Raw genomic sequence first — 243,793 nt, forward strand, 5'->3', positions numbered from 1 at the left:
CCTGCTTGCCAATTATGATCAGTTAAAAATATATAATGGTAAAGTGATCCTATTCACAGTAATAACCAAAGATATAAAATATCTAGGAATAAACTGAACCAGAAATATGTAAGAACATTTTAATGAAAACTATTAAACTGCACTGAGGGTCACACAATAAGAGTTGAGTACTTAAATTCAGAGTTGTGTTCTCATAGTAAGAATACCTACTAATGTATAGATTCTTTGCAAATGAATCTATTAGGTTGGTGCAAAAGTAATTGCGGTTTAAAAGGTTAAAAATAATTGCAAAAACCGCAATTATCTTTGTACCAACCTAATATAAATGTAACTCAATTCCTCTTGAAAATCCAATGGAGTTACTTTTTTTGGAGCTTGCTAAAATTCTGGTAGAATAAACGTGAAAATGTTTTGAAAAAGAAGAAAGATGAGTTGGGACTTTTCTTAGCAGATATTCAAATGTGTTACAAAACCACAATACTTAGAATAATCTGACATCGGTGCCAACATAGACACATCAGTGAAATCAAGTAGAAAATCCCAAGGCAGCTTAGGATTTAAGAATTTAAAGAATTTAGTTTAAGAATTTATTTAAGAATTTAGTGTATGGTAAAGATGGCATTTTGAATATGTGGGGAAAAAATAAATTATTCCATTAATAGCTGAAGAAACTATGGTGACTAGTTTTTATAATCTTGATGTTGGGAAGGGTTTTCTAAATATGACATTACAAGATGAAACTATATAAGAAAATAAGGATACTTTTGACCTCCAAAAATATTCTACTGACAAAAATTAGAGAACACAGAATAAAGTAAGAAAGATTGTTTTTTGTTGTTGTTGTTGTTGTTTTAAACAAGAGCCAATATTTCCTTATTCATCAATGTTTCCCTACGTACTGCAACAGTGCCTGGCACGTAGTAGGCCCTCAGATAAATGGCTACATAAAGAGATCTTCTAAGTCAGTAAGGAAAAAATGAACATTTCAATTTTAAAATTTAGCAAAAGACATGAATATTAAAGATGAACTATTAAAAGCCAGTAAAAAAACTTTTCAAGAATTATCAATCTCACCAGCAATAAGATAAACGTAAATGAAAATAAGAGTTTACCATATTTCTGCTATTGCTATCTCTCTTTTTACCCTGAATTGTCCGGTATGTGGGGGAAAGAGCACTCATCAACTTCTGATATAAATTCATAAAGCCTCTCTCATAAAAATTTGTGTAATATAATTCAAAGTCTATAAAACTACAAGTTTTCTGTTGTAGCAATTACACTCAGGAATTTTCTCTAAGAAACAATTTTTAAAACATGCAAAGATAGAGATACAAGGATATTCATCAAGCATTGTTTATGAGTGAACAACTAGAAACAAATGTTTAAAAAAAACACAGGGAATTAGTTTCATAAATTTTGGTACATTTTTCAATGGAATACCACCCAACAAGAATAAGCGATAACGCAGATTTGCATTAACATCAAAAGATGTTCATGATATGCTGCTAGTTCATAAAAACCAGTTTCAAAGCAGCATATGTAAAAATTATATCTTTATATGCATAGAAAAAAATGGATGATAAATATCAAAATTTTAAGATTGGTTTTATCATGATAATTTTATTTTATTTTTCATGGTCTCCTATATGGTCTAATTATTTTCAATAAATGTGTTAGTTCTGTATAAAAGTGGTAATTTTTTTTTTTTTTTTTTTTTTTTTTGGTCATAGAAAAGTAGCACTTAGTAATCTGCAGAGAAATCTTTTAGTTTCTTTATTGATGTTTCCATCTCCTGAGGTTACTGTTTTACTTTGAATGGCTTCTTTTCATCAGATCTTTATTATCTACAGGCTTTGCTAGAAGATAACGCTTAGTTATTATTAAAGGAAACCCCTAAATTTTTCTCCACCCCCACCACTATATTCATTTACTACTTCCCACCCACTTTATCCCAGTACAGTTTTATTTTTAAATTTTTTTTCATAATCTTTGTGAAATCATTCCATTTATGTATTTGCCTACTTGTTGATCATTTATGTTTCTCCACTAAAATGCTATCTCCACGAGAATAGGGACTTGAATTGTTTATGTTTAAGCTGTTTGCCAGTTTCCAGAGCAGTGACTGCCACGTGGTAGAGGCTCGATAGATACATGTAGAATGAATGAATGAGTTGATTTTAGAAGAGTCAGTTCACTTTCTATGATTAAGCAAACTTGGGAACGCTTGGGAATTAGATCTGCTAATTTTCTCTATTAAACAATGAGGCCCACCTATCCGGCAATGGTGTAGGGTAGAAATCACTAAAGTCTAGGAGTCGGTAGAGCTGGACTGGTCTCACCATAAACAAACTTCCTTAACAAGTCGGTTTTGCTGTCTTTGTTACACAAGACTGACCCTAATCAGAAGCTGGAAAAGAAGGAGACTAAACTGCTATTCTTGTTCCATCTGTGGGCTGTTTTACCTCTTCAACAGGGTTCACCCTTTCGCATATGCCCTCATCCTCTCCAGCTTCAAGCCCCCAATGCATGGAGGATGCTTAAGCCTCCAAAGGGTACACGTTGCCCACCTCTAGGGCACTCAGGCTCATATCCTCACACTCATGATCTTCTTCACTTGTCTATCATGGAAACCCACCTTCAGGGCCATATCTGAAAAACTAACACAGATTGACCGTTCTATCTGCTTACTCATAAAATCAAAACAATTTTGTGGTCTGCAAAACAGGAACTCTAGGGCATGCTCATTGTCACCTCATGACTTATAAACTTCAAATGACAAAAATATGCTAGTTAATTATAAGGCACATTTACCAGTCACCTATGTGTGATCCAAGAATAAAGTTATAAAAACAAAACAAAAAAAAACCCAAAAAACACACAATGCTTTTTAATACAGAATAATCTAATTAAATAATAGATGTTATTATTCAATAGCCAAATAGCCATCCAAGTCTTTAAATGCCATCAGCCCTGTGGAAGGTATAAAAAGTTGGATCTACTTCTAACTCAGTGAGCTCAAGATCTAAATTGTAAATGTGAGATATTATTATCTGAACCTCCCAGGACTGCCTTGGCACTGGGAGGGATGGTATTTTAATCTTCGATTTAATCCTCCCTATTTTGTCCCAGATATTTATAACACAGCTGTGGAAAGGTGCTCCTGGCAGAAAGTTGGCATGCAATTTTTCAGGCTGGGAGCAAATATCTAAATCAAATAGAAAAAAGAAATCCAAATGGATGAATTTATTCAAGTTTTAGAGCTGGGGAAAAAAAATCTCAATAGAGTTAAAGCTCAGGACTAGAGAGCATCGAGTGATGTCAGAGGTAGGTAATTATCTGAATAACCCAAGTTCCGAGCCCCTTCTTCAATTTTCCAGGTAACACAGGCCAAAGCTGATTTTGTTACATACGGAGTTGGTGAGCACTCCATTTGAAGATGCTGCGTACAATACGCTATTACCAAGCATAGACTTGACTTTTCCAGAACCCAGTTTTAGAAGTCTTTGGTGTTTAAATAAAACATCTTCATTTGTAACAGACTAGCACTTTTCCTTCTTTTTTGGGGGGTGGGGATGGAATTATGTACTGTGTGTTTTGTATAATTTAAAAACATATTATAAGCATGTAATTAAAGAACTTCAGGGACGATACTTAAGATCTTTAAGGCCTTAAGTCATCCGCTTTCCCTCCAGCCCAGTAGTCTCACCTTAGTCTCGCGGGAGACTACCTGGGCTGTAGGGAAAGCGGACGACTTAAGACTGAAAGACCTAACCATTCACTGGGCTCAGAGGACACCAATCATCTTTGTTCTACATGCTAAATTAGACAGTAGGCTCTACTCCTCAGGAAACAGCAATTAATGGAACAGCCGAAAAGGGAAGGCATTCTCTGAAACATGCAAAGATTGCACATCAGCTTCTGGCTGGCTGGAGAGCTACTGGCAATGACAGCGTCCTCCACTCCGGCCGTGGAGCCCGACAGCGCCCACATCGGCTCAGCAGTACCGCGCTGCACCCCACAGTTACCAAGGCACTTTAATAAACACCATGTCATCTGATCTTTACTGTTTCTTTTGGGAGGAACAGGCAGAAGCTAGCTTCTCTGGAGCACAGGACCAGATTAGCAACTGGCCTGTGGATATCTTCAAATAAACCAAATCAGTCAGAAACATGGGTCAGGGTCAAGACTGGACGATCTCAGAATTTTAAGAGTCTTATGGGCACGTGCATGTTGTGTATACACACACTTCTACAGCCTCCGCTGCACCTACAGTGGTATTTTTGGGACTAGGTAATGAATTGCTCTCTGCTACTAATAACCGGTACTATTGAGCATTTACGATTCTCTATGCAATTTTCTAAGCATATCACACGTATTACCTTGTTTTACTCTCGTAGTAAGTCTAAGACACTCATTACACACCCATCCCATCAATGGCCTGACGTAAGTCAATTGAACAGCACTTGGGGACACTGCTTCCTCCCTTCACGACCACAGCATCGTGAGCTTCATTTACTCTACTTGGAAGTCTCTGGATTTTAGGGGCGGAAAAGAGAATGATGGAAGCTGAGTAAGACACCGTCGTTCGCCTCACCAGAAGTTTGTGTTTCTTGTCCCCAGGCCCAGGAAACTCAAGTCCACGTTTCTTCAAGTCGTAGAAGCAATGTTACAGAGCTCAGAGAGGACCTGACCATTATTAGCCCAGTGTAGACATTCTTGACCCACTTAGGATGCAGTTTCCCGGGAGGAATTTTTCATTGGAAAATTTCAGTGAATGCTTATTAAGTGTCTACAGTGTTTGACATATTCTGGCCCCATAGAAGAAATGCAATATTATTTCTCAGGATAATCATTGTAACAATAGATATCGCTCAATGCATCATCATAATAGATACGATCTATGGCTCAGAAGTCACAGATGCTAATGTTCTGTTGAATAAAAACTATTTAAATCTGAAATCTCAGAAATGAGATCTGGGGTGGAAACCATTGGTTTCCTTCAGTATGGCTTAGGAATCATCAGCTGAAATGGAAGTCATGTGGGAACCGTGGAAATACGGTGACCACCTAGGCTACACTGTTTGGACTTCATCTTATAGCTAAGGAGTCCTTCCTGTCTGCTTGCCAGGTTTCTCCCACCTGGAGGACCTCACTGCTGTTTGCAATGTCATCATGGGAGTTTTCCCTGCTCTCTCCCTCCTCCGCCACCATCTGGATGATTGCCACCAGGCCTTAAACAAACTCTGTCCTTAGTCAGAGTGTTGTTCCTCCTTTTTTATCCTGTGATGCATAAGCTCTCCATTGCCATCACAAATCGTTGATGGGTGCTCTGCAGTTTTCCACTACAGAAGTACCCCTCTACTCTACCCAAGCTCCCACGCTAGTGCTGGGGGTGACAGAGACATTTCTGAACAGCTGCTCCTGCCACTCTGCCCCAAGTTCAGAAAGAACAGCGACTCCTCAACCAAGCAGAAATGAAGAGTGCCATTTCCCTGGCCTTCTGTGCTCTGTCTCACACACCCACATTTGCATTAGTTCTCAGCTTGTTTCCACTCTGCCAGTTTTGTTTGCATGTCTGGCACCAGGGGTGGCTCCCAGGACTTTTTGCAGCCCTCTTCTTTCACCCAGAAGGAAGGTGGACCACTCTGACCCCAATGAATCACCGAATGCCAACTGGCAGGTGGTGAGGGTGAAGGGAGGGTGATGACTCCCAGGGTGATGGCATCCCCTGGTGACGCAGGGAATCAGGTCACCAGATTGGCACCCACAGTTGCAGCTTGAAACCATCAACAACAGCCAGAATCCTGGATGGTGAACCCTCCTGTCACTCCCCACAATCTTGGAATCCTCTCAGAGTGATCTGAATACTAATCTAAAGGAAATCTCTCAGAAGCCACATTCAGTTTAGGAGTCAGAGCGCAGAGCTAGTGTCTTATCCTCTTCTAGATTCATGTGTCATACAGATGCACTCCCCAAATCAATCTGAATCTCCTCAAAGACAGGGGAGGGAATAATTGCTAGACATAGACCACACGTTGTTCTTCTTCTGGATACCTCCCAGCTTTTGCATTACTGTTTCTAATATATTGGGGTGCAGGGTCCTCTTGCATGCGCTGCTCTTGAAAGATTCCTCCTGCTGTGGAAGAATGCCTCCTCTCCTGCCACTGACGTTCAAGGGATTTTCACAGTGGAATCATAGAAACCATCAGCATCCCAGCTTAAAACTAAGCTTAACTTGTGGATGAACTTCTCTCCAAACCTAGCTCCCACTCTCAGCAGCTCGCCTTCTCCTTTCGCAACTTTCTCAAGGGAGGATGGTTTCTTCCCTCCCTGCACCCACCACTCTGGACATTCACATAATCCCTCCCAGTTTTCTCTCTCTCAATCACACCACAGAAACTTCCCTTTCTAATCCATTTAACCAGATCTCCCCACATCCTATGGGCAACTTCGTGACAAATATCAACAACTCTTCCCATACCTTTTCTTTTAGGCACTTTAAGACATGTTCTGGATATTTCTTGTTCGCCTTCCCAGGTCCACTCTGCCCAGTTCTACCCTGCTCTACGGCTTGGGAGGCCGGTTCTGGAGGACCACACCAATAGGCTCCCAGTTGGCAATCAGAGGTTCCAGCAGGAGCTCAGAGGATGGGAAGAGAGTGAGGTCAGAGTGTTTATCACCCCAGTTTCATCTCCACCCCCCACCACACACACACACACACACACACACACACACACACACAGCACTGCAAGTGGATGCTTCCTTCTACTCTAGGTTACAGTTCTTGTTAGAAGGCCCCCTCCTTTTAGGTACTCTCTCTGGGTTCCCCGGAGCTGTTCGTCTGCTTTTCCCATCAGACTTAAGGGTGGTAATGGCTACCTGCTGTTGCTACCCTGCAATATCCTTCCTTGGCTTCCCAAAACCCTTCCCACACCTTTGTAAATATTTGCTGGATTAAACTCTCCTCAAATACCCAGTTTGAGTGTGTCATCTCTTTCCTGCCAGGACCCTGACTGATACAGGACACTTTTCCTACACAGCAATAGAAGGTTTTTGCTAATTTAATTCAATGTAACTTAACAAATATTGACTGAGTGCCTACTCTGTGTCAGATCCTGTTCTTTGCACTGGGGTTACAGCCGTGAACAAAATAGAAAACTTTCTGCCTTCAAAGGAAGTACATTCTACTGGGGGAAGATAAATAATTTTAAAAAAATAAGTAAGCAAACTAGATAAAATATTAGCAGATGGTAAGAGCTTGAAGGACATATGAAGCAGGCAAAGGGGAGAGGGAATAGCAGGGGTTGGCAGACATGCAATGCAATTTTGTATGCAATGGCCAAAGATGGCCTCCGTGAGAAGAGATGTGGAGAAGAATGCAGTGAGGGCACAAAGAAGCATACACAGTACATGGAATGTTGCCCTGGAAGAGTTTATAACCAAGTTATAAAAACTAGGTAACGAATCATTCCCAGGATCAAACTTAAGATCGTAGCTCTCCGTGATGCAGAAAACCAAAATGAAGATCAACACTCGCGCATCTCTATATGATGCTCAATGATACACAGATAATAGTTTAACAATCTCATTTGCAAGTGTCTTTAGTACAAGGGTGGAGAGTGGACATGGAGATGGGCTATTCTGATCCCTCCTCAAAGAAGGACTTGTTGCCATAGCTGCTGATAGTTCTGTCACAGACACCTTTCAGCTCTCAGCCCTTGCAGAGGTGGTCCTAGCCTTAGAGAACTGAGTAGCCCTAGGCCATGCCCTTAAAATTGTTAAGTAAAGGAAGATATAGATTTTGTAGATAATAGGGATCCAAAAAGTAATAATTTTCATGGATGAGATAATTAGGAATTAGCATGGTAAAATGAATAGATTTTATAAGAATAAACCCCAAGTTCTGAAAGCAGAGCCAAAACAGCAAACAGTGCATCTCAGAACCATATTGAATAAAGAAATGTAAGAGTTTTCCTTGACGGTGGGCTCACGTGTCAGCAGCAAGCTGATGAACTTGCACAGGCATCCCTGCAGGCTTAGGCCGCATGACATCTGAAGAAGATGCTGGGCCAGCTCTATTGTCCAGTCAAATCACAGGTGGAATAGCACATTCGGCTCTGGGCACCACCTGTATATAGCAAAACACAAACCAGAGTATATCTAGAATAGAGGGGCCAGAATGGCAAAGTGACTCAAAAGTATTCCAGAAAGCCTGAGGATGAACAACCTATAGAACCACAGATCTGCAGCAGATATGGTGGTGAATGAAGGCAGCCTTTAAACCTCAGAACCGCTGTTATGAGGAAGAAGAATTAGACCATGTCTCTCCCAGGAGAGGAAAAACTAAGACCCACGAAGGGGATCTGTAGTCTCTTAAGAAAAAGTTCATTGAGCAACCTACCTTCAGCCAGTCATTACCTTGGCTGGTCATAGTGCTGAGCAAAGCAGACATTCTTTGCCCTCAATGAACTTACCATTTAGAGAGGGGACTAACACTAAACACAAAATCATGATATAAATATATATGGAGAACTGTGAAGGACAAGGAGAAGGTGCGGTCAGGGTTTCCTGAGCTTTTAGGAAATGATCTGTTTGATTTAATTCTTGTTTTGCGTTATTCTATTTTGTTTAGGAGTTCAAGGAACTGAAAAAACAATGTTGCTGGAGCCCCGTGAGTACACGGCAGAATGGTATGAATTATTGGGAGACCAATGAAGATTCTAGAGCAGAAGGCCAAGGACGAGGTGTTCCTTAGGGGCTAAAGTTGGGTGGTGGCCATGCAAATGAAGAGAAATTATTGTAGTCAAGAGGAAAAATCTAAATGGCTTCAGGATAGACTGGACAGAAGTAAGTAAGACCTGCATTCATTCACACTCTGATATTTTGTTATTATCTGGAGAAAAACTGGTCTAAAATACTTTATAGCATCTGTAAAGAAAGTGTTGGTTGAGTCAATGAAGCAAATTTGGAGGAAAAAGATTTGGAAGGGAACATTTAACCTACTTCAGAGAACACATATTTTTAAAGACTTAGGTAAAGGCCATCATGTAAGCAGACTCCTTGGATCTCTATAATTTGAAATAAATTTCTGAAGTTCAGACTTGTCATAGATCCAAATGAGTCTTTATCTCACAATAACTTATTCATTCAAAACATTTTATATAACATTTAAAATGTGCAAGAAGCTGTGTGGGTTGCAAAGATGAATCAGGAAAGGGCTTGTACAAAAGGAACAGGAATGCAGACTGTGTCCTAACGTGAGGCCCCTGTGACAAGTACAAACCGAATGACCTAGGGAAATAGTGAAGGTGTTCTTTGGGCCGGCGCCTTGAAAGATGAGCAATGATGGGGGATTCAGTAACAGACAAGCAGGTATTCTAAGAAGAATCAACAGTATAAGCATCAACACAGTAGTAAGAGGGTTGGGAACAAGGGCTGAGACAGTAGGAATATTAAAATGTGTGGGGTAGTAACTAGACAGTGTTGGTAAAATATTTAGTTAATGAAAACATGAAAAGAAGAAAAATCAAGTTTTTCCCCAAATGTACTTCATGCGTCACAGATTCATCCAATCCTATGGCTAAATAGGATCTCAAAAGGCAAACTTTCCAACCCCACTGCTTTTCATCATTACCTTGCAATGGCTCGGTCACCTGAATCAGGTCGTAGGACTTCAGGGGTCTTTCGCCCATGGCAAAGGCATGAAAAATACGGATCTAATGTCCAGGTTTCTGATCATTAGACCCTGTTTTCACTCTAGTTTTCCTTCAAACTTCGAGAAACATTGTCCCTTTACAATAAAGCTTTGAGATCATTAAGGTATTCCACCAAGAATCATTTCCATTGATAGGACTTCAAGATGCCAGGTAACTTCGGAGGCTTTTATTCAGGGCACACATGTTTGAGGTTCTCCTGAATTTCCTCATGGCTACTTTTTCCTATCATACCCAAAGAAAGCTGCATATTCCAAGGAAAGAGTGAGTGGAGCCAACTGTGGGGATTCTATACCCAGATGGGATCAAAGAAATGTGGGATCAATGGCCCACAGAGTATCAGCAGCAGACGTCACTCTTGCTGCCCAGTGAGCTGATTTACATCCTTTGGTCCAGAAATACTAGATAATTTTCTTGTAAACATTCTCCCATAATATCACATCCTTTCTTGACAAAAGTTAGTCAACTGTCCGTGGCTATTTCTTTTGAGCTATTTTTTCCAATCGTTGTCAAGGAGTTGAAATGATCTATCCGTTCTTACTCACCTTCTTAACTAACCATACCCACTTACAAAAAAATAATAATAAAGTAGAACTAAACCCATACGGGACAGAACCCAAGATCTTGACCTCATTGTTACTCTGTACTAACCTGAGATTTTCAGTCTTGACAATTAGGTAATGACTATCCAGGGCCTTGATTTACTCTGCTAGCCTTGTCCTTATGCCAAAAATGTCACCATTTGTCTCGTCCTAGGAAACTCAATGCTCACTTTTCCCTTGAGGGCCTCCTAGGGAGTTTCCCACATTGAAAGATGATTTATATTTAACTTATCACAGCAAGCGCTAGTGAAAGATGGTGAGGTTCACAGAATAACGGACCACCTGCCATCTCTTATTAGTTAGATATTTACATTGGAGATGTGTTATGTTAAAGGGCACTGACAGTCCTTACATCAGACAACTGAATGAGAGTCAAATGCTATGTCGATTATTAAAATACTGTTGTTCCTATTATAGGGAAACATAAATAATAGCATCAAAACAGGCTTATTACAAAATAAGCTTATTTCTAGACACTCTGTCCATGTGTCATTAAACGGAGGCCTTTCCAGATGTGCCTAGTGTCACATCTCCTCTTCCACCCCCACTCTCCTGAGAGCCCCATTCCAGGTGGACAGAAGACCAGTCACATGCTACAACCAGCTGACAGTATGGACCACCTGGAGCAGAGATCTAATAGCTCCTGTAGGCTCTTCCCCTGGGCACCACTGGGCCCAAAGAGAACCCATGGAAAGATGGACTTATCACCTGGAAAACCTCAAGCTCCTCTGGTGGGCATTTTTGAATATGGGCATTATCTTTCTGTAGCACACAATGTCCATGCTCCTGATGCCCGTCTCAGCTCTCAGACCATAAGGTTTCCACAGCTGGACTCATGTGGAAATGAAGCATGTACTAGAAACACATAAGGAGAGAACCAGGGTGACTTTTCATGGAATCTAGCTGGTATTTATTTCCAGGATGAGCTTATTAGTATTAACCAGAAAGAAAACTACTAAATAATAAGTAAAACAATGTGAAAACTTTTAAATAGCCTTCAAGTTCAGGAAGGAAACCTCCTTTTGGGACAATGCTGACTGGATCCCCACTTAGATCTCACTTAATTACTTCAGTTACCTGGACAACACACATATGTGTGCATATTAAGGACTGTACACGCATGTGGAGATTTCATCTGCATTAGCGGTATCAGCCCCTTTCTCCCCCCAACCCCCACTCATCAGCAGACAGTGAGTGTACTGTATCCTCAGCTCCACTTACTCCCCGCTGTGTAAACCTGACGGGTCATGTATTGCCGTGGAAGAGCCCAGGCTTCCAGAGGGGGCAGTGCTGAGCTCAAATTCTAGGTATCCCCTCACCATGAACGTAAGTCCCAGCTTTGAAATGGGAATAATAATAAATTCTCACGGTGCTTTTCTTTCTTACCGGTGCTCCATATATGTAATTTCCCCTCAGCCATCCTGGCCAGAGCCCTCTTGCTGGGACCTGGGCTCTTATGTCCACAGCCTCTACCATGGTGTGGCTCCTGCTCTAAGTCACAAACCACAGGGACCGAAAGTCTCCCATGACTCTTCCTCCAGACGCATCGCTGCCTGCAGGCGCCTGCTGGTATCCTCTAGCCGCCACACTGGACCCACTTCAATGTTGGATAAGAGCCCAGATACAGGAGAAAGTCACCTCAGTACTTCGAGGGATTGTAATTTAGAGTCCCAGCCAACACCACCCTATCCCCACCCATGCCCCACTTTACTTCCTCTGCCACCAGCTGATGCTGAAGTCCCAGGACATCTCCCTGTAGAGTCTTCAGTGAGCGATCCCTTTTACTGGATGGGTCTCTCCAATGTGGGCTCTGCTGGGCCACCGGGAAGTGCAGACTACAGCTAGCAAAAGGAAACAACGCTTATGTCGTTTGACTTGAAGACTAAAGGTGCTTTATTAACTTCTTTTGTTGTGTGACAAAGCTGTAATAATAAAAAAATATATACATATCATATAAATAGAGGAAACGTCTATCTAGGAGCCATCCAAATTCTGTCTGGTTAGGAAAAGCTACACAAATAAATAGTGGTTAAATGTAGATATTCGTGAGCCGAATTCTGCGGGTTTGAAACCCCTGAATCCACTGTGTCACTTGGGACAATTTACTCGATCTCTCTATGCCTCAGTTTCCTCATCTGTAAGATGAGGATAGTAAGAGCACCTGCCTCATAATGATATTGTGTGCATTTAAAGCACCTGGACCAATGTTGCCACATGGTAAGTGGCACTGTTAGGTGTTAGCTAGTCCTGATAGCAGAGGCTAATGGCAATAGATGGACATTGCCAGATTTAGATAGGAAATTCGTATAAATCTCAAATGTGCGCAATAAACAGTGTGGAATAATATTATGAGTTGCATTGTGTCCCCCCAGAATTCATATGCTGGAGACCTAATCCCAGTAGCTTGAAGGTGACCTTGTCTGGAAACAGTGTTGTTGCAGATGTAATTAGTTAAGAGGAGGTTATACTGAAGTAGGGTGTGCTCCTAACTCAATATAACTGGTTTCGTTGTACAAAGGGGAAATGTGGACACAGACACACACATAAGGGAATGTCACGTGAAGATGAAAGGAGACATCAGGATGGTGCACCTAAACTCCTAAGAATGCCAAGACTGCAAGCAAACCACCAGAAGCGAGGAGAGAGGCATGGCACCATCCTGGAACCAACATCCTCGCCTCAGACATCTCGCTTCCAGAACTGTGAGACAATACATTCCTGTTGTTTAAGTCACAGAGTTGATGGTACTTTGTTGCAACGGCCCTAGTCAATCAATATGGGTACAGATCCAGATGTCAATTTTAGTTGAGGTCAGTCAAGTAGGCACTGCTTGTTGAAATCCTCAGGACACTGTGCGGAGTGTTGAGTGGGAGAAAAACTGTCTAAGGTACAATCCCTGGGTTCAAGGACTGACACTCTAACTGTGGAGGCAGGCACACACACACACACATACACACACTTCAATGTAATAACAGTGTCCAATGAGCAGCTGGACAATCCATGTTGCAAGAGTTCAGAGCTAGGTAGTCAGGAAAGGCTCTATCTAGAAAGGCCAAAATACACTCCACACTGGGTAGAAATAGTTAAATTCCTGCAGAATTCTTTAAAGCCAAGAAATCCATCCTCAAGGAACCCGCATGCCCCCTTTCCGTGCTGTCTCTAATTCTAGCTGCATTTTTCTCGGCACATCCTTTGGGGTGTATCTGTTCAATCCATAGTTGTTCCCATACACATGTGAAATCCCTCCCCTTTTGTTCCTTCCACTTTCTTTGCAAAAGATGCTTCACAGCAACAATCCCATTAGCTTTACAAATGTTGTTTGGAAACCCAAGCAGAGCTACTTCTTCCTCAGATGGTTGGGAATTTGGATACTCCAAGTGATTTTTTTTTTTTTTAATCCCAATTTTTGGGTCATGCTGCTCAGATATGCAGAATGGGGAGAGAAACATGGGGGTGAGAAACTCTCCCCCCAACAGAAACACGCAGCTTTCCCTGGAAGGCACCAACACCACAACAAACAAATAAATAATAAATATTCTTTCACAGAAATGGTAAGTCTCACTTCAGTAAGCAACACATTATGCACCATACTGGTATAATAAAGCACACTTCCCCTCGAATCATTCCCACTAATACAATGTATTCAGTGCTCATATGATTACACTTTTACAGCCTGTTAGCAAAAACACATACAATTGCAAAGCGCTGCTAATGCAATGTGACAGAATACTGTTATTACAAGAAGAAGTTGTCAACACTGAGCAATTGATTTTCCTTCATCTCCTTCCTGCTTCTGCCTGTCCTCCCCACCTCTCCTGGAGATGTTTATTATGTACCCTGGGTGCAGTCCTTTCTCTGAATCAATTCCTATAGAGTGTAGGGAAGGAATACAAAGACAGGAAAAGTTAACGGGATTCTAGGCATTCGAAGGGGAAAAGAACTTCCTTTGAGAATATTTTCTCCTCAAAGACTTTTTTAAAGCTTCGGGAAGCATGGCTCCCCTCTGGCAGCAGAGGGACCTGGGTTTTTGTTGTTGTATTATGCCATGCCTATTGATTTTCCCCTCCTCTTTTCTTTCCTTCTTTTCATAAAATAGAAATAGAGACGGCTTTCATCTATTAGGACTCCTACATTCCTGCTGATTCGTTTCCATGCATTTTCAGGAGCAATGGAGGGAAGAAATACAGAGCCAAGAAGAAAAATTATTTGATTATTGTTTGGTCAATATTTTCCTTGTAAACATTAATCTTCATTCCCAAGGTGACAGTAGATACATTAAACAATGCTGTCTTTCTGGAAATGAAAATAATTCTGTGGCTAACACTGGCAACTTAATCCAGAATCATAGAACAGTACAATTGGGTGGGACAGAGAGATCGTCAAGTCCAATGTAGTTATTGTACAGATGAGAAAATCCACACTCTGAGAAGTTAAGGAATTTACCCGAGTTCTCACCACTAGTTAGTTTTAGCTCTAAATCTAGAAGACTTTTTTTTTTTTTGCTGTTGCTACTATACTACACTATACTATACTATAATTTTAAATGTAATACACATGTATCAATATAGTTACTGAATTACCAAATGGCCCTTAATGCTCCAGTTTTCTGGTTCTTAGTTATGACGAAATAAAGTTCCACTTGTTCATGTAGTGTGAGGGAAGCGAGACGAGTCCATGAAAATTGCCTGATGGTCTTCTGAAAGAGCAAACACTAAAATAGGAAAGATATTTTAATACCTTGGTTTATCGATGCCAACTTGGGATGTTGTAGCCTCCTAGAACACAAAAAGTGCGCTTTCTCCCCTCCCCTATTTAAATATTTAATTCGCAAATCTTCCTTTTCCCACTGCCCCTCATTAAATGGATGCATCCTTTGTTCGTACCTGACATGAATACTGAGGCTTCCTCTTCGGCTCAGTAGGGTCTCATTATAACATGGCTTTGAAGATCTAAGAGTCACCTGGACCAAGGGTCACCTTGAGGTCCCCAAGCATTATTGCCCAGTAGTATTAGAAAGTTAAAGCCTCATCCAGTTAGGTTTTGACCCATTGGGGCAGTTGCATCTGTGGTTCTGGTTGGACTTGACACTTGTTTTAATTGATGGCAGAATTTAGGATCTTTTATCTTGAAGAAGGCTTAAAATACTTCCATGTGTGACTGGAGAGGATGTAGGTGTGGTTGTTCTTCATCTGACTTTGGTTTGGGTTTATGATGCCAATTAGCAAACAGTCATGGGTGGAAAGCACTTAACTGGGGCCGAAAATGATCTGTGCTGAGCGGGGCCTTGTAGAGACGGCCTCTATTTGAGAAGAACCACTCTTCTTCATGGCTTCACACACAGGAGCGGTGCACATTAAACAGCAAAAACAGAAAGCAGAGGATGCTGTTCTAATCCAGTGCAGCAACCCTTGGGAACCTCGTGTGCCGTGACGGAAGTGACTTGTGGCACGCTTTGTAGAGTTCAGGGAGACTCTCTTTGCAGTACACCCACCTCATCTTTCTTACTCAGCATCACTTCCTGGTGTCCCTTCCTACAAACCCCACTAAAGCCTGTCTCCTTTCAACGGTGTTCTTGGCTTTCCGCTTTCCATAGCACAATTACCATTTCCTAATTCTTTCCGAGTCTGTAAACCCACTAATTCATGGTACCTAATGTTAGGAACCACTGTTTATGACCCTAGCAATGGCAATTTCCTATAATTTAGTCTCCCACTAATGGGTAGCAATTAAGGCATTACCATCTCTGTTTTGTTTTTGTTTTTTAACTCTTTTTAATAAAAAAAAAAAAAAGTCTTCTTTAGACATAAATTCCTTGAATAGTGGAAATTTCAAGCTGACAAGTGTCTGGTGTAGGGGTGCTGTGACACTTCCAGAAAGCCCACTAAACCTCCGGCCACTCCACAGACCAATTCGGCAACTGATTAAGGAAAGGAACAGGGAGAATTTTCTTACTCCAGATTCCAGCTCAGTTCAACTCATTTTCTTCACCGAACAGCTAAATATGGTGGGCACAGTATTGAATAATGTGAGGAAAGGAGAGATGACGAGTAAGGCACAGTCTGGGGCCTCCAGAAATTCTTAATTCTTAGGAGGACAAATGTGTAAGTGCCATGTGGTATAAGAAAACCACCACCAAATGTTTCCAGAGATAGAAGAGATACATTCCTACTCAAAGCAACATGGAACAGGAGCTGCAGCCATGGTACTTATGGGAAGTAGAAATAGGTAGAATTCTGGATACGGGGCATCCGGCAAGAAGCACGATCAGGACGAATCAGCAAGCAGGCTTCCTTCTAGGAGCTCATTACGCTGCAAATGGTTATGACATGTTTGGTGGAGACCATCATCTCCTGCTGTAACGATGAGGAATTGAAGCCAGCCAAAGAGTTGGGGAGGGGCCCAGGCAACCGTTTGTTTGTATCTCCATGGGTTCATTTATCGAGCACTTGAACTAAGCAGCTATGTACAATCCTCTCCAGAAGAGTAGATCAAATGACAAATGAAACATGGGGCACTAATAGGAAGCTAAGGCAAAGTTGGGGGTTTTCATATATGCCCTTTTGTAGGCAGATAGGCCATAACATGACAATAACAAAATAGAAATGTCCTACATTAAAAAAAAAAAAAAAGAGATGAAAATCAGGTAATGACTGAACATCAGTTCTTTATGAAATAATTGGTAATGACCTTTGATAAATCACAGTGTGATATTGTCGACAGGACAAGTTTCCACTGAAGCAGTGGGGAGAAATGTAGCAGCTGGTTCTCAGAGTGGGAAAAACCTAAGTTAGTTTGTTAGCCCAGGCAAGAAAACTACTCATTTGTTGGTACAAGGATGAATGAGTACGCATTTTTTAACCGGTGGAAATAGGGGAGGCCAGCTAAATAATGCCATTCTTGGATAATGTGACAGGTCAGCACTAGCTCCCTGTCCATTCTCAGAGGGCACTGGAGCATTCCAAAGCATGCTGATGCCTTCCTGGGTCTTTCTGCCGGAGGGCTTGTCCAGCCATGCTGCCCTGTAGTCTAGAAACACCAGGGTGTTAACACCCCGTGACCAATCCTCAACCAATCAGGGGCAGAACTTGATAGAAAATAATCCAGATTCATGTTGTTACCAGAAAATGGGTTCTTGGCGATTATCATAGGAAAGAATTCAAGGATGGACCGAATAAGCCAAGCAAGCAGTAGATTTATTTAAAAAGAATAGTGTCCTCTCAGGATAGTGAGAGCGGGCAGGCTCGGAGAAGAGCAGCTGCCCCAAAGAGAAGTGAGATTCGGGAATTTATTACACTAAAAAACGAAAGGGTGGAATATCCAGGATTTAAGGGTGGCATTGTAGGCGTTCCTAAGCGGGTCCTTGCTGACCACGCCTTCCTGTTGGGGGGGCATTTTTGTTTGTATTTAGCTCTCTTGGAACTGTCATGGCAACACGGGGGATGGAGATTTTTCTTGGCTGCCATACTAATAGCATTACAATTCATTATAATCAGCTAAAGTTCACCTAAAGTGGTAAGATGGCATCCTGGATCCTCTCTCTGCTGCCAAACTCTAGTTCTGGCTGGATTATGGTGGTGCTTTCTCCTTAACTTCTGACCTGCTGCTCTCTCCTTAAGGGCTGGCCTTGTCTCCTCCTACCTTTTCTCCCCTTCCCTCAAGGCCCTGTTCTTCCTGCCTATAGTAACAACGTCACCTCAGTGGCACAATCCTGATGTATGTTCTACCAGGGGACTCAGGATTGAGCTTCAGTTGCCCACAGCTGTAACCCATTCATTAATGTACCTCTTTTTGGGCTTTCCTCACCATCTGTCTCAATTCCTCACTCTCTGTTTTGACTTCCTGGAAACACCTCCCAAATAAACAACCTGTACTTGTCCCCAAATTGGTGTCCCAGAAGCTGCTTGTGGGGGGAGAGGGAACCAAACTAAGACACATCACTTTTCCACTTGCTGAAGTATCAACAAATATTTATTGAGCCCCTATTATCTAAACAACACAATGCTGGACTTAAACTACAAGAAAGCTTAAGGCACGAATTGCAAGGGACTCACAATCTAGGTGGGAAAGTACGAAAGTGCGTGAATTCATCAAGTATTAACTAATGAGATCAGGCAGTGTGTGATGAGTACCATAAGCTAGCCAAGGAAAATTGGGTAATGCATGGATTTGGGTAGGTGGGCTCAAAGCGGGAATGACACAAATGTATTTCTGTCTAAGAAGAAATTCTTCAGTCAAGAAGTCTACCAAAATATGATTAACCCAGTATTTCCCAAACGTTTCTGGTCCTGGGAAACTTTTCTTCATGTAACATCTTCTAAAACTAATGTTCCACAGGACACATTTTGGGAAATGCTAATCTGGAAATCAGATTCCAGCTTCGAGCATTACAATCCAATGCGCTACTCACTGGCCAACTCAGATGGAAAGTAACTCATTCCTTTCAGCCAGTGTGGATAAAACAAACTGAGCAGCCTTCCAACATATTTGAATTTTTCCATACGACATCGGGTTAGATGTATGGTGATAGCTTTCTAATAGTACCAACAGCACCGTTCAAAGCCCTGGTAACAACAAGGAGAGGCTAACAGATATTGAATCTATTGTTTAGAGATTTAACTACTTTGGAGAGAAAGTGATCAGTTTCTTTTCCCTGGGAATATGTATACATGTGTATCCATTCAGCTGTTATTATCTGTATCAGATGAAGCACAGAGAACTTTGGGCAAATCACTTTCTGCACCTCTGCTCCTCATCTGTCAAATGTATTTACATCCCGGGGCTACTCTGAGGATAAAATGAAACAATACATTTAAAGGGCTTAACATTGTTTCTGTCCCATGACAAGGGATCAATAAGGGGTAATTCTAATGCTAGTGTCATTCTCCTTACTTGGTTCTCTTTTTACTTAAGGGTTATTTTTCCCTGTGACCCAAACTGCCTTGACTAGTACATACCCACAATTTGGGCACCTTGAAGTGTCTGAACAGTGCCAGGACGAGCCAGATACAAAATAGACAAGTTCTTAAAAAGAGAACTTAAAGTTCTTCCAGAGGGAATGAGCCCCACTGATACAACTGTGGGAAATCTGGATCTACTACATGAAATCACTCAAAAGTTAACTTTTCAGTAGAGAAATTGTTGCAAAAATAAACAAGACAAACTTGTATATAAGCTTTTCCAGAGAGTTTTGTAAAGTGTTTTTTATCACTTTTTTTTCCCTTGCCTCCTTGCCTCAATGCCTGTAAGCGCTCAGAGGCGCTGTGCGTCAGGGTCACCCTCTCTTTCTCCTCTTCTTCCTGGATTTGGTTTGCTAGACAATCTTACGCACGTACAGGTGGCTCTCTAACATCAAAATGTCACAGAGGCTTAAATAACAAGACTGGGTCATACTGGAATAGTCTTTCTTCCTCCTCTCTTCCTCCCTTTTCTTTTTCTTTCTTCCCTCTCCTCCAAGACCCCTGATTCTCCCCACTTCCCATTTTTCCTCCTGTCACCCCTTCCTCTCTGATCTCTCTGATTCTCTTCTTGCCACATTCTCATTTTTTCCGTTTATCAGTGCCTCCTATTTAGTCTCTCTCTCCATCCTCTTTCTCACTGGTGTTGTCTCTCTCTCTTTCCCTCCTTCCTTCCCTCCCTCCCTCCGTTTTTCCCTCCCTCAGTGTGCAGTTCACTCCTCCCAACCCAATTCTTTCTTGTGTCTCCTTGTGTCTCTTTGTCCATGTTCTTTTTTTTCTCTGTCACTTTGACTCTCTTTCTCTCTACCTCCATCTCTCTCAAGCGTGAGCCCCAGATGGAACCAAACTCTGTATCATGCATTGTCCTTGAGGAGAGGATTTCCTGATGTAAATGGAATGTGCAACATTTAATACCGCTGACAGCTTAGTGAGTGACACAGTACCAGCAGACGTCGCTGAATTTGTTAGGGGGTGGGGGAGAAAACAACCCTCTCAAATACTGCAAACACTGAAGCAGATGAACAAAGGAAATTAAACCAGTTGCATCCAACAGACTTTGAAACACACCCACAAACCTTCCCTGCCCCCTCTCCATCAGCAGATCTTCACACTTTTGCTAATACCAGCTGGTTCATACACTCCAGAAGTATCACCCTCACGAGTTACTGAAAGTGAGACTTCAAATATGGGTTAAATCCACTCTGGTCATTAGCCAGTCTTCTGTCCAATTTCCCCCCTGGATTTTCTTCACCTGGAAAACCTTTATATTTTATATATCTATTACAGGAGGAAAAATACTGCACCAATTGGGATGAGGAAAGGAGGAAGGAAAAACTGGGCAAATGTAGCCCAGAAACTCAATATTTTCCCCTCTCTTTTAAAAGCAATCAAAGGGATCAGAAGGACGTAGCTAGTCCCAATTCAGTGGTAACTGAGTACATGTGTGTTCTACAGATACAGAGAAGTCGTAATATCTATTAATAAAAATGATTTATTCATACACTTAACAAAAATGCTCAATGACTGCCCACTATGTGCCAAGCATTGGGCTAGGTAAAGGGGTCCGAAAGGGAACAAGACAGGCAGGGTGGTAACTAATCTCACAGAGATTATTATCGTCTAGCTGGAAAGGCAGACAACCAAGCAAGTAAAGCAATCTGGTCAACCTTAAAATAGAAATGCAAAAAATCTACTCCAGACTATATAACAACCTAACCAAATTCAAAAGATGGGGGTGGGAAGGAGAAGGACGATGGGGTGGGGGTGGGGTCAAAGATGGCTTTCAACCATCTCTGGGAACTCAAAACATCAGTAGGGGTGAACATCGAAAGTTAACTCAAAATGAGTAAAGAAAGATGAGGGTGAAAAAACAAGAGAAGGGTTGTAGAAGCTTGTTAACCATTTTGACTTTCTCCTAAGGGCCACAGGGAACCATTAAGGCTTCTGAACAAGCTATTGATGGGATGGATATGACAGAATTGTATCAGAATCAGTGCAAAAGGAAAGTCTACATTTTGCAAATGCGCCTTATAATAACATATATGGGGCCCTCAAGGTTGTTAACATTTTCTCAAGAAATGTCTGGAAGGCATCAGATGCAAAAGAGCATGATCAAAGCCTGTCTCGCTAAACTGCTCTACACAACCAGACTCTCTGCTACAGTTGCCAGGTCTGGTCCGCCTTCTGTCTTGGCAGGGGGCATGATTTAGAAGCACAAAGGCTTGTCTAGATTTGAGGAAGGTCAGATTAATCACGTTTAAAATATTCACTGTCCTGCATAACATAAGCTACCAGTCAGAGCAATCTTTTTCCATCAAAGATTCAGTCAGCAAGACTCACAGCGGCCTGGTCCCTGGAAACGGAACTACAGGAAGAAGATTGGGGAGTTCTAACCCTCTTCTTTGTGCTCTTATAGTTGGATGGAGTACACTTTTGACAGATGACCCTCAGATGGCCGTTGGAACATGGGCTCTGAGAGAAGGCCTCACTTACAGATTTTCTAGTGGTCCTTGGTGAAGCCATGGTGAGGGGGTTTAGTGGCAGATAAAGCTCATCTCTCTCTTGCTCTGTCTCTGTCTGCCAACCTCTTGTGAACTGGCTCTGTTAATTTCATCTGAATCAGCCTGTTCCACCTTGTCCAGAAAAGTAGGGGCCTAGTATCAGGACATGCCGTGCTTCCTGACCCCAGGGGCTTCCACGGGTCCCACAGGCCCCCCATGACAACGTTTGATAGAGCCATTGTTAATTGACTCTGTTTGTTTGATATTATACGTAAACTAGTCTCCAAGGAGTAAGCTTTCCAGTCCGCCATATGTACTATACAGTTAATTATAACACACTCCCTCTCTTACCCATGGACCCTGAACATAAGGATGTTTCTAGTCTACATATGGTGAACAATACTGTTCATGCATTCTCCCCTCACCGCATTTCCTCCAGCCCTCACACAGTGGACATTAATGACTTCTTTGGGCCTCTCCTAGTTCCACCAGATGAACAGAAATGAAAATAAGCAGCTGTCATACTTTAACTTAAAAAAAAAAAAAAAGAAAGAAAGAAATTCACGAAGCTTACTTCAATGTGGAGAAGTGTTTGGCTTAGAGAGAGGGGAATAGGCTGCACCACTGATGGCAAAAAGCTCACTTACTAATGCACCACTTCCTGACATTTAATTTGCACAATTTGTCTCTTATTATCTGGCAACTCTCAGAGGATTTTGGAAGCAGGATAAAAGACGGCAGAAACATAATAAGCAGTAAGATTAAAAGTGAAAACGTGGGGGGTACCAAGTTAAGAGTCAGATAACTAAGTCCCAGACTATGGCTCCCAGCCCATCAATAATACCTGTTGACAAACAACTCCAACCAGAGAACAACCATAAAAGGAAACCACGCAGAAGGGTAGCCAGAACAGAACGCACAATAATAAGACAAAAGCCACTCATGTTAGTTACCCGGCACTTTAGACCCCACAGAGAACTCATTCAAGTCTAAACTCAGATGTGATATATCTGAGAATATTACCATATACCTAGATAGGGAAAATTGCATCTTTTTCATCATAAATATATATATATATATATCTCAAAATGTTTTATCTGTGCTTCTGCAATTCAAAAATGACTGAAGCTGTGAACTTCAAATTTGGCAAGATTGGAGTCCTCATTAAGGAAGGGAACAGAAGCCAATTTTGAAGAAAAATGGTTTCCTATTTTTGAGTGTAGACGGTTGAAACAATAAGTGTTGAGCCCAAGATGAGGAACGTTTCCTCTGCTGTTTCTGCTCCCATTTGGATAAAGATTATTAACCAGAGAATAAAACTAGGCATGTCTCTTTTTTGACTCATAAATGAAAACATCTTTCCTAATTATTTGTTTCTCTTCCACCTTTCTCAATCAAAGTTTGATTTGTTATCGAGAAGCGAAGAGGTAAAATTCAAACACCTTGAAAATCAGGTAATTCATAAAAGGACTTTACTTTGGCCAGCTTAGGCCCAGGGTAATCTATCCTCATGTGTTTTTGGAGTTAAATGGTTGTGGTGCAATATACAGGATGTGCAAGGGACTGAAAGGATACTGTTATAGGAAATGTAACGTTGGAATTTCCTGATTTGACTGCAAAGATTTCAGTCTTAACACTGTGTCAATATTGGTTTTAAATATATACATGTTTGTTTATTGGCACACACACACACACACATACACACAGGAATCACATCCATAAAACGCACCCACATCTGTGGTTAAACACAGCAGCTGTTTAACAGCCCAGTATAACATTCTGAAAAAATGGGGACCTGACTTAAAAATCCCACATCCAGTTGAAGCTATAGCAGGAACTGAGGTCCTCTATTAGGAAAGCTGTCTTGAGAGCTCTCCAAGCTTCCCCCAGACAGAACCCTTTTGCCAAATTCACAGCACGTTTCCCCAAATTTGGAATCGATCATGAAACACCCTGACTTTATTCCTTGCTCTAATAATGGTATTTTAATAAATACTTTGAAGGCCAGCTCAAAGTGGAACCAAGGCAATTTAAAATTTGCTAAATGTGTACAGTTAACTGTCCCAAGATTTCTGCAACACCAATGAATAAAAGAAGCAGAAGCAATTCAAAGGCTCTGTTCACATAACCACCAAAGAAAAGGCACATGTCCCATGGGTGCTGGCATGGGAGCCAATGCATACCTGTCGCTAGCATTCCATACCACAGCACCTCCTTTGCCTGCACTCCATGTGTCTGATAACCTAAGGAAGAATAATCTTGGAAATAATAGAGGAAATGCACAACAATCTGAAATCGCACCCTTAAGTCATCAGGACACAGGTAAGCTTCAAGGTAAGGCCATCCCTACTCAGTGATTTTTGCCGTTGACTGAGGTTGTTGGAGAGCCTGCGAATGGGTATACAAAAGAGAAAGCATTCCTGTTACCTGTAGCGGCCCAAATCTCCAGATGCACGGATGAGTCATTTTTATTACAAATGAGTTTGCAGATTTTTGTTGCTGTTTTTCACACTGCATTTCCTTTTTCTCTGGGCACATGTTTTCTTTTTCTTTTCTTTCTAATTTTGCTGTTTAACATGTGAGTTAAATCAGTGCATCTTACACCCTATTACCGCATTTTCCTTCCAACAGCTGCACAGTGAATTCCAATTACCCTAGTCTGGCACTCACGGCCCTCTATAATCTGGTTTCATTCATTCCTATGTTCCCTTATTCATTGTTTTCATGAAATTCATATTTAGTGAGCATCTACTATGTCTGAGGTCTAATGACAAAGACTGGACATGCATGAACACGGTAAGTTACTGGCACCAAGGAACTCAAAGTCTAGCATGAAGCACCCACAATAACTATTAGTTACAGCAAGTAATAAGGGCTAAGAGGGAGCAATGTATGTGGCACCATGGGACAACAGAGCAATGTACCTAATTCTGTCATCAAGGAGATAGGAGGTGTGAGCCGAGATTCAAAGGCGGCAGGAATTTACAAAAGGATATGCAAAATGCAGTGACAAGGGCTGTGCTAAGTAGAGGGAACAGTTTGAGCAAAGTTACTAGGCAGAGAAGAAAAAGGTGGGCAAGATGTCACTAGGGCCCTGCCTGTGATGGGTGGAGCAGAGGGCTGGAATGTGAGAGTAGACTGCCTTTTGTGGCAGCAGTCAGTCCACAAAAGGCCAGGAAAGCTCTCCAAGGAAGTTTGGATTGTTTAATAGTGTTGCAGACATTGAAAGATTCTAGTTAAGATTCTACATCTAGTTAACCTAGAAAGATTCTAGTTGTATTTCGTAAAAGCACGTGAGTAGAGTGTGCAACACGGATGGAGGCTGTGCCTAAAGAATTCCATCTCTGTCGTTTCCTACCATTCTGCCTTCCCAAAGCTCACTCAGCTCACCTAACGCAGCAAATAGGAACTATTTCTCCAACCCAGGTGTGCAAGAAACAAGGTTATCCAAATTTTAATACAAGTCCTCTTTTCTCAGGGAATAAGGGTCTCTCCCCCTTTTCCCAAGATCCTAAGTTTTTACAGGGTGAGTGCTGGGAAAACCTGAGAGCGCTTACATTTTTATCTGCCCCACACTTTTGTAGGGGACCTGTCCTTTGGCTTTGTAAATGCCCTAAAGCACCCGACTCATCATATACCAGGAAACCAACCCCTACTGAACAAAATATGGCGCTTCCTTCATAAAATCTTTGCTCTTCACGAAAGGTTTTGCACTTGGTGTTTTTGCAAGCCTCCTTGGCCAGTACTTTGGGTAGATCACCTGGAGATCTTGTTATTTTTCTCATTCAAGTCGGTATGAGGTGGGGCCTAAGCATCTGTATTCTATCAAGTTCGCAGACGATGCCGAGGCTGCTTGTCCATCCACCACACTTTGAGTAGGTGGCATCTGCATGTTAATCCTGTTCTACTTCTCCTGAGACATGTCCCCTCTCTTATAAACCTATTATTTGGGTTTTTTAAAAATGATTCAGTTATTCACATAACCCAAGAATATTCCGTCTTTGAAGGTAAAGAATATGGCTTCAGCGCTCTTGCACCTCCCAAGTAAAGGTGAGCTCCTCAGTAACCGATGGCTTCTTCCAATTGATTTGCTGACCGTATGCTTCATGCTGCTTTCAGCCCTTGACTGGCTGTCAGCTCTTCTCAGGATTCAGTTCAAACTTCTCTGATGATGCTGAAAAAGTCACATGTGACCTGTCCTCTGTTCCCTGCCGCGCCTGGTCTCCTGACGCGCTCTCACTTCCGACTCACCCCTGGCCTTCACATATGGGATGCTTTCCTTTTTTTTCTCCAAAAAATGTTGTTCTAGTTATTTGTTGCTGCATAAAAGGCACCCCCAAACTGAGCACTTTAAAACAACAAACATTTATTATCTTCAGAGAGTCAGGAATTCAGGAGTATCTTAGCTGGGGAGTTCTAGCACTCCAGATGTCCCTGAGGCTGCAGTCATCTGTATCCACTTCCAAATTCATTCATGTGGCTGTTTTCTAGAGGCCTCCACGTCTTGCAGGCTGTTGGCAGGACACCTCAGTTTCTTGCCACGTGGGCTTCTCCATAGGGCTGTTCACAACATGGCAGTTGGTTTCTCCCAGACTGAGTGATCTGAGAGAAAGAGAACAACCAAGATAGAAGCTGCAGTGTCTTTTATAACTTAACCTCCAACGTGACATATCATCACTTCTGATGCCTTCTTATCCCTACGGGGGTTCAGGGAGAATACCTGACTATTACGCAAGTAATTGCCTCACCTGAGGACTCTTAAGAAAAGGGTGGGAAATATGCCCTACTTCTCCCGCCCTATACTTCTAGTCCAGATAAAAGGCTTTCCATAACTCAGATACAGGCATGGCCTCACCTCATATCGGAGGTAACAAGAAGCTGGACCGTGGAGATGAGAACTGGACAGCTACTTCCTCTATCCTCTCCTCCCCATTTCTGTTTTTATCCACGCACTGGTGAGTTTCAGCGTCAGTTACGTTCTTCCATCTTCTGATTTAAGTTCTAATTACTTTTCTCTCATTACATTATCATCTTGAGAATTTGGGCTTTTTGTCTTAGAATATCCACCTGTGGCCTTTATTTCTCTTCCTCCCTTAGTTTTTGTTCTCAGTCCTCATTCCTAGCTCTCTCTTCCCTTTTGCCTCCTGTGTAACTGCTCTTACGGTGATTTGGGGAGTGGTTGGCAATGAGCAGCTTTCTCTTCCGAACTGGCCAAGGTGTATACTTTGAGTTTGCTTTCAAGTGTGTTCCTCTTAAAGCAGCTACTGTTCTATAAAATTGGATGTTATGTCTTCATGGTCTCCCACACACCACTTAGCATGTCTTCAATCTCTTTCCTCATCTTAATTAAAGGCTGTTACACTCACAGGTACAAATGAAAACAAATCTTACACACATTCCCTTTTGTCGTTCCTGGTGATTTGCAGGTGAGCATGGAAGTGAGTACAATACCTGAGGATGTTACAGCCTACAGCTGCTACCTGCTCCAGATACCTCCACGGGGTTTGCTGACAGGCAGCCCAAGTGGTCTCCAGGCTGGAATCCTGACAAGTACTGCACCTGCTGGGGGAATTGATCCAATCAGAGCTTGTTTAGAGGCAGTGACATCAACGAAGATTTCCTTTCTTATCGGGTTGCAGATGGCTTTCCCATAAGCCACTAGAAATCTAAAGACTCATCAGAAACTTAAGGGAAATCCTCACCCAGCTGCTTTCTCCTCTAAATGATTTGCCTATTGTTAGACTGGTGGCTTAGGGCTTGGCATAAGGGTTTCATCCAGATGTGGTGGGCTTCTGGCCCCAGCACACTCTTCCTTTTAAGTGGTGGCCTGAAACCTGCCATCGGAAGACACAAGGCAAGAGTGCTTTTCAGCTCTTCAGAGGATATTAGCATATTGCTCAAATGTCCTCTTGGGCAGATTTCTGTTTTCTGTATGCATTAGATTAGCATGCTAAGGATATGCTTTCTCACGAAAAGTGAGGAAGAGCTGACACCTTCAGCAGGAATGGCCAGGTTCTGTTAAATCATGATACTCTGTAGGGTAGCTCAGCATATTAGCCTGGTTCATAAACATAAGCCTAAAGAAATTACATGGAACCCAAAGGAATCCAGCTGTGGTCCACCCAGCATTTTCATCAAAACAGCAAGCTTTGCTCTTCAGCAGCCTCGGTGAAAACTGTTATGTTCAGTGGCAAGAAAGGTGCCAATGCCATGTAGGTGCGAAGAAATGGGAACCAGCTAAGCTAAACTGGGAAGTCATCAGAGGAAGATTGCTAGATTCCAGGGGAAGGACTGTAGGAAGAAATGTCATCAGGTATCTAGAATTCAGGTACCTTCTATGCACTGTCACTTTGGAAAGAATTTTGACCATTGCTTCAACTTTATAATAACTTTCCAATGCATGAATAATGCGTTATAATTCAAGGTGCCACTCACATATAGGAATTAAAATGTATTGATTCCCTCACTGTTTCCTTCACATTTCAATCTAAGAGTGATAAAAGGGAGAAGCTGTATTTTTCATTGTATCACTTTCCTGCAAAAGGGGGAGAAAACAAACACAGGTGCTTTAAAATTTTCAAGGTGCAAACTAAATTACATGATGCCCAGGAGTGTGCAGTAGCATTTCTTTGTTTGAGCATGGAATAAAAGACAGATAATTAGGAAATTGGGAGTCTATTAATTTTCCAAATTTACTCATGCAAGAACCACTGAGCTATGGTGATATTTGCTTACCTCGTCATTATGCAAAAATATATTAGCTAATTATTTTGACTAATGCAATTAAGATATGCATATTTAGCATAAACCATACAATAGAAATGTTACAGTCAGCAATTGCTGGGTTGCGCTCATGGGTAGCAGAGAGGCAAAAGTCCCTGCTCAGTCTCTAATGGCAAGCCACAAGATTGCTAGGACTCTGCCTGCACTGTTATTATTAGTTCGGTTGCAGTAATTAATTTACTTTACAGCATGACTAGGTGGCACAGCGAGCAGTGGTATTAATTTTTGTTATGAGACACCTGAAGATGTCAGCTTTTGAGCAGCAGCGTCTGCACCTTTAATTGCCTTAATCAGTGGAAATGCAGTATCTCTTTCACGAATCCAATTAAGAACGCCATTGTTATTTTTCCCTTCTCCCTAACTCTTACTAATGAATACAGGAGCTAGGGAAAGTTAAGGTGATGTAAGTAGCCAAGAGGGGTATCTTCCTTCGTAACCCGGGAGCCCCACTGAGCCTTGAGCTCCTGAAAGACAGAAAAAGCTTTTCCTTGATTCTCCTTGGACTTCGTCCAGTGTAGGCTCTTGCTGCTCGAAATGTGGTCAGTGGACCAGCCTGGGCCCACCGCAGAGCCTCTGAATCAGAATCGGCATTTTAGCACGGTCCCAGTGGTTAGCACACACATTAAAGTATGAGAAATGCTGCTAGAGAGAAGGCGGCAGAGCCAGCCTTCCACCTAAGTGAAGTAGCAATGGCGTCATCAGTGGTGTGATGTGGGAGCATGATGGGAAGGAACCCACAGACAAACATACGAACTCCAGTGCCTATCATTTGTCCCTTTGCACTTGGAAGCATCTCAACCTATGGCAGTTTCATAATAAAATTCATATGCTGTTGAGACAGATGAAGATTTCTCTCAGCTCTCATTTTACCCTGAGTCAGCTGAGACACAAGAAAATTGAAGTGGGGAAGATGCTGGAGAGAAGAGGCCAGGAGAGGAAAAGGTTTGGGGAAAATGTATCAAGAAGACGATGGCTCCACCTCACAGCTCTGCTGCAGAGCTGGGCCCCACAGAGCAGGGTTTCTTCCTGGGATCCAGCATGACCTTGTCTGAGGAGATCAGCCAAGTCCTTTAAACAGTGTATCTTCCACCTGCACCTCCTGGCACGTTCCCACCAAACTCCACCTCTTAGTCCCAGATCTCTCTCTCCTCTTCGGTTCGTTCTCCCTTGGTCCTTACATGGGAAGAGTTACATGGGTCACTTTACTGCCTTATGGTACCCAGATTTCAACTTTCTAGAACTTTCCTCTCTGGCTTATTCTGACTGGCTCTGTCTTCTCTATTCACCCACATTTTATGTCATCCGATTTTACTAGAAAACACCATAGAGACCGTTCGTTCCCACTCCTGGCCATAAGCTGGCACACACAGCTGTACCTCAAATCTGGATCCATTCATTTGTGTCTACATTCAATGTCCAGTTACTGAAATTCTGTGTCTACAGAGTCAACCTCAGTTTCTCATCACCTTCCTAGTTTCTGACATTATCTAGGCCATCACGGTTTAGGAATAAATGGAGTGGCCAAGAGCAATAGTGAAAGACAAACCCCTTTGCTAACAGAAGCAGTAGGACCAATGAGCAGAACGGAAGTGATTGAAGTTATAGTATGGAAACAGGTCACGTACAAGCTCCTGTTAGGGACTGAATTGTATACCCACCCCCTAGAAATTCCTGTTGAACTTCTAACCCCCAGTACCTCAGAATATTTGGAGACAGGGCCTTTACAGGGCTCATTAAGGTGGGCCCTAATTCAATATGACTGCTGTTTATATACAAAGGGGAAATTTGGACAGAGACACAAAAGGAAGACGATGTGAAGACACAGCGAGGAGACAGCCATCTACAAGCCAAAGAGAAAGGCCTGGAATCTATCCTTCCCTCATAGTCCTGAGAAGGAAGCAAGCCCCCCGACACTTTAGCATCAGACTTCTACTCTCCAGAACTGTGAGACAATACATTTCTGTTGTTAAAGCCACCCAGTTGGCGATTCTTTGTTATGGGCCCTAGAAAACTAATACAACTCCTTAAAAACCAGGAAATTTTGTTCACATACACATCCTTTCACAACATCTAAAAGAATAATAGATGTCACATAGTAGATGTTCTATAAACATTCACTGAATGAATGAATAACGGATGAATGAATGGATAAATGCATGAATGAATGATTTAAAGAACTATTCCCAGGTCTTTAAGGTAAGACAGGTCTTTTCTATTTGGGCCCTGATTATTCTGTGGTACTATGTGATACGTGCCTTCCAACCCCAGGGGAAACAGAAGCTTATCCCTAAACAAATCCCCTGGAGAGAAAAAATGCTAGCTTTGGGGCCCCTCTTTCCAGCCCCAAGGGGCTTTTTTGTTGATCCTTCAAGGAGACTCCAGCATCCCAAGGAGCATGAGTCAGCCGGGTGGCAAACATATTTGTTTTCACATATTAGTCATATATTTGATAGAGTGTATAGCAAATGTATGTGATAACATAAAATATATTTTAAAATTACAAATTTGGACAGCTGTCATGACATTTGAAAGAGTACATTAAAAATGTTGCTATATCCATTTTTAAATGCCGTGCCGAATGGCTAAATTTGTCAGTCTTTCCACATATTTTATAGATGCATGTTTGTTTTGGTTTTTCAAAAGGAGCTCACCAGGTGATTTCCAGGCAATTGGTCAGTGTTAATGAAAACTCCACTTTGTAAAAGCTAAATAAAAAGTGAGCGTACGATGGACCCTGCTCAACTCCACCCAGTTTGTCCCATTTCACAGCTCACCCTGAGCAAAACAGACACGGAACTCTCAGGAACTAAGTGGGAGATTTAGCAAACAGGGTTGGCGGAACAACAAGGAAGCCAACTTTGGGGTTCAGGAATTGACATTTCAAACATGGTACACGTAGGTTGAAGTTGGCACCATGTTGTGTGTGCCCCATCCAATGGAGGGACATTTGCTGCTCACCTGTCAATTTTTACCATAAAGGAACACATATGTAGAACAGGAAATCCCAGAAATGCAAATTAAAAAAAAAAAAATCCTCTCCACCTTTTCAATGATAACTTTTTAAGAACACGACACAAAAGCCAAATTAAGCATGTCAAGAGGCCAGATGCGGCCTGTGGGCTGCCATTTTGCAAACTTGGCATTACTCAATACTCAAAAATGTTAGAAATCAGTCCAAAGGATTTCCATCGCACACTGGTTTCTCACCACACCTACCCTAAGGAATTCGGCTTTGGGGCTACCTTATATGTGAAACTGCCTTATAAGTTTTTTTATATATTATATATATTTTTAATATATTCTACAAAATTCTCATAGTGGGAGAAACAAGCATTGGCACAGATAACCCAATGTATTGTGGAGGCTTTTTGGTGATGCTGGTGGTTTTTATTGGCAATTGCAAGATGTGTCTTCCTGGTTCTATTTAGGTTGAGTCAAAATATTAAAACTGGTTTGTTTGGTCTGAACATGTAAGAGCTGAGAGTGAGGAGTGGAAGCCCACATGCATGATGGTGGCAGAAGGAAGATTGCCCAGAACCCAAAATTTGCCTCGGATCACCAAGTGTCAACTGTACTGTGGCAACGTTAAGTTGTCCTTTGGAACTGAGCTAATCCTTAAACTGTGTGCATATCCAAAACATTAGCTATCTGCTGTCAGGCCTTTATGTGCCACATGCTGAGTTAATTAACACAGAGATGCTTGATACTGGAACCCTCCAGAGGGGAAAGCAGAAAGAGGCCCAGGCCTGAGAATAGACAGAGCCCTACAGGGGGTGGGGGGGGAGGGAGAATGGGGTTGGGGGTGGGGGGGAAGGGAGGATGGGGCTGGAGGAGGGGATGAAAAATACAGGGGTCTGTTCAGTTTTTATTTCTTTCTGCTCTTGTGATACAAGGTCAATATGTTACTCAACCCCGTTTCTGTTCCATTGTCTGTTGCAATTCCCAGGAGGACATCCTCTATGAATAATGAAGTCTTACTGCATTCCAAACATCCCACACCCAACATTCCCTCCATGATGGTCAAAAGGAAGAGTTCATTGAAAAGATGGCTTATTCCTAAGGACAGGAACTCTCCCCTGGGAGCCCATTACAATAATGATGACAGTTGTCTCTTCTCATAATTTCATCCTTATAAACGTGTTTCTACACGTTAGTGGAAAACATTCCAGTTTTACATTTTTCCACTGTGGTGAATATACACACATATAGACACACACATATCCTTTCTTTTGTAGTTTTAGGGGTTACTTAATAGAGAAGCCATTCTATAATCCACCCACCTCTCTGTCGGGTGGCAGTGGTTATCTCTGAGGCTTGTGTCCAGAAGTCATGACACAATGCAGGGCAGCACAACATTTGAGGGAAGGCATGTGGCAAACATTTTCATAATACTGTGAGGGACAGGAAACCTCTTCTGGAATGGCCATAAGCAACAAGGATGGAGAAGGAAGGAACAAGAAGAGGGATACTCTGAAAGAGGAAGAAATTAGACTTGGAAAGTAATTAAATACAGTGGTACCTAGGTTTTTGAATGTTTCCATTGATGAACATTTTGGTTTAAGGACGCTGTAAATTTTATGGATCTATGGTATCATTAGATAGTAAAATTCATGCTAAATTTGCAGGTTTAGTGGTTGATATTAAAGGTCTGTAATGGATTAATCCATTTTGCATTACTTTCTACGAGGAAACTGTGCCTCGGTTTCGAACGTTTCAGAACTCGAACTGTCTTCTGGAATGGATTGTGTTCGAAAACCGAGGTACTACTGTACAATATTAGTATGTCCCTGAGGTTTCAAGCATGGAAAGCTAGAAGGCTATTCAGGGAAAGCATGGAAACTAGACAAGCTGGTGGAGAGGAGCAGGTCTGGCATAGTGGCCAGTCACCAGCTGTGGAGTAAGACAGACTTGACTCTTACGTATGTCACTCAGGAATTCCTTTCACTCTCTATACATTAGGAATGAAGAAACAACTTCATAGGGTGGTCCTAAGATGAAAAAAGAAAATGTACACATAGGAGGCAGTGGAGCGCAGCATTTATAAGCATTGACTCTGGAGTAGACGAATTCTCACTCTTAATAACCATTTAACCTTGGGCAAGTTATTTAAGGTCTCCAGGCCTCCGTTTCCCCATGTGTAAAATTAAAACGATAATAACAGTGCTTGTCTCATTAGTTTGTTGTAGGGATTAAATAAGACAATCTATGTAAATCACTCCAAACAGTACCTGATATACAGTAACTACTATTAGATAGAGTGCATGGCATAGTATCTGGAATAAAATAAAAGTTCAAATAACGATAGCCATGATAACGCTAATCGTGAGGTGTAGAGTTTTGTACAAACGTGCTCTCACGGAACCTCAGTGAGGAAGGACACTTGACAGAGACACAGAAATGAAAAAACAAAGCCACAGAATAACAAGAACAAGAGAAGTTCTACTGCACCCAAAGTGAGAACACAAAAGGGCTCCCTGGCCCACGAGCTGCGGGCCAGGCTGGATCACTGTGGTTGTGCCCATCACCCTTGGTCTCGGCAGTTTCTCACAGACGGGCTACAGACTGGGGTTCATAGGAGCACATTAAAGCACCACAGTGCGATGATGGAGAAGCATCTCAAACCCTACGACATCTGCCCTGCCAGCCCTCGCAATGCTTGTCTCCCCTTATCCTTTCTTACGTCTCACCCCACAACACCCCACTACCGCCGCCACCAGCAGTTTGGCTAATTTTGCATTAGCCATGTGGACTATCGGATGGTTTCTGCTGTATTTTGTTGCCCTTTCAAATATTTCTTAAATAGAAGATTGTACCATCTGGTGGACAATCTGCCTGTGTGCTATCTCACCTATCACAGCATGGATTCTACTCCTATTAGGGAAGGAGTGAGGCAGAGAGAAGCTGTTTGCTAGAACGCTGCCTCTGGCCACCTGCAGCCCCACTGTCACTGGCCTGTTCCCTCTCTCCCAGTGGCCTGGTTCTGCCTGCACAGCAGTCAGTTTCTGTGTGCTGAGCAGATATTTCTCCCACTCACTCCATGGCCAGGCTATTACTCATGGGGCTTCAGGGAGCAGATGTCTCCATAGATGGGCCTCTCTGACCTGTGCTGACATTTTACCTGCATAAGCATGGAATGGTGGTACAGCTATACTTCATAAGTGGGAGAGAGAGTGGCTAAGGCTCAGTTAAATTCTGTACACAAACTCTCTGACCAAGCAAAAAGAAATTGATCAAAGGTGCTCAGAATCTTAATGATACCTAAAGAAAGAATACATCCACATATATATTAAGGAAAAATATACATATATATATAAGATCTCATATACTTCATGGACCTTTACAGAGGGGCTTATGGCATATTTACTTTTATTCTGCTCCAGGGAACACTAATTATGCAATGATGCCTAGAGAGAAATGGAGAGTTGGTGTTTTGGGTTTAGAAGATCACATTGTCAACAGTAGCATCAAGACTTGAGAACGTTATCTGGCAAACCTTGTTTGATGGAAATAAAATCAACCCTCCTAATTTGTTTTCCATTTGGGGATGAGCAATGTGGTCTCAATGAGGCCCATGGCAGAATCCCAAATGATTGTCAAGTACTGCAATGGGCGAGTTGTCAAGAATGGGGAATCTATTAATAGAACCAAAATGCCTGAGGTCAGACCCAGGGGAAAACCTACTACTGTGTTTCCCCCAAAAGAAGACCAGTTCTTATACCGTATTTCCCTGAAAATAAGACTGGGTCTTACATTAATTTTTGCTCCAAAAGAGGCATTAGGGAGTATTTTCAGGGGATGTCTTATTTTTTCATGTACAACAATCTACATTTATTCAAATACAGTCATGTCATCTTCTTCTGGAACATTGTCATAACGTGCTAAATACGTCCGTCTGGCTGACGATCTTAACGAGGGCTTATTTTCGGGGAAACACAGTAGATGCATGACCTCGGGCAAATTATATTACCTCATATTCTTCATCTGCAAAATGGGTATAATAATAATAATAATAATACCTCCCTCGTAGGGCTATTTGATTTAAAAACATTTATAGCGCTTCCTATATGTCAGACTTTCCTAAACTCGTTATAAATCAACCAAAGGATAGTTCCCCCTTCACTTAAGTAGAATTATGGCCTAGCACCAGAGCTCATTCTGAACTCGTGTTAACATCTGCATCCATTACCGATGTGGCCAGACAGCCAATGTCCCATACTCCTAAACTGAGAAGGTTCAGGGGGGACCCCTCTCCTCCTACACTACATGGGTGAGGGCGGCTGCTAGGCCACCCCATGCTTCCCACTGCCTCGCCTTTGTTACTTGAAATAAGGCAGGATATGAGCAATTTGCCAGATCAGCAGGTTAAAAAAACGAAAACAAAGACACACCGCACCAAAACTTACGTTCAGCAGATGACCGGTGGTCAGAACTCGAATTCTATTAATTTTGGATTTCGACTAATTACAAGGCTGATGGAACTGGGGATGAAAAAACCATTAGTGGCTTTACCATACTTTACCATACTTTGTATTCTGAACTAGAGCAGCCCCATCTACCCAAAAGTAGATTAGATAATTCTTCATTTCTCTCCCACTACCTTCTCCCTCATTTCTAACCACTCATACCAAAAACATGGTGGCTATTTCTCCATTACACAGGGGATAATTTGTGAGATAATAATCTGAGCTAATATTTATTGAGTTGTTACTACGTGGCAGGCACCCTGCCAAACTTCATATTACATGTTAATGTCGTAAATACCCACAACAACCCAATGAAGTGGGTACTTCATTATTACCCCCATTGCAAAGTTGAGGAAACAGAGGTAAATTAAGTACTTCTTTCCAGGTCTTACAGCTAAAAAATGGCAAACTGGGATTTGAACCCAGACAGTCTAGCTCTAGAACTTGAGTTCATATTCACTATATGTGACTCAGTTATTCCCATCATTCCTCATAGTTCTACATCCATAGAGAGACTAAATGAAAGTAGGTAGAACTCATGACACAAATTGCATTCTGAAAAGCATCGCCCCTACAAGTAAAGGAAAATGGACAATGGTGGGAATACAAACAGCCTTGGTTTCAACACATGCTTGCAAGTCTAGGTTTTCCTCTACCTTATGGGTTCAGAGTACAAGAGAACTAGGCACTGAGAGTAGGGAATGACCTCTATTTGGCCCTTCAAAGCCTCACTAGATGAAGGTCAGCTCAACAATGGAGCCAGAGCTAGAAGTTATGAACATCAACCTGCCCTCCTGCTTAGAGTTTAGCCAACAGTGGACAACAAATAGAATTAGGGGGAAATCTGCAAACTCTTTTGTTTGGTAAATGGTCAGCCTGAGTTGATTTGGCCTTCTTTGAGTTTAAGTAAAAAATTATATACACAGATGATAGAAAATAACTGAAGATCGAAAGAAATGAACATTATCCTAAGACTAAGAAGAAAAGAAAATATGAAAATAATTTACTATAAGGACAAGAACAAATTTTTAGAAAACTCTTCAATATCCTCAACAGAATTGGAAGAGTCATGGTATCTACGAACAGCAGCAGAAATACACAATAGATTACCATGAAAATTGAACTGGACACCATAAGGAAGAATTGCAAGAAAACTAAGATTGTAATGGCAAAATAAAATCTAATTTAGAGACAGTAAAAGAGCAGATCTGACATTGTTAAAAATAAAATCAGTGATGTGGAGGACAAACCAAAGAATTGATTCTTAAGGCAAAGGAAAAAGACAGAGACAAAACTAATGAGAGATAATATCATACTCGTACATGGGACAGAGCATCTAGCTAGAACTTAGGAAGTATAGCTACTCCAGGAGAACAAGAGAAAACTACCAGTGCCAAAGAAATAAGCAAAGATAAAAGTAAAGAAAAGATTTTCAGGACTAAGTGTGCATGCTAAAGGAGCCAATCTAGGCATAAATAAGAGAAGGAAAAAGTAAAGAAAAATTAGAGAGCGTCAAAGAAAGAGAGACGAGGGAATACAGACAGCAAAAAAACTAAGAGAAAGTGAGATCCAGAAAAAATGAAAAAGCAGAAAAGAATAGAGGAAAAAACTGTGGAATTACACTCAATCGATCAATCATTCAAGCCTCAAGCATCCCCACAGAAGATAGAGGTTGTTCTCTCTGGTAGACACTGTTGGTCCCTGGATGTCCATTGTCATCCTGACCACTTAAGTGTAGGCAGCCTGACTTCCAACTCCCAACTCAGGAGTCTTTTTGTCAGGCCTCCCTCTGACACTAGCGCCACCTTGCCTGCCTTTGCAGATGTCTGCGAGCGCTGGGGGATTGATAACTACAAGTAGCTGTGTTCAACCAGTGAGAGACAAGATTTGGTGGCTCAGTACTGGCTCCCTTGCTTCCCTGAGAGGGTAACTTTGAGAAATGTGATTTTCAATGATTTCCAGAATTAATCCTGCATGATTAAGCTCCAGATGTACAGAGTGGTATCTGGCTTGCTACCATACTCTTAATAACACCCCCTTTATCGGCTTCCTTCCATCCCTGTCTTGCCTTTCCACTTCCCCACTTTCACCTCCCAAATAAACTACTTGTACTTGAATCCTTGCTTCAGAGTTTAATCCTGGGGGAGGTCAAAATAACACGTCCTCAATGGAGAACTAAAATTAGGCCAGATTGCGTGCAAATGCTGAATGTGAGAAAACCATGGTGCAAAGTTCATCCAGGTTTGAAAAGAATGATTTGGGACTCATGAATTTAATGCTCAGCCAAGTTGTCATTCAGATGTGACTATTACAGACTTTCCCACCTAGGCAAGAACTCAGAAAATGCTTTTCTTTAAAGCATCCCTTGAAGACAACCTCCAGCCTTTAGAGAGATGAATCAAAGAAACTCAAAAAGGGGGATTTGTGATATTCAGTGGCTCCTAACCCTAACCAGACACCCTCCTCACAGCTTACATTTTTACTATAGTGCTCTTACCTGGGAGATGTTTTTTAAATCAGTTTTCTTGTGTTTCATATTTTTGAAACTGTTATTCAAAGAATGACTTCCACAATGGAATTCCTAACTTGAACAGGTTGTGAGAGTAATAAAAATAGCTAACATACATTGAACACTCACTTAGAGTTATATGCTGTGTAATATCTCATTTAATTCTCACAGAAATCTAACGAGGTCGGTACTATTATTATCCATAAAAAAGAGACTGAGTCAGAGAAAAGTTAACTTTCCCAAGATGGCATAGCTTGTAAGTGGCTGGATGGATTCAGAAACTGCAGCGTGACTCCAGAGCCCTTTCTTTTAATCACTATGCTTGCCCTTTAAGGTCCTTTAAGGAAATCCCCCAAATATAAACCTCAGTTTACTCTCTCTCATTCTGTCATGGGTCTTTAAGAATGAGGACTGGAGTGGGATTGGAAAATATTGCTGGATGTTTTCTTCCTCATTTATCTTCCATTTCAATAGCTCCAATTCAAGGGAGGGGGTGCTTGTGTTGACCAAAAATATGAACCTATGTTGGTTGATAAGCTATTTTCAAGAGCCACCTCAAAATGGCCACCAGATGGATGAGCGGGTCTCAGGCTAGAGCAGTGCTATCTAACAGAACTTTCTATGATGATAAAATTGTCTTATATCTCTGCTGTCCGATATGGTCTCTAATAGCCACGTGTGGCGATTGAGTACTTGAATGCAGCTTGTGAGACTACAGAAGTAAACTTAATTTTACGTCATTTTTAATTGATGGTGAGAATTTAAGTTTACACAGCCACATGTGGCTAATGACTAACGACTACATTGCACCACGAAGCTCTAGGACCTTTAGAATCAGGAAGGGTCTTCAGCATCCTCAATTTGCATGGCACCAACTAGAGAACTGCCGCCATTAACAAAAACTGTGGCAGAAAGGTTGTTCCAACAATCCCCAAATAGGAGCTGGATCCCCTCCAGGGTGCGTACGGCACTTAAGGAGGAAGGCTCACACTTGTGTCTCACCAGTTTCGGTGGCTTCGTTCCCAAGACACGGCTGGTGCTGCCAATAATCTCTCTGGAAACGTCTTCCTGCAATGCTTTTCCAAACCACGTTCTTCACCCCAGAGTTGGCCCTGGGGCTTCAGGGATTCTGCAAACATTTCATTGGAAAAGCATTTTTGAAATGTTCAACCCTTAAACCATAATTTAAAACACTCATGGGACATGAACACATTTGACAGCACTTACGGTGAGCTGGTACCATCAGGTTAACTTGATTTAAGGCAAACTTTGGAACCCCACTTCTGAAGCCTTCTCCTTGGAAAGAGAGAATGTTCTGAGGTTACAAGGTACATTTAACAAAAAAGTAAAAAAAAGAAAACATCTTACCATTTGCCTCTACCTAAGTGTCTGAATCAGAATTGTCTCCATGCTCTGTGACCAACACAACAATTAGTAAATAAAGCGAACAGAATTGGGACGTGAGGGGTTATAATGTGGCAACAGCCATCCCTAATTTCCAATTTCAATTTTTTGCGTTTAATCCAACAGCTTCCCAATTTTCTTTGAATGCCTTTAAAATAAATTAAGTTTAAAATTATCGTTGCATACATTTCTAAATTACAAAATAAATTCAGGTTACGCAAATGTTCCTTTCGCTGCTCTGCATTCTTAAATGCCAAGTAATGTTTTATTTGGAACAGAAAATATTTCACTGCTTAATAAAAAGTTTGAAAGTCACCGAGTATAGTGACGGAGTGTCCAGCAAGGTGTTAGGTGACCTCCTCGTGCTTCCACTGAAGTGTTCTTTCCACATACCCACCTTCAGTTGGCTCTATGCCATGTACTACAGGATAGAGAAGTGACAAAACATTAGATTTCAATGCCACCAAGAGAGAGGCCAAGTGATAACAGCTGATGTCGCCTTGTCAATGTGCTTGAAACCCAGCACAGAGGACTTTATTTGACCTTACAAAGAGTCTTCCCGTGCGTGGTCATTCAACACCTTTAGGAGAGATGCTCACTGAGTACCTGCAGACCATGACAAAAAAACGAAACCCACCTTGGGGACTTTGAGCTCAGATGCCTGTGAGTAGCTGCTAAGACTTTAACCATGCCTGTCTCTCTTTCATCCAGTTTATTTCTATTTCCTTATCTTTAGAACTAATTTTCCTCCCGGGACTCTACACAATTTCGGTGGCTGCCTGCCTTTTTAAATTGATGAATGGCTGTGACAATTGCTGTTGCATTTTTAAGCATACACAAAAAGTGCGGCCAACAACATGAAGACTGCAGTTGGATTTCAATATTTTAAAGAACACATTTCAACTGGGACTTCATTTGGTGAATGTCTGTGAAAATCAAGCACTGAGGGGGAAATGCCTCTGCTAAAGAACTTGAGAGAATGCATCCAGAATGATGTAAAAGGGACCCCAAGAGGGAAAGGTACTATACTATGATTCAGTGGTATGACTGAACCCTCCAGCAGACTGACTTCTTCTGCTTATCTGATTCTTGTCCACACTTGCTTATTGTAGGATAATTTCTCTAACCACCTTTTCTCCTGCAACACCCTGAAAAAAAAGAAAAAGGGAAAAAAGCTTGCTTTATTTTACAGCTAATTTGCTGTAAGCACATAGCCCAGCTGCTCACAGTGAAGTTAAAGAGGAAATGAGAACAGAGAGAGCCTTCTAATGAAGGACGGTGGGGAGTGGTAAGAAGTTGGAAGAATAGGCTGGATGCTATTCGTATGGTTAAAGACAAACAAACAAACAGACAGTGATAAGCAGATATGTTCATCTTGAGCCTAAGAACAGAGAAAAAAGAGATAAAAAATTACTGAAGAACAAATAATTTATCCAAGATGGTGTTTTAACTGGCCCAAAGAAATCTCCCCCACTTTTCCATTATACGAAGTTACATTTTGGATTCTGCTCTTGAATGCGTGTTGTCATTGACCCATTATTTGTAGACAAGGGATAATTTTAAACACAGATGTTAAAATTTTGCAATTCTGTAAGAAAGGGTTCAGAGAGTGGGGTTTAATTAATTAGATGGGGAAAAGGTTCTGATGAAATAATTTGGGGGCCACTGGGAAAATGACATCTTAAACTTCTGAGTTAGCAGACTGCATGTCTCGTTCTCACAAAATATTTCCTTTTAAAAATAGGAAAGATTGCATTCTTTATTACATGCGCTCCTTTCTGCCAACTCAGCACACACACATCCCCCTTAATAAGACCTCCTCTAACTCTTTTCCCTGGGGTCCACATCAGAATGGGGTACATTTTATAATTCTGTACTTTTTCAAACTGCAGCATGCAATATGCATAGGGAAATGAAGAATTTCCTGAAGTCTCAGCTCTCATAATGTAACCCGTTATGGGGGGCAGATCGGGGAGGGGAGGGGAACTAGAAGAGAAAATAAATAGGTTTTAATATTCAGCGTTGAATAAATGTACTGAATTGGTCTATGTGATAATAGTCCCAAAATAATTAATTCGAGCGTGGGCTTCCCATTTGTCAGTGGGAGCAAGTTGCTGTGCTCTCAGGCTCCTGTGAAACACTGAAGGAGTCGGCCCATCATCACTTTAAAGCTCAGAGCTTCTCTCTGTCTTCCCCTGGTGGGAGCTGAGGCCTAATTTCCTCTGGCCCAGCTGGGGGCTCCATGTGGGCTGGCCTCAGAATCCTGTTCTGAGAATTGTTTGGACACCAAGGGAGCGCCTTGTCGCACCTCATATCCTGTAGCATTTTTTATTTTTTATTTTGGGAGGGGGGTCTGGTGATCTTCAGAGGAAACCAACATTTTCAGTTGCTATTTGATAGCAATGATTGGGAATTCCAAGACTCTAAGTTGAGTCCCACTTAGTAACTTGGAGTAATTCCTTGATCATTACAGTTGGTGACAAGGATTGAGGGCCCCTGGAGTTGACGAAGCACTCTCTTTGGCACAATGAGGTTTTTAAAAAATCCCCTCCCCCCCAAATCCAAAACTACAAACATAAAATGCACTGCATAAAACTGATGCAACACTGGGCAGCCTGCAAATTGGCAAACTGGACATACCTAGAGCTAGGTCCAGTGGGGGGAGGGGGGGAATAACGATAATAATTAAAATAATGCCAAAAAAAATGTACTTTTTTCTTAGAGTTGAAAAACTTTGAGCTTTGAAAATGGAAATTTATTTTTTTAAAAACAGTCACTGATAGGGAAGAGAGAGAGAAACTTGTTTTAAAGCTTAATAAAATGCTAAAAGGTGGAGTCAAGAGGAAGATAAATTATTCTGGTTTTTTTTTAACATTTTCTGTCAAATTTTTCTCAGCCCTTGGGCACTTGAAACTCTCAGAGTGTTAGCCCAAATGGTTATAAACCTATTCTATATCCCTGCATATAAAAGCTGAAAGAATACTAAAATATAGACAGGAATGGAACAATGGAGTACTATATAGCTGTGAAAAGGAAGGAGGAACAGCTACATAATACTCAGGAGTAATCCGCAGGATATATTTTGTGGAGTAAAAAATAAGGTGGAGAAAATGGGTATAGTTTGCTACTCTGTATTAAGAAATGGGAGGAAGAAATGTTTATATAAGTAACCATATTTATGAATGTACATATGTGTGTAAACCAGTGATTCTCAATCAAATGTGATTTTTGCCCCAGGGGATATTTGGCAAGGTCTGGAGACATTCTCAGTTGTCACACTTGAGTAGATATTACTAGCCTCTAGTAGGTAGAGGCCTGGGTTGCTGCTAAATATCCTATAATACACAGGATGGGCCTGCCAACATAGAATCATCCAGTCCAAATATCAATAATCTCTAGGTTAAGAAATGGTCTTTCTCCAGAAAGAGAGAGAGAGAGAGAGAGAGAGAGAGAGAGAGAGAGAGAGAGAGAATGAATCTTCTATTTCAAAATTGGAAAGACAAACCCTAAAAATATAGAAAATGAATTACCTACGGTAGAAGAAGAGAATTAGGGTGGAAGGAATAGGAATAGAAGCAAGATTTACATGATTGATTATACCTTGTTTTGAAGATTTAACTTTGAAAACCATGTCAATATTTTACATAATGACCAAGAAATTAAATTGTAAAAGGAAAACCATAAAATTCATAAAGAAAATTAAACACATGAATCTGTGCTTTGACCAGGCAGCATAACCACACAAAGAGTAGTTGGTGAATTTAAAACGCAGACATTGACTCTATATCCGAATGGGAAAAACCCTAAGGATTACTGCTCAGGCTAAAACTCCCCCATCCCTGAGCCCCCACCCAAACTATTTTGTCACTTTAGTGTGCATCAGAGTCACCTGGAGAATTTGTTGAAATGCAGATTGCCAGGCACCCCTAAAAGGTTCTGATTCCATATGTCTAGGACAAAGGCCCAGGAATGTACATTAAGCAAAAGATTCTGATGCAGATGGCCTGGGAACAAAACTCGAGACACACTTCCCAGATCCATCACAATCTTGAACTTCAAATGTGTCATAACATGGTCTTTGATGCTTTGGTTTCTGGCAATACATCCCCTTCAATGAATAAGCAGTTAGTCAACTGCTTCGGAAAGTCTCTTGACGCCTGTTCTCCCTTCCTCCAGAATAATATAATAATAATCACATTTATCATTCTAAAGTTAACATAAGAGCAGTAGAAGCAACGTTCTGAGGAGTATAAAAGCCATGCCAACAGTTACATGCCTTTCTTCCGTGTGACCTGAGTGAGCTGAATTTAAAATTACAGAAGCTCCATGCTATAATTTGCCACCAAGACCACCAACCTAATCCTTTCAGTTCAGCTTAATTTCTATCATAACTGAAGTCTCCCAAGTGCCGAGTGCGATGGTACAGCAGGCACGACAGATGAGTGGGACACAGGCTTTCCTTTGCACACTTTCAGATGCAGAGCTGTAAACAAATAAAACAATATAGCAGAGTATATGCAAAAAGCAGAAGAATGCTACAGAGGAAGGGGCCTCCTTTTCCACAGGTAGTGATAGGGGAAGCTTCTCAGTGGTCCTGAATGACCTGCTCAGGGCTTTGAAGTCTGCTCTGCAGAGGAGAGGGCCATTTCTGTATTGAACACATAAGGAAGCAACATCCCAGAGAGCCCACGGTCACCCTGCTGTCTTGTTTGGGGCAGCTTTCAGGGAGCATAAACTCAGTGTGAGTTTTTTTGTAGAGATGTACAACACACAGGCCTGAAGGAATGGAATGATTTCACTGGGATCTTCCAAGACTTAGCCTCCCCAGGCCTCCCAGGTTACCATACACAACACTTCCCACGATCCGACTCATTTTTGCTCAGGATTTATCAGCCACAAAAATGGGTTTAACCTTTGGAGCTTCAGTTTGGCACCTCATGCTTTCCCATCCTCAAATGCTGTCTCCCACCCCATCTGGCTGTGGCAAGACTCCTTCAAGGACCAGACATCTCTAAAATTAGGCATCGGCTGAGATTTATGCTGATTCTCTTGATTCAGTCCAGACTTGTCAACTTCCCTGGAAGCAATAAGATAGTTCCATAAATTACTGCAGCCTTTAACCGACCGAACTATTTTTAAAGGGTGGTCTATATAAAATGCAATTAAAGCTGAATTGTTGCCTCAATAACTCTGCCTTCTTTGTTTTCTTATTCGCTTATATCCCTACGTTTATTTAGCTTGCGATATATTTCAAGTCCAGTTCATCATTTTGGGAGTGGGAGGGTGCCTCTGGAGGAAGGCGAAGAGCAGTGGCATTTTTCGTTTCGGGAAGTGTGGAAACAAAGTCTCTTCACCTCACCTCTTAACATGCACCCTGGTAAATTGTACCTTCCTGATCCTAGCTCCAGCAAACATTTGGTGCTCACTAACAGAGGTGCCCAAGGAATGGAGCCAGGGAAGACCCAAGAGAAAAAACAGTTCTCAGCATCCTCATCAGTTTCAATGATTCCGGCTCCAGTGAGTAGTGTGTGGCCCAACTCTGCTATAGCCCCTAGACCCCATGTCTCCCTCAACTAAGCCAGCCTCCATTTCCCACCTTGCTGCTGTTTTCTGCACAGTTGGAAGGTGCACCATGCAGAAGGAAGGGCCCTGAAAGCCCTATCACTCTCCTCCCTGGTCATCGTCTCAAATGTCTGAGAATAATCAGGATTGAATCCCAAGGAGAGAGGATGCGTGGAATGATGGATCTAAGTTCATCTTTTGTTTGACTGCCCAGATATATGGTCAAACATTATTCTGGATGTTTCTTTGAGGGTGTTTTCAGATGAGATTTATATTTAAATTGGTAGACTTTGAGTAAAGTTGATTGCCCTCCATAATGTGGGTGGGCCTCATCCAATCAGTTGAAGGACCGAATAGAATAAAAAATGAACCTCCCCTGAGCAACAGGGAATTCTGCCAGCAGACAGCCTTTGGACCTGAATCAATATCAGCTCTTCCCTGGGTTGCCAGACTGCTGGCCCACCCTGTAGACATGGATTTGCCAGCTTCCATAATCACATAAACTAATTCCTTTAAAAAAAAAAAGAAAAAGAAAAAAGAAAACTCTCCCTGTATATATACACATCCTATTGGTTCTGTTTCTCTGGAGAACACTTAGGCAGAATGGTTTTTATATTTTTAAATGATTATATTTTAAATGGTTACATAAGTACCTACATAATGTCCTCGATTTTGCCTCACAGCCGGCAAAGTCTGAAATATTTACCATCTGGCTTTGGAAGAAAAAATTAGCCCATGTCTGTTCTAAGCCAACCATCATTATCCTATTCACCTTCCCAGTGATTGGTTTAAAGACTTGTCAGCATCGTTCTGACAAGTCAGAGGAGAGGGAGGCTCTTCTATGGCTCACGGGAAAGGCTTCTTTGTTCAGAAGAAGGAATGACCAGATACGATGCCTGGGACTGCTGCAGCCATCCTGCAGACACGAGGCAAGACTGCCGGCGCACAAGGCCACCTCAGGAGGATGCAAACAGATGGAAAAGGTCCTCATGGCCTCATGAAGCTATAGAATTAACACTGTCTGAAGGCTTCGTGTTGTGTGAAACAACATCTTCCCTTCAAGTTGATGATGTTTTGAGTCTGAGTTCTTGTTCCTCACAGGAAACAGCATCTGATAGAGCCAGCTGGAAGGCGGAGGGTCAGAGAGGTCCCATTCTTCGTTAACATTCCCAGTTAGTTGGTGAAAGAGCTGGAACTAGAAGACTGTGTTGTTTACATCAGGAACACTTAAGTTTCAAGCAGGATGATAGACTGTGGTTTTCCATGAATGGACTGAGAGTAGCTAAGTAGGTACAATTGGTACTTTGAAGAAGCTGTTTCATAACACATGAAGAATGCACTCACCTTGCATTTATTTTATTTTTTGTTAAATCTCCAAGGGACCGAATCATCGCTATTTTCCCAAGAAAGGGAGACTTATAAAAACACCAAGCTGTACTTGTACAGAGGAAATTGACATCTGTGGCCCTGCCATACTGTTTTTGCTTCTTTGTTTTTTTTCCAATTACGAGGACACACAATTCAATTTCACTAGCTACTGCCGCATAATCCAACAGACAACATATTCTTGTTTCCTTACTCAGATAGCCATTTTCATGCCACAAGTTCAGATGACAACCAGGTGGTTAACCCTTATTGCAGCCCCCTTCATGGTTTTGTAAAAAGTTTTACTGTCCCCATTTCACAGATAGAAGAGGTTAAATGACGTTCCCCAGACTATACAAAGTTCAGCTCACTTCATCCAATGGCATGTGAAGAACAGAGACAATTATGGGATTCCCTCAAGCCCAAGCTACCACTTTTTGGCCTCATTCCTCAGATAACTGCCTCCTGCCTTCCTCCAGGTGTGTCTGCAGAGATTTACCCATGCCATTTGGGTGAGTCATAATAACTACTCTCTACTTGTGGTCTTCGTCTTCCATATAGATCTCTGAGATCCTACACAGATCCACCTTTGCTTAGGGGATGTGACTAATTCTCAGGTATTTTTTAAGACCAGGAATTAATGGGGAAGCAAAAAAATATATATATATGATCAATCCAACTTACAGCTTTACAGCCATAATTCTGTTCTATTTCCAATATTTCAGATTTGTGTAATTGTGATTTTTGAGCTTTGTTAGAAGTAAGTCCATTAGTCCATTCTTTCAAATTATGGAGCCAGATATAAAGAATCATAAATCCCAGGTTGGGAAGGCGCTTTGGTGGTCTGACTCTCCCCTCCACGGCATGAATTCTGTCCAATTACTCCATCTTTGCTTTAGCACATCCAGAGCTCACTGTTAGAAAGCTCTGTCCAGCATTAGGACAAAAGTTTTTTCTCCCTGCACCTTTTACCTACAGGTGTAGTTCTGCCAGTAGGTTCCTCCCTGAACAAATACATTTCCTTTTTCACAAGACAGTCCCTCATATATTTTAAGATTTCTTACCTTGTAACCCAGAATTTTCTCTTCTCCATGCGAAACACCCCCAGGTCCCTCAGCCTTAAAGCAAGGAGCATGGGTCCAAATCTGCTCACAGGTCTGACTACTCTTCTCCAAATAGGAGCCTCAGGAAATGAGAGCAATTTCATTGAACACTAAGACCCCCAAACTTCTCCCTAAATCTACATGCTCTGTAAATTTCCATTGAACGGGTTTCTTTGTTATGGGTATACTTCTTATCACCCTTGGAAAGATACAAATTTAATTGTGTTCCTATGACACTTCCTAGAAAGTCAGAGTGGGTTCACATAGCAATACCAAGGAGCCCAGTTTTCTTTCTATTACTAACGGGCTGTGTTGATATGGGCCGATATTGTCTACATTAACACTCAGCGTCTGATTTCAGATGCATGCTGAACACTGGCCCATTTATTTAAAAATTAGTAAATATCCCCATTATTATGTGTGAACATCTTAGAATTGAGTCTAAAATTTCCATGTGGCAAAGGGAGGTTCTCAGAAGGCTTAGAGGCCAATTTGAAGCAACGCCAAGACTAAAGAATCAGACTACCTGAATTCTAAAATCATCCCCATAACCAGGGAGTAATTGAAGGCCCAGCCCTCTGGGGAAGATCACAGCCAATAATTAATCAATCAACAATCATTTTTGAGGACCTACTATGTGCTATGCAAAACAGTAACTTGGAGTGAGTCAGAATACAAACAGGTCTGACATGGGCCTAACCTGGAGTTAACCATCGGCTGTGGAGCTAAGACATGCATTGGCAACATAAGGCTGTACCTACTAAGTACTAATACGTGAAGCAGATAATTAGTACCCAAGTTTTGCAACAGAGGAAGAGACCTAACATGTACAAGTGCTTATTACATTCTCACTGTGCTTCAGATATCATCTTCTTTATACTGTCCAGCAGCTTAACCTTAGGTATCGCTGGTCCACTCAGAGATGAGCGAGGAGAGTACGTGCAAGATGGCGGTACATACTCTCATCATGTCTTCCTAGGATGCAAGAGGAAAAGACTCCAAAACAAAACTGCAGGATTAAAAACTTCCCTTATGAGTTGCTCCCAAAGCTAAAAAGGTGACACTGAGCAGCAAACGTCTTGGCAAAGCAGTGGAGAAGGTGAAGAAGGAGCAGGGTGCCACAGAAGGAGGAGGGTGAGTTAGGGGACTGACTATGTGCAGATGGCACCAGGGGAGAGGGAGATGACCCGGCGCCTGTTTTAGGAGAGAACGATGTCACTTGGCTGAATGGGGAGGTTGGGACAGGCCAGGTTGGGGCTCTGCTCTCCCACTCTGAAAGCCAGAACTTCTCTTGCCCTCTGAGTTTCTGGAAGCAGAGGGAGGGGTGACCTTAGCCTTCCTCTAGTCCAGTCCTTCCTTCAGTTTAAGAATGTGCTGATACCACCTTGATAGTCGGGCTGGGATTAACACAGGCTTCTGACGCTCGGTCTGTTCTCTTCCTACTAAATCACACCGTCGGCTCAATCAGGTTTTCCAGCATCTCATCTTCTCACGCCACTCTCTCCATTCTTTACATTAAGAAGGAGCTTGCAGCCCCCTATCTGTACGCTGAAACTAACAGCACTTCATACGAAGCCTGTGACACAAAACTCACAGGGCAGGGGAAATGAGCACTGGGCATAAGTAGCTATAAATAAAAGGCCTAAACTAGTGAAAGTTTCTAGATCTCCTTTTTATTTAAATGTTCCTCATTTATATGCAACCAATTCACGAAAGCCCACACACCAATCTGTAATGCACCTGGTATGGTGCGAAATTGCCAGTTCGGCGGTGTCTTGCTTTTTTTCCCCCACAATAAAAACTGCACAGTGTCATGTCCTTAGGGTACATCATCTCCCTTTCCTGTCTCTTTAATGAGTCCCCAAAGAGGTAGGTTTATAAAATACACCCAACACAGTGGGCTCTGTTTATTCTCTCATTCTGGGAATGCCCATCCAGGGACATTTTTAGAGAATATGTATGTCTAATAGCTCTCGCTGGTATGACCTTGACCACACATGGACCACACCAAATCTGTTTTAGTCAGGTAGGGCTTCTGTAACAAAGTACCACAGACCAGGGGGGCTTAAGAAACACATTATTTCACAGTTTGGAGGCTAGAAGTGTAAGGTCAAGGTACTAGAAGGTGTGCTTCTTCTTAGGGCTCTCTCCTTGGCTTGTAGATGGCCACCTTCTACTTATGTCTTCATACATCATCTTCCCTCTATGTGTATAGCTCTGTGTCCAAATTTCCTCTTATTAGAAGGACATCGGTCGTACTGAATTAGGGCCCACCCTAATAACCTCATTTAAACTTAATTACTTCTTTAAAGACACTATCTCCAAATACGTTTATATTCTGAGGTTGATGGGGGTTGAGACATAATGAATTTGGGGAGTACACAATTCAGCCCAAATACTCTGCCCTCCATGACATTCACCCTTAAATTGCATGCTTTTTTGCATGCAAAATACCTTCACTCCATCCCAAAAGTCTTAAGCCTTCCACCCTCAATGTAAAGACATCTACCTCGAGCAGCTTTTAGGGCTAGAATTGGGAAAGGTAGAGAGGGATTAAAATAACTTGTTATTCTCACCCAAAACTGGAATTTAGTCCTGGTTTGTAGCCCCACAGAGAGAGGCTTTGGCTAACTGGGCACTTCTCCGTCAGGAGAGGGGAAAGGCTTTCCTGTGGGTCTCCAGAACAACTCGATTGGGAGAAAGGTCTGTTTCTCCCACCACCACCACTGCACTAAACTTTCAGGGTAATCTGGGTAAACAGCTCTGGTGAGGGAGAATGCATCTCCTATCACCTCTTCCTCAAAAGGCACCCATCTCCTCTGTTCTGGGGAAGGAATACAGAGAGAGCTGATTCAGCTTATTGAAGGTAGAATCGCTAAGTGGGTAGCTTGAGTGAAACTTAGCAGTTCACCTGTTTTTCCTATTATCAACTGCACTCAAGAGTGTATCAAGAACCACAAACATTAGAAGCCATTGCAAAACCAAGGCTCTGTGTAAAAACCATCTTTCTGAAACTGAGAAGTGGTGGGGAGCTCGCTCGGATTGAAAACAGACAGCTGCTTCGCATGCCTCTCCTAGAACAGCTGCCAGGGGAACCGCAGTCAACAGGAAGCCTCAATGGCACTCGTAGCTTGTCAGGGAATGCACCGGAGAACACTTGCCATCAGCGGGATTCCAGCAGATCACAGCCGAAGGGGAAGGGCTGGGCTTCCCATCATGGTTTGCCAGACTTCCAAAGTTTTGCTTTCGTGTCTAGTTAGCTGGGAGCACGTTTGCAGGTCAAGCTCATTTGCAGTGGTACATACAGGCTGGGACCCTTTTCAGTAAAGAGCCATGTTTATGTTTGATTCTCACATCCACTTGGAAACATAGAGTTTCTGAACCTAGCATTTGAAGTGACAATCGGATCCTTCAGCCTGGCTCACCACCGGCATGGAGAATATCTGGAAGAGGTAAATGGAGCGATGTACACGGCCTTTGGAAGTTCTGTTGCCCCCACCCCCCGCCCCTGCCAATGTCATCCTGATGCTTTAAGAAATCAAAATCACTCAGTTCTACAGAGGCTTAAAAGAGCCAAGTTAGGGATTTGCTAAGGGTGGGGGGGGAAGGGGGGAGTAGGGCTTTGAGATTTTAAAAAACTTTTTTTTTAAATACACACACGTTCACTTTTTAAGAGTGAATAAGGGATGGCTTGAGGACAGCAAACGTGCCCCAGTTTGCCCATCCTTACACATTATTAGAGGAACCTGTCATGGTGACAAATAGCACCCACTAAAGGCAGACCTAGCAGACAGCAAGCACAGGCAGAGTGTTTGCTCCTGCTCCTCCCAAATGCAAATTGTGGAATGAAGGAGGCCTACACCACTGCACACAAATGGTCTAAAAATACCCGGCCTGCCCCATCTCTGTGGGGATCTGCTTCCCAGGCCACAGAGGCCCTGAGGCCTGGGCCCTGCCCAGGGGAGGGGCAGGGGCCCCCCGTCTGCACCCCAGCTAATTACCGAGGACCTGGGCACGCAGCTGCGCCCCACTCTCGGTTTGTGAGCGCCTTGCAAGGCAGTGGTTCTAACTTTAGAACTACACTCTCAACTTTGATCTTCCAGCACTGCTTGGCTTTAGGCAAAACATAAACTTGAGAGCTGCAACATGTTTTTTAAATTTTATTCCCCTGGCAGTTTTAGAATAAGGACAGGAATTATTTTCAAATGAGAATCTTTGACTACATAACACAGGCTTCCAAAATTAAGCAGAAACACATGGCGGCTCTTATTATTAAATTTCCCTTGGAAAACAATGGTTTAAATTATGGGGCGGGGGGAGCAGTCTGATAAAACTTTGAAATGTGAAGCTTAAAGTTTAAAATAAAATTTAAAAAAATAGCTCTATTGGGTTTTTTCCAAGACCAGTATGGAGTTTTTCTAGCCCTGCCCTTATTAATCTCTACCTGCCAATGCCTTAAAAATTGAATGCTTAGGGTTTAAAATATAAATGATCGTTTTTAAAGCTGAAAATCAGGTGCTAAGGGGTTTCCTGAAGTACAGAGACATTTGGACTGCCCGATTAGAGCTCCCCATAAAGCATGTTTTTAAGAAAATAATGAAGAGGTAGAATTTACCTGTATGCCAATCTGTATCTGATTCTGTGTAGTGTTTCGCAGGAAACAGAAACCTTCTAACAAAGTGTGCTGTACATTTCAAGCCCGACTTTGGCTAACAACACTCACATGAACCACAACTCGGGCCATTGTCAGCTTCTGTCATCAAAGTAAATCAATGTACCGCTGTCCTCTTTTCCCCAAGCCATTCCCAGAAAGGGATTTGGGCAAGAAAGTGTTCTTGGAAGCTGCACTGCCTCAGACCTCCCAGGCACTATTTAATTCTCCTTTCCCTTCCAGGACTAAATCAATTACTACCTTCTCGGTGAAGCCTTTCTGATCACCTCATTTAAAAGTTTCCCCATGCCCTCGTCAGCCCACATTTTCATCGTGCATATCACTCGCTTGGAACTTACGATTTCCTGCTGGATGTGGTTAGTGATCTTAAAGATGTGACTGTTCCATTCCCAGCTACTTTATAAGATCCGCAAATGGCAAGAACCAGCTCTTTTTATTTTTGGCACCTCCCATTGGGCCCAGCTCCGTGCCCTGGACCCATGGTAGTGTTCCTGTGCTGGGGGCCACAGGGGATAATTGCAGGGCTCTAGGAATGACAAGAACTTACCTTCTAGCATCACCCAGAGGATGCCCGGGGCAACAAACATAGAGGGGGGGAAAAAGCCAAACTATTTCCCCTCTTCCCACTCCTGCCCCAAAAGAGAGCCCAGTTATGCTGTCTGCTGGAGTTGGGCAGGCAGCTGGGCTCCCTGGTGAGAGGTAAATACCACTATGATTGCTCAGCTGGACAGAGAAATGAAAGAGGATGTGGGGCAGCCGTTGTCTCCACTCTGATTCTGCAAATGACTTATTTTTTTTTTTTTTTTACTTTGGCCATTTCTCATAACCCTGCTCCACCTTGGAGACCTGGCCTGTTTTTAAAGGGATAATTTCTGCACCATGTATTGTTGGTCTCCATAATATCCACCCCCCCCCAACACACACACATACATACATAAATGGCAGCTTCCCATGCCCTCTTTGTAGCATTTTAGAAACAATATTAATACGAGTTGTAGGAAAACAAGAACATCATTCACAAAACTTTGTTTATGTAACTGAACTCCAGTTTGGAATGACTTCCTTCTTGGTTATAAGGAAGTTCCCTTCGTCTTTCAGATAGCCAACCCAGTAAGCGGACTCAACATCTGGGTAGAGAGTTCATTACCTGGATCATGTGACGATATCACGGGTGTGGAGGAGAAACCTTTGCTCAGGTGGCATCTGTGACATAAGAGCTCATCACTCAGAGTGGTCTCGAAGCAGCGTCACCACCTAGGAGCTGGTTAGGAAAGCAGAATCCCAGTTTCCACTCCAGACTCAGTGAATCAGAATCTCCATTTTAACAGGATCCCCAGAGATTCAGACGCACATTAATATTGATTTTTATGCATCCTATGAAAGCTTTCTCCCCACCAAAAAGCTTTCTCCCACCAATCTGTCACTCCCGCCTGAAATGCTTGTTGTAGAGATTCACGGGATGAGGTTATCCATGGTATTTTTTCACCTGTAAGTGGCAAATTCACCCAAGAGGAACAAGTTATTAAGGCAAATCAACTACTAGGGCTGAGATGCCCAACCAAACTCATCTGTTCCTTTCTATGGGGAAACCACATTTGCAAGTGAGAAAAAGAATGAGGTACCGTGTTTCCCTGAAAATAAGACCCAGCTGGACCATCAGCTCTAATACATCTTTTGGAGCAAAAATTAATATAAGATCCGGTCTTATTTTACTATAAGACCAGGTCTTTATAAGATATGATATGATATGATATGACATGACATGACATGACATGACATGACATGACATGACATGATATGATATGATGTAATATAATATAATACCAGATCTTATACTAATTTTTGCTCCAAAAGATGCATCAGAGCTGATGGTCTGGCTAGGTCTTATTTTCTGGGAAGCAGGGTAATAATTTGCACCCTCTAAGACAGTGTGCAAACGGGAGTCCCCTGGTATAAAGAGGCCAGGCTGGGAGGGCTCCTGCCCTGTTCTGTGCTGTTTGGATCCAGATGTGGGAGACAGAACCCCTAAGATGGCAGACTTCCAACAGTGAGAAAATAATCTTCCCAAATGGGTAACCACATCCAGAAGGGCCTGAGAGCAAAAGAGTAGAGTCAGGGAGCAAGTGAGGATGAAAGGAGGAAAGAGCAGGTTGAAATGGGCAAGTGGGAGAGCGAACAGAGCCAAGGCTGGAGACGTGGGCCTGTCCACTGAGGCGAGCATGGCCACACCTCCTGATGTTGTCACACAGGGGTTAGGTTTCAACACATGAATTTTGGGGAGACGCAAACATTCAGTCTATGACTTTCTGTTAGAGCGATTGCTGAGTTGAGCTGTGGATATCAAGGGGTACAGAGCATAGAGACACCTCCCTAATCCCCTGGCATGCTCAGACGCATCTGTGGAGCTGGCTTCTGGTTTTCTCATAGGAGCCATTCTCTCCAGGACCCCATAGTGTCTTTATGTAATCTGGTTTCTGTCCCTTCCCATTCCTCCCCTGCCAGTTCACAAGACATGTCTGTCCCCTAATTGTGGATATGGCCCAATTCTTTTCCCAATAGGAACAAGGGTGGAATAGGAACAGAGAAGACAGACATAGAAACGGAGATTGTGTGGGGGGATAGCTGGACACCCCCTCTTGACACCGCCAGTTCTCCCCATTCACACTGCAACACCCTGCCACAGTTCATTAGTTTGTTAATTAACCAAGTGAAATAAATTCAAAACAAACTTCAAGGGGAACACAAAGGGACAGCCGCCTGAGGGAACAGCAAAAATTCTACCCACTTTTGCTCATTTGTTCAATTATTCAACACCTAGAACAGTGTCTGGCATAGAACAGACCATAAATATTTGCAAATGAGTGACCAAATGAATGAATGAATTTAGGAGACAGACTGAGTGCCTTTGTGTGGGACACTGGACTGCATCCACCGACCAGTCAGTCCCAGCCCTGACAGAGGGTCTAGGGAAACAGATGACACATGCCCGTGTGGCAAGTAAAACAAGCAGGGAATGGGGGAGCTATAGGAGCACACAGAGCACCCCCATGGTGGTGGCTCAGTGGAGTTGGTGGGAGTTAACAGCCAGGGGCACAGATACTGAGTCACAGGTGCTGGGGGTGCCTGCTAAGGGGAGCACCTCCTTCGGCCTCTTGAGGTGTCTCCATGGGGGCAATGACCATAAATCTCCCGTCACAACCTGGGTCCCCAGCACTCTGAGGCTGGACTTCCTCCATTCTTCAGATAGCTCAAGTCCACTGCCAACAGCTGACCATCATTAATGCACACGGTGGACAAAAAATATGGAGCTGTCGTAAACACAGAAGTGGAGGGAAGGAGTGGGGGGAACAGAACAGAGGTTATTGTAGTCCACGTACAATGGGCCTTCGCATTTTAAACACGGAGAGAAAAAAGAGACCGGCAAATTAAAAAGTGAAAAATGGCAGTTTATGGAGAAAGCCTAGTTGTTTTGTGGGAGGATGAGTAAGAGATGGAAGGGAGCAGCTTGATACCCAAACCAGAGGAATTAGACAGTTATCTACTAAAATCTACAGCTTCGGGGAGAAGCTCGAGAGCCATCTAAATTGTTTGACACAGGGAGTAAGATTGAGTTCGGATGGGATTTCATTGGGTAATGGGATCAAAATCCAGGCACCGCTGATTCAATTCCAAGGCTCTGTTGCAACCCGGCTCTGAGCTGGAGGGAAGTGTGTTGTGGTACATATTTATGTTGGAATGCAAGCCGGTACGTATTCTACAGGCACAAAGTTCTTTCATGCTCAAGGAAAAAAAAAAAGTTTCTGATCTTATATATTCTTTCATCCTAAATCTGAAGCACTTAATAAGCAGTCAGTGTTGGCAAAGGCCTGGTCTGAAGGAAGGCTGTGTGTGCGTGTGTGTGTGTGTGTGTGTGTGTGTGTGTCTAAGAGAAACATATATCTTTGCTGCAATGGGGAATGGGCTGCGTTTTCCATAAATGGATAAGAGGAATCTGATGAAGCGTTTGCAAAATTATATGCGTTGCGGGTTACATTTTAATGTGCACTATTCCCCAAGCTCCCCTTTGTTTTTCTTCCTAAGCAGTTTCCACCTGCCCCACATGCCACATTCATCAAGACTTTCACTAGGTCTGGTTTTAGTTCCCGTAAACTGCATCAGGTGGCAGTAGTGGAGTCAGTGGTTCCTGGAGCCAGGCTTTTTGGCCACCCCTCCCTACGCTTCCCAAGCTCTCTCATGTCACCAGATTCAAATCATCCAAAAGCAAAAACTAGAATGCAGGCCACGTAAGGCCGTCTGGAATGTGAGCAGTTGGGGGCAGATAAATACCTTAAAGGTTTTCCCTATAAGATTTGAAGCTTTGAAGTCAGAAATCAGTGGCCAGCTTTTCAAAGAAAAGGGTAACAGGTGTGCTCAGGTGAGCCCCAGACAGCTGGGTCTGTGAAAGCAAGTGCTTGTGCAGGTGTGGTGGCTGCCCTGGCCATATGTCCTGAGCGGACATGGGAGACAGAAGGAGGAACGAGACTGTGAATCAGAGAAGACAGGCCTACTCAGCCATCCATGCCTCATTTGTCTCCAGGTACGCAGAGCAATCCACAAGTAGAGTACAAGAATGTGGCAGATGGGACTTTCCAGGAGGAACCTGCTCCTTGCTCCAAAGCGTTCAGAGATGAGTAAGATATAACTAATAAAATTCTGGCCATACAGCTAATCTCAAAACCAAGAGACTGAAACGGCCAGGACCCAGGAAAAAGAATCTTGCAGAGATGAGTAGTAATGAGGATTTGAAGTAGTGGGGGCGTCTAGATGTTACCAGCAAGGTGTAAGCCCTCAAGACGTCTTGCTGAATGAACTCTAAACGTTGGAATGCCTCAGGTCTTGGTCCTGCCCACCCTTCTCCTTATCCACATGGTCTCTAGGTAACCTTACTCAGCCCCATGCTTTTACACACCACTGATGGCTCCCAACTTTATATCTCTATGCTGACATCTCTCCTAAGCTCCAGACTCAAGAGCCAATGGCATATTCATCCTCTTGGATGTTTCATGGAGCTCCCCAAATAAATATATCTAAACGTGAATTCCTGATTTCCCATGGTACCCCAAATCCTACTATGCATCAGTCCTCCCCATCTCAGAAAGTAACCCTATCATTTCCCAAGGTGCTCTGGCCACAACCTTGGGTTCATTGTTGCCTCTTGTCTTTCTCTCACACTCCACATCCAATCCATCGGCAAGTTCTGCCAGCTTTCCTGTCAGAATAAATCCCATTGCTCCTTTTCGCTCTGTCCCCTGCTACCTGCCATGTCCAAGGCACAACTGTTCCTTGCCTCATGACTAGCATGTCCTCATGCCACCAGTATGATCCCCGATCCCACACTCCACCCTGTGTCTTGTCTCCACCCAACAATCCAAGTGACTTTTTAAAAATATAAATCAGTTTTGCCTGTTCTCGTGCTCACATACTCCCACTGGAGTATTACCCTTAAAATGAAGCCCAAAGTCTTACAATGGCCTGACCTCCAATCCCATCTCCTCCCATCTCCCTCACGCCCATTCCAGCCACACTGGCCTCCTGGCTGTTTTTCGAACCACACCATCTGGTTCTTTCCTCAGCATCTTTATAGCTGTGGTTCTGTCACCTGGAAAACTCTTCTCAAAATATTTCACATCCCACCTTTTGCGTCGCCCTCTCTTCCCTTATCGTGTCCTACTTTTCTACAGAGCACTCATGTCATGCTTTTTGGCCGTCCTGCATGTTTTTAATATTCATGCTCTGTTTGGGAAATTTCAAGATTTCCCAAAGCAGAAATCAGTGTAGCAGGTTTAATAGTGTCCCCTCAAAATCCATGTCCACTCAGAACCTCAGAAGGTGACCTTAGTTGGAAATAGGTTCTTTGCCTCTGTAATCAGTTAAGGATCTTAAGATAAAATCACCCTAGATTTAGAGTGGGCCCTAAATCCAATGACTACAATCCTTATAAAAGAAAAGAGAGGGAGATTTGGACACAGAGACACCGACTTACAGGGAGGAAGGCCATGTGACAATAGAAGCAGAGACTGAAGTTATGTAGCTACAAGCCAAGACCCAGGGAAGAATTCTTCCCTAGAGCCTTGACAGGGAAAATGTCTCTGCCAACACCTTGATTTTGGACTTCTAGCCTCCAGAGTGTGAGCCAATAAAACCATCAAATTTGTGTTAATTTGTTATAGCAGTCTTAGGACATTAATACAGCTAGAAAACACATTTCTCTGGATGCTTGGTAATCAGGACACAAGCAGGAGACTAGATGCCCTCCCGTCAGATATACCCACATGAGACTTCCATTTCAGAACTGAGTACCTGAGGGGGGGTCACGCCCACCTGTTCATTATCTTCCCAGCCCGTGCCTGGACATCGAGGAGCAGAGAATGAACCCTCCCCATATGTCCTGTCCAGATGCCTGACCCGTAGACTTTAGGAGCATAATAAAATGATCAGTGTTTGACACCATAAAACTGGGGTGATTTGTTACACAGCCATAGTGACTGCAACAAAAACAAAATACTTCTCTGATGGTGGGGCTTAGGGAAGATGGAAGGATGAGATGGATCAGATTAGGCCTTTGCCAGAAAGACAGGGGGTTTGTTTGAATAGTTGGATCTCATGTTTCCCACCAGAGAATCATGAACTTGAGGTCCTTCAGGGTACGTGAAAATCATCTTGAATTCTTAAATTTTAGGAAAATAGTTCCAAAATCTGGGTACAGTATACATGAAAGAACCCTCAGTGTCCTCGCCAAGAATACGATTAACACAAATTATTAGTGATTATCCATGTTGCAGCAGGCATTCCCATAGTCCCAGGTTCATGTCAGCCGCCCAGGATCTCTGAAAAGCAGACATTTCCGTTCCCATTTACAAATGAAGGCTGGAGAGTATACGAACTTCAACTTCTGCTTTGAACCCGAAAGACACTTGAAGTCCTGGGTTCTGACAGTCCACCTCCCGGAGTTGTCTCTAAATAATAACAGCCCTGTGTACAATGAGGAGGCTGGAATGCCAAGTGATCTCAATGATCCTTTTCATGATATTTTAAGGCTACTGCCAAGAACAGTGCTGACTGAGACAGCTTAGGGTGCTCACCAGGGTGGGAGCAAACTGTCAGGGTACCTGCAAAGCCCACAATCGGAAGTTCAGAGCAGCAGGTCATACATGATTTTAATAAGAGAGAAAGCCAGGCAAGGGTCCGTTTTAGCAGCCATCTGGCAACTCTGTCTTGCACACTGGATTGAACTTGTACTGAATTTCATGCTTTGGGGCAGAAATTCATACAAGAAAAATATTCCTTGATGCATTTTTGTGCAGTTGGATAGAACCAAGAATTTATTCAGATTTAAATTAAATGCCCCTACAGCTGATATACTACAAAGGCTATTAATCAGGTAGTCCTAATCAATACTGACAGGCCACCCAGAGGCTGCTGGTCGTGACCGGGAACTTGGTGATATCCCTGGAATGAAAAAAAATGGTGGCCTTTTTGGCGGACACAATTCACATCAATAAGTTAGTGAGCAGAGTTGTCATGCACAGTTCAGTGCTAACCTAAGACAAAGCACCCTTGCAAGACTGCTAATCCACTTAAAATAATCAGTACCAGAGCATTAATTTGGCACCCTCCCAAGGATACTACAAGGACCTTGTCAGGTTTCATGAGAATGTAAGCCACAATGGGACCAACTTCCCAATAACCCAGAAATCCAGATGTGTACGCTGTAGAATACATAGAATCCTACTCTTTGTGGACTATGAGCGAAAGATCATGTAGTCCCACGGTTTCACTCTACAGATGAGAAAATCTAGGCTCATGAATATTACGGAAGGGTCTTTTCAGTGAAAGTTTAGCTCATAGTTGTGTAGACCTCAATCTTTAGGGCAGAGAGATCTGGGTCTCTAGCACTTACTCGGTATATGGCGGCGACCCACAACAAGTTAATCCCACCCCCTGCACTTCAGTTTGTTTCTTCATCTCTGAAATGGAGATGCTCATGGTTTTCACCTCATATAGTTATTGCAAAAACCAAAGCAATGGACATAGAATACCTGGTGTCGAGTAAGGGCTCGATCACCTTGAGCTTTGTTGCTCTTTCCTGGGCTCACACAAACACATTCTGGGTAAGCCAGGAGGAAAACTCGGTTATCAGGACTCTCAGGCTGATCCTCATGTCACACCATCCCATCCAAGAGAAAGGTATTTACCATCTGTATCCCTGGGTCTACATTCCAATCCTTCAGGACACTGACCAGCTCCTCATAAGTTAAATAAAATCTAAATAACTTCAATGAATCTGCATCTTTCTTCTAAATAAATCAAGTTCAGCAAGTCATCCCATAACTCAATGCCGAATCCGCAACAATGTAGGCAGCAGCTTCCTTTGGGACCAACATTTTCTGGCTAATTAAGATGAATGTTGTATCGATGAAAGATTATTTTAAAATGGCACCGATAGTGTTTAGACGTTGTCATAACATCAGCCGGTGGATCACTAATTTGCAAATTTTACTAAGGATCTTGCCAATTAAAACCCCTTCTAGACACTCTCAGACACACTGACAGTGACAGCTGATAGACCACATGGAAAAGACATGATCACATTAAAATCACACAAGACTGTTCTCCCTGGAAGGGCTGAGGGAGAGACGAGGGCACGTCCCCAAAGCGAGTGCCATTCAGTCGACCCAACCAGACTGTCAGAGGAGAAAAGCAAATCTTTGGGTTTTATTTTACCCGCACTGTTTTCCAAAACAAACAGTGGAACTTCTCAAAAAGTCTATGGGAAATGATCATCCTGCAAAATTGTTCCTGTGTTTCTCTCAGTGAGACAAGCCAAGAGAATTGCATCTGTGGACCAAACTGAAATTCACCACGACACAAGTCAGCTTACCTGGGAATCAGTGGGTGGCAGCCCAGGGTCCTATGGGTACAGTTTGCACTTCTCCACGGGTGTTCATAAGAGGCAAAAGTCATGAGCAGACCATCGCTGGGAGGCCATCCCAGTTAGCAGCACGGTGGATTCCTGTAAAAGTCAACTTTACAAGCTCTAGCCAGCAGTGAGTGATTGGGGGAAATTCTCCAGATTTGGAAGTAAGGTAGTATGACAAGGCCTGTATTTAAATGGACAGATGTCATATGTATAGCCCTAGTAGCCAACATTTATTGAGCACTTACTATGTGCACTGCCTCATTTACTAATTGCAGGAATCCTATAGGCTGGTGCTATTATTATCCCCCCAAAACAGATGAGGAAATTAAGACTCAGAGATGTTGTAGAACGCATTCTTGTAACCACAGTTGTTATGCAATAGAATTGGGATTTAAACCCATCCTGCTCCAGGACATGGTGGCAAATCTCCAGTGTATCTGGCCTTATCGCTGAGATTTGTGCTTTACCCACATAATTGTCCATGGGAAATTATGGCCTTTGCTGAGATCCATGTGTAATATTTCTCCATTCAATGAGATATTCAGGAATATATCAAATTATCCAAGTATAACCACACATCCAGCAACTATACATAGACATTCTATGTAGAAACCATGTGTACTAAAACCTTATTAAGAATCCGGATTCAAACTATTAATATGCAGTTATTTTTGAAGTATATAAAATTAAAGTGGGTTTATTGAATAAAGTGGTAAGTAAATAAGATGGTACTGGTATTCCAACAACTACAGTTGTGTAATGCATTACCCTAAAGCTTAACGGCATGAGACAACCACTTATGCCCATGAATTCTGTTTGTCAAGAATTAGACAGAACACCATGGGGACAGCTTGTTCTTGATCCACCGTGTCTGGGTGGATCCCCTGGGAGACCTGAGGATGATGGCTGGAATCACGTGAAAGCTCCCTCACTCACGTATCTGAGGGTGGGTGCTGGCTGTGAGCTGGGGGCCTCTGTTCCTCTCCACCTGGGCATCGCCAACACACTGAAGACTTTCTCAGAGCATGGTGACCAGAGTTCTAAAGGCAGGCATGCTCAGAGAGAGAAGGCCAGGTGGAAGCTGATTCACCTTTGGTGACCTAGTCTTGCAAGTCTCACAGCATTGTTTCTACCCCAGTCGATTCATCAGAAGCAAGTCACAAAGCCAGTCCAAAAGCAAGAGGAGGGGAATCAGACACCACCTTTTGTTGGGAGGAATGTGAAAGTCCTGGGGGAAAAAAATGGGATTGGAAATACTGCTATGGTCTTTTATGGAAAATAAAATATTTATTTATATTTATCATATTTAAAAGCACAAATTTTTATACATATACTATATAAACAGATCGGAAGCGTCTATTTACCTATAAACATATTTATCTAGTCCCTAAAGTAAACTTATAAACACCATACTAATTACAAGCCATTAAAAGATTTTCATATTTATATTTTACACGTGTTTTTAAAAGCAGCCCCTCAAAGTATGCTACCTGAAACAGTTGGCTAAATAACCATATATTAGGTTCAAAGACAGTAAAATTATATTTGTCTTTAAATGTTACATTAAGTGCATTTAAAATTTTAAATCAGCTTTTTTCCTATCTAAGAGTTGATGTGATTTTATTTTTTGTGCTTAAAGACCTTGGATTACAAAGACCATTGGGGATCAAACTTGTTGCATCCACTCTTCCTGGGTCAACAAGACTGAATCTAAATCATCCTGATGTCTTTACTGCTTTATTTATTAAAATCCCAAGCAGAAGAAAAATGTGACCTAATACCTCCCACTAGACCCAAAGACAGGCAAGGTATACTATTTGGTTTCAAAATATCTGGGGATTTCCCAGAGATCTTTCTGTTACTGATTTCTAATTCAATTCACCGTGGTCAGAGAATGCACTATGAATGACTTAAACACTTTTTAAATGTTTTGAAACTTGTTTTACAGCCCAGAATATGATAAATGTTCTGTGTGTACATGAGAAGAATTTGTATTCTGATGTTTGGGGGTAGAATGTTCTATAAATGTCAATTAGGTCACGTTGTTTGATCAAGTGTCCAAGTTTTCTATATCCTTCCTGATTTTCAGTTTCCTTCTCCATCTGTTATGGAGAAAGCAGTATTATTAAAATCTCTGACTACAATTGTCTGCTTGTAGACAATTATCTGTTTCTCCTTGAAATACAACCAGTTTGGTCCTCATGCATTTTGAAGTTCTGTTACGAGGAGCATGCATATTTAGAATTATTATGTCCTCTTTATAAAATGACCTTCTTTATACTTGGTAGCATCCTTTGCTACGATGCTTACTTTCTCTGATATTAATATAGCTCAACTTTTTTTCATTAGTGTTAGCAGTTTTTATCTATTCCCATTATCTTTAAATCTACTTGTGTCTTTATTTGATGTAAGTATCTTGCAGATAGTATATTTTTAATCCAATCTGATAATGTCTACCTTTTAATTAGGGTGTTGGGCCTTTTAAATTTAAAAAAGATTATTGATGTGGTTATGTTTGAGTGTATTATCTTGCTATTTGTTTTTTATTTTTCCCATCTGTTTGTTGTCCCCTCTTTTCTTTCTCTGCCTTCTTTTGGATTAATTGATTATTTTTTATGATTCATTTTCTCTCCTTTGCTAGCTTACTACCTCTATCTTCTCTTTCTTAGTTATTTTACTGGTTATTTTAGGGTTATAGTATACACATTTAAGTTATCCCAGTCTATCTTCAAATGATTTTATACCACTTCCCATATAATATAAAACCAAGCAATAGTATACTTCTGCTTCTCAACTCAGCCTCTGTGCTAGTGCCATATATTTTATTTTTACATGTGTTAAAAAAAAAATACATCTCATTATTATTATTTTAGTTTACATGGCCAATAATCTTTGAAAGAGATTAAAAACCAAGAAAAATATTTGTATTTACCCATACAATTCTTTTGTTTAGATAAAGGATTTTTCAACCTCATTACTATTGACAGTCTTGGTTGGGGTGAGGAGTTTGGGGGGGTGGGGGTGGCGTTAGTCCTGTACATTGTAGAATGTTCAGTAGCATCCCTGGCCTGCGTCCACTAGATACTAATAGCGTTCGCCCCTCCTTCCCCACCAAGTTGTGACAACCAAAAATGTTTCCAGATATTGCCAAATGTCTGGAGGGGCAAAACGACCCCCAGTGTAGAGCCACTGGTGTAGAGCCACATCTCCATCTGGTGTCATTTCTTTCTTTTTGAAAGATTCCCTTTAATATTTTGTGTAGTGTGGGTTTGCCAGTGATAAATTCTTTCAGCTTTTGTATTTCTTTAAAAAAAAAAAAAAAAGCTTTGTTTTGCCTTCATTTTTGAGAGATATTTTCCCTATATCAAGAATCGTAGACTGACAGTTTTGTTCTTTCAGCAGCACTTTCAAGATGTGGCTTTGCTGCCTTCTCACTTGTATTGTTTCCAAGAAGCAATCTATGATCGTCCCTATTTTTGTTTCTATGTGTAATGCATGTTTTTTCTCTGGCTGCTTTTAAGATTTTCCCTTTATCACTGGCTTTGAACAAATTGATTGTGATGTGCCTCAGTGCAGTTCGCTTCACGTTTCTTGTGCTTAGGACTCATTCATACTGGTATGAGTCTCAATCTGCAAACAGGTGTGCAAGAAATATCAATTTTCTTTTTTTTTTTTTCTGTTTAACTCATGTTAAATCTAACTCAGAGCCAACCCCTCTCCAACACATTGTGGGACATTCAATCACAGTCATTATTTTCCTTCCCCTACCGAAAAGGGGAAGTAACCTGGGCTGGACACAGATGGGGAGTCCCCTCTAGGCATGGGTCGTGCCCTGGTTGCCATGGTGTCCCGATGTTCTTGTTCACAGCCAATGTTGCCTCTAACCTGTGGCTGAGAAGTGGGACTCTTTAGGTGGCCAGGCCCTCTGCCTGTGCTTCTACTTTTAGGCTGGGACCAATTGAATTCGATCTATGGTATGACTTTGTCCTCTCTCCTTAGGTCTGCTTCTCTCCTGGAGGACCACAGTGGAGTCATGCCTATTTCTACCCCAGGAACTCTCTCCTTCACTGTTTTCAGAGCCACTCCTCCCTCTTCTTTGCCCTCTTCCAGATATCCAGCACAATCTCTTCAATACGTCTGGTTTTTGAAGGAAAGCAAACAACCTCAAAGATTTGCTTTCCACCCGACAAAAATCCCTGAAGCAAAGGAATGCAATAACATGACTACCTCGTTGAAAAGAAAATGAAGAGGAAAGTTTGGAAAGCAAAATCCAAATTAACATCTAAGAGTACCCTGCTACCTGTATAAATTATAACATAAGGTGGTAAATGGGATCATGTACATTAATAAAGTGCTATGGGAATAGTTAAAAACACAGGATCCTATAAGGGAGGCAATCATTGCGTTGGATCTTAAAAGATAACGAAGAGTATGCAAACCGAAAGCATCCCAAGGGAAAGGGAGAAACGTGTGCAAAGGCCCCAAGTTGTGGGGTATCCTGGGAACAATGAGAAAACAGAGAGAGGTGAGTGGAGGTACTCATATGTGCAGATGGAATGGGGAAAGGATAGAACTGTAATAGAAACTGTCAAAATTAGTCAATAAGTAATGGTGACGGGCTTCATATGCTAAACTAAGAAACTCAGATGTGATACTATAGGGAGCAAGCAGTCACAGAGATGCCTTAGGCATGTGAATGACATAAATTGCTCTATTTTTTATTACGTAGTTATAAAAAATTAGGATGTAGCATTATGGCCAAAAGAAAAGAAAACCATTTTTGTTTTCTATTGCTGCATAGAATGTCACCACAAATTTAGTGGTTTGAAATGGCACACATTTATTCTCTCACAGTTTCTGTGAGTCAGGAGTCCAACACAGCTTATCTAGGTCCTCTCTTCCGGGTCTTTCACGACCCTGCAATCAAGATAGCAGGTAGGGCTGGAGTCTCATCTGAAGACTGGACTGGAGAAGAATCTGTTCATGTGATTGTTGGCAGTATTCAGTTCCTGACAGAGTGCTGGGCTGAGGGCCTCACTTCCTTCTGACTGTTGGCCAGACTCCACCCTCAGTTCCCTGCCACTAAGATTCACCATAGGGCAACTCACAATCTGGCCACTTGTCTCATCAAAGCCAGCAAGAGAAAGTGTCAGCTAGTAGGAAGGAAGTTACAACCTTAGGTGACGTAATCAGACCAGTGAAATCGCATCACCTTTGCTATATTCTCTTAAGTAGAATCAAGTCACAGGTCCCACCCAATCTCGAGTGGAGAGGAATATCCTAGGGTTTGAGCACCAGGAGAGGATTCAGGGACCATCTTGGAGTCTGCCCACCACAGAAAGAATAGAAGAGCAATTAAACACTGGAAGCTGCCTTCTAGGTTTGGAGTAGGAGATCACAGCTGCTCGTCAAGCTGACAAGTAATTATAATTGAAAATAGACATTAAATAGATCTAATGTCATCAATTTTCTCAGACATTGTTTCGTTGTTGTTGTTGTTGTCTTTGTTATTGTTACAGGACTTGATTCTAGACGTTAGCAGTGTTTCACAAATTGAAGTCTGAAGCTTTTCCCAAGTGCTTATGAAACTGGTTATGGAGTTCAGAAAGGTCAATGAGCAGAGCCAGTGGACTTGTGTGCTAGGCCAACCTGTTCCAAAAACTTGTGTAACTGAATAATAATTAATTATTCTTGGCTTCAGTTTCCTCATCTGCAAAATGATAACACTGGACTAAATACTGCCTTTCGGCTCTAACAGTGTTATGAATACATACTTTCCTCACCATTCAATCATCTTGAATTATGCCCGATTGTTTTAGCCCAAATTTGAAAGGCCTTTGGGGGCTTGGAATTTGCAATCAGTCACTTTAGGATGAGTCTCAAGAGAACAGCCTTGAGATATAAATTGATGCAAAGTGGATCTGTGAGACCTACAAAAGATGACATAGTGACTGCAGAGTATGTGTGTGTGTGACAGGGGTGGGGAGTGTGAGTCCAGCTGTCATGGAGTCACCGGCCCTTCAGTGTCCTGTTTGACACACAGATTTAGCAGGTACATTCTCTCAGAGACTTTCCAACCAAAGGTGCTGGCGTATTTCCAGACTGTAATTATAGACAGCTTTTCTGTGCAACCCCCACCCCTAAGCTAAGACTAGGACTTAGCTCACTCCTGCCCTGAACTACAGCGTCCAGGGTGGCTCCCTCATGACTCTCACTTCCCTCGCCACCCACCGACGTAAAGAGCATTTCCTGTCCACATATATGGTTTGTTAAGCATGTTGCAATACTCTCTGTTCCATAGATATTAATTTAGCAGGTTCTCTGGATGAGAGACACTTAGTGGTAAGTATGCAGACACCTACATCATTATGAACTGCAACAATTCCTTAAAAGCAAAAGCAAAAAGAGCTCCAGAAGCATAGAGTGGGGAGAAAGACTCGAGCACAGGGAAGATAACATTGAGAAAGTGATATTTGAGCAATGATTGAAAGGATATCCAGGAGTTAAATGGTAAACAGTGAAAGAAAGCGATATGCTTGATGGGCAAAGAGCAAGGAAAGGATGGTGGCAGAAGAGTCTGGGGAAATGTGAAACCCAGATTACAAAAACTCTTCCATCTAGGGAAGCCATTGAAGAGTTTTAAGCTAAATAGTAGTATGATCCAGTTTGCATCCTTGAAAGATCACTCTGGCTAGAGTTTGAAGAGCAGTGAGAAAGCAGTTAGAAGGATATTCAGTAGGCCAGGTAAGAGATCACAGCAACTTGGATGAGGTGGAGAAAATTGAGGTGGAGAGAAATGGACCTATTCCAGAGATATTTGGAAGTTCTGGGAGGATTTAATGGTGGATTCAGCAGGGGAATTTAGGAAGAAGGAGAGCTCCTAGGTGTCTAGCTTAGACAACTGAGTGAAAGGCAGTAACTTTCATTAAATGAAGCAACACTAAGGGAGAGTCAGCCTTCAAGGGTTGGATTATGAGTATGGGCTCAGCCATGCTGACATTGAGGTGCCTTTGTAACCTCCCATTGGAGGTGACAAGGCAGATGCTGTACATTTGCTCTGGAGTTCAGAAGAGATTTCTGAACCAGGGATGAACATATGGGAATCCTTGACCCATAGATGGTAACTGAAGACTCAAATGTGATTGATCCTATATAGGGAAAGAACGTAGAGTGAGAGAAGAACAGAACCAAGACTTGAGGGACCTCAGTGTTCAATGGGCAGGCAAAAGAGGATGACCCAATAAGGAAGGTTGGCAACAACTAGCCAAAGATATAAAATGAAAAATCAAGAGGGAAAAGATACGCAAATGTTTCACAGAGGTAATGATCAACTTTAATGAGAGACCCAGTATGATGAGATTTGAAGGCTGTTCATTGTATTTGGTGACATGGAGGTCATAATGACTTTAAAAGAGTCATTTTAACAGTTATAGAAATGCAGATTGGAATGGGTTGAGGGATGAGTGGGGAATGAGAAGAAAGTAGGTGTGGTTTAGCTATGAGGGGATGAGAGAGATTGAATGGGAGCTAGAATATAAGGTGTCTTTGAGGGAGGAGGATTTTAAGATGGATGAGGAGCCTTTACAGTGGTGAAACGCTGATGGAAATGTAAATCATGCAGAGAAGAGAGATCATATTGGTAAAGATGCTCAGAAAGCAAGGTGGATGGGATCCAGAACACACGAGGAGGAGATAGGTGGCGTTAGACAGATGGAGGAATGACAGCTTGTTCCAACCGGGACTTGAGAGGAGAGGCTGGATAAAGATGCAGATCAATTTGTAGGTTTAATAGAGAAAAAGTGGCACATGTGTGTAAGGGAGCTCCTATAAAATGGCTTCCATTTTCTTTTGGAGTTCCTTTGCACATATGTGGGATGGAAATGGTAATGGACTCATGTAAGGGAATCTTTCCTGTGAGTACAGGAACTATAAGCTTATATTTTCACGATCTTATCAACAAAGTGAAAAAAAACAAAACTAGTCCATCTGTGTATTAAATATCAGATAAGATTTTCGTGGCTTGCTTCTCTGAAATCAACCGTTTTGCTTTGGGTCTGTATAGTGTTTTTTGTTTGTTTGTTTACTAAAATCATCTCATTTACGCACATGGACACATCAAATCACATTTTCAGAGGGACTGAGCTTAAATACATTTTCAATCTACCCTACTCAAGATAAAGCTTCCTGGATCGTGTTTAGAGTTTCAGCAACGTCATGCTACATTTACATTTCAACAATTACTGGAACACTTTACTATCGATGTAATTTCAGCAATAATTCAGATTCTAACCATTTCAAAGAGGCAGTCTCTCAAAACATTCGAATGCTTTTCCAAAAATTTCTAAATCCAAGTAGAGCCAAAGTGTTTTAGGTAGTCTAGAGGTTAACCGTCAGGTTTACACAAATCTTCCAAATTCCCAAACCTCCAGTGGGACAAGAGGTTCCAAAATGTGGAGGACACCACAACTCCATCTAATATTCCTTGGCATTTACTAATTCTTCCCTAGTCTCCTAATCAATCCTTTTCTTGTACCCATCTGTGGTATATCAAACACCCTTTCATTTAGGGCTCATTTTGACTCTGGTCTCTGAAATTATGTTTATTTTTTAATTGTTCTTAGACTCTGAAGACTTATTAGGCATTAATGAAGAGAACGACTTGATAGGTGTCAAAGGAGTTTCCAATGAAGAGTTGCCAAGGATGAGATTGATTACAGGGATGAGTCTATGAAAATAACAGAGAAGGGTTGAGCTCTGTAATTAAATCTCTAGGTGCCTGAGCTTACACAGGCCTCCAAAAAAGATAAGATGAAACCAATATAGGTGATTATTTAGGCCTATTAGCAATCCAAGCCAAAAAAACATAATCATAACTCATAATTTAAGAGGGGATTTTAATTAAAAAGCAAATGTTGAGAGAATATCTCTGGCAATATGAGTGGTGAATTAATGACAAATAAAAGCACTTTTGCACACACTATTCAGAAAACTTTCCTCTTCCACTTCACTAGGGAATGACTTGTTTTTTTCTTTTTTTTTATATTTGCTCCCTTCGATTCAAACTGCTCTGTTCCATGAGCACTAATGAACTTTTTCAAGAGGGTTGCCAATTTCTTTACCACCAGCTCTGTGTCACTGCATCAAAGTTGTTGCGACACCCTCATGACTATTCTGCCACTCCTGTTATCATCCTTAAGATATGGTTAACACCACCTCAAGCAAGATACCTGGTGTGCAGGACGACAGACCAGGGAGAGGGTTGCCCACAGAAGCAGCAAGTGAGAAAGGAAATTCCCAGGAACCAGTCAATACAGGAGGGATGTTGTGTCAAGAGCAATTAAGTGGGTCCTGAGCCAAGAATATGTAAAGGTAGGAATCCAAGGTAGCAAGAAGAGACTGGATCATGCGTCTGGTTGGGTAGGCAAGACCAGGACTTAATGATAAGAAACAACGATGCCTCAATGGGGAAGCCAAGAGTGAGTGAGGTTAGGTAGAGCAAGAAATGAAGACCATGAACACTAGGCATGTGTTGGGATGCACGTTCTCAGTGGCCATTCTCACTAGACATAGATAGCATGCACAGAAGGAATATTGCATTATTGAAAATAATGCTTTTATGCCCACGAAAGGCTTAGTTTGAAATTAAAACACAAATGTATACATAGCAAGAGGAAAAACAATAAACTAAATCCCATCTTTCCTCCCTGAAAATTCTGCGTGAGTTGAACAGATTTTGTGCACTCATTTTCAAGATCTTAGCCAGTATATCAAGATGGAACATGGACCATGCAACTTTCTCCCGTGCCCCATTTTACTACTGTTTTGCAGAGTATCTTCCATATGCACATGAGATAACTCCATGTTTAGTTGAAATAGATCTTTTTGTGTTTCATACTATTTGGCACTCAGACCACAAGAAAATCAACAACAAACAGTGTGAGGTTTACTCTTTTTTGTAATCTTGCTTATAGATTGTGTAAAAAGAAACCAATGGTTTTTCACAAAGAAATTTCTTACTTTTTATTTCTCTGGCTTAAAGACCCTCTTTTCCAAGGCATTCTCTCTTCCTCTCCCCACCTCTTCCTAGAGCAAATCAGCTCTTCTTCCATCTCTTACTTCAGGTTCTCTCAGACCAACTTTCCCAAACCCAGACCTAATATCTGGGTTCTAAAGGTCCATGCTTCTCCCCAAAAATGTTCATCAAAGCAGGCTCCCAGCAAATGGTGATCTATCTCCAAGGGGTAGGAGGATGGGAAGAAGGGGTTGTTCATGATTTTACACGTTGAGTATTGTTAGAATCCTAGATTGACATTTAGTTTGTAAGCACAAACATGGAAGACAGGTTAGTTAGATTGAAAGTCAGCATGTACCCAAATGAAAGGCACAGACTACTAAACAGGAGAGCAGGATGGATCAGGTAGATCAAGGACAGCCTTAGGGAGGACCTGGTGAGCTGGGCCTAGATTTGTAAAGACACTGGAATCAGGAAAATTCAGGTAGGCAAACAAAAGAGAGGGAGTTGAAATGAACAAAGGTGCAGGAATGAGCATGGATTCTTCTATATTCTGATTAGAACAGAAAATATGTCAAAAGTGATGGCAAGTTAGGTGTGGAGTCCTAACCCTGGAAGCATTTGTGCCAAAGAGATTGGACAAGCTAAGCTGGGTGGCCACCATGAGATGGCCTGTGCTGTGACCCCTGGTAGAGCCTGGTTTTAAAACAAGGAAAAGTGTTCATCAGAGGGTAGCTGATATCCAAACTGGAGGAGACAGAAATGGACAAGGGGATGGGACAAGATGACTACTCAATATGAGACCTGAAGTCAGGTTGGTAGCCAAGAGAACAGGAACAAACTCTGGAATGGGCCAGTGTTTCTATAGGTTAAGATTGATGTGGGGTCCAGGTGAGATTTCCCCTGTATAACCATACAGCCTACCAGGCGGACAAATCTCTTAAAGGTATTGTTCTAGGGTGTGTGCCTCACAAACAAGGAGCAGTAATTTAATGCAGTAATTTCACCAGTCAAAAGAGGTCATTGGACTTTTTTGAGTAGAGCAGCCATGTCCAAGAGGGTGATGGCTTGTAAAAATTGACTAATGTGTGCAGTATGGATTATAACACCAGGAATGAATGAATGAATAAATAAATAAATAAATAAAATTCAATTAATAGTTACACAAGTAGTTTATCCATTTATTTACTCAATATGTATTTGTTAAGAATCTATTATTTGTCCAACACTGGTAAGCAAAGCAGATCTAATTGTGACTTCATGGAATTTATCATCTAATGGGAAAGTGACATTAAACAATTAGTGGCATATGTTACAAATCGAGGTGCTACAAAGAAAAGGTGTAAGATATTATGAGAAGTTATAACAGGGAGTTGTGACATCAGGGACTTGACAAGATGGAGCTCATTTTTACCTTAGCCAGCCTAATTTGAATGTAGTAATCAGGGCAAAGACTGGAGTGGATTGAAAATAAATGAATAGAAGGAAGGAGCAAGGAAGGGAAAGAAGGAATAAAATGTACAGAAACCCTACCTTATGAATAATATATCCAAGAATACATGCCCTGTCGGCAGGCAGAGCACTTGAATAGGAGATCAGAGCTGGCTCTATGGAGGATGAATGGGCAAAGATGCAATTGGGGCCATATTCACCAAGGAAAAGAGTGCAGAGAAAGACACACAGACAATCAACGATGAGCCTGAGCAAATGCCCCCGATGGGAAGGGTGGGAAAAGAAAAGGAATTCAGAAAAACTCAGGAAAAGGATACAGTTAAATATCAGCATTGGAGATAAGAAGAGTTTAGTTTTACAAGATGACTAAAAACATTTGTGATCCTGAACAGTTTCCTTCCAGGAGAGAAGAAATTGTTGATCATTTTTAATGGAAGAATTTCTCTAGCGAGAAGGGCCATGACACCCCACGGATGGAGCTAAGAGTCGTGTGGGGGAGCCTACCTGTGTGTGAGCCTGTGTGGGGGTGCAGGGTGGAGACAAACCTTGTCAGGCCTGACCCATGGGGGCCCCGACCCGAACACTGTTGAGAAACTGAATGAACAGACAAATACACACAGGTCTAAAGGCCAGGAGATAAGGGAACAGGGACGAGAAGAGCGGAATGTCAATCACACACACCGCCATTCCTGTTTAGAAAGGGAAAGACCTGCCATAGTCGATGCTTATAGACATCTTTCTACTTTCCACTTCTCAAACGACTCTCACAAAACACTTCTGAGTCTCCACTCCTGCCCCTTATTCCTTTATTTTCTGCTTCATAAAATAAAGGAATAATGGATAGCTCTTTAACAGTACTGAGGTAGATTTAGAAACAAAACTAACTTAAACAAAAATTTAAAAACTCCCAAACCTCAACCAATAAACCAAGAAAAGTGATAAAGACTTCAAGGATAAGTTGAGCAGAAAAGTGAGCCAGGCTGACTTACATTACTAAGTTTAACTTCAAAATGTAGACAGATAGGGTTTTTTGTTTGTTTGTTTTTGTGTTTGTTTTTTTGTTTTGTTTTGTTGTTTTTTTAAGAATCTAGAGAATTCATTAGGGTCTATACTGTGATTTTGCCTAATTAGGTCTCAAAAATTAATGCTATGAGTATAATAGAGAACTAATAGGACAAATGCTGGTCTATGAAGCCCCATGAAAGTAATACATCTTATCTTAGTAATGATTATGTTCCTTTTTATTATTAAAGATGCAATTAAAAGAATTTGTGTTTTCCCCTTTGTATGAAAAAGTAATAAATATTATAGTTGATAGTCTGATTTTTCATATATGGTGACACTGGAAATGTAATTAGCTGTATCTTTTTAACAGAATTACTTAAATGACTGTAATGACAGCTTAAACATTCTAAAATGGAAAGTAGACTCATTATTTGAATAGAAATACAGTATTGGTATTCTGTTCCTCTAAGTTGCTACGGACATAACATCTACCATTTATTAAGTACTACTGCAGGCCAGGTATTACTAAAGCTTTAAAGAAAGGTTGTGCCTCCTGCAAAATGCCAGCAAAAACACTGGGAAAGGAGTGACTTCCTAGTGATTCTTTAAAAAGAGAGAGAAAAGGGAAGGAAGCAAAGGATAGGAAGGGTAGGGTGACTATTTCCTGGATGACTCTGTGTTTATGTTTATACCTGATTCCCACAATCAGAGCTTTCCGTAACTGGTTGGGGTTGATAATAATTTTGGTGATGATGAGGATGAGCATGACAAATATAACTTTCTCCTAGTCCCCAAGTGGCATATCAACAGGAAATATTATCATCTTTAATTTGCAGGCAAGGGGGAAAGGGACAGATTAAAATTGTGTAGCAACCTCTTTTGTCTACTTGTCAGACATGATGTGTATCTGAAAAAAATGGAAATAAGTAAAAGCTACAAAACTTTGGAAAATCTCCGGTCATTTCACTATAAGTCCTAGGAATTACCTTGATGAAATAAACACTTCTGCCTGGTACCCTTCCCATGATTTAACTCATTCCACATTGTCATTAAATAGTGCACATTCCAATGACATTTTGGCATCAGTCTTATAGCACAACAGTGGTATCTCTGGAGTCTTCACCTGCTGATGGCAACACCCCCATCAAGATGTCGTCTTTCCAGGATTAACAAAACTGAGCTTCCAACTAAGGGATTTTCAGCCTATAGCACAACTTATACGATTCAGCCGTAGCTTCCAGTGAAGTGTGAGCAGCCCGGCTCTGTTAATGGGCTTCCCACCCAGAAAGAGGGCACCATCCAAACAGTGTGTGTGCAGGGGGATGCATCTTGGGTTATGGCCGCAGCCAGAGGAAGGACAGTGCTGCTAAAGCCCACACTCCCGGTAATGCCAGAGTGCCACATGCTGTGCACTGAACTGGGTTCTCCCAAACCCGTATGTTGAAGCCCTAACCCCCAATGTAATAGTACCGTGTTTCCCCGAAAATAAGACCTACCCGAACAATCAGCTCTAATGTGTCTTTTGGAGAAAAAATTAATGTAAGACCTGGTCTTATATTATGTAAGACCTGGTGTTATATATTATATTATATTATATTATATTATATTATATTATATTATATTATATTATATTATATTATATCTGATCTTATATTATATAAGACCAGGTCTTATGGTAAAATAAGACTGCGTCTTATATTAATGTTTGCTCCAAAAGATGCATTAGAGCTGATTGTCCAGCTAGGTCTTATTTTCAGGGAAACACGGTATTTGAAGATGTGGCCTTTGGGAGGTGATTAGGTTTAGATATGATCAGGAGGGTGGGGCCCTCGTGATGGGATTAGTGCCTTTATAACAAAGACAGAGAGAGAACTCTCCTCTCTCCCTTTCTCTCCCTCTCTCTCTTTTTGCCTTGTGAGTACACGGTGAAAATGTGACCATTGGCAAGTCAAGAAGAGAATTCTCACCAGAACCCGATCACACTGGAACCTTGATCTTAGATTTCCAGCCTCCAGAACTGTGAGAAAATACATTTCTGTTGCTCAAGCCACTCGGTTTATGGTATTTTGTTACGGCAGCCCAAGCAAACTGGAACACCATAAAAGCCATCCTGAAAATATTGAAGGAGAACATTTCCAAAGTCACACGTTTTCACCTTTGGAACAAATAAGAATCTGAAAACTTACTTTTCCAGTACCATTTGGAGAATGACTTTCCAGCCACCAAGAATGCCTAAATGGCAAAGTGCTTCTACTCTTGGTTTCTTCAGAACATCCCTATGGAATAGGCACAAATAGGTATTATTGTTGCCAGTTTACAGGTATGGAAACTTTGGCATAGACTTGATTAATTTCACACAGGATTATCAAAACATTAAGCAAAACTTCTGACTATAAACCAAGATTTCTAATCCCTAAACAGAATAATGAACTATCTCTTTAAAAATGGATAATAATTAGATAGAATTTTAATAGGAAATTTTGAATATGTATACTCAGCATGGCAAAATTAATTATATTAATGTCCTTAAAGTCATTAAATGAATAGTAAAGCAAATCAACAATATGTAGAAGGCGCATCGGTAGCTGTTAAGGATGTAGAAAGATGTGTCAACTACAGCTGCTCTTCAGTAGGGGAGAGAAAATAAAGAACACATTAAAAGATAACTTTTTCAAAAAGAGGACTAAGATATCTTTACACTACAAAGCATTGTATAACATCTGGAGTAGGAGTCAGCAAATTTTTTCTGTGAAGGGCCAGATAGTAAATATTTCAGTATCTAGTAGCCATAGGACTCTGTTGCAGCTATTCCCCTCTGCCATTGTAACTTTGTAGCTAGCTTGAAAGCAACTGTAGACATTTAGTGTGGAATAAATGGGTATGGCTGTGTTCCAATAAAACTTTATTTACAAAAACAGACAACAGACTGGATTTGACCCAAGGGCCATAGTTTGTTGACCATTGATCTAGACAACAACTTACCTATGTGGTTTTTAATAACTTAGCTATAGCTTTTAGCTATGTAGCTCTTTCATTTTTCTGATAAAGTCTCTTCCTTAATTATCCATTGTTTATTTTGAATAGGTAATGAGAATACCAGTACAAAAATGCAAGAAGGCCCGAAGGTTACTCAGTGAGAAGTATAAAGCCCCCCCTCTCCCCTTTTACCATCCTTTTCTCTCTTCCATCCCTCCCCAACGCCCATCCCCAGTTTCTCACGTGTCCTCCTCAAATGGAGCCATTTTTGTTAGTTTTTCTATGGTTCCTCCCAGGGATATTCTAAATTATGTGGCAGCTTTCACAAATATAACCCTTAATTAATCCTCACTACAGCTGTGTGAATAGGGAGATTACCTGTTATTATCTTGATTTTGAAAATGAGGAAACTGAGAGAGACTCAGAAAAGCCAAGTTACTTACCCAAGTCCATAGAGTTAAGAGCTAGGGTTCAAATCCACACTTTTCTACAGAGTCCACTGCCTCCAAAAGAGTGGCTCTTTTAAAAATCACACATTTTACAAAATGTGGAATAAAACTATATTTTTAGAAAAAAGGAGAATGACTAAACAAGGTTTATTGGTAAGTGCAGCTTTAATCTCAAAGTTGTGATCTGCCCTCCCTTTCTCACCCCCACTCCTCTCCAGGATGTCTTCTTTCCCTCACTAACCAAAAATGTAATATTAGATGTAAATTGTCTATGCCACTGAGGGGGGGGGGGCTCCAAACTTCGCATTGATAGGTGCCAATATCGTCCACTACAGAATGTCAATAAACTTCTGGACAGAAATTGCAAATTTCTAGACAGAAATTGCAAATTCTCCTGTTTTCTCTCATTCTCTCTCTCCCCAAACACTCACGCTTAGTACTTCTTAATGGTCTTTATTTTATTTCCTCTCTACTTACCTGTGTGTATGCAGCACACCATCATACCTACATTTCCTTCCCTACATTTGTATTTACCCAAATCCCGGACTTTTTAAAATCAAATTCTCAACTTTATTTAAGACAATGCATTGGTATGTTATTAATGAAAAAATTTGCTTCATATCAAAGATGGCAGAATAGTAAACGCTGTGGCTGCCACCTCCAATGGCTACATTAAAATTACAACTAAATTGTATAACAATCAGCCTTGAGAACTATCTGAAGACTAGCTGGACATTCTTTAAAGAATGTCAGTCTGACCTATGTTAGGAAGATCCTATGATAATCAATGCAAAATTCACTCTGGCTCCGTGATTACAAAGCTCTCATTCTCTGAATTTGATGATTCTAGTCTTATTATATAATTATATAATTTTTATTATTAGTGTATAATTTTTCACAAATGGCTTAATATCAAAAAGACTATTTCCCAAAAACAAAAAGCGTAAATTACGTTTGACAGTATACCACCTACCTGCTACTCCCGGGCTATATACAGTTCAAATAGTAGGTGCTTGATAAAAATTTGTTGAATAAATAAATAGATGAATGAGATACTTAAACTTTCAGCTAAGAAAATACACTTACCTTCAAGGATTCTCGTCAAGGGTGTTGTTGAGGACATTGCTGATTATAACATCATCATCTTGTCCATGAGGTCTCACAGGAGATATATATTCAGCCTTAGTACCAAGAATGGGTATGCATTACCTGCTCATGGCTTGGCTTTACTCTTAGGGTCACTGTGACTTGTGTGCCTACCGAGCATGTCTTTTCATGGAGGATTTTTTTTTTTTTTAATCTTAAGTCTTACACAGAACCAACACTATATAAAACAAATAAACTTAGAACTCCTCTGACTGAATAGGAGGGTGGAAGGAGCTCCCTTTGCCTGGTCTGACCTACTGTACCTGCCCTTGGGTACCTGCTGGGAAGCCAAGGGCTTTGTGGGACAAGATTTGATGACTCTGTCTCTCTCTCTCTCTCTGTCTCTCTCTCTCTCTGTCTCTCTCTCTCTCTCTCTCTCTCTCTCTCTCTCTGCACTGGCCACTAGAAAGTTGGCCCACTTCTAGGAAATGCAGAGGACTTGTGAATTACTAAACTCATTTTTTGCTTTATTTAATCTTTTTTACTATTCTACTTTTGTCCCATGATCCTTAATCATGAGTTTTTAATTTTATTTTCTGTTTTGGAAGGCATCTGAAATGATTTCTGACACAGGCACAGGAAAGCTGGATGGGTGGGTGGATGACAGGTCTCTATAAATCTAGCTCTAGAGCTATAATATTAATTAACAAACAAGGTACATAACATGAGGGAAAAATTCTCATTAATCAACATAAAAACAGTAGAAACTCTTCATAGAGTTTACCACCATTCTCTCACAGTAGAGCCCTACTGGCACCATGGGTGGTGGCTGACTTCAGCATTTCCCTTAATGGGATAGAGCCAATGAAATCCACAGTACAAACCACCCACACATAAATGTTAATATACAGCATAGAAAAAGTGTTGAAAGAATTCCTTTTAACAATTGTTGCTAAATAGCTAAAATCTTCATACTGCCCTAGGGTCAAAAACTTTCAAACTGGGAAATCAGTATTCTTGATGATAAAATCAGTTCTCAAATATCTGTTTAATAGGAGTGAAATGATAGTCTGGATCAGTAGTGGATATTCCCATTCATTTCAGTTTGTCCTCTTGGAGCACTATTTCTCAGCAGATTTATTTCCTTAATAATTTTCCTTTATCTTCACACCAACATTGGTTTGCATTGGTATTATCTGCCTAATGCGATTACAGTTGCTTATCCTGATAGTTTGCTGAGATCTTGGCACCTAAACTTTCCCAGACTCACTTGCTGATGACTATATAAAGTTCAGGATCAATGGTTTCAATGGTGCTTACATGAGTGAATAGGAATACCGATTAAGGACGGGTAATGGAATCGCAGACTTGCCTGTGTTTCCAAAAGCAATTTACCAAGCATCGTTATATGATCTTATAACGTTGAGGGCAAGTGATTGTGTCCACATTTGCACGTGGAGCTGCAAAACGCAGGGCCCATTTCTCTTACGGTGTTATGCCCCACCAACCTGATGATAACCCTGGGAACTCTTGAGAAATCAGTGGGGGAGCCAGTGGAAGCTCTGCACTGCAGGGGTTTAGGGATTAAGCAAGTTTCTGAAGGTGGAACCTGCCGTTCAGTTGTCCCACCAGGAATCACACAGCAGATTGGGAATTTACAGAGATTAGCTCCTTCCAACTGAACTAATGGGTATGTTTTTCAGGTACAACCAGTGTTTCTCATTTTGGAGTTGTTGACCCAGATCCTGCCCACCCAAAGACTCCATCTACTGCTGGCCAGGTAGAGACTTAGAGAATGCAGGATCCATTTCATCCACGGCTTCAGGAAAACAAACAAGATTTATGATTCTGCCTCCTTCTTACAATAACTAAAGAAAAACTTTCTTGAAACTTTTGGTTGACTCTCTCTTTAATAACACTTAAGTTTTTCCTTTCTGAGTATAAAAGCAATTATCAGCACAGAAATTTTGAAAACACACAAAATAATAACATTTAAATTATACAAAAGTCCTTCACCCAGAAGTAAGCAGTTAACATTCTTTAAATATGTCCTTCCAGTCTTTTTTTTCTATACAGTTTGTATATAAATGTATATAACATAATTTTGGGGCTTTTGCATTTAAAAATACTTCATGAATAGTTTTGCAGGTAAATAAATATTCTTTAAAACATGACTTCTAAAGGTTTCACCATAGTCCACTGTAAATCATAATTTAATTTATTAAATCATTTTACCGTTGAAATTTAGGTCAATTCCATGTTTTCACCATTATAAAGAATACTGTTGAATATCTTTGTATGAAAGTTGTTATATACATGTATGTCTGATTGTTTTCTTAGGATTCTCCGGAACTGAAGGGTTAAAGGCCATGAAATTTTTAAAGGTGTTTAACACACATAACCTAGTTAGTTGTGCTACTGCCCCTCTCAGAAGATGGTACCAAGTTATACTCTGATCAGCAGAGCCTCAGACTTCCCAAAATGTTCTTGTCATTTCCCCTACCCCTTCAAGTTTGTTCTTAAGTTCATTTTAACATGATTTTTCCTAGATAGAAATATTGCTAGGAGGTGGTATGAGGTGTTTAGAACACAGTGTGATTTTCTCCAATGCCCCAAATCCCCTAAGGCAAGCAATTCTATATGGAGAGCTTTAGGAAAATCAACGGCGTGAGAGGGAGAGTTGACCCATGATTTTGCTCACTTCCCAAATTAAAAGAGTTGCAAGCTTAGATCTTGCCCCAGGATTTCCTATATTCAGAAAAGAACCAAACACTATTTGGTTTTCTGCGTATAAAGAATCGAGTCAAATGAATAATCTCTATACAACAAACTTGAAATGTTTTTTTTCCCCTTGTGACTAAAGAGGACAGCTTTCTTATTTTTCAACCCATGTAAATGGCTCGAAGTTTCTGTTTTTTTCCCAAACTGTCATGAAAAAGATTCATTATTCTTTGCACATATACGTCTACATTTTGCTGTGAAAGTCAATATTTATTGCACTTTTTTCCTGCATTTCTTAATGGAACATGTGTGTGATTATTGAATAAACATGAATGTATTGAGTTTTGCAACACTTCTTCTCCAGTAATTTGTTAGGATTTTTTCACTCTTCTAACTCAAAACAGATTTATTTTTCTAATAAGATTTTGCAAGTTCTTCATCCATGTATCCACTAGATTTATTTCGTTTTCAAAATATAAACTGCTGCACCTGGGCTGCAATTTTTTTGATAGCTCCAAATGGTTTATAATGGTTTCTAGCGTACAGCAACAGTACGCATACTCACCAGATGTACTTCAGTTCATGCATTACTTTTTGGTTCAATATTTTTTGGTCTGCTTGCTCCATCTCAGTCTCTCTGTCCACATTCTCGGGCTTTTTTTCATCCTCATTTGCACATCATGCAAGAGTATTTCAGCTGAATAGAGCCCTTTGAAAGATTTCACATAGAGATGAATGATCTAATAAGTTTCTGTTGAGAAAGTTTATTATTGTTGATGTAATTATTATTTAGCATGGGTGAAGCATTCCTACAACACCCTCAGCTTTAAAGGACCTCTATGTGGTCTCGTCTTCCCTCCTAAGTCATCCTAGCTGTATTCCTCAATCATTTTCTCTACATGAATTTAGTGGCCCAATAATGAGGAAGTCAGAGGCCATTACAGGGAAACAAATTTTGAATTTTTAAAATGTTACTGTGATTAGGCTAGCATATTTATACCTTTTTTTAATGAGCTCAAAATATTTCATAAACAAGCAAGAGGATTTTTCTCCATGTCCAAGTTTACAACAAGATTTTACTCATCTGAAAAATGCCCACCAGCCCTTCCTGTATCTCATTGTAATAATGTGAGTCCGTAGCATTAAATGCAAGCATTTGTAATACAAAAGCCTTGAAAATTTACAAATTAGTCAATATGTTCATTTCAATTAGTGTTTTTCTTACTGAAATAATGGTGTTTTTAAGCTTGGAAATTTGGTCTGATGATCAAGCAGCCTTTTTCATAGCGATGTCGATATCTGTGGAGATTTTATTGTGATTAGTAAGCCTCCCCCGCCCTAAAAAACACACAGCTTTTTACAAGAGAAATCAACCCACATTATTTACTCCTCTAGGCTAAGTACATGCTTAAACTTATTATTTCCAATCATGACCTTTGCCCTGATATTAGAATTACAACTCACATAATAGCCAGCCCCTCATCATCACCACTTGGATGATCAATAGAAAACTCAACTTAATAATCTATCAAAAAGAAAACACCCTTGATGTTCCACTCCCCAAATTCATCTCTTCTCTGGTCTTTTCCACCTCATCTCAGCAAATGACACAACCATCTGCTCAAGCTAAAGCCCTCAAGGCCATCTTTGATTATTCTTTCTTTCCAACATCTAATTCAACCCCAAGTCCTGTTGATACTAACTTTAAAATATATACTGACTTAGTCACCTTCTCTTCTCTTTCATTGGGACCATCTTAATCCAAGCCACCATCATATCTTACCTGAAATTCAGGAGCCTTTCCATGGGTTTCTCTCTATTTCCATTCTTGACCCACTGCAGTCGGTTTCCTGCAGAGCAAGGTGTAAGCTTCCATATGATACTCCTCTGCTTCAACCCTGCACTGGCTTCCCACTCCACTCAGGATAGAGCCCAAGCTGTACCATGGCCTGCAAGGCTCTGCTTCTTTGCATGGAACTCTCTTCCCTCCCTTATTTTTGCATGTCTGATATCTTTTCATCAGTTAGGTCTCAGCACAAATATCATGTCCTTGGAGAGTTCACCCTCGACCACCCCAGTTCTGTCTCTCTCCCATCACTCCGCTTTATTTCCTTCCCAGTAACGATTTCTCTTTAAAATTATCTTCTTGATTTGTCTACTTTATAATAGTCTGGCTCTGCCCTCGAATATGAGCTCCATGGGAGAAGAGAGCTTGTCTCTCATTCACCACTGTAATAAATATGTCAACAGGGACATGATAGATGCTCAATAAATACTCATTGAATGAATGAATTTCTCAACCAGAAAGTCAAACTCATTGGCATGCCACTCAAGGCCCCTCACAATCTAGCCCTACCTATGTGTGCGTAGCCTGTCCCCCAAAACAGTGTATCAGATAAGTCACTGTTTCTTAGACAACAATAAAATTTCATGACCCAATGCCTTTCATCAGACCATTAACTCATTTTCAAGTACACTTTATCACCCTTCCCCCTCCACCCCCACCCCCAAATCCACTGGGTGATTTGCTACTCAGTTCTCCAGGGCCAACTCAACTGTCTTCTTCTCCACTGAGTTGCTACTGGTTTCTCCTTTGGATCCCGAGCTCTGTCTCCATCAGAGGATCCTTAACACAGCCCTCCTTCCATAAGTACATGTGTCTATTTCTTGCTTCCCCAGGATATGTTATTGAAAGCAGAAATGTAGTCATCTTCACACCCTTCATAATACATAGTCTAGTCCAAGGTAGGGGCTCCGTAAATGGTTTTTGTATTGAACTGAATGTAATTAAATTGAACTGAACTATGAGGAAGATGGCCCCAAAACTAAATGTGTCTCTCCAATCAGGAGGTTTTAACTCCCAGTTGATTGTAACATACATAGCTCTCTAATTTCATGGAGGAGGAGGTAATGGAGGTCTGTGTGCTGAAACTGTTCTCTGAGTTTTCTCTGCCTGTTGCAAAGAGAGACATGGTCAGGAAACACTGACCTAGTGTTTTCTGTATCTCTGTCTTAAATCACCAGCTGCTTGTTTAGCCTTTATCCCAATATTTGGCAGAAACTGGGTTGCTTCTCTTGCAAATGTTTTTCCTTCAGAGTGTTGATATTGGGCTGTATCCTATATGATAACAAAATACCAGACTTCTTGGGTCATTGGTTTAATGCAGCTGTGGTTGGTTGAGGTTAATGAAAGTCACCACTTGTCATTTGTTTATATCACTGCCCTAGTGAATTTAGGGCTTTGCTAGAGGGTTAGAAACTTTATTTCCAGACTCAAACATTCCCCCATTTCTTGTTAATGGTCATAAGAATGGGGAGTAATGTGGAGCAAATCATCTGTAAGTGTTCAGCAGAGATTCTGTAGCAACTTGGTAAAGAGCTCAGGAGAAAAGAGATTTAAGTAGTTCCTCCTTAAATTAATCCACTCTTGTTCTATTGGAGTCTGGAAAAATCTGTAGTATGGCAGTGGTAGACATAGCCTTCTCAGACAAGGCTGGCTGGAGAATGTATGTGTCCAGAGAACACCAGAGAGTCTTGAGTATACCAGAAAGAAAGTGGTTATATCCAGGCATTCCTGGATCTCTAAAAAGCAGCGTCAAGGCCTGGCTGAAGCAAGGCAGCAATACAGCATAGGAACGCAAAACGCAGTGGGTTTGGGATAACCCAATACCAGCTGGACTGTAACCAGCAAACATCCCCTCCTCAGCTTTGTTCCATAAGTCTCCAGCTATATAAAGGACATCTACTGAGATGCCCAAATGTGGTACAATGAGTATATATTATCACTTGGTAGCAACCATTTTGGTGCTTTCTGTGGATTAAGGTAAGGAGATGCCTGAAACTGGTCAGAGACAGCTTGTATCTTGCATTTCTTTCTCCTTCTTTACCCTTAATAACTTTCCTACTCTTCAGGCATCCCTCCTCCCCCAAAAGACAGAGAGATCACTATTCAAAACTCACTATTTGAAAATACAAGGTCAAAGCAATGGGCTAAGAATAGACCACAAAAGCTTTAGTTGGATATGGCCCACAAAGCTTAGAGAAGGAAGAAGAAAATGGAGGCTGGCTCAAGACTAGCCAATAGCAACTTCAATTCAGTTTGATTTGGTTAAGTTTAATTCAATTATTAGGGTCAGAGAAGAATGGGGAGAGCAAAATAAGAACGTTCAAGGCTGAATGGACAGCTCATTGCTCTACAGAGTGACATGGCTACTATAAGGTTTACCAAATGCTGGTGAGAAATAAAAACAAAACAGATTTACATTAACTGTGCTGGTAAGGAAAACCATGGCACGTAGGATAAGAGGGCAGTGCAAATAATCAGAGTCAAAATGTGGCTTCTCCTAATGGGGTCTTCCCTATCTGATCCTGAATTGAAGGTCAGTAAGGGTGTGATCAGTCCCCCTGCTTCCTTGCTAAATTTCGAAGGCCAGGATAAGTAAATTAAGCATTATAGGGGACTGTAGAGGTCACACTTATGATCACACAACTAGTCAGCTACTGACACTTCTCCATTTTTCTCCATTGCCGTGGACTCTGAAGTATCTTTCCGTGAGTTCATATCAATGAAGATAAGTCTGATGTTTGGGAATTTACCTCACTTCACACTAAATAAAGAAGCTCCATTGAGATGTCACTGGAGAGGCCCTTACAAGAAACTCATTCCTCCACAGAATCTACCCTGGTGTCTGCTACAGAAAAGGCAAGAGGACATATCCCCTCTTAAGATACATTAGCTAACACTGATGGATAAATAGGCCCTTTTCTGTGTGTGTAGTGCATGTGTGTGTGTGCATATATGCATACGTGTGTTTGAGTGTGTACGGGAAAATGTGGGGGAGTTTATTTGTTTAAAGGACTACCTGCTGGGTTGCAAGCTTCATGGAGAAATTAAAGGAAATAAGAAATAATAAATAAGAATGAAGCATGTTGATATAGGACCTTACCATTCACCCTGCTGAGCTTTGAGAAGAATCTGAAAGCATGTTTTGCCAAGAACAACTTTCAGAGTGGATATTCAGTCCTTCAGACATTGAATATTATTGAGACAAATGCTAGATTCTGATCTCTTGTAATTATTTTATACAAAAGGGATTTAATATCAATTTCTCATTACATGGAATAAAACTACTATGCTCCACTAGGCTCCATCAAAGTTTCCTAAGAACAGCAGGTCGATCCCTCATGACCCTCAGGACTGCCTCTTCCTCCAAATATCTCCTAGAAATTCCTACTGAAGTAAAATTTCTGTCTCATTCCAAGATGACAATACAGTGCCTTATAAATAAGAGAAGAAAGATACTTAGGCTAGATTTTATAACAAGAGATATTAAGACAAAGAAGAATCCCTGGGGTTCTGAATCAAATGTGATGAAAGTGGCATAGAGTTTGCTGCCAGATTTAGTTCCTTTAAAACAGCAAAATTATATTTGAAGAAGGCAGGTGGAGGTGAGTGTGTCACATGCATTTGGATCCTGCAATTATAATGTTCAGTTATATTGTTCAAGAAAGCAATATGTACCTTTGGTTGGTTAGTCACACCTGGAACTTAGTTCAGTTTGGGGGACTATGAGTGTACATATGAACCAAAAAGTCTCCAGAGTGGAAAACTAGAGTGTTAAGTGATTCAGGAATTATTTAATGGGAAGCAGAGTTGAGGAAACTAGGGCTATACATCTGGAAATAAGGAGAATAAAAAAGGGAGGAAATACGAAAGCCAAATTTTCTAATTTTTTTTATAGTTTTTCATACCGCATTTCTTCTATTTTCCCAAGCACACTATGAGTTGTTGCTCTGTATATTTTCTTATACTTAAAATGATCTTTCTCCTTGTCCTGACTGTTGATTCCTCCAAATCCAGTTCAGCATCATCTTCTCCAGAAAAACTTTCATGAGTCCCTTATCACTTTCCCCCTCCCTACCACAAGCAGAGAATGAGGCATTCTTCCTCTGCACCCTATTATTAGCCATAAAACACTTTCATTTTATAGTAGAACTTTATATTCCAATGTCTATCTTTCTTCTCTCTCACATTAAGCTGTGGACAGGGAGTAGATCCTAAATTTCTTTCATTAATTTTGTTGGCTGTCTTTTAATAAGTACCTGCTATGTCCTAAATATTGTGATAAGGACTAGGAATACACAGACAAATGTCTTAGCTTCTGTCCCTGAAGAACATAAGAAAGGCAGATGGAAATGTCAGAAACAAGGATGTCTTCTCTCACATATTGTCTTCAACACTGTACTGGAGATTCCACCCAGTGGAATAAGGCAAGAAAAAGAAAAAAAAGGAATCCAGATTGAAGGAAGAACTAAGACAAGATAGTCTGTGTAGAAAATCCAAGAGAATATAGAATAAGTGAATTTAGCAAGATTGAATGACAGAAAATTCACATATAAAACCAGTGTGTTTCTATACATACTAGGAAAAATGGGAAATTGACATTTATGAATCAATACCGTCTACAATACAATCAAACATATCAAATAAGTAGGGATAAATCTTGACAAAAATATGAATGAATTTTATACTGAAAAGTGCAAAATATTGCTGAGAGAAATTAAGGCAGATGATTTAAAAAGAACACATATTTGGGTTTGTGGGTCAGAAAACTCAAACTGTAAGATGTCCAATATCTCCAAATTAATCTCTAGATTCAGGACAATCCCAATCAAAATCACAGAAGGCGTCTTTTTTTTCTTTTTGTTTTTCTGTGTAGAAATTGACCAGCTGATTCTAAAAATCATATGAAAATACAAAGAATAGAGAATAGCCCAAACAACTTTGAAAATGAATAACACATTTAGGATCAAGATGGCAGAATAGGTAAATGTTGTGCTTGCCTCCTCTCACAACCACATCAAAATTACAACTAAACTACAGAACAACCTTCACTGTTAATCGCCTGAAGTCTAGCTGAACAGAAATCCAAAAACTAAGGACATACAGAAGAAGCCACCTTGAGCCTGGTAGGAGGGGCAGAGATGAGGAAAAAGCTGGCCCCACACCCATTGTGGCAGTTAAAAATCAGGAGGGATATCTCAGCTGTGGAGGTCTCCCCAAAGGGGGAAGGGGCCCCAGCCCCACACTAGGCTCCCCAGCCCAGGGTTCCAGTACTGGGAAGAAAAGTCCCCACAACGTCTGGCTGTGGAAATAAGCAGGGATGTTGCTGAGTGAGACAGAGGGTAGCTGGAGTCCCAGGTATTCTGCTTAAAGGGCCTTTGCACACAGACCTACTCGCTGATGGACTCACTCAGTCTGAGCTCCAGCACTGAAGCAGCAGCTGGAAAGTCACCAGAGAAATGGAGAGGGACTGAATTGTCTGGCTTCAGAGAGGGCTGGAGGGGCAGCTTTCTCCCAGACACAAGTGATGGTAGAATCCATTATTCCTTTATTGAGCCCTCCCCTGAGGCTCCATCAATGTGGCTAACACTGTTTACCATGCTCTGTTGATTCCCTGAGACTCTGCACCACCCAATTTGTGGACCCACTCAAGTTATGTCCAGCGGCTTTTCATATAAACGGCCTGTCTTGGCTTATGCTACGGTCTTTCCTAAAATCTCTCAAAGGTTCACAAACTCCAAAACAACAGTATGTGGCCTCAGCATGCCCTGTACTATTTGCCAAGTGGCCACAAACCCAGCACTAGCAACAGCTGGCCTCAGATTCATAGCTTGGCCTCGCAAGGCACCTTCAAGCCCAGCACGGGTGGCTACCACCTGCAGATTGCTTTGTGGTTCATGCCAGGTGGCCCCAGGCTGGGCACAGGCAGTGGATGAACTTGCCCTGTAATGGAGTCCCCCTCCGCAGGAGGCCCCAGGGCCAGCATGTCCAGTGACCAGCTTCAGCCCAATCCAGAGTACCACCAACAACCTCCACAAATTATACACCCAAAGGGCAGACTGAGAAGGCACCAGAGCACCACTACAGCAAATCCTGCTCCATAGGATCAGCTCCTGCACAACAGCTTCTCCACTACAGTATAGCCAGCCCTCACAGCCAATAGCCTGAGGGCCAATCCCTCCTATTGACATGCAAACATCAACCAAGACTCAACTACAACAGGAAGGCACACACAACCCACACAAGAGATACTCCTGGAACACCCATCTCAGGTGATGTGACCAGGGAGACTGTGCCACTGGGCCCCCAGGACACTTACTACATAAGGCCACTCTACTAAGACTGGGAGACATAACAGCCTTATCTAATACATAGAAACAAACACAGGGAGGAAGCCAAAATGAGGAGACAACAATATATTTCCCAAATAAGAGAACAGAACAAAGTTCCAGAAAAAGAACTAAACAAAATAGAGTCAAGCCACCTACCAGACACAAAGTTCAAAACAGTGGTTATAGGAATACTCAGTGAACTTAAGGGAAGAGTAGATGAACTCAGTGAGAACTTTAACAAAGAGATAGGAAACATAAAAATGGATATAGAAAAAATAAACTGTCAGAAATGAAGAAGGCAATAATTGAAATGAAGAATACATTAGAGGGAATCAATAGTATATTAGATGAAGCAGAGGATTAAATCAGTGATTTAGAAAACAAGGTAGCAGAAGACACCCAATCAGAACAGAAAGAACAGGGAGATGAAGAAGAAGAAGAAAAAGGAGGAGGAGGAGGAGGAGGAGGAGGAGGAGGAGGAGGAGGAGGAGGAGGAGGAGGAGAAGAAGAGAAAGAAGAAAAAGAAAGGAAGGAGTGAAGGAAGGGAGGGAGGGAGGAAGGGTGGGGGGGGAGAGAGAGAGAGAGAGAGAGAGAAGGAAGGAAGGAAGGAAGGAAGGAAGGAAGGAAGGAAGGAAGGAAGGAAGGAAGGAAGGAAGGAAGGAAAGAAAGGAAGGAAGGAAGAAAGGAAGGAAGGAAAAATGAGGATTGTTTTAGGGTCCTCTGAGACATCAAACATATCAACATTTACATCATAGGGGCACCAGAAGGAGAAGACAGAGAGCAAGGAATTGAAAACCTATTTGAAGAAATAATGACAGAAAACTTCCCTATCCTGGCAAAGGAAATAGACATAGAAATCCAGGAAGCACAGAGAATCCCAAGCAAGATGAACCCATAGATGCCCACACCAAGACACATCATAATTAAAATGCCAAAGCTTAAAGACAAAAGAGAGACTATTAAAAGCAGCAAGAGAAAAACTAGTTACCTACAGTGGAATTCCCATAAGACTGTCAACTGATTTCGCAACAGAAATTTTCAGACTAGAAGAGATTGGCATGAAATATTGCAAGTTATGAAAAACAAGGATCTACAACCAAGATTACTCTACCCAGCAAAGCTATCATTTAGAATCAGACAGATAAAGAGCTTTCCAGACAAGAAAAAGCTAAAGGAAAAAGCTAAAGTTCATCACCACCAAACCAGTATACAAGAAATGTTAAAGGGACTTAAGAAGGAAAAAAATAAAAAATAAAAAACATAAATAAAAAATGGCAACAACTACATACCTAATTTCAATAATTACTTTAAATATAAATGAAGTAAATGTTCCAATCAAAAGACATAGGGTAGCCAAATGGATAAAAAACAACACAGATCCATATATATGCTGCCTACAAGAGGCCCACTTTAGATTGAAAGATACACAGAGACTGAAAGTAAAGGGATGAAAAAAGGTATTTCATGTAAATGGAAACAAACAAAAAAAAAAAAACCTGAGGCAGTAACACTTATATCAGACAAAACAGACTTTAAAACAAAGGCTATAACAAGAGACAAAGAAGGTACAGCAATTCCACTACTGGATATTTATCCAAAGAAACCCAAAACACTAATTCGAAAAGACATAAGCATCCCTATGTTTATTGAAGCATTATTTACAAAGGCCAAGATATGGAGGCATCCTGGGTGCCCATCGAAGGATGACTGGATAAGGAAGAGTGATACATATATACAATGGAATATTAATCAGCCATAAACAAGAACGAAATCTTGCCACTTACAATAACATGGATGGACCTAGAGGGTATTATGCTAAGTGAAATAAGTCAGACAGAGAAAGACAAATACCATATGATCTCACTTATATGTGGAATCTTAAAAAAATAAAAAAAAAATAAATGAACAAACAAAACAGGAACAAACTCATAGATACAGAGAACGTGATGGTTGCCAGATGAAAGGGGGGTTGGGGCAGATGGGTGAAAAAAACAGAAGGAATTAAGATGTGCAAATTGCCAGTTATAAAAACAGTAACAAGGATGTAAAGTATAGGATAAGAAGTGTAGTCAATAATATTGTAATAACTATGATGAAGTCAGATGGCTACTACAATTATTAGGGTGATCACTGCATAAATGTCTAGTTTCTCTGTTGTATACATGAAACTAATATAATATTGCATGTCAACTATAATTGAAAAATAAGAAACTATTTTTAAAATGATAAAGTACAAAAGAAGGAGAAGAAGGCAGATTTCAGGTTAATATATTTGTTAGATTAGTCTAACAATGGAATAAGTTCCTTGAATAGGAAAGCATTTATCAGAGTGATTAGAAGTCTGATTCTGGAGTAAAGAAGACTTGAGTTCAAATTCTGATTTTGCTTCTTACTATGTGACCTTGAGTAAGTCACTTAAATTTTCTAAGCCTCAGTTTCCTCATCTGTAAAGCAGCGATGATAATATTACCTCTGGTTGTGCAAAAGTAATTGTGGTTTTTGCAATAATTTTTAATCTTTTAAACCACAATTACTTTTGCACCAACCGAATAGCATCTATATTATGACATGTTATGAATAATATGAGATAAAGCATGTAAAATATATTATTGAATTGACTTGCATTTGAGCCAGTTGATTACAAATTGTTAGATAATAATATTTATATAACTATAGTAACGGGCATTTCATTCAGGGCATCTGGACACTTATTCAGAAATGGTCAAAGGACCACTGATGGGGAGGGTGATGGAGTCCAAGGGAAGCTCAGGCAAACTCAGGGGTGAGTCTTCATTATTGCTCAACCTTCAATCTCTCTAATGGTTTGTTCCATTGATCACTAATAGCACCTGCGGTGTTTGATCAGTCTAACATTTGTAGGTATCCTGTTCCAGAAACTCAGATACCCACAAATCTCCTATAACCTCCCTCCCAGGCATTATAATGAAGTCTAAAAAGCTCAATCACTTCGCTTGTAAGGATTTTGAATTGTAAAATGTTCCTAACAGATGAGTACATCCCACATTCATTTGTGCAAACTCCCCCCCCAAAAAAAACCAAAAACAATACAAACCAAACAAACCAAAAAAACTATTGTTGTAATATTGCTATAACTCACTATGGCAACAAACACACCATAAAGGGAGTTTAAGGAGCCTATTTTTGATGATACTCTTTATTAATGGATTTCTCTTTGTTGAATTTTCAGTTATCAATGTTTACATAAAACCTTGATTCATGAAAATGAATTCAGTAATTACAGAACTGCCTTTTTGAAGGCTCTAATTGACCATACAAGCTGTGAAAAAAAAGAAATGTGTAACAGGCATGGTTCTTTAGTGTTTCCTCCATTTTATAGGCCAGGAAAAGGAATAATTTCCTTGCTCAAGGCCATGCAGAAAGAGAGTACTAGAAGAGTCTGAGGAACTCAAAAGCTCTTGATGCCAATCCCACGTATGATGTCCTAGGGCCCAGTGGTTTTCACATGTGTGGGCAGTTAGCTCTTTCTTCACTTGATGCTGTGCTAAAATTGAGGATTGCCTTCTTCCAGGTCCAGCTTTTTGTTTCTTTAGACTAATGACCTTAAAACTACAGATGCATGATGCTTACTTATTAGGTGAACCTGGGTTTATTTTTCTATTTTTGAATCAGCAGGTCTCTGCTCTAACGATGTGCGATCACAAATCTGGCAGACTGTTCCATTCCACATGCCGAAAGAAGGCTGCAGGAAGTATTTCCATTCTGAATCGCAAAGAATTTATGATTTGCATGCACCTTTTGAGTCAAAAATCAAACACGTGCCCTGGATGGGCCCAAGTTTAATTAAAATGATGAGAAAGTATGATAGGCATTTGGTCTAAGGCAAAAAGGATGCACAGTATTGAAATTTGGAACAAACATGTTTTTAAAAAAAAAATGAGAAATGCATGGTTGGCAGTGATAAGAAATGCCAAGACTATGTATTACATGGGATCACGGGTTGAAAATAGAAAATATCCTAAAATTCTGGCTCACTGTGAAACTGTCGTAGGAAGGTTTGGATAGGATTACATGCTTTATGGATAACGTCCCTGTAACTAACACTGTAGATGTTTATAATCTTTTCTATAGTCTTTTTGTGGCTCGCCATGTATAGCTGATGGGCTGCTCATCAGTCCTGGCAGATTTTCCCATTTAACCACGCAGGGGAAGAAGAAGAGGATTTTTATCTGGAAGGGTTAAGCGCTGCAAAATTGATGATTATCCAAACACACTGAAGCCTACAAAGTCAGCATGAAACCGTCTAAATGGCCAAGCACAGAAAGCGTAGAATTAATCATTGGAATTGAGGATTATTAAAATTGACCACTTTTTCCATTGCAAACATTTTAATGTGGCTGATATTAAAGAATCTTTCCTATTGCAATTTAAGTTCTATTTAAATAAACACACACATATACTTTGCTAAATAGATTTGCAGGTACATATTGCTTAGGCTTTTGAAGGGAAGATAGTTGAATGAGGAACATTCTGAGCTATGGATACTCTCATTTTACAGGACGCTGTCATGCTTCATAGTTTACTAAGTAAATATTACAACTTCTAAATAAGATACTTGGAATCATTTGCAAGAATTGTCACATTGCGAAAACACATCACCTTAATTATGAAGATAGATCAGCCTAACAAACCCTTCCATAAGCAATGAATAGAGCAGTTCCCATAGATGGGTAGCCTGAAGTCTGGCCTTATTAGGATCATTTTGTTAATCTATATCAATATTCACAAAGGCATTTCCAAATTCCACTAAAAAATGTGTGGTTAAAGGGCCTCCTATACTATCTCCATGGGACTCAAATTCCCAACTTGAATGTCATCTTGAAAGTCTTCAAGTGTGGCTTTGAGCCTCATATACCTCAACCCAAAGAGGAGGAACAGAAAATAGTCTGGAAAAATGGCAAATGGGTTATATACACCTCCCTGTGGAAGATACAAACAGCTACTACAGAACACAACTAGCGTGAATTTCCACTTAGACTATAAGGAGAGATCCTTGCTCTACCTCACAGTCTTTAGCTCCTACTCAAGTTTCAGTGTTTAGTTTTAAATAGTACCAGATATAGTTTCAACATCTTCAGGGAGCTCAATAACAGTGTGAAACAAACAAACAAACAAACAAAAACAAACAACAAAAAAACTTTTCATTTAAAAAGTGAAACACAAGAATATAATCTTGAGTTTTAGAAACTGCAAAGTTTACAGTTCTACTTTGCTAACATGGCTGTGGCTTATGTAAAAATATTAAAGAAGAAGTAGAGGACAAAAGATCATCAAATATCCTAAATAAGAAACTGGGGTACAAGTCAGCAATTTGCTCAAAATTCTGCATCAGTTCAAAGGTACACAAAAGGGAGGGTGACTGCCTTAAGTTCAACAGAGGAGTGAACATCTGTTCCAAACATCCTCTCCTGGGTAGAGTTAGACTCATCTAAACAACTTTATATGCCAGACAAATACATTTTATGAAAAGAATCTGCGGCTGAAGACCTCACAGAATCAAAACTCACACTTGTCAAGATTGAGTTTTCATAGGAATAAGTGTAAACGGGAAAATGTGCAAAAATCAACAGCCCTGTAGTTTCTTTTTGTTTTAAGACTGATTTTTAAAACACAGTTTCTCTCTCTCTCTCTCTCTCTCTCTCTCTCGCTGTCTCATACACAATCAAAATAATTGATATCTAATAACAGTATTTACCACATCTGAATTCAATACCAATATTATTTTTCAGTATTTTTTAATACTGGCACTAAATACTACCATTTAATATTCTCGGATGATACTCATATAGGATATAAAAAATGAATTTATTCATTTACTTATGAGTATTTATTGAACACCAACTATGAGCTGGACGTGTTCTAGGCAAGAATTTTAAATTATAATAATGGTGCATATTAAAATAACAATACAATAGTCGCTGGAATCACTCACAGAGGATCCCAAGCAGGTAAGAAACACAAAAGAGTGACAAAGAAGGGTAAATAGTTCTGTAGCCAAGCTGAGTGGTGTTACCAGGGGGCAATGGCATCACCCAGTTTATAAATCACTCAGTTCCCCCAGCTTCGAAATTACAAAATCATTCATTAAGGCTTTTCACTTTTTGCAATTCACATTATTTTCATTCCTGTGCTGAGTTGTTAATATTTTATATAGTACCATTGCAAATTTTCATGACTAAAATTTGCATACTATGCAATCAGGGTGGTTTGCCAGGTCTGCTAGTTGGTAGAGTTGTCTTCCAAATGTCACTGAATAACCAGCTTAATTATTTAATTAGAGAACCTAATCTGATATTTGTGTTTATATTTTGATAGAAGAATCAAAGAACTATAAATGCTAGAACACCATACAGACAAATATCTTAATGATAAATGACCTATTAAAGTGCAGAAACTCACATTTCCCCTTTTAACTACGTTTTCTTCTATGCACGCTGTGTTTAAAAAGTTTTAATCTTCTAAAAAAATCATTAAGCAGAAATTTAACTTGTTTTCCAACTTTTCATTTATTACAGACTCAAAGGACAGTCGATAAGAACTTTAGATCCTACCGCAAGAACAAGGTCAGCACACGTTTTGTATGTATATAACTTTAGTGCAGACTTAAGTACGCATACAATATCCATTAGGCTTTTTGATGTATTAACAAGAGCTCCCAGACGTTTCTACTCTATTTGGGAGTTCACAGGATTACCAGCAGAAATTCATGTAGCAAAACCTCTAAGCGGGAATGTGGTTGACCATCATGTTCTTTCTTGAAGAAAAATTGACGATGTTTGCGATAACTTCCTTCTCACAATTTCAGTGGGTGAGAAAGCACCATTCTGTTGTATGTTCTCTGCTGTTTTATACAGTTTCTATGGTTTTCCCTTGTGAAATGTCATCTTATGATATGGAGGGCTTTGTTATAATGTAGGAAGAAGCGAGCTTGGGATTGGACACGGACTATGTTTAGGAATCCCACTAATACCCTGTGACAGAACAGAGTTCTTCAAGATGAAAGGAAAAGAAAACGATTAAGACATGTAACTTTCCATTATAAATTTTTTTGTAAAAAAGACAAGTTTGGGAGTTATCCTTCTTGGACTTCCTGGAAGGAGAATCTAAAGCTTCCCTTTTCCTAGCTAGTTTAAAAAAAAAGAAAAGGTTCTCAAGTTTGTATCAACTGATTCCTATGCTTGAGTTTGTTTTCCCTGGTAACCTGCAAGCCAATTAATGGCCCTTCACTGTCCCTTTAAGAAAAGCATATTGGAGAAGCTAAGGTAGACGTAATTGACATTGCTGGAGGCTGAATGTAGGTGTCTCAACACAAGTTAAATGGAAGAAGTAAAAGCAAAAATATGGTTTTAACTGAAAAGTCTGCATATCACAAGCCCTTAGGCTAAAATATTGTTCCTGAAATGCATTCAGAGACAAGAAATCCCAGAACTTAACAAGGATGGCCCTTTGTCTACAGCACAAGTTTGGTGGAATTTCTGGAATACGGGTTCACACCCAGTCCTTTGACTTCAGAAGCGTCGTTTTCTTAGGACAGAGCTTGCTGCTAGCAAGCCAACTTCAGCGGGTGGCAATGTCTTCCTCCTTCTCCTTCTTTTTTTTCCCTAAGCATCATTTTTGTGATTTCTGAAATCCTCAGAGTCAGAGGACGCTCAGAATAATAGTCCGCTGCTCCTGGCATACTCCCACTCTGCCTTAGGTCATAATGAAGCAGGGATTGAAACTGAGTTTGTAAAGGAAGACATTATTTACATTTGGAATTCTGTAGATCTCAGCTTCTGTTTCAAATGGCTAGCTTCTCTGTCTAAAACTCTTCTGCCCCTCCCACTCTTGTGCCTTAGGTGTCTGCCTCATTCTCCTCTTTCCCCCTTCACCTCTACCTGGTCCCGAATTTGGGGTCTTGCCTAAAAGCCAACGCCTGGGAATTTTCACTAAGAACACCTGAGTTTCTTCTTGTCAAAGGTGGGGAAAGTCCACCCCATGAGGGTAAACTTGCTATGGCAAACACCTGTCTCCCTCTTCTTTCAATTTCCAAATCCTGGGAATTTTTCTCTGAAATGAGTTGACTTCAAAGCATTTCCCAAGTATGAGCATGGGTGTGGCTTTCAACGAACAGCGCTGCCTGCTTCAAACTGGTTAAGGAGCCATTTCAGATTCATAGACCAGATCAAAGGCTTGGTGCTGGCAACCAGAGGATGGGGGCTGTCACACCCCAACTTGCTGGGGAGGGAACTCTGGGTTTTTCATCTGTGTTTTGCAGAATGCCAAATGTGCACTTGCTTTTTGTAAATTATATTAATTATGCCTTCCAAATTATAGTCTAGGCAGATGTGTTAACCAGGCCCTGGGGAGCATTTGTCAACAGGTATAAAACTCCAGACACTGGGCATTTCTATAGACGATCCCAAGGGCATAGCCAAACACACAGCAAACTGTGAAGGGCTGTTCAGCTACTTGAAATCAAACCTCACCTGTTCTTTGCCAGCTAGTTAGAAGTTTCTACAAGAAGAAGAAGGATCAGAAGAAGAAAAAGAAAAAGAAAAAGGAAAAACCAACAACAGCATCGTTAGGACTTTCCAAGCATGTGAGACTGTTTTCTCCCTAAGTCTTTTTATTTTTGTACTTTCTCTCTGGCCCGCCCCTTCTCCTGAACTGTTCACAAGCATCTTTCAGGTTAGAGAGGTGGATAACAGCAGTTTAACACCCAAAGGTTTCATGGGGAGGTGGTTGCTTCATGGAGAATATTCCACCCTCACATGTTATTTCTGATACCTAAAAGTCTTAATGCTTCATTTGTTTTTTCTTTTTCTCTTTAACTTTTGATTTTCTTTTTCAAATAACTCAAGGATATTTGTTTCCAGGAGGAACAACATTTCAGTTATCCATTTGAATATTTTCAGACCCTTAACAAGAAGCAGGTTTTTATAAGAAGAAAGGATATCATTATGTGTGAGAAAGGGAGTCAGGAAGATAAAGAAGGAAGGAAGGAGGGAGGGAGGGAAAGAAGGAGAAAAGAAGAGGGGGGGAAAAAAAGATCATGAACAGTTGAAAAGAATGGAAAAGAGATGCCAAGGGGGGTAGAAAGAAGAGACGGGGAAAAGACAAGACATAAGCCTCACCTACTTCTCAGAGTAAACCAAGGACAGCGTCTTTTATTTCTTATGCTGGACATTTATTTTTCGAGGGGAATTTCCCCAGACCAAAAGATCTTGATTCCAGCCTGAGGAATTAGATTCACAAGTCAAATTTCCATGAATTGCTGAAAGTAAGTCAGGTCCACCATTACTTCCATATAGAAACTAAAGACTCTGTTGGGTCATTTTATATATTTGTGAAGCTCCCCGAGTTATTATCGCATCATTTTGTTCCGAGATGGTAGAAATAGAACTTTGCAAACAGTTACAGAAAGAACCCCAGGCTGAATGGTTCTGCAGATGGAGAGCGGCCATGCTGTGTTCCCCCTCCCTCTAACTCTGCACTGGGGGTTCTGCTCTGGAGCTGAGAAATCAGATTCTCTTTTCAGGGATGTTCTGAGTGGAAGGACACTAACATTTGAAGGGAAAAGACCTGATTTGAAGCCTTGTTCTGAGAGTCACTCAGAAGACGGATCATAGAAGTTCCTCCCATCTGGTCCTTCCAGAATATTCCTCCTCAGGAAAGGAAACAAATCATCATCAGATTCAGTTTGGTGCCAACTACCAAAGACTTCCAAGGGTATAGGCTGCTCCTTGAGGTCCCTGAGAAATAGTCAGATGCGGCCCAGAATGGGACGAGCACCGCAATCATAACAGAATCGTAACCAAACACACAACTTTCCATTTTCAAATCTTACCTCAGACATGATGCAAAAATATCAAAATAGTCACCAAAGGACAACAAATCACAGTTTGAACTACCAATCTGTCCACAACTACAACACAGGTTTGGTATTTTCAAGTGTGATAAGAACACTAACTAGCAAACGGCCTCCTGTTTCTCACAGAGCTGCTCAGCTTCCAAAGCAGCAGGAATTCCAGTTTGAATCAAAGACCGTAATAATACTCATTGCTGCTAATGCAAAGCAGCAAGGCCTGAGCCCTTCTGTTTTACGCTGCACACTGATTTGGAGGCAAATATTTTTCCAACAACATCACCAAATTGAAAGCATTTTGAAAAATCTGAAGCCTTTACAGAATACTGTTTTGGAAAAAACCAACTCTCATGGATCTGTCAGTGACATAAGCCATCCCCTTCAGTTTAGCTTGAAAATGAGAACTCGCTCTGTCAAACAGCTCTAAATTACATAGATTTGCAGATGTAAACTGAGCACAGGGAATTCCAAGATCCATTAACAAGGTGGGGAGGGAGGGTGGAAGAAAGAGAGAGATTTTTCCATTATTTTCTTTTGATTATCAATAAAAGCAGTGACATCTTCCAGATTTTCACTTTGTTGTTGGCATATCTATTTATCACCTACCCAATACCCACATAGGTACTAAGGCCTGACTACAAACAAAGCTCTATGATTGTGACAGGTTCAAAGTTATTCAAGAAATGAAGTCAGAAATTTAAGGAACTTACCCTCTATTAGGGGAGAAAACAAATCATGCAAATATCTGAATTATAAGACATCATTATTTTTTAAAAAAAATTTAATGTTTAAATGAATGTTTGATGAATGTAAATGAATGGTGCATCTTTCTCTTTTCTTTCTGAGCTCTGTCGATTTGAGTCAGGCATCAGAATCACGAATGGTCATGCCACATGTCTATCGGGTCACTTACCAATATTTAAGGGAAACTTGTAAAATAAACTGTAAACACCTACAGATTATACTTTTCTACCTCAAACTCTCTGATAAAACACTGCGATACCCAAAACTCCTCAATTTGTCACACTGATTTTTTTCTCCCCTAATCCTTATATTTTTATTTTCTCCTGGAAGTTTTCAAATATATACAAAAGTAGAGTGAATAGATAATGTACTCCTTATACATTTCACCCATTCCAATGATTAGCAATTTTTAATCAATCTTGTTTAATCTGAATCCTCACCAGCCCCTCCCCACTACACACAGGCTGGATTATTTTAAGGCTAATACCAAACATCACATTATTTCTTCAGTAAGTATTTCAGTATTGTGTTGATTTTGAAATTTAGTTTACCATTTAATGAATCCTTGATGTTTTTAGGCGTTAATCAGCCTACTTCACCTGCAACGTATGCTAATTTTCATTCTATCTATACATATAAGTGGTACAGTTGGCCCATCTATTTTAAACAAATTATCACTGAAATAGTCTATAAGTATCATCATTTGTAATCATCATGAAACTTTTGCAACTATGTATCGAATTTACAAGCTCACACTTTGTCAGTCACTTCCACACAATTATTTTGAGCATGTTAGTACTTGCTATTTATTTATTTGGAATATTCTTATATTATAATGAGCTTCTCACATTCTTATTTTCTTTCCTGCTTCAAGGCAGTTATTGATCTGTGAAAGCCTCCTCCTTCCAGGGAACAATTATTCTGTCTTACGAGAGAGAGCTATGCCCAGTTCATGGGTTTTCTTTCCATGTGACATTTAAGGGACAGAGCATCAAGTTCAAAAGAAATTATCAGGAGGAGTATCCAAATGCATTGGGGATTTGTTGGGGAAGAGCAAACTCCTTGTGGTGAAATCAGTAAGAAAGGGAAAATTACATCATGAAGTTAAATAGACAAGATGAATTGAAAGTCAAGCTTCTTTATTCTAAGTGAAGAATTGCACTCTGAAGGCTTACCTCTATTGGGAGAAAAAAAAAAAAAATGAAGTTTTGTGTTCAGAGGGCTGAACCAAAGCATGAAAGGGGAAAATAAATTCCCTGGTGCCAACAAAAAGTCATCCTGTGTTAGTCTCTCTTTGCTGCCCAAAGTAAAAGCAAAAGTTTTGAGACATTCAACAATAGGTCAAAATAACATTCTGTGTTCTGCACATCATATTCCAACGCAAGCAAAATGTCTATGGATATATTTTTTTTAATTTCAAAGCCTTTTGATTAAAGTATACCAGAAGGGCACTGACAGAGCAGTCTGTTTCTGTTCTTCTGCGGAAGGTTTCAATGGCCGCCGTACACTCTCTAAATCTATTTACTTCAAGGCTGGAATGAAACAAACATGACAGATGGTTTTTTAAAAAAATCAAAGGGGAAGTTCTTGGAACACATCCTTCAAAATAAAATTTTGTTTCTTTCTTTTTTTTTCCTTTTCTTTCTTTTTTTTTTTTGCTTTTTTCGAGCAGCTGAAATGATTTTTCAGAACATCTGATGAGCGATTTTAATACTTCAACTTTCTCCTCCATGAAGCAAACCCATTCATTTGGAGACTTCTGTTCTTTTGTTTTATTTCTGTGAGTGTCTTTCTTTGACAAGACATAAAGTCTGAAAACGACAATATGCTAAATGAATGGACCCATAGTATATTTGGCTACACAAGGGCTGCTGGAGCATACTTTGGATTTTGACAGGAGAACAGAATGTTTAATGGAAAAAATCTTGAAGAAATAAAAAGGAAAGGTAATGAGCCTCCATGTGTGTTATTGCTCATGTACATGGCCAAGCAATTTCTCTTCCCGGGCTGCAGGGACAGTAACTAGAAGGCTAGTTCATTCTCCCGAAGGCTGGTGAGCTTGATGGTTTGGAAAACTGCCAGGACAGTGGGGAGAGGGCTGGGGTTTGAGAGTGACGTGTAGTCCTGTGCAGAGTTTGCTTTCTCCCATCCATGATCAGGAGAGTGTTGACTTAAGTATGGCCTGTCTCACTAATGAAGCTGAAATTTAACTTAAGGAAACATGTGAATCCAACCACAGACATTGGCATAGTCTGCCAAAGTAATGGCCCTGGCTGGGTTTTGATGAGGCTGGATGAGAGTGAGAGGGAAGAGTCCATAGGACTCTCACACGCCTTTGGGGTGGGTCACTGGGGGTGGTGCCACAAATCCACAGAAGACAAGAGAAAGAGCAGATTTGGATGCTAACACATTTACTTCCCAAGATATGTCTAAAGACATGCGACTTTAGAAATCATGCCATGTCATGATGTCATAGCCAGAAACTGGGGGACTAAGACTTTCACAGAAAAGCAGGTATTATTTTAAAACATGGACTTTGGCGTGAGAGAGAACTGGATTAAAATCTCTGCATCAATACATCCTCGTTGTGTGACCAGTGGTGATGCAGCACAGCATTTCTGGGTCCTGCATCAATTTTGACTGTCAGTCAAAAATTGATCATTGAAACTAGGTCTTAGGATTTTAAGAGGCTCAAAAGAGGTTATGTGTACAAGAAAGACTCTTTCATAGAAATAGGACCTTAATACAGCTACCCATCCACTCAGGACCCTGAGTACTAGCCAAAAGGAGGGTGTATTCTATAAGGCCACAAGGACCTACCCTGACCATAATCTACCCCACCCTGCCCAAGGAAAAGGGGCATTATGCTAAGTGAAGTAAGCCAGTCACAGAACGACAAATACTGTGTGATTCCATCCATATGAGATATGTAACATATTCAAACTCATCGAAGCGAATGTATGATGGTGGTGGCCAGGGTCTGGGGGGGAAAGGAGTGGGACAGTTCCTTCTATATTCAATGAGTATAGAGTTTCAGTCAAACAAGACGAAAAAGTTCCAGAGATGTGCTACACAACAATATGCACATAGCTAGCAATACTGTACCGTACACTTAACAAGAGGGTAGATTTCACATTATGTGTGTTTTACCACAATATAAAAGAGGGAAAGGGAACAAAGAAAACAATGATGTCAAAACCCTGCCAGCCATCCCCGTAGTCCCAAACTCTGATAGCGTTCTTATGAGAACTGCACGAGGAAGCTCACCTAGTTACGAGCATTGAAAGATAATAACAACACAAGGGCAAAATGATGAATACTAAAGACTCAACAAGTAGTAATGACGGAAAATACTTTGAGTTACAAGGGAGAACAATCACCTCCATCCCAGTGGTAAGAAGAGGAGGAGGGAAAAGAAGAAACAGCTAGCTTTGACTGAATGTTCTCTGCCAGGCCCTATCCACAGTGTTTTCAGAAAGTACCGTGGCATGAGAAAGGAAAATCCAGGAATAGATCAACACAGTTTATCCCTTGGCCCAAAGTTAACATTTCAGAAACATTTAGTGAATGAATGCAAAAATCCAAACTTTATAGAACTACCTATTACAAGTATTATTTTTTTCGCAGACACAAGTTCATATTTACAAAGCTTACAACGAAGCCATTTAGTTGGTGATGTCATTTAACACTAACAATGAGTTTATATTTTGACCCAACAATTCCAATTCACAGAGTGTGTCTGAAGTACCCTGCATGGAGCACAAGGAGATACGTACAAGGGTGTCCATCACAACTTTGCTTGTCAGGGCGATGGCGGAATAAACGGTGGTAAACTCATACTGCGAAATACTACACAGCCCTGAAAAGGAAGGAGCTAGATCTTTTAGAAAAGAAGGATAATCTTTGGATCCTTTGTTCTGAGGGGGCAGTGCCTCTTCTGCAGAAGAATCTTCCTTAAATCCCCTGAACTACACTTGATCTAGACTGACAGCCCCCTGAGGTTCTTTACAATACTTGTCACAATAATAACTGATCAATCCATGGAGGATGGCCAGCATCCTGCTCAGAGCCTGGATCACAGTGCGTGCCATGTAATGTGTTAAAATACTGAATGAATAATAATAATACAACAATAGCATAAAACGTCCACTGAGAGTTGACCATGAGCCTATGTCAAAAATTATAAAAGTATTAACTCATTTAATCCTTGCAACATCCTTGTGAGGTATACAATACTTTTTTCATATATTATCATGGAGAAGACAGAGGCAAAAACATTGCTTGAAAAAAATAGAAATACAGCAAATCTTACTAATCAGTCCATCTGGGATGACACCCTGTCAAGTTGCCTTTCTAACACTGGGGTTAGCCAGCTGAGATAAGAAGACCTCTACTCTCCTAGAATACATCACCACCATTAATAAATGGAAACACAAGGAAAATATTCATTCTTGCTGAGCAAGCTGTTGCCCACCATAATTGTGGACTGGAATTTTCTAGTGAAAATAATAATGACACTGATCCAGAAAGTTGGTTGACTAGCAGAAGAAACGGTCTGGTATATAGCAAAAATGTGCATGGTAGCACCTGAGTTCTGAGCCCTGGAGGGTGCTGGGACTCAGGGGGTGGAAGCACCTGGGAGGTCACCTCCCAGAGGAAATGGCTAACTCTAGCTCTCTGCATAGGCCTGGCCATGACCTTGGGTCACAATCTGGTCCTTAGGAGAGCCCCACCCCCAAAGGATGCAGCTTTCCTCCACCACTGGCATAATAAGGGCCCTTCTCCAGCTGAGAGAAAACAATCTGGTCACTTTGGCTAACCTGATTTGGACAAGGTTTATATTCAGAGAAACACGTGACATTAGGGGAAGCGCAAGAAATAAAAACAGAAGGCAAGTGGCAGGGCTCCTCAGAGGATGTGACAGAGGAAAACAAGACACGGAGAACAGATAGATTGGAGGGATAACTAAGGATATCTGATACTTAATTGAAGAATGAGGTTAAATGTAAAACATAGCCAGATGGATCTTATAATAGCAAGATTACGTCTCTCTTCCATTATAATACTTGCCAAGCTTTGTAGCCTGGGCTAGTAGCCACATGTTCTTAAATTCATGGTATAAGCTATATCCTTTCATCAGAAATTGATATGCCAAACAATTTCTCCTTGAGGAGTGATTAGATCATTAGGTTTCTCATTATATAATTAGTGTAAAACTGAGAAAATAATCAAGATAACTCAGGGATTTCTTTAAGCACCTTTGACTACTAGCTATATATGGCAAACAAAAATTGTCGTAGATAACAATTTCTGAATATTTTCTCCCATCTTCATTGCTACTTGGCATTACATACAGGCGTAGACACACAAGACAAAAGAATATAAGACCATAAGATTCAGATTATGAAATCTGAGGTCTTTTCCTCTCTTCCTTCCATAAATTTTTTTTCAGCTTTATCGGGGGTATAATTGAAGACTAAAAATTGTCTCCCCCAAAATTATATACATGAAAATCATGTTTGGTTATAATCATTTTTAAATTTTGTCTGGCTATAAAGTAATAGTAATTCTCAGTTTTTGGTGTCATACCCTGATAGGATGTCAATCACTTCAAAAGCTATCACAAAATTCTTAAAACGATATTATTTTTCCTTTATTGTAGGGCGTTTCCTTCAAACTGTTTACCACTTTAGCAAAGGGAGTCCAGGGTATCAGCACGGAGTTTCAGAATAAAATGGACAGTTTCAGAATGTGGTCACTCACGATTGGCAAACATAACGTCAAGAACCTATTACAGCTGACTTATAGATTTAAATTCACTGAAAGTAAGGTCCTTGATATGTTTTCTTTCCACAGCAAGCTTAGCACTGCATTTTATTGATTCTTTCAACAAATATATACTAAGCATCTTCTACGTGTAAAACTTCTTCTTGACACTGCAGGCAGGAGGGTGAGGAGGAGGCAGAAGACAAAATTAAGTAAGAGCCTGACCTTTCGGAATTTATACTCTAACAATGGATATGAATTCAATATAATGAAGAAAATAAAAGAACGAGATGGATGTAACATTCACAGAAAAGAAAGATCATCTTCAGCTAGCTGGTGTTGGGATTCAGGTCTCGAATTTCTCAGAAGATACAGGTTTGAATGAATGTTCTTGGGGAAATAAAATGTCGGTGGAACATTGGTAAGCAGAGTTAGAGACAGAAGGAAATTAATTCCACAAAGAACATGAACAAACAGAAGCCCATCTGAGGAAATGCAGGGTCATGCCGAGCGTTACAGAAAGTTCCAACTCAAAAGTCTATTAACTGTCCATCTCTTTGAAAACCACAACCCTCTCATAGACCCAGAAATGTTATCTTGTGCATTTGTTGTGAGACTATCTACTTATTGATTCCTTCTGGGTGACTAAATTGAAATCATGAGGCTCTAGATACACCCTAGTCAGCTCTCTTCTGATTACTTTTCCCTTGGGCTTTTCTTCACAAAATAAAGCCAAGTGCATTGAGTTTCTGGGATTTTTTTTTTTTTTTTCGGTATCCTTTTGAAAATGCAGAGTAAATATTATGTATGCTGTCTCCTTTCTGCAGTCCGTTCATGTATCCTTCTTGCCAATGTCATAAATATAACATTTTTCAGCTGATGCTTCTCTTGTTGCATACACATGCTATTGATAATTACTTGTTTTTGAGTTCTTAACCACTTTTGCATGGAAATACATCTGAGGTTTAAATGTCAGGCCTATTCGGTTACCAGATGTCTTATTTTATAAGTGAATAGGCCATCACAAACCCTATTCTATGTGCTAAAATTGCACTTGCCAACGGAACCCCTTTACCATACTGAAATCCTAAAACAATCAGGCATTCTTGCAAGAAAGTTAATACAACATCCCTCTCTGTAATCAATTTCCTGCAGCTTCTGTATGATGGCAGCTTAGGTAATTCTCTGGTTTTATTTTCTATGCTTAAATAAAAACAACAATGATTCAATTAAAGATGCTCGATCTTGAAAATGAATTTGAGGGGGGTCTTGTTAGGGTCTAGAGTAAATAATTATGGCATTTTTCTATGGAACTGTGAAGAATGATGGGATTGGGGAGGACCAGAATGAGCAACGGAATGAATCACTGAAGAGACATAACGTTCCCATATTAAAATATTTATGCCTGTCTCTGCCCCTTTTTATTGCAACGAGTAGTGGACTGTTTGTCTTGGTATAGAGTAATCATGAATTTTCTGCAAGACCCCTCCAGGGGAAGTGGAAAATTCAGTTGGTTTTTTAAGTCTGACTATTGTGTCTTTAAAAAGAGCACTTGAGACACAGAGAGCTTAATGGGTGTTCTACAAATTTGTGGGTAATGTTTGAGAATCTCTCTGCCACTTCCACTGCTGTAATCAACTCATAGAGGGGGTAGTGTGGGTTTCCCTTTGCCATCACCCTGGAATGACACCTAACTGGCCTGCATGCCTTCCTGTTTTACGAAATGGGCTGTAGCTACAGACAAAACAGAAAACTAAAAATAATAATAATGCGAGTTTCTACCCCATTCCAGAATGCTGACTCCTCATGAGCCCATGTGCCCGCATTTCTTAAACCCAACTTGTGTCAGGGCATTTTCAGACTCCTGTTGCTGAGTGGGTCTTCCCTGGGAGATACTATGTTAGTTTATTTGGCTCATCTTGATAATGATAGTACTCAACTTGATGAATAAGGAAAAGCCAGTGGAGTAAGCCACAGGAAATAAACTCAAACCTGTTTAGTCTAGATTTATTAGGAGGTCTGAATGAGCTTTTTCAAAGTGTAAATTATAAAATTTTGAAGGAATTATTTACTCCTAATTATATTGCTTTTAGCGGTAACAAACTATTACCAAGTAAAGGTCCTCTGACAAGAAATACATATTTGCATTATGCATAATTTTCCCATTAGTTTTTCAAATGTAAGGATGCTCCTGGATGATTGTTACATTATTACTCTTAAATAGGCTCGAGCCTGTCGTCAAACCAGCTGCCAGTGTTTGTTTGCTTAGTAAACTCGTACATCCATCAGGCAAAGTTACTACCAGCCTAGCCCTATCTGAATTATTGATATTTATTTAAAATAATGATGCTGCCTTTATAGCAAATTGGTTTTGGCTGAAGATGTTTCAGTGACGTTTTTAACCATCCACGACTTGCCTTACGCTTAGAAAGAGCATCAGACTCATGTTAACCCAGCACTGTCGGATAGAAATAGAATGCTAGTCACACATGCCATTTTACATTTTCTAATATCCACATGGAAAAAAGGAAAAAGAAACAGGTAAATTTCATTTTAATGACATATTTTATGTAACACAACATATCCAAAATATTATTTCAATATATAATCAATGTAAACATTACTCAGATATTTTACGTCCTTTCTGCTGTCCTAAAGCTTTGAAACTCACTTTGATGTGTCATTATAGGACATCTTAGCTCGGACCAGCTGCATATCAGGGGCTCAGTAGTCACTGATGGCTACTGTATGGGACAGTACAATTCTAAATAATTGCAGTACTTATCACAATTTTTCTATAGAAAGGGACTTCTTTTTAGCTTTGAACGTAAAGCTCTAAAATTACCTCCCAAAACAACAACAAAAAAGGAAAAGAAGAAGAAAGATGAGTTGGCCCAAATTTCGTAACTTGACCTGAAAAAGACTTCATGGATCGGCCTCTATACTCTCTGCAACCTCATCTCATCTCACTCGCTCCCTCTCCACCTTCCCTTGAACTTGACACTCCAGCTAAACAGCAAGTCTTTTGGTTCTTTGAATGCCCCGTACTCTCCTGGCCCAGTCTTAATAGTTGCTCTTTCTCTGCCTCAATAACTCTTCCCCTTCCCTTTGCCTGCTGACTCCTACTCATCCTTCCGCTCTCAGCCCAGAAGCTCTCCACTCGCCCATGGAAATACATCTGAGGTTTAAATGGGAAGCATGCCTGGACCATGTGTGCCACTAAAGCCACCACGAGGCCTTGCACTTCCGCTTCCATGTGGCATTCCTACATTTGAGGGTCTACATCCTTACGTCTTTCTAAACTGTCTGTCTTCCCTTCTAGGACGTAAGCTCCACAGTGGCAAGGACCATTCCATATTTTTTTAAATTGTTGCCTTCCATTTCCTAGCACGCTGCTTGGCTCATTAAAAGTGCTTACTTTAAATTTTGTCCGATGAATAATGAATGAATAGATGGTGAAGAAAGAAACAAATTGTTGGAACTCAAGATAGCCATCTCTTCTCCTGTTTCCAGTCTCTGACTACCGGGTTGAAAAGTTGGTCAGTGTGCCGTGATAGACATGGTGTGGGGATTGTAACATCCCACATACACTGCTTACGTGAACTACTTGGTTTCACCTGCATCCTGCTATTAAATAGCCTTGTTGGATTCTGCACCCTTCTATCCCGCACTGGCTAAATGATTCATTCATTCTAGAGCGAGGTGAGAGGACAGACATACACGAACTTAGTGGGTATTAGACCCTTGGGATTCCGTAGAAGTGAAGGGTCTGTATCTGTTCAACTTGCTGCTTCCTGGAGATATTTAAAATATAGCACATCAAATCTGGGTTTTACTTTTTGTGGTTGAGGGCCTCCCTCCACTTTTTAGTTCCATACCTATCTCATCCCCACCCATTGTTTTAATCAAATCACTAAGATACCTATTCCCCAAACGCATCCCAAGTTTCCCTGTTTTTATGCTTTGCTCCTCCTCCTGGAAGGACCGTCCCCAGCATGACCTGTCAAATCCTTCTCACTCACTGCCAGCCAAAGACCACACCTTCTAAGAAATGTTTTCTCTAATGTCCCCAATTAAAAGCTCATTCCTCTTCCAAACTCCCTATACCCCTCTATGTAATTATAGAGGCTGCAATCACATCCCGATTTGAATTATGGAACAGCTTCACTTTGTTACCTCCCATGCTGGACTTGGTTAAGAGATAAATAGAGGCATTTTTAGAATTTTAAGAGTTTATTTGAGCAAAACTTGATTCAAATCGGGCGTCGCCAAACCAGAAGTGGTTAGGACTGCTCTGCCAACAGGAACAGCCAGGGGAAATACTTATACAGAGAGAGTGCAGAAACAAAGAAAGGCCATTATTTGGTTGCTATAGCTTAAAACCTAGTTGGCTGTTTGTGACTGGTTGTCCTTAGCTTTCAATTTCATAACTTTGAGGCATTTACAGGCTCACGTTTTGGTTTGCTTAGGTAGGCCACCAAGCATTAGAACCACCTCGGTCTGATGGCCTCTGTTCAGCTAACTTGCCAACCTAAAACTTTTAGAAAATGAGGCCATGATTTTGCATTCTTACATATCTTCAATGCACCTAACACAGGGTTTTATCCACAATAGGTGCTCAGCAAACTTTTGCTGAAGAAAGAAGTGCATCAAAGTGTTTTTAAGTCCAGAAAATAGAACCATATATTATTTTTTTAGCAGTAACCAGAGGCTAATGCAAAACCTAAGCCTTAGTTTCATACCTGACCATGATCCCAGTGTATACTCGTATATGACAGGGAAATTGTGCTTTCCAAAAGATGGATTTATCCCACCCTTTACTGCCTTAATGCGCTTCATAATAAACGTTTGACTAAGTCCTGCAACTGAGTAGCTATATGACCTTGGATTAGATGGGGCCCCTTTGGGATACAGTTTCCTTATTTGCCAAATTAGAGAATTGGATTAACTAATCTCTACTGTCTTTTTCAGTTTGAAAACTCCAATGATTTTTTTCTTTTTTCTTTTTTTTTTTTTTGGAGCACTCCTTTTTTGCCCTGATTAAAATAGGAGGGGTGGATATAATTCCGTGTTTCAGTATCAATGCAATCCCCAGGGAAGATAAAGAAAAATAAATGTCTAAATTTACCAGCAGTTTCAGCCAGTCACAGAAGCAAGCAGTAATCTCAATCATAAAATATAGGTGTAAACCTGATTTCTCTGTAGATTTATCTGGGCAATGTTTTTATTTTAAAATATATGAGTATAATGTAAAGACTTTGAAGGTCAAGGAGATTCTGGGTTGGTTGTCTACTGATTCATCTTATACCATTTCCTCAAGAGATGGTTTCTACATGCATTATGGTGGTAACTTGGGGAAAATCCAGACTGTGGTAAGAATGGTAATGTACATACTAGGGCATTGCTGAACATTAGAACCAAAACTTAAGTTTGGATTCATTTTGATGGGGTTTATTTTTTTTTTCCCTTGGAGGCAGGTGGGGGGGAGTGTTGAGGAAAGAAGTGTTGTGTGATTGCTGTTAGTTTTTTTTTAACCGAACCTAATCTGAATGCCTCTTGTTTGTAATTGAACACTATTTAATATTCACTGTACACCGTCTACAAACAATACACAAGGCAGAGAGAACTTGCTCTTTTGGAACTCAGAGAGAATTCAGGGAGGAGAGGAGGAGATAGGATCTACATTATGTAAATAAAATGATCTCTAATGAAAACGTTTTCCTTGAGGCGTGAACAAGTGTTCTAACTACCAATTTTTGACGCAGCAATCAATCGCTTTGCAGTCCTAAGACCCACTGGCATAACAACCTTGTAAAGACTCTGGATTCAGTGATCAGGCATCTAGAAGCTGAAGCTGAGCAATAATGAATGTCAACCACAACTACGGTTATATATATATATATATATATATATATATATATATATATATATATATATATATATATATATGGTTACAAGAAGTGGAGTACAGCATTAGGAATAGAGGCAGTGGAAATGTAAGGACTGTATGCGATGCCAGAGGGATAATAGATTGGGGGAGAGGGGCTATCACTTTGTGAGGGATATAAATGACAAATGTGTAACTATTACATTGTTTTGTACACATGAAACTAATAAAAATGTTAATAAAATAAAATAAAATAAAAAGTCATAATCAGGAATAAAAAACAACGGCTGGATTCAGGATGTAAGAACTCTTCCTTCCTTTCCTCGGCCTCACAGGACTGACTACAAGCTGTGCCCCTAAACCCTCTTCACAAGGGGTCCTGCCCCTACTGTGTGGGCATCTAGACACAGCCAGAAGACAGGACCTCCTTATTCTGCCCATTTACTTCACTTTTTATATTTTATCAGAAAGAACAAGAGCTTTTCTTTTTGCCTTCTTTCTCAACACAGTCCCTGCTGGTCAAATATTGCTCGTGTATGTACCTTGTCAAAATCTTGAGGGATTATCATTATTATCAGGCACGATGTTAATGGGCTGTCATCATTGGCTGAAGTTGACTTATTCTAGATGCTTTGTTTACTCAGCTAACAAAAAGGCAGCTTGGAATTAAAAAAGGAAACGTGCCAAGCAATTAATCCATAACTTGGTTGGAATGCTTTGGGGATTTTCTAACATTTCTTTTATTGAATTTTTGTTTAAGTGCAGTATCCTTTTTTCCTCTGAAATTTCATTCTGGAGTGTTTTATTACATGCCATTTCTGCAGGAGGCACATTGAACCATTGGGACCTTCTGGGTAAATACCACGTGTTTTAAAATATTTATCAATAATGAGGCGACTTGCTCACACTTTCCTTGAAAATGCCAGGCTGTGAAGCCAATTCACTGCACAAGTTTTAAAAAGATATCAAAATGTTCATGCCATAAACATTTTTGTTACAAGGTACTTTTCTTTTGAACAGCATACCAAAACGAAGATCAAAAAATATTTCTGCAATTAGAAGGATGAAATATAGATAAATCTATAAGCATAGGAATAAATATAAATATAGAATTCTTTAAATGTTAAACTAACAGACAATATCAAAATCTCTTTATAGAGAAATAGTAGTAGCCATGTATTAAGCACATAGCCTCGTTGCACTCCTTAATTTTCTTGAGACTGTCAACTCTATCTTTTGGCTTGGTTGATCGATTGCCAAAATATATGAATCTGTCCTTAACCAGCTGCACACAAAAAAAGTCTCACTGCATGATTTTTCCAGAGACTATTACCTTGAACTCTTTGCTGTCCAAAGAGTTACATCAAAAAGCTTGGTTGTGAAAAACAATATTCATTGTATTTATTGTCTGAAGAGTGCACATATGTATTCCATCGATTTCGCTAGATAGTCTAAATTTGCCCTTCGTTCAAACCAAACCATCAGAAAACTGCATACTTGGGTGGCATTGATTTATATCCTAAAGCAGTTTTTATTGAATTTTGCTTTGGCATTATACCAATGTTTGCTTTGATGGTACAAATAGAATCGTCAATGAAAACAATGGAACAGTGGAACAATAGAGCAAAACACCGCTGTATTTATTGTATTCATTGAGGTTGGTGTTAAGGACGTTATGTTACCATATCACACTGTGTTCTTTCAGGTCTCAGAAATACTGTTCTTCTGGTCAACTTTTTTGTTTTGTGTTTTGTATTTTTTTAAACTTAGGAACACTATGTCACTTTTAACTGATCATGTTCCTTCTCAGCTTTGAATGTTAGGATGTTCAGAGTCCAAAAGTGTGGCTCAATTCTCAGAGACACACAAGGTGCATTAGAAACACGTCATGGATTTTGTATACTACTTCTCCCCTTAGACTTATTCTTCTTCATTTTCATAGTCTCCTGTTACCCTGATGTTCCCATTTATTTATCTTTGTGTTTTTATATCACCTTATATGTGTTGTCCTCAGACATCCTAAACCAATTTTAGGGGCAAGAGAGATTTACATCAGTCCATAACACTGGACCTATGACAGGCCAGGACCAGATATGCGATAGGCCTAATGACTCAGTAAAAACTAGAACAGAGAAGAAAAAAGAAGTCCAAGAATTAAAATACAAAGTAATAGAATGAACTCTGAGGACTGACAGAAACCATTTCTCAGTCTGAGGCTTAAAATATTTAGAGCCTAAGGCTCTGGCCACGTGATCACTGTCTCCTTCTGGGGGCTGCAAAGAACACTGGACTTCAAGAGCATGTCCAGGACAACCTAGAGTGGCAGGTGTGGCCGGGGGAGCGGGAAAGACTCCTATAAACCTGCATCCACTTACTTGGATTCTGATCTTGCTTCTGTCCTCTGTACTGCTTATTTGCTGGTTCAGAAGTCAATCAAACTGAAAGCAACCTAAAGTCCCAATCCTCATCCTTTCCGCTCTAGCTCGGAGCCTGCAGCAGACATTACCAGTGCCCCACTCAGGTCCCTCAGCCACTCACTATCCTAAAACATGCCACATGACCCCACTGTAGCTCCCACAACTGCCTGAGTGTTTCCTCTCCGGATAAACCTGGGCCTGGCCAGATCCTGGAAACCTTTTTTATTCTTCTACAGCTCACAAAACCATGTTTGATGATAATAGCTATCATTTTGTTCACAAATATTCTTCTCATGTTTTTATATTTCAAATAGAATATCTTTCATATTTACTATAAAAGTAGTGCATGCTTATTATGAAGAATTTCATAAGATGACAAAAATTATAAAATATAATCTATCACAGACATGATCATTTTTAATATTTCGGTGTACAGCTAACATTTTTTCTCTTTGTATACAAATTTACATGTCGTGTTTATGACTTACCTATTCATTTTATCTTATTTTATTTTATTTCTCAAACCACTTTATTGATATGAAGATGGATTTTTACTTTCTATACAAATAGCTTCATAACGTATCTTTTTACTTTATGGACATCTTTTCATGTGATTAAGATAAATTTACCTAAGCGTTGCAATGGCTGCATGGTATTCCATTGTTTGGATAGAAAATAATATTTTAAATTAATTTCTTATTGATAGTCATTTGGGTTTATATTTCTTGCTGCTAAAGTTATTCTTTGTTTCATATATTTTATTATTTTCATAGGAAAATTTTGTAATTAAAATCAGATGAAAGAGAACCTTTGCTGATTCTCATTCAGAATGACTGCACAATTTACATTCCCAAAACAGAGTAGATAATTTTCTACTTTTCTTCATCTTGTAAAATATAGTATCTCAACATTTTATGATATTTCAACATTTTATTTCATGTTTCTTCATTAATTTGGGAGGGGACATTAGTGTAAATTTTTGCACAAATTTCCCATTTTTATTCCCTTCCCCATTTTCTTATCCTAGTGTTCACCTTTTTCTTATTGATTTGACAGACTTCAGTATTAGGTTAGTGCAAAAGTAATTGCAGTTTAAAAGGTTGAAAAATTGCAAAAACCTCAATTACTTTTGCACCAACCTAATATAAAGATAAAGTTCCCTTTAACATGTGTGCTTCAAACATATTTCTTATCCTGTCCTTTTTATGTATAAATGATATTTTTCATCATATAAGATTTTGTTGCTTGCATTTTAGTTTTGTTTTGTCTTGATTTTATGTGGTCTAACTTATCCTTTTTTTTTTTTTTTTAGTGATTTCTATCCTGGGTATCATGTGCAAGAGGCTTTTCTACCTCAATAGTACAAAAATATTATCTTAAATTTTATTCTAGTCATTTTATGGTTTAATTTTTTTTTAATTGAAGATCAGTTTTACTATAACCAGAATTTAATTTAGGTAAAATATGTGAACTGGAAATTTAACCTTTGTAATATCATTTAATTTTAATAAGCTTAAATTTTTGTAATTTTAATAATTTAATAATTAGCCTATTGTTGCCATGTCAATTACTAAAAGTATTATTTCCCCATTAATTTGAAACACCATCTTTATGATAGGATAGCTTTTATACATAATTCTGTCTGTTTCTGATCTATGTATTATGTTTTATTAAACACAGATATTACCGGCTTTACTCCTGATTCCACTTTCAGTTCATCTTAAAATCATCCACTACACTCAAATTATTGTATTAACTTTTGAAGAATATTGGGTCAGCTGAAGAATTCTCACTTCTCTTCTGTTACATGGCTTTCTTTTGATTAAAACAAGTTCAGTGCATTGTGCTCGCTGTTGTAACACATCTACTAAAATTGGGACAATACAGAGATTGGCATGGCCCCTGCACAAGGAAGCACGCAAATTTGTGAAGCGCTCCATAGACACGTATTTTAGAAGATACTATCTAAAAGGTTTTTGGCTTTTATTTTTGAAAAATAAACAAAAACTACTTCGACTTAAAGAAAAAAAGTTCAGCACCATATCCTCTTAGTTTTAAGGAGGCAAATATGAGGTATCCCCTCTCAAGTTCAAGTAAAGGTATCAAATCACAATGGTTTTGATCAACTATAATAGAGTCATTATTTTCCAGGCCTTTCCTTGCTTGCTTTACAACTGTTTCTTATAGCTGAACTTTTTAGTTTGGTTTTTCTTTCCCTCATTTTTCCTCCTCATCTGTCTGTGCCTAAAGCCACCCACCACCTCCCATGTGCATCTACATTCTCATTACTTTCCTCCTGTCCTGTATATTTTCCCCTCCTCCACTCCTCTTCTACAACCAGAGCACACAGCCCTTGTTAAAAGCAAACAGTGAAAGAGACATTTAGCAAAGATGCAGACTCACTTCACAGACATCAGGAGCGGACAGAACCTTAGGGATTGCTTTGTTCTGGTCTCCCATTTTATCAATGAGAACTCTGAGTTCCAGCAGTTACAAAATCCCACTCACTCTGACCTAGTCAGTACTGGAAGCCAGGTCTCCTTACTCTCCAACCAGGACTCTGAGTCCCACTCCCCACGGTCCCCCCACTGAGAAGTAGGATGATTGGAATTACCATTCCTGGAAACAAGCTTTGCCCAAGCCCTCTGTAAGCAAGAACTTAACGTCTCTTTAATTCGGACTTTAAATGCCAATATGTACATAGAGTCAACACATTGCTATATTTAAGAAGCTAGGATTCTTCCACAAGATTACCTTTATTCACACAATCAACTTAGTGACTCTTCCTTTTGGACAGAAGAAACAGTAAGGCTAGCCCTTAAACCAGAGAGCTAGAGACCGACCCTCATGTAACTGCAGGATATCCTTACGGAAACATTAGCTAACATTTATGGAACACTTATGTGTCAGGTACATGACATGCATTATCTCATTCGATTCTCCCAACAGCCCTGTGTAGCTGGGTCCCATTAACTTCATTTCACAAGAAGGAAGGGACGGCTCCAGGAGGTGTAGAAACCTGCCCCAGATCCCATGAGGAGAGAGCAGCAGAGCTGGCCTTTGTTCCCAGGCAGCAGGACTGCTAACCACTCCCTACAATCAGAGACACGGCAGGAGGATCAAGCCACCAAGCTTTGGCGTCAGCCTGCCTGAGTCCTGATCTCAATTTTACTATGTACTAAGCACGTAAACATTGGTACATGTCTCAATCTTGTTCAGCCCCAGGTCCTCCTTTTGTAAAGGGGGATAATAAATATCCCTCTCCCTCAGATGATTGCCATGAGAATTAAATAAGGAAGCAAAGCTCTTAGTTGCCTGCTAAGCAATGGGAAAATATTGGCCATATGGGAGAGTCATTTTGACTACTTGAATGCTAATAGTCCAAGAGCAGCAAGAAGCCCACAAGAGCCCACCAACACACCACTGGTTTTCAAACCCATTCAGTAGGTGGGAGTCATTTTCTCACTGTAGCAAGCACCGGACTAAATTGAAAATGACCTGCCATGAAGCCACACTCCCACATATACTGCTGGGAGAATGGAGAGTGTCAGGATTTAGCATAGCTGTGCAATCCACGGCAGTTTGGCTGGTTATGATGGTAGAATTGGCATCTTGAAGGAGAACTCACGTGAAACCCAAGCACAACAAAGCACTGGTTGTGCCCTAAGCAAAAATCATTTTTTTCTGACTTGCAGTCTCTGCAGAGGAAAAGAAAAGTTGTAGGCTGGATCTCCTGGAGGAGGCCTCCGAGCCCTGCTGGTACTGAGACCAACTCAGAAGGAGTCTTTAGGCCAATCGCTACAATTTTCTGATCTGTCTGTTGTTGATTGCCCAGGTAGTTTGAATTTGCATCATTAATGCTCCCCAAGATACATTGTCATCTTAGAATGCAGAAAGAAGAAATCATACATGTGCATTCTAACAATACAATCATGGAAGCAATTTATTTTGAACATTACTTTGGAATGAGGCCTTTATGCAACCAGAGATTTAATAAATACATGGATATGAGACTGCATTTTTCACTTAGGTTCATCAAACACAGAGAGATTTCCCATTATGGAGAGAGAGAGTTTGGAGTCAGGCTGAGGTTTTTCTTGCAGAGATTAAAAAGACAGATGGCAAGGTGCTGTGCTCAGGGAAAAGGCTTTTATAATCAAAAATTAGAATTTATTCCTCAATCTGCCATTTAGGTTCAGCCTCTATACACAGGGTCAACTCAGTGCTACCAAAAGATCCCATTATTTCAATTTCCTGTGGACCATCAAGCCAACATTACCAATTTTGTGGGTCTCAGGGTAGACATACTTCAGGAAATTAAAATATCTGCTTCAATGGTGTCTAATTTCACCGTGTAGATGTATGTATATGGGTATATATGTATGGTCAATAAATGGCTCTTCCATCACAATGATGATAGCGCCTATTGATTTAGGCCCCAAGCCTTCCATACATCATTATGTCTAACCACCTGGACAGCCTTATGGGGTATGTCATTCAGATGGTGGCTCCTCACTTGTCCACTCCTGCTGCTCTGTTTTAGCCCTAAGGCAATCTGGACACAAAACCAGCTCTTGCCCTGGTTTCCACAAAATATCCAATCACATCAAGGATTCTACAGTTTTATTTTTGTACTTACTTAAAGATCATGGGATCTTGGCAAGGAATCACAACCCAAAATATTGTCATTTATGAAAACCAGGGAGGTTGACATGCCCTCTTCCTGGGTTGACAGAATGTTCTAAGGATTCATTTGCTATGATATGAGATCCTCTGAAAATGTGACTTATTTTTTGAAGATCACCATTTCCATTTTAAGGAACGCATGCATTTGTGAAGCTAAATCATGAAGAGAATTCTCCCCTTGGAGGTGCATTTTGTAGTTCCAATGATGAACTCATTGAGTACCCCTGTATACCAGGCACTGTGGATCTAGAGAAACAGTCCCCACCCACAAGAACCTAAAAATCTGGTTGGGGAGATATCATAAATACGCCCCAAATATTCGGGGTTTAAACAACAATAAAACAAATGTGTCACAAGGTGGGACATGGGGATGTGCTAAAAGATCATTTACCAGAGCTGAAAAATCATAAGAGGGGGGATTTTTTCTGAAGAAATGAGCCAGCACAGGCTTGGAGGTAGGTGGTGTTAGGATGGGCAAAGAGAAGGGAAGGAGGGGAGGCAGCCCACCTGGACGGACAGTGGGTCAAGCAAACCTGCTCTTCTTCTCAGAGATCAGGAAAGACCAGAAAAATGGAGACATCTGGGAACCTTGGCAGAGCCAAGGAATAATATACCAGTAGAGTCATCATCCGTGCTCCTCCCAGGTCTTCCAGAGTCAAAGATCCTGATACCTATGCAAATTCACTGATGGGTCTGAGGTATGTTATCACAGGGTATCTCGTCCCGACTCTCTCACCCTCGGTCTCCTCTGCTCAGCTGTGCTCCTTGGGAAATGGTTCAGCGATGACAAGAAGGCTGGAGGAGGTTTCCTCTGGCCAGAATGAGTTCAAGGTTATAAAGAGGTTTGAAAAATGACCGTATTATGTGATCACAAAATCGGTCAGTCAAAAAAATCTATCTTGGGAAAATACTGTGTGCCAAACACCTAAAATAACATTGAAAACACCTTAATATGCTAATATGTTTCAGATTCTGTAATGAGAAGTAGAAAGAATTGTAGCTTCTCCACAAAAGGTCAACTCTTCTCCACAAAGAAAAAAGATATTTAAGGTGCTAGTTGTGGAACGAATTGTGCCCCCCCTAAAAAAAAGTTGAAGTCCTAAGCCCCTTACCTTAGTCTGTTTGGGCTCCTATAACAGAATACCACAGACAGGATGGCTTATAAACAGAAATGTATTCCTCCTAGTTTTGGAGGCTAAGTCCAAGATCAAGGAGCCCGCAGATTTGGTGTCTGGTGAGAGCCAACTCCCCAATTCTTGATGCTGTCTTCTCACTGCATCCTCACATGATGGAAGCAGCAAGAGAACTCTCTGGGGTCTCTTTCATAGGGCACTAAGGCCATGCCTGAGGGCTCCATCCTCATGACCTAATCACCTCCTAAAGACCTCGCCTCCTAAAACCATCATCATCTTGGAGTTTAGGTTCCAACATATGAATTTGGGAAGACACAAGTGTTCAGTCTACATCATACCTCAGTACTTCAGAATTTGACCTGATTTGGAAGTAGGGTGTTTGCAGAGGCAATAAAAGTAACATGAGGTCATAAAGGGGGGCTTTCATCCAATATGACTTGTGACCTTTTAAAAAAGGAGACATTTGGGCACAGAGACAGACATAGACAGAGAGGAAATGATGCAAAGACACACAAGGAGGAAATGGCCATGTAACTGGAGTGATGCATCTACAAGCCAAAACCCACCGGAGGCTACCAGAAGCTAGGAGGGAGGCCTGCAACAGAGCCTTCCCTGGTGCTTCACAAGGAGCATGGCCCTGTCAACACCTCAATTTCTGACTTCCAGCCTCCAGAACTGTGAGACAATAAATGCCTGTTGTTCTAAGCCACCTCGTGTGCGGTACTTTGTTACAGCAGCCCTAGGAAACTAATACAGCACTTTTTAAAATCCCTTCTGAAATCATTTATAGATGGTAAAGGAGAGTGAACGAAAATGCATGTGTCAATCTTTAGCCATTTTAATGCTTTAATGGACTTTTTGGGAAATAGTCCAATAATCAAAGATGCCATTTTTTACATCTCTGGGTTAAATTCCACTCTTGTTCCCAACTGCAGGGAACGTTTCTTTTTTTTTTTTTGTCCCCTCCTATTACTGTTTAGAGAAAAAAAAAAGAGTTCTTCTGTAAGTCATTATACTCTGAAGATATTGAGTATCAGCCTGATTACTGAATATAAAGATCTGGTTACCATCACATCTAATCCACCAGAACTGAATTATATCTACTGCATGTCTTTTTCCTCCATTTCCTCCCATTTCCCTCATTTAACCACCTTTGACTACTTTCCAGTTTCTAGCACATGCTGCTGAAGCTTCAGCTATTTTCCTTAGATTATATAATTTTTCAGAAAACTCAGCAGTTGATCTGCTTAACAATGTATTCATTTTTCCTCAAAGAACAGTATTATTTTCCATGTCTAAGAAAGTGAGCTTTGTAATACTTCCTCCCCAATTTAAAAGGAAGCATTAGCCAGCTTGCATTGAATATTAAAAAAAAAAAAAAAAATACCCTGAATGCTACTCTGATTCTCACTGGAGTGAAATATTTTCTCCATGTAACCAGAAATAGTGATAGAAAATCTTTTTCTTTCACACAATATTTGAGTATAATTGGTAAAAGCCTTCAATTATGGAGAAAGTCTTATAAGAACTAGTCTTTCAACAAAAACTCTAATCTGTTTGGATTTATATGACTATCAGCTGAAGCCTTTCTGTTTAGTTAATGATATTAAATAGTATTTTTTATAGTTTGCATATATATATATATATATATATATATATATATATATATATATATATATATAGTATCTCCAGCCACTTCCCTGTTCACCATAAAATTTAACTGTAGTAACACTTTGCACCTTAGTGCTGTTTTATATAAATATTACAACACTAGCAAATTACAGCAGTACTCTACAAATTGAGTCTATGATTGTTCATCAACACAGGAGAACAGATGAGATAAATTAGCTTAAATAATTGGGCATTATAAAAAATGAATTATTAAATCCAAAATTATCTTTAAATCTTTCCCTTTTTCATAATTAATAAAGAGAGCTGACTTTGAACAGTGCATAACAGATAATCTATAACCTCTAAGACACTCAATTTGAAGGAACTGGGATGGGAATTATTGGACAAATCATAGGACTGAGTCTTGATTCTTACACTAATTTCCTATAAGTTCATGCAAAAGTAACCTATCTTTTTTCACTTTCATTCTGTCTATCAAAGAAAATAATAATATCTACCTAATAGGATCCTTAAGATGATCCAATAATATAACGTGCCCAAATATAATCCTGTTGATTTCTCAGGCTTTATAGGAACCAATGTTTGTACACACACAAATCAAACTTGTGATGCAAATTATTTACGAGGTCTACACCCCTAGTATATACAGAACATACTCATGTATGCCAATACATTTGCAATAAAACTGTAGCATATTAATCCAACCTTCTCACCAATGCAGGAAAAGTCCCTAAAAACCCTCCAAAGATGGTCACCATGCCATGGCACGAACACTTACAGTGGTGGGGAGCTCACTGCCTCACAGGGAGACCCATTCTGTGTTAGAACAGATCCAGTTATGAGGACGTTATTATTGCTGCACCCGTTTAATTTATCATGTTCCACATCTGTGTTTTAGTGCTATAAAGAAGAGGTCGACGTTTCTTCTACATAACAGCTCTTTGGTTATTTAAAGAGTAATACCCCTACACACACACACACACACACACACACACACACACACACAGAGTAAACAGCAGATATTATTGGATCCTTGATGCAGAAGCTGATATAGTGATATAGGAGGTTTATTTACATTTCTCTCAGATGAAAGAACTGAGGCTCAGAGAGGGTAGGCAGCCTACCCAAGGTCACACAGCTAATAATAAAAGAGCCAAGATTCAAACCCAAATCTGCCAGACTTCATAGCTATGCTCTGAAAGCACCTTACTTCTAGATATTTCTTCTTTTGGCCAAACATTATTTAAGCCCAGTTCCTTTAGTCCTTCCTCATATGGAACATGTTCCAGAGTTTTCCTCAATCCTGCTCCGTTTACAGGACTCTCTGAATACCTCTGTTAAAATATGCCCATTTCAACATGAACCATATATAATGATCAATGCACATATCAACAATCTCAGAAACTCTTACAGTACCTCCCTGGGAGATTTGCTCCCCAACTCTCCCCAAAGATAATTTCATACTTTCTTCTTTCTAAAACTGCCTATACCTCTCAGCTTGGGGCCATGCCTCATACTCCTCTGAGAAAAATAAATGCAAACCAACTGGAGTTCCCTCAAGTCCCATCAGCAAAGGTAACAGCCCAACTGCAAAGTGTCCGTCTCCCATCCCTCCTGTCTCATGTCTGCCCCATCCCATGGCTGGAATTTGTGTCTCTGTCTTCACGTGGACTGCGCTCTTGGCATTTAATCTTCTTTCCCTGTACCATTGCTCGCCCTCAGTCTCATGGTTTATCCCCATCAGAACACAAATAACATCTAGTATCTCCCACTTAAGGAAGGAAGGAAGGAAGGAAGGAAGGAAGGAAGGAAGGAAGGAAGGAAGGAAGGAAGGAAGGAAGGAAGAAGGGAGGGAGGGAGGGAGGGAGGGAGGGAGGGAGGGAGGGAGGGAAGGAAGGAAGGAAGGAAGGAAGAAGGGAAGGAAGAAGGGAAGGAAGAAGGGAAGGAGAGAGGGGTGAAAAAGAAGCAGGGAGAGAGGAAGGGAGAGAGGGAAGGGAAGATCAGGTCAGGTGTCAATCCCGTTATTCCATTTCCCATATTTTAAAAGAGGTATCATTTCCTCCTGTCCATCTGCCCATGCCTCACTCCAAGCAGCGTCAGTCCACAACACACTGTAAAAGTACTCTGACTTCTCCATTCTTATCTTCCAGCTGTTCTCCCTAGTTCACTTTGCTCCAGTCACATGAGTCTTCCTTACGTCTCCCAAAAACGTGTTATACTTGTTGCCATGTTATAACTTCATCTCCTGATTCAGGTCTCAGCCTAAACATTATCTTCTCAAACAGGTTCCCCTCTCATCCCACACCCAGGCATATTCTATCAAAATTTCCCTATTTCATTTTCTTCATAGACTTTATTAGTCTCTGAAATTATATCTGTTTGTCTCTTCGTTTATTCTATATATCTGCATTAAAATGAGAGCTGGAATCTTAAAAACACCTGGCTGCATAGTGCACACTCAGTAAATATTCATTGAACGAGGGAATAAAATCAACAAATTAAGCAACAATATTGTATAATGCAACAGTCATCCTAACCATGACCATTGTTTTAAATTCAACAAAATCATTTTTTCAACCATTATTCATTTCGTTAAATGTAATTTAACTCTACACAAACTTATTAAGCATGTACTGTGCACAAGGTACAGCAATGGATGTTTTGTGTGACTTGAGAATAAAATATTGCCACAGTCCCTGCCCCTGATGAAAATGGATAGGAAAAGAGATATCCATAAATAGTGTGGATAGCCTTGAAAGTTTAACACTCATAGAATTTATAATTTTGCATGTTTTAAAGACATGGGGAGGGGAGGTGACAACTAAAATAAACAGGAGGCTATTAGAAAGCTACAAAACTCTACAGAATTTCTAAGGACATTGAGAGAAATTCCTCTTGGGGAAGAATCTGGGTACACTCTTTCAGCTAAACCTAAAAGAATACATTTGGGTTTTGACAACCACATATTCTAAAAGGAGGGAAAACACGAGGAAGATGCCTAGCCAAGGATAAAAGTATTCTCTGCAGGGCAGAGTATTTCTTAAGCCTTTCTCGGTGAGCACCAGTGGCCTGACCCCATATTTAGGGTCTACAACAGCTTACAAGTCCATAATACTGCACAGAAGATTTCCATGTTCTAAATGTAATCCAGATCCTAGAGATGGTCACACCTGGTCCTATTTTGAGATGGACTCAGGAAGGATCTTCTCACTCAGAAACACCAGGTTTGGATAAACACGCTCAGGCACATTCAAAGACAAATCGAAGGAAACATTTCGAAGAGTTAAAACCTCTGCGTTAATACAAGATGTTGTTGCTGTTAAAAAAGTAAACCAGTTTATGGAAGATTATTATTGAATGGCGACAGTATCAGTGATTTGGGATAAGTGAGTCTAAAGAGACGTAGCATAGTTAATGTAATTACACATCCATTTCTTGTGATGTACGACCATGTGAAGCATTACTAATCCCCAACAGATACCTGCCGGGAAAACTATCGAAAACAGCTGTTTGGTCCACCAGAAATGAACCAAGTGAATTCAAAGTACTGCGGGCATTCAGAGGATGGATTCCCAGCGTCAGACTCTGCCCACTAAGCCCAGGATTTATAAGAAATTAAAGACGATTCCATCAAAAGGTACATTTGTTTCAAGCATAAATCACCCTGCCAACTCATTTGTTATTGTAATAACCTCTCTCAGCATTTCTATTATTGGAGAGGACTTCTTTTCAAATGAAAAATGGCGTACCTGATTACTTGCATGGACTTGGCGGCATACTCATTTTGGCTTCTTGTTTGAGGCAGTGAGAGGGCCAAGGAAAGGCCTTTACATCCTTGCACATGTATCGATTACAGTTAATAGATTTCATAGGTTTATTGTGTGTTGGGGAGTTAAAAAACAAGAATTTGTAATGATGGAAGCCATACCAGTCTTACCGGCATATCCAAGAAAGTGTCAAGACTTCAAGCACTAAAAATAGTTTAAACTATCTCAGAAACTGTTTACATTCAGCGAGGATAATTATGTGAGCCCTATAACTCCTTCCCATCATATTAGAATATTTTAATAACCTATATTTTATTTATATCTTGTTGCTAAGTTTATTAGTGCTTATTATAGGATAGGCTTTTAATTTTATGTTTTACAAAACAATTTGAATAATCAGAATTACTTTTGTGAATCTTTTTCCACTTACAACAAGATGAGTGAATTATAAAAAGCCATTTTCTAAACACGCTAACAGGTGCAGGAAAGATTGACAGAGCAGTATAAGAAACGTATTCTTAACGTAGGCTTTCCAAGATTTTAAATGGAATTTCTTTAATGAGTGCGTATCACTTCCAACAGTCCCAGTTCACTACTTACAGGATGCTGAACATAGGACATATTAGTGTCTTTTATTTAACAATAACCATAATCAGAGTTACGTGATATATAGATGTGTGTATAAAATGAGAACCCAGTAGAATCAGAGATGAGTTATCTAAAAAAAATTTAAAAGAAACATTGGCAGAACATGCAACGCAAGAGAAACTGACAATTTTGGATTATTGAAGGGAACTTCAAATTACAGGTGTTAATGAAAATAAATAATAAAACTAGCCCCAGGAAAGCAAAAGGAGGTCATGATTTTTAAGCTTTCCTTTTGTGCCTGTGACGATCGCCCTGTCTTAATTGATTCATTCCAGTATTCCTAAGCAGTTACTGTGTGTGCTGAGGTTATAAAGAGGAAGAATACACAAGGTACCACCAATGAGAAGCTCCTCATCCACAGGATGGTCATACATTATATACCTGAATCAAGAACTTTCCTGGTCTCTCAAGTTCATAACCCCTCTCTACTGGACTGGGATGTCCCTTAGATATTTTTAAAGACACCGTACATGAATCACCAAAAATCTTTCTGAGTTTCCTTTACAGGCTTTCACTCTAAAAGGAATGTTACCTGAGTAAGATTTTCAGAACTGAACTCCGATGTGAGGCCTCTAGGAAGTGAGTTGCCTTTAAGAAGTTCTGAACATAAATCGAATTACCAAGAATTCTATTCATTGAAAAACACATTATATTGCATCATGTCCTTTTCAAATAGAGTGAAACTTGCTTATATTAAATTTCTGGGAACCCGAGGAAAAAAATTTGATATAGGATGGAATTTGATATACTCAAGAAATATTACATGTGCGTGTAATAGACCTGGATTTTCAATTTGATTGCTATACACAGGGATTCAATATAGGTAGGTTCAATATTAGGGGGTTTCATTGAATTTGCGTTTGTGTTTTTCGGGACATATATGGTATGTGTTTCCTTGAGATAAAAATCAGGTTGATTCCTGAGTCCAGGAAAGCTAAATATTCATGGGAACAGGAATTCTGGGAGGAATTTGACCAGCTGAAAGTAGTGTAGGCAATCTAGTTTTCACTTCATTCCACTTTAATATTAATTTAATTGACTGGAGTTTAGACTATTGAATTCTGGGATGGCATCTCTCTCTCTTTCCATCGCTCTATAATTCTCTGGACTATAATTTCTCTATCCCCTTCTTTCATTTAACATTTTAATATTCATCTGAACGGCTGTGTTCAAAAGAAAGGAATTACCGAAAGGTTTCAACATGTGAAGAATTTTTCTGTTCCTAAGAATGTTGCAAATCTTGGAAAACCATAAAAATAATGAAAAAGTAGTAACTGTTATAAAACTGAAATAAATCATAATATTAATGTTTATATAAAATGTACCACCCCTTTAATTATAGGTCCTAACAATTATTATCATTTTTGCACATACTTTTATTGTTCCATTTGTGTTTTAATTCCAAACTTGAACACTATCATTCTAAAAATTCAGACTTGGGTGGAAAGGCCTAGGATTTATAAAAGTTTCCCTCCCCCATGGAAGACTCGAACATAAGACAGGCCAGAGAATCAGTACTCTTTGCTGAGGGAATGAATGGGTGCACTAAGTATGTAAACTTTTTAGGAACTCTCAAGTACTTTGATAAACATGCTACTTTTACATGAAAGAACCAAAAGCTAAAATCAAAAAGTTTGTCACCATACAGTTCCATACTCACTTCTAAACTCTGTTGATTTCACCCAGTGTTCCCAAGAAAGCAAGTGTAATGAAATAAACAGAAACATATGCTTTGAGTACCATAACAGATTGACTTCTCAACAGATGAGAAAATCTGAACTATTTCCTATTACAAACAAGACAGGTCAGACACACATACAAAATAATACTAATCTCTTTCACTTGAAGTATTTTACATAGTGGCCTTAAAAGTCATTTTCATCAACAACAACAATAAAAATGTATATATTTAGCTGGCTGAGCTCTTTATACATAGGGTGTGGTAGGGACTCAGCAGTTTATAGAGGGAGCCATTGCCTTCTTAGGCTCTATATACTTGTTTATTCCACAAAAGAACCTCTTCATGAGGGCGGCCAAATCAATTATTGACTTAAATGCCTGGTTATTTCACTGAAATGACAAAGTATCCTGTGCAAAACCATTGATCCAGTATCATCATATAACCCCAGCTTCAGATATATCAAAAGGAGGCAAAATTGACATATCTAAAGGAGATACCACTGAGTAAACATACGCAAGTAACAGAAATGTATTAAACAGTAGAATAAATAACTCAGAGTCAATGCAAGCATTACACATTGGCTCCATGAAAAACTCTCCTATAATGTGTCTCTCTCTCTCTCTCTCTCTCTCTCTCTCTCTCTCTCTCTCTCTCTCTCTCTGTCATTGTCCTCCAATTCTGTGGCCACTTGCCCACAAGGCTCTGTACATGGAGGACTCAGTTGCCTCCTCGCAGACAGGCTGTGCTCAGCAAAGCACATTGGGTTCAGGCTGCCTGCTCTTTACGGTTTTACCTTCCAGACCAGATTAAAAGCTTGGGGGCCCTGGGGAGTATAACATTGGAAGCCCCTTCATTCACGGTGTTGAGAACTCCAGTTTGGACCTTTCAAAGGAACTGAAAAGTCTGTCATTTGTCAAGCACACAGTCAGGCATGAATCCCACTTCGGGTTCATTTCCTGCTTCTTTTAGGCAAGTAGATAACTGTCGTGCGGGGAAGCCTGCGGGGTCTCTGGTCCCGCTCCCCATACAAGAACGCAGGATATGGTGAGGCCAAAAAGGAACACCCACGGAGCCATAGGTAGGGGAGTCATATCACTATATTCTCTCTGGCGGCACTATACTCTCACTGGAGGCTGGATCCACACTGTCCACAAACCGCCATCCACACTTGCCAGCCCAGCCGCCATCTTCTTGCTAGCCCCCGTTCTTCCTCTCTTCTCTCTTCTCTCCCTCTCTCTCCTAGCGTAGCCACAGCAGTTATATTAGTGGCCAATGGCTCACTGGTTACAGCTGATGGCCAACTAGCCACAGCTGATGGCCATGCAATCACAGTTGGCCATTTACTACCTGAGCCAACACCTTTCTATGTGAGGCCGAGAGCCTGGAAACTTCTTTCTGGGGCTCCGCCCCCACAATAACTTTATAAAAGACTTTATTTATAAATTCACATTCCTTCCCTTGACCACAATGACGTTGACTTTCTCACAGACACCCCCGCCCCCAATATCACGGTAGCTGTTATCGAGCAAAGGCCCTTCAAGGAGCAGTAGTAATTCAGTATTTCTGAGTACAGATGCTCCTCAACTTACAGTGGGGTTACACCCCGGTTAACTCCTCATAAGTTGAAAATACTTTCAGTGGAAAAATGCATGTAATACACCTAACCTACCAAACATCATCGCTTAGCCCACCTTACACTCAGAATGCTCATGTGAGCCTACTGTTGGGCAAAACCATCTCGCTGCCGCTGCCCAGCATCACAAGAGAGCATTGTACTGTGTATCACTAGCCTAGGGAAAGATCAAAATTCAAAGTGTAGTTTCTAATAAATGCATATCACTTTCATACCATTGCAAAGTTGGAAATACTGTAAGTGGAACCATTGTATGGTCAGGGACCATCTGCACACAAATTAGACAAAGACTGTCCCAAAATTTCCCTCTGTAATCACTGCTATTAGTGACCCTTTCTTTTTTCTCTTAGTATATGAAAATGTAAAGTAACTGCTTAAAATACCTCAAAAATTATTTTCAAAGCTCCTACAGCAATTCAGAAGTATAACTTCACTTCAAGTTTTGCTATCAGGGCAAGTTTGATCATTCTTATGGATTCACTGATGGTCTCTTAATAACTGCTACTTAAACAACATTTCTTTAGCCTTGTTTGTGGTATTTAAAAATAATCAAAGGGCATTTTTGTAATCAGCCTGCGAGTTATTTCCTTCCAAACAGGCTAAATTAAAGTGGGAGAGGCAAAGCAGTCCCTTTGCAGACAAGCACGCTGCCAGAAACCACCTTCCTCTTTTCCACATGGCCCCCACTTTCCCGGTAGCTGGCACAGACCCATCACAGCCTGGCACAAGGAGGTGCCCTGGTCAGAGGGTGTGTAGAAGCTCTAGCCCCCCAGAAACTTAGGGCTCTATTCCTTCATCCGAAGCCTCAAGTGCCAGTTTTAGATCTTGACCACCCCCAAGGTTTTAGTCTGGGCACCTCACTAAGCTGACTCCAACTCTGTTTTGACCCCAGACTTTGGTCTTGACCCCTGCCATAACTGCCCCCAAACTCCTCACTGAATTCAGCAGCTTCCAGCCTCTCTCCCCTGGATCCTTCCTCCCTCCTCTTGGTACCAACTCTCACAGCCAGCCAGCCACAGCAGTACAGAGCCCCAAACGAAATACACTAAAGTCCATTAAGAATCACCTAAAATGTCAACACAATTTGAAAGTGGGCTATTAACAGTGCATATGTGAAGTTGACAGCACTTGTGATACGGAGAAAAAACAACAATGAATACTAATGTCTTATATTTGTATAGCGCCTTAGACTTTTCAAAGTGCTGTCAGAACACTGTTGAGATAGGCGGAAAGGGGTATTATTTTCCCATTTTACACATGAAAACACTTGAGTTTGGAAGGGTTAAATGGATGAGGCAAAACAAAAAGTAAAACTCACTTCTAAGGCCTACAAAGTAAACTGTTCTGATGCCCCATTGAAAGCTACTTGTAAAATCCTTAGGCTTCGGGAACTTGTTTTTAAAATGCTGTCAGTCTCTCCAAGGTGACGGTGGTTCACCTATATCAGCCATGAGGACCACTCATCATATATGCACATTCCCAGGTCCTGCCCCAGCTACAGAAGTCGGAGCAGGAGCAGGATTTGCATTTTAACTAGCACCCTAAGCAAGACAGGGTGAGTCCCCACCAGAGCAGGAGTCTCCTTAGAGAGAAGACCTTCACTGCAGAGAAGCAAGGTCAGCATGAACTCTCCTTCCAAGGAGCAGCCAATGGGTCAGGATGGCACCGAGGTCCTACTCATCAACCTTCGAAGCCAAATAATGGGGGAGCTTCACCCATCAACAAAACCCTTTAGGGTTTAAGGGCATGGACACTGGAAACAAACTGCGTAGGTTCAAACCCCAGTTCTTCCACTTACAAGTGACCCTGGGTAAGTCGCTTAACTTCTCTGTGCCTCAGGTTTCTCATCTATAAAATGGAGACAATACGCGTAACTGGGTTATTTTACCTCATGGGATTGGGAGAGTAAATGAGTTTATTGGAGGTAAAACAATCAGAACAGCGCCTAGCACAGAGTAATTGTTGAATGAGTGTTGGGTATTAATAAATGAAGGACTCCCTTATTGTACACCTTTGAAATGACACATGTGGCTAATAGCCAACACGGGGACTCGGGCTGATGAGATTTCTGGCACCAGGCAAAATATCCACACTTGCCATGGTAAGTATTTGATACATATTCACTGATTATAAAACGGGACAAAGTCCATTTTACCTGCATGGACAATTTAGAAATAAACTCCTTGGAATCAAACATTTGTTATTTGGTCCTATATAGACCAGCCCTATTCCCAAGGCCTTTGAAGAGCATCCTGAGTAGAGACAAAGGATATTTCCTGAGTTTTTGTTTCATTTTCTTTTAATAAACCTTCATGTAAATTCTAGCTGAGATCAGCATCGTTAGCCTTTCTGGAGACAAAATAGGGGACCCCCCCTGCTGAGTTGTGACTGTCCTGTGCAAATATCCACTCCAGCAACCCTATCCACCCGTGCCCTCTGCTTTCCTTCTTCCTACCCCCTCCTCTGAGAGCAGGCCAGCAATCACAATCTGTTTCTGCTGTTCATATCTTCTTAATTCAACAGCATCACTTAGCCATTATAGAAAGCAACATAATAAGCAAGATTCTCTCGAGTTATTAATACTTTCCAATGAATAATTGAATTGCGGATCTACTATTTGACTACAAAGAGAAGTTGATAAATTTTGAGTGCTTCTCGACTTTAATGCACACATATGCGTATACCCCACAGTATTTTAGCATTCTACTATTTGAGAGAGAATAAAGAGAAGCTGTCACTCTGCACATGGTAAAAATGGCAGCCATTTGGAGCCACCCATGAAGATGTTAAGACTGAGCTCTTGGAGAGCCGTAGATATTTTCAGCATGGGCAGGAAAGAGCAAGTTTCCCTAAAAGAAAACACATTGACAACAAGGGAACAGGTTGCTTCCATTGTCAATGCCCTAACTACTTTCTTAAATTAGCTTTTTATGGGAACCCTTTCTGCATGCTTGATGACGCTCAGACCACCCAAGTTAATTTGATACAAATGTAATTTAAGAGATTCCATGTGTTTCTTAAAGAAGATTTGAGTATATGGGGTATGAGCGTTGTTGTGGGTTTTTTTTCTTTTTCTTTACTTGTTTTTTTAACTTGGTACAAGTTTTTTTACCATATACACACTTTTTAAATGAGCGTTTTCTGGTTAAGTATTATGTATAATCCAAGATAACACTTAAAATAAATGGATTATACAATTTCTATCAACAACATATACAAATCAAGAAGTTGGTTCTTCCATTGAAGCAGATGCCATAGGAGTAACAGATGAGAAAAGTTGATGAGTAGGTGATATACTTAACTTTATATCTTGGCCCAGGAAAATAAAAATGAATGATTTTACAGAAGACTGAAAGCAGAGAAGGAATTTGAGTTGTTTAATCAAACTTCCTCTTTTTTTAAGGATGTGGCAACTGAAATAAGACCTCCAGTGCTGTATCCATGACTCTTTGACACTTTTTTGGTATTCCACAGAACATTTAAAAGTAATCAGAAATGCTGTTAAGAGAAGAATTTGTGGGATGGTTTTGTTCAATTTATTTTTATCCATCATATTTAATTGGCAGTTTCTTATTTTCTTACACATAATGTCAAACTCATAGCATAAAAATTCACAGGGCTAAAATTAGTCTAGCTTTGGCTAAACATGTCTCAAGTTGAGATTTGAGTCTATTAGGTTGGTGCAAAAGTAATTGCGGTTCTTGCAATTATTTTTAACCTTGCAAACCGCAATTATTTTTGCACCAACCTAATACGTTTTAAAGTATCCATAGAGAAAGTGGAGAATGCAAGCTTTGGAGTCAGACATTTCTAGGTTCAAATCACAGTTCTGCCACTGGGTCTCTGAATTTTGGGTTAACTTCTCTGTGGGTTAGTTTCTCCAGCTGAAAAAAATTGAAATAAGGCCATTATAAAAATTACATAAGGTAATTTTTATAATTTCATAACCTTTGTGAAGGATTAAATACATGGTAAAAAAAAAAAAAAAAATGGCGGTGATTCAGGTATGTGTTTAGAAGTCTTGGATGCTCTGAGGGTTCCCAAGTGTGCCCAGCCCAGCCCCCAAGACACCGATCACCCAGGTTGCAGATTTGTCCTCAATGTTTGCCTGAGAGTCAAAGGAAATCAATCTCTCCACCAAGACAGATTACTCTATACTACTTTGACAAGGATGAGAGTGGAACAAATGATGATCCAAAGAAATGGTCAGGGGGGAAGAGACAAATCAGGAGTTTCATAGATTTACGCACCATAAAATATATATATATATACAAAACTTTCCTATGCTTTGCTCAAAGAAAAATACTGATAGGAGGCCAAGTGTCAAATACGGAGCAGTCAGAAAAGGTGAGTCATAAAGCTGTCAAGAAATGACATCCTTTAGAAAAACTCCACTAAGATTTCTTCAGACAGGTTAAGGAAAGGCAGGAGTGAGGCCTTGGAGAAGAGATATCTTAGGGCAAATCATCGGACAGAAGTTGAAGTGTGGCCATGGGCTTAGTACCTAAGCAAAACATGCTTCAGGAAAGGATTCTCTCTAATTCTTTAGATGGATTACATCATTTGAATGAGGCTTGAAAAACAATGCCACGAAAACGGTGAGAAAGAATACCTAAAACAAAAGAACAAAAAGTTTCTTTAGGAAAAGTAGCCACACCAGTCTGAAGCGCAAGGGTGAAACAGTGTTTAGGACCAAATCTGGAATATTCTAAACTTTGAACTTTCTTGACTGAATTCCACTCAAATAAAACCTGTTGACATTTGTAATGATACATACGCAAAAGTGAATTCATTTGAAGATGTTATGGTTTTCATGTCTTATGTTTAAGACCTTAAGCTATTTTGAATTCATTTGTATGTATATATATGAATATTATTCAACCTTAAAAAGAAGGAAATCCTACCATTTGCAACAACATGTATGAACCTGAGGCCATTATGCTAAGTGAAATAAGCCAGAAAGACAAACACAAAAACTGTATGTGAAACTTACACACGGAATCTGAAAAAGAGGAAAACTTACAGAAGACAGAGTCAAGTGGTGGTTGCCAAGGGCTGGGGTGGGGGGGAAATGATGAGATGTTAAACGGTACAAACTTTCAGTAAATAAAGTTCAGTAAATAAACGAACAAAGTTCTGGAGATCTAACATAGAGCATGGTGACTATAGTTAATAATATTGTATTGTATACTTGAAATTTGCTAAGAGTAGATCATAAGCATTCAGTCAATGACCGAAACATCATTCTGTGGTACGTACGTATATTACAATTTTATTTGTTAATTACACCTCAATAAAACTGGAAAAGCATTGTTAACCAAAAAAAAAATTAAAGACACATGTAAAAAAAGAGATTATGAAATAAAATAATGAAGTACCTACTATATTACCTTGCACATAATTCTACCCAATAAATGAGAATGTTATTATTATTATTAAATAAACAAATATCTCAGCAGTCCAAAAATAATCTTCACTGACATAATTTTATTCCATCTCTATGACTCTGATCCCCATACAGCTATTTAACTCCATTCAATCATTAGCACAGAGGGTCATAAGCAATTCAATAGTTATTGTAATATTCTCTCATCTTTTTAAGCCCTTCATACAAGTTCTTTTGCCTCTTATCACAGGTTCTATTTTTCAATACTTTGATTTCCTTTCTGGATTTTGTCCTAAATTCTTTCTGTCCTCTCTCAGTGCTCTTTGCAGACCAATCAGCACTCTAATTCTACATTTTACCTCATATCCTGACCCTCTCTGTTACCTGAACTTTTGATCCCATCAAAGATACCATTTCCAATTTGTTTACTCCCTTCTCCTATTCAGTTATCCATTCATGGTTCACTCTTGTTTTAATTCAATGGTTCTCAAACTTTTTGGTCTCAAGACGCCTTGACACTTTCTAAAACTTATTTAGGATGTGAACGAGCTTTATTTATTTATTTTTTATGTGCATTATATCTATCAGCACTTATTGTTTTAGAAGCTAAAACTGAGACATTTAAAAATATTTCTTTATTAATGCATTTTAAAGTAACAATCATAATCCTTTTACATGTTAACGTATCTTTATGAAAATGAACCATGCTTTTTAAAACAAAAGAAAAGTAGTACAGAGAGTGATGTTGTTTTACGTTTTGTGTATTTGGTTTAATGGAAGACATTTTGATTATAATATCTGCTTCTACATTCACTATGTTGAGATATGTTGTATTGGTTGAGGTAAATTAAGAATATTCAGCTTCACACAGATTTACAGTTGGAAAATAAAGAAGTATTTTTATAGCCTTTTCAGGTAATTTTGTATTTTCTCTTCTTTGACACTACACAATGCGCAACAAGAGTAGTTTCTTAAAGGTCAGTTCCAATATGGAATGTGAAACCATATCAGTCAAATGTGTGTAATCTGTTACATTAAAATCAATTGGTCTATCTTACATATTAAATGGATCGAGGTCCCATGCATGAGTTTATATTATCAGCATTAGTCATTTGGAAAATATTGGTTCCCCAAGTTATATAGATCTTCCAAATGTTGACACATTTAATTATACAATATCAAAAAACTGCATTTGTTAATACCACCACCAATCTCATAACAAAAGTCTTTCAATATTGTGAAGCTGTCAAGTTCATGGTGGTGGATAGAAGTTTTCCAAAATTCTAATTTTCACTTGAAAGCTCAAATTTTTATCATAAAAAAAAATACTGTCAGTTGTTTCCCTTGAAGTGACAGGTTCACTTTTTTCATTTTTGAGAAAGTGTCTGCCAAATACACAAATATGAATAACTCTAGTTTTTCTGCCAGTCATTCTTTCAAGTAAAAAGTGTTCCATGAAAAAATGGCTAGATCAGTTCATAGCTCAAACAATCTCATGAGTGAGTACTTTTCCCCGAGGGGACCATCATCCTTTAGGAACCAGCAGAAGTGCTTTATTTGTTCTTCCCACTGAATCATCTGAAATGCTGAAAAGATATACTCGAGAGCTTCATTAAGGACATTCTTAAGTGAAACTGGCTTATATTCCCCAATGAATGCGTGACAATAAAGAATAAAATGACTACCAGTGGAGTCTGGCTCCACTCATTTGATTTATGCTAAGGTGTCAGCAGTGTTTCCTGTGCTTGAGAACATTCTTTTAGATGTCTCTGCACACTTTTTAAAACCCCACTTTCCCTTCTTGAGGAGAGTTTCAAGAATGGAGATTGAATAAATTTACTTCTGCCCCCCCCCCTTAAACTTCTGCATACTGGTATGTCCCCAAGTCTCTCCAGATCTTGTCTTGCCGTCATTTATATTTAAGTATTTATAAGAAGCATTTAAGGGATATAAATTCTGGCTGATTGCTTGATTGATTTTTTAAAAGCTTTAAAAAGCAACTGCACATTTACAGGTTAGAATGCACCTGGCTTAAGAGTGCCGAGTAACTGACTCATTAAGGAGGAGGTTGGAAAACTGAAGGGTGTCCAGGAGAGGTCAGCAGGGTTAGTGGAATGACTGAAACCACATCCTGTTAGTGCCTGTTGCAGAACTAACGATGCTCAGACAACAGCTCTCTTGAGAAGACAGATAGGCTATCCAAGAATGGTGTTATGTGGAAAAGAGATTAGTTGGCTCCCTAGCAGTTCTAGGAGACCAGAGAAGGACAATGAGTAAATTTTAATTCAGAATTAAAAAAAAAAAAAAAAAAAAGAAGAAAAAGATTTTTCTAAGAATTTCCTCTGTCCACCAGTGGAACGGATTATATTGGAAACAGGAATCAACATGCCCAACAGAGGTTGGATGATGCAAAGAAATAGAACGGAGGGGAGACACCAGTACAGAAATGTGTACACAATGTCAAGATGGCCAGGAAACCAAGGATTAAGATATCCCAGACAGGTGACTAAGCCCTTTCCAATTCTCAGATTCTATAATTCCATCAATTTTAGGCACTAGAGTGTCTTAATGATCATTTTCGTAATTTCTTGTTCCATTTTTTCGTGAGAGTAAAAAGAAATATGTGATGAATTAAAACTGGAGTGATTCATTCTTCTGCACAGCAAAGTCAAGGAAGGTATTGCTTCCTGTTAATGTGGGGAAGGAGGTTATCTTCACATGCGTCAGAGAAGCTTGCGAAGGCCTCCCAGCACGGTGGAAACATGTGGAGGTGGGAGTCAGTCAGTGGTGGAGTCAGGACTTGTAGTATATTGATCTGAATGTGCTGAACCCCACCTATAAAACATAACTGTTTTCACACCCCTCACAGAAATGTGCTTACAGAGTAGGTGACACTTTAAGAAATAATTGGTTTTATTTTCCCCCATGATAAAGCTCTACCTTACCAATGCCAGGATGTATTAAAATTTGTTTGAATGCTTGCCTCAGGAAAGTATTTGCTGAGAGAACTGAAAAATTAGCTGGGCAACGGAAATGCAGCTAATGCTGTGTGATTAGAGTGGCACGTTTAACACAGCGTCTCATTGAATGCTCTTTGATAAATTTACTCAGATTATGTTGGTTATGACTTGTGTGACAAGGACCGAGAAGTGGCTTGAAGGCCCTGCAGGCCAATGTGACAGTGAATGGTCACTGAGTTGTGAGAAAATATATGGTGGGGAGGGGAGGTGGTGGGGAGAGAAGAAGGGTGCTTTGGGATTGATGTTTGATCTGGTTTATTTAATATCTTCATTAATGATCCAGAAGAGGGGTAAATAGCCTGTTAATTAAATTTGCAAATGAGACTAAATTGGGAGATGTTGTAAACATGCTCAAGGACAGAGACGTAACATGAAGGCACCTTGAGAGGCCTACATAGAAAAAGCCAAAAGCCTGTGTGTTCTAGAAGGACACAGTGGGCCAGCAGCAGTAAGGGCCTTGTGCATGTGTGTCTGTGTTCTCTGGTTCCTTCATTTATTCTCTCAGTGTTTAGTGTAGCAGACACAGCTGATACCTGACAGTACCACTTGTTGAAGTGGTGTTCACTTCAACACACCTGCAGCCTGCTCACTGATTTGGCCTGAGGGCCTTATTCTGGCCATAGCAGCAGAACAAGCCAGAAATATGGGAAAGTTAATACCCCTGAAACAGCTCTCACCAATGATGCATTAGATGGGGGTGCATAAATACTCCACCTTCTTGGCCCTTCATTTTGGGTAGCTCTGGGTGTCTCCCAGAATTCCCAGCAAAACTGAGCTCCTCCTTCCCACAGAGGTAACTTTGCTTGAAGTCACACCTTTTACTCACTTCCAACCCGGGCTGAGTGGACACCTCCTAAACAGATGACTTGCACTCAAATAATTATCTCAGTATCCTTCTGGGGGAACCCAATCCAAGGCATTTATCAACTCTTTCCATGTACTTAGCACATGGAAGTCTTTGCCCTCAAGGAGCAGGCTAGATTGGCTAATGGATTAGTGAATGTCAAGTGGAAGTTACTATCTGTAATATCCTCATGTCTGCCATAGGGCATAAGGGAATCTAGGTTCTAAATACCCAGTATGCTGAAGAAGGCATAGGACATTCCTTTCATCACTCACTTCACTAGGTTCTCCATAATATTTCTCAGTTTTTAATGCTCTCCTTCTCCATTTCCACAGTTGTAGTGAGGACTTTAAACTCCTTAGAACTCAGTTATGGATCTGGGACAGAGGGCTTCCAAGCCCCCCATTTCAGTCTGCCCTATACCCAGCAGTAAAGGAACTTCCTCCCTCAGCTACCACTCTGATCGTATCATGGGCCTTTGGGTGACCCTATAATGACATCCAACTGCCTCAGAAATTCATTAGGATCCCTCCTCAGGAATTTAGGCTGCTGTTTAAATGCCTTCCCATTTGACCCATTCGTCTCCATTTTTCTGCCCATAGCAGCCAACATTTTTACATCTCCCTGATTCTCCCTGAAACTGGACTATTTGCCCCTGTGGCATTCCTTTTCCTCAAAAGATCTTTCAAATGACTCTTCTTCAAGTCATTTCTTGTTCCTTTGGGATCCTGCTAAAGAATCCTTTCTCGTAAATTCTTCCTAAATTAACTATTCCCAACTCTATTATCTCCAAGCCACCTAAAATGCCTCAAACTCTAACAAGTTAAGAATATGTTTCATATACTAATAGGTCTCTCTTACAAGAATTTTATAAAGATGTAATTGCACAATGTACTCCAACGTCTGACAATTAAGTTCGTGAACTCATCCTAGAAAAAAATGCTACACACCCCATTGCTGAATATCACTACAGTCACCTTCTAAGTACTCCCCGTGGGAAGCTATGCACCAATGTATAGTCCACCCTTCAACACAATTTTGGAACTCTTTTGCTGGAATGGCCATCAGAGCTGTCGTCTTATTATCCTTGATGTTCTGAATGTCATCAAAATGTCTTCCTTCAATATTTCCTGTATCTTCTGGTAAAGAAAGAAGTCATTGGGGGCCAGATCAGGTGAGTAGGGAGGGTGTTCCAATACAGTTATTTGTTTACTAGCTAAAAACTCCCTCACAGACAGTGCCAGGTGAGCTAGTGCATTGTCATGATGCAAGAGCCATGAATTGTTGGCGAAAAGTTCAGTTTGTCTGCTTTTTCAAATAGCCTTTTCAGTACTTCCAAATAGCAAACTTGGTTAACTGTTTGTCCAGTTGGTACAAATTCATAATGAATAATCCCTATGATATCAAAAAAAGATCAGCAACATCATTGCAACAAGTTTGCGAACATAATTGTCAGACCTCATATGTAAAAATTCTTTGTAAATGATAAAGCATCACACATGTGACTATTTGTTTTCCTCCTGCTTCTTTGTTGTGTGGTAGAAAGAATAATGATCGTGTTCTCTCCTTTTATTTTACCTGCTTGACATTTAAATTGGATACTTTCTTATATCGGGAGCCAAATCTATTTCTTTTGTAATTTTTGTACCTCTATGTACATGCTCAGCCTTTCAAAATGTGAGCAAAAGGGTTAATGATTGAATATCCTATTATATATACATGAACACCATCTTTAGGTGACATACTTTATAAGACGTATATTCCAGATTGTATTTTTCAAAAATGGCTGCATCAGTAGATAGATAGACAGAAGTCAATCAACTTGTCAGTTTGACTCATGTTTCTGAAGATACAGTATAGAACAGGGATTCTCAAAGAGTGGTCTCTAAACCAGCAGCTATGGCACCTGGGAACTTGTGTGAAATGCAAATTCTTGAGCCCCACCCAAATCAACATAATCATTAACTCTGGGAATGAGGCCCAGCAATCTGTGTTTTAATGAGCTCTGCAGGATATTCTGATACCTGCTGAAGTTTGAGGACCATGGTCTACTAGGACTGAATCCAGACTCATATACCATGATACCTTACTTGAGGTCTCCTGCCCTCAGTTTTCTCATCCATGAAAAAAGGGATAATAAAAATAAAATCATCACCAGAGGAGTGTGGTGAAGATCCAGCAAAATGATGTTTACAAGGCACCTAGTGTATCTTCTCGCCCACTATAGCTTCCAAGTAAATATCAATCCTTTGCTTCCCTTCCTTTCTACTAAGACTTCCAGATTACAGGTCAGTGGAGCCTTTGATTCTAGAAACATAGCTCTAACTTAAACTATAGTGGATTGTGCTGTGTCCCATGGAATTTGCAAGAAGGAACTCCTGTAACGAGGATGCTCTCAAGTGACTCAGATCAGACTGGGAGAGACCAGGTTGCTACACTGGTATTTGTCAGGATAATTCCTGGAAAAAATTTTTGGCCATATTGAGTCTTTCTAGTTCAAGTTGTGCTTCATTTTTCACTGGCTTATTTATCATCAGGAGCAGATATCCGAGATACTAGAGCCTCCACATACCCCATGAATGACAGCACACCTGAAGATATGGCCAAATCCCAAAGGCCATTTCTCCAGACAGTACCTCTTTTGACTTTTTCATCATTATGTAACTTAACCACATGTCCCTGACACCCTTGGCACTCGCTGGAAGGGCTAATTGGTTTGTTTCTTTGCATTTCTTATGCTCAAAAGAAAAGCATCATGTCCATGTCTCAATATCCCAATGTCCCAACCACAGAACGAAGCATTCTAACCTCACCATTTGTCATGGGGCAAGCAACCAAATGTCACCTCAGTAAATATTAATGGTAATGAATTGACTAGAGAAACCAAAACCCATGGGACATAAGGAATTACACTAGACTCTAAACAATGGGCTGATAATGGTAATAAACTACATCTGAGGAGAGTTTTCAGAGAATTGAAAACATTTTACAATAAAGTGCCATGTCAGTGCTAAATTTATTAGTGGGTAATTGGATGCAGCCTTAGCAAAACTCGAGCTGGACAGTACCGCCCCGACCCAGTGGGACACTATTCTTTCCATCATTACCAAATAAGCTTCTCCCAGCATTCTCTGTCAACAGGAAAATACAGCAGGTTCGAATCTGAACACTAGTGATCCAGATCGAGGTTATCTCAAAAACATTACAACTGAAAATATATCTATCTTTCCACAACACAAAGAGATAATCCACATCCTAAGATTTATATTTTTAGAATAACAATGGTTTCAGCAGGAGTGCTATATCATACAGTGGAGTTCAAGCATCCTTTTCAAATATATTTGAATCTCGATGCCAAGGGCATTGAATTCATTTCTATGCTTGATCCTGAAGAATGCTTATGAGAAACACAAATAAGTGGTTTAAAAGGTCCATACGAATGCAAAACATGTCATTTCATTATGGTATGAGACAAGGATGATAGAATATGAATATGATAATGAAAAAAAAAAAAGGGAAGAAGTTTCCATCATCCCTGGCTTCGAACACATTTAACCTACGAAATCTGGATAAAAACAGAACCACTTACAGCAGTCTAGGGAATGAAAGACATCACCAGTGCAACACATTTTGTTTTCATGTATCTAACTGGTTAAATTTGGCAATTCATATTTGAAAACTAACTGAGAAATAAAGCTGGAGACTGCCAACTTAATACTGCAACTGGATAACAGCTCTGGACACAACACCATCAGCCTTCCCACAAAAATACTTATGGAGACTTAGAAGATGAAACGTCACAGCACTAAGAAAACTGATTCGCAGTCAAACTCTTACCAGAATCTTAGAGAACGTTCTACTAATTAAGAAGCAGATCAAACCAGATTAGAAATCCATTTTGTGATTCACCATTTGTGCCTCATTGAAAAGATTCCCCCATTGTCCACCGAGATTCAGGAATTCAACATCTGTGCCAACAACAAAATTGGACAGCTGCCTTTCTACCATGGGGATGCTTCTTTTTGAAATTATCAATATACTGTTTCATGCCCTCCACTCCAACCAATATCTCTCTTTATATCTCTATTCAAAGACAGAACAGTAGTATTAATAATGAAAAGAGTAGCTAATCTTTAAAATTTACTATGCACTGTGCTAAGTGCTTTACAAACATTTCATTTAAACATCACAATACTCCATAATAATAGCAATAAAGTTCACAAAGCTGATCAAAAGTAGAACTGGGATGTGAACTCAGATTATGAGACTCTCAAGCAAGTCACTATTAATTAAATATCTCACAGCCCTTATGAGATACTTTTCAAGAAATATAGAGAAGCTGAGAGTAACAGTTAGGATCGTGGGAGATATTGTCCTTCTAGATGATGTTCTATAAGAAGAATGGGGAAGCAGAGACATGGAAAACTCTAGTAGAAATATCTGCTGGGAATTTTTACTTTTGTGCACGCCGAAAAAATATTTTCAGAATATTAGAGCTAGAAAGCACAGAAAGAAATTTCCATCTCATTCCTGAAGAGTCACCCTAGAAATGAAATCGAGAAAGGATATGACCAGCACCAGAAAGCAAGGCCAAGAGTAAGTGAAACATCCTTTCTATTTGAAGACAAAACAAAAAGAAAAATATTAAAACATGAAGAACAAGGGGGAAATTGAATAAAAATAGGCAAAAATATCACTATAAAAATTCAAAGAATGAGCAGACTTCTGAAAAAAACTGGAATTAGAAAAATTGGCCTGGGATTATTATTTAAATAGAGAATGATCTGGCCTCCATGAGACAAAAAGAGAACATTCGTAAAGATAAATGACTGAGGTGAAAAGTCAGCAGAATGAGATTAAATGTGATACAGGTCATATAGAAAGGCTTCAGGAAAATTAGGAAAGCAATAACAGAATATAAAACTACATTGGAGGCAGTAAAGAACATAATTGACATTGAAGAAAATCAATCAGTAACATGGAGGGCAAACTTCAATAGTTCTCCTAGAATCCAGACAAAATTTAAATGATGGGAGAAAATATTTTAAAACATAAAATAGACATCAAAGTGGAACAATTAGAATCAACACAATATCTATAGTCATAGTTAAAGAAAATCTTCCTCCAGAGAGAAAAAGAAATATGAATATGTTGATCAAATAGCTCATCATGTTCCAAGAAAATCACAGGGGTGGGCAGAGGGTGTGGGAGCAGGGAATTCCATGGACTCATCCAAAAATGTATAACTACTAGGAGAAAATTTAAAATATTACACATTTATAGGCAGAAAATAAAATCAGTTCACACACAAATAAAAGTCTGACTGGCCTCATACTTTTCAATACTAAATGCTAAAAAACAGTGAAGCAAAGACTAACACATTTTGAGGACAAAGTTGTAAACCAAGAAAGAGTATTATACCCTGTCAAAGCATCCATCTGAGTGATGGAACAGAAACAGTCTGTCTGGGACTGACAAGGGGTCTGGTGATATATCAGCTGTTTGCTCTTCTTTTAAAATTAAAGTTAGGAACTCAACAGGGCAAGTCACATTATAAAAGGACTGATGACCTGTCTTGTGGAATCTCACTAAGCTTGGAGAACCACACCTGAGTGAACTAATGGACCTGCAGGAGCTATGGGAGGCTGTGGGAGGCGGTCTTTCTTTCACTCCAGAGTGAAAGAAAAAAAAAAAATGTATAAAGAATTGTTACTCTTAATTATTCAGACTTAAGAAATCATTCTGGAAAAGAGAATTCAGAAATTGAAGTAAATGTAAATACCATTATGCAAAACAAACAAAAAATTACCCACCTACTTCCATTTAAAAAAAGATTGGGGAGGAAGAAATTTTGAGGTCATCTCTAATAGATAGAATGTGTTTTTCTTTTCTCTCTCTCTCTCTCTCTCTCTCTCTCTCTCTCTCTCTCTCTCTCTCTCTCTTTCTTTGAATTTACCACATTTCCTTTATGGAGCTCACTCATATCATTAAATAAAAAAAAATAATCTATTTAAAAGAGAAAATAGCACCATCAGAATCCATATCACTTCACCTAAAAGGATTGATATCTTTGGCTTTGCTCTGCTGGCAGTAAAGTGTTCCAAGTATCTGTTTTAAAGAAATAGGACAGTGCTTCTGGCTGATGGGTTCTCTGAACACTGACTAGTGCACAAAGGAGGTTGATGAGATGACCTCTAGGCCCCCATTCAAAAACCCAATGGCTGTTCTGATCCAGGAAGCTTGACCAAAGCGTCTGTCCAATTCTGTTGGTCAGACTTGCCCTGGGAAGCAAGTCTTGTCGACTGTGGTGCCTTTGAGAAGCTTGATTCCCTGGATTTTTAAAATAACTTTTTTTTTTTCTAAGTACAAATGTAGTCATGCTTATAACAGAAAAAGGAAAACCCTAAAGTATAGGAGAAAATCTCCCATACTCTCACAATTCGGAGTCATGATTTTTCATCTCCCAGGTTGCTGGGGGGCAAATCATTTAAAGGCAAAGACCACATCTTGAAGGGCAGCCACAGTTTCCAGGGCTCCCGTTTGGAAAGGAGACAAAGGGACTTGAAGCAAGCTGATGCGCGAGGATTTAAGGGCTTCTCGGCTGAGCTGTCCACATACTCAGTGCAAGCTGAAATAAAATCCATAAGAGAACACCCATGAAAGCACTTGATAAACTCTCAAAGATTATACAAATGAAACTGATAATTATTGTCAGCAGCAAATGGGTTGGGATCTTGATATTGTCATGATCGCACAAAGGGCAACTGGTTTCCAAGGAACGTTTTCTGAATTTCCTGCCTTTGGAGATGTTGCTGCCGTTTCGGCTTTTCTTTGAAGAGGCAGGCTGCTCTCTGGCATTTCATCTCCCAAAGGATCTGGCAGGGCCCATGGTTGATCCTGGCAGACACACACCTCGTCTCAGGAAAACGCTGCTCCATTCTCCGCACTGCACACTTCCGTCTGGTGCTCAGCTCTGTTTTGACCCCAAATAAAAACATCACTTCAAATGCTTGGTTGTAAAGCTCACCACAGTTCGGAAGTCTTGCCTCCCAGAAAAATGCAGCAAGAGCCCAGCGTTATTGCAAGCATGTGCATCGGTGTGTGTATATATTTTATCCTTCCTTATCGCTGTACATCATTTGCAGTCAGGTGTGAATGATGTTAGATTAAAGCCTCTTGAGAAAGGGCCACGAAGGGAAAGTTGTAAGTTGTCAGGAAGTAAGGGTGGGTATGTAGTTTTGACAGCTCCCTCTCCTTATGTTCCTGTCCCCTCTAACAGGGCTTTGGGCTGTTGTCCCTTATTCTGGAAACAGTCTCTTCTCCAGGCTTACCTAACCACTCCCCTCCTGGTTTTCCAGCCACATCCCTGGCCATTCATCCCTGGTTCCCTTAGTCGCTGCTCCTCCTCTGCTCAACTTTAAATGTTGGTGTAATCTCAGCCTACAGCTTCCAGAGAGCCAGGCTCTCATAGGGTGGTTTACCTCTGCATCCTCAGTGCTGACAATAATGTGTGGCACTTAGCAGATGCTCACTAAGTATTCTGAGTGCATGAGTGAGTGAATAAGTTGCTGACAAACTCTCCATTTCCTTAACACATTTCTACACATTTCCAAACAATTCATGCTCATGCCCAGAGCTGCCACCATTGCCAGGACACGCCACTGACTAAGATTCATGGATCCACCCATAAGTCCAGACCCCAGAACCCCATTCCCTTCAGGCGCTGCCTAGAGCTGTGTAGCCTATGGATCCCCGGCCTCAAAATCAACTCTCCACAGAGTATCCACTTCTAGGCTCTTCCTAGTCTCTCAAATCCCTTGCAACCAAAAGAATTATAGTGTCTTCTCTGCGGTATTTTCCCAGCCCAAATCAGGGAAAGCTCACATCCATTCCAAATACTTTGACCTGGGAAATTCACCCAATAGTTCTCCTCTATTGAATAACTCCAAAAAATGTTCTGCAGGGTGGGGTTATGTAAAATTGCTAGTTTTAGAAGCCCATTATGAGTGCAAACTCAGTGATTTTCTAAGCCTCGATTTCCCCTTCATGGAGGCAGGTATAATAATATAGAAGATAATAGTCCATTGTATACGAGTATACTTACCACTACTTTATACAATCGTCTATTGATGGACACTTGGGTTGCTTCCATATCTTGGCTACTGTGAATAGTGCTGCAGCAAACAAAGGGGTGCACGTATCTTTTCAAATTAGTGTTTTGGATTTTATTTTTATTTTTTTAGATACTCAGAAGCACAATTGCTGGGTCATAAAGCAGTCCTATTTTTAACTTTTTAAGGAAACTCCATACTGTTTTCCATAGTGGCTGCACCAACTTGCAATCCCACCTATAGTGCATAAGGGTTCCATTTTCTCCACATCCTCGCCAACACTTGTTGTTTGTTGATTTATTGATGATGGCCATTCTGACAGATGTGAGGTGATATATCATTGTGGTTTTAATTTCCATTTCTCTGATTATTAGTGACGTTGAGCATCTTTTCGTATGTCTATTGGCCATCTGTGTGTCTTCTTTGGAGAAACGTCTATTCATGTCTTCTGTCCATTTTTTAATTGGATTGTTTGTTTTCTAGTATTGAGTTGTATGAGTTCTTTATAAATTTTGGATATTAAGCCCTTATCAGATGTATCATTAGAGAATATCTTCTCCCATTCAGTAGGTTGTCTTTTTGTTTTGTTGGTGGTTTCCTTTGCTGTGTAAAATCTTTATAGCTTGATACTCACCCATAAAAAGAATGAGATCTTACCATTTGCAACAACATGGATGGACTTAGAGGGCATTATGCTAAGTGAAACAAGTGAGACTGAGAAAAACAAATGTCATATGATCTCACTTATATGTGGAACCTAAAGAACAAAATAAATGAACAAACAAAACAGAAACAGACTTATAGATACAAAGAATAAACTAATGGTTTCCAGAGGAGAGAGGGGGTTCAGGAGCTGGGTGAAAAAGGAGAAGGGATTAAGAAATAAAAATTGGTGGTTACAAAATCGTCATGGGAATGTAAAGTACAGCATAGGAAATATAGTCAATAATACTGTATTAACTATGTATAGTGCCAGGTGGGTACTGGACTACTTGGGGGGAATCACTGCATAAATTATATAAATGTCTAACCACTATGCTGTATACCTGAAACTAATATAAAATAGTATTGAATGTCAACTGTAATTGAAAAAAACTAAATAAATAATTTAAAATTTTTTTAAATTAAAATTTATTGGGGTGACAATCGTTAGTAAAATTACACAGGTTTCAAGTGTACAATTCTGTAATACATCATCTATATATTTTTTAAAATAATAATATAGAGAAAGAATTAGGTAAAATAATGCCCCAGAAGGGGTCTAGAACAATGCTTGGGACACAGAAAGCATTGAAAAGACACTGGTTGAATTTGAGTCTTTAGAACCACTATTTCTAGAGTTCATTTATTCTCATCCCAGAGAACAAGAAACAGAAAACCACACAAAACAAGGGAGGTGCAGGAGTTGCCACTGGGAAAGGAGAGTTTTAATTGGTGGAAGAGAAAGACCTTACAGAAGGCTGTAAAATGACCAAGCAGCCAAGTGCAGACAGCACAGAGTGGGGAGGAGAGAAGAAGATAGGAGACTGTGCATGATCCATTAGTTCTCCACTACCCAGAGCAGTGCTGAGAGAAATCCCAGCAGCTCGTGAATTGGCAGTTTTCCGAGGACCAGACTTGGGGGAAGCAATTGCAGAAACCTGGGAATGACTCCTTGAATCCTACACCCTGGGTGTTTTGCTAAAGGATGCTCTAATCCTGGCCCTTCCCAGTGGACACCCACCTCAGGAAACAACACTGAAAACTGACAGGCTGCTTCATGCCCTGTACACTGGCCTCCACACCATCAGCATCTGTGTGCCCATAGTTAGGAATCCAGTGGCAGCTGGCAAAGCACTGATGCCACCTTTGTATCCAAACCACCAAATTAATGCTGTTTTATCCCAGTCAACGAATTACCACCACTCCACCATGGGAGAATCCATTTTGTATTTCAGATTTCTCAAGAGTGCAAAAAAGGGGGAAATAGCTAAGCCAACAATAGATCTAATTGCCTGGGGAATTCACAAAAGAATACACCTGGCTTAGGCATTACACTTGAATGTACAGAAACACCTAGATCACAACACTCTAAAACTAATGAATAGGAGTTATCAACAAGAGAAGAAAACTCTAGTAAAAGAGTATAGTTCCTGGTAAAGTATGACGTTATTAAGAATCAGTAACCACAGTTCTTCTATGGGGATATGAAATAGGAAACAATTTAATTTCCATCGCATTTTCTTTGTTTTATGGGGTGTTTTTATATCTGTGACAGTGAGACTATCCTTAAAAGGACAAATTGTAATACATTTGAATATCAGATATGCTTAAATTAGAAGCAATCTCAGGCATCGTCAAATCTAACACTTTTATGGTTGAAGAAACTGAGGAACAGAGAGTATGTTACAATTCTACCCCGAGGTCTCACAGGTGAGACAATATAGGAACCCAGGAATCTTTTAATTCCTGATTTTTTTCCTTATTTGCTAACCATTTCTATGTGGTTTACTTCAGAGTATGCTTTAAGTCAGCACATTTTTTTTCTTATCATAAGTTTACTGTTAAAAATGGAAAACCTGTATCACTATAAACAAAAAACAACCATAAACATAAACATAATTAAAGAGAAACAACGTTAAGTTCTAAGTAAGAAGGCTCTGAGGACACTTCTGTTTAGTAATATTAGCAAGTTAAACATCTTTGATAGCTCAAGAAGCATTGAAAGAGAATGGAAAAGGCAATGGTTTTCTCAATATGTGACTCCATGCCATTTAAGTTGTATATGTGTATCAACTGCTATGTGATTTCATTCTGGAAAGCCCTGCACTACCCTCTAACATGAGCCAGGAGGCAGGCTCACCTCCTTCAGGCAGCCCACCAGAATCCCAGAGAAGTAGCCTTGTCAGTAAATTAAGTATCACATTCTCGATGACTACATACCCTTCCCCATCACTTTATTTGGAAAATTGAGAACAATTCCTGGATTTTCAGTAAGAATTGTTGAGAATATGCTCAGGGAGTTAGAAACACACTGTCGTGCGGGGCGGCCTGCGGGGTCTCTGCTCCCGCTCCCCACACAAGAACGCAGGACATGGTGAGGCCAAAAAGGAACACCCACGGAGCCATAGGTAGGGGAGTCATACCACTACGGTCTCACTGGAGGCTGGGCTCACTGGACGTGCGACCTGCTGTCCATTTTCTGCAACCGACCAACAACTCTCCTCTGCTCTCCTTCATAGCCGCAGCAGTTATATTAGTGGCCAAGGGCTCAATGGCTACAACTGATGGCCAATCAGCCACAGCTGATGACCATCTACTACCCGAGCCAGCACCCCTCCACGTGAGGCCGAGAGCCTGTAAACTACTTTCTGGGGCTCTGTCCCCACACACACTAGGAAAGGAAACTCAACAATAGCTTACAAAATAAAAACTGAGTCCCTAATTATAATCACTGAGATTCAGGTCCCCATAAAGGAAACAAATCTGGAAGGATACATACCCACTCTGTGCAGGCAGGACATATGCTTATCATCTAATCCCACAGCGATGTGAGGAGGCAGGCAGTACCCGCTCCAGTTCACACAGGAGCAAACCAAAGCTCAGACAGGTTAAGTAACTTGGCTCAAGTCATACAGCTAACAGGAAGATTCAAATTCAGATCTGTTACGCCAACTCTAACTGCATATTATAACCATCTGGGAACTTCCTTAACAATCAGTATCAGAGCCTCGTTCCCATTGATTCTAACTCAACTAGTCTGATATGCAGGCCTGTCATTGTATTTTTATTATTTATTTTCACTAAAGTATAGTTGATATATAATATTAGTTCCAGGTGTGCAACACATTGATATAGTCCATCATTCTATCAATTTTTAAGCTGCCGAGGTAGCTCTAAAGTGTAGCTAGCACTGAGACACTCTTGCTTTATACTATAACCTTTGTTCTCTGGTACTCCCTTATCACTTTTTTTATTTGTAAAATCTGGTTTCCTATATTTCCTTTATCACTTCCTAGTGAAATTTCAGTGAGCAGGTCACCACACAAAGCTGGGGAGCCCTCAGACTGAGAGTAGCGAGTCCTGGGCCTCCCTGCTTCTGCTCTGATTTAGCCAGGACCTTGGCAGAGCACCCGGACTTGGTTTCCTCACCTGCAATATCAAGGCTTGAGCTTGGTGATCTGTAACCTCCCTTCCAGCTCTGAGTCGCTGTGATCAGGCTCCAAATGCTCCCAGCCGGCTACAAAGCCCTGTGGACGTACAACCGTTTTGCCTTGCCATCCCGCAGGTCCATTTCTCTTTAATTAGCTCCGGCCCAAATGTACCTGCCTGTCTCCCGAGTCCTGTTGGCCTGAGCCTAGGTCCGTAGATTTTTTTGTTGTTGTTGTTAACCATAGGAACATGTTTGTATTACTAATTTGCTTCTACTTTTTTGCTCAACACCACCTCACTGCAGGATATGGGGACTCTATTGTTATACCCAAGTACCCTTCCGTGGGCCTTAATTGAGTGCAATCGTTTTCTAAAACTCCTCCCGAGGTGGAGCCAGAGCCCAGTGAGTAGGGGTGGGGAGAAGCCCACACAGGAAAGAGGCAACTCATCAAGGTTGTTAGAGGAGAAACGCCATTATCAGATTCACCGCAAAATCAGACAGGGAAGTTAAAACTCAGCGTGCACATGTGCATGCAAACACATACACACATACCCAAATTTCTAAACAGGAAAATACTTGCATTGTCTCTGTTCTGGATCCATTTTCTCCTGTAAATTATTTATTTTCGGGATGCGGATCATTTCACTTCCGTGGAATAATTTTACTTACTGCTGTTTGCGTATTTGTCAGTTTGTTTCTTAGACATACAAGCCTCAGGATACATCACCATGAAGAAATTTAAAGAAACTCAGAACACAGGTTAATACTTGCCCCCCTATGTTGTCCCTAAAGCCAAGTGTGTGGAGTTCCCAGAGTTCCAAAGGTCTGATGAGCCAATGGGAGCGGCTGGCCTGGGCCATCAGCCATGCCCCTTCGATGGGTTCCCACAATAGAGGGTATATCTTGTCTCAGCACACACACCTTTCATGGTCACTGGCCCCCAATGTCCCCTAACTGCAACAGGCCTTGGAAAAATTGTAACGTTAAATCTGAGGCTGATTATTCCACAATGACACTCAGAATTTTGTAGGGCATAACAGACCTCATGAAGCCTTTGAACAGCTCTATGTCCCACAGGAAGAAAGAATAATTTCCAGGCTGTGTCAGGACAGAGGATGGGGAGGACCCGACAGTATTTCTCAAGGAAACAATTCTGTTGATTGGAACAGTATTTTGCACATGATGAGTTTTCTTAGGTTGCCGTTTTTTCAAATCTCCTAACATCAGTTTTACATTTGTCCTTGCTGTTTGTTGCTTTTTTTAAGTGGAACTAATAATCAAGCCTTTCAGGCAAGTTTATTGTTTTGGCTACAACTGTTCCTCATCCAAATCCACACAACTACCTTCCCACTATGAGGTGGGAAGAAAAGTTTTCAGTTCCTTTCATTATTCCGGCTTTGTCATAAAATCATTGGTGTGTTTTGGATTTCCAGAGAGAAAGGAGAGTGTGTTTATGGTTTTGCCTTTATTTTTAGATTGTGTTCCTCAATTCTTCTAACAGTGTATATTGTTATAGCAATCTCAAGCTCTAATTTATTTATTGTTAACATGCTAATATGCACTTGCCTTGTTTTTATTGAAACTAAATAAGTACAAAGTTTACCTAAGAGCGTTTCTGGCTATCCTATTGATATAAAATCAAGTTTGAATGTAAAATCAAGCCTTGACAGACTGGGACAGAAGCTAGGATTTCAGACCCAGGGGTCCCTTTTGGATGAAGCAACTAGCTGTTTTAACAAAGAGGCATCTAACTTATTTCAGTGGCTACTTTTAATAATAATAATAATAATAATAATAATAATAATGGCATATGTACCAGAGGGAGGACACAAGTCCCTCAATTATATTCCACCTTCATATGGAGAGCAGCAAACACTGCCATTAGTGAAAGCACAGGAAGTCTCCAGTTTTTTCAACGAGTGTGATGGGAGTGGCCCCTGAAGACATTCCAGAACCCATGCCATCAACTGTCCACAACAAAAAGCCCCCCATTAAATCAGAAGGTCAGAGCTAAATGGAACTTGGAGACCCTCAGCCCTGATCCCCATCTTATACTTGAAGGAAACTGAGACCCAGAAATGGGAATTTCGTCACAAACACTTAGCAAGTTAATCCTAGAGCCATTGTCCACAAACATGGCCTCCTGCCTCTCAGAACGGTGCTCGTTCCCAAAGAGAGCTCAAAGCCTCATCAGCGTGTCGCTGCACAGGACCCTTCACTCTGCACCTACAGGCTCTAAAACAGTAAAGGAGGGCCCTGCTTCTTAATCCTTTAACACACATGCCCAGCTTGGTGCTAAGTCCTTTGCCCACGTCATTCTCATAACAATTCTGTGAGGTAGGTGAAATTACAGATAACTCAACTGTGAAGCAGAGAGTTAAGGAGCTTACCCAAGGCCATACAGCTGATAAGCAGCAGATCCAGAATTCAGTGTTGGGTCTTCTGTCTCCATAGCCCATGATCCAACTCACTACCTAGTCTGTCTCTTACACTGTTTCTCTCAACTCTTAGCTATCAGACACCAGCACGTCCCACAGGCTACACAGACACAGCCCATGACCTCCTTCCCTGATGACAGAACTCAGACAATGAGCTCAGGTAGCAGACAGATGTCCCTAGATCTCATTATTTTGTATCCGCCATGCGTTGGTAAATTGCAAGACTCTTCACACTCAGTAGCAAATTGATAAGGATTCAAACAGAACCCAAATCTTAGCCCTTCAAGTTCTGCCTGAACCATATACACTATATATGCCTCAGTCAACAGGTTATCCACATAAAGAGAAAAGGCAATGCCTGAGAATCTCTACAAAGAGCCCATTCTTGCAATGTTTCCTTCCCCAAATCTACAATTCTTTTCTTCCACTTTCCTGTAAGCATATTCTAGAATTAGTTTTGAATACATTCATAGTAGGCATAAATTAGCATTCGCTGTTTGATGCTCTTATTTTGAAATATACTCCAGTACTTTATCACACAGAAATATTTTCTGAGATGCTCTGGTCCCATGCCTGTCATCCCTGCATTGTCATTTATTCAATCAATAAACACTGGTATATGATGAGCAGTGTGTTGAGAACTTAGGATACATGTTTGAAAAGGTTGGGCCATGAGGTTGGCTCTTTTTGAGCAATAACGCAAATAAAAATGATCCCAGCCTGAAGAAGGTATGGTACCCTGTTATTCTTACCCAAGACGTCCATGCCCAGCCCTGGGAAGGGAAGCCAGAATTGTTAACACTCCGTTCTCTCTACTCTCCTGCTTGGAGGAGAACCAGTGTGAGCAAAGCAGCCGGCTCAAAGACTGTAAGACAGCATCACGTTCCTTGAGCTCTTTACTCTTCCATGGACTTGGAATACAGGGAAAATAGGAAAAGACAGAATCACCTTTCTTGTTATCTGGACCTTTTGTATTTAACAGGTTCTTTATGAGAAAACTAGATAACTAGGTGAGACAACTTGCTTCTTAAAACCCTTCAAAAGAGCGACTCACTGGAAAGGCTAAACTTCCTGAGGGCACAAGGTGTGTTTCTTATTCATTTTTGCTTCCCCAGCACCTAGGGTAGTACCCATCACAAAGCAGGTACCCAAAAATGTGTGTGTGGTAAACGAATAAACAGTATCTATTATTATTATTGGATTGCTAAATTACTATTATGATTTATTATCCTCTTCATTATCATCATTATTTTATACAGATAGTTCTAACTTTGCAGCTTTCATTTGGGGTACAGTAGATAAAGTAATACGGTCTCTAACAAAGCATGGTATTCTGATCTAGTTTTCAAAGTCTGAGCTTCAAAAGCATCACAATATGTAGAGCTGTGTTTAAGTGAAATCTTATTTTAAACTTGCATTTTAAAAACCCTGGAATGAAAATCTAAGTTGAGGATCTCAACCTTGTTACAGAGTAAATTATTAGGCCCCTTCTTAATACACTCTAAAGTGAGAATATTGACTTGAAAATACACCCAATGCTGGGTCCTCTTAGAACCTCCACAAGAAACAAATCCCTGACACAAAAACACCTGATTTTCTGATCAAGCATTGTATTTGTCAGAATAGATGATTGGGGTAGCACTGACAGAAATTTTATCACATTTAACATTTGTTCATTTCACACTTCAGGCTCTCTCTCGATCGCAGAATTTGTTTCATTGGCATTTGTCATATCTCGGCTATCTTCCTTCACCACTTTGTAGATGGTGGCTTTTTTAGGCGACTTTTTCTGAGCTGAGGATTTTTTTTTCTAGGATGCCAATCCAATCTGGTATTTCAAAATGCCAACACCATTGGCCCTGCTGGAAACCGATTAAACAATTTCTATGCCTAACAGCTCTTTTCAAGTTGCTGAGTTTTTGATTTTCATTTCTTAAGGCTAAATTTTCACACACACAGAAATTGCCCACTCTTTGCATGCAAATGAAGCAGTTTAGAAATGGAAATTCAAGCACAGTGAGCCCTGCATTAATTTACAAATCCATGGCATATTTAAAATATTTTTTCAAATGGCTTCACACGTTTTGGGTGTGTGACACATCGCCATTTAACTTAGTCAAAGTTATTTTGCTGATAAACTTTAGATAACTCTAAAGAAGGCATCTTCAGGAGAACTTTATTATCTATTCTGTAATTTTTCCCCCCATTAAAATGGGATCAAATTGCGTGAACTAGAGCTCTCTGTAAAGGCAGGATTTTCTCACTCAGGTGGGCCTTTTAGAACTTAAGTGAATGGAAGGGGAGAGTGAAATGAATGGCCTTGTGAGTAGAAGTCCATGAAAGTACAAATGTGTATGTCCTCAACGCTTAACATTTCAACTGCTGATTTCTGGTTCCTATAAGAAGAGAACCCAAATGTATCTTCACACTTCTGCAAAGAAGAAAACAGGTAATCACCACTAGTCTGCAGCAAAGTGTATTCTAGCTTTCTGTTAGATATTTGCCAAAGAAAGTACATTTGGTTTGAGTACGGATATTAAAGGGAAAGACTTTTTAAAAATCATTTCATTTTCTTATAATTCTCAATGCCAGCACGATTTAGAACTGACATTCCTGAGATTTTTCGAATTTAAAGGAAGTCTTCTGTTTATCTGTCAGCCTAATCCTGACTAATTCAGATTCCAATCAGACTTTAAAAACTATAATGTGCCCCACCAGACAAGAACAATTATAAAACCATAGAAAATAAAACAGTGGAATTGATGCAGAGACAGACGAATAGTCTGTGGAACAGAATAGAGAGACCTTAGGAGACCCACACATATATGGAAGAAATGACATTACAAGTATGTGAAAAAAGAAGAACTCTTCAATAATGGTGTTGGGACCAAAGGTTAGCAATATGGAAGAAAAAGAAAGAAAGACAATGAATCTACCCCTCACACCATTTGCTAAAATAAATTCCAGCTAGATCAATGACAATGGAAGGGGAAATTTTACTATTTTTAGAAAAAAGAGAAACACATGTTTTTGACCTCAGGATAGGGAATGATTATTAAACAAATCACACAAAGAACAAACTATAAAGAAAAAATAGTGATCGCTTCAACCACATTCCTGTCCATTTTTCAGAAGATACAAAAAAGACAGTAAACAGACAAGCTGCAAACTGCGAGAAGAGATCTGCAATACCTAGAAATAACAAAGGATTAATATCCAGAAAGTAAAGAACTTCTATGTCAATAAGAAAAAGACAAACCACCCAAGAAGGGACACATAATCCATGGGCAAAAGAGAGGAAGAGGCATTTCATAGATGAGGCAAGCTAAACGCCCATTACATAGGGGGAAACATTCATTAATAATCAGGAAAATGCGTAAGAAAACCACAGTGAGACACCATTCACTCCCACCTGGTAGGCAAACATTTAAAAGTCAGATGATATCAAGTTTTAGTAAGATGTGGAATAAAGATAAACAATAACGGGCACCCCCATACACTGCTGGTGGGAGCAAGCCACTGCTTTGTTACTCTCACTTGAGGATGCTGTTTAGCACCGCCCAGCAGAATTGCATGTGTACACACCCTTCAACCCAGAAGCTTCACTTCCAGGTGCACAGCCAAGAGAAACTCATGTACATGTTTACCAGGTGACACGTATAAGAATATTCATAGCAGCATTGTTCTTCAAAACAAAGCAACCCAAACATCCATAAACAGAATGTATGAATACATTTTAACATAGTCATACAAGAGAATGCAACATGTCTACATAAAATCAGGTTTCAATGGGTATTCCTAGCAGTTGAAGGGGGAGGTGGGGAAGCAAAGGTCCCAGAACACAGAAAGCAAATGTCACACTCCCTAGAGGCTGGAAATGACTGCCCACAAAAAGTGATACCTGAGAGCCTCTCTTGTGGGCGGGAAAGCAGAAGCTGGGGGAGGAAGAAATAGATGGTTCAGTTTGAACCAAGACATTCGTAAATGTGTGCTTAACTTTTTGTGTGTTCGGTTCAAAACACTCACAGAGAGAAATGCATTAAACCTCGACTATTAAGGACCCTCTGACCAACCCTGACTTCAGGAAGCTTCCAGCAGAGCTCAAATTGTTCGGCCAAGATAAACACAGGTAGTGTCTGCCACAGTGTCTGTGGTGCTGTGGCTGCTACAACCCCAGCCACAGCACCTGCAAATAAAGCTCAGCACCACCACCAGGGACCACATGGACAGTCAGCAGTGAGAAGGAGAACAAGTTCACACCAGCCACTTCCAAGTTTGGAGGGCCAGAGTGTTTCTTCGCTGAAGGCAGAAAAAAAAAATACATCTTAACCTCATCCTTAACCTAAAGACTGATAGAATTCACAGCCACCAATTTGTATTCATCTTACATCTAATTGGGCTATCTCCGCACCCCTATATCAGGACAGATAATTGTCAACCTTGCACAGAAAAGGCTCCATAGATCCTCTCAGCTCCTTGTACCATATCCATTCAATACACATGATTCATTTAACAAACGCCAGCACCGGACCCACTATTGGGTGGTTGGTGGTAGGAATCGGGACTGAAAGAGGCACATCTGATTGAGTTTCGACTCAGAAAACAATGAGTAGGGGGACATTTTGCCATCCGTAGTCCTAAGAGGATAGAACAGGCTTTTTACCAAAATTTCTGGTTAACAAAGAGTATGTGGTGTGGCCCAGGGGGTCTTGCACAAGTGGTATGAGACTCATGAAGGAATCGACTTGAATGAAGAATCAGTGATTCAAAAATCACCAGGACTTGCAAAATCCCCATAGAGCAATAAATAAATAAATACATAAATAAATAAATACATAAATAAATAAATAAGGGGGTGGGGGTCCTCCTTCACTAGCTAACCTGACCCTGGCTCAACTGCTTTATTTTCATAACTTGGTCACTGATGTATACAGCACCAGATTGAGGATTTACCAAATGATGTGAAGATATATTTTTATGTAAAGTCTCTAAAAAAAAGTTATTTGTTTCTACAGATCCTTTAAGCACGATTTGATAGGTTTCAATTCAGGAATTGTAGGGTATATTTTGGGGGTTGGGCACCAGTGTTCTTTAGGATGTCAAGGTGAGATGCTTTCGGTGGTCAGCAGGAATTACCTGGACTTGTAGTAGTTTCACCAGCTCTCCCTCTGCTCACGGCAAAGCCTCCTGACAGCAGGATGTACTAGAAGCGGGGCCATGATCATCTGGTTTGGCGTGTTAGCGATAGAGCCAAGCTCCACACCAGGTACACATGGCACTTAGTAAGTACAGACTGTTCAGAGTGCAAATGGATTTAACCTGGGCAGGAAGGACGAGCAGAAATTGATCAGCACATGTTTGGCTTGTTTTGAGAAAACAACACTTATCCGACCCAGCATGGTCCAGATTGATGTGGTTCAACCTGCTTACCCTCAAGGTCTAGGTAGCCGGTATCCTACATCCCTGAGGGTAATCAAGATACAGATATAGCTTCCCTTACTGTAAACGAGACTTCAACAGAGAAAGAATTAATGTAGGTAAAACACCGGCCTGGCAGCCTGAGAGCTCTTTGCCACCTGGCCATTGTAACATCTTCAGAGTCCCCGCCAATGCCAGGCTTTCTTTCCACTCCATGGAATAAAGGGCTGGGGACAGATACTGGGTAATAGTTTGCCTCCAGTGCTCTGATATGTGACAGTTTCCTGCATGGGACTTTTATTCTTATTTGGCATTTGAACTTGTAAATGACTCAGTGATTAATGCTTCAATGCTACACGTGATAATTGCCTTGGCAGAAAAGGATGTCTTTGTTCTTGCCCACTAGTCTTTTGTATGGAGTTTCCCACTCCTGTTCCCTTATTTATGACTTGTTGACGTTCATCTATATTTAGCAAGTGTTTTGCTAATATCTAAGGAGTCATCAAAGGTGCAGCTGCTTCATCTCTACAGGAAACCCCCACTTTAGGGGGCTAGCTCTACTCTATAAAAATCTGCTCCGGAACGTTCTCTGCATGAAGATGAGAAATGCATTTCTTGATTTTTAAATTAGTTGGCTAATGCTTCTATCCTTTCCCCCCTTTTGGAGCTCGATGAACTCATATGTTATTCTTGGTTAGTTGTCAAACCAGCAAGGATGTTTTTCTGACCATCTTTATGTGGAGTTATATTTGGCTGTATTATTTCCTCCTTTTCCAGAGGTTCCTTTCTTCATTGTGTAGACATGTGACCTTGTTTTTATGTTTTCAGTGTCCCAAGCTAGGAAACTTGTGATAGGCCTTTCCTGTTCCTTCTTGAATCACTGGTTTGTGCCACAAATGTTTGGCTCACTTCCTCCAAGTCCTATTTTCATAGGGGGTCTTCCAAAACAACCCCAATGCTGCCTCTATCACAGTGTGGATGCCACAGCACAAGCCATGACCCATCCTTCTTGAATGTCATCCCAATCAGGTTAATTAACAATGCAAAGTGACTTCACCATAAGACAAAGCCACTGTGGAGTTTTCATACCCTCCAAGCTGCCTCTTTGTAAGAAAAGAGAACGCTAAAGGCAACTCCCCACAAGACAAGTCTCCTGGGTCTCTCTGTCAACCTATTTTTATTTATCCTGAGAAACAGAAAATATTTATTCTCCGTTGGTCTGGGCTTTCAAAAATTCAGGAGTATAAAACAGTCATCCTTCCCATACATAACTGAAGTAAAATAAGTAAGGAAGAGAACTTCGAAACAGATTTCACAAGTTCTTTTGAACCTGATAGGAACCCACCAGAGGATGAAAACTAAACACAGAAAACTGGAATGGATACGGTAAGTGGGGCACTTAAAGTGGGATGTTCTGCTTTACTACTGTCCCTTCCACCCGGCATCCCTATGCCCATGTGACAGAATCAGAGGAAGAAGGAGGAACCAGCTTTCCCAGGCAGCCTGCTATGTGCGATGATTTAACACACATTTTGGAGAGACAGTGGTGCAGGGGCTGAGAGCACAGGCTCTGGAGCCAGATTTGACTCCTGCCTCTACCATTTCCAAGCTATGCATCCTTAGCTGGTGATTTTAATCTCTCAGTGCCTCGGTTTCCTTATCTGTAAAATGAGGATGATAACAGTACCTCCCTCATGGAGTTCTGAGAAGTAAATGGGTTGATCACACACAGTTGTAATATAACTACCACTATCTAGGCATTTCATAAGCATAATAATTAACTTAAACAAATTAAATATATAGCTCCTCTGAGCTAGGTATTTCTCACAAACAGCATTGGTTGCTGGCTCAAAAGTCACTGCTCTTCTCCCTTCTTGTGGGCAAGGCTCACCTCCAATTCACAGAGGCGACAAATGCCATGTGCTGGCTTTCCCAGTGTTCCTTGCATGAACGTGGAACCCAATTCTGTCCAGTGGAATCTGAGAAAAATTTTGCTGGTGTCTTTTTTTTGTTGTTGCTTCTCTAGTTTTTCTTATTCTGCTTTTAATTACTCAGGAGATTTTTCAAATTATAGTTGACATACAATATTATATTAGTTTCATGTATACAACAGTGGTTTGACGTTTACATAGCTTACGATGTGATTGATCACCAAGATAAGTCTAGCAACCATCTGTCATTGTACAAAGTTATTATATTATTTGCTATATTCCCAATGCTGTACCATCACATCCCTGTGACTTATTGATTTTATAATTGGAAGTTTGTACCTCTTATTCCCCTTCACCTTTTTCACCTCTACCCCACCCTATCCCTTCTGGCAACCATCAGTTTGTTCTCTGTATCTATGAGAAGATGAGATTATACATAGACAATGGAATATTACTCAACGATAAAAAATAATGAAATCTTGCCATTTGCAATAACATGGAGGGAACTAGAGGGTATTATGCAAAGTGAAATAAGCCAAACAGAGAAAGACAGATACCATATGATTTCAATCATATATGGAATCTAAAAAAGAAGGAAAATGAACAAGCAACACAAAACAGAAACAGACTCATAGATACATAGAACAAACTGATTGGTAGTGCATTTTGGAAAGATTTTCCTGCCTTGCAGAAGAAACATACAAGGAGAAGCCCCTTTCCATGCTTCCATGCATTCTAGAGCCATCATCTTGTGACCACGATGAAAAAGCTTAGAACCAACCCTGGAGCTACTTGCACACAGGCTTTTTTGTCACGCGTGGTGGTGAGATACATATTCTTATCCTTTAAGCCACTTCCAGTCAGCTAGTCAATTATTTGTAGCCAAATGCATCCCAAATAACATAAGGTTATTTTAAATGAGGAAATAGAGGGTTAAAAGGTTAAATAACTTTGCTGGCCAGAGAGGTGGTAGAACTAGAACTCAAACCCAGTCTAACTACAGAGCTTGAGCTCTTCCAGCTGCATCAGGAGCCACCACCACAGAACTCACCAACTGGACAACGCTAGTTAGGACTCAGAGCACCAAGGGACCACCATGCAGAGATGATGGGGCAGAAGAAAAAGTAACAAATGCTTGAAAGCATATTATTCCTTTCATTGTTTGCAAATCGCTTTCACCTCTAGAAAGGCAGAACTGGAAGGGAGTGCATAAACCATCCAATCGAGGTGACAAAATTGCGATGACCAAAGTCACACAACTGGTTAGTGACAAAGTCAGATGAGAATGGTGGTCATAACCCATCATTCTTTCTCTACACCATTATCTCATTTTATCAACCTTTTAAGATCATCATGAAATTCAGAGATGTTGAGTAAACCGCGGATGTTTAGGCTTGGGACTCAGAGAAGAGTCAGAGCCGGGGGTGAATATTTGGGAGTCATCCACATGCCAAGAGTACTTTAAAGCCTTAGGAATGGTTGAGTTCTAGGAGAAGAGAAGATGGCAGAGGACTGTTTATTGAGTGCTTTCTATATGCCAGGCAGTGTGCTAATTACTTTATACACACTTATCCCTTAGTCCTTATAACAAATCAGGAGCTAGATACTATTATTCATCCCATTCTACAGATGGAGAAATTGAGGCATGGGGAGGTTGTGTATCTTAGCCAAGGTCACAAAGCTAGTCAGTGGTAAAGCTGGAATACATACTCAGTGCGGCTCCAAATTCCTTGCTCTCTATATAATTTATACTCTCGAGTGCTCTGCTTCTGCATCTTGGGCCTCGCTTGTAGAGCTATTACTCTCATATAGACTGTCATACTACTGTCATCAATATCATAGATGCCAACAATTCAGCTCTAGGATTCTGAGCCCCTCAACCTGGCTGGCTGCACTGCAACCAGCAGACCATGGCTGACATGCAGAGCTGGACTGTCCAAGGACCATGCTAACTCAGGCAAAGAGCACCAGTAAGTTAGGGGCAAGCAGAAAAAGAGAAAAGCTCAATTTGGAAGAATTGACCCAGAATTTTGTAATAAAAAAATCTGAAAAGGCACTCTTAATTGTAGCGTACAGGTAAACTTTGTGCCTTATGGATTTGTATTGTCACCCCAGCTGCGACCCCACATATCATGGAGCAGAAAAGAATCTTTCTTGCATTTCTGATGTACAAAATCCATGAGTATAAGTTTTGGGGCAGTTTGCTACACAGGAATAAATTATCAGAATATTACCACTCCACAGGAATCACTGTTGACAGACTGGGCCAATGTATTAAGCAATTGCTTCAGAGCTTCAAATCCACATCTCCCATCATCCCCCTGGAACGCTGCGGTGCAATTCAATTCTGATGCTAACAACCCAAGTTAGAGGCAGACTCCACAGGTTTGAGGGCACAGTCCCCAACAAAACTGTCCTCACTTCAGATGCCAGTTGCAAGTTTAAGGGTACTGAGACCAACTGGCTGCAAGTCCGAGGGGTCCCACAACCCCCTGTCAGGTTCAATGATTTGCTAGAATGACACGGAACTCAGGGAAGCACTATAGTTATGATTACAGTTTTACTATAAAGGATTCAAATCAGGATTAGCCAAAGGAGGAGACATAGGGTAAGGTCTGTGTAGGTCCTAGACACAGATTTTGTGCCCATTCCCCAATCAGGACACATCACCATCCAGGCACATTGATGTATTCACCACCCAGAAACCCCTACAGAGCTTTGGTGTCCAGGTTTCATTGGGGTTTCATTATGCAGACCTATTCGATTAAATCACTGGCCACATGATTAAACTCACCAAAGATCAGACTGTCTCAAAGCCTCAGCCCTTTAATCACATGGTTGGTCTTTCTGGTGCCCAGTTTCCATCTGAATTATCATCAATATTGTAAATTCAGGTGTGATCCAAGGAGCTCTTGAATAACAAAGGCAATCCTATTAGTTGGGAAATTCCAAGGATTTGAAGTCATTCTCCCAGGAGCCAGGGACTAACCCAGTCAAATGTGTTATTACACAACACCCACCCTCCAGCCCCATATTCTGCTTCATGATTTTGGGGCTGGGGCTCTGCAAACTGCATTTCTCCTTTGCCCACTGGCTCCCTGCCAGGCTTTGCTAACGGGATGCTAGAAGACTGGCAGAAGGAGGGTAGGGGCTTTACTCTTTTGTGTTTGCCTACTGTGTTCTTCCTGCTTCTTTCCTGTTTGTATGAGCATGACCCCAGCCACACTTTCTACCTCAGGCGTGGCAGTTTATTCCAGTACCTGCAGTTGAGTTCAGCTCTTCAGCACTCCCAGAAACAGCTTTATCATGTCCTCTCAGAGACATCAGACGAAGGCAGCCATCAGCAGCTCCCTCCCCTCTGTGTCTTAGCTTCATGGATCCCTCTTCCCAGCTCAGAGATGCCAGCACCAACTGAGCAGCCTCCCTTCCACAGAGGTCTGTGTCCCAGCCCCACAGGACAGCCCGTCCAAGTTCAAAGACACTAGAACCAGCCAGCTGGTGCCCTCTCCTCAAAAGTCTTAACTTAAAAACAACAACGGTAAAGTCTTAATTTCAGCTCCACGCCTCCCATCTCCAACCTTCTTACACTTTGTTTCCCAAGCCCTAGGAATGATATTTTAGTTCCCTTTTTGCCATTTCACTTCTCTCATATCTAGTGAACAATTCTTCATATTTAATTCCTCTGTTAAAAATAACTAGTGTGGTTTTTATCTACTGACCGATACACACAGGTTGTCAAAGAGGATTCCTCTCCAGAATCAGATAACTGTTCTGTCACCTCAGGAGTTTATCCTGGGCCTCCTTGGACTGACCACAGCATCAGAACAGCAGCTCCCACCTGCACCGCCCAATAGAACCTTCTGTGACGATGAAAGCACTGCCCATCTGCACTCTCCAGTACGGTAGCCAGTAGCCACGTGTGGCTGAGGAGCACTTAAATTTGACTAATGCAACAGAGGAACTGAATTTCTAGCTTCATTTAATTTTTATTAAATTAACTTTAAATAGCCACCCTTGGCTAATGAGTACTGTATCGGACAACACACCTATATCTCCTTATGACCATCTCTCTCACCTACTAGTATTTATTCTTCTGTTTTTCTACAGCACCTTGTCTTGTGAAATACTTTTCACATTGTATTTTAATTGTTTGTGGGATAGTCTTTCTTGCCACCTGTGAACTGCTTGAGGGGCCATTTGATGGTTATGGTATCTGAATACACAGCAGAAGGTGCTCAAAAATGACTCATGAATTTAATGTCCAACCAGGGTACAGCAGTGGACAGACCGAGGTTCTATGTGAGGGAGGAACGAGGTAGTGTTGGACTGTAGAATGAAACTTGTAGGGCAGGGTACTTACTGCTTTGGGTTTCTACTTTCCTCACCTGTAAAATAATTTCTATTTGGGTAACTTGAGCTTCTTAGGAATTATAATACCACTTACAAAGCTGGTCTGGAAGCTAAAGATTCACCTTGACACTAACCTTAACATTCTATCTCTCAAAATTGTGTTTAATACCTTCTCCTCTTCCAGAGTTGACCCTCTGTTCCAGATCAACTCAATCTTTAGAATAAGAAAACAGAAATATCTGTCTTTTAGGTATAAAATACACAGAGAAAGTTCAGAAAAACTGGTCTCTGAATTTGGCATGAAGGACTACATTTCCTTCTATCATCCATTTATCCAATTGGTCATTCAACAAATATTTATTCCACAAAAACCAAGGGCCAGGGATTGTAATCCCCAAAATACCTTTTTTTGAGATTATATAAATTAATTCTCTGCTAGTCTCTCTCATGGCAATTTGTACTTCTCTTTGTAGCATACACTATAATTTAATATTCTACAAATTATATAATTATGTATTGTATATTCACGAAACCAGATGATAAGCTAAATGAGGGTTGAAACCATGCCTATCTTCTCACATCTGCATCTTCAGTAGAACAGCAATATATGTAGCTTCAATGTACTGTGTAATCACTAAGTCATTTTGGAATAAATAAGTAAGCAGAAAATGAATGTCATATATAGCATTCAGAAAATTACTTACCAATGCCATAACCTGACAAGAATTTGACAATTCCATTTAACAAGTTTTCTTAAGAAAATTGTCAATCAAGAATTAGAAAGCGTAAAGCTCCAAAATGAATGTAGCAAGATAAAACATGAAGACAATACCTGAGTTTTCTTCTTCCCATAATTCTCTTATTGCCCCACAGTCCTCCATTCACGAATCAGTGGCATCTGAAGTCTCCTGTGCACATAGAAAAGCACTTACTATGAAGCTAAGGAAGTTTAAACTTTATGGCTCTCATCTGCATGCCCCGTACAAAGCCCGGGAAGGGTCCTGGCAATGTGATCACATGGGTCCATGTTTTTGTAAAATTCGTAATAATAAGAAAGCTTAACACCAATTGGTTTCTTAACCATTGTCTCTTTCCATTCCAACTGCCACCCTGACACACTTTCCCGTGTCAGATGGGGTTGGAGTAGCCATAGGCATATTTGGGATGCAGCTAAGAGGAAGCTGAGTTAAGAATACACCTATATTTGAGTTTAGTCAGATATATTTACACGGTTCCCAGTCACTTGCGTGTATAATTGTTTTTGCTAGCCATCCAAGTACACATATGGGTGCCAAAAATCCTCCTAGCATCTACTGTGCCAACACCCAGAGTCATGGCCCAAAGCTGCAGAGCCAGAAGTTGCAATATGATATGAACATATCCTATAGCACCAAGAACCAGAACGACATGGATAGTGGAGGGAAGAGGTTTTAAATGTATGCAGCCAGATGCTAGCCTATGGAAAGTTCTTCTAGTCATGAGAAGTGTGAAATTCTAAGTGAAGCGTTTAGTTTCATTGATGCCTCATCAAAATGTAAGTTCTTCCCAGCTAGAAAATATACTCAGTAATATACTTAACGCAACAAAGTCATGATTTTACATTCTGTTTCTTAAAGGTAGCTCCCAGAATTAAATTAGATCTCTCTCTCTCTCTCTCTCTCTCTCTCTCTCTCTCTCTCTCTCTCTCTCTCTCTCTCTCTGTCAAATCTAGATTCCCCCCTGCTGCACCCAAGAGGGTCATGGCAGTGATGAGAGAATGTTGGTGGACTTGTAAAGACCTAACATGCAGAGAACAAGGACACAGAGGGACCTTTAAGACATTTCAGCAGAGAATGCCGAAAAGAGGGTGAGTAATGATCCCAGACCTGTGGAACCAAATGCCGGCAAGAGTAATGGTGGAGAAGTCCCCCTACTCTTTTGTGCTTCTGGAAATAGCTAATCGTAAAGAACGACCATTTTCTTCCATATTTAAGATAAGATACAACGCTATCCTTCCGCTTGACTCCCGGAAGACTCATGGATGACTTCCTTGCATACTTTCTTCTGCAAAACCACACGGCTCATCCATTTTTCCCCCCTGAGACGTTCTCTCTATTGCAATAACCTGAATAAAACCATCTTCTTCCTTGTGTATCATGTGCTTGACATTGGAATGTTCTCACTAAATGGTAATCCAGAAAATTTGGGGGTTTGGAACGATAATCACAAAACCAAGGTTTTATAACCATAGTGGAGTGTATGAAGGACTGAACAATCCCTTCGGTGGAAGTAAAAAAAAATGAAACTGCACACATCCAAACGAGAACAGTCGTGTTTTAGTACCTATAGATTGAGAAAATAATGGTCAGAAAATTACCATGAATTTAGCAATGCCTTGCAATACATTTTATTTTATTAATTCCTCAAGGGATCTATATATATGCTTAAGAAATTTAAACACACATCCAGGTCAAAATAGTCATTTCTGTAGAAGATCCAGGCCTCTACACCTTCATAGCTTCCTTAAAAGTATCTCTGTGATCCCCATATGAGGTGTATACGGATCACAAGTCAGGAACAATTGACTTACATAGTTGCAGGTAAAAATGAAAATGTGAGAAAAGAAGAGCTGCCTTGGCTGGGGCAGGCAGAGCACGTAGCTGTCCCTGCGGAGGGCTGCTGGCCAGGCGGGCCTCATGAAGCAAAGACATTTCATCCCCCTTTCCTACTATATCGCCTTCCTTGGAGCTGGAAAGATGCAGAACCAATGGCTTCCTCCAGGGTCTCCCTGTCTGGGCCCACCTCTCTGTGATTCCTGCTCATGCTTCCTCTCTGTCCTCTCCCCAACACGCACACACACGCACACACACCTCATCTCTGGTTCCACACTCAGGACCCTACTCCCTGCTGACCTTAATGGTTTTACAGGGAGAAAAAGAAAAGTCTCATTTTGGATAAGATCACAGACCCCTCTTCTGGGGACCCACCTGAGAGAGAGGAAAGAGAGTGGGAGAGGAGAGCAAGGCTGGGGTGAATCAAAGCTGCTCGCTTCCTGGCTTGATCCTTCCTTTATAAACGAGAGTCTAGCCCAAGCTTTGAAAATGCCAACAGAAAAGAAATATCTAAATTTTTGAGAATACATGAACATATTTGTGGATATATCCAAATTGATTTTAAGGCATGCCTAGTGAGCCCTTTTACATGTGTGATGAGAGGAATACTGTTTGGTCATATTTGTATACAAGCAAATACATTTATTATCCTCCTTAAAAACCACACTGACAAGCCCACACATATTTTGCAGGCTTCTGTAGAAATATAATTAATATTAATCTATTATCCAACAAAAATATTAAAAACCAGGTTTCGTGCTATTTGAAACACAACAGGTCCGCGAATAATCTTCCTTATAATGTTGATGAGGAAAAAAACCCACAAAATCTATTCCCAGCCGAGGCCACTGTCTGTGTGGAATCTGAACACTCTCCCCATGTCTGTGTGGGTTTTCTCCAGGTGTGCCAGTTTCCTCTCACGTCCCAAAGCTGTGCATGTGAGGTGGATGGGCGTGTCTCAGTTGTTTCAGGCTGAGTGTGGATGTAGTGGCCTGGCAATGAAAGGGAATCCTGTCCAGTGGGGGTCGTGCCTGCTTCCTGAGCTACCCGGGAGAGGCTCTGGCCCCCTACAACCCCAAACTGGAAGCAGCAAGTTGGAAAATCATTGTCTTGTGTTTATGCATCTTTCTTAAATGTATATATAGCTCACATTTATTTCAATGTTTAATAGAAGTGTTTTGGGTTTTTACTTGGAAGTTTGGTGATGTTTTTGTGACCAGAATTAGGCCATAGGAACTTAACTTATTTCTATCAATTAGTCTTCGTATAATTGGTTTAATTATACATCAATTCGTTTAAAGTTATAGTTTCCAAGAACCTATCGATGGGGTGAAGTGAGATCTTACTGTACATGACAATTTCAAGTGCAATGGTGGTGGCATAAGCATTCCAAAGTGGAATTATTCATTACCTTTGCATATAGCACCATTCCACCTTTATCCAGGATTTTATTTTAGATCCAAAATTGCAAAGGGAAGACACTTGTCTAATTTTTTTAAAAAACAAGACAAACATACCCAAATGATTCTTCACTCCAAAATTCATTTCTAATGGAGGAGGTGGGATTTTTAGAGTTTGGGATTGGAAGCAATTCTGACAATTTTATATCTCAATGCCTGAGTTTAATTTCCTTCCCCAAGATCAAAGTGTACATTATTGTGTTCGATATGAAAAGGACTGAATGCAGGGAGATGAAAATATCCTCTGTATGTATTAGTGATTTATGTTAGGTACAGAAATGAATTGTGATTTTGTGGATGGGAATTATTTCCCCTTCTGTTTAATATGTAGGCCATGTCTCCTCTGGCATCATAGCCCGTTATCTTTCTCCTCCTACTTCACACTTTCCAGAAGCCTTCTGGTTTCACAGCGGACACATTGTAAATCATCTCCTTCTAAGTGTCCCACATATGTTTCATTAAAAGTGTTTGTTTCTTTGATCAGCTTGACGTTTCTAATGTGAAAAAAAATAATAGCTTTGTCGCCGGGTGCTTGCAATTGTATAGGCCTGAAATGAGGCGCAGCGGTGCTGACTGCCAGCACGAGGGGTCTTGGGGCTGCCATTCGGGCTCCGCCAGGTGTGGACCTGCTCCCCACAACAGCCAGGTTGGTACGGAAGGGACGAGATAGGGAACAATGTGATTAGTCAGCCAAGGCTGCCATAGCCAAGTACTACAGACTGGGTGGCTCAAAACAACAGAAATGTATTATCTCACAGTCATGGTGGCGAAAAGTCCATGATCAAGGTGTCTGCTGCGTTGGTTTCTTCTGAGGCCACTCTCCTTGGCTGGGAGATGGGCATCTCCTCCCTGTGTCCTCACATGGTCTTTCCTCTGTACATGTAGATATCTGTGTCCTCATTTCCCTTATAAGGACGTCAGTCCTATTGGATTAGGGTTCATCCTAATGACCTCATTTTGACTTATTCACCTCTTAAAGAGCCTATTTCTAAACACAGCCACATTCTGAGGTACTGAGGGTTAGGACTTCAACATATGAATTTGGGGGGAGACACAACTCAGCCCATAACATCTGATATTTGTTAACTTTGGCAAAGTGCATTAAAAAAAGGGAGGGAAAAGGGTAGCCAGAGAGAGAAGCAGCCACCATGGATTCCTTAGCAAGGTAGAGTGAACTTTTTTTTTTAAAGACTATTTTTTTAGAGCAGTTTTAGGTTCACAGCAAAACTGAGGGAACGTCACAAAGATTTTCTGTATAGCTCCTGCCCCCACATATACATAACCTCCCCCATTATCCACGTCCCCACCAGACGGTACATTTGTTACAACTGATGAACCTACATTGATATGTCATTATCACCCACAGTTTGTCACATGGGCTGGGCTTCCCAACCACTTTTACCCTGTGACACACATAGAGAGACTGTTACTTGGGGTAAACAAATATTCTTGTGACCCAGAAGCTCCAGCCACTCAGGCCCCACCAGACACCAGAAGAACTAGGAAATCATTATCTTGACCCACTTGTAACCCATATATGACACACCAGTGGGGAAGTTTTGAGGTAAAGATCCCATTTTTGTCTCTTAATGTGGTATGTCCTAGATCTAGCTATATGACATGCAACTTTTAGAGAGCAATAACTATTTTAGATTGCTTGTCAGGTCTTCCAGAATATACACATTCTAAAATGTATTCCTACTCACCAACCTAAAGTTCTCAAGCATTTCACCTTTCTGTACCTTCACCCAAATCTACCTGTCCCCCCCCCCACACACACACACACAGGTTGGGCTGTGTTCTGCAGGTTGACACCACGTTTCCCCCTGTATGTCTGTGGATATCTCCAATTCAACTCCAAAATCTCTGGAGAAAATGACAGTTTTAAGAGTGTGTAGTTATATGACAAGTGCTTATGTTAAAAAATGTGGGGGGAAAGGCATAAAAATTATATCTGAGTTATAATCTCAATTCATAAAGAATGCACATTTTAAAAAATACTGAAAGTATATAGTCCACTGCATTTGCAGTGGTTTTCTCTGAGTAATAAAAACAAATTTTCCATTTTTCTATATTTTTAGAATATTTTATAAGGAGCAGTATTGCTTATTTTTAATGAGGTATAACTTGCATAATGAACACAAATCTTAAGCATACAGCTTAATGGATGTTTATATACGTATACACACAGGTGGCCACAATCTAAATTGAGACTATTTCCATCTCACAACAAGCTCCCTCATTCCCCCTCCTGGTCACTGATGCTCCCTCAAAGCAATCGTTATCTGACCTCAATCATTGATTGGTTTTTAAAGAATGCATAATGTTCTTACAATGTAAGAGATAACAAACTTCATTTTTTAATTATAAAAAATGACAAATATTTAAACAATGAAATGTAAATATCGTATTTTAACACAGATACATGCTGTTCCTTAAAATGCTGGCTGATATCCATGATTGTTCTGTGCCTGCAAAATAGATCTTCTGGAAAATGGCCACCGTGAGAGAGAAGTAATCCATGCGAGTTGAAGGTGAACCTCAAGGGCTCTGCAGGTTTGCTTCAGAATAGCAAGATCTGTCCTAATTGGCACACACAAGAAAGTTAATATTTATATGAACTTGCAGAGTTTTTCAGTTCCTCTAGAGAGACACTGCATGAACGGACTCCCCTTTGAGATTTCTGATAATTATCAATTCTCAATGAGCGGAACTCACTTGCTCTAAGTACCTTCTTTCTAAATATAGTTGCATAGGTTTTTCACCTTCCCAACCTGGCTAAAACCTGAGGAAGAAAAAGAAGAATTTTTTTTCAATTTCCCTATAGGATCCAAGCAAGCTGAAAATATCTCCTGTTTGAATAATTGATACAATAATGTTCTCCATACAATGAGTTTTTGAAATTTCCTTTCGGATCTAAACACCGTCATTGAGAGGGTCTCCTCCTTCTGTGTGATCAAGTTCAATATAACATGGGGTTTGGCCTTTTCTCTCTGGTGTCTCCTTAATAGACACAGCCAGTACCGTCAGCGTGTTTTATTTCATAAACCTTCATATACCTGAAAACACTTGTCAGAATTCCCCCTCTGATGTCTCTTATTAAGTTTAGATAATTTATTCTTCTGTTCCATATGGAAGTGATTTTGTGTACTTCAAACATTTGAGGGTCTCCATTCCTCTCTGATTCTCCATATGTGGGAAGGTGTGGACAAGAGTTTTAGTGTGAATCTGAGCAGCGCTCCAATAAAAGATTGTTCCCATTTACTGTGGGTATCACCATTGTCCCAAGTGTACAAGCCATCTCTCAGTTGTGTGATTTTGTTCACTGACCTCCACTCCGTTGCCAGACCTCTTCTCTGTACTAAAGGACATTTGCTTTTCTTGACCGTGTTATTTCTGGAGTCACAGCATCCTCCCTCCAAACCCTGTCAGATCCCCTGAGGGGCTACTCTTTCCTTTCCCTTTTCTCATAGTAGTTTCCTTTTCCTTAACATGTTTTGGACAACACTTTTATTCTTCTGTTTTTCAAATCTGGTTGCCTGACCCTGTTGGATGCATCAACCACACCACCTTCTGACAGCTGATAGATCTTCCAAGCTGTGTCCCTTCTACACAGGACATAGCTATCTCTAAAAGCAAATCTCTACCACACCCAAAACTGGCTCCCCCTTTGCTTTTCAGAGACTGTTCACATCACGTGCTCTGATCTCCCAGTCACCTGGTCAACCCATACCCTGTGGGCTATCTTCTGGACACATACACACGAAATAGGAAATGGTGACTTTCTTCTTTCCCCTTTAGATGTTCAAGCTTGTCCCCATAAAATATTGTACCCATATGAGAGACCCCACCCATTTTAATAGGTTCACATAATATATTCAAAGATTTCAGGGTATCCTGGCATGGAGGAAAGAACCTGGGCTTTGATGGACAACAGGCATGGGTTCAACTACCAGTCAACCTCTTCCCAGCACCCCAGTTTCCTTATCTCTAGAGAAGACAATAAAAGCTATTTCACAGGAGTGTTGGTAGGAAACGTTCTTTTACATAAAGTACCTACCATAGTATCTGAAACATAGGAGGAGGTATTTTTAAATTAGTTCTATGGCCATTCCCTCCTGTTACTCTTTAAAAACAAAACATTGACATGCATGTGTGTATGTGTATACACACACGTGTGCATATGTGTACACACACACGCACAGGTATTAACCTCAACTCCCTGAACTAACCCCAAATTATGTTGTCTGCTCCCTGGGCCACAACCCTAGTTTTTCTTTTTCTTCTTAAAGCAACCAACAGAGATGAAAGCTCTCTCCTCCCCTAGACTTGCAGCCTGAAATTGCTTCCACAGCCATGCTCGCTCATGAACTCTGGATTTATATAACCTCCCTCTCTATTCCACTGATAAGATGGCACCGTGTGTTTTGGTCACTTCTTAACTTGACAAATGTAACTGTTGTCCAGATGGCCTAGTCTCCCGATGTGCTTCTCAAGTCGAGTAAATATTAGAGGCCGCTGCCAAGATTCTCTCTCCCTCTGGTCATTCTGAACCTAGTTCAAATCCCAACTGTCACTTTTGTATTTGTTTTTCACCAAATGCAACACATCTACTATCAGGAGTGAAAGCAAAGTAGCCCCTCAAACATGTTAGGTTACTTCTTTTGTCCTCCTAAATTTTCACTTTTTTAGGGTATTTCTACTCCTTCCAGTTTTTTTTCATTTCTCATTCTTCGTCCACCAGCTGGACTTTTTCCATTCATATTATAAACTTTCCATTCCTCATTCAATAGTGTTCCCAAATTTCATCTAAAAAGGTAATGATACCTAAATTATGATATATCTATTCAGTGGAAGAATAGATGAAGAAGACATATACATATGAAGAAGTTATTTTGGTGTAGAGAAATCTCCCAGACATACCATTATGAGTTGGGGGAATAAAGGGAATGGAACAGTATATATAGTTTGGTCTTTTAATACATCCGTGTGTATATATATAGACACACACAGAAACATATTTGCACATTTTTCTGTAAGGATACACAAGAAATTATTTTAAATGTTTACCTTTGAGAAGAATAACATTTTCCATCATTTGAATTTTCTAGCTATGTGCCTTAATTACTTTATTCTAATATTATCCGGAATGTCTGGGCAGTGGGACTATTGTTTTTTTTTAAATATTATACAACATATAATAGCTAAGAAATTTCTTATTTAAAAAATAAAAGTAATAATGCCCCTACTCTAGGGGTTCAAACCTGGAAAGAATTGTTAGAAGATGCCAACCCAGGTCCATCACAGCTCCTTTAGTGAAAGCATCACTTATTTTCAAATGTCATGAGGCCTACCATTGTGTTCAGCAGTGAGGTGGAAAACCAGAAATGCACTGGAAAAAGTGGACTAGGAAACTAAAAATAAATAAAAGACAGTGTCTAACCACTTGAGAGTGGTTTCTGTATAAACAACAGAATAACTGTAATAATCAAGGCAAGACAAGATACTGAAGGAAACCAGGATGGGAAATCCCTCTGCAGCATGCAAGGAAAACTTCAGAGGAAACGATATTGGAGTTGGGCCCTACATCAGTAAGGATGGACTAGGTTATGCTGTGTAACAAATTAGCCCTGAAATTTCAGTGCCTAACACTATTCAAGTTTATATCTTGCTCTTGTAAAGCCCATTACAACACTTCCCAGCAGCTGTCCATTTTTCCTGCCATATGAATCTCAGGGCCATCTGCCATAGGCAAAATGGTTGCTCTTTTAGGTTCTCTGACTTTTCTTTTTCCAGTACAATTTCTTCTTTTTCTTCACTATTGACAGGTTTCTTCACATCTCTTCGCTCTACTCAAGAAACCCAACACTCTTGAATTCATGCTATATATTTGAATAATTAATCCATCTTCCCTCAAAAAAAAGCTTCTTCTTCGTGCTTCAGACTTATCCAATCCACACTCCCAGAATCAAAACTTACCTGAACTATGTTTTGCTCTCAGCTATTTGAAGGGTATTATGCAACACACAAATGTAGAAGCATGGCTCTTGCTACTCAGTGTGAGAAACAAATGGATAAGGGTCCCACTGAAAAAGAGCCTATCATGATTTGAAGCAAATACAGAAAAATTTAATGAGGATTGAGTACCCACCCCGTGGGAGACTCCTGCCCCTTCTCTAAGACAGTTCCATGCTCCTCATTCTAACATTAGAAACAGAGATCTGCAAACATACAAGTGCTAAGTTGAAATGGAATGGATCTCTTGAGAACACCTTTCTGGCAGACCCTGAACACTCTGAGGGTTCTCTATTGTAGCCTCCAGATCCATTCTTCTCCCTTCTCTACTCTGCTTTATGTGTCGGAGTGTTTTCTGTGGATTATAGCACTCGTCTTCCTTGCCCTCTGGCTTCAGCCAATGAAAGTAACTAGCAGGCAGATGGGAAGAAGGACGGGGATAAGGGGGAAGGTGAGGGGATTAGAAAGTACAATCGGTGACTACAAGATGGCCACGGGGATACGAAAGTCAATTTGTGGAATGTAATCAATAATATCGTAAAGATTTTGTAGGGTATCTGATGGACACTTGTCCCATTTGGGAGACCACCTCAGGGATGATGTAGATGCCTGATCACTGCACTGTACACCTGAAGCTGAAGCTGAACAATAATGAATGTCAATTATAATTTATATACATACATACATATATGTGTATATATGTGTATGTATATATATATATATACATATAGTTACAAAAATATATAACTATATAAATATATAGTTACAAGAAGTGGAGTACAGCATAAGGAATATAGACAGTGGAAATGTAATGGCTGTGTGTGATGTCAGAGGGGTAGTAGATTGGGGGAAGGGGATTATCACTTTGCGAGGGGTATAAATGATAAATGTCTAACTATTACAGTGTTTTGTACATATGAAACTAATAAAAAAATTTAACAAAAAAGAAATAACTAGCAGGTAATCAGAAGGTGGGAAAAGAGAAAGATAAGGGTATTTATCCCCCAGCTTCCCCCCTGCTTTGCTGCGATGTGACAGTGGCTACACTCTCCTACCTAAAGCCACACTCTTGTCTAGGGGTCCCTTGCCCATGCTTATAGCACTCATTGGGCTCCAGGACCAACCACCTCTCAGGCCTAGAGGTGGTAGCAGTTTCCCACCATTACTGGGCCCTGCATTCTTCACCATCTTTAGTTGGTTTCCTGACCCCTATTATTACCCATGTTGAATTACCCATGAAAGGGGTACTTCATTAAACTCTCTCTAATCACTTCTCATGTGTAACATCTGTTTTCTGCCAGGATCCACCCCGTTCACCTCTTCAGCCTTCTTCAGGACAAGGGACTATACCAGAAGCACACTGAAGTCAGGTCAGCCCAAAGACGCAACCTCAGTGTAATCTCCTCTATCGGAACCCTTATGCACTATTGGTGGGAATATAAAATGATGTCATTGCTACTGAAAACAGTATGGAGTTTCCCACAAAAATTTACACATAGAATTGTTACATGATCCAGTAACTCTGTTTCTAGGTATATACTCAACAGAATTGGAAACAGTGACTCAAACATGTTTATGGCAGCATTATTCACAATAGCCAAAGGTGGAAGCAATCCAAATGTCCACCAACAGGTGAATGGGCAAACAAAGTGTGGAATATACATACTCCAGATATTATTCAGCCTTTAAAAAGAAGGAAGTTCTGACACACAGTACAACAGGGATGAACCTAGAGGACATTATGTAAAGTGAAATAAGCCAGGCACAAAAGGACAAAAACTGTGTGATTCCACTTATGTGAGGCACCCAATACAGTCAGAAAGGAGAATGGTGGTTGCCAGAGGCCGGGAGAGATGGGAATGAGGAGTTATTGTATAAGAGGTACGGAGTTTTGAAGGATTCAAATGAAGGATTCTGGAGATGGATGGTGATGATCGCACAAAAATGTGAATGTACTTAATATCACTGAACCATGTCATTTAAAAATGGTTAAGAGAGTAAATTTTATGTTATGGGTATGTCACCATAATTTGAGAAAAAAAATCAAGTCTTTCTGCACCCTGATAAATAAAGTTTGTTTAACAAGAGCAAGGATCAAGCAGGCTTAATTCAAACAACTTCCCTGGATCTGACAGGACAGGAAGTAAAAAGATAGGCCCCCATATAAGCTTTTACCACGACTGGGACCCCAACTGGACTAAAATGTGTCATGCCCAGGCAGCCAGAAACCAGCAGCATGTGGAAGCCCTGGACACCCAGGAACACAGCTTCTCATCCGTAAGGCTCTGTGCTGGGACTGAGAGCAGCCCGCAGGCTGCAGAAACAAAGGCCTGGGCTCCATGCTTCCCTTTAGCAGCCTAATTCTGAGGTAGAACCCATCCTCAAAACAAAGCAGTCTTCTTCACTTCTTCTTCCACTTGGATGAAGTAAAAGCCAACGACATCTAGAAAGAAAATCTGGTCCTGCAGCATCTCTGGTGAACCTCTCAGTTCCTAGAATCCATGGTATCCGCTGTTTTCATTGTGAAGCCCAGGACCTGCTCACAAGTAAAATTAGGACACATGGAGGCCGATACATCTCATTATATTATAGGAACAAAAGCCCAGACTGGAAGGGACACTGGTCCTGCCTCCTGGGTGAAGCAGGCTTAGAAAAGCCCCGCTTGGCTTCTGGGAGAAACTTCCATCAGGCAGACAGGGTGAAGACAAGGAACAATCTTGACAAGTGTGGGCCCCAAACCAGGAGCATCAGCATCACTTGGGAACTTATTAGAAATGCAGGTTCTTAGGCCCCACCCAGATCTGCTGAATCAGAAATTCTGGGAATGGGACCCAGAAGCCTGGGCTATAATAAGCCCTCCACATGGTTCTGAGGCCCACTCAAGTTTCAGAACCACCGGTCTACACCGACCGGTCTCAATGTAAATGCTTGTAAGCAGTGCAAACTCTCATGCCCAATTCCAGAAAGTCTGACTTAGTAAATTAGAGGCACAGCGGAAACACAGTGTTACCGACTAGCAAGTTATACGTGAAAAATCGAACAACGGACAGTCAGACGGTTGTACATCCTGGCCGAGCTCTAGTCTCAGCAAGTTTTGGAGACAGAACTGATGCCCCAAGGAGGTGGGGGATGGGACAAGAAGAACAAATGGAAGGATGAGGAAGGCCTAGAGAAGGAAGTTAGCCCTGTGGCACAAGACAGAGATCCAGCCACCATAACTGAAGACAGAGTTCCCAAATTCAGTTTTAAGAAGACCCATTAATCAGCCCAGGAGCAGAAGATCTGAGGAGAACCACCCCAATGATGAATTTAAATTCCTCCTAAACGAGCTCAGCTAGTCCCCAGAATGGGGCAGGGGGAGGGGAGGTTGAGGGGACGTTAACCTGCCTTCGCAGGTGGGATGTACCTGGGAGGAGACGGGGAGCAAGCACATCCTGAAAGAGCTGAGTTCAGGTGGCGGAGACGTTATCAAGCTCATTGTTGGCACTGAGATGCTCATAAGCGATGTGTGGCGGGTTCTGTTTAGTCCTGACTAAAACATAAATTCTTTTATGTTCATTTAAAACATTTACCGGGCACACAACCAGGGAAGATAAGCACACCCTTAATGAGCAAGGTAAGGTATCATGCCTGCACAGACACAATCCATGCCTCCTACACACATCAAAGTGAGACTTTATGTACGATTAACAAACATCATATCTTCCAAGGAGAATTTAGATTGAGCTATGATGGTGCTTTTTTTATTCTCTTACTTTTTTCCCCAGGTCTGCCTCCTTTTCTATACCAATAGTCCCCCCTTATCCAGGGGGAATACATTTCAAGACCCCCCAGTGAACACCTCAAACCATGAATAATAGCGAACTCTCTACAAAGTATGTTTTTTCCTATTCATACATACCTATGATAAAATTCAATTTATAAATTAGGCACAATAAGAGATTAACAACAATAACTAATGATAAGATAGAACAATTATAACACAATACTGTAATGAAAGTTATGTGAATGCTGTCTCTCTCTAATATCTCGTTGTACTGTATTCACCCTTCTTCTTGGGATGATGTGAGACGATAAAATGCCTGCGTGAAGAGATGAAGCGAGGTGAATGGCATAGGCACAGTGATGTAATGTCTGGCAACTATTGTCTGTCTGACATCCATAAGAAGCATTTTATGGCTTCTCTGGGGCATATCTGAATTTCCAGCATCACTGCTCTTACGTTTCAGGGTCATTATTAAGTAAAATAAGAGTAACTTGAACACAAGCACTGAGATGCCGTGACAACCATCTGATAACCAAAATGGCTACTAAGTAACTAATAGGCATGGAACGTCTCCACCTGGAGACGCCGGACAAAGGGGTCAGTCACATCCCAGATCCCACCAGATTTCATCACGCTACTCAGAACAGCACAAAATTTAAAGCTTATGGGTTGTTTCTTTCTGGAATTTTTCATTTAATATTTTTGGACTGCAGTTGACCACAGGTAGCTTAAACCACAGGAAGTGACCCCACAGATGGGGGGCCGGGGTAGGGGGCTACTATATTCCAAGTCACAGTGAAAAATGCCATTGTGAAAAATCTTTCTTTTTAAGTAAGCTCTCTTTCATATAGATGTACCCTCTTTACTCTCCCAGTGGTTGTTCTCAACTCCCACATGGCTTCAGATACTGTGAGTCCTAGAATAACCCTTATTGTATCACAAGTCAGCTATGCATACAACTGAAGAAGGTTTTCATCACAATTTGATGGAACTCTATTTTAATGATTTCTCTTTAGGACTATTAAGTAACAGTGATAGTAATGTAGCAATAGTTTACGTATTATATACTACACACAAACACAGACACACACCCCACCGGCTCTCAACTGAGACTCATTTTAAGAGAGGGAACTCCCAAAGTTGTGATGTTTTCACCCAAAGTGTCAACGCTCCAACAGGAGGAACAGGAGATATTTTGTCAGCCTAGTTGGGTGGGAAGTGGAAACAGAGAGTCTTTCACGTCCTTCACATCACATGGAAAAGGAAGCCACATTCTTTTCCAATGAATACACCAACTCTAACGTCCCAAATTTCAAAGAAGCTCTGTGAAGGGCTTCCGGCTCTCTGCTCTACCAGGAAGGCAATATTGGGTGTGTACCGTTTGCCTCACAACATGGCTCCCTCTGATCTACCTTAGAGAGAACTGAGGCAGCTGCAAGCTGTGTTCATCAAATAAACAACTCTTCATCTCCAAGAAAAACAGAAAATGCTAATTTGAGAAGAGTTTCATCACATTAGTCGGTAGACAATGTTGCTGTGCCTCCAGACCTGTGGCCTTCATTTTGACCAAAACATCTCCCCAAATCATCCCAAACACAGCATCACTGCTGAAAAGCTTTCCCTCATAGGTGGCTAAACGCCTAGCGTTCCTCACAGGTGGCTAAGCTCAAGTAATCTAAATTGAGGAGACTACCAATGAGAGACCTCACCGTGCCTGCTGTGTCCCTGTTGTCTGCCTGGAGCAGCCATGAGAGAGTGACATCCATCAAGCCCAAATTGTCCCACGACCTCCAGGACAGCGTGATCTTCACACAGCACCTGTTCCTCCCTGTCAGTGAGCGTGGATGATAAACTACCAAGGACAATAACATCTGATTGCTGCTCTTACTATCTGGGCTTGCTAGCTTTAAGGATTCCTCAGCTAAAAGCGGGAAAAGGCCATTCTAACACCCAGTCCAGCCCTGGACAATTGTGAAATGAGAGCACATATCTTGGCCCTCGTCTCTTCTCCTGCTGCCACCTCTTCCTCACCTGTTTCCCTGCCCTCCCTCCACACCCAGGGACCTCACCATTATCCTATCCCCAAGTTGCTAAAACATATTCAGCACAAGTAATGGTTAAGACAGCACAAAGTGGTGGTTAAGAGCAGAGACCATGGAGCCAGAATGCCTGGGTTTAAATCCTGCTTCTCTACCCTCTGGCCATGCGACCTTGGGCCACTTATTAAATCCTCCATGTTCCAGTTATCCCATATTAGAATAAGGGCAATGATAATAATAGTGTCCACTTGGGTTGTTGGGGGGACGAAAGGAACTGACATTTTCAAGCATGTAGTAGATACTATGTAAGTGCTTGCTAAATAAGTCGCAACATGTGTTATCAATAAGAAGCACTAAGTTAGCACCTATTTTGTGCTCTATGGGAAACAGAGACCTGAGCGAAGATGTTAATGTAACATGGGCTTGTGTCAGGCATGGAGCTCTAGAATGAGCATTTTATTTCATTTAACGATGGTAACTTCCCTCCATAACCATCAGATTCTTGGTCATGGGCATTCATGCAAATTGTACCCCTTGCTTTAGCCCTGGGCATTCACTGCTATTGCTCTTCCACGGCAGACCTTGGCCCACTCTTCCCCCAAAGCCAATGAAGAGGGTGTTTACTCAAATAGGACCCATGTGGTCCAGAGTTTGCAGGAGTAAGGAAAGCACACCCACAATTCACAGCAAATCTCCGTTCTCATCTGCCCTGCCCCACTACCACCTCAATGCTAATCATCTCTGCTACCTTGCACAATGCCTCCTTTCAGCAATGAGGCATTTGAGTGAAAAACTGGGTTTTAAGACAAGTAACTGCGGTGTGTTGAAACTCTCTATGAAAGCTAGTTTCTTAACATGTAAACTTCAAACAGCCAATGAGTCTGAAGGCTTGCCATGTGCTCCAGGGCAGGCTAGGACTGGTGGAGGGCACAGAAGTAGCACACAACGTGGCGGCCACCAACCACCCTCCAAGGAGCTCAAGAAAGCACAAGGCCAGAGGAAACATGTGGAATAGCCTTGATGGGCGTGAGGAGTTCAGAAGAGAGGGGAGTAAATAAGGATAGGTATGATCAGTGCAACAATTATGAGGGAAATGGGGTTTGAGTTTTAATTTAAAATTTGTCTTGCATAGGTGCAGCAAACAGAGGACACTGGGAGTTAGGGAGAGAATCTAAAATACAGCATCCGTCACAGCACGTCTGTGGAACAGCAGGACTAGCCCACCCATAGTGAAGGATGAAAGGCATGAAGTAGTGAGAAGAAAAGATAGATAGAGAGGGTCGCCCCCAGTTTACAAATGGCTTTTGAAAGCTCAGCTAGGGAATCTAGATTTGACTAAGTGCTAAATTAACATGATATTCTTTTCTACTAGCACTCTTGGAAGCTGGATAAGTACATTCCCCACCAGGCCCTCTGGGGAAAGTTATTTCTCTTGAAGCTTCCCTCCTCTTTTCTCTGCTCTCCCTACATTCATCCTACCAGGGCTGATGCCGCCCCAGGACTGCTGTAAAAGGTTCTCACCTTCATCCTCTGCCCACTCCCATTCATCCCACACCTGCTCTCAGGTTAATCTTCCTAAAGCTCAGCTCTCATCCAAAGCCTCTTCGGTGGCTCTGCACTGCCAACTAAATTATACTCAATTCCTCATTCTTGAATTCAAGGCCATCCAAGCGCCAGCCTCAACTTACTTTTCCCATCTTTGATCCCATTTCTTCATAGTGCAGTCAAGACAGATTAGACAGTGGTCCTTTCCCATCTCCACCTGCTTGCCCATGTGCATTCCTCTTTCTGGAATGGTCTTTCCAGCTGCAAAACTGAGTAGGAAACAAAGCATCCTGAGATCATGAAGGGAGGTACAGTCCATGCAGGCAGGGGGGCCAGGGAGGGCCCCAGGAAGTACCAAGGAGGTATGTTAACAGAGGTGAGTGTGTGTGTGTGTGTGTGTGTGTGTGTGCAGACAGAGGCACTGAGGCCTAGTATTTATGGATTCTGAAGACAAGCAAACTGGATTTACACCCTGGAGCTAGCATGCCTTCATTGTGACAACTTAGATAAGTCCCTTAACCATTCTAGACATCACTTTCCAATCCAGAAAGTGAAGTTTCTAAAAGCACCCTCCTCTTACGGTTGCTGTAAGGATTAAATGAGATGATATACATGAGTACATAACTCAGTGCTAGGTATAGAGCAAATGCTAAGTAGGGCCAGTGTGGTTTAAGGCAGAGCTCAGTGAAAGAAAGTGGAAACGGGCAGGCATGTTTATATTTCCAATGTCTCCATATTTATCATTCCGCCTCCCTTCCATCTATCTTACTCCCTGAGCCTATATAGAAAGCCCAGCACCTTCTATACACGCTTTGTAGCACCTGCCAATGTGCAGATTGAGTGAGAGAATAAAGTCTAGGGCTGGAGTCTGCAGTTGTAGGCAGAGTGGAAAGTGCGGATGTGGAAGGTATTAGCAGAAAACGGACATCATTAAAACAAATGAGCTCTCCGAAGAGAGAACATGCAAAGAGAGAGGCAGAAGCCTAGGCTGGAAGCTTCAGAAATGTCCACAAAGAGTCGAGGTAGCTGCAAGGGAAGGCAGGTTTCTCCCCGGGACTTCCTGCTTCCTCCACTCCCTTACATGGATGGACCTGCTCTCCTCGCTCACTACCTTCTCCTGACTGCTTCTGTCATGTCAACACAGACGCATGCACATCTTTCTATCTGATAGCTCACCCAAATGTACAACTTCACCCTAAAGTCCCTTCCCAGAAGTCTAACAGATATACAGAACTCATCCTCTATATATGTCTTGAAAAGTAGTGAAAGTAGAGAGAGGTGGTCAATAGTATCAAATTCAAAATTGTCTTTTAAGGCAATCTACAGAGCAAAACAATAGCAAATCTAGTTTTATGTATAGTTACTCTATTCCAAAGGTAGTGAACATCCAACATAACTCCAAAAATAGTCAATGGATGGTGGGTTGGATTAGGCATTGCATATTTCCTCTCTTTCTCTGTAAGATGAACTCTACTCATAGGCAAAATCTTAAAGGAAGAAGAGAGTCAGCAGTGACCCACTGTGGCTGGATTCATGGGCAAAAGAACCAAACCAAATAGAACCATAGCACCCGTGAACCAGCTCTCACATCTCTTATAGCCCAATCTTCTTAATATCTACTTTTATATTGAGGCTATATAGGCATATTTATAGTAAAGTTTACTAGTCGTTAGGATACAGACTAATACATTTTTACATAGGAATACACCTGTGTAATCACCATACAAATCAACATATACGTAGAATAATTCTAGTCTCCCAGAAAGTTCCTACGTGCCCTGTCTCAGTCAATACTGTCTTCCCCACTGAAATGGACATTATTCTTACTTCTATCACCATTGATTACGTTAGCCCATTCATGATTGCCTAAACTGAACCATCCGTTATGAACTCATTTGTTTCTAGCTTTTTTCACTCCAAAAAAAAAAAAAAAAAAAAAAATACCTGATTCATCTGTATTGTTATGTGTATCAGTTTTTCTTATTGCTATGTAGTGTTCCGTTGTATGAATACCACAATTTATTCGTCCATTCCCCTATTGGTGCATATTTTTTATTTGCTTCCAGTTTGGCTATTATGGGAAAGCTACTGAAAACATTCTTACACATGTATTTTGTTGGTATGTACTTGTTTCTCTTGTGTATGTGTATATACAGAGGGTACCAAAAAAATGTATACACATTTTAAGACAGGAAAAAGCTATTAAAATTGTAATACTCAATATATATTGATAACAACAGATGAATACAAGTCACGTTTGACTTCTGCAATTATAAGAGGTGCTCAGAATGGTTACCATCAGCATCCAGACACTTGTGAATATGGCGAACTACTGCTTGAGCAACATTGACCAAAGTGTCCACTTGTATACCTTTTCTTGGCACCTCCTGTATATATAATATATATCTAGGAGTGGAACGGGTCATGGGGGAGGCATGTAGCCAACATTTTAAGATACGGCCAAAATGTGTTCCAAAGCAGTCGTGCCATTTTACACTCCCACCAGCAGTGCTGGACAATCATCTCATTCCCATCCTATCATGGCCCAACTGTAACTTCATTTACAGCAAAAGAATTTATGGCTTTCTTACCCAAAGATTTTCAGAATCAGACTTTCTTTGAAACACAATCTCTCTTCTAGGAAGAAAATATGAAGATTTTATTTCAGCCACCAAAAAGAAGGAAGTTATTATTTTTTCACTACTTCATTCTACAAAGGCCTTGAGATAGCTTAGGAAGAGGCATACACCTACATTGCAGAATGCAGAAAAGAAATATAGATGCATACAGCAAACACCTGACTTATACAACTTCTGTCTTAGGAAAGTGTTTTAATTTGATACATATCCCTTGGGTCACGTGCATTCCTTTCTTAGTGAAATAATACCATTTGGTGACTAGAAAGAAAGTCATTGTCTCCCAAGACGTCATCACTCATATAAGAGCAGACAGCTAGCCAATGGGCTGGAGGCATGACGAGCGAGGCGACTTCTCACGCTGCCCCATAAGCCACTCTCACGTGGACTTTGGCATACGTGAGCTTTTTGTCGTCCTTAGAAGTTGTCCTCCCCGTGGCTGTTCAGAAGTTTCGGATGAATTTTTTCTGATGTTTTTAATGAAAGATGATATTTGCTTACCCTCATAGAAGATACTTCCTCGGCAGGAGTGCTGTCGAACATGTTGCATTCACAACATGACACAAAGTCTAAGAATCACAGAGAGACTAATTACTGGAGGAAAATTACACCAAAAGACCTATTTCCTCATGATGAGAATGACAGCCTGGTGCCCCGTTACCTGGCCTGATTGGGCAGATAGCCTGGGCAACATTGTTCTAGCGCTTTGCCGTTAACAAGCCACAGTAGAGGAAAGAGGCGCTGGGGTCCTATAAGCAGCTCGCTGAGAAATCAAGGTGAGCTGTCAGTTAAGTTAGGCCTAATTATAAGTCTCATTTCCAGTATTTATGAACGTGACAGACAGTAACCAGGGCTTACTTGCATCTATACATGGGTCGCTTCAGCAAATCCTTCTCTCTTTCTGCCAACATCTAAATTATCATCTGGAAGCTTTGATATTTAATGCTGACAGCCAGGGCCTGCCCCTACCAAAACTGAGAAGTGAGGACCACCCACCCCTCTTTTCTCACTCTGCTTTGCTTCTTCTCATCAGCTACCTAGAACCAAAAAGGTCTGTTCTTCCCCCTATCAGAAACCTATTTAAAGAGAAAGAAAGTCATCTTTTCCTCTTTCATATGAATTTAAGTCACTTCAAATCCATCTCTTTCCAGTTGCAAAAGATCACAGTATTTCATTTCTCCAAAATGTCCAGAATAGGCAAAGCTATAGAAGCAGAAAGCAGATTAGGGATTGCCTAGACCTGGGAGGGTTGGAGGGAAACAGGGGGTGACAGTTAATGTGTATAGGGTTTCTTTTCAGATGATGAAAATGTTCTAAAACTTATTGTGGTGACAATTACACATACCTGTGAATATAATAAATACCATGAAATTGTACACCTTAAATGGGTGAATTCTATGGTATGTGGATCATGTGTCAATAAAGCTATTTTTGAAATCACTTCTTTTTATCTGTAGTTTTTTCCCTAAATGCAGAAAATTTCAAGCACTAAGAACAAGTGAAAAAGTTTGGGAGTAGAGAGCAGGTAGGGAGGAAATAGAAAATTTCTGTTCCCCTGAAGTCGCACTTATAAGGCCAGTCTTGGTAATTATATTGGAAAAGGGGGATCTTGTCTGATATCAATCAGTGTTGTTCAAAATTTTCTAACCCATGATCATTTTTGATAAACATAGAAGTCTCATGACTTTCTTTAAGTAATTTGAAATTTTGAAATAAATTAAATATCACAATTACAGACAAATTATATATAGCACAGCCTCTCAAAGATGATGCTACACTCTCTTCACATTTCAGAATCATAACATCCAATGAGCATTATGTATGTTTCTAAAACCGCTTATAACTTTCTCTTCATATTATGTCAGCTAGAAGGAACTTTAAGAGGCTCCCTTTGTCTTTAAAGATATTGATCTTCCAGACATGCACTTGGACCTGGGTTCAAAGGAGACAAGAGGCGGAGAAGGTGTTTCAATAAAGTTGAGAAGTACAGAGGGAAGAGTGGGTACTGGCAGTTGGTAACGGGAAGAGTAGGAGCTACTGGTATTCACTTGCTGGTGGAAGGGTAAATTTGAGCAGAAAGGGGTGTCGAAGTAAAAGGGGGAATGCAAGTTCAGATATGAACATACCCTAGGGTATCATTCATTGGGAATATTGCACTCAAGCACCCTCCCCTCTGGGAAAACATGGAATTTTATGTTGTCTAAGTAACTGATATTGTTAAGGAATTATTATTAGTTTTTGTAAGCATGATAATGCTTGTGTAGTTATGCTTTTTAAAAGAAACCTTATCTTGTAGAATTGCATACTGAAATATTTATAAATGAAATCATAAAATATATGGGATTTTCTTCAAATAAATCCCAATAATCTTACCCATGAGGAGTAGGAAGATGTATAGATGAAAGAAGATTTGGCATGAGTTGATAATTGTTGAAGCTGGATGATGGGTGTGTAGCGAGCGATTATATCATTCTGTCTATGTATATGTATGTTTGAAATTTTCCATAAAAATATTTTTTAAGAAACACAAGGTTTCCAGCCACATGGAGTAACAGACACTGGATTTATCCTCCTGCCTTAGAAAAATTAGAAAACCAGAAAAAATATGTATTAAGCAATTGTTTTCAGGCAATGCATGAAGGGCAGCAAACTAAGTGAACCCTGCAATTGCCCTGGCTGATTACCTGGAGACAGTTTCCGTGCTATAGGGCAGAAAGGAGGGTCCCAAAGGAAGCTCTGCATTCTCACTGGAATGGAGGCGACAAAGACTGGAGTTCAGGGAGACCAAGACTGAGAGAGAGACAGAGAGAGAGAAGGAGAGGGAGAGAGAGCTTTGGGAATCTATAAAGGAGTCCCCATGACTGTGCATGCATGGGGACTACTGAAGATCAGTGAAAGAAACACTGGAAAGCAGTAGGCTGAACAATTCTTGAAGCTCACACAGGGCTAGGAATCCTTTGTGTTTCCATGAACTAGAATAGAGAGACTAAATAATACATAGGACATAAGGTAGAGTCTTCAGACGGGTTTTACTCTAGTAATGGAGCTAACGTAACCGTAGGCTAAAGGCAGATTTGGAGCTGACCTAACAAATCTTAACAATAATTCTTCAAAGGATCAAACAGATTTCAAGTAATTTAACTGCATCCCAGGAAAAAGTCCAACACATTTAAAGAAATACAATACTTAGAATGCAACAGTGTAAAATTCATGTCCATAGTCCAATCAAAAATTACCAGGAATGCAAAGAAGCAAGGAAATATGATCCATACCCAGGAGAGAAACCAACCAATAGAAACAGAGCAAGAAATGATGTCATTAAGAGATAAGCACATTAAAATCAAGAAGATGTAAGAAAACATGAACACGATGAAGAGAGAAATGGAAGATATAAAAAGAATTAAATGAAACATAAAAATAAAAACTACAATATCAGAAAAAATATTTTAATGCATTAGATTGCAAAAGCATTGAAGAGATTATCAGTGAATTGAAAACGTAGCCAGAGGAACTATCCAAAATGAAGCACAGGGAGAAAAAAGGCCAGTAAAAAATGAATAAAGTATTGTTGACCTGTGGGAAACTATCAAAGGTCCAATAGTCCTAGAGTTCCAGGAAAAGACAAGAGAGGGATAAAAAGTATTTGAAAAAATAATGGCCAAATTTTTTTCAAATTTGATGAAAACTATAAACTCACACATCCAAGAAGCTTAATAAACCCCAAGCAGAATAAACATAAAGCAAGCAACCCCAAGGCTCATCAAAAAACAAACAAACAAAAAACAAACGACTACAGAAAACCAGGATTAAAAAGAAAATCTTAAAAGCAGACAAATAAAAAGGACACATTACATACACAGGAACACAAATAAGAATTTTCCTGTGAAAATCTGTACAAGCCAGAAGGCAATGGAGCAATATATTTAAAGTACTGAAAAAGAGAAAATAAAAATAAAAAGCCATCCATTCCCTAAAAACATATTTCAAAAATGAAGGTAAAACAAGATTTTTTTCAGACAGACTAAAGCTGAGAGAATTCATCACAAGTATACCTGCGCTATATGGATGTTAAAAAACAAAGTTCTTTAGGCAGAATAAAAATGAGACCAGATATATACCAGATAAAATTGTGAATCCACACAAATAAATGCAAAGCACCAGGAAAGCCTGTGACTGCCTCAGACGACGTTCCTGCCTCTTAGTCTCTGCATGCTCTGCTCCCTCTGTCTGGAAGGCCACTTGTCCTCCGGAAAATCGCTCATAATCTCCAAATGACTTCAACGTTAGCTTCTTTATAAAGCCTTTCCTAACCACCCACCCTACCATCCCCAACCAGGCACTCAGATGCCCTTCTGAGCTCCTCAGATCCCTGTACATTCCCCACATGTGCTACTTGGGGACTCTTGGTAGCAGGCCTCCATCAGCTCTTTGGGAGTAGCTCAATCGCTGTGGAATGAATTAAAGTCGGCTGGATGGGAACCTGAGTGGAACATTTGCAAGGACATTGAGCAAGTCTCTGTCCATATTCATTCTTCATTCATTTCTCATTCATTCTTTTATTAAGGTATGATTAATAAATTAATCATAAGTTTGAGGAAATTTTATTAATTTCCTCAAATTCATCAAGGAAAGAGAACGTTGATCTATATTCTACCCAAGAGAAACTAGCGGGCATTTGCAGCAATTCTCCAGTGATATAAACCATAAACTCATCAAGTCCCACCCTCTATACAATTTGATGCAGAACTGCACACCAATAGGACTTTCTGAGAAGCAGACAAGGTTAATGGAAGGGGGAAAGGAGTCAAAGAGAGCAAAATCTGTTCCTTCATTAGAGTCACATTGGATAAAACACACACATTTTTTCACATGATAGGAAGTTGAACGGCCTCAACTCCCTACTTTACTTTGTCTACCTTATGTGTTCAGAGTGTATCAGGAGTAAATAGTTTAATCTTCTGTTCTATTCCTTTATTTTAAAATAAGAAAAATATTATGAGGCAAAAAAGCATAAAGTTCAAATAGTATTTCTCTGCTATAAACTTGTTTCTGATTGCATTTGCTCTTTTTTCCACTTAAAATAATTGCTCAAGTAATCAACATCCCATTTATTTAAATATGCAATAACTACATATAGTTTTGACCAGGTCATGAGTCTCAGAAATAAAATACTAGACAAAAATTGCTAGTCGTATTTAAAAGAATTTTTAACATCCATATTTAAAGAACATGGAGATTGTAACCTAGTTAAGAGTTTCATAGTAAAGTTACTGAAAATAACCTTTTCAATTGATTGATTAAAAAAGAGTTTCTTACATGCATCCCTGACCTATGGGTAACTCAGCTCTTTTTTGAAAGCGGAAAGCCAAACTTTATTTTCAAATCTTTCTTTTTTACCTTCACAGATCAAGCAATATTGTTCTCACATATATTTAAATGAATATTTTGCTGTTTTTCACAGCGATTTTTCTGATTAAATGTTTAAATAATGTGAAGATGATTTCTGGTTATTAAATGTTATAATAATGGCCTTGGATTTTAGAGTGAAAGCTTCAATGAGGCAGGGATTTTTGCCTGCTTTTGTTGTTGTTCACTAAAGCCTAGACAATGGCCTGGCACAGAGTAAGAGGATACTCACTGCATAAGTGGGGGAATGAATGAATGAATGAATGAATGAGTTGTGTTCAGCCTGTGTCGGCCTCCAAATCTTTCCCTGGGCCCCTCTTGAATCACCAGCCTTTGGAGTTATGCTTGGAAGTGAGCTCTGGCCACCTGTTCTCTCGCCTTCTGTTCACCTGACCTGTTTACAATATGTTCACGTATTTGATGATATTATCCACCTTCGACTAATCACTTACAAATAGACCCGGATGGTTACGGAGAGGAGAAAGGGGAACGCAGGGCACGCTCACATTTGCAGAGACGTCCTTTACTCATCAGGCTCTTGGATTTCCCACAACTTCCAACAGTGCTCTTTCACTGCCATCATTGATTCTGAACGCAAATGTTTTCCTCGTTTCCTGGTACAGCTTTTCAAGTGTTCTTGAGAGCTTAACCTTGAGAGTAACCCCAAAGCCAGACTATATTCCAAACTGAAGTCTCCTATAGCAAGCCTAAACCCAACCTAAACTCTAGAAATGCAGGCTTGAGGGGACCTGAGCACCAAAATCTACTTGCTCTTTTATGAAGTCAGGCTGGTTAGCGAATCTGCCAGGATCAGACAAGGTTCATCAGTAGTCAGGGAAATTTCCCTGGGGTTGAGGGGGGATGCCTAATTAACCTCAAAGTGCACTAACCTCCTTTGAGTGGTCCATAATTCCCATGAATGTTCTGACACAAGGCCTTCCGAGACACTGAACACAATGAGACTCATGAGACACACGTGCGACTCAGCCACAGGTTTGCTCCACATTCTGGCGTATCCAGGTACATTCTGAAGTATCCAAAAACCCTAATTATAGAAGGCATGTGTTACTATCCTATAATACAAGAAATTTGAAGACACAAATGAATATGAGTGAATCAGCATTTTCAATATCTGTCAGGCAGAACACTGACATGGAACACTTCTCAAGCCTGCCGACACGACATTTCTAGCAGTCGGTGGCAAGGATGTTAATTTACTAAATATCATTTCAAACACCACGTCTACTCATTTTTTTAGCATGATCATGCACCCCAAAAAGCACATTTATTTTAGCAAGGTTGTTTGAGTCAGAGGAGTCTTAAAGACTTCTTAGCCAAAGATCACTTTTTTGTTGTGTTTGCTAAAAAAATTTTCCTCAGAAGAAACTTCCAAGCTGTAAATAAAATAAATTTTGTAAAAGAACGTGTAAGGCACCTATGTCTTAAAGAAGTACCCTTCCATCCTTTCAATGCATCACTTGGAGGGAATGTGAACATGGATATTTTAGGGTCTTAAAAGCATTGGCCACAGAGCCTTGTGACGTTTGAAGGGGAAAGTGCTCTTTTTATTATTCTGCGCTAAACACCTCTGATCATTTTCCTGTATCAACTGAATAATACCATACTTTTATAAGCCTCCTTTGAAAGATAAGAAAGTGAATGTATTGTGCATTTATATATTGTATATTTCACATTATACATTTCTTGTCTTTTACTATGGCCGACAACTTCTTTCAGCTAAATGAAAGAAGAAGAAAGTCACAGGAAGTTATCAAATATTACGACTACTGCTTTATTCTAGAATTTACTTGCCTACATTGCTTAAGAAATATGCTTTTGTTAATAATAAAATTCCCACGAGAAGTGAAGAATGTAGGAGTCGAAATCCACTTTCCAGGCTGACTTCCCCTGTAATATCTGTAATAGAACAATCCTGAATTAGCTTCTACTTTCCATAATTCTTGTCAGCAAAATCTATCAGTAGTTCTAACTCTGATTATACACGCTGGTAATGTAATTAAATGTGTTTTAAGCCTATCTCTGATGTCACAGTTTCAAATATAGCCACATAAATTTTAGCTATGAGTATTTCATACATAATTTATATATACAAATGTGTTTGCATGTGTACCTGGATTAAGTATAATAAATGTAAATTATATAATTTATATCTATATATGTTTAACTGTGTTTAGTTTCAATCAGACAATGGTTTGATATATATTTTTAATGAGGGAAAATCCTACTGCAATATTAAGATTTTGTGTTTTGCAGACTTCATTTCTTAGCATTTTTTTAATTAAAAAGACAAATACATTTCAATGTTCTTTTCAGTAAATGTTATGCTTCCTGTTCCAAAACAACCTTAAGTTTATAAATAAGAGTTAATGAATCCAAGAACCATAGTATTCCATGAGCTTGTGAACAAACAGTTTCAAGTCAAACTAGAATTCTTTCCAAGTTGGATTTTCACATGGTGCAGTTTATAAATAAGTTTTAGGGCTACAGGGATCGGTTTTGCCTTGTTTTGTTTTCTGATATGTTTACTCAACAAAATTAAAATTCTGCCTTTCGAATGACTTAAAGACTAACTAGATTTCTAACCCATCACAAAAATGTATTTATGTTTAATTGGGGGTTTCTCAGGCCATCTAGTCCCCGCCCTGCACTTGTTTTTCTCTTTGAGAGCATTCTAGACGGGCACATGAATGGTCCTGAAACAGTTTGCAGCATCACATGATGCTTCCTTCATTGAAGAACGAGGGAGCATGCGTGGCATCCATTCCTGAGACCTTGATCAGAAATAGTTCCTGAGAGAAGTAACACTAACCTTGGACTCTATCACGCTGTAAATTGTCTCTTTTGTAATTGTGACAGACACTCCCCCCAGGTTCTCTGTTCCATACAACTCCCATGATCGCTTTATTCTTTCTCTCTCTGCTGCCAAATAGAGTGGAGTTCCCGGAGTTTTGACACCTTGTAAAGACATTCCAGTGGATTCTAGCACACCCAAACAGATGGTGTGAAAGGAATACAGGGGAAGAAAATAGAGGCCGCTGCCAGATTCTCATGTATTCTAGGTAACATTGTGTTCCAGGAGAAGAAAAAAAAAGTAAAAAGGAACTGATATCATTGTTACGGCCTGCTTCCTGAGCCAAGCCACCGTGCTTCTGCCAAAGATAACAACGTCTTTAAGATGGCTACAAAAACTCCTAACATTACGTGAGGTGAAAGCAGGAGACCTAGGAGGGGGTATAAAACAATACCCTGTATTATTGTTATGCTGTATTACACTGATGCTTACATAAAACAGAATTTTTTTTTCATTTAGCAAGGAATGACATCCAGCTCAAAATAACATCTCTACTTCTTTTCCTTGTCCAGTGTGCTAGAAATTGATACTGAGCTTTCTCTATGAAAGCTAGTGACATGAGAGCAAAGTATATGAAATAAACATTTAAGAAGAATTAAGTGTTTTTTCCCCAGATACAACCAGATGATGAAAACATGTTTAACATCATTAGCCATTAGGGAAACGCAAATTAAATGTACATTGAGATACCACTACGCTCTTATCAAAATATCTAAAATAAAAAATAGTGACACCACCAAATCCTGGCGAGATTATGGAGAAACTGGATCACTCATACATTGTGGTTGGGAATGCAAAAAAAAATAATTTGAAACTTTGGAAAACAGGTTGGCAGTTTCTTTAAAAACTAAACTAGCAACTACTATACAACCCAGCAATTATACTCCTAGGCATTTCTCCCAGAGAAATGAAAACTTATGTTCACAAAAAATAAAAATAAAAACCTGCACATGAATGTTTATAGCAGCTTTATTAATAATAACCCAAACCTGGAAATAACCAGATGTACAAACTGTACAAACTGTGGTTAAACAAACTGTGGTGCATCCACACTGTGGGAGGGGGAGGGGGGGCTGCAAGAGGGCAGCAGGAGGGGTCTGTGTGGGGATGGAAATATTCTGTATCTTGACTATATCAATGTCAATATCTTGGCTGTCACATACCACAGTTTCGCAAGATGTTACCATGGAGGGAAACTGGGTAAAGGGTACGTTGGGTCTCTCTGTATTATTTCTTACAGCTACACATGAGTCTGTAAGTATCTCAAAATAAAAAGTTTACAAGTATAACTCCTGTTACAATAAAAATTTTAATCTATGCAAAGACACAAAAGAAAATATGGACCTTTTGAATAGATAAATTTGAAGATTATAGTGATCCAAACAGATTTCTTTTAAACCTCCACTTAGATGTGTATATTTTATATATATGCCTATTATATATATTATATAATATATATACATTATATATATATTATATATACATTATATATTATATATAATATATAAATTATATATATAATAATAAATTACTTAGATTTAATGAAGAAAGGAGCCATTAGTCTTTCCATGTCTTCATCAACCTATTCAAAAGCTCTAGGTCAGAGAAAAAAACTCATGGATACTCCACCAAGGATATAATGGATGGTTGATACAAATAACATTAAAGCAGCAATATGCTCTCTGGATGTGCACAGATCAAATTGTTCAAGTGCCATTCCCTGGTCATAAATCAGCTTGTTTAGAAGCCATTCACAGTCTCTCATCCATGTCCCTTGGGTTCAATGACATGAATTATTGAATGGCTAACCAAAACTGAGGTATGGAAGAGAGTTTAGAGCTGGCATGGGACCCACATAGATATAAAACTCAAGATCTTGGCCTCAGTGCTTTTCCTGCTTATCAGTTACACAGTCACATTTCATTTTGAGAGACTGAAAGGTCACATTATAAAAGTAAGAGAAACCACATTTTTGAAGTCCTTTGATTCTTGAAATGCTCACCCAGATTCTCGCATCCATTTCTAATTTGCCATTTTGCCTTTTCTCCAACTCTGGCTCTTCTTGGTCTGCTCATTTCTCTTTCTTCTTGTATGTATTTTTCCTCCACTTCTCTCTCAGCCTGAAGTCCTCTCCTGTCTCATTCCTATTCCTCTCTTTCCACACACAGGCCTTGCCTCCTCTCCAGCTCAATTGCCTCTGCTCAGCACACGTTTTCTCCTGCTTACATTTGAATCTCCTTACTCCACAGTTATACAATCCAGAACTCAGCCACACATAGACCTGGCTAGAAAGGAAATAATTCTGTTCTTAAATAGATGCTTTTAACTCTACACAATTTTATAAATAGCACTATTTTTTTTTTCCTTTTGAATTACATAGGACATTTCCCTCAACTTTCTAGAACATCTTTCAACTCTGGCACTGTAGCCCAGAAAAGGTTGATGAGGACACATATCTTTCCAATTGTTTGCCCTACATCTGTCTCCCTTCTTCTTTCTATAAACCCCCCTTCCTCTTTCTGTCTAACGTGGGCTTCCCTTGTGTAAAACTTCATGGTTTTATGTTTCTTACATAAGTATTATACCACACATTTTGGTTAGAATTATATAAATACACGCACCACCTCCACCACCACCACCACCACCACCAAAGTTATTTTCAGGTCAAGTCCATAAATGATGATCATTTTGGGCTTCAATTACTCTAAACTCTACCTCTCTGCCCAACACACATTCTCCTGTGTTCAGGGCTCTGAAAAACCTCAACAACTTGGGATATGAGGGGTGGAGGGCGGGGTCATGTAGGAGCTACGGTCACATAAATCACGCCATTTCCATTAGGAAAAGCTACTCGTGTGGGATTTTATTGTTGCCCCTGACCCTCAGCACCAGGTTTTTCACTTCGTCATTGGTGACCACAACCAGGCCAAAGGAAAAAAAGAAAAGGAGCCGTCCCTAGTTTTTTAAGCACAAGCTCTTAGGCGTGCGATGCCTGCCAAGTCACTGCTTTCATTGCTTTACTTTGTTTTGTTTTTTCCTCAGCCATTTTATGATCTCTGTGACGACACACTCCAAACAGGATCGTTTAGAAACCAAAATAACCAATGAATCACTGAAAATTTTTTTAAATGTAAAAGCTAGACCACCCTTACAATGGAACCATTTGTGTTCTTTCACTCTGAATCACTTTCCTTGGAAAAGAAACTTGCGTTCTGTATCTGAGGTAAGAGAAAGGCAATGAATTAATGACTTGCATGGTCATCATAACATTGAAAACCACATGACTAGCTCTTTCCAGTCCTAAGCTCTCCTTAAAAAAGGCAGTCCTCAAAGTCACCACAGATGGCCCTCACTGGTCAACTCATCGTAGATGTGTTTTCTGTGTTATTTTTAGAACCCAGTGTGGAAGCAATAAATGATATCCCTAAATGAGAGGTAGTAATGAAATCGCTTCACAATTAAAAAATAACTTCTGGATTTTGAGTAGCATGCAGGAACTCTAAGAAATGTGTTTTGCCTATGAATGCCTGAGAAACAATGTTTAAGTAATTTATTGTTGTATAACAAACCTGATGGCTTAAAACAGCAATTCATTATTTCTTGCAATTCTGTGGGTTGGCTAAGCTTTGAGGGCAGTTCTGCTGCTCCATGATGCAGAGGTTGAGATCACTCAGGTGGTGGCATTCAGCTGGGAGCTCAGCTGGAGCTGGGTCACCTAAAATGTCCTGTCATCTTCCAGGTCCTCTGTGCTGTGACTTTTCATCATTTAGTGGTAGAGCCTAAGCTTATTTATTCAGCATCTAGAGCATAAGAGAGAGCAACGAGACTGACAGACCTCTTCACCGTGAGGCCAGCAACTGGCCCTGGGTCACTTTTGTCACAGTCTGGTCAAAGCAAGTCAAGGCCAGGCTGGATCAGAAGGGAGAGGAAATTGATTCCTCCTCTTGATGGCAGGAGGTGCATGCATGGTCAGAGATAGGAGTTTGGGACCCCCAAGTTTGGAGACAATCGACCACATATGAGCAGTAAGTAAGCCACATTTAAAATGGGTGATTTATTTGTTTTTTTTTAAACAGTGGTGATTTGAAATGGTCTTGATAACATCCAGAAGTCAATAAAAAATAATAATGCTTGTTTCCTTGCAAACGATATTATCTATTTTTCCTAAGACTGTTAACACGAACTTTGTACAGGCTTACCAGTGGGCCCCCAAATTCCCAGTGTTAGTTAGAGCCATTCCTTTGAGTTCTGTTACCTTGAGAAGTCCTGCCTAAAAATATAAGTACCACAGGCACTGGTTTTGGGTTAACGACCAATGCTTTGGGATGAATCTGAGCTTAGCAACTCAATCAGTGAGAAGTCTCTGAGGCAAAGGGCTTAGTCTACAATGCATGGGTGGACTTTGGCCATCTGAAAGACCTTGGAATCACTTTCAAAATGTTGTGATTATTATGGGCATTTTTCATCAGTTTCTCAAATGGGGCAGATACCAAAAAGGTTAAGATTCATTATTCTAAACACCCAGTCACAAGTAAGTTTCACTGGGGGAAAGGCAGGGCTAACAGTTTTCTTTGGTGACTACTTTACAATGAAGCATTTAATTGTCCTCTATTCAATATCCATTACTTTTATCTCTCTCCCCCCCACACACTATATCTCTATGTGTGGGAAAAAGGGTCTTCACTTTGTACCTGTATCCCCCACGGGGGAGAATCCTTGAGTCCTCAATGTGTTTCTGATCTAGTTCTCAAATGGTGTTCCTCAGCATCCTTCTGGGCTAAATGAGCCAAGGAGAGGCACGCCCAAGGATAAGTGGGGTTCACAGTAACCCTTTTCAAACAAAGCAACTCTACATTTGTCTCTATCTTACTATACTTACATATACATTGTCCTTTGAAGAATGAGTCAGGAAGCTGAAAGAAGTTTGAGAATTACTAACAAGCCCAATGCTCTTATTTCCAAGGGATAAAAAAAGAACAGTATTCAGTGGGTTTAAATATTTTTCACAAAGTCTAAAGTCAGAACTCGACTAGAACTGTGATTTGTGTTTCCTGACACTTAACTCTGTTAGTTTTCTAGTCTACACACCACCTGCCCACCAAGAACTGGCCCTACCACCTTCTCGCAGGCCAGCGTGGGCCCTCCCCTAATTCCAATCCGTGTCTTCCTCTGAAGCCAGAAGTATCTGCAATCAGGAAACAGGCAGTTGATAAATCAGGAGCTAAGGGGAATTCCAAAGGGAAGGCAGCCTGGGCTGGACACCAGGATGGGACATGGGAGGGGAGAAAAAGAGAACTCTGAGGAACTGACTGAAGACGCTGTCTCCACACAGATCTCATTATTCAGCTGTGAACCTGCCCTGACCCTTCCTACAGCTTTCTTTTTCCACCAGAGGACGAATTTGAAGCAGCAACAGACTGCATTCTTTTTAATCCAGAATGCAAAAACCTACACTGCCCCTGATTGCTTCATTCCTGACAGCTAGAAAGTGCATTTTAAAGTGATACACCATATTCCAAGCCTTCCAAAATGCCTAAAGGAGAGAAAAGCTAGACAAACCCCAGTAAAGATATGTGTATAGATTTCTATACTTGCAATGGTAATGGACCTTGACTGAGACCACTGTGATTTTAATACATTGTATTGTTTTATTCCTACTGTATTTTTAAATAGAACATTTCAAAACAATTAGATTAATTAAATATCCACGGGGATGCAGGAAATGTTTTCCTATCACACTTGGGGATTGACCAGCTCAGCTCCGAGATTTTTTTCAGAACTTCTTAATGAAAGATTCTCACTCCAATGGGGCTTTGACAACTATCTCAGTCGGTCATTAAGAAGAACATTTCAGTACCTGGAAAAATTTGAGACTTCTTGTGACTTAAATTTGCCAAACGTAGCTGTTTAGGGGGAAGCCATCCTTCGCCATGAGTGGCATACTCTCCACCTCCCTAGCTTATTGTCTGAGAATGCAAAGTGGATCGTGGTCTTGGGGAGTAAAATACAGGTTAGAAAGGTTAGAAAAAGTCACTGAGCAATTTTTATTGTCTATGTTTCGTCAAGATACTGAAAGTTGAAAATTTCACCCCGTGCTAATAACACAGTATTAGTAACACTTGACTGCTTTGTTGGAGCCAAACCAACCTCACTTCTGTTCTCTCAAGCCTAAATTCCGAGAATGGCCAGCTTTTTAAGAAAACAAAAGCTGCCATAATCTCTAGTATAGGCGGGCGTCAAACCACAGGAGTTCTAGCAGAGACCACATATTATCGTGAGCTCCAAACATTAAAGAAGACTGCGGCATGACAAGTGCTAAGAAAGAAACTCTTAAAGGACACTCATTTTTCTCCATGATGTCAGATGCAAGAATCAATGTGCAATGAACAAGAGGTTGGGAGTTAGAAACAAAAAGACCATGAGTTCTTTGGTTTCATGGCCAACTCATTTTATAGCCTTGAGTAAGGCATTTCATTCATCTAATTGTCTCTATACTGAGAATTACTGTTTATTCTCTTTGTGAGTGTTGAGTTTGCAAGTTGTATGAGAGATTTTTTTTTCCTTTCGCTGAAATCACAGGGCTGTCATGTCCATGAAAGTCTACCTCTACCCTGTTGAAGCAATACAGCATGGTGGTCAAGAGCCTGGCCCCAGATGACAGGGCTCCATTCATACCCTGGCTTTCTCCTGTGCAACTCTGTGACTTTGGACAAGCTATGTGAACTTCCTGTGTCTCGGTGAATATTACGGTGGCTAATGGCCCTATCCTCCATGTGGCCATCTTACTCATCTTGTAAAATCTTGTGCTCATTGACATAATATTCACCATATTATTAGGATTGGGAGTAGAAAGATGAACTGAATTTCTGAAATTTACTTGAGTCTTGAACACAGAGATAGCTGGTTCAATATCAATAGATAGGAATGCTGTGTCTAACACAGCATCACTGTAATTTCCCAATGATAGGGCTTGACATAAGTATTGTGTGTGTGTGTGTGTGTGTGTGTGTGTGAGTGTGTGTGTGTGTGTGTGTGTGTGTGTGTGTGAGTGCGTGGTATGTGAAGAAAAGTTGGGAAAGAGTTTGAAATTCAGTGATTTTCCTGACTACTTTATACATTCAGGTTTTCTCTGCCTTTCACTGTCTTTGATTAGGTTATTTAATAACAGAAGAGACAGAACTTAACTTGCAGAAACCTGGTAGTAATGCAACTTATCCCCATCCAGAGAAATGCAACAATCCGTCCAGTAGAGGTTCAATGGGAGATTTCTCTCCCACTGTGGTAGAAGTTCATTTTTCCTCTATTTAAATAAATTCATTTTGGCATTCCTAATTGCCTATAAATGTATTTGGTCTTTGTATTCTACTTTGAACCAGTTATAATACTTTCCTAGTTGTCTCATTAATTAATGAGTTAAATAAAATCTTTAACATGTATTCATTTTATATTTGTATAAGACTCGCGGTTATACCTTTAAAAACATTTCACATAAGTAGATAAATATATGTAAAGTCTCATTAACTCAGACTTATTTTAGAAGGGGAAAAAAATCTTTCAGATTAGAGTATGTCCAAAGAAATACAGTTTTATTGCTTTCAAATCTATACTAAGAGGTATTATCTAATAGATACCAATATTTAACAAATGATTTACAATAAATATATCACTTTTCTAAATAAATCGATGCTTCTAGAGCACTTAACACAGCAGCATGTTTTACGTGTTTTTAAACTCTCTAATCTTATTTCTACTCTTACAAAAGAAAACTAATGTGCTATGTAATGAAAGGCTTCAGCCCAATTATTCCAAATTACAAATTAGTGAAATCTTACTTTCATGAAATTTTACATAGGGAAATTGATAGAACATTGATTCTTAGAATGGTTGCAGTTGGTGAAATTGAGACCTAAGACATCAGACAATACACTGCAGGAAACCCTTCTAAATTGATCTTGGGTAATCAGCCAGCCCCTGACGGATCACATCTACTAACAGTGAGCTCACTACCTTTCGAAAAGGCCATTTCATTGTCAAAAGCTTCTATGGTTTAAAAGTTTTCTTTGTAATTAATCAAACTCTTCCTCCTTGAAATATCCATCTCTTGGTCTTAGTTGCAGTTTCAATATAAATAGAAACATAACCTGTCTTTTGTCTTCTTTTTCCTCTAATGGCTTCACTTACCTGACATTGGGGATCCTTTGGGGAGCAAAACAGGTCAAGAAGAATGACCATAAACTAGGTCTCCTGCATCACCTCAAAGTCAAGAGCTAACAATTATAAACACAGACACCTTGGTTGCCGTGGCCATAAACTATCCAAGTGGGTCCTGCATGAACATGGAGTCTAAGTCCCCACACAGAGGCTACAATGTTACTCCTCGGGTTTCACAGATATTTCTATAGATAACCCTTTTAAGCCCTGAAACTTTGAAAATTAAAAAGTACCCCACAGTCAAAACACCTGCATCTTTCAAAACCAAGACTACGAAAAATAAAAGGTGTTGCCCTAGTCCACTGTATTATACTATAATTCTAAGTATGTCATGAACCTCTTTTTCTGCAGGTATTGGAATATTTTCAGTTTGTCAGAGAAATAGCCAACCTGCTGTTTCATATTATATATTATAAAATGGCCCAAAGGATTCTTTTGTTGTAGTACCCTTCGTCTAATAACAAAGCACAGTAAAAATAATTTGTAGTTGTAACATTAAGACATCTAACAGTTTCCTACGTGACTTCCTCCTTTTGTCCATCTCTCTCCTTGAAAGGTGAGACTTAAGACTAGACAACATAACTAAAAATAGATTCTCTAATGCAGAGGGCAAGCTGTCAAATGCAGGATCTCTCACTACTTTTGTGAGAAGAGAGATGTCCCTGCATGTTTTACAGAATATCTTGTTAGGAAACAAAGAAATCTTTCCATTTTCCCTATGTCAGATGTAAAAATAAAAAGCACAGAGGAGAAGAACGGGGCCACAAACTTGATACAATGTACCGTGGTAGAGTTTCATCAGATAAACTATGGAGACAGTTTCGATGATGCTCTTGTCAGAAAACACATGGTACGATACATTGTATATGTGCCAGATAGCTTCTGCACTTTCAGAAATGTCATTTCTAAAAATGTCTACCCATTTAGAAAATAAGTATGCAATAAATCTGTAAATATTTATTATCAAAGCAATAAGAACATAGTAAAGAATAAATACAGCTTCTGACAACACTGCATAAACTGTTAACAACAGACCTCTGGAGGCAACAATTCTGTTTCTAGCTCAGCGTCCAGGGCCCAAATGGGGCCATGTCAATACATTCCAACAGGTGTATACCCTCCTGCCATAGGAGGTCCACCTAATCGAGGTGCCAAGGATGAGATGTAAAACAGACAGATCTTGTATTTCTGAATCCATATGTGTTGCTTGATTGACAAATCAAAATAGCTACTCTTTGAAACTGAGAAGCTGTAAGAACTTGCTGTTGTTCTTTTCTGTTCTGGGTCCTATGGGAAAGGGCTGGGAGACGAAGAATAGGGAGAGAATCTCCCCCAAAAGAGAGAATATTCACACTTATGCAGGACTTGGATCACCCTCAGGCTGTTCTATGCAAGCATCCTTCCCCTTTGGCAATGGCTTCTCCTTCGCTTGGCAGCCTGATTCCCCTCACCTGACTAAGGAGATGGTTATGATTTAGGTGATGGAGGCGTAAGGTGTGAACAACCTCCTCCTTGTAGGTAAGAAAACCAAGTTTCATATTGCTTTACCTTTTCTAAATAACTGTCTTCTGGACAACTTAGCTCAATACTTCTTGACTTAGCCCACGGAATTAGAACATCTGCTCTGAATTGAAGATTTACAGAGGGAATTATACCTACTCCATCTAGAGATTGTCTGCCTCTGATGTCATTCTTGATTAGATGATTTTGGAATTTTGATTGCTTCACATTAGATCATTATGATTTCAAAATGCAGCTTGTAAATGTATTCAGTTCATCAAGGGCTATAAATATAAATCTTCAGCTACAGACCTCTCCTTCGCTTAGGTCCTCTTAGATGCTCTTAGGTTCGTGAGAGACCAAAAGAAACACTTTCAAGAAAAGGTGAGAAACTCCTACATTAGAAATAATTTTCTAAACATCTGGTCCCATATTCAGGAGTTTGATAATCGTGAGCCATTTCTGGTTTTAAATTTAAATTTAAATGACTTCAAGGTAATGAAGGCTGACTCTGAAAAAAAAAACTTGTGTGAAAAATTTAAGGACTACTGATGATCTCTTCAGTAAAACAATTACATGTTAGGTAATAAAATTTCTCCAGATTTTTCTACATGGTTTTGGGTTCTATCTTCAACTTTCTATTCCAGAGGAAACTATCCATTTTCTATTCACAGTTCCTTGCTCTGTGGTGAGATTTGGATCTACCATGGTGAGCTGAGGGGAGGGGAGAAGGAAGAATCTATTAATAAAATAAAATAAAAGATTTCAAAGTTCCTAAATTAAAATTAAATTTAATGTATTTTAAAAACAAAAATTCCCTGGAATTTGACATACTTCTGTCTTTATTTTAATCAACTAAATAGGCTCTTAAAAGTTAAGATTCTATAATTCTATGAGTCTAGGCTGTGGCTGATGTAAGTTCTACATGAAATCATGTCATTGCTCCTATTTCAGCTTAAGAACCAACTAGAAGAAAGAGAAATAACAAGATGTGTATCAGAGAGTCAGTGGGTCAGTTTGCTGGGAAAAGGGAAAGAAACATCATTTATTTCCACAAAACTGCAGGTCAGCATCAAAGCTAGCCTGTCTGATGCATAATTACGTGTCATGAGTTACAGTGGTAAATCAGTCTCTAGAATAGTGAGCTGTGTCGAGAACCCTCCAGGATTTCAGGCTTCCAACTCTGTATCATCCAGTACCTCACTGGGGATCACTCGTCTACATCCCTGCTTCATTTATCATCGTTCTAAGCCCAGGGCCACATTTGGCTCTAAAACACATTTTTTGTTCTTTGCATGCTTACTAGCCTACCTTTCCATTTCCCAACTACACTCTTTAGAAACGAAGCCCATTTATTGGCTAAAGCTAAGTGTCTTCCTCGTCTGCCTGAGTTTCTTTTCGTCTCTCTTTTCCAGGGCTCCCATTTGCCTCACCAAGCGAGTGAGCAAGGTCTTCCGTCTCAGGTCACCACTTCAGAAAGGCTCAGTTACATCTACTATTGCCAATGTGTATCAATTCTCAGGACGTGCAAGGGTTTTTCAGTCACCCTTGCACATCCTGAGAATTGATACACATTGGCAATAGTACTTTTCATTCATTCATTCGGCAAATAGCTATTGATGCACCAAGAGCTGAGTCGTGTAGACTCGTTACCTTTGAAGGGAGAGAAGAAAGGAAAAAAATGAATGAAATGAGAGCCATAAATCAAAAGGGAGATGTGCTTTCACAGGAACACCGATAGCACCAGGCTATTCTCTAGCTTCTCAGTCCCTGTGTGGCCCCTCTTTGAATTAGGAGCACTACCCACCCACCCCACCCCCCTTAATGGAATCACATGTAAAGAGTTAAGCATCCCAGAGGTGTCATGTTGTAGAACGTGTGACCCTTTTATGTACTTGCCCATTGGGAATATTAAAGGAGAACGAGAGAAGAAATTCTCCAGCCACATCCAGTACAGCCATGTCTCAGTGCATGATAGGAAGGAGCAAATCAGTCCAGGAGTCCAGGCTGTGGCTGATGTGCCAGGTATTTGTACTCCGGGACCCATGAACTGAGACTTGCAATTTTGGAGAAGTAATTTCTGCTGCCAAGTGGCAGCCCAGAAGTCACTTTCTTGATGAGTGAGGGAAGTTGCTCCCCACTCCCTTCCTCGTCATCCTTGACAGCCCCCTCTCCTTGTCCCCACAGGCTGGGGACTGGTTGGTGGGATCCACACAGACTGTGATTCAGGGACTCATCTCCTTAGCATGACTTGTTTGTAAAGGTCACTGGCAACAACAGCAGCAGCAGCAGGGCCCCAACTCCACAGTGGGTATCTGTCCAAAAGGAGTCAAGATAAGAAGGGACCATGGAAGGAATACCTACAGTTGGGTAGGAGGGGCGCAGTGTTTGTGACCTGAGGTGATATTCAGTTGAACACTTCCATCTGCCCTTTGGAGATATTTGACCCTCACAACAGAATCAATTCTCGGTTTATGGCTAGTTATTCAGTAAAGACCACAGACTCATATCCCCCCACAACTTCCATCATCGTAATGACTCCCACGCTTCCCGTCAAGTCAATGGCACCCTGCTGTGGGTCTCCAGGTCCCCTTGGTGCTGCCAATGACAACAGGCAGTCAGAGAGAAGCAGCTTCATACCTCAAAGCCAAATTAATCCTAATCCTTCCAGAATTTCAAAATCGTCATGAAGAAATGAAATAAAATTAAAAGCAGCAAAGCTCCTAAGTGCTGGTTTTTGTTTCAGGAAGGCATATCATAAAATAAAACGTAAAGTAGGCTGTCACAGTCTTTTGTTGCAAAAATATGGCTTGGAGTCACTCGAATAGACACACAAAGAAGTAGTAGGTAATTGTTACTCGAGATTTCCTATAAAGTTATGAGGAACAGATGAGTAGCTCTAGAGAATTATGGGGAATAATTTCCTCAGTAAACAATTCGGGAACAACCGGTAGGAGACGGGAGCTCACATTTGTTAAGTGCTAACAAGCAAAGTGAAGTTTCCTGAAACGGACCTGGCAGTGTCTGGCAAGATGAATTTGGGGAGGCAGAGCACAGTGACAAGGCCGGTAAGTGTTTCTGGAAGGAGAGATCCCGAACCAGACCCTATTTAGAACAGGAGGCCCAGTTCTGGAAGCTCAGTGATATGGTAAAGCTATGATGAAGACATTAATATTGGCAGGAATAGCTTGAGGGAATCCCACCAGGGCAGAGACCCAGGAAGAGACAAGGGCAAAGCTACTCTCTTCCTCTTTATTGCTTTCACAGCTTACACCCCAGGCCCCAGACTCAGTGATGGTCCGGTTCAATGGTCTAGAGGCTTCCCGCAGTACCACTAGCCCCACCACCGCCCCAAGGTACCAAAACTCAAGTCTCAGCCCCCAGACCCAAGGATCCATTTAGTCCTCACTAAATAGGAAAGCCATCTGTTTGACGTGTTCAGGATCATTCTGTCTACACCTGTATTTCCCTTTAGCAGTGACTAAGACAGTTGTAATTCCCCCTCATCTCACTGAGAGTTAGGGATTTTGGGATCCAGGACACTATATGGCCCTCACATGGTAGGTATGAGACATTTGTCCAAGGAAGCGCCTGAGGACTATACTAGATAGACTGATGATTCAAGGGGGTGTGGGGCTTAAGATTTCAAAAATCAGGTAAGCAATTGTACAATAGTTATGTAAGATGCCATCACTGGGGAAACTGGGTGAAGGGTACGTGGGACCTCTCTGTGTCCTTTTACAACAATTTGTGAATCAATTATACCCAAATGAAAAGGTTTTAAAAACTTTTAATTGGAATTATTGATAGCATAATTCCAAAGAAATACATGGCGCTGGAGGAAGTCATATGTTCTTCTGTGAGTAAGTTATGGACCAGCCTAGAGTGGAGGCCCTGACTTTCCTCCAAGTCCAAATCCTGTCCGCCTTCATACTCCCATTCAGGGCATTCCTACCACGACACCTTCTCTGATCATCAACACCCAAGCACTTCAGTTGATCTGTCCTTGGTATGGTCAGGCTCTGCTATGAAGGTCATTTCCCCATGTGCCTTTCTCCCATGTCAAACACAACTTCCTTGAGAACAAGAATTATTCTTATTGGTGTGTGTACCCATAAGCAACAGTAGATGCTCAGTGAATGTGAGCCGAATGAAGAACTGGATGAGGGTGTCAAAGAACTCAACCCAAAAGAGTCAGAGGGTCAGTCGCTGCTCTACCTTACCTGGAAATTCTCATTTCTGTGTAGAGAAGAAGCAGTCTTATCCAAGGAAGACCAATTTCCGGATAAGTAATCACTCAGAGATGCACATCACACGCTATACGAATCATTTTGCAAAATGAAAGACAAAAGCTGCATGAAATAAACAATTATGGCAAGGCTGAGTCTCTGGGCTATAAGATGAAACTAAAGCAACATCTGCCAATCCTGACAAATGAGTCTGCTCAGGTCAAGCTTGGGAGAGTGGGGCTCTGCCTTAGGGGCTGTGCTGAGGTTCAAACGATCACTTTAGGAATAAGTGCCATATAAAAGAATCTCAGTTTTCTGCTCTGTGGAGTATTGACAGATCACAAGAACCAGATTCTACTTTTACCCAGAAATCTCTGACCTGCCTATGTGCTTAGGTAAGGTAAGAAAAAACAAACAAACAAACGAGACAGCTACCAGAATGTTATCAAATGCATTAGAAAATCCAAAACTTTTCCAAATCTATCCACGCTACCACTCGTTTGGTCAGATAGTTGAAAGCTGACTGCGTTGTAAAAGGGAAATAATGTATTAAGCACTGACTCTTGCTACTTCCTGTCAGGGCTGATGGTTTGTGAAATCTAAAAGGAACTTCCCTCCTTCATCTATCCTGCCCTCTCTAGATAGTTTAGAAACTTCCTTTCTAAAGTGATTAGGTTCCCAGTGGAGTTTCACGATACAAACAAACAAACACCTTAAAGAATGGAGAAATCTACAAAACTCATAAATGGGGAATATTAGACAAAGGAGAAGGTAGCTACTGAAGGCAACTGTGTGTTCTATTAATACTACCTCATTCCCACGCATACAGCAGAGATGGCCAACTAACCAACAGAAAGACAGGAGAAGGGGAAGAAACTTTTCAGAAGATAGCCCAAGAGTAAACAGTAAAATTGGGGGATGGGGAGGGGGGACGTTGTGAATGCTTACAGCATTAAATCTTTCATTTTGAGAAAGCCTCTAAAGAAAAGAATGATTTCACAGTTGTGTGGGGGAGGGGTGGTCTACAATGCAGCCAGACCAAGCAAGCTTCAGGAGGTATATTATTGGGAAAACCAGCAAAGGAAGAAGCAGAGATGAACTATTAGAGCCCAACCCACAGCAGAGGAGGCCCCCCAGGTGGGTATGAGAAGCACATGCGGACACAGCTGTCCCTCTTACAAAGAGCACATTAGCTTGTGCCATCTTCAATATCTATGACGCTAATTCAGGACTGCTCAAGGAAAACCGCCACGTTTGGACCCATCTGTTCTTTACATCCCCATGACTATATTCTTTGCGGACTTAAATACAATTTATAATACAAAGGTGTGTTTTTTTTTAATGTGGCAAATCCATAAAACAGACTCTTAGCTATATTCTAAATTTTTTTGATAATGTTTAATATGTCAATGTTCAAATGGCAAATGTAATGACCTGGGAGATTATTTGGTCAGATTCTGACGTGAATCACTCTGGCATTTGGGGTAGGGCATGAATTCTTGAGCCTCCCATTATATTTCACAAGCGTTCACACAGCCTTGCTGAAACATTTCCAAACGCATTCTGCCCGTCGGCTTTGAGCCTGCACAAGTGGGCACTGAGCACATTTCCAGGGTCCTGCACACCCGTTTACCCCTCCGGATGTGCTCACCCCCTTTCTCTCACCCAAGAGAAAATAAATATCCACCCACTTCCGACCCATCCAGTCAGGAATGAGTCAATGGCAAACCACATCATGATTCCGCCCGGCACAGAGACGGCTGTCCCCGGACTACACAGGACTTTCTTCTACATTATCTCATTTGAGTCCTACTGTCAGTCCCCCACGGGTAAGAAAAATAAATATTGAATGAGCCATATGCAAAGCACTGTGCTGGAGAAACACACATTTTCATTCATTTAATCCTCTCGAGAACCCACAAGGCTGTTAAAATCTCCCTCTTTACTGATGAGGAAACTGAGACTCAGAGAGGTGACATGCCTGACGTGTCCCATGGGTAGTAACGGTCACATCCGGATGCACAGCGAGGTCGTCAGGCTTCAAAGCCCAGGCCTGACTCCCGGGACCAGGTGTGGTCAGCAGATCACATCAGATCTCTCTGTTTGCTACTGTGCAGTCTCGCTCAGACCTAATGGAGCTTCCTCTAGGCCTTTGGTAATAGAAAACACTAGAAGTTTGCTGAAGAGATCAGCGGCCTGCAGGTTGAGTGTCCATCTCTCTTTTTCTGGCCTGGGGCGGAGGTGGAAGTGCTGTTCTAATAACATAATGCCAAATTTTGTGAGCAGGGGGAATGGGTGCAGGTTGTAAGGGAAAAATACTCTCAGGTGAACGAGGCACTGGTTGGATTGGCAAGCCACCTTTGGCCCAAACGCCACAGGTTTTTGAGTACTCATGTCTTCAAAGCCATGTCGTTGTTCCTATTGAATGCCTTTATTATAAGGTGATCTTCAAACTTCTAAGAAAATTTTACACCAGTTAGATACTCTACATATTTTATAGATTGAGGACTTATGTAATTTTAACTTTTGTAAAAAAAAAATAATAATAAAGACATCTTCTGCTGTAAATAAATAAGTTCGAAAACATGGTCCAGAGAGATGGACCCCTCAAAATACATTATTTCATACAGTCAAACTTTTAATAAGTGCATCCTTGTGCTAGGGCTGCTTTAACAAAGCACCACAAACTAGATGGTTTAAAGAAATTTAATTCCTCCCAGTTCTGGAAGTTACAAATCCAAGATCAAGGTGTTAGCAGGTTTGGGTTCTACTGAGTTCTCGTTCTTGTTCTCTCTCTCTCTCTCTCTCTCTCTCTCTCTCTCTCTCTCTCTCTCTCTCATTTGTAGATGGCTGTCTTCCCCCTCTGTCTTCACATGGTCTTCCCTTTGTGTGTATCTGTGTCTGAACTTACGCTTCTTATAAAGACAATAGTCATATTGGATTAGGGCCCACCCTAATGATCTCATTTTTATCTTCATTATCTTTTCCAAGACACAGTATCCAAATATAGTCACATTGCGCAGTACTAGGAGTTCAGACTCCAACATATGAATTTGGAGGAGACATAATTCATCCCGTAACAATAAACGTTGGGTATCCCCACGCTAGTGCTTAAGCCCCAAAGCCACTACCTAAAGAAGAGAAATTCTCTGTGGTCAGTCAAGAGAAATACAATCTCCTAACAGATAGTTAACTGAACTGGACAAGAAATAGACTCATAAAAAATGAAGGGCTGACAAGGGCCCGAATCCAAAGCTGTTTAGCCCTTGCTTGGATGCAAATGAGGGAGAACCCCAGACAGAGCAAAATACCTTCGCTGTGCCAATTGTGTTTCCACCAGTATATTTCTATACGTACCTGAAAATGATTATAAAAGTAAATCTTTCTAAAATGACATCCAATTGCATTTTTGAAAGATGGCCGCAATATTTGCCATCCTTTATAGTCTTTATATAATGGGATCTTGATACTCCTCCATTGAGAGGTAGGGTCTATGTTCCCTCCACTTGAATCTCAGTGGGGAAGGGATGTTGTATGGCCTCAGGTTAGTTTACAGAAGGCCTGATTCTTTTAGGACACTGCCTTTGGAGTTTTGAGCCCTCAAGTAGCAGTCTGACGACATTGAAGCCATGGGTCCACATGGAGAACCCATGTGGAGGGGCTCTGAGACTCCATGAAGAAAAAGAGTTATCCCAGCTGCCACTGCTTCAACTCCAGTTACATCTAATTGCAACAATGTGTAAGACCCAGAGCCAAAACCACTCAGCCAGGCACCTCCCAAATTCTTGACCCACAGAATCCATGAGCATAATAAAATGATTGTTGTTCTTTTAAATCACAACATTTTGGGGTAAATCGTTACACAGCAATAAAAATATTCTGATTAAGTCTTTCTGATGATAATTTGACTTTCTTTCTTCCAAAAATGAGTAAAAGGACCATTTCCTCTTGGCATGTTCATAGATTTTTCTATTCACCATCTTCTGCATCTGCTAATGACAAAGTCAAATGACCTACGTGTAAGAGCTGTTATGGACAAGTTTTGTTCCTCCAAAATCCATAGTTTGAAACCCTAACTCCAAATGTAACTGTATTTGGAGATAGGGCCTTTAAAGAGGTAATTAAGTAATGTTAAACAAAGTCATAAAGGTGGGACTGTAACCCAACAGAACTGGTACCCTTATAAGACAAGGAAGAGACACTGGGAGTGCAGGTACACAGAGAAAAAGCCACGTGAAGACACTTGCAAGCCAGGAAAAGGGGCCTTATCAGAAGCCAACCATGCCTGCACCTTGATCTTGGATTTCCAGCTTCCAGAACTGTGAAAAAATACATTTCTGTGGTTTAAGCCACTCAATTGTGGTACTTTATTATGGAACCCTCGCAAACTAATACAAGATTTTTCCAAACATTCTAACTCTAGTTATTTTTCAATGATTCTGTTTAAAATGCAAATAAATCATTATAAATCATGAATAACTTTTTAGGCATCAATCTGTCTAAACTTTTCCAGTGGGAGGACTGATTGAGAACAGATTTCATTTGGGTGAAGGAATAGGAAAGACAGGTATGAGAGAGAGCTATAACGTGGAGTTAGCTGAGGAAACCTGCACAGGTAGGGGGCAATCAGGGGAACGGGTGGAACATCAAAGTCAGATCAAGGGCACCTGTTTTTAATGTACAGTTCACTGACTTTTTTTTTTTAGTAAATTTATAGAGTTGAGCAACCATCATCACAATCCAATTTTAAGAACATTTTTTATCATCCCTAAAAGATTCCCTGTGCAGTATCCACCATCTGAACCCTACACTACTACATTCACACCATAGGAGGAAAGACCTCAGAGTGGAAGATGTTGGTTAGAAGCAACTGGGAGGTCTTGTAGACTGCTATCAGGAGTTTAAAGTAAAACAACAACTTTCAAAAGCAATTTGGCCACATAAAGTGGGAAACACTGATATCCAATGACCCAGGAATTCCTCCTTTAGCTATGTGTCCTAGAGACTCTCTCACATCTGCACAGAGAATCACATACAGACACGTTCACTACAGCATCCATTGTAAAGCGACATTTGGAAACAGCCCAAATGTTTATCAGTGTGAATGAATAAACAAGTTGCAGTATATTCATTATAACATGATCCACTTGAACAGCCATTGAATAAACACTATAACCACAAGAGTCATTATGAGTAAATCTCATATGAGAAGGTTGAGTAAGAAGAGGAAGTTGCCAAATAATATATACCAGGGATGCCAAAAATAAGTATACAAATGGACACTTTGATCAACGTTGCTCAAGCACTACTGCTCAAGCAGTAGTTCACCGTCATCAGAAGTGTCTGGACGCTGATGGTAACCACTTTGAGTACCTGTTTTAATTGCAGAAGTCAAACGTGACTTGTATTCATTTTTTGTTATCGGTATATATTATTACAATTTTAACAGATTTTCCTTTCTTAAAACGTGTATACATTTGTTTTGCCCTCTAGGTAGATAGATAGACAGTAAAACACTATTTGTGTCAAAATTTAAAACCATAAACAACGTAAATTTTTGTAGGTGAGGCCTGTATTTAAGTTCAACTCCCTTTAAAAAAAAAAGTATTGTGACACAAATGTGGCCTAATGCCGAGATTTTGATAATGCATAAATATGCTATACTTGTCTTTGTAATACTTCATGATAATATTGGAAGAGACAAAAGTAAAAGGAAAGTGTTTCTTGAAATTACACACACACACACACACACACACACACACACACACAAAAGCAAGAGTCATACATCATACTCCATTGAGTTCACTCATTCTTCACTGAGGCTTTAAACACGTTTTTAGGTAGTTCTTCTGTACTGAGCAGGTGTCTGTCATGCACAATGCTGGGTGCATTCATGTGCCTTATCTTATTTCACCCACAGGTCAGCTCCTCCAGGTGTCAGTGTTTCCAGGGCATACTGTCGTCTAAGCCTGCGCACCACACATACCTACCCCGTGGCTGCCATTCCTTCTCTCCTAGTCAACAGCTGAATGTCCGAAGGCAGATGATGTCTTTGTGTTTGAGCAACAGAAAACTAGGACTGTTGGGCTCATAAAAAGGTAATTAAGTCTTTAACCATTATTGAATGGGGCAGAGGGGACAGAACACAGAGCATTTACTCCGCCTTCACTGAGGCCAAGCAGGGAGAGTAAACAATTCCAGGAAACCTGAGGCCAGGCAGGGGTGGACTTAACATCTTTCCCTCTACCGGCTTCTATCAAGATAGAATATTTTTCAATCTTGGATTTTTACATCAACACATTCCCAAATTTTCCAAAGAGAAAGTGTCTCTCATGGGGCCCCTTTTACATGACTAACATAAGATGTAAGACTCTTGTACTGAAATTTGAGAGCTGCATTATCTGACCCTTTAATCTTTGCTCCATACAAGGCAAACTGGGGCCACAGTACAACTCTTGTTTTCAGTAGACTCCCCATGCTTGCCCCCTCGCTGCCCTTTCTCACATGCTCTCTCAGGTTTGGGATCTCTACCTGCTCCTCTTTGCCCGGCCTTCTCTTGTTACGGATACCGGGACCGGAAAGAACCCAAGCAGCACTCAGAGTTAGGAGAGTCAGCTTTATTAGCTGGTGGGCTCAGCGGGATCCTTCCCAAAGACTGAGCCCCTAGCAAGGTTTTGAGCAGGTTTTTATGGGTTGGGGACTTCCTTGTGTTGGGGAAGGGGTAGGTGTCGTCTGGTGATTGGCTCAAGGTGTGGCTTGGAGGGAGTTATGCGGAAGTGGGCTGGGGCTTAGGCTGGGGACTTCTCTCTCCGCTCGGGCCATCATTTTAGATCAGTTCCACATGGCAGGGAACCATTTTAGGTCAGTTTCTCCATCACTCCCACACCTCAGGATGTGTAATTCTTCCCCATTTTCGGGGGCAGCTCAACTGCCATTCCCTCCTCCAGCTCTTCGCTACTAGAAGTAGTAGTAAGCCCTGCGTGCATGTGGCCTGTATATCTTTCTTGGATCAAAACAGATTTTGCCCTATATTACTGCTATTCATTTTACTTTTTTTTTATCGTTCAGTTGTAGTATAAAAACAGAGGAGACAATGTTTTATTTATTTTCAAACCATTCAAATTGCCTAAAACTGAACATAGAAGAGAGGCTTAATACATGTTTGTTAAATGACTAAATATTTCTATCTTAACATTTCAGGCTGTTTATTTTCATTTTAGCAGTTGGAATATGTTGACAAATTTGCTATGTAGGGAATCCAGATAAACCTTGTTGCCTCCTGGTGACCTAAATAGACCTGTTTATAGACATCAGAGGACCCAGATGATGGAATTGTTAACATATGCTCCTGACTGGTAGTTTTCGGCCCTGGCTGCACATTACAATCACTTTGAAGTTTTGAAGAAATACCAACCTCCAGACCCCTTCTTGAAGCAGATGATCTGGGACAAGGCCTGGGTATCTGGAATGCCAAAAGTTCCCCAGGGAATTCTAATGTGCAGACAGGGCTATGGACCAGCGCCCTACATAGCCATTTAAACACACAGGGCGGAGGTTTGGGTACACCAGCTTTGAAAGGCAGCTTGAACAATGCAGTGAGCAAAGGGAATGTCAACCCTATTTGCATCAAAGACCACAACTGCTTCAGCACCACCTTCCCAGCAGTTTTTATTCAAACGATGGATGAGCTCATTCGAAGCACATCTTATCTATTTGTTAAAGCACTTACAGGATTCTCTTAAATGCATAGGCAACTTCCACTTCCCCTTGTCCTGTCAGCAGTTACTGCCTGAATTTGAAAGTCATAAAACTCCTTTTCTTAAATAAATAAATTCAAAAAGTTCTATAAACTATGTATCTACTAAAAGAATATGCATGCTGGACCATGTAGCCATAAGCAAATATGGATACAAAGTCATGTCCAGTGAAAAGAGTAGACTATAAAATAGTATTAAATGCAACTGTATGCAAAGTAATGCAAATATTGGGCACTTTAATTTAATGGAATATTTTTCATCAATCAGGTATAATATAGAAAGAAGATGCAAAATTATTTTAATAGTGGTATATAACTCAGACATTTACCATAGGTTGATTTGCCATCTAATTAGGGCACATTATCATCAGTGTTTTTACAACATTCTTCAAGCAAAAGCTGCTCTGTGTTTCTGTTTGAAATGAGTTTCTTTCTCAGTTGCTCTATTTTGGTGGTCTCCTGACTGTGGGTTCTTTAGAAGGTTTTAGTTCTGTGATTGTTTTTTTATCTTCTTGAAAGCACCTCTTCTCCCATTAGTGACATCATATAATTGGACAACTCTAGAGCTACATTCTTGCTGATCTGTCAGTCTGGAAGTTAATCCCCCTGTAAACTGAGCATTTTTGTTAACTCAGTGAGATGACACATGCTTTGCCTTAAAACTAAGTTCTTGAAGCTTGAAAACAATTTGGTTGTCCCTTTTGTCTTTGGAGGAAATGAAATAGCAACCTGCACTCTTCACATAATGCATGTTTTTTTTAAAAAGTAGGCATCAATCTAATTGCATTTTAAAATTCTAAGCAATCTAGCTAGGCACCCTAAGGGTATGTCATTGATAAAGGAATGGATCTTTTCTAAGTAAATATTAACAACAAGTGAAGCTAGTGCTTGATCACATACTATAATTGACAAAGGTGTCAGAGAGCAGGCACACTCATTCACAATAGGAGTGTACATTGTTGATGGGAATGTAAAATGGTATAGTCTCAATGGAAAACAGTATGGAAGTTCCTCAAAAAACTAAAAATAGAATGACCACATGATCCAGCAATCCCACTTCTGGGTATATACCCAAAAGAACTGAAAGCAAGATCTCAAGGAGATATTTACACACCCAATGTTCATAGCACTATTTACAATAGCCAAGAGGTAGAAACAACTCCAGTGTCCATTGGCATATGAATGGAGAAACAAAATTTGGTATATACATAACATGGAATATTATCCAGCTTTTAAAAGGAAGTAAATTCTGACACATGTGACAACCTGAATGGACCTTGAGGACATTACGCTAAGTGAAACGAGCCAAGCACAAAAAGACAAATACTGTGTGATTCCATTTACATGAGGTATCTCAAAGTCAAATTCATAGAAACAGAAAGTAGAAGGGAAGTTGTTCCAGGGGGTGGCAAATGGGGTAAATGAAAGGGGGCAAGTAGGGATTTATTGAATGGATACAGAGGTTTGGTTTTACAAGATGAAGAAGTGCTGGAGATTGTACAATGATGTGAATATACTTAACACTAAGGGACTCTACACTTAGGAATAGCTAGAATTGTTAAGTTTTATGTTACGTGTTTATTTACCACAGTAAAAAAATTTTAAAGACTTTTTTAAGAGTAATAACGTAAATTGAAACAACTTCTGTGAAGAAAAATTTAGTAAATATCTATTTATAGACATATAATATAGATTATATGCCTATACTTATAAATTACTTATAAATTATATTTATAAATTTACTTATAAATAATATTTATAAATCTATATTTATAAATATATATATAAATAATATACATAAATAATATAGATTTATAAATACATAATTTATATTTTAAACATAGATGTATTTATATAATTTATATATTTATGAATATATAGTATTTATAATTTTTTAATATTCATAAATATGTAACACCTACAAAATTTTTAGTTCACATACCCTCTGACTCAGCAATTCCACTCACAAATATTGAAACTACAAATGTATTCACACGTGAAAAATTAAAATCACACGTGAAGAATTAGATAATTACAAGGATATTCACTGCAACATTGTTTCACACAGCAAAAGACTGGAAACCACTTCAGAAGACATCCAGGATCCTTTAAATAATAAATTTAAAGAATTTATTTAAATAACGTATTTGAAATCATTCCATAATAATTTATATAAACTCTGGTACATCCATAGAATGTTGAAAGATAAAAGAGTAAGCTTTACTTTTATATGAATTTTTATGGAATGACCCCATTTACATTGTTCTTTTTTTTTTTTTTTTTTAAAGTAAAGCAAGGCAGGTTACTGTTTTTTTCTTCTAGTGTTTTCACAATGCTAGAACATTGGGAAGGAAATAAAGACATAGTTATATCTTTGTATATGGACATCTTTATCAAGATACATAAGAAACTGATAACTGAGTGCCTGAAGTACAGGAATGAGACTGTGTATTTTATGTATTATCATGTGTTTTGAAGCTGTATCATAGTAGAGCATTGGGCCCCAAATATCCTAATCCTAAGAAAAATTTTGCTGTCAAAAGTAGTTGTTTTTTGCCTGCCTTCCTTCCCTCCCAACTCCCTACCTCTCTCTGAGCTTCATCCCTCACAGAAACAGTCACATCTCACCAAGTCTCAGCAGTTTGTCCATCCACTTTATTCCTCTCTAGAAAAAGGTATGTCCTTTTCAGTGGTAACTGACCTAAGTTAAACACACAATACTAAGGGGCCATGCAAAAAGCTAGCCTTTCAGGTTAACCATATTATGTAATAATACCTTAGCTCTGTATAACAGGGATAAAAGAATGTACACTAAGTTATGTGTTTGTGATGAAAAAATATTCCATTTTTAACATTTTCACAAGATTCTGTAGTGAAGATTTTAATTGCTTTTTAATTATTTTGGATACAGGATGAATGTTTCTTTGAATGCAATACAATATGAGACAGGTGATGAGGGTGTTAGGCTCTATATTGGTTATATGCATAAATATTACATTCTCTGATACACTAATAATATCATGAGAGGGTATTGTTAATAGCCAGACAATTTGTCATCAATGCAAATACCTTTCCATTAATTAGTTAATGTACTAATTTATATTTAAAAATTAAAGAACAAGAAATGGAGGATTGAGTATAATATTCAAAATTACAAGGATCACAAATAAAAAAGAAAAATGCTAATGTTAATGTCAAATACTGGGAGGAAGATATTAGTATAAATGAGGTAAGTTCTTAATTTTCCCATAGGAGAGTCAATACATTGTCTAAAATTACACATCAAGGAATAGCTGTGTAAGCACATTACCTAGACTGTGATTGTTGAGAGAACTAAATGGAACTAAAAGCAGAAAATAGTGATGAGAAGTGAAGCACAAACGTTCCTTTTTATCATAAGCTCTGCTTTACTATTTGGTGTGTTATATGCATATTTTTCTTTGATAAATACTTTGAAGCAATCAATAACTTTTATTGACAAAGTCTATTATAAGCCTACAACTAAATCAAGTGTAAGAATACCCCTCAAAATTGATACATAAAATTAATTTAAAATTTTAAAACCTGAGACATGGCTTCTATCCTGAAGGAGCTCATGTTCTCACAGGGACAAAAATATTTGAAGACAGGTGAACATACACACATAAATGTATATGTATGTACATGTACACATATGTATGTGTGCGTGACCATACAATGGAATGTTGTTTAGGGAAAGAGGAGACCCAGAGAGAGGTTGTCTGGCAGGACTTCACTGAACAGCTGGGCCCTGAAGGCTCAGGATCGGAAGACGGAGTGGAGGATGGTTATTCTAGGCATGGTGTTGTGGAGCAAAGGAGGGCATGGTCCTTACATGTTTGTGGACAGTGAGGAGACAAATCTGACTAAAGCAAAGAATGGGCGACTAGAATATAAGATTAGGGAAGTGGCCTGGAGAGGGGGTGAGGGGCTGGATTACAGAGCCTGTGAAATCCAGACAGAGGACTTGAGGTTTGGTGGAGTAGGAAAAATAGTGAGTTATTGAGGTAACTGGGTGGGGGACAGATGTTGGTCTAACAGTGCAGAGAAGATGTTCCCACTGAGAGAGGAGAGTCCAGGGTGCCATGTAGAAGTAGGTGTAAGCTGATGATGATCTGAGACCAGAGAGGAGGGAGAGAAATGGAGACATTCCCCTTTACTCCATGACCCTGGTAGTCAGTAGACCCCAGATGGCAGCTCAGACTTCCTTAAATTGCAAGGGTTCTGATGCCACCCTTCCTATGGACAGGTACCTTACTGCCATCCTGGACAGAACTAAATTTGTCAACAACAACAACAACAAAAAATGGAGGAATGACAAATAGCTGAAGATTTGGTTAGATGGGCCTGGTTTTTTATGTCGGTTAGATGCGTAAAGAGTACAGGCCGAGTCAACAGACACTGTTAAGTTTAAACCCCCACTCCACCACTTACTAGAGTCTATCACCACAAGTGTCACTTAACCTCTCAGTCACAGTGTATTCATTCACAAAATGGCAGGAATAATGACTTCCTCATAGGAAGGATGGGCACAAACTGAAGTTTCCCTGTCCTGGTGCCCATTGCTACCCAGCATCCACTCCCCTGCTCACAGCCCTTAGGCCACAACTGGCTCTGACTCAACCCCCAACTCTAGGGCAGCCATGTGACCCACACCTAAGCCAATCAGCACATTGCATACTCCTGGCTACTATGATCGGTTCAAGGATGAGCATGTGACCCAATTCAGGCCAACGAAAATTAGGTCCAAGATTTTTGTGGTCATTGTTGTTGTTCAACTGTTAAAGGAAAATAAGGTATTTTACCAGCATCGAGGAATCTGGAATGACACTGGGCCGGAGGTACAGGCAGCTATTGTAACAACAGGTGGAGTTCAAGAATGATGTGATCTTGGAAGAGAGCAGAATGGAGAAGCGGAAAGATCCATACCTATTACTGGGGCCCTGGATATACTATCCTTGTGGCCTGGCTGCCCCGGACTCTTCTATAAGGGGGCCTAAAATTCCTTTTTTAAAGCTTATTGGGTTGGATTTTTCTGGCATTTGCAACTCAAGGAGTCCTAATTGATCAATCTTCTGTCTATCTCCTGCCCCTCAATAACTACAAGTTACCAAACTGAAGTTCTTCTGTGGGGGAAAAAAAAAAAAAAGAGTTTTTCCTCTTTGTCTTTCCTCTTCCCAGCAATAGAGCAACACACAGAAACAGCTTGCCAATGGCTCTGATTTCCTTTCCCAAGCAAGCACCTTTGGGTCACATTGGAAGAAAGTCCATCTAGAGTCAAAAATAACCACCTGCTTTTCTCTTCGTCCTCCTGGAAGGGGTAGGCACATTTCTCATTCTTTTCTCATCACATTTTTTTCATTGCCTCCCTCCCCCTCCATTTTCCCCGTCAATGAAGGTCCCATATGGACACACTGATTTTAACACCGTCCTTGCTTTGCAGTCTTTTCATACTGCAGTCTATGGCCTCAGTTGCTATTGCCATACGTTTCCTCTCCGCCTCCATATTTCAGGACCGGAAAACGCTTGTTAAACATTTGCTCCCAACACCTACCAGTGGGTCTTCTTTTATTAAGGAGGGAGCTCTGTGTGGTGGCGAGATGGTTTCAGTCAACCTTGAATTTATAAATAGCTAACACTCCAATTGGTTGTGAGCCTGGCAGAACGGGTAACATATGCATGCCCCCCATTTGAGTGGGCCCAGCTTATGTTATGTTGAGCATTTTTTTCTAGAAATGAATAAAAATTAAATTACGACAAAATGTCTTAATTCCCTATTATTCATCTCAGATGCTAGTTTTTAATCATGCATTCCATAACTTTAATCAAAATCCCCATCATTCGAAGATGAATACCAACTTTCTTCCACAGAAGGGAGCTGCAAACTATACTCGTGTGCCCTGTGATTTGTTACAACATATTAAAATTGTAGTTTGGGTTTGCTTTCACCCTAACACCCTGAAGTAAAAACAAAATGACACAACATAAAGCAAAATGAAGCCTCAAGAACTGAGAATATTGTTACACATTTACTTTCTCTTTACTTTCCTCTAAAATATTATAAATCCTTTGGAAAGTCCAGTCAACCTTGCTATGATCTCTGGTAATTAGAAACAGAAAGAGGCTGAGTAAACACGATTCACGAATCCATCTCACCTTCATCTGTCAGTTTTAACCTGCTCTCACTTGAAAAACTCCTAACTCCTAGGAGTAGCCAAAGTGACTCACAATTGTTTTTTTCCTTTACTCTCAGCCGCTTCAAGTCATGGGGAAGAGATGACAGGCGAGAAGGAAAGAGAGAATAAAAGATTTGTAGCCACAGGTCTGCTGAGTCTCCAAACTCAAAACCCTGAACAATTGGTTCCCAGACATGTGACCTGGCTGAACTGAGTAGCTGATGAGCCCAAAACAGAAGACCTGAGAGAAGGACCAGCAAGCCAAAAGGCTTCTATGCCAAGAGAGGGAAAATTCACCCTTGAGGAGAAAAATTTTCTCTTGTAAAAGAAAAACAAAACACTTGCTGTCCCTCATACCCATAGAGTGTTTTATAACCACCTGGAAGCTGGTCATTTCTGTAGTCATGAAATGCCAAATGCCCAGAGTCTCCCAGCTAGTTAGTGAGGCTGAGGCACGAGTCTAGCCACCTGACCTCATGGGTGGACACGCCCCAGGTTCTAGCTGTCCCTAGAAGACATTTGCGATGTTTCCAGATATTCTGTCTTGGGTGGTATCCTCTGGCCATTCAGATATCTCTTTTTCACAGGAGACCTCAAATTTGATTAGAATGAGAAAAGGAAAGACAATTAGTCTCCTGGAAAGAGCACTGGCTCAGGAGTCATTGGGCCCAGTTCAGTCGTGGTTCTGCAAGGGTGACTCAGTGTCGCTTTCTCCTTGTTAGGCTTTGCTCAGCTTTCAAGTTGCGATTCCACTTTCTCTTCTCTATCTCACAAGAGTGGCTTAAGAGCAAAGGACACAACCTCAGAGAACATTCCCAAAGCCATTCTTTATTATTATGATTATGATTTATTTTTATTATTATTATTGAGATATAATAGATATATAACATTGTATTCGTTTTAGGTGTTCAACATAATGATTTGCTATGTGTATTAGATTGGTGCAAAAGTAAACGCAGTTTACAAGGTTAAAAAAAATTGCAAAAACTGCAATTACTTTTGCACCAACCTAATATATATTGCGAAATGATTACTACAGTAAGTTTAGTTAACATCCATCACCACACGTAGTTACGATTTTTTTTCATGTGGTGAGAACTTTTAAGATCTACTCACTTAGCAACTTTCAAATACACCATACAGCAGTGTTAACGCCAGTCACCATGTTTAACTATAGTCAGTAAATCCCCAGGACTTACCTTATAACTGGAAGTTTGTACCCACAGTCATTCTTTGACTATTATTAAACTTATGGTTTAGCAGCTGGAGTCTCAAACCAAAGGGCAGTCTTTCATGACTACTCATTTGCTGAATTAAACCTCCTATCTCAAAAGTTAGAGCATAAATGTAAAATTTGTGAAACTGAAATATAGTCTGGAGCTATAATCACTCTTTAGCGTACCTATGGCCAAGTAAAAAATAGATTCTCAAATAACTAGACTTCAAAATATTCGTATGTTTTTTAAAAAATAGTTCTATGTATTGGGATGCAATTTATGAATGTGCCAGGTTGTAAAAATTACTGTGTTTCCCCGAAAATAAGACCTAGCCCAATCAGCTCTAATACGTCTTTTGGAGCAAAAATTAATATAAGACCCGGTCTTATTTTACTATAATATAAGACCGGATAGGATAGGATAGGATAGGATAGGATAGGATAGGATAGGATAGGATAGGATAGGATAGGATAGGATAGGATAGACTAGACTAGACTAGACTAGACTAGAATACAACATAATACAACATAATACAACATAATACAAGACCAGGTCTTATATTAATGTTTGCTCCAAAAGACGCATTACAGCTGATTGTCCGGCTAGGTCTTATTTTCGGGGAAACAGGGTAGCTATATTCCATCTTTGGCCCTGAGAAAAATTTCAAGATATCAAATTTAAACTACTTCAACCCCACTTGAGAAATAAGCAGTCTACAAATAAATACATAGAATACACAATATATCAAAACTGATTCCGTTCTGGACTTCCCCCATTTCTGTCAGCTTTTACTTAACGTCTGTTCCTGACTCTGCACCCTGCCCCCTCTCTCACTGCACCCCACCCCCAGCTTGTGTCCCCTGTCCTTCAACTCTCAGGGGTATGCCACAGTGACTGATAATATGGATTCTGGAGTCAAGTTGCACAAATTCAGACTTCAACTCTGGCCTGCACTGTGTGACCTTGGTTATGTTACATAACCTTTGCAAGTCTCCTTTTCCGTATCTATCAAGTGGCCATAATAAGAGTATCTACCTCATAGGATTGTTGTAAATGAAAAGTGTAGGTCACAGTCCCTGACACAGAGAAAGGAAGCAATAACTTATAATTATAATGGTGGTGGTTCATGCTTAGCCTCCTCCCTGGCATTTGTCTGTTCAGCCTCTGTCTGTTCCAATCCCTATGGGGCATTTGTGCCAGACTCTCTCTTACAAAATCCTTGTTTCTTAGCCCACTAAGCAGGTGGCAACAGGGACAAGAGGGGGTCCATATGGACCATCTTTGGGCCATCTCATCTCCCTGGAGACACAGGCAATGAATCATAGAGGACCCCAAGCTGCCAAAGGACACTGGGGCAATAGCTACCAGCACAGAACTGAGCAGCAAGGGCAGCTGAGCTCCTGCCCCAGCCCCCCTGTGCCTTGTGCTTCTCCAGACCTGTCTCAGGTCCTTGTGCTGGGACTGGCTCCCAGCAATCAGCCCCATCTGTCACACCACCTTACTAACTTGCTCTTAGAAGAAAAGAGCTGCTCAATAGTCATTTTAGAACTGGATTCAACTTGAGGCTCTCTAAACTAAGAAGAATTCTAAACCCAATGCATATTACAGCCCCTTCTGGAGTCAAGTTTCTTCTAACACTGATATCCTATGCTTCTAGAATAAGCCATTTTCCCCAAAAGACAGTGTCACAAATTGAAATAGCCAAAACACACATGCTTGAGGAGATCTCCCGTGACCCTTTCTTTTTAGACATGAGGGGATTTGGGACCCAGTAAGGTTGTGCTTCTCTTGGGAGTCATGATGGTTAGGCCCAGGTAAAGTTCATCTTTCACACAGACATGTACCTTTCATGTGGGTTGATGCCAAGGAAGTGAGTGTCATATATGAAAATTCTCATCACTTTTATAGAATAATAATTATAGAATAATTAACTTTTAGTCCTTTCTTCAGTTTTCTTGGTGTTTTTTGTTTTGTTTTGTTTTATAAATAGACTTACAGGGTCTAGCAGATACTCCAAAGTTATACTTACTGGTCATTGTAGCATATTTCTGTTATTGCTACTTTTTCAGGAAATTCTTAAAGTTAGAACACAATTATTTTGCCTTGCAAACATGTGTATTAGAATATAAGTTGCACATATTTTTGACACAGGAAGATATTCATAGTACAGTGCTGAGTGAAAAGAGTTTACAAAATAATGTATCATTTGATCTCATATTGACTCTTTTTTGCACATTATAAAATCTAGAAGATTGCTCATTAGAATGACAATAATAGTTATTTCTAGGAAGGTAAAATTACAAGATTTTCCCCCCTTTTGTTCTAATAATTTTATGCATAGTGTTCAATCAATTATATAATCGAATACACTTACATTTTTAATTTTAAATAAACATGAAAAGAATATTCCTCAAGCATGTTTCATACCCCTCTCTCTTGTTAGTTTCACCATAAAGTTTGGCAGGATGAGTTTTGTCCACTACACAGAAGATCTCCAGAAGCTTGCAGATGACAAAAACTCTGGAATAAAACCATGCCACTGAGACCAGCACCTTCTTTTCAAGTCCCTTAAAATGAAACTGGTTATGTATTTGTCTGACTTAATCACTTCACACCTTCTGCCTGTAGGTTGTTGCTTGCACTGCTTTTCTCTGAAGAAGAAAAAGATTTTCTGACTCTAATTGGCAGTGATTGCTTACTCACCCTGCAAGGTCCAGCCTCCCCGACCCTCTGCTGCTGCACTCTGCCCCAGCAGAATTCATCACCCTCCTCTCCACTCGCGTCAAAAGTCTAATGACATATTGAGCACAACTTGCCCGTCTGTTCCCACCTCCATTTAAACTGAAGCCCCTTGAGGACAAGGCTTGGGCACTGGGGTTGAGTTGCTTTATGCCCTCCCTCCCCGCACAGTGTGTGGCCCTGACACCAATCCGGTACCTGCTGGCTAAATGAATGCACTCGATTAATGAATCAATCCAGCAGACTTCTTTCAGCGCCTTAAAGTAAACCTAGTTACAGCTGAGTGGCACCTGGGAGGAGGAAGGGGTTAGATTTATAAAGCTAAAAATCACAGTTAGTTAAAATCACCTTTAAAATCCCCCAAATCTCCCATGACATTTAGTACACATGGTTTTGTAAGACCCACTTTTATCATACAAGGATATAAATTTATAATATATACAAGAACATGCAGCATCTGAGAACATACATGTGAAAATATAGTTGTCCAGCATACTTGAGAGAGAAAGCAGACTGTGCATGGTTTAACTTGTAAAAATTAAATATGACTGCACTGTATGAATCTGCCCCCCTGTGCCCTTGTGGCATTTTGAGCCTTCGGTTATGGTATGTATCACACTGTTTTATAACTGTGTGTCTCCATGACTGTCGACCCATGTGATTGGGTAGAAGGACCATACTTTCCTTTTTGTCCTTCAAGAGCTTAGCACAGGGACTCAGTAATGACACCTAAAGCTTAGTGAGCACTTAATACCAGGGGTGCCAAAAAATATATATACTCATGACTTGTATTCATCTTTTGTTATCGGTATGTATTGACTATTACAATTAATACACTTTTTTCCTTTCTTAAAATGTGTACACATGTTTTGGCACCCTCTGTATGTGACAGTCACTGTACTAGGTGTGTGTACATTATCTCATATTATACTTCAACACCTCCAAAATAATTCTCCTAATTTTACAGAGTAACTAATTACTTACTTACACAAGGTGACCCAAGTAGTCTGAGAAAAGCCAGGATTCAAACACAGGTCTTATCTGCCTCCAAATTCCATTCTCATGACCATGGCACTATTGTATTTTTTTTTAACGTGCTTTAATGAACATTTAATGAGCATTTATTAATTCATAATTACTTAACAGAGAGGTTTGGAGTGGGGACATGGCTAGGAAAATTAATAAGAAAAGTGACCGGTTTGACTACAATAAGAAGACATTAAAGTCCAGTCAGAATTAAGAATAATGTCAGAAAACATAATTCAGGAAGAGTAGACAACTTGAAGAAGCTGATTACCCAAAATCCTTTCATACACATCCACTAGTTGAAGCAGAGGTTTATACGTAGAGAAACAGATACTGTATGAAAAAGCACAGATCCGAGTGGATATAAGTTACTAGGTTACATTGGAAGTGGCTAAGTGGTGTGGGTCATTTTGTTTATGTCCCAGCATGATAGGGACATGGTAGGTATCATCAATCAAGATATATTATTAATGTATTTTATTTTCAGACAGGGAAGAACCCAGCCAGGAATTGGAAGTCAGAACCCCAGAGCCCTTTCTGCCTCTAACACAGTTAACTCCATGACCTTGGGCACGTCCCAGAAGGTTGGATTACCCATCTGTGAACTTGGGATAAATTAAAAGGTGCAGGGTTGTTTGTCGACAGCCATATGCTTCTTTCCTTATGTGCCTCTCCAGTGGTCCTGTCACAGGAACCATAGTCCAAGGCAGAGCACAGGCGAAGGCAGCCCAGCTGCCCTGGCCACAGCTCACCGGCATGAAATGTATGCAGACCTAATTGAGTTTCCCCAGAAGAGGACACTGGTGAGATGGCGGGCATGCCAGCTAAGACGGCTCAGATGCAAAGCACGGGCGTGTATGCGGTAGCAAAAGTGAGGAATCATTAAAACAAGAACTTGGGATAAAGTATTCATGCACTATGTGTGCATTTTCCCCACTTATTAAATATATATGAGATATATAACATATCTCACACCCTTCAGTGTTCTGGTGTAAGCAAAATTCACAGCTTCTTGTATTTCATACTTTGTGCTTGGGTGAATTGGCTAAACACAGAAAATGTTCAAAAATAGCTTCTGGATCCACTTGAAAGGCACTAGAAGTTTGTGCTTGCCCAGGGCAGTGACTAGAATACAGAAACCTGATAAGGAGGAGCCTGGGGAAGGGGAGGAACCCTTCCATTCCAGGGCCACACACGATGGTTGAGAATCCAGTCTCTGGGTGTCTCTTTGCCTCTGTGCTTTTCCCACCTGCAGCCTCTTCTTTAACCACTGGACTCCTCAGTATGGCAGGAAGAGGGCAAAGAAAGAAATTGAAAACCACATTGATCAGTGTGCCTGTTAGCAGTGGTGAGAAAACATTTAAGAGGGAGGGAAAAAAGAAGTTGAAAGTTCTAAATATATAAGGATTTGCAGATGGTTGGGGAATTCAGGTACCTATGCAGCCCTTGATCTTAACACTGTCCATCTAGACTCCGTATTGCAAAATAGTAACAGAGACATCAGGGTCACAGCTTCCTACACCAGCAGAGTTCGCTAGATGAATGTTGGTTTAATGCCACCTTTTCAAGGCAGTCTATAAATCAGTTCCCCAAAATGGCAGGTATTTGAAAAACACATTGACAGTCAAAAATGTCTATGAATGGGAAACACAGCTGAGTGAACTGATTTAAACAAATAATTCTACAGATGTGCACCTAACTGGTAGCTAGGCTCAACTCTACGTCTGTGGCTGGATCGATCATTCCTTCATTCAGCTTCATCACTAGTGATCGAGCAAGCAGTGTGCCACCTCCGCCATGACGGCTTCTGTATCCACCTAGTCAGAGAAATACCTCAGAGGGGCCTAGAAACCTGGGGTCTGTCTTGACCACAAAGACGGGCAGGGAACTGTCTATACCAAAACCAGAACACGAGACAATCAAGTGGAAGCCAGAGACTTGGATGCAAAGGGTGGCCTGGGTGAGTGGAATGAGCACTAACCTGGGAGCTGTCTCTATGCCACCACCAGTTCCCTGGGGCTTTTCTGCCTTAGCTTCTTTATCTGTAAAGTCGGAAGGTTCATTTTACGTATTTCGTTTTCACTAATTATTTACCCTGCCCTAAGAACAAAGTTCTGTGTTAGTTGGCAACAGAGATTCTATAAAATGTATGTGAAAGCACTCAGAAAAGTATAGGAAGGCACTGTTAATATTGTTCAATATTTTGACATTTGAAGTTTCCAAAACATTCTCTGAAATCTGAAGACATAAAGAATAGATTCCGTGGGGCAAGGGAGACTGTATTATCAAAGCAGAGAATCAGTGAAAATCATGGGGAGTTTTCCTGGGGATGACGACCAAAGAGACACTGAGGCTGAGTACACAGATCAGAGGAAAGGAGAAGAGGAACAAGTTTAGAGGCTGGTACAGGAAAGAAAACTAGAAATAACAACAGAAGAGCCTAAGGCAGTTTCAACGCTGCCCTGCAATTTCACAGTAGTTTTTTAGAGCTGGAAGAAACTTTAAATTTTCCAACAATCTATTTTCTCACTTAATAGATGAGGAAACTGGGGACAGAAAAATGCATGACTTGCCCAGTGAAGTGGTAGCAGAATCAGGCCTAGGATTCAGTCATGTCTCATGACTCAGGCATCTTGCACCCAGCCTTCAATAAAAGCTTAATATTTTAAGAGACGTGGGTATCATTTTATTATACATTGCTGAGCTAGGATTATTACCTAACCCAAGACGGCAGTTATTTTTAGGTTTTAAAAAAGAAAGAGAAAGAGAGAGAACAAATTCTCAAAACTTTGAGTAAAGCCATACAAATCGTACAGTCCATGACTAAAGACAAGTTTTAAATCATGGAGGCCTCTACAAAAATCACTTAGCTAAAACAACAGGAGCTTTAGAGAAAGCGTTTTGGCAGTCGAGAAGAAACACTGGTGTTCTTTCTATTATAAATGCCACCATTGCAATAAAAAACAATCAGACTACAAATTGGGATGCTAGGAAGCTCGAATTCAGATTACCAATTTGTTACCAGTCATTTATGACACACCTTGGGTAAATCATAGCCACCACAATGGAAACTGGAGAAAGAGGGGAGCTGGATAAATGCTCAAGGTAACCTAAAAGGTAAACCCAGTACCATCAGAGAAAATGAAGGGAGAAGGGAACAGAGGGATAACAAATGGGCCTTGGTCATGACCCTTCTGTCTGCTGGCCTAACAAATAGGAAGAAAGCAGACCCCCCATCTTCTTGGAGCATCCCAGGAGGAACTGTAGGAGCCGTGGGGTCCTCCTGGGAGAAGCAGCTCAAGCACAGGCTCCCATGTCCAAATCCCATCTCTGCCACTTAAGCTGTATGACTTTAAGCAAATTGCCTCAGTTTCCTCAAATCGAATGACAATAATAATAATATTGCCTACCTCGTGCCGTTGAGATGAGACTTTCTTTTTCCAGTTAATGTGCATTGGTTTATGGAAAACGAACACAAATTGGTTTATGGAAAACAATCCATTAGCGATTATTAGCTATTGCCCAGTTCTGAGCATTTCTGCTCCAAGCCATAACATTTCTGACACTGGACTTTCATGGAATTCCACAACAAGGATACAACCACAGCTAGACTGTATGTAGCAGTGAAACTGAACAATGAATTGCAGGGTTCTCTACATAAAACTATATAGACTTAGGGGTTGAACTGTGAGTCCTGACTCTTCTTGGCAAAGACAAGCCGCTCAGCTCACACTCATCCTCTTGTGCATGCTTGAGCCTCACCTTGGGATCACTGAGCCGGCCGCTGGGGAAGATATCATAATCACTGTGCTCTTAGAGGAACTTGTACAGAACTCTCAATCCCCACCCGCCAGGACCTATTGCCTTACTTGTAAATGTTTATAACCTCACACACTCTGCTTTCTACTGTTCCACACCCTCCCTCATGTGGCTGCTGCAGCTACTCCAACAACCATGCCAGAAAAAACTAATCATTCCTAAGCATCTCAATTCCTCTGACCCAGCCTAGGGAAGACAGTCCTAGACCGGGAGGGAAGGCCTTTCCTTGTGTGTTCCTACTGCATTCTAGCCCCCTTGGACTCCTAAAGGCCTGGGGTAATCCATACATGTAGGTACAGCACCCTTGGGTCAACAAGACAGGCCCAGACTTCGCCCTCCAGGAGCTTACATCTAGTTTGGGGTAGAGATGAGTCAGCAGGCAATTACAGTGACACATCCTAAGTGCCACCGTGGTCTGGGGGAGACTTCGGGACTCGAGGGAGGCTTCCAGGAGGAGGTGACTGCTAGTCTGAGATTGAAAATAGTGAACAGAATTGGGCAGCCCATCATTTTCTGTCCATCTCTTTCTGGCTTTTTGCATACCCTCCACCCCACCCTCTTGCACGATATTTGGGCAGAAAAGAGGTGACTGGTGACAGTACCACTGAGAGGGAATTTCACTGGGGGAAGGAGGGCCCAGGGACACCCGATGCTGTCCCTTCACTGTTCCATCATTCTTCTCCCTCCCCTCCCGAAAGCAAAGCAGCTGAATCTCACGGCTCAGACCAGAGAGTGGGCTCCGTGCTTATTTCTATCAGTGACTATCCCCTCCACCTGCATGAGAGAAGCAGGGTAACTTGACAAAAGCCAATGTGACCTCATTTGGAATGCACTCTGATAAGGCTCAGTTCCCCTTATGGCCACCATGTGGTTACCTGTGCCTCTTGCAGCCAATCAGCCCCCTGTGGGCCCTCACCCAACAGTTCCACATCTCCCACATGGGGCTGCAGATGTGGCCGTTCTATTTTAGACTGTGGCTGGAGGAAGTGGATTGGGATGAATGGGCCTCACACCTCATGGGACAACACACAGACCCCGGCTGCCTCTGCTCCTTGCCTCAGGCTTTGGTTCAGAGTCCTCGAAACTCTTAACAGCACTTTACAGTTTACAAGGCATGGATGGCTCTTGCTGTCTTGCAGACTGAAAAGCCAAGGGCTTTGAGACCCGGAAGTGAACTTCCAAGCACCACACGGCGGGTAAGAGACAGTCTGGACTGGAACCCAACTCTCTCTCACCTTGGTCCATATGGAATGCACACCCGTGGGCAGAACTGGAGGGTGTGTTTCAATGGTCCCTTTTAAAGGAAGAACCTTTACATGGCATGGATTCCAAACTAAAAGATGTGACACGGACACACATTCAATTATGGGAGCAACCATGTTTTTTGCAAATCTTTAGGAATTTTGGGGATAGAGATAGAAAAATTCGTAGAGAAATATAGTAGAGAATGGTAGAGAAAGAGAACATTTAACATTTGTTTGAGTCTCAGTGAGAGCTGTGCCTCCCCCATGCTTGACACATCATTGACACTCAATAAATATTTGTTGAATGAATAAATCCATTAAACATGTGCCACATATAGCAGCAGAATTAGTATACGGATATTTTGGCTGAGGCTTGACTATTAGGTAATGTTGACAACACGAAATACTGAACAAATTCATGAAGTAACTCTACTTTTGTTTTTATAGTTCAGTTTCAAAAACAGTATAGGTACATTCAACTCTATACTTTCTCCTAATGTAGTTCAAATTTGAAAGTACCAGCTGGGCTAGGCTGCTCAGTTGTATATGACCCAAGAAATGAAATATTCTTCCTGATTACTAATGTGTTTTACACATTAGAAGTCACTTTTGGTCTGTAATCAATGCAGAACTTGTTAGATAAACAAAAAGTTACCTCCTGTGTTTTAAGTGTAACCCAATAAATCAGTTAATTATTTGTTCTTCCTTGCTGTCAGCATTTGGTCTTAAACTCTGATCTATATTAAAATCTATTGTGTGAATGGTACATGTGAGCTTGTGAACTTATACAGCTCTTATATCCATTACAGAGAGACATGCAAATGCATACAGCATAATTTTGACTCCTGGGATCAGTATAGTAACATATTCTTATACACTGTTGAGATGAAACACACACACACACACACACACACACACGCACACACACACCCTAAGATTTGTACAGCTTCTCAGTAGGGGAAAGCTCCAGAAGCAGCATGAAAAGTCACACCAGCTGCTGAAGGGGAAGCTGTCTGGGCCTTGAAATACTGCTGTACCGGGGCTAATGTCTCCAATATTATGTCATTAATAAAAATCTATCATCCCATCCTTGTGCATCTGAATCTCATTTTTTAAAATGTGTTTTTAATTTTTGTCCCCAGACTAATTGCATCTTCCAGGTCTTGTTGAATTCTGGGTAGAAAGAAGAGACAAGTCACTCCCTTACTGACCCATGGGCCTGGAGAGCTCAGCTATTTTGTCTGGGAAAGAATGCAGGCATTAGAGCTACCTAAGGAAAAGACTAGAGTGTTCCAGATCGTAACAAATAACAGTTTATAGATTAAAAAAAAAAAAGAAAAAAAAAAAAAAAGGACAAAGAAACAGAAAAACTGAAAAATACAAGATGTGATATGTGCCGTTTACTTTTATTGGCAGCTAAAACTCATCTTGCATTTAAAAACGTTTTGAAATTTGTCCCTGTAATGTTTTCAATTAGAAGCTTTCTTGCATGAGATGCATCAAGGGAAAAACAACACTTCGCGTTAGAACGAAGGTACTCCCAGAGACAAATATGATTAATGGGATAATCTCGTAGATTACAATAGTTAGAGGCAGTTCCTGCCATTCCCTCATCTCCAAGGACTGGGACGACGCACTCCCTTAAAAACAGCTGCACATTCCTCAATACCATTATTATCCGACGCAAGGCCACAGTCGCATGTTCAAATTTCTACAATATCCACATTTGGCAATTTCCTATTGTGCAACTTTAGCTTCAGAAGTTAAAGCCTCAAGTTCTGTGTGATTACTTGATAGAGTTTACAAACGGAATTGATTTTCTAAAGCGTCATTAAAGGTTGCTCTGTGAGAAACCAGACAAGAGTGCCCCAACAAGCAAAACAGCTTTTATGTGGCATATGGAAAACATAAAGGGCAGTCCTCATCTACCAGTCAGTCCCATAGGGTCCCCCTAAGGGGCAGGTGAACGTTTTTATTCTTGGTTTACAGGGAAGAAACAGCAACAGAGAAGTTAAGAGAGTCACCCCCGGCTCGGCTGAACTGATGGTGGAGTTAGGATTAAGAACGCTAGGTTCCCTGTCTCTGATGTCCATTCTCAGCCCACCAGGCAAGCCATCTCCTCCTAAGACAACTGCTCAGCCCCACAATGCGATCCAATAAGAAAAATATGACCTCCCCTGTGTCTCCATGGCCAATGCAAGCTGTGATATCGGTAGAAATTTGATTACAGGCATACCTCGGAGATATTTTGGCTTTGGTTCCAGACCACCACAATAAAACAAATATTGCAATAAGGCGAGTCACACATATGTTTTGCTTTCCCGGTACATATAAAAGTTATGTTTACACTATAGTCTATTAAGTGTGCAATGGCATTATGTGTAAAACAACAATGTACATACCTTAATTGAAGATATTTTATTGCTAAAAAATGCTATCCATCATCTGAGCCTTCAATGAGTCACAATCTTTTTGCTGGGAGAGGGTCTTGCCTTGATGTTGTTGCAAACGCAGCATCTGTGAAATGCAACGAAATGAGGTACGCCTGTATGTGCTTTTCCTTTTTTCTTTCTGTGGTGGAAATAAGGCCTTTGAAGAATCCTTTGTAAACTTCTGAACCAAGAATAATACCCCCTTCCGTTTGTCCCACTCCAGTTTCCATGTTAGGTTCCCTTTCTCGTTATTAACATTTTGGGGACACACTGACTTATCTTCACTTTTCCAGTTCTAAACAAAAAGTCTTCCCTGTTTAATACGTTAAATTGTAATGCCGGGTCTCAGCTCCCGCTCCCCACACAAGAACGCAGGACATGGTGAGGCCAAAAAGGAACAATGGAGCCATAGATAGGGGAGTCATACCACTATATTCTTGATGGCGGCTGGGTTGGAGACACAAAAGCAAATATCCACCAGTACCCCAACGAGGGGTCTTCCTGCACCCCAGTCTCGCTGGCGGCTGGGCGAGACACAGGAAGTAGGATCAACACAGTCTGCAATCCACAATCCGCTTGCTAACCGCATTTGTTAGCCACAATCTGTGCTTGCTAGCGTAGCCACAGCAGTTATATTAGTGGCCAATGGCTAACCAGTAACAGCTGATGGCCAACTAGTCACAGTTGATGGCCATCTACTACCCGAGCCAGCACCTTTCCACGTGAAGCTGAGAGCCTGGAAACTGCTCTCTGGGACTCCGTCCCTACATGGATACTTCAATATTTTTGCTGTTTGCCAAGGAGTTTTTAGCCTCTTGACATTCCTCTGCAAATTTTCTCAGATGAACAAGACAAAGCTCACACAGAATGAAATTATAATTCCAAGGAAGCTTTTACTCAGTGCCCTGCTGCCTCCCGATTGCACTATTTTCCTCTCAAAAGCGGGGGCATCCGTCCTCACCTGAAGGTCAGCATCTTGAGTCCGCTTTTCTAGTAAAACCAGAACACTATGAAACTGTTCATACTGAGATAGAAATAACTGATGACAGCTTTAAGTGCTCATAGCCATTTGCATCTTGCAAGATCCAAAGCTTTAAACTAGGAGAAGGTGTCCGCCCGACGGAGGTTCAGGTGTGTAACAGGTGGAGGGAGATGCACGTGGTGTGGAGGGCAGGAGGCAGTGGGGGAACTGTCCTACTTCTCTAAGTCCTCCTGGATAGCAGCGGTTCCTAAACTTGAGTGTTTATTGGCGTCACCTGGAGGGCTTATTAAATGGCAGCGTGCTGGCCCTATCCCCAGAGTCCCCAGTTCAGTAGGTGTGGGACGGGGCCCAAGCATGAGCACATTGAAGAATCTCCCAGGGGAAGCTACTGGTTGGTGGATCACGCTTTGAGTAGCACTGACATCAATACTGCATGTTCCACGGACACTGGAAGACAGTCCCAGCAAGAACTGTTCGTGATGCCCAGGGTCTAACAACGTAAGCTTTCTAAAAACAAGGCATAGTACCCAAACCTGAGAAGGCAAAACGGCCTAAGCTGTGATGGAGATCTTGGTTCAGGGGCCTTGCTTGGCAATTCTTTCTGACCCAGGCCATCCAGGAAAGGCGCCTCAATGAGCTGGGGGTACTTTCTCAAGGACGGCTCTTCAGGATGTGAGGTGTGAGCCAGCATTCTAACTGACCTCAGCTGTTACAGTGATACACAAAGAGATGTAGCTCGGTACCCAGGGATCAACCATCGGGGGTTTAGAGATCAATATCCACACCTTGAAATGCTCTTGAAAGCAAATTACAAAAGCCAGTGCTGAGCGCACAGTGTACAAGCCAAGGTGTAAGCCATGATTTGCAAAAATTCTTTAATTGGAGTCAATAGGAAATCTCTCTTGCTTCCCCCCCCCCCCCCCCCCATTCCACCTAGCTTGCTAGAGATTTTACGTTTCTTTCAGACATCACAGATGTTGTTTAGGGGGATGGTGGAACACTGACAAGCTGAAAACCTGAACTTTTGTAAATTTATACTAATTGGAGCCGATTACCACATAGAAACTTTGTGAGTCAGTGTACGTACTACAGACGGAAGCAGAGAAAACAGTTACTAAAATCCTACTGGCCTCCAACATTAGCGTTACGGATGTCACTCAACGTTCCTATCATAAGGAGGTTATAATACGGGAGAGAATAAATACACATTCTGCCTCCTTAATGCTCCACCTGTAGGAAAATGAACATGGTGTTTTCATTGTGTACAGTGAAAAACATGACAAAATGTGAGACTAATTCTCAGTGTCTATAGCATGCGCTTTGGTATAACGTACATCTAAATTAATACTTTCTCTCCCAAGGAGTTGGAGGGCACACCAAGGAGTGTTTGGATTTAGAAGAGCATAGCTTCTCCCTGCTCCTTTCCCTTCAATAGAAAACTTCCTAACGAACTTGAAAGGCAGGTTTGGCTATAACTTCTGTTTAAATACACATGCAGACTTTTGAATGAATATAGACATCTTCATTACATTTTGTTTTCCTTTTGTAGTCTAGCTATGTCTGCTGTGGTTTCAGGCTTCTTAGTGCCAAGTGGGCAATCATTTTCTAAGTCAGTTAAAAGGCCTTTAGGTGCAGCAGTAATTTGGACTACAATAGTCTGTGGTGGTTCCCCGCTGCAGTCCTAGAGAAGGAAAGAAAACATGTCAGTCCTCTGAAAGTTGGTTCTCTTTTTCCAGAGCTCCAGTATGTTTGCGATGCCTTAAGCCATGAATATCCCAGAATTATACAATTGGGTGGAAAATTAGATCAATTGCTTTTTTTATATAGTGTTCACATTTTGGAAAATGAATAACTTCCTTTTTTAAGGCTGGAAAGTGCACAAAAATGAATTGGTACATCAATGTGTTTTGGGTTAAAATGTTTAAGTTTCCTGAGTCTATTTAGATGTACAAATAAGAGTCAGGATCACCACCATCAACGCACTCTTGTAAAAATCCTTAAATGGAACCTTCTCTTCTTCACGGGCTTCTCTAATCTAATATTAATGTCCTTTTGCAGGAGTGGAGCAGAGGATTGGGCAGACTTAAAATTCAAGTCTCCTGAAAACGGTCATGCAGTAGTTTAATAGCATTCAGAAAACTGAATCCATTTAACCAAACAATTAACTGAGGACCCATCGCGTGCCCAAAACTATGTTAGGTACAGTGGGAAATTCCAAGCCATTTAAAAAGAGGCAAGATGAACACAAGTGCAAATGCTGGGGAACGATAAAAGAGGACACTTGACTGCACAGTGAGATGCTGATTAGAGGGAAGAACATGAGTTCAACCTTAGGAAACTTCTGGACTTTGTGTCTAGAATTTTGATTCACCATTCTTCTCTCGTTTGACAGAGAATGAATGGCGAGCAGAGTTGCAGGGTGGAAAGGAGACAGGTCTGACAGCAGTCACTAGCTGTGTGACCTTGGTCTAATTCTTTAATTTCTCTCAGCCTCAGCCTCTTGACCCATCACACAGAGATCATAATGCCTACCCTCTTGGTATAGTGAGGATTAAATAACTCCGTTAAAGCATTCATTCCTTGGTACTAGGAAGAACCATTGAGGACGATGAGGCCAGTAGATCTGACTGCCACACCCACCCAGGCAGCGCTGTTCTTAATTCCCTAGAGATACAGATGAATGTGTGTGCCTGGGCCGATGTAAATGTCTCTCTTCACTTCCAGCATATAGCACCTGGGAAGGAGACGGTGTGCTGAAGGGACAGGCAGCTGCTAGTCATGACAAGTCACCCTGGGCCTCAGTACCCTCATCTGAGGAATGAAGAGATTGGCCTAAATGATCATTGTAGTCCACTTCAGCTCTAAGCTGTGGTGCTGTGGGTGGTCCTTCCATGGGGAATGGAAGAGAAAGGATTTCATTTAACATCTGGTTAAGAATCCAGGTAAACAGTCCAGCACTTAACTCTTCTGCACCCCTAGAAAACGTGAGCACGAGTAAAACTTTTTCACTCTTGGCATAAAAAGGAAATTATAAATCCACCTTCTAGGCTAATCACATGATGTTTTACCAAACTCTGAGTTTAGAAAGATGTTCTAAAACCTGGTATGCATTGGATGTATTTGGATATGCTTCTGATATATACTGGGGTAATACACTCTACCTCAAGGTCTTGGGTGGGCTTAAGGCATAGCTTAGCTGTAGTTCTTTGGGTGTTTTTGTTTTTTAAGAGCAAAGGGTATATGGAAATATTTTGTTTGTTTTTTATCAATCTCTGGAGCTCACGTGATATGTATATATTTCAAGGGCCAGCCTTACTCTGGGGTTTATCGTCTTGGCAGAAAAGGCAACTGTTAGGAGGTCAGGCAGGGTCCCATTTCCTCCCCCTACAGTCGGCCAAGATCTTCCATTCCCAGACTGACTTTTACTCCTTTACTTTAGCCTTAGGGAGGTACTGGTCCCTAACAGAATGCAACACACTGGGGGAAAAAGTCACTTAAGTTACTCCCAGATATACTGTTTAAAGATTGAGTCAATATCAACTTTTGGTTAGAAGAAGAGGGGCAAATACACCATGTGGCTTTCGGAGGGGAGATGTGCCCTGGGATGGAGAGGACTGAGAAACCAGAAACTGGAAGGACCACAGTCAAATGGTGCCTTCTTACCAGTTTTCCCACCAACTAGCATGACCAGCTCAATTCCCCTGTGGGGCTTCAAGAACTCGATTTTCCTTTGTGAAGTAAACTCAAATATTCATTTGTATTTACCAAAGCACACAGTCTCAACTCTTTTCTTGCTGCCTTCTTGGTCATTGAATAATCGTCATCACTAAGGGTCGACTTGTGGGTCTGAGACTCTTAGAGGTCACTTAGTCCCACTGGCCACCCCAAATAGAGAGTCTCTCTGGCCCACTGAGACCCACTCTGTTGGTACTTAAATCTTTCCAGTGATAAGGACCCCACTGCTTCCTAAGGTGCAGTATGTACATGATGGGCTATTTTAGTTTTAGAAAGTTCTTTCTTATGTTGAATCAAATTCTTTCTCTCTAAACTTCAACCCACCATTTCTAGTCCTCCAGAATTACTTTGATCAGTGGATCTCAAAGTCCAATTCAAACACCTTATCTGATCGTCAAGGTCTTTTCCTTTATTGTTCTTTCCACTGGCCTAGTTTTATGAACAATCCTATGAAGTCTTGGTGACTGCACATCTGACAAGCCCATGTCTATTTCAGAAGAAGAGGAAGGCTGGGGGAGCCCAAGCCAGCCTTAGTTCAGAGCAGACCTTAGTACAGCGTGGCTACCCCACGTAGCATATACCACATTCTCCCTGGAGACACTCCCCAGGTTTACTAGGTTCGTTTCCCAGCATTTGATAAACAATCACATTTTCTAATCGTTTCAAATATCTTACTTAAAATGAATGCACAATGAATATTTTGACGCGAAACCCCCAAAGAAATTGCTTCTTTTCCAAACTAACTACAGAATCAGGAAAAACTTTCCAAAGGTTCTGTAACAAGACCTTTCAGGAAGACTGCCTAATGTATTTCACTGGGCTCTTCCTGACATCTAGTGGCGAAGTCTGGAAGAGTTCACCGTTCTCTGAAAGCTACTGGGAAGGGAGGGAAACAATCATTTAATATTTGCTCTTCAAATATTTTATTTTGTGAAGTTGTACACTGAATTCATTTCTCAATCCATTATAATGATACAGTCATCTTTATTTTAGGTGTCTTTGTTGCTGTCTACTTTTTATGTTTGAGATTCCTTTGAAATCAATCAAATCTATTTTTTTGACAGATGCCAGAAAAACACACCATCCTTCTTTAGGGGAAATAAAAAAGTCAATTTGGATACGCATAAATAACTATATTTTGATCTGGAAGCATACTACAAAAATGGTTTGCATAAATATATTCATCTTCCAATGTGTTTTTAAGACTCTGGATTCCTGTGAAATCTGAGTCATTTATAGCTAACCTTGACTGTATTGTTATTCACAATTAGAAGTAGATAAATTTCACAGGCAGAGAAGCTGACAGGTCTTTAAGACTTCACACTTAGTTCTGCAGGAAGAGCAAAAGTTAATTAGAAGTGATTATATACACACTGTGCGCGTGTGCGTGTGTGTGCCTACGTGTGTGTGTGTGTGTGTGTGTGTGTGTGGTTGCACACAGACACCCCAAAGGCCTTGGGAAGGTTGAATTTTTTCACGTTTTAAAAATAAACATAATCTCCTTCCCATGTGTTGCTATAAGCCCAGTAAATCTAGGGAGCTCAGCAGGATTGAACAAGGTCATTTCTTGTCAGGACTCCAAGGGGGAGCAGGAAGCAACCCTGTACATCAGGTGCTGGCATCTAATCCCCGCTCAGCACGGGCTTCCCGGGCCTGGGGGCCGCTGTGGTGCCAGGGACCACACACTGGCACACTGAGGCTTTGACGTGAGCATGGTTGGCACCAGGGCTGTGGCTCTCTACCGATGGTGCCCCTAGTAAAATGGAAATGAAGCCTCACCCTGGTAAGGAAAGCAAAATTCCTACCCTGTTTGCTCACTTCTTGGTTCCGGGAAACAGGAAAGTAATCATGAAAAGATTATGTCTAATCACTACCTCAGAATCAAAGAGTCTTTATTGATCTGTTCCGGGTCTTGTTGACTTACACATTTAGTATAATATAGATTTTTAAATGAAATATTACATATTTAATTCAAGGGCAAGCTTTTCACCAGTCAGCTCATCCAGATTCTGAATGGGCCGTCTGGGGCTGGGCTTGTTGCCAGAATCCTTGGGTGGGCAGGTGCCTGAGTCAGCAGGTGGGAGGCCTGATGCTTGAGCACACAGGGACCAGCCTGGTGTCCTGGTCCACAGGGGCAGGACTAGAGCCTGGATTCACTGAGTTGAACCTGGTGCTTGGGTCTCCAGAGATGGGCCTTGGACCTAGGTCTGTGGGTGAACCTGGATCCTGGGCCCACAGGAGCCAACCAGGAACCAGGACCACTGGGATAGGACTAGTGGCCAGGTGTGTGGGGGCCAGTCTGGTACTGGAATGGGGCTGGAGCCTGATTTCACGGGAGTCTTCCTGAGGCTGGGGCCACAGGGGCCAGCCTGGCACTAGGGCCACAGGGGCCAGCCTGGGGCCAAGGGAATAGGCCTATAACCTGGAGCGTCAGGCCAGCCGGGATTTGGGTCTTCAGAGGGAGGTCTGGCACTGGAGCAGCTCAGGAGCCAGGGTCCACGGGAGCTGTGAGGGCTGGCCTCGTGTGGGGTGAGACAGGAGCCTGGGGCTACAGGAGCCCGTTTATCGTCTGTGTCCCTGGGGGCCAGACTGGCCCTGGGGGGCTGGGGAGCTAGGGCCATCGGGAGCCAACCTGGTGCTGGGGTGAAAGCCTGGGTCCCTGATATTCAGCCTGGTGCTTGGCCTGGACAGAAGCCTGGGTTTGCAAGAGCTCACTGGGAGCCAAGGGGCATAGGAACTGCCTGGGACAGCTGGAGCTGGCAGGCACCGGGGTAAGCCAGGGGCCTGTGCTCATAGGAGCCCACAGAGAGCCACCTAGGGCCCCAGGAGTCAGCCTGGTGGTGGGGCTGGTGGGCTCTGGGCTTCGCAGTCCTCACCCTTCCCCCACAGGGAGGGTGTCTCTCTCCACACTGGACTGCCCAGGCTTGGGCGGGGGCATGTGATGGGTGTGATGAATCTACCCTCCTACCCTCCTTAATGTATCTTATGTCTGTGCTTCACCCAGGTGCTATCATCCCTCACCTGGACTCCTTGGCTCTTGTGAAGGTATTTTCGAGTATGGATAGTTATCCAAATTGATGTTGGGGTAGGGGAAATGAACACTAGAAATTACTATGCCACCATTTTGCTGACGTAACTCCAGCTCCTATAAAGAACTCTTACAACTCAGTAACAAAAATACAAACAACTCAATTTTTTCTTGGGCAAAAATGCTAAAGACATTTCTTCAATGAACTGGCTAATACGCACATTAAAAGATGCTTGATATCATTAGTCATCAAAGAAACACAAATCAAAACTACAATGAGATATCACTTCATATCTACAAGGATAACTAGTATCAAAAAGTCATATGACAAAAGTTTCGATGAGGATATGGAGAAACAAGAACCATTATACACTGTTGGCGGGAATATGAAATGATGTAGCCACGTGGCAAGAGTCTGGAGTTCCTCAAATGGTTAAACCTAGAATTACCATATGATCCAGCAATTCCACTCCTAGGTATATAACCAAGAGAAATGAAAATATATATATATCCACACAAAAACTTATGTATGAATGTTTATAGCAGTATTATGGATAATGGCCAAAGATAGAAACAACCCAAATGTCCATCAGTTAGTAAATGCATAAATGAATGTAGTATATCTATACAATAGAGTATTATTCAGCCATAAGAAAAGAATAAGTACTGATACATATGGATGCACCTTGAAGTTACTAAGTGAAAGAAGCCAGTCAACAAAGCCCAACAAATCAGATATCATATGATTCCATTGATATGAAATGTCCACAATAGGGAAATGTAGAGAGACAGAAATTAAATTAGTGGTTATATAGGAGTTGATAAAGGCTGCACAGCTTTGCGACTATACTAAAGACCATCAAAGTATACACTTTAAATGAGTATGTTGTATGGTATATGAATTCTATTTCAATGAAGCTTTTATCTTTTTAAAGCATCTTTAAAAGTTTCTCCTAGTCTAATTCATTCTATCACTAAGTAATATGCATGTTTCTCACTTGAATACTTACATTTTCTTGTAATATGTTAAAACCTTATTTTTCATGAATATACATTTTTATCAACCTAAATGATGGTTAAAATATAACTAATACAGAGGGACCTGGCTTTAGATTCACAATTTTTTTTTTTTTTTTACCATAGACTAAACAATTTCAGTCTATAAATAAAATTGACTTTATTTGAAACGTCTACTTCCTGTTAAGACAAACTAGGCAACTCACATGAGCCACCCACTGGTGACAACTAAATATGCTAGACAAATGGTTTTAAATCTTCTTGGAAGCATCAGAGGTTAGCCTAAATCAATAAGACCATTTTGCCCTGAGAGCATTTGCTATTCTTGGGGAAGAAACTATGTAACTGAGTTGCATTTTTGCACCCTCCTGGGGAAGTTGCTATGAAGCTTGGGGCATATCAGAGGTAGGAACAATGAGAAACTATTCCCAAACCTGAACAGGAACCACAAAAGACATGGTTCTTGGGGGAGAAGGAGGAAGATGGCATGAAAAAGAAGTAAAGAAAGAGCCCAGAGGGGCGGCCGATGGCTCAGCTGGTTAGAGCGCGAGCTGTCAGCAATAAGGTTGTCAGTTCAATTCCTGCATGGGACGGTGGGCTGCACCCCCTGCAACTAAGATTGAAAACGGTGACTGGACTTGGAGCTAAGCTGTGCTCTCCATAAGAGATTGAAGGACAATGACTTGGAGCTGATGGGCCCTGGAGAAACACACTGTTCCCCATTAAAAAAAAAAAAAAAAAAAGAGCCCAAAGAAAGCAAATACGCTATATTAAAAACAGACAAACTAGACTTTAAGGCAAAAAGCACGACTAGAAATTAAATTCACTTCTGAAATATAAAGATTCCACTTACTAGGAAGGTAAGGCAATTTTAAATCTATATGTAGCTAATAATGATATCAAATTAAAAACTGACAGAACTTCAAGAAAAACGGAAAAACAAATAAACACACAATCTAATAGACATATAAACTGTATCTAACAATTAAAGAATACACATTATTTTAAGTATATTTCAAAAAACCACATTTACAAAAATTTACAAGAATATATTATTGTAATTATATTGATAATATTAATATAAATTAATTATATTAAATAATTATATTAAAATGTATGTACTATAATACATACATAGGGCCATAAGTCAAGTTTCAACAGATTTAACAGTTAAATCATATATAATATGTTTTCTGACATCAATGTAAGCTAGAAATTTAAAAAATCCCCATTTGTTTGGAAATTAACAGATGTACTTCTAAATAGCTGATGAATCAAAGAAAAAAATTAGATAACTTTTTGGTCTAGACAACAACAGATCTGTGGGTGCAGTTAAGCCAGTCCTTAGCAATATATAG

The 243,793-nt window shown here is 40.5% G+C and overlaps 3 long non-coding RNA genes and 1 other non-coding gene across 4 annotated transcripts; 2 read left to right on the forward strand and 2 right to left on the reverse strand.

The window, feature by feature from the left end:
* Window positions 1-49,331: 49,331 nt before the first annotated feature.
* LOC148758432 (uncharacterized) lies at window positions 49,332-77,221 on the reverse strand. The gene is made up of 4 exons (XR_016020993.1): window positions 76,246-77,221; window positions 61,552-61,683; window positions 53,779-53,892; window positions 49,332-51,402 (listed from the first exon to the last, which is right to left on the reverse strand). It is a non-coding gene; the product is annotated as an uncharacterized LOC148758432 (long non-coding RNA).
* A 5,879-nt stretch (window positions 77,222-83,100) lies between these two features.
* Window positions 83,101-233,399, reverse strand: LOC148758433 (uncharacterized). Its single transcript, XR_016020994.1, has 3 exons — window positions 233,266-233,399; window positions 165,809-165,884; window positions 83,101-83,141 (listed from the first exon to the last, which is right to left on the reverse strand). It is a non-coding gene; the product is annotated as an uncharacterized LOC148758433 (long non-coding RNA).
* Window positions 116,010-116,112, forward strand: LOC141567072 (U6 spliceosomal RNA). Its single transcript, XR_012489468.2, has one exon. It is a non-coding gene; the product is annotated as a U6 spliceosomal RNA (small nuclear RNA).
* On the forward strand, window positions 159,782-167,109 carry LOC148758434 (uncharacterized). The gene is made up of 2 exons (XR_016020995.1): window positions 159,782-160,081; window positions 166,688-167,109. It is a non-coding gene; the product is annotated as an uncharacterized LOC148758434 (long non-coding RNA).
* Window positions 233,400-243,793: the final 10,394 nt, after the last annotated feature.

This window comes from Rhinolophus sinicus, chromosome 4 (genome assembly GCF_057876585.1).
Source record: "Rhinolophus sinicus isolate RSI-liver-muscle chromosome 4, RSI-T2T, whole genome shotgun sequence".
Lineage (NCBI taxonomy): Eukaryota > Metazoa > Chordata > Mammalia > Chiroptera > Rhinolophidae > Rhinolophus > Rhinolophus sinicus.